This window comes from Mugil cephalus, chromosome 17 (genome assembly GCF_022458985.1).
Source record: "Mugil cephalus isolate CIBA_MC_2020 chromosome 17, CIBA_Mcephalus_1.1, whole genome shotgun sequence".
Taxonomy (NCBI): domain Eukaryota; kingdom Metazoa; phylum Chordata; class Actinopteri; order Mugiliformes; family Mugilidae; genus Mugil; species Mugil cephalus.
In genome coordinates this window covers 6,192,828-6,430,241 of record NC_061786.1, presented here as the reverse complement: position 1 = coordinate 6,430,241, position 237,414 = coordinate 6,192,828, and the positions used below count along the sequence as shown (strand labels likewise).

General features: G+C 40.2%; 8 protein-coding genes and 1 long non-coding RNA gene across 13 annotated transcripts; 3 read left to right on the top strand and 6 right to left on the bottom strand.

Moving 5' to 3' along the window:
• The first annotated feature begins 7,924 nt into the window (after nucleotides 1-7,924).
• Nucleotides 7,925-17,935, top strand: LOC125023271 (calpain-1 catalytic subunit-like). The gene is made up of 21 exons (XM_047610425.1): nucleotides 7,925-8,746; nucleotides 9,074-9,143; nucleotides 9,229-9,347; nucleotides 9,594-9,727; nucleotides 9,835-10,009; nucleotides 11,196-11,270; nucleotides 11,668-11,753; nucleotides 12,014-12,088; nucleotides 12,280-12,440; nucleotides 12,560-12,717; nucleotides 12,837-12,848; nucleotides 12,944-13,152; nucleotides 13,235-13,271; nucleotides 13,370-13,438; nucleotides 13,746-13,803; nucleotides 13,900-13,961; nucleotides 14,245-14,313; nucleotides 14,425-14,503; nucleotides 16,697-16,813; nucleotides 16,944-16,996; nucleotides 17,108-17,935. Exons 1-21 carry the CDS (start codon nucleotides 8,465-8,467, stop codon nucleotides 17,132-17,134), a joined length of 2,127 nt encoding a protein of 708 aa, XP_047466381.1. The 5' UTR covers nucleotides 7,925-8,464; the 3' UTR covers nucleotides 17,135-17,935.
• Nucleotides 17,936-20,454: 2,519 nt separating this feature from the next.
• Nucleotides 20,455-32,041, bottom strand: LOC125024258 (calpain-2 catalytic subunit-like). Of its 4 annotated transcripts, none has more exons than XM_047612024.1 (22): nucleotides 31,938-32,030; nucleotides 31,748-31,832; nucleotides 31,082-31,423; nucleotides 29,843-29,912; nucleotides 29,638-29,756; nucleotides 29,002-29,310; nucleotides 27,744-27,815; nucleotides 27,482-27,567; nucleotides 27,059-27,133; nucleotides 26,776-26,936; nucleotides 25,308-25,450; nucleotides 25,087-25,098; nucleotides 24,779-24,987; nucleotides 24,638-24,677; nucleotides 24,414-24,482; nucleotides 23,754-23,811; nucleotides 23,597-23,658; nucleotides 23,002-23,070; nucleotides 22,828-22,906; nucleotides 21,668-21,784; nucleotides 21,044-21,096; nucleotides 20,455-20,876 (listed from the first exon to the last, which is right to left on the bottom strand). In XM_047612024.1, exons 3-22 carry the CDS (start codon nucleotides 31,316-31,318, stop codon nucleotides 20,850-20,852), a joined length of 2,067 nt encoding a protein of 688 aa, XP_047467980.1. In that variant the 5' UTR covers nucleotides 31,319-31,423; nucleotides 31,748-31,832; nucleotides 31,938-32,030; the 3' UTR covers nucleotides 20,455-20,849. The 4 variants fall into 4 exon arrangements, 3 of the variants coding, with proteins under 3 accessions (XP_047467980.1, XP_047467978.1, XP_047467979.1); XM_047612022.1 differs by having other exon boundaries at nucleotides 31,082-31,336; XM_047612023.1 differs by lacking the exon at nucleotides 31,938-32,030 and having other exon boundaries at nucleotides 31,748-31,931.
• Nucleotides 32,042-34,462: 2,421 nt separating this feature from the next.
• Nucleotides 34,463-44,062, top strand: LOC125024190 (calpain-1 catalytic subunit-like). 2 transcript variants are annotated; one of them, XM_047611915.1, is made up of 22 exons: nucleotides 34,463-34,580; nucleotides 35,173-35,414; nucleotides 35,535-35,604; nucleotides 35,855-35,973; nucleotides 36,084-36,217; nucleotides 36,308-36,482; nucleotides 36,916-36,990; nucleotides 37,119-37,204; nucleotides 38,420-38,494; nucleotides 38,763-38,923; nucleotides 39,033-39,199; nucleotides 39,485-39,496; nucleotides 39,608-39,816; nucleotides 39,998-40,040; nucleotides 40,823-40,891; nucleotides 40,973-41,030; nucleotides 41,114-41,175; nucleotides 41,438-41,506; nucleotides 41,597-41,675; nucleotides 42,371-42,487; nucleotides 42,902-42,954; nucleotides 43,189-44,062. In XM_047611915.1, the coding sequence occupies exons 2-22, from the start codon at nucleotides 35,178-35,180 to the stop codon at nucleotides 43,213-43,215; spliced, it is 2,097 nt and encodes a 698-aa protein (XP_047467871.1). In that variant the 5' UTR covers nucleotides 34,463-34,580; nucleotides 35,173-35,177; the 3' UTR covers nucleotides 43,216-44,062. The 2 variants fall into 2 exon arrangements, with proteins under 2 accessions (XP_047467871.1, XP_047467870.1); XM_047611914.1 differs by having other exon boundaries at nucleotides 34,485-34,605.
• Nucleotides 44,063-44,945: 883 nt separating this feature from the next.
• Nucleotides 44,946-58,274, top strand: LOC125024213 (calpain-1 catalytic subunit-like). The gene is made up of 22 exons (XM_047611948.1): nucleotides 44,946-45,091; nucleotides 46,285-46,539; nucleotides 46,848-46,917; nucleotides 47,187-47,305; nucleotides 47,728-47,861; nucleotides 47,955-48,129; nucleotides 49,550-49,624; nucleotides 50,382-50,467; nucleotides 51,256-51,330; nucleotides 51,961-52,121; nucleotides 52,728-52,894; nucleotides 53,195-53,206; nucleotides 53,317-53,525; nucleotides 53,687-53,732; nucleotides 54,170-54,241; nucleotides 54,325-54,382; nucleotides 54,470-54,531; nucleotides 54,739-54,807; nucleotides 54,937-55,015; nucleotides 55,506-55,622; nucleotides 56,464-56,516; nucleotides 57,073-58,274. Exons 2-22 carry the CDS (start codon nucleotides 46,303-46,305, stop codon nucleotides 57,097-57,099), a joined length of 2,103 nt encoding a protein of 700 aa, XP_047467904.1. The 5' UTR covers nucleotides 44,946-45,091; nucleotides 46,285-46,302; the 3' UTR covers nucleotides 57,100-58,274.
• A 367-nt stretch (nucleotides 58,275-58,641) lies between these two features.
• LOC125023795 lies at nucleotides 58,642-89,899 on the bottom strand. Its single transcript, XM_047611307.1, has 72 exons — nucleotides 89,878-89,899; nucleotides 89,689-89,773; nucleotides 89,412-89,558; nucleotides 89,111-89,322; nucleotides 88,897-89,000; nucleotides 88,684-88,802; nucleotides 88,412-88,579; nucleotides 88,066-88,202; nucleotides 87,779-87,891; nucleotides 87,477-87,583; nucleotides 87,162-87,338; nucleotides 86,683-86,891; nucleotides 86,483-86,577; nucleotides 86,342-86,367; nucleotides 86,162-86,183; nucleotides 86,041-86,068; nucleotides 85,851-85,935; nucleotides 85,574-85,720; nucleotides 85,273-85,484; nucleotides 85,059-85,162; nucleotides 84,848-84,964; nucleotides 84,575-84,741; nucleotides 84,166-84,365; nucleotides 83,942-84,054; nucleotides 83,640-83,746; nucleotides 83,325-83,501; nucleotides 82,846-83,054; nucleotides 82,646-82,740; nucleotides 82,505-82,530; nucleotides 82,325-82,346; nucleotides 82,204-82,231; nucleotides 82,014-82,098; nucleotides 81,737-81,883; nucleotides 81,436-81,647; nucleotides 81,222-81,325; nucleotides 81,009-81,127; nucleotides 73,487-73,654; nucleotides 73,078-73,277; nucleotides 72,852-72,964; nucleotides 72,551-72,657; nucleotides 72,261-72,431; nucleotides 71,969-72,174; nucleotides 71,751-71,851; nucleotides 71,534-71,652; nucleotides 70,167-70,322; nucleotides 68,646-68,860; nucleotides 68,413-68,498; nucleotides 68,194-68,321; nucleotides 67,965-68,090; nucleotides 67,494-67,684; nucleotides 67,316-67,407; nucleotides 66,546-66,676; nucleotides 66,221-66,345; nucleotides 65,954-66,080; nucleotides 65,071-65,283; nucleotides 64,754-64,924; nucleotides 64,198-64,344; nucleotides 63,962-64,011; nucleotides 63,721-63,853; nucleotides 63,430-63,512; nucleotides 63,202-63,328; nucleotides 62,845-63,035; nucleotides 62,410-62,500; nucleotides 62,174-62,294; nucleotides 61,618-61,799; nucleotides 61,300-61,455; nucleotides 60,610-60,743; nucleotides 60,365-60,498; nucleotides 60,186-60,280; nucleotides 59,688-59,931; nucleotides 59,230-59,283; nucleotides 58,642-59,091 (listed from the first exon to the last, which is right to left on the bottom strand). The coding sequence occupies exons 3-72, from the start codon at nucleotides 89,520-89,522 to the stop codon at nucleotides 58,988-58,990; spliced, it is 9,096 nt and encodes a 3,031-aa protein (XP_047467263.1). The 5' UTR covers nucleotides 89,523-89,558; nucleotides 89,689-89,773; nucleotides 89,878-89,899; the 3' UTR covers nucleotides 58,642-58,987.
• On the bottom strand, nucleotides 76,434-77,017 carry LOC125024214. Its single transcript, XR_007114710.1, has 3 exons — nucleotides 76,855-77,017; nucleotides 76,637-76,749; nucleotides 76,434-76,446 (listed from the first exon to the last, which is right to left on the bottom strand). It is a non-coding gene; the product is annotated as an uncharacterized LOC125024214 (long non-coding RNA).
• Nucleotides 89,900-96,963: 7,064 nt separating the features above from the next.
• LOC125023793 lies at nucleotides 96,964-109,637 on the bottom strand. Its single transcript, XM_047611306.1, has 21 exons — nucleotides 109,447-109,637; nucleotides 109,023-109,205; nucleotides 108,849-108,870; nucleotides 108,670-108,742; nucleotides 108,252-108,395; nucleotides 107,904-108,100; nucleotides 106,607-106,710; nucleotides 106,296-106,414; nucleotides 106,014-106,181; nucleotides 99,642-99,841; nucleotides 99,415-99,527; nucleotides 99,114-99,220; nucleotides 98,799-98,975; nucleotides 98,320-98,528; nucleotides 98,120-98,214; nucleotides 97,979-98,004; nucleotides 97,799-97,820; nucleotides 97,678-97,705; nucleotides 97,488-97,572; nucleotides 97,212-97,358; nucleotides 96,964-97,122 (listed from the first exon to the last, which is right to left on the bottom strand). Exons 2-21 carry the CDS (start codon nucleotides 109,045-109,047, stop codon nucleotides 96,964-96,966), a joined length of 2,220 nt encoding a protein of 739 aa, XP_047467262.1. The 5' UTR covers nucleotides 109,048-109,205; nucleotides 109,447-109,637.
• An 8,168-nt stretch (nucleotides 109,638-117,805) lies between these two features.
• tpo (thyroid peroxidase) lies at nucleotides 117,806-143,158 on the bottom strand. The gene is made up of 13 exons (XM_047611305.1): nucleotides 143,146-143,158; nucleotides 141,895-141,979; nucleotides 141,625-141,785; nucleotides 141,246-141,375; nucleotides 139,780-139,909; nucleotides 138,879-139,055; nucleotides 137,286-137,786; nucleotides 127,477-127,735; nucleotides 124,856-125,026; nucleotides 120,825-121,062; nucleotides 120,538-120,746; nucleotides 120,270-120,443; nucleotides 117,806-118,278 (listed from the first exon to the last, which is right to left on the bottom strand). The coding sequence occupies exons 1-13, from the start codon at nucleotides 143,156-143,158 to the stop codon at nucleotides 118,265-118,267; spliced, it is 2,262 nt and encodes a 753-aa protein (XP_047467261.1). The 3' UTR covers nucleotides 117,806-118,264.
• Nucleotides 143,159-146,719: 3,561 nt separating this feature from the next.
• sntg2 (syntrophin, gamma 2) lies at nucleotides 146,720-236,793 on the bottom strand. Its single transcript, XM_047610307.1, has 17 exons — nucleotides 236,346-236,793; nucleotides 211,509-211,646; nucleotides 211,337-211,393; nucleotides 211,193-211,250; nucleotides 209,381-209,424; nucleotides 207,662-207,703; nucleotides 206,546-206,633; nucleotides 202,402-202,484; nucleotides 188,958-189,082; nucleotides 180,907-181,036; nucleotides 178,028-178,066; nucleotides 176,944-177,060; nucleotides 166,772-166,843; nucleotides 166,278-166,487; nucleotides 149,909-150,001; nucleotides 149,023-149,133; nucleotides 146,720-147,729 (listed from the first exon to the last, which is right to left on the bottom strand). The coding sequence occupies exons 1-17, from the start codon at nucleotides 236,412-236,414 to the stop codon at nucleotides 147,601-147,603; spliced, it is 1,605 nt and encodes a 534-aa protein (XP_047466263.1). The 5' UTR covers nucleotides 236,415-236,793; the 3' UTR covers nucleotides 146,720-147,600.
• Between the last annotated feature and the right edge of the window lie 621 nt (nucleotides 236,794-237,414).

Below are 237,414 nucleotides of genomic sequence, written 5' to 3'. Positions count from 1 at the left end.
CTTTTAGTTTTAGTCACATTTTAGCCATTTCTATATGTAATAGTTTTAGTCAAGTTTAAGTCAACAAAAACTCAAAAAAGTTTTAGTCAGTTTTAGTAAAAACAATCTTAGTCTTTTAATAAATTAATTTAGGTCAATAAGTATTGGAATCAAGGCTGACAGGTTGTACCGAACATTGCAAAATAAAACAACAGTTAACCTTAACGCTTTTGTATAATAACCAGATTCATAGCTCTAGCCTAGACTTTCTCATTGATGGAGACGCAGTGCTGCGGTGCTGTACTTCATTGCTGTTGGGCAGAAAGCTTTTAATCTCCACATTTAAACTTGTGAACAAGAGTGCCACACAAAAGTCGTGAAAATTTCAGATCTATGAGATCAAAACATTGCAACACTTTGTGAGGTTGTAGATCGGCTATTTTCCCCAATAATTACAATAATAAAGAAATTATTTTAGATGTACAAGTTTTCCACCCAACAGCAAATACTTTCTGATCTACTAAGGATTATGCATTAGACCAAGATAAAGTGGTAACAGTGGAATCAATGTCCATTACTCCAAAACAGCCAAGAACAAAAACTATCTTACTTTGGCAATTGTGACTTTATTTCTGACAATTTGCGAAGGTGAAATAAACATACATATACCCAAAATATGATGGATGAGGAACTCATATGCTCAACCTGACCTTGTCTGCCAGACCAGACTGTCACTGAATGTAAACATGGCTGAACATGATGCTAACGTTGCATTAGCTATAGAAGTATGCTGTTCATTTAGACACATGGGAAACAGCAACAAGTCTGAAATGCTACATGACAATGGCCAAAAATCCCTGCATGTTCTATACACATATCAACACTTTTTAGCCTGACGTTAGCAGCCCATTTGCACCAGGAGTTACTGTATATGGAAAACTTTACTATGAAAGTTAGCACAAGCCAATTGTCGGAGAGTCTAGTAACATCGTATAACAACAGTGAATTGATTGAACTCAGTTGCAGGTCTGCAATTGTGTGTCTGTGTGTGTGACAGTGACCGACTGACCGGCTTCAGGCGTGTTGTGTGAATGTGCGCTGCATGGTGGTCGGCGTGACCAGACAAAGATAGTATGCAGCAGCATTGCTGATGCTGATGCTTTTTAGCTTGACAGATTACATGCTCAATAAGCAGAAATGTTATGCATTTTGAATGTCTGACAGACCACCTACTAACATCTGTGTCCAATTTTGTCTCGTCAACTAAAATTCTCGTCACGTTTTAGTCGTCAAAGAGCCATGTTTAGCTCGTCATCGTGACTTTATCGCCATGATAGAAAGGGCCATCAACGAAATCATTTCATCATCGTGAGAAGGATATAAAATATAACTTTATTGTAAGTACTAAAAGAAAATATGCTTTCACATACATTAATTGTTTGTGGCATTCCCTTCAGGTGGATGGAGAACAAACAAACTGAACTGACACCGTCACTACTTCAAGCATATGAGATTACTGTCTGGGTTTTAACTGTAAAATGTGATGTTTTGGATGGTAAATGTCAAGGATATTCATGTGAATCCAAACATTTCCTGCATTTGTTTAAATGCAGGAAGTGCCCTCAAATACAATGGCAGGAAACTGAGTCAGACTCTCCCCCACCCACTGGACACACACATTAAATACTGTCTACTTGAGAGAAATCCCTATAGATATATTCTTGACTCCACTTCACAAAGTATTCTGACCCCTTTCCGAGCTTGACTAGACTCCAAGTAGTACAACGTGTAGTGTACAACGTTTACACATTGTTTAATAGGTCCTACAAATCACACTTCCTGCCAGAACAATGGCATGCACCAAAGCTGTTAAGTCTAAGTAACTATTGTAGACCTCGGATAATTCTCTTATGAAATATACTTAAGAACGCGGGTGTAAGATAATTTCTAAAACTGTTGAGTTTGTGGAAGCACAGTTACCTGTTAGAGTTAGAAATCTGCCTCAGATGGGGGCTGTGGCGGCCACAGCTTCGCTTCCCGCCCTGTCCATGGCTGTGGTGCCCTGAGCAAGCACCTAACCCCCAATATCCACTGCTCCAACTGTACGCATTACTGTGTGTGAACAAATGGATGGGTCAAACAGCAAGACAGAATTTCCCCTCTGGGATCAATATACAGTAGTTTATCAAAAAAAAAAAAAAAAAAAAAGATAGAAAGTTAATTAGCCCACTGGAACTTTGATATCCAATTACAGATTTACAGTCAGCAAGAAGGGTAACAAATAAAAATAAAAGTACAGTGTGGTAGAATGAATAAAGGTATATAGACTTAATATAAATACATAAAGATATAGCTCAAAACCCGATAGCCCCCCTATGGTGACACATGGTGGTAGCAGCATCACGTTGTGGGAGTGCATCTCAGTGGCAAGGGTCTCAGACTTAAGAGAGGGATGAATGCAGAGGTCCTTGAACAGGTCTTAATTTAAATTGGCTAATCCTCTCCTGTACAGACTTTACTGTGCTGAGCTGAAACATGATTTGGAAGAGGCACCCATATCTCATGAAAATACAACAAAGAATAAAAGCAGGTTGAAGCAAGATTCCAGTGATAAATATGTCCTGATGTTGCCCAGGGGGAATTGATCTCCCTTAATTTGCATTTTGCTGTGTATCCCTCTGTACAACCAAAACATGTTTGTAGTTGTCAGTAACCTTGTACATGAAGAAGCAGGTTTAAGGTTTCTAGGAAATGTGTCAGACATGGGCATCACTAGGTTTTAAGGACAGGGGAGAATTTTTTTTATTATTGTTATTTCACTCTATTTCTAAACACACGTGACTAAAATGATTGCAATTTCATGCCCTGAAAAATATTACTTCATTAGTTAAGTAATACTTGATTCTACATTCTATTGATATACTCTACCCTGTGAAATAATTTAGACTCACCTTTCCAGCAATAGTATAGAGGTTTCACTCCCTGTGCTCGTCCATCAGTATTATTATCCACTAATGAAACTCATACATCATACGTTCATTTCCCATCTGGCAGCACTGATGTGACAGCAGTAGCTACCAGGTTGTAAAAGAGCAAACCCGTGTTCCCTGAGTCTTTTTTGTCTGGTGGCTGCTTATACTGAATGAAACAACCTCTTGTTGTTGTTCACATTTCCAGAGACCTACCCATTGGCAGGAGATCAAGATCGAGTCTTGAGATCAAACTGTATGAACGCAAAGATCAAAACACACAATAAAAGTGCAATAAATATATAACATATCAAGCTACATGCTAGTAAAGCTTTGAAGGACTCGTCTGGATGATTTGGCAGTGATTTACTAGAAGAGAAGGGAGGTCGTAGGAATCAGTGTAAGAATCTTATTGTATTTAACTACATTAAACTACACCCTAGCAAAATTAACAAGTATTGTTCTATTACTGTCATGTTTTGACTTTTCTGAATGGATGTCCATGAACCAGGGGCTCAGCAGTTCAATCCCTGGTGCATGGACTCCAGGCCAAAATGTCCTCAAGCAAGGCACTGAGTTAGAAAAACATCATACGAGATACAAGGCCATTTATCGTTTACCAATTGTTGTGTGTTGAGGGAGTTGGTCATGTTTGAAAAGTTAGAAATCAAGTTATTAATAAGAATATAATACATCATAAAAAAGGCTATTCTATATCATTGTAAATCTTCTAAACACAAAAGCTTAAAAATACTGGGTGAAACAACCTGTGATATATTTTATATATAGTTATATACATAAAACATATTACAGGTTGTTTGAGATAATTACCCAGCTCAAATTTGAGAAGCCTCTGACCTCTGATGCTGACAGAGAATGCTCTATGCCCAATTAATGTTATTTAATTATTTATTTATTTATTTTAAACTTTACAGAAACATTTGCTGCTCTGTTGCCACTCATGGAAATATAACAAATAGTCTGTCTAAGTCTAAGTCTAAAGGCAGGCTGAAGCAAGATTCTCCCTCAGTTTCATTTTTGTAGTGTATCCCTCTGCACAATCGAAACAGTTTGCACAAGTACATTCTACACTTCTACAACCTGTTTGCAGTTCTCAGGCACCGTGAACATGAACAAGCAGGTTTAAGGTTTCTACACCATGTTTTCAACCCTCATACCTGATTTTAAAATTGTTACGTTGTCACCATTAAGGGACAAAAGTGTCCCCTTCAAAAACGCCCTAGAAATAGCATGTGTAAATACTTTTTCCTCCTTTTTTATTTTTACATAAATCTTTTAATCCACTTCTGTACTACTCATAAATACCAAAAATGTGATTATTTTCTGACCGTTAACTCTATATATGCCAGTGTTTTTGATGGCATCACAAATTTATCAAAAAACCAAACACACACACACACACACACACACACACACACACACACACACACACACACACACACACACAAATTGAAATATTTTTAATAATCTAAATTGAAAGTGGATTTTTCTTGGGTGGATCATTAGAGCATTGGACAGGTCAATGATCAGTAGCAACATTGATTGATCATTGTTGTTGTTTTTTTTGTAGTGCTTGATTTACACAAATTGTAATATTGTAACCATTAAGGAACAGAATAGCATATCTTAACATTTTTTTCTATTTTTTTTTTCTACTCTACCCTGTGAAATAATTTAGACTCACCTTTCCAGTAGTATAGAGGTCTCACTCACTGTCTCCTGTAGGTCGATAGGGGTGGTGGAGTGAATATTATTATTAGTAGTAGTAAGAGTAGTAGTGGTGATAGTAGTAATAGTATCTACTGATGATAATCATACCTCATGTGAATGAGCTCAGATCCTGTTTCATGAAGTGCATCTATGTGTAAAATGTGAAGCACGGCTGTTGCTCCAGAAGGTAGGGGACCCCAAAGACAGTCAAACACAACAACAAAAACAGCATTCTTTTAGAGCTGGGTTGTACCCTTTAACACTTGCATCAATCAGGGAGCATATGGTCCATTAATTAGGCTACATGGGATTTCCTGCTGTTAGTTTTGGGGCTGGAGTGTAACTAAGTGTTACTGCCAGCAGTGACTTACTTTCTTATTATCCATCTATATCGACTCTATGTGCTTCAAATTTACACATATACGGTACCGAGTGCAAGCAATGTCGCAGGGAAAACAAGGACTGGATTTTCAGTGACGTGGGCGCTCTCTATATGAACAGCTGGAGTGGATTGGGCAAGGACGCGTTGAAGGGACTCGTTCTACCTGACACCTGAACCTGAAAGACACCGAACAAATTTGGAACCCCCTGGGAAACTTGAAGGCCTGGGGTCCGTTTCACAAAGCAGGTTCAACAAACTCTGAGTCTAATCCTAAACTCTGAGTTGATCTACTCTGAGTTAGAAAACTCTGAGTTTCGGGTTCCAGAAGAGTGGATTTCAGTAAGTTTAATCAACTCGGGGTAGTTTAACCTGGGGGTAGGCGCGTGCACCACAACGATAAAAAGCCAGCATCAATGGAGCCCCGATTCGACGAGTCGCCACGGCAACGGGGAAGCGGAGGGCTGCGTTTTTCACCAGCCTCGAGAAAATCCTAATGCGCTCATACGGCCAGTTTCAAAACGTTTTTAGAAAGAAGTGCAACAGCAATGCAAATGCAAAAGAGAGAGAGACGGCGTGCTGCTCGGGTCAATGCGTAAGTTTAAATGTAGTCCTTTGCAATCACAATAATATTACTGTGGACAACCGCTTGAAAAGCAGCCTATTCATTTATTTTATTTAGGTGCAATCCCGCGGGGGAGAAGCGCAGAATATTGGAAGGCCAGTGGCTGAGGGAATCCCTGGAGGGAGCTCATCCTGAGTCCATCCCCCAAGACACAAGTGCCTTTACACAATTTAATACGCCTATACATATTTTTAAAGCCTATTCATACAAACATTTATTTGTCTTTTATGTCTTTTTTTTCCTTTGTCCCGACAGATTCTGATGGTACCGCTCAAAAAGATAATTGCCTGGAAATGCTAAAACATCTATGTGCGGTCTGATAACCATCTGCCGACGAATATTTAATTCTCTGCGCAGTAACGCTGCACCTTCATCCACGGGATCGTTGTCAAAAAGACATGCCATGTTCGTGAAAAAAAGTCGCCTCCTACTCCTACTCTCCTACTTTTTTTTTTTTTTTTTTTTTTTTTTTTTTACCTTTTTCACAGGAAGACGGCGAGTGAGTGGATCATTGCTTACCATCTCACACTTGGTGATCATGCCAAAACGTGTCCATGTATTTATTTAGAGCCACTTTCACCCTCAGGATGTTTAGCACTGCATGGATTGAATTTCTCAAGAAGCATTCGAATCCCCCAGCAAACAAGTCTGTAAAATGGTTTGATGTTATCGGTTTATTTTTCTGGGATTTTGATTTTGTTTTTGGAATGTTTTTTAAATGGATAAATAAATATAAATTTGAATACCACATGAAAGAAATGTTTCCCTGGATTTGGTATCTCGTATGACTTCACCCATATACTACTGACAGGTGCTGACTAGTTGACTAGAGTTGCATATAAAAGTGTCAGATTGGGTAGATGCTCCTTCTATCCCGAGGGTTAAAGTAGCCGACCGTAGCCCGAGTTCAAGCTTCAGTTACCTTGTAGAAAAGCCTCCATAGCTTCTTCTTGTGGTGTGAAACACTACAATATGTGTTCAGATTAAGAATATAGATAACATTGTTGCATGGCATTACTTTCTAATGTCTTTTCATATGTGATGTCAACGAATAGTTGAAGTCGACTCCACTTTCACCACATATTAGTCAACTTTAAAACATCTGACGTTGTTCAACCCCTACCATACATATGTTTTTTTTGTTTGTTTGTTTTGTTTTCATTTAATTGACTTTGGTGTCTCCTCTGTCCACATCATCTTTTTCTTTTGTCATCATATCAGATGATTCAACCACGCTTATAACTTTTTCAAAAGGCTACTTTATCCCACCCTTTGTTTTGTTAAATTTCAACATGAACATGCACTTTTTTTTTTTTTTTTTTTTAACTTTGTTAGTGCTTTACATTCTAATCAATATGTAAAACAAAGCAAAACCAGCTGGATGTGTTTGAGCTTTGTTGTTTTGTTTTGTTATATTTAAAAAATAACTTTATTTTTCTTACAGTGATTTGAATTCAGTGCAACACCGTTATGTGATCGATTTGCGACGACATGATGTCACATCAAATATAAAAGGCCACATACAAACAAAAAAAAAAAATAGAATCATACTCAGGAAAGGAGTATATGGTCTACATTTGTTGCTTTCAGGTTGTGTGTGTTTTTACAGTGGTACATGAAATAAGACCTTCAGGCCGTCTTAATGTGAGTGTTAATTAAAAATATATGCCATTTCGCTTTCTAGCTACACAATGATTTCCACCTCTGAAGGTACAGCTTTATTAGATTTCCACATAAGGATTCCACCGTGAGCGAGTTCACGTGCAGTCACCCAGAGCAGTTCTTGTGAAAACTCTGCATGTGTAAGCAAAATTCGTTCTTAAATGTCTTTCTCTCAAATTAGAGGTTCTCAAATTTGAGGACATGGGGGGAGATTATCACCAGTAGGTCTACATATTTGACTATTGACATGAAATTTTCACCAGGTGTTGGTAACAACCCAAGTAATCCGTGCATAGAAAGAAACCAAAACAAATAAGTTCAGAAATTAAGTTATGTCTAATAATAATGTAAAATAACAGAGGGAAATTGATTGAACACACTTACATATACTGTATATGTTTATTGCAGGGATGGGCAACTGGCAACTAAAATGAGTTTAACAACCCTGCTCTACACCTGCACTAACAAAACCTTGAGTTTGCTTTCAAGTGCGAACAAGCATAATTTTTTCTTGACTAATGCCTGCTCTTCTAACTAAAGAGAAGTGATTTCATCTGTTGAGCCGGTTTGTCTTCTTGTCTTCTCAGGAAGAGCAAATAACATCTTATCAACAATGAAAGTGGCCTAATGCCAAAACTGACATTATAAAAAGTCTCCTTCACTCTTACCTGCTCATAATTTCCTCCACAGCACACTTTCTATCAATTCAAATCAGTGAGGTAAGATCATCTTCCAAATTTTTAAAACAGACCGATCAGAAGTGTAATTTGGTATTATTTAGCTTTATTCGCTGTAGTTTTATGATCTTACCGTCATTTTTGATCGATTCCGTATACTGTAGGTGGCTTCCTAACATTGATTTGACGGGGTTATACAAATTTAATATCAACAAAATAGCTGAACAGATGTCTGCTAATGTATGTTATTTTGGATTAATTAAATATAGGCAGCTTCTCTCCATTGCTGCTACAAAATTACTGTGTAATGAAGTCACAATCTAGCTCATCTTTATTCTTTGCGTCAGGTTCTGCATTATAGTTCATTATTTAAAAGGAAATGTATTACTGTTATAACTTGGATGTGTTGTTATTACATGGTTTATTTCAGTAAATTTCTCAAATGTGCATGCAAAATGTCTGCAAACACAGCTCAAACGCTGCAGCCATGCCTCCTCCTGGTGTGTGTCTGGAAATCATGGAGGCTCGTCACAAGCAAGACGGCCGTGGGAGCATCACCAGCCCTGAGAATTTCTTCAAACAAGATTACCAGAAGCTTAAACAGTACTGCCTGATCAAAGGAGTGAGGTACATCGACGACATGTTCCCCCCTGACTCCTGCTCCATTGGCAAAGGGTTAATGAGCCCCTCTGACCTGGCCCGCGTGGAGTGGCTGAGACCAGCGGTGAGACACAATATACCGCTGTTGCTTCTTAATCTGTCTTGAATAAATTAAAGCCCTGATTTCTAAGGGGATTATATATATGTTGTAGTGGATTAGGGATGAAAAGTTTGAAAGAAAGTAAAAATGTTCTCCAATATTAGGACATTTTCTGTTGTGGATTTTGTCCTCAAACTATTAATGGGAGTTTTTCTCTCAAAGGATCTCTTCTTGGTCGGATCTAACACAGGAAATGTGCAATTGTGTCCAATTGTGTACAAATCAAAGTAATTGACAAGTAAATCCAGCCTATTATTCTTTACAAAGTTTAATTGAGACCCTCTTTTTCAGAAAATTGCTCCTGCGCCGTCGCTTATTGTCGATGGATTCTCCAGGTTTGACTTCAATCAAGGAATACTCGGTAGGCTCCTTTCTTCAATCATGATGTTTCACTGGCGCGTCCACCTGATTAGACAGACTCAGTGAATGTTTCCTATTTTGAACAGGAAACTGCTGGTTTCTTGCGTCTATTGGAGCTTTGACGTTCCAGAGCACGGTCTTCAGCCAAGTTGTCCCCCTTGACCAGAAGTTTGATGAGGACTACTGTGGGATTTTTCACTTCAGGGTGAATAACACAACCGTTTTCAGCTCCTACAGAAGGTTGACTTTGTGGGGAGTCCTAAAAATTTTTGATTTACATGTAACAATGAGGTTCGAAAGAATTTAGAATTTTATGCATAGAAGCAGAAGTAAATTGCAGAGTAACTTTTTGAACACCAATAGGGGAAAGTATTTATCATACTTATAGTTAGTCATTTTTACACATTTTAAAAGAAATCTTGTGTTTATTCTTTTATTTTAAATGACTTAGTTCTGGAGGTTTGGAAAGTGGGTGGATGTTGTCATCGATGACAAGTTGCCAACGATCAATGGCAGACTGATCTTTGTTCAATCCAAAGACCAAAATGAGTTCTGGCCCGCTCTGCTGGAGAAAGCTTATGCAAAGTATGTAAAGGCTGTTATTTCTCAGTCGCAAAATCTCTTTTTTTTTTTTTTTATTATTATTATTTTTACTTTGAGTCCCTGTATACAGTATCATAATCTTCTGTCAGGGTTTGCGGTTCCTACACCGACATGACTGCTGGAATTCCCTCAGAGGCTATGATGGACTTCACTGGTGGGGTTCACATGTGTATCACACTGTCGGAACCACCTCCAGACCTCTGGGGGCTGATGTGCAGAGCTGCCAAATCCAACACACTGATGGGCTGTAGTACACCTCAGGGGGTAAGTAGAAATATAACACACAGAAGAACAATGACTGGTTGTTGTCCTCATCTTCTGTGCAAATAGATTTTGCAGAAGAATTATATGTATATATTATTATCATTCTGCCTTCAATATTAAGCTATTCAAATAATACATGTTCAAATTCCAAACATGTGCAACAGTAGGGTGGCCATGCAACTGTAATAAACATACATGCCTTCACCTTTGAACATAGCTAAATGTATTAGGGACAGTGAATCGCCAAAACATTTTGGCCTCAGGTGGGAGCCAGCTACATTGTTAGCTTCTCTTCTGCAGCCTGCGTCTGGATTTCACCTGGAGACTGTTATATGCAGCCTCGTGATTGGCTCAGCAGTGATGGGGTGGGGCCTACTGTGTACAGGCTTAGATTGACAGGTCTAGTGTGACTCTCCTCTGTGCTGACTAACAGATAACCTTGATTTATCCCATCACTAAAATCAGTTGGATCCATGTTAGTGTGCATTTAAACACATTCACATTTTTGGGGTAAATTTAAAAAAAATAATTATGAAAACTGTCTAATCACCCAAAGATTTCACGCCCCCTTGCAGTACCCCCGTGGACCACCTAGGGGTCACGGACCTCCTATCGAAGACCCATGATATAGATGGTTGCATTACAGTGTCCCAAGTAATGCTAGGAAAGTCCAAGACTGCCATACTAAAACTCTTTAACTCAACAACACTTGTTCAGAGTTTTTCTTTCTTAGAACATCTGTTTGACATTTTAGGAAGTATGGTCCACAACTTTAAAACAATCACTGAAGCCCACTGACCAAAATCAAATAGTTTGAAGACCACTAAAACATGTGACAAGACAATGCTGTCCCTTTATGAGGAAAACTTTCCCAGAACACAGACAACCAAACGTTATGTTCTCAACATCATTCCACTGCAAAGTTTGTAGACTTAGCAGGTGGGGTAGCATGTGCATGCTACACACTAATTAGCATGTGCTCCTGCAAGAATGCTGTTTATTGAGTTTCTCATGTGATGACTGAAAATGTTCATACCTTTAAGTCGACCTAACCCTGAACTTTACAGGTGCATAAATGCACTTATATAGTCTCCATTTCAGTATCTCATATACACTGCATAGTTTCTGTGTATTTTAATCACAAATCCGTCCACATTCAGTAATGATGAATGTCTTATGTTTGTAGGAGACAACTGCTAACAATATACTGCCAAACGGATTGGTCGAAGGCCATGCATACACCGTGACAGGTCTCAAACAGGTAAAGGTTTTAAGCTTCTGGTTAAAGGATTTTTTTTTTGGCAACTTGTTGGTTTCTGCCTACAAAGATCCACAAGTGTTTTAGACTACTTTATGTTGTTCAGCCAAACACGCTAAAGAAAGAATACTTCTGACGCCAGGAGATTACTGTAATGATTTCAAGGGATTATAAGGACTGGCTTCAGAACATCCCAGCTGAATTTTGGAATCCATTTCATATAATGTTGTGATCGGGGAAAGCCTTTGGGGCTAGAATATATATTAGGAGCAGTTATAATAACCAAACTTTGTTTTCGCATTTACCTTACTATCTAACCTGTTCTTTTAGTGTACAGTACTCTTGCAATTACTGTATGTGCATTCATAGAATAACAGTATAATTTTTATTTATTTGTCAGGTTGTGGTTCAAGGTAAAATTGTTTCCTTGGTGCGTTTGTGGAACCCCTGGGGCAAAGGAGAGTGGAACGGAGACTGGAGTGACCAGTGAGTACTACTCCACCTCTGAGACCATTTCAAGGTCTATGAGAGATATGGATAAAAAGAAACAATTGATGTATTTCAATCAGACAAACACATTTATTATAGATGGAAAAAGTTACACAGACTGTGTTGTTTCAAAGTCAGTCTGAAAGTCTGAAGATAGATAGAAAAGATCTTTTTTTTTTTCACCCGACACAAAACGTTCGTGGTTAAGGATTTGCATTTCTATCTGAATGTTGAAAATGAATGTTTCTATCTTTAAGGTCATCCCTGTGGAACATTATAAGTTCTCAAGATCGTGAAAAGTGCCTTTCAGTCGCTGATGATGGAGAGTTTTGGTAAGCAAATGTAGCCAAATTTAAGAAACTTTGTCAGAAAGTGTCAGATTCTTTTTGTGTCCCAATTATTCACACCCAGGAGATATTAATCAAATTTAATTTAATTGATATTAATTTTTTTTACCACCAACAAATAGTGATAGTACTAGTACTTGAGTACAAAAATATCAAAACTAACCTGATTTCAACAGGATGGCAATGGAAGATTTCTGTAAGTGCTATATGGATTTGAACATCTGTGGCTTGAGTCCAGACTTCATTGACGGAGACTCCACACATCGCTGGAAGACCTGCACGTACGAGGGCAGATGGGTTGCAGGAACCACTGCTGGAGGATGCCTAAACAACAGAAGTATTAAAAATAACACCTCATATTTGATGTTAGCAATGCGATGTTAGCGTAGCATCAATGTTCAGTTCCTGCTCCTGTTTTTTTCTTATCTCGTTGTATTTTTGCCTTTGTGTCTTCAGACAGTTTCTGGACTAATCCACAGTATCAGTTCAAGGTTTCCTCTGAACAGTCAGGGAAAGATGGCGCAAAAAACATTCTGGTGTCTCTCATGCAAAAGCCAGACAAGAGGAACCGACGCCTGGTGGAACACCTCCACATTGGATTCTCTATATTTCAGGTAAACATTGCCTTTGGTTATGTAGTCCTGGAACAGTAGTTGCAAAGTGGTAGTAAAACTCATTTAATTCATTTCTTTTTGTCTTCAACATGATCATATTTCCATTCATTTCCTTCAAGGTGACTGAACAAGTAAGAAATGACTTAATACCAATCCTTATTTACACAAGCTCCTGACATCCTTTGAATCATATAAATAATCTGAATTCTTCTATGTGTTATTGTAGTATAAGACGCAGGACGGGAAGTTCCCAGCTTCCTTCTTTAACACAAACACACCGGTCACCCAAAGTAAAATCTACCTGAACGCCAGGGAGGTGATAGAGTTTCTGACGCTGAAGCCTGGTGAATACCTGATCGTGCCAGCAACCTTTAATCCCAATGAGACGGCCTCTTTCATCCTGACCATCCACTCCAAGGAGGAGACCCTTTGCTAGTATGTTCACACTTACTGCCCGTATCAGTGTACCAAATATGACAGTCCCAATGATGCCATCGTCTTTTTTCTTACTTTACAGTGAGAATTCTGGACCCAAACAAGAACCAGTTAAAAAGGTGTGCAGCAAATATCATATTGTAATACTGCTGGTGGTCAGTTTATCTTGCTGTCATTTAAGTTTTAGTCACTATCCATTATTGTTTTTAATTCTCAGGTCAAGCAGGTCAAGAAGGCACCGGTGGACGAAAATAAGAATATGCTATTCCGGCAATACTCTGACACGGTGATTTCTCACAAATGTGTATCACTGTAAATCATGATTGGAAACCTTTTATTATACCTTACATGTAATTTGGATACCGCTTCATACGAAGTTGAAGATGCATTAATTAATACACTTATTGGAACAGGGAACCCTATAGTGAGAAGTTCAAACCTAAATTTTCGCTTAGGTTGCTCAGGTGTTTGCTAAAGTCAGCCACGTCAGCTGTCAGTTTTTCAGCATGTCCAGTGTTCCAGTGTGGTTTATGACGTACCTTAGCATGGGAGGTGCAGTTAGAAATTAATAAAACAAATCCTTTTATTTCCAGTGTGAAGAAGTGGATGCTGAGCGGCTCCAGAAACTTCTAAATGAGATCGTCCTTAAAGGTTTGTACTATAAAAGTGTAGTTCTAAGCCTAACTAGCAATGTGTTTGCAAATGCCACATAATAAGATAAATCATATTTTTTTATGATTTATGCAGGAGACATAAAATCTGGAGGCTTCAGCATCGATGCCTGTCGCAGCATGGTTGCTCTGATGGACGTATCCTCTTATGACCCATGTCATGATTTTTTCTATTTTGAGCTACCGAAAAGTATAATGAAAGTAATTAAAACCAGAATCCCTCATATTACAGTTGTTTAATGTTTAATGGTCATGTCAAGGTCCAGAGACGCACAGTTTTGCTGCAGTACGTACAACTTTTTGCTTATTAAGTTAGATTAAATTAAACATTGTCAAACCTGCCTTCATAAACAGATATCACTTGGTTCAGAGGTCAGGCTGAGAGCATGTGGCTGTGGTACCTTAACACTGGATTAACAAGACATCAATCACAGGCAAACTGAACGTGAAGGAATTTGTCCGTCTGTGGGACAAGGTTGTCACTTACAAGGTAAATGGAATCAGGCCCAGCCTTAAATATTCACATCCATTCACCTCAGTATAGATTTTAATTAAGATAAAGATTTTCTTCACCAGTGTTGCCGTTTTCTTCTTTCACCAGGATGTTTTCTTCCGCACCGATGTTTCACAAACAGGAACGCTGTCACTGAGTGAGCTAAGGAATGCGTTCACAGCAATAGGTAGACCATTCATGGTGAAATCCTTTAATAGAAATGTAGCAAATTTAGTGAATATGAATTGATAAAACAAAAATATTACTCTTCTGCTGATATTATGATATCGAATGATATTAGATATGTCACAAAAATATAACAAAAACTAATTCTGGCACAAAACCAGACCTTGGAACCACATCGACAGAATTTTGCTTATAAATTTCAGTTCAGCATTCAATATACAGCGGGTAAAATAAGTGCTAAACACATCACAGTTTGTCATATTTCTAAAGGTGCTATTGACATGAAATTTTCACCAGGTGTAGGTAACAACCCAAGTATTCCATAGAAAGCAACCAAAACAAATAAGTTCAGAAATTAAGTTATGTGTAATAATGTAAAATAACAGAGGGAAAAAGTATTCAACACACGCAGAAAGGGAGGTGGAAAAAAGGCATGGAAAGCCAAGACACCAGCTGAAATCTGTCAGTGATCAGAAAGCCATCCTGCCCCTTGTCAGTGCAAATGTATATCAGCCCAAACTGATGGCCGATTAAAAGGTGTGTCATTACCAAGGTGTCACACATGGAACATCTCATGACGGGTAAAAGCAAAGAACTCTCTCAAGACCTTTGCAACCTTATTGTTGAAAAAAATATTCTGATGGCATTGGTTACAGAAGGATTTCTAAACTTCTGAATGTTCCAGTGAGCACTGTTGGGCCCATAATCTGGAAGTGGAAAGAACATCGTTCGACCATAAACCAGCCATGACCAGCTGCTCCTCGTAAGATTTCTGACAGAGGAGTGAAAAGAATTATCAGAAGAGTTGTCCAGGAGCTAAGGCCCGCCGGTGGAGAGCTTCAGAAAGACCTGGAATTAACAGGTTTCAAAGAAAACAATAAGCAATGCACTCAACAACCATGGCCTGTATGCACCCTCACCACGCAAGACTCCATTTCTGAAGAAAAAGCATGTTGAAGCTTGTTTGCTGCACAACATTTAGACAAGCCTGTAAAATACTAGGAGAACATAGTCTGATCACATGAGAGCAAAGCTGAACTCTTTGGATGCCATAACACACACCATGTTTGGAGGACAAAATGCACTGCACATCACCCCAAAAACACCACACCGACAGTGAAGTTTGGAGGTGGGAACATCATGGTGTTGGGCTGTTTTTCTGCATATGGCACTGGAAAACCTCATATAATTGAAGGGGAGGATGAATGGAAAAATGTACTGAGACATTCTTGAGGAAAATCTGCTGCCGTCCACCAGAATGATGAAGATGAAACAAGGGTGGACATTTCAGCAAGACAATGACCCCAAACACAGAGCCAAGGAAACTCTCAACTGGTTTCAGAGAAAGAAAATAAAGCTGCTAGAATGTCCCAGACAATCACCTGACTTGAATCCAGTTGAAAATCCATGGAGAGAACTAAAAATCAGAGTTCATACAAGAGACCCACAGAACCTCGAAGCTTTTGAACAAAGTATTTAATAAATATCAGTAAACGCGTTCAATACCTTTTCCCTCTTTTTTTTTTTTTTTTTTTTTTTTTTTTTTACATTATTACACATAACTTAATTTCTGAACTTATTTGTTTTGGTTTCTTTCTATGCATAGATTACTGGAGTTATTACCAACACCTGGTGAAAATGTCATGTCAATAGCACCTTTAGAAGTATGGCTCAGGCTCCCTCAGGCTTGAGGGAGGATTAACTCCCTCAAACCTCATTCAGATGTCAGGCTGAATGTCAAGCTCTCTTCAAGTTTGAAGATGACACCATAGGGTTAGTTGCAAGACCGAAAAAGACTGACGTACACAACACACGAACAAGACAACGACTGTGCATTTAAAAGCACTTTCTTTTGTATACTGTGGCTAAATCTGGCGATGAAATTAGACTTCAAATGTTTTGCAAAATCACACATCATCACCACCTCAAGAGCAAGCATTATCTGAGGTGATGTGTCCTTGAGCTTGCAGGTATAGTACTCTCTGGAGACTTCCAGTAGTTTGTAATAATAGCAGAGGTCACCTGTGTTCTTAACTCATTCTGTAGCTGAGATTGGCTGAATGTAAAGACGTGGGCAATTCTGTAGATTGAATGTTTGCAACACTTTATAGGACTTTACAGGAAGAAATTAAACATTATAAAGCCATTTCTAAAGCTTTCTAAAGCCGGCTGACTAAACTGTGTGCGTTTGTAGGTATGAAGGTGAATGATGACATGCTCAATCTGATGGCTCTGCGCTACGGCGCCTCAGCTGGACACATGACACTGGAGAGCTTCATCAGTCTCATGATTCGCTTTGACTGCATGCAGAGTAAGTGCAGAGGGATAAATGACGACATGACTGTCTGAGTTGATGTCGTATGTGACTGAATTATTTTCCATCATCTGCCATTTTATTTTACTTTAAGTCTCAAGTATACAATGTGTGTATTGCTCAACAGAGATCTTCAAACAGCTGTCTAATGGAAAAGGCATGAATCTTCAAGAGTCAGAGGTAATAAAATCACATTCTTGTCATTTCTTTGGTGTTACAACTTTTTACAAATGATGGTTGCTAGACAGAAGAAGCACTGGATTAATACTTGGCCTCTCTCTTTATTTCCAGTGGATGTACATTTCAATGTACACTTAATCCAGCAAGGAAGATGGATTTACACTTCATCTGAAAACACAGGAGAAGCCATTTCTAAAGAATTTGTTATTTATCAGCTTTCATTATTGATAGAAACTTAATTTTTCGAAAAATATGCATATAATTTTCATAGCTTTGCCTGTACTGTGGATTGTAGTGAATATATAAAACAGCTAAAACAGAAGCAACTAGACTTGTTTCCTGTTTTGTTTTAGAGATGTCATGACCTAGATGACTGAATACTTCAAGGCATGTTGCAATATGAATGAACGTGAAAATATAACAGAACTAGTCTTGGATATTACATTGATGTTAGACTGGAGAGCGGACCTTGTTGCATTTTATTACTAATGACATGAACGACTAAGAGAATGTTTTTACATATAGTGAGAAATTTGATTCAGAGAGAGCATCTTTGTCATTGGTCGTCTTCTTTCTCACAGTACTACTGCTAGCCTACTTAAATACAATCCATCCAATGCTGTAACATAAAGCCTGAACCTTAGTAGATTTATGTCTTGCTGCATGAGAAGACTTATTGTATGTAATAGGCTGCATTATTAGTAGAATTTGAATGTAAACATCTTATTACTTATTATTTCAAACTCCTTTTGACTACAAATGTCTTGTACACCATTCTATGCAATCTTATAAATAAAATTTAATAAAAACATTGAGAATTTGTATATCTTTCATTTTCTCTCAGGTCTTTACACCATCTCTTTGCTCTAACACTCAACAGAATAACTACGAGACTGGATCTTCACACATGCTGTTGTGCAGGAATTCAGTTCTGTTCACTTTCAGTTCAATTCAGTGTGACTTAGACTTACACAGACTTTAATGATCCATGAGGGAAATTACTTTGTCACCATAGCTTCGTTGCAAATAAAAGTAAACACTCATAAAACCGCAAGAAAGATAAATAAAACAGATCAAATAAAAATGAACAATGAACAATATACAAAAATAGTTGGCAAAAAAGTGTCTAAGGTGTTGTGGATGTTTGGTAAGTTGCATAGCAACAGTGGTGTGGTTCGTGTCATCATGGTGTTTCATTATGTGACTTGTCAATGTTGTTTCCTTATCGGCCGTCATATCAGTCAAAAGTGTCTGTGGGAACTTTACACAATGTAGATTCTGAATCACCAAGAGCCAGCTACAGTATTTTGGTTATTTTAGGCCCCCGCGAGTGAGTTGGCTGGTATGATGCATGAATATATGAGGTATCATAAGCACAACTGAGAATTATGCATGACATATACAGTGGTATGAAAAACTGCCCCTTTCCTTATTTTTGTTTTGCTTGTTTATCTCACCTAAATGTTTCAGATCATCAAATAAATTTAAATATAAGACAAAGGTAAATCAAGTACAAAATGCAGTTTTTAGAGGAAGGTTTTTATTATTAAGGGGGGGAAAAAATCCAAATCTACATGGTCCTGTGTGAAAAGGTACTTGCCTCCCTTGACCTTAACTGTGGTTCACCTGAGTTCAACTTCTCTAGCCACTCCCAGACCTGTTTTCAATCAAGAAAAGCTTGACGTCGAAGTGACGCCGACCAAAATCAGAATCAGAAACAGAATAGACTGTATGTTTGTACATAAAATGAATTTGCATTGGTGTTTTGTTGAATGGGAAAATAAAATCAAATCAAATCATGAACATATACACATTCAAATATATATAGAATAAAAATAGAACATTTACAGTGGGATGGTGGTGGTCTGTCCATAGGGGGCCCGGCATTGTTCTTGTTTAGCAGGCGCAGTGTGGATGGACCTAGACTTGATAGATCACAGCCACCTGCCAGAGTGGAGTCTGTTAAATACTCTGTCCCCAATCTTAGCTGCACGCTTCAGAGTCTGGAAGCATGCAGCTTGTCGAGGGACTTCAGACTGCAGCCGGTCACCTCCTCTACAGAGCGAGTGACACACTCACCAGGTGGTGATGGAGTTGGTGAGGATGGACTCAATGATGTCAGCATTCAACTCCAGGATGTTACAGCTACACCAAGTCACTACACCAAGTCTATGTTCGTCCTGTAGGAGGTCTCATCTCCATCAGAGATGAGCCCGATGAGGGTGGTGTCATTTGCAAACCTCCAGTCACAGACTTATGTTCTGGGGGAGTCTGCTGGAGGATGAGGTGGAAAGACAGGTTGACGGCGTCATCCACAGATCTCTTTGATCTGTGGGCAAACTGCAAGGGGTCCAGGAATCTGTTAAGTCCTACTAAACATCAAGCTGAGATTCAAAGAAATTCTGGAACAGATGAGAAAGAAAGCAACCGAGATCTATCAGTCTGGTAAAGCCATTGCTAAAACTGTGTGCTCCTGCGAAACACAGTGAGAGCCTTTATCCACAACTACTGACCAATGTCAGTCAGTTTGGTCAGAAAACATCTTGATGATCCCCAAGATTTTTGGGAAATACTCTGTGGACTGATGAGACAAAAGTTGAACTTTTTGGAAGGTGTGTGTTCCATTACATCTGGAGTAGAAGTAACATAGCATTTAGAAAAAGTCAAATATCATACTTAGAATAAAATCTGGTGATGTGATGGTCTGGGGCTGTTTTGCTGCTACGGGACCTGAAAGACTTGCTGTGATAAATGGATTAAATTAATTCTGCTGTCTACCAAAAAATCCTGAAGGATAATGTCTGACCATCTGTTCATGACCTCAAGCTGAAGAGAACTTGGGTTCTGTAGCAGGAAAATGATCCAAAACACACCAGCAAGTCCACCTGGCTGAATGGCTGAAGAAAAACTAAATGAAGACTTTGGAGTGACCAAGTCAAAGTCCTGACCTGAATCCTATTGAGATGTGTGACCTTAAAAAGGTGGTTCATGCTGGAAAACACTCCAATGTGGCTGAATTACAACAATTCTGCAAAGATGAGTGGGCTTAAATTCCTCCACAACACTGTAAAAGACAGTTATCAGGTTTCCATAGAGTGATGTAGGTGTAGATTTGGGTTGTCCTCAATAATAACAACAGCCTACATTTAAAAAATGCATTTTGTGTTTACTTGTGTTATCTTTGTCTTATATTAATACAGACAAAAAATAAATAAACAAATAAATAAATAAAAATCAGGCAGGGGGCAATACTTTCCACACCACTGTAAGTGGGAATAGGCAACTATAGGCAATGAACACTGCACATCTCCAGTAACATTTGTTGCTCTCCTTGGTTCATGATGATCTGTAATCTAACGATTGACTTTATGGTTAATGTTTAAAATAGATAATGGAAATTGTGTGATTAAGAGGATGGTGTATGGCAAACGTTCACGCTCTCTTTAAATGTACATGCATACAGTAGTTGTTCGTGTTTATTTTTAAAAAAACAACAACAAAAAAACAAACAAACAGATTCCTTCTTAAGTCTAATATCAATCTGATGTTCTGTTACATTTTCACATTAACGTACATGTCTGTAAAGATTCTCAATTATCCACATCATAGTATATCTAAAGCTAAACAGGAAAACTAATTGTGGCAAATCAAGTTGCTTCTGTTTTAGTTTTGTTTTAGATATTCATTGCGATCTACAATACCGACAAATGTATGAAAATGCACTTTTCATACATTATATGTCATGGATTATTTGCTAAAAACTAAAACTTTTATTTATTTTGAAATATAGCAAAAAAAAAAAAATGCTTCTCCTTTATTTCCAGATGAAAGTGCTTCCATCTTCTTTGCTGGGTTAAGTGTACATTGAAAAGTACATCCACTGGAAATAAGAGAGACCCCTTATTAATTCAGTGCAGTTATTAATAAATGAATGCAGCTTTGAAATGTATAAAGTGTAGAATGCAGTTTTGATTTCCTCTACTTGTGTGTATGAATCAATGCAGTGGTTTGGGAAAAGATGTAACAATGAGGAAGTGACTTTATTACCTCTGACTCTTTGAGGTGCATGGCTTTTCCATCAGACATCTGTTTGAAGATCTCTGTTGGGTAACACATTGAAAAACAGACTGTATCACAGTCATAAAAGCAGTGTATGATAGACATTGACTCATGCACTGTTGCCCATAAAGTTGGAATGACTTTGTTTTTGAACACATTTCTCTTTTTATTCTTATTCATGCAAATAAGATAAGATATGCCTTTATTCATCCCACAGTGGGAAAATTCCTGGTGTCAACAACAGCAGACATTCAACATCACAAACAGTGCACACAGTGCACATATGGGTGGACTAAAAAACATAAAAATTTCAATATATATATATATATATATATAAAAGCTATATTACAACAAACAAGGCAGTGTTCACGTATAGAAGTGAATATGCTTGTCAATATTATGCTTATAAATGCTTATAAATCAGTTATATGTATGAAAGAGATTGATCAATAAAGTTTTGAGAAGATACACATTTTATCTATCAAGAATAAATCACAGTGAGAAGAATAAATCAATTTCTCACGAGAATAGGTAAAAAAATATTTTACTCCAACTTTATGGCCTGCTATGTATTTACATTCCTCATGTCATCATTTGTCCCTCCTCACTTACTCTGCATGCAGTCCAAGCGAATGATGAGACTGATGAAGCTCTCCAGTGTCATGTGTCCAGCTGAGGCGCCATAGCGCAGCGCCATCAGATTGAGCATGTCATCACCGACTCTCATTCCTACATACACACACACACACACAGTAACAGTTCAGTAGGAGCTTGACAACTTGACAATTTTTTTCCTATAAAGTCTTTGTTGTAAAAACAAACGTAAAAGTTGTGAAGTCTAATTCTGATCTACAGAATTGGCATGGACATTCATCTGATTTAGCAACCTGTAATAATTGCAATCTGACCTCTATAATTATCACAAATTACTGGAAGTCCCCAGATAGTACTATACCTTAAAGCACTATCGCAAGGACACATGATCTCAGACAAGACTTGCTCTTGAGTTACATAAGCTAAACATGCCAGACTAGACTGACTGGTCTTTGTTAAACTAACTGAAAGTCATGGCCTTTCTGTCTTGTCTTGCCCTATGGCCCCTGAAGCAGCAGACAAGTTCCAGCAGGCAAGAGGAGCTGCAGGTAGAGCGGCTGTGGATGTAAAACCTGGGTGCAGAAATTTAGGGAGGCTTTCAGCAACTTCTGGCAAACTGTCAGACAATACAGGAAGGGAAAATAGGGCTTGGGACAGGCTGAAGTCAGTAAGACTGGAGAACCTCTGACTATGACTGATTAAATTCTTGGGTAGTGGAAGGAGGAACTTTGAGTAACACATGAACCCAACCAGCACTTCCTATGTGGAAGAAGCAGCATCTGTAATCTGAAGTCTTGGGGGAAGGCTTGCCTCATGTTCTCAGAAGGAATCTCAGAATCATATGAGAATCTGCATCCAGATGTGGATACGATTCATCCTAAGATGCTGAAGACTTTTCATTGCTGGGCAGTCTTTGCATTTTCAATGTAACATAACCTAAGGCTGTCATTGTACAATCACCAACACAACAAAACAGGGACCTATGCGATGCCACATGGCGTTTGGTGTTTTCTCATTGACTGGCATACTAGGACTAGGATTGCGTTCACCATTTCGAAAGAGTGGGCTGGAGTGTGTGCTTCACTTATGGTATCCCACTGGACAAGGACCCTCAGAGAATCTTGCGGAGCCATCATGGGAGCATGGGGTATTTATTAGGAAATAAATAAGTCATGTACCTGCTGCTACAAGAGCGTTCCTCAGCTCACTCAGTGACAGCATTCCCGTTCGTGAAACATCAGTGAGGAAGAAAATGTCCTGTTGAAAGAAGAAAACACAGACACTGATGAAGAAAGTCTTTTCATATATAGTTCATTTATGTGTATATTTAAACTGAACTTCTTTCCATTTACCTTGTATGTGACAACCTTGTTCCACAGACGGATGAATTCCAGACTGTTCAGTTTGCCGGTGATAGATAACTTGTTCAGCCAGTATTAAGGCAGCAAAGTGTGAACGTCTTAGCCTGACCTCTAAATTGAGTTATATCTGTTGCATCAACATGAGAGCAGGCCCGTTTGACACAATTTACTGTAACCTATTGACATGCTAATGACCACCTATGTAATATGCTTTACCAAAGGTCCTCTGCAATCTAGGATAACTGTGCCACCCCACCAAAAACCTGGAAGGGTGACTTGTGGTATTCTTCCACTACGGCTTTAGCGGCCAATTCTTGAAGTCTTCCAGGTCACAAAGTGAAACAACTGCGCGTCTGATTTATCAAATGTCCCAAAGATTCTCAATCAAATAACACCTTGAACTCTTCTTCAGATCAATAATAAACAGTGTGACTATGGCCATCAGGAAGGTAAATGGCACTGACCAGCCACGTGATGTGATATAAACTCTTTGGATTAGGAGAACTTCTATTTTTGAGAAAACTAACACACAATTTGACTATTATTTGTTGTGTGTGAGTTATCATGAGCAATGTCAACAGGATACATCCATCAGTGCAACCATGCTGCGGCAGGCATCAATACTGAAGCCTCCAGACTTCAAGTCTCCTAAAAGATACAGGTGTGTGTGTTAGAGGTATAGCTATCTTCTGCATCTTGGAGACCTTATGATTTTGCACGCTGGAGTACTCTGTAGTTCAAACCTTTCAGGATGTTGTCGTTTAGAAGCTTCTGAAGCTGCTCAGCGTCCACTTCTTCATACTGGAAATGAAAGTATGATAAGACCGTGGTGAGTCAACATACACACCTGTCATGCACCCTGCCAGGAAACACTGCTGCTATATTTTTAGGTGCTGTACTCGCACTGCTGCGATGCTGAGAGAAACAGGATTGTCTTGTTTTAGGTGTGCTTATTTGATCAGTGTTATGTACATCTCGAAGGCTCTGCAGCGCTGTAGCACTTTACAATTATATTACCAATTTATGTTTTATGTATTATTTTATGGCTTTGTTGTAAAGCACTTTGGATGGCTTTCAGTCCCTGCAGGCTACCAGGAAACACTGCTGCTATATTTTTAGGTGCTGTAATTGCATAAACAGGATTGCAGGGCTAGGCATATCATTGACACAAGGATTAAACAAGGATTAGCCTCAGGGTTATACACTTAAGCCGACCCTTTACAATACTTCACATGCAGTATTTTGAGCTATTATACAAGTAAAACTATGATTTACTGCAGCTTGAAATAATTTCAAATTTGGTGTATACATTAGTTGACTTTTAATAAAAGGGACCAAGATGTGATTAAATTCAATACGTTATTGAGATAATTATAGTAATTCAACAAATGACAAAAAATTACCTTGTCAGAGTATTGACGGAACACGCCCCTCTTACTTTCATCGTGTTCTGCATTTCTGACCTTCTGAGGCTAAGAATCAAAGATAGAAGGGAAAATAGGACAGAAAATGTATTGCCATCTACTGTATAATCTAATTTAAAATGCAATGTCAAAGTTTAATTCGTATAATACTGCAACACGACAGCATAATACAAACAACTGTGAGAATGTTGCATTTCACACACCACTTCAACCGGTTCATACTTGTGGTCTCCAGAATTCTCGCTGTATAATAAGAACAAAGTGTGTGTTAGATTTTGTCTTTTTGGCATAATTGTGTCCGTCATATCTTGGTACACTGACAAAGGCAGTGAGTGTGAACATACTAGCAAAGGGTCTCCTCCTTGGAGTGGATGGTCAGGATGAAAGAGGCCGTCTCATATGGATTAAAGGTTGAAGGCACGATCAGGTATTCACCAGGCTTCAGCGTCAGAAGCTCGGTGACATCCCTGGCGTTCAGGTAGGTTTTAGTTTGGGCGACCGGTGCGTTTGTGTTAAAGAAGGAAGCTGGGAACTTACCCACCTGTGCCTTATACTTCAATAACACACAGAAGAATTCAGATTATTCATATGATTTATAAAAGGTTGGGATATTTGTAAGAAAAACATGGACTAGGATTAAATAGCGTCTTACTTGTTCAGTCATCTTGAAGGAAATGAGTGGAAAAATGTTCATGTTGAAGACAAAAATAATTTAATTTAATACACACTTGTTCCTCAACAACAGAATATCAGCAGAAGATAAACTATAAAAAAAGAGATAAAATTGCCATATAAATGACATAGCTGTGATTAATTTACTGTTAATAATGCTGGGTAACTGTATTTTAATTAACAATAAAATGCAATAATTACCTCAAACACAGAGAATCCGATGTGGAGGTTTTGCACCAGGTGTCTGTTCCTCTTGTCAGGCTTTTGCATGAGCGACACCAGCATCTCACCTTCTTTCTCTGAATAGCTCTTGACCCTAAACTGTGGATTGGTCCAGAAACTGTCTGATGACACAAAGAAAAAGCTGAAGAGACTTCCCTCTGTTATCATGAACAGAATCCATTAAAGCTTATAATTTACTTCTTAAGATGCAAAGTAGTTTAGCACTACTGGCACAGTGCCAGGAATCTCTACTCATGACATTATATATGATACTATACACCGGTTTGAGTCGTCAGTGCTTAGATAAAGGTAAGATAATGGATCTTATCTTATGTTTTGTAAAGTCCTGTTCAATATTTAAACATTTTAGACACGGTTTATGATGCTTTAAAATTGCAGTAAAAGCTGAAATTACACTAGGTTTAGTTTTTTTTTTTTTTTAAAGGTGTGTCTTCCCTGGAAGTATCAACCTGTAAAGTGCTCCTGTCTGGCAAACACATATTTAGACAACTTGATTACCTGAAACTGAAAATAATCCCAGCTTGTTTTTTTTTTTGTTTTTTTTTTTCAATCAATTAGAGAGATCTCATCTCATCTCATCTTCCATACCGCTTAATCCTTCACTAGGGTTGTTGGAGTCTATTCCAGATGGCATCGGGCGAGAGGCGGGGTACACCCTGGACAGGTCACCAGCCTATCACAGGGCTAACACATAGACAAACAACCATTCGCACTCACATTCGCACCAACACACGGTCAATTTAGAGTCACCAATCAGCCTAAGGAGCATGTCTTTGGAGGTGGGGGGAAGCCGGAGTACCCACAGAGACATAGGGAGAACATGCGCTAACCACCGAGCCACTGTGCCGCCCCCAATCAGAGAGACATTAGATTTAAAATAAATGATAGCAACAATTGAGTAACCATTGTTAGCAATGTCAGGACTGTGCGACTGTGCTGATAAATTCCACTTGTTCCAGCTGTGTGTTTAGAACTTAAGCTATTATAGTTGTATATAAAGTTATATTGTTACAGGCTCCAGTTTCCCCTCTGCTGGTCAAGAGAGGTAAAGACTATTTAAGTCTGGTGCCTATTTTCAGTTTGCTGTGTGTAAGGTTAGACAACAGATGTGGGACACCTTTGTGGGACTGCCTGAGTGACTTCTTCTTTTGCTTGTGTTCTAGCACTACATTATGAGCCAGTCCAAGGTGACTGTAGTAATATAGTGCACATGATATGTTAATAACTTGAGGCAAACTGGGACTTTTAAATAACTTAAATACAGATCTTTATAATTATTTACATTTGTGTCATTTAATTATGTCATACTTTCAACTTACTTGTTCAGCTATATAGTTAGTTCTGTGCCATTCTTCAGTCACAGTTTTCACCACATTAGAATTTGATGTACTGTACATAAAGTACTTTAGTTTATTGGTCTGAATACCTTTGTTGTTCAGGCAGCCTCCAGCAGTGGTTCCTGCAACCCATCGGCCAAAATACATTTCGGTCTTCCACTTGGAACATGAATTTGTGTCAAGGAAGTCTGGACTCGGGCTACAGATGTCAAGATCTTCATAGAACTTACAGAAATCTTCCAGGGTCATCCTGAGGAAATTGGATTAGTTTTCATCTGGAGGTGCTGATAAAAAATATGAAACCCCAAGCTTGTGAGGTACAGTGCAACATTCTAAAAGCAAAAAATATTTTTATTGTCTACATTTACTTACCAGAACTCGCCATTATTACACACTGTATGGCATTTTTCGCGGTCTTGAAAACTCACAGTCTGCCACAGAGGTGAGCTTGAAGACAGTTTAAAGGCAGTCAGTATAAGTAAGAGAAGGAACATGTTATCAGTTTTCATTGTTCAGAGGGAGATTACAGCATGCGCCCTGAGGGGCGTATGTGTGAGAGATAGAAGGAGAATAACATTTTAATGATTTTGTCAATTCAATCTCAATATCTCCACAATGCCTACAAAAGCCAGGGTGAAAACAATTCATTAGCCGAAACCTCACCCAGGGAACAAATTGCAAAGCATTAGTCCTTGTATTTGTTGTTTTGTCCACATTTCGCCTTTCAACAAACATATTTTACAGTCCTATGACATACTGTCAAACTTATTTATAAAAAGTGCGAGTCGTTCTCACTTATCACTCCAGTCTCCGTTCCACTCTCCTTTTCCCCAGGGGTTCCACAAGCGAATCAGTTTGTAAAGTTTTCCTTGGCTCATCATCTGATCCACAACCATCACCAGAAAAAGAGCGATAATTATTATTATTATTATTATTATTATTATTATTATTATTATTATTATTATTATTATTATTATGTACTACAATTATTGTTTGAATGAATGTTCTCCCTGACAAGCAGTAAATTTACTTAACAATCCCAAGTGCAATACTTTACCTCTTTGACACCAGTCACAGTGTAAGCATGTCCCTGGACCAGTCCGTTTGGTAATACGTTAGAGGGGGTCTCCTACAAGCAAAAGACAATATTACCAAAAAATGACTAACTGAAGAAGCGCTAAGACAGCCAATAAATCACTTTCATGCACACATGAGAGTAAAGTGGTTCTCTTATGGATGAATGAAAAACAACTTTGATGTTTCAATACATGAAGAATTTCTCTTTTAGATAGTAAGATTGTGCATACTGTATATGGAATTGAGTATATCCCTGGTGCACGTACCACATGCCAGTGATGTGGTGGGTAGCACTAATGGCTTTAGACCCATCTAGGGTGCACCACACCTCTCACCCAATGACAGCTGGGATTATGGTGTGTGTTATAAGCATACAACAAAATGTAAGGGGAGAGACCTCTGTGGGTCAGGCTTGTTCCAGTGCATCTCACAGATACTTGGTCAGTTTGGGATCTACCGAATTTGCTATGGGATGTGGGTACCTGGTCTGGTCTAGGTGGGTGCTACATGTATAAGTAACATTCACATGAATGCCAGGTCCAAAAGCAGAACATTGTACTGTCACAGGATGATCAATGTTATTTACTTTTCCTGTCAGTGGTCATAATGTTATGCCTGACTGTTGCTTCCCTGCATCTAGCTTAGCATACATACTAGAAATGGGGTTAAAAAGGTTTTGTAGCCTCAGCACTGTCTGCTTAGTGCATGAATTTGACAAAAAATTATGTCAAGGACGAGACTGACAAGTTTTACAGATGTTTATAAAATACCTCTTGCGAAAGAACTCTCCATAAAAAGGCCAAATGCTTTTATGTAGTGTCAGCTGATCTAATATGAGTCACGGTGAAGAGACCACAACAGCTCCAGCATTGTGACTCTTTAAGTTAAACATCAACACATTTCAAGAGGAAATCATTTTTAAAGATGATACCGGTTAGAGGTGATAGTTGTTCCTTGAGCGTCATCAAAGAGGACATAAACAAGGAAGCAAATTGAATATTTTTCCCAAACTTCAAATGAATTTAAGAAGAACCTTGCACACAGTTAGTTTGATAAAGTCGGATCCACAAAAAAGTTTTGAGGTCGAGGTTATTGACATAAACTGAGAAACTGGGTTGTTCTAAGCCCCGTAATTTCAACCTTTCTGTTCAAGCTGAAAATGGACTTTATTGCTGAGCATCTGTAAAAACTGCAAACTAACCAGCCATGTTTCTTCTGTGTGATATATTTTTACTTACACCTTGAGGTGTACCACAGCCGATCAATGCGTTGGCTTTGCCAGCTCTGCACAACAGCCCCCAGAGGTCTGGAGGTGGTTGCGACAGCTTGATACATATGTGAACACCACCGGTGAAGTCCATCATAGCCTCTGAGGGAATTCCAGCCGTCATGTCTTTGTAGGAACCGCACACCTTGGCATAAGCTTTCTCCAGCAGAGCAGGCCAGAACTCATTTTGGTCTTTGGACTGAACAAAGATCAGTCTGCCATTAAGTGTTGGCAGCTTGTCATCAATGACAACATCCACCCAACTCCCAAACCTCCAGAACTGTGAAGAAAAATCCAAAAATTGCAAGGTTACGTTATGTGTTCTAAACAGGATTTATTTTGTAGAAAATGACACTGCAGATGTAATAACTTCTGTGTCAATATAATAATCCAATGTAATAAAGTCCTTATTTAACTGTGGTTGACCAAGCTAAAGTTTGAAGCATTTTATGTCACATGGGATCAACTCTATTGGCTATTGGTCCATTTTCTATCTGGTTGGATAATGTTTACAAACACTGAGCCATAATAAAAACCCAATGGCGTGTTATCAGACTATGAATATATACCTGTCCAACAAATTGCTGGTTGTGTTTGTAGTATTTACCCTGAAGTGAAACAATCCACAGTAGTTGTCATCAAATCTCTGCTCCAGTGGGACGACTTGCTTGAGAACATCAATCTGGAATGTCAATGCTCCAATAGATGCAAGAAACCAACAGTCTCCTGTTCAGAGACAAAAAGAAGAATTCACAGAGTCATCTCAAAACTAGATACCAACAGCAGAAAAATGAGCGAAGAAATTCCCTAACCAAGTACTCCTTGACCAAAGTCAAACCTGGAGACCCCATCAAGTACAAAGGCTGGATTTGGGGAGATTTTCTGAAATAGAAGGAAAGCTGATGAGTCAATGGACATTGTAAAGACAAGGTTGCATAGTGTAGTTTCCCAGCACTTGAATAACAGTGGCCCATAATGAAATCAAATTCCACAGCCTCTGTTCTATTGTATTCTGAAACAGCTCTGACTATAGTATTTCAGTGTTTCATCCTCTCACTAACACACAATAACATCTGTAATGCAAACAAGTAACAAAAAGTTAGACTACACTGCACTTGTGAACTTACTTATACTCTGATTCACATCCTGTTCACAATTTAGCCAGCCTCATGTGTCAAAAGATATTTACTGTAGTGCAGTCAAAGGGTTGTATGACCTCCCTTTGCCAAGTAATATCCAAGGATTGTCCTATTCACCGGATTAATTCTGATTAAAAATACTGAATTACTGTATAAACCGTATTAGCAAACCTTGAAAGCTAGCCTGACACCCCCTGAAGCCATTTTTTTTTTATTTAGCTTTTGTTGTGGAAAGTTGGTCTGGAGCCCCTCCTTTGGGAAATGATTGTAGTCCAGCAAAGATTTGCTGGGTCAAACAAAAAAGAGTGACAGCGCCGAAGTCATACACGCCATGTGAGCAGTGTACTGAATTTGTTCACAACACAATTACTCCAATTGGTTGGAACATTATCCATTTGCTAGGAGGTTTATTTTTTTCTCTGTATCACTTTTATAAAGTCCGACTGTCATGTTACCAGACTAATATTCTGAGGACAAGTGAGTTTAGAACCTCATGGGTTGTAATGATTGTACCAGCTGCTAGTCAAATAAATAGGCGTTACAAGGAGTTCTGGCTGGTGAAAACCTTTGATTGTCATTTCAAAACAGACAGGTTTTGTAAGGTTTAGGTTTGTACATGAGATGAAAATGTTACTCAACTTTGCAGATAACTTTTGCTTCAGTATAGCAATACTTGCAGTACATTTTTTAAAATGTTTCAAACAACTGTGCTGTGACATCAAGGAAACCTGACCTACTTTGGTCTGTGGGAGAACATGCAAATTTCACCTGAGATAGTCAGTCTCTGAGTTTGTTTGCAGAAAGAATGCTCCGGGTTAACAGTGCTCCAACACAACATTTAAATATTAATATTATTATCGTACAGTCGATCATCAACAGTTCGTGTGATCTCAACTGTTTCACAACACTCACCGCTGGTCTCAGCCACTCCACACGGGCCTGGTCAGAGGGGCTCAGTAACCCTTGCCCGATGGAGCTGTGGTCAGGGGGGAACATTTCGTCGATGTACCTCACTCCTTTGATCAGGCAATACTGTTTAAGGTGCTGGTAGTCTTGGTTGAAGAAGTTCTTGGGGCTGGTGACACTCCCATGACTGTCTTGCCTGTGGCGAACCTCCATGATTTCCAGACACACACCGGGAGGAGGCATGACTGCAGCACTTGGGTTCTGATTATAAATCCAGATTTAACAGAAGATTCAGAGGTGCCTCTTTGGCTTCAGGTCAGTGTTATGAAAATGATGTGTAAGAATGGCCTGAACAGCAAAGTAGGAACCAGTCAATTCATGGGTGCACATCAAACCACTCTGTTTTAACCGCTCTGAATGGAAGCATGTCCACCCTGTAAAGCTACAGTAGTATTTCTTACCTCTACCTTTACTCCCTCTACTAAAGACTGTTTTTATTAGTATCTGGAATCGTACACCTTCGATGCAGTCTCAAGACATCTCCACCTGCAATCTCATGTGCACATCTTCAAATACTATACACACCCCAGCTTTTAGCTGTCTCCAAGAAACGTTGTTATACAGCACTAAACTGTGAAGTTAGAATTAACTGGATAAATCTGAAGAACTTACCTCACTGTCTCAGGAGAGAAAGAGGGCTCACCGCAGTGGAAGAGCGAGTGGATCAGCAGGTGTTAGTAGAGACGTTCTTATAAGCCTGTAAACGCCAGAGGCACCGAGGGTCTGTGAGGTGTGCTCATGTTTCTTAGTGAAACATGCAAATGACATTTAGACATACTCCCCATGTTCACCAGCCACTTACTGTTTGGGCTTCTTCTTGCTGTAGGCTACTATTTGACAAGCAGAGAGAAAACAGAGAGAGAGAGGGGAGGAGAGAGTTTCACAGTGAACTGAACCAGAAACCGGCACAAGTTCATGTTTATAGCCATGTAGCCAACATTCATCCTCATAGCAGTTGTCAATGATTAATCAAGACATCATAAAACATATTTACGGCACTGCTAGCTTGAAGTCTTTGGCACGCCAATATTCCCAGTGTCCATTGCCTGCATTAACAGTGACGGACTGCCAAATAAAAGAGCCCACTGCTGGGAGGGAGGCCAATCAGAAAATGTACTGATGACCAAAAAACAGAAACAAGAACAATATTCCATATTGTAGGGACACTTTGTTTCCGCTTAACCTGCTGCTGTCTGTTTCAGCTTTGAGCACTTATTTTTATATGCTGCTAAAAATATCATTTCACTTCTTAAATATACTTTCATAGATTCCCAAATTATTTTATTACATACAGGGGTTTTATTGATGCTTTAAAATGCTGCAGCATGTGACTGCTCTCCTTTCTCTGTGCGTGTGTCTCTACTCATCATGGCCTCAAGGGGTTTTTCCTGGTCACTGCTGCCTTAGTGATTGTTCTGGGAGTTTCAGACTTTGGGTTTTGTAAAGTGTCTTGACACAATTTGGATTGTTAATGATGCTTTGTCAATGAAATTTGATTACACCAAACAGACCTCAAAGTTATGCTTGGACTGCCACCTTACCAGTTCACCCTCATTTCACAGCACCTTAAGCAAGAATGACAGACAAACACGGACATGGCCTCCTTTTTAGTCAAACTGTTGCAAGGCATTCTTCCTTTTCTCCCATTTGTGTTGAAGTGCCGTCACCAAAACTCAGACGTGAATCAGCAAAAGAATGTTATGAGAGGCCATTTAGGAAATTTAGGAATTTATATTTGCTCTCACATGTTGCATCAAATTCTCTTACAAACTACTACTACTATAGTCACGCACACATACTATCACACTCTCTTACATGCTATTATGGATGGAATAACCATGTTAGCCTTGGTATCGATGCTATCGATATTTAGATCGATACGCCCAGCCCTAAAACAAACCACTAACGGTAAATACAAACCCCCACGCCTCCAGCCACTCAGTTGGGTTGTTCACCCATTTCTCCGCAGTAGATGGACAAACTGCTCCTGTTTTTTTTTTTGTTTTGTTTTTTAATTTAACGTCGCCGATCATCACTCGGTAACGGCATTATGTGTCTGCCTGACTAACGGTGGCCATTTTGCCCGCTTTCCAACCGATGAATGCTAGCAACACAAAATAAACACTGATTATGTGGGGGTTTGTATTTACCACTAGTGGGTTTGTTTTCACCCAAATGGGGGCGTGGCCTTTCCAGTGACATAAGGTTACTCTCTTCCATCCCGTGGAGAGACACATCTGGTACCTACACCACAACTGAAACAACTGAAAATTCAAGTTGACTCTCTCACACATACTACTATACTCGCACACACTGCATATCATTCTCTCACACATTCACTGTTGTTCCATTCATAACAGCGTGTAAGAGAGTATGATATTATGTGTGCGTGACTATAGTAGTGTTTGTAGGAGAGTATGACAGTAAGCGTGAGAGCAAATAGTAATTATTTCCTAAACGGCCTCTCATAGATTACCACTAGGGATTCTTCTTTCTAGAGAAACCAAATCATGGTGTATGCCAACTGCCGTGACAAGACAGCCACGCATATGCAATTCTCTCATTATGTGATGACTAGCAATCTTTCTCTTTTTTTTCTTACCTGGCACGCATTTCATAAACAGAAGCATACACACTGTTGTTTGATGGTGTGGTTAAGAATGTATGTCAACAGTTATACAGTTATTCTTTCGTTTCAAGTTGTTATCAATCTCTCAAGTAACATGCATCAGCTTGTATCCATCCGTGTTTGTTCACGCACATAAAATGCTTAGTGTGCGAAGGTTATTTGTTTTGGTTTTTTAGTGCTTTGGACCTTTAGATTTGTGTCTTTACTCGCAATTGCATTTTCATATGAACACAAATATTTAGTAATCTGTCCTTTACATTTGCACATGTATTCAGTAAATGAAGCTGCTTTGATGACAAGTGGCCACTAGATGGTGCTGTACACTGCCAGCGTGTCAAATCAAGATTTTTAATCAATTATGTGGTGGCTACTTGTACTGTTCATAAACAAAACCCAGGTAAATACACTCAGGCTTTCTACACTGGTGTGGGCAATAAAATATGGTGTTGTGTTCAGACAACCTTGCAAATATTTATTCAAGTTCTGGAATTCGATTAAATGATTTATTTTTTTCTTCACATGTCTAGGCTGTCAAAGACATTTGCAGTGATTTGTAGTGTACGCGGTGTGTGTGTGTGTGTGTGTGTGTGTGTGTGTGTGTGTGTGTGTGTTTGTGTGGCAGCTATACAGTGAATAAAGGACTGGGTGTCTCCATAGAGTTGGCAGCTGCAACTTGAGCTAAGGCAGGGCCTCATAAAGGAACACAATGTTGTTCCAGCAGTAGCCGCAGGCGTGCAGGGTCTCTATATAAACACCGGTGCTTCTTCCCACACACTCGCAGATCCAGTTAGTCTTTGCACTTTCTAGCTGTTGGAGGTGGGATAAAGTATTTGATAATCAGGTAAATTCTTAAACAGCTTTATTCACACGTTTGCTTTCATTTTAACTACTATGCATCTTCTTTTTGTTTTTGTGTTATGCAATCTCCATCACTTGCTCCGCAGTGGTTTACCTCCTATTGAAAGGGTTGTCTGAAAAGATTCCAAAATTTGGAACTGATATTTTTAGTGTGCTGTACATTGAAAAATGCAGTAAATACTCAGTGAATGTATCTCTTTTTTTTTTTTTTTTTTTTTTTTGGTATGTTCAGAAGTGCAGAAAATAAAGGTGAGGTAAAGATTTTAATTAACCTGTGAAGAGGCTGAAAGCAAGCAGGTATGTTGAGTAAGGTAGCACCTAGATTTAAAGAAGAGAGTTCACAGATGATCTGCTGTGATTCAAGTGCATATCATCTGTTTGTTCTATGAGCATGCATACAGGTTTCCATACCTGTCAGTAATATGTCCATATGGTTGACACATTTGGGTGTGTCCCCAAATGGTTCATAGTGGTAATGAAAGTTCAAATGGTCACAGGGAATGAAGTTTAACATGTGTACCTTTGAATATATTTTTCTTCTTAAACACAGCCAAGATGCCTGCCCCCGGTGTGTGCATGAACATCATCAGTGCGCGTCACAGGAAAGATGGTTATGGGATTATCACCAACCCTGAGAGGTTCCTCAACCAGGACTACCAGCAGCTACAACAGTACTGCAACATCCGACGAGTAAGGTTCATCGACGAGATGTTTCCGCCTGACAGAAATTCCATCGGACTGGAGATACTGAAACCTTCTGACCTGGCCCGAGTGGAATGGAAGAGACCAGGGGTGAGTGTTGCATTTGGTGAAAATTATAGATGCGGTCATATGTCACAATAAATGTTAACGCCAGGCCATGCCAGTGATACAACAATTCAACATTAGTTGAGTGAATGTCTCCTGTTTCAGAAAATCGTTCCCAACCCATCTTTTGTCGTCGATGGAGTCTCCAGGTTTGACTTTGGTCAAGGCTTAGTGGGTAGGAACTTTGCTTCATTCACTATGAAATATGTTTCTATCAGTGTCATGCAATTTCAGACAAGAAGTTTAGATCAGAGGAGCACCCTTGAGCAGTTACTGTAGTAATATGTTTTCTGTCTTATTTAAGTGTTTTATAGCTAAACTATAAAACTCATTCACAAATCATTATTGCCAATTTTATGTCTTCTTTCTTTCTTTTTTCTTTCTTTCTTTCTCTCTTTTTTTTTTTTTTTTTTTTTTTTACAAAGGAAACTGCTGGTTTTTGGCATCTATCGGATCTCTGACTTTCACGAAGGACATCCTTGGGCAAGTTGTTCCTCTTGAGCAAAACTTTGATGAAAACTACTGCGGGCTGTTCCACTTCAGGGTAAAAATTCTGCTGGGTTTTCTAGCAAACATAAAATATATGGTTATGTCCCAGAGTCATGACATACGGTATATACCTGCTCCTTGTTCACTTCTCTCTCGACTGTTTAGTTCTGGAGGTTTGGAACATGGGTGGATGTCGTCATTGATGACAAGCTCCCAACAATCGATGGGAACCTCATCTTTGTCCACTCCAAAGACCCTCATGAGTTCTGGCCTGCTTTGCTGGAAAAAGCTTATGCCAAGTAAGTCAAAACAGTGTATTGTTTCTTTGTCTTCAAAGCTTTTTTCACAGTGACAGTTTGTCACATTAACCCAACGCTTCCTCATGTCAGGGTGTGCGGTTCCTACTCGGACATGAATGCTGGAACTCCTGCCGAAGCTTTGGTGGACTTCACTGGCGGGGTCCACATTTGTATCCAGCTGTCAGACCCTCCTCAAAACCTGTGGGAAATGATGTGCAGAGCTGGCAAATCAAAGTCATTGATGGGCTGTGGCACACCGCAGGGTGTAAGCACAAGTACACATACTGGTTCTGAAGGTGTTATGAGTTATCAAGTTTGTACTGTAAAGCACGGAGGTGCCAGAGGTACAGTTGTCCTGACAGGTAACTCCCAAAATCTTATGTTAAGACTAAAAGAAAGCCAGCATGTAAGGTGGCAGAACATGGGAAGATTTCAGCAGTGGACAAGATTCCTTTCATACGCATTGAGACAGTCAGTACAAATTGACATTTAAAGGCAAAACAATGTTTACTATTTACTATTGGTCTAAAAAGAATTTAGAAGGAATATGGAGACAATTTTTGCTACCTTATTAAGCAGAAATACTGTAGAAACACAAGTGCAGACAAAATCCAATTCTGATTGTGGTCATTTGTTGAGTGATTATCATGGGCCGCACAAGGCGTCCTGTAATAATTATATGTCTTTATATTTGGTAGGAGACATCTGCCAACACCGTGCAATTCAATGGACTGGTCCAAGGCCATGCCTACGCTGTCACAGGAGTTAAAGAGGTAAAGAAATTGTGTCAGGTGTCTACTGAAGGTTTACTTCGTGAACAGTTTGGAGATCTGTGTTGTCTCTAATGGAAAGCAGGTTATATTAAAGTAAGTAAATCTTGTGTTTCTCTGGTTATGCTCAGGTGATTAGCCAAGGACAGTTGGTAAAACTGGTGCGTTTGTGGAACCCCTGGGGCTCAGTAGAGTGGAAAGGAGACTGGAGTGATCAGTGAGTGCAACTCTAACACTGTGACAGAAACATTTAGATGCCTCAGGAGATTAAAACAAACAATGAAGAAAGCACTCACACACTGCTGATGTGTACACTGTAACAAATAAATAGATATCAACAATTTCTATGCGCTTCTTTATAATAATGTGCAGTTCTGCATTTAGGTTATGCATGAAGGGGTTGAAGAGAATTTGAATGAGAGCTACGTGAAGCTTTTCTGCAGTTACTCTTTAATGATAATCTCATAATTGTAAACCGGTTGTTTGAGTTAGGAGAAAGGAACAGGGAAGGTGAATAAGTACAGGGCTGATGTTAAGATGTTCTTCCCATGAATAAGTTATCTGACAACCGATAACATAATGTTATTATAATGTCATCATGTGCTAATCCTGAATTTCTGGAACCTGCAAAGCCTATTCACGCTTGTGTTAATATGGAATATATCAAACACATCAACATCTATTTCATTTGACAGAAATTATTATGAAGGAGATTTGGGCTTGAAAGAGAACCATGTTGTCTCAGCTTCAGTCAAAACCAGATATGTCTTGCAAAAAAAGCCAAAATAAATAAATAAATCTGCGCTTGACACACAGGCACTTTGTCAAAACAAAAGTTACATATTTGTCCATGTGCTATATCGTGTATATGAGTAGAAAATCCTGTTGAGCCAATTTACTTTGGACTTGGCATTTTATGGCTTTTATTAGTAACTTAAAGGTTTGCTCAAAGATCTGTTTAATGTACACACATGGAGTTGACATGATACAAAGTGAAGCATTTGTGTTTGGAAACGGTTGCTGTGAAATGCACTACCTATGTGAAAGGGAAGTTTCAATGCATGTCAAAGAGGCAATTATTTGGGCTTAGTGAGACTGACAATGTAAAAAAAGGATTGGTAATCTGAAAACAAAGGTGACAGATGATTGCATGATCCTTTCATGATCGTTGAAAAAGTCTTACGTGACATCCAGCATGATGTGATGAATGCTGTCTTGCAAAGGTATGCATATCGTCATCCAAGTCTACCACAAGGAGAAGAAGTCATGAGAAAAAACTAAGAAAGTTCACTACAAGAGTTATAAATCACAATAACAAGAAATCTGACACTGACACAATACCAAAAATAGTTTTCCACAATTAATAAATAAATAAAAATTGGAACTGTATATATATTATTATCAATATATCAACTCCTTTTTTTCTCTCAAGGTCACCTTTCTGGAAAACTGTGAGTCCTCAAGATCGAGACCTGTGCCTCTCAGTCCGTGATGATGGGGAGTTTTGGTAAGTATGTTGAGATCAGAATTTGTCATCTCCAAAACAACAGAATTTATAATGTCTTTTGACATGCAGTTAGTAGAAAACTCTCAATGAAAAAATAAAACTCGTATAAAAAATGCGCATGAAAGAATTTGTGTTGTATTGATTGCATGGGACATATCCAACAGCTTGTAGATACTGCTTGAAACTATTGTATTTAGTTCAGCATTTCATAAAATACACACTATTACGTAATTGTGGAAGTATATTTACTTAAATGTCTACTTTCAAGGATGACTCTGCAAGACTTCTGCAAGAACTACATAGATCTTGACATCTGCTGCCTGTGTCCTGACTTCCTTGACGGCAGCTCCTCTTGCCACTGGAAGTCTTCCATCTATGAGGGCAGATGGGTTGCGGGAACCACTGCCGGAGGCTGCATGAACAACCTTGGTATTTCCATAATGTGCCAAAATGGCTCATTGAATAGCATATATAACTGTTTTTCAGTATAGAAAGTATATAAAGTATTTAGGGTTATTTTCAATCCCATGTCTTCCAGACACCTTCTGGACTAATCCACAGTACCGGGTCAAGATTGACAAACTGGCTGGTGAATGTGCTGAGACACAGGGTGATAATAACATGCTGGTGTCCCTCATGCAAAAACCTGACAAGAGGAACAGACGCATGGTTCAGAACCTCCACATCGGATTCTCTGTGTTTGAGGTAAATATTGTTTCTGTCACACTCGGCAGACTAGTGTTCCACAGATGCACAATGCATGGCAAAAGCAAAATTTAACATTTCTACAACCTCAGCTGTTTTATGTCCTTCTGTTGTAGTGAACAGTTTTATAGCTTACGTAAACAAACCCTTTAGTTCCATAAGTGGCCCTTGCATCACATGACATTCACTTGCAGTTCTTTATTTTCTTGATGCCATGATTTGACTTGAACTGCTTGCTTTCGTTGTTCCTGACATTAACTCCCTTTTTTTCTGGTTTCCTCCCAGATCACTGGAGAGGTAAGTTTTAGTCCAAAAGAAAAAAAGACACATTCCACACTAGTGTCCACCTATACTCAAGACTGAGTTGAACTGCAAGGAAACTAAGTCTGTTTTTTGCTGATATTCCAGTACATGGGGCAGAATGGAAAGTTTCCAGCCTCCTTCTTCAGGATGAACAAACCAGTCGGCCAAAGTAAAACCTTCTTAGATGCACGTGAGGTGATGGAGCTCATGGCCCTGAAGCCTGGTGAATACCTGATAGTGCCGTCCACTTTTAATGTCAATGAGACAGCCTCCTTCATCCTGACCATCCTCTCCAAAGCAGAGACCCACATCCAGTAAGCTACTCACTATCTTCATAATTTGTCTTCTTCAATTTGTCTTTAATGATACAATTATTCCACCAGCGTTTTTGGATTTTCCACTTTGTCTTTGAAATGCAAATGTTGAAGAAAGCAGTAGTAATTTATGTTACACTCCTTATGTGTGGAATATGATGTTTCTTGTCTCTTCTTTCAGTGAGAATTCTGGTGGCCATAACCACGAACACGAGGATGAAGAGGTGAGCAAGTTTTAAAATGACTGTTTGTCGTTGTGGTCTGGGATCAAACTCTTCACGGTAGCAACGGTTAAAAACCAACTAACCAACCAGGCCAAACGTACACCTGCTTTTACACATATATGAACTGAAGTGACATCCCATTCTTAATCCATACTGTTTAATATGATGATGTCCCACCCTTTGCAGCTAGAACAGCTTCAACTCTTCTGGGGAGGCTTTTCACAAGGTTCAGGGGTGTGTTTATGGGAATTTTCGACCAATCTTCCAGAAACTCATTTGTGAGGTCACACACTGATGCTGGATGAGAAGTCCTGGCTCACAGTCCACACTCTAAGTCATCAGAAAGGTGTTCTATTGGGTTGAACTCAGGACTGTGTGTAGGCCAGTCAAGTTCTTCCACACCACACAATCAGATTGCCAGAAACAATCAGAACACAATCAGATCAGATTACTGCCACTCCACTGCTCTAGGGTGGAGTGGCAGTGTGCTTTGCACCACTGCAACGCTTTGACGGATGACTGTGGAAGCAGTGAGGAAATTTCATAACTGGACTTGTTGCACAGGTGGCATCCTATCACAGTACCGTACTGGAATTCATTGAGCTCCTGAGAGTGACCCATTCTTTTACAAATGTTTGTAGAAGCAGTCTGCATGCCTAGGTCCTTGACTTTATACAGTTCTGGCCATGGAGGCGATTGTAACACCTGAATTCCATTATTTAGATGAGTGAGCAAATACTTTTGCCAATATAGCGTATGACACAGTGTGTATTCTTTTGCAGCCCGTTCTAACCGGAAAGCGTGAAGGCGATGAAGATAAGAGAACCCTGTTTCGTCAGTTCTCTGACAAGGTATTGCGAGTGATGTATGTTGGAAATATCTTCTATTCGTCCTTTCCTCAAGAACCTTCCTAATCCTCATTTCATTTCCAGTACGAAGAAGTGGATGCAGAGCAGCTTCAGGGGCTCCTGAATAATAAAATTCTGAAAGGTTTGGCCAGCAAAACAACCAAAAGTCTCTTGTAGGACTAGGTGTTTTTCCATTAAGTTATTTTTTGTGCTGTTTTGATTTAGGAGACTTGAAATCTGGAGGCTTCAGCATCGATGCTTGCCGCAGCATGGTTGCTCTAATGGATGTATCCTGCCTTATGATATGCTCTTTGAGTACAAAAATGCCCACACAACCACATACACCCCTCCCCTTTTGTAGATGAGCAGGGTGGCTTGTGGCAGGAAACACTATCTGTCCTATTCCAAAGGTGGAATTTCTCATGATAATTACAGTTACATAAAACCCGTAAGCATGCCAAAACCTGCAAGGCTTTTATTGATTTAAAGGTCAAGTTAAGACATGAGACAACACGCACAGCACAGATGCCTTAATTTGGGGTTAAAAAGACGTCCATCACAGGGAAACTGAATGGAGAAGAATTTGTCCGTCTTTGGAACAAGGTTGTGACATACAAAGTAAGTGGGATAAGGTTAAAGAAGGATATAATTCTACTTATTGCATCATCAATGCGGGAACATTCCCACTGCTGACTTCTCTTTACCCAGGACATATTCTACAGGACTGATGTTTCACAAACAGGGACACTGTCACTGAGTGAGCTGAGGAATGCCATCATGGCTACAGGTAGATGGTCTATCAGTTCTTTTTGAGTACTACAGAAAAAAAAAACAACTCAAACAAGGATGTTGTGGGTGCACAAAATATGAGAAAATACAAAAACTATGCAGTGATTAATCATTTAATTTAATCATTAATTTTAACAGATTGACAATGTCAGATATTTAGGTTTTTTAGGTGTTGGCACACAAAGTGTAGCTTCAAACTGCAGTAGGCAGGAAAAGGAACACAAAAAAAACCACACACATTGTTTTCTCACAAAACGGGCACAACTAGGACCTAGCTGTGGAATATTGGCTAAAGGACAAGTCAGCTAGTAGTAAGTCCCAAAGCCGCTAAATCAATTCAGTCAGCTTAGCTGCTTCGAATATAAAAAACTTTTGGGATCACCGTAGAGAGGTGGAGAATGGGTTGCACAACAGACAAGTCAGCACAGGGAAGAGGGAAGAACTGGTTTAGGCGGGCTGATAGAAATAAAGAAATAGAGCAATGGCTCACTGAAGAGGTACAGATTGTGAGGGGGCAGAAGTTCCTTAACTGTATTTTTCTATACTTTCACCTATGCTTCATAATTAGCCATGATAACATCTTGTCTAAAGTGTAGGATTAAAGTTATTCAAATAACAGCTGTACCAGATAGCCAGCAATCTCTCATACCAACCATACCTAAACTTTAACCATATGCTCTCTATGATGATCAGGAAGGAAGATGAGCGATGAAATGCTGAATCTGATGGCTCTGCGTTACGGCGCCACCTCAGGACATATAACACTGGAGAGCTTTATCAGTCTCGTGATCCGCTTGGAGTGCATGTACCGTAAGTAAATCTGGACAAGAGTACACAACTCTTATCCTCTTTATAGCTGCAAATGCAAAAGATTTGCAAAAATTTTTTTGCGAAAAAGAAATAAAAAGCTAATGAGTGTGTGAGGTGAATTTGGTGGAAATATTTACACAAGAATCCATGAGAATGGATACATTGCTAAATACAATGGACTGGCAGATTAAAAAAATCTTAGACTCAAAGGATGTAAATGACCCATAAAGTATCTAACATTCTAGTCAACACTATGACTCTTTTTTCTTGAGTATATAACTCAGGAGTGAACATGGATTATTGTCCTGTTGCATCAGATTCTCGAAATATTTTCTTACCATGCCGCATAACATAGTTTTTATTTTCATTGCTGTTAAGCTTCGAAGCAGTACAAATATGTACCTTTCTCAACAGAAATCTTCAATCAGTTGTCTGACGGAATGGCCGTGACTCTTCGTGAACCAGAGGTGCCTGAAGTTTTTACAACAATTTTGCCCTAGTCACAGTCTACAGCATTTAATTTCAGCACCTTTCAGTGAAATTATACAAATTATATTATCCTCTAGTGTAATATACAAGTACCACTGTGTTGGAAGTTGTCCAAGAAAATTATGCCATGCTTGTTAAATTGTTAGTGATCATGCTTTTAACCTGTCCTACAGATATGAAACAGAACTAATCTATCCTTTCTTTACTTACAGTGGATGTATCTTTCGATGTACACTTAACCTGAAGGAGAAGGCGAATTGCAGGATTGGAAGATATAAAGAAAATTATGTACAAAATGCCATATTGATTATTTTGTTAAAAATCATATCTACAGTGGCCATTGTCAATTTTGCTCAACTGTCACAGTATGACTGCATCTAATGAGTGTGTGGTCATCCTAACTGAGGTTACATTGAAATGTTACTTTTGTTACAAATACTAGTACTAATAAAACAACATATTTTTTGAGTAAAACTTTTTTTGTGAGGTATATTTGATGAACACAAAACTTCTGTTATCATTAATCACATGTGTTTTTACACTTAAAAGTGAATATGTAGCCAAAAAAATTTACCCTTTGAATTTTGTTATTACTGTTCTTCCTACTGTCCATTCATTTAAGTGGGTTTGTAGTATTACCTGTTTTACTGTAAGGTGGTGGACTATATCTGTGCATTCACACCAGCTGTTGAGTATACTGAGTATATTAGCATCAAGTTAGGAATAGACTTGTCCTCCCTCAGGATAAATCGTAATCTTTGTAGGGATCTCTTCACCTTTCATCTAACATCATCACCATAGTCAAATGTTTGCATGGCCTCTTGGTAAACTAAAATGTCGGTCATGGTAAACGTTTCACCTGATAAATATTAGGCATTTTATATTGAAAATATGAACATGTTGACATTTAGTTCACATCACTACTGTCTGTCTGTATGTGCTCCATCACAGGTTGTCATGGCTGTGACCTACATTCTCTGATGCGATACTTGTATTTTTTAAGTGCTTACTGCAACTTTACATCTGCAATTTGACCTTTTTTCCCCACTCACTTTGTACTTAACAAAATAAAGATATTCAAACAGTCGCAGTGGCCATCAAAATGTCTTCATTCTCAAATATCTCTATTGTGAAATGCATCTCGATTGTGAAATGCAGCAGCTTGAGAAACATACTGCAAGTCATGTTTATGCAGTCATGTTCTACTGCCATATTCAATCCCTTCACTGGAGATGTTGGTGGCACGAGCTGTGGTCAGAAGGTCATTGGTTTTGGTAGTAATCTAAGGAAGGCATCAAGCTGCAAGGCATCCTCTGCAGTCTGAGAAAACTATGGCTCTTTATCAACTTCTGTAAAGACTCCTCGGGCCCAGGGCCATTCAGCATTTTACATACTTACAACGAGACTATAAACTACACAGGTGTCTGTCCAAGTCACTGTCAAGACATGTAGTAGTTAAAATGAGAAAGATAGAGCTGCCAGTGTAATGTTAACTTCATAACATTTGATATCATGCAATTTGGTATCTGTCTTGCCATTAATAAACCAAACAGACAATAGCATTACCAGTGGCTAGGTATACATCTCAGGTTTGTAAAAGTGCCACCACTATATACCCAGACGAATGAGAAGATGACAGCTTGTGAAGATGTTGACCTCATCATATGTTGTTAAAACATTGTCTATAAATTCCCAAAGGTACATGTGCAGATAGTCAGGACAGACAGTACAGGCACCTCAAACTGATAATTCATTCATTCCAAACAGGAACATTTCGACTTGATAATGGTTCATTGTGCAAAAAAAAGCAGCAAACACACAGTTGTATCGTACTATTTGACTTTTGACTTTTGTTAGATAAAGTGATCAGTACATTTATTTCAGGTCCGATGTACCTCCACTTGTTTACCTCCCAGGCTCAACTCCTTACGTATGCGGTGAGGTGTGGTGAGGTGCAGTGAGGTGAGATCAAGACTGGAAGTACAGGATTTGTATGTGCAGCTGTGGATATATACTTCCAGTTTCGGAATTCACACGGATTATAAAAGAACCAGAGATTCTTCGTACATATACTCCCTAATCCACCCAGACACCCAGACTTTCTAGCTGCGGGAGGTAAGGCTAAGATTTCACATTCAAGTTCACTTTAAATAGGTGGACTTGCACTTTCAATAGCAGTTCATCTCCATGGTTCTGTCAAGTACAAGCAGCACCTTGAGCTACTTGTTTGTGGAGTGTCACAATTGTATTAGGTATTGAATCGAGTTCAAAGTTTTAAAAATGTACTATTTTTCCTAAAAGTTGAGTTGATGTTGATTAATCGACTAGTCGACTAGTCATCACAATCCCTACTATGTATTATCAGTTGTTTGGAAGCATGATATTTGAGAAATGAATGTGTATAATGTCTCCTGCTTTCCAAAGGGAGGGACGGAAGAGAATGCACAATTCCCTTGTTAAATTAGCAGGTTTAATAGAGATGTGTGGGAAACATGACAGAGAAAAAAAGATTTAAAAAAAAAGAAAGAAAAGATACACATATATATAAGCAAAAGTATTTGCATGCTGCATCTTTTTCCACTATTATGTATAAAAGCATTCCAGACCTGTTAGATTGTGGAGGTATCACATGTTCACTGTCCAAGTCCCACCACAGCTTTTTTTTTTATAGGACTCAGGTCTGGGCTCTAGCTACCTACTGAAAGCTGAATGTTGTCTTTACTTTAAGCTTTCGAGCAAAAACCAGAAGGTTGTTTACCAAAACTAACCAGAACTCGGAACGACTCATGTTTCCTTCCACCTTCACCCAGTTCCACGAAATCGAGAAGCAGTCCCAGTGTAAAGTGATTTGACTACAACCACTTGTTTGCACTTGTCAGAAGTCTCGACGACGCGCAATGTAATTTTTGTGCCAAACACACATACTTTTACATTTCCTTGGCAAAGACATCCAGCATGTTCTCATCTCTCATCTCACATCTCTCATGGTTATTGGAGTGTTTTTTGACAGCTGTACTCAACACTTGTCACATGTAGTAGGCTGTTTTTTTTTTCTCATAAATTTCGCATAGACTCCATTTTGCTGATTGTTCTTGATGTGCCCTATTTTCTGCCCTTGTTGATGATTGTCTTCAACTAAAGAGATACAAATTTACTTAACCTGCTGATTTAACAAGGATTTAATACCCCTGTACGTGGCCACATTTGCTGTTTGGTTGTGTCACTAAATGCATCATCATATATACCAGGTTTTATACATTCAGTATGTCAGTGTGTACATATTATTTTAACCACCCTGTATTCAACAGCTCTAAAACGCTGCAGCAATGCCTGCCCCAGGTGTGTGCATGAAAACCATCAGATCGCGTCACTTGAAAGCCGGTTATGGGACCGTCACCAACCCTGAGAAGTTCCTCAACCAAGACTACCATCAGCTGAAACAGTACTGCCGCACCAGACGGTTTAGGTTCATTGACGACATGTTTCCACCTGACAAATATTCAATTGGAGGAGAAGCTCTGACGTCTTCTGACCTGGCCCAAGTGGTGTGGCTGAGACCAGCGGTTTGTGTTGCTTTGGCTAAAAACTAAAAAGGGGTCAAGGGCACATGGGTCAGTTCAGTCATTCTTGGACTTGGATATTAATACAATGTCAGGAACATGAATTGAGTGGTGCAACTATATGTTTAGCCACCAATATTACATTTGAAGTGACACCTGTAGCTGTAGCTATTAGCCAACAAGTTGACTACAGTACCAGTCAGAAGTTTGGAGTTTTTCTCATTCAATTCGGTGACAAAGTGTGTCCAGACTTTTCTCTGGTAGTGTACATCAAACCAAAGGTTTAAATATGTCAATGTCTCCTGTTTCAGAAAATCGTTTCCAATCCGTCTTTTGTCGTTGACGGAGTCTCCAGGTTTGACTTTGGTCAAGGCTCAGTTGGTAAGAACTTTGCTTCATTCAGTAACATCTCTTAAAATATATTTCCATCAGTGTCATGCAAGTTCAGACAAGGGGTACAAAACATACAGCTCAGAGGAGCATCCTGGAGTGGTGGAGAGGAGTGGTTGTTGTGGTAATATGTTTTTCTGCCTCCTGGCTGTGTGTTCTTGATTGTTGCTAAACAACACACCCTTTGGCATGCATTTTACTGACATGTGTGCATAGTTGGCAATTGAATGTTTTTGTTTGTTTTTTTTTTTTTTACACAGGAAACTGTTGGTTTCTGGCATCTATCGGAGCTCTGACCTTCCAAAAGGACATCTTTGGGCAAGTTGTTCCTCTTGAGCAAAACTTTGATGAGGACTACTGTGGGCTGTTCCACTTCAGGGTAAAAACAAAGACTCCTTTGATTTAAAATGCAATGCTCACAGTTCACAGGGAAAACCATATTTATTCGAAGAAATAGAGGGATATTTATGGCAATAGGCAAGACTAAGGTGAGGTGGACAGGGATGAAGGCAATTATATGATAAGATCATGAGAGACTATATATTAACTGGTGAGCTTAGAGTTTCTGCTAGGTAGATTGTACATCCTTTGGACACAACCAGGATAGCTGTTTCCACTCTTTATGTTACTCTAAACTATCCGACTGATTTACCCTTAGAAAATTATCCAGGGGTTTTACACAGAGTGTTAAATTATTACTTAAAACTTTTGAAAGAAAATATCCAAATTTGGCAATCATAATGTTATGCTTTTATTGCCAGTAGCAATGCATAAATCTTTCCTTCTTTTGCAATATTTTAGTTCTGGAGATTTGGAAGATGGGTGGATGTTGTCATTGATGACAAGCTCCCAACAATCAATGGGAGACTAGTCTTTGTCCACTCCAAGGACCCAACTGAGTTCTGGCCTGCCTTGCTGGAGAAAGCTTATGCCAAGTATGGAAATACCCTCAGTTGTTTGTCATTTTGTAAACATACTTCTTTGACATTGAGAGTTTGTAAAAATAATTTTGTACCCACTTGTGTCAGGGTGTGTGGTTCCTACTCAGATATGCAAGGTGGAACTCCAGCCGAGGCTATGGTGGACTTCACTGGCGGGGTTCACATTTGTATCCAGCTGTCAGACCCTCCCCAAAACCTGTGGGATATGATGCGCAGAGCTGGCAAAACCACGTCACTGATGGGTTGTGGTACACCACAAGGCGTAAGGACGATTTTACACAACATACATCCACAAACTAGTTGTTCTGTAAAGGGAGGTGAAACACTGAGGCTCTGGCTCTTTATCTAGTGTGCTGCTGCCACATGACAACTGACCAGACAGAAACTTTAAAACATCATGATATGGTGCCATTTTCAGCAGGTGCCTTGATAGTTTCCTCCTTTTTATGTTTGGACTGAAACGTCAGTTCAGATACAGTAGTATATGTAGTATATGTAGAACTTGACTGAGCCAACCAAAGTTTTGATTTATTATGTTGGTTATGTAGCCCACATTCTAAGCATTAAGCATTTTGAAAAGGCAGAAACAGAAGAGACATCTTGAACTTGTTCGACTTGTACCTGGGCAGTTGCGCAACAAAATGCAGAACAATTTGCAGTATTTGCATGTATGATAGATTGAAATGTTGATGTCATAACAGTTAGTTGGAACGCTCCTGATGTTCTTGGCGGTTTAGACCATAATTACAAATGCCAGAGCATGCAACCTAGGGGGGAAAACACCAGTCATTCAGAGCGGTCGTATGCCAGTAAGGCATAACCTTTGGTGAAATGTTATGTAGAAATTCACACCCACACAGTTACTATGAAAGAGAATATTTGAAGATTAAAACACTTTGTTGTTTCAGGATGAAAACAATGAAAAATGTTAATTTCTGCTGTAAAGCTGAAATTTCAAAAGTAATTATGATAATAATAATATAATAATCTTGGGTGGCACAGTGGGGTGGTAGTTAGTGCTGATCAAAGTGCCTCAAAGCATCTGAGTTTATTGGTAATTCTAAATTGGCTGTAGGTGTGAGTGTGAATGTGAATGGTAGTCTCTATGTTAGCCCTGCGATAAACTGGTGGGTGACAGCTCTGCCTGATATTTTAACATTGTTCTGTTGTGTGGGAACAGTGGGAATGTTTTGGGGTCATTTTTGATAATTGCCAAATTCTCAAAGGTTATGATCTGTGGTTAATTTATAATACATATAATAAATTGGTATACCCCTTCCGTTCTTGTGATGTGAGTCAAAATAGATAACGAAATGTTTTGTACTGACTGTATTTGGGTTAATGGAAGATGCTTTGGGTCAGGTTTTTCTAGGTTTTCCTATATTTGGTTTAAAAAAGAAAAGCAGAAAAAATGGAAACTGGACCTGTAGATACTTGCATAACAAGATAACCGTCACCCTTTTCCAAAATGTCAGTGCTATAGTTTGAAATGTGCTTCCTTTAAAGATTTTTTTGGCAAGCAGATACAGTACTTGGGAGTGCATGGTTGTAAACTTGTCAAACAACAATGCATACAAAACCAAAGGCTGGTATTCTTCATTTGTGAAGTTGTTATTATGCTTGTCACGACTATGATGACAAATGATTATATGTCATATTAATGATGTGTCTATATTTTGTAGGAAACACCTGAAAACAATGTACTACCAAATGGACTAGTCCAAGGCCATGCCTACACTGTCACTGGGGTGAAAGAGGTAAACAATTGTTTGAACATTTGTTTGAGATAACGAGAAATAATGCTGCGGGCAATGGTAACCTGGAACTAACACAAGAATTCCTAAAATACACACTATATGTATGCAATTAAATCCAAGAGCTTGAATACACAATCAAGGTATGAAAGACAGTGATGTCAAATATCACTCTCACCACAAACATGCATACTGGGAGATCTGCATAACTTCAGCTGTGTATCCTCATTATGTACCGTTCTCAAGAAAGGTAATCATTAAGAAAAAATGGATTGCCTTAAATTCACCTGGCAAGAAAGACTGCATCATAAGAGCAATAAAGTTGATTAGACTGGAGAGAGTAAGGGTGAAATGAAATAGATAGAACTATGGGGACCAGTGGAAAAACATCTGCTGTCATTATAATAATTAAGAAACAGAGATTTGCTGGATGTGTGTGCTTGTACACATATACATATGTATGTGTGTATGTATGTGTGTAGCATATATGCATATACAGAATTATATGTGTGAAGGTTATGTCACATTGCATAACTAAGTTGTAAGGGGAAGTTAGCAAACTGGTCTAACTTAAGGCAGGGAATGGTCATTTGCTTGTCGTTTCATTTTGTCATTTGTTTCATTTAAAATAATTCCGTTGTCACAGATATATTGAAAGCAACCAATTTTGAATCAACCAACAGAAGGTGATAGAGTAAAGCCGAACATATTAAATTATTTTATAAAGTGCTAACAGTGGTGTTTCTTTGGTTGTGATCAGATGAAGAGCCAAGGGCAGCTGGTAAATCTGGTGCGCTTGTTTAACCCCTGGGGCAAAGTAGAGTGGAAGGGAGACTGGAGTGATAGGTGAGTGGAACTCCAACAGTATCATGATCATACACCTCTGAAAACATCACCCAGAGTGCCTAACCTCAACCAAGCCCAACCCTTAACCACCACCCTGTTGCACATGCCTGTGTCTGACCTGTTGTGTTACATGAATTCGCACTGTTTGTGAATGTTTGTTCTTTAAAGTATAATAGACTCTGGAGGAGTATCACAAACTGGTTTTGGCACTTTTTCTTTGACAGAGCTCGCAGTGAGCAGTCAGTATATGATACTGTGTAACAATATGCTCACTGGCGCAACTTTATGTCCTCTAACAACGTCTCATAAGTAATGCTTTATCAGGCTTGAGAAATATAATATATGTATAATGTTTTTTTCAGTGGTGTATTTGCTAATGATAAATTAACATACAGAATATGAGCAGGCTAACATTAGCTACTACAGTACAGTATGTCTACTGTTAAGAAAGGAAGGTTTTTGAAACCATTGGCAGAGTTGGCCCTTTTTTTAAATCCATATTGAAAGCAAGCACTTCTCTTGGATGATTATAGAGGTGGTTTGTAGTTTGGAAGCATGCCAGGCTGGCTGAAAACAAGCTCTGTCTTGCAAAAGAGCCAAATATCACCTGTGATCTTGTGACTGACTCCCACTTTGAATAGAAAGTTTTTTAATCCAAGCTGTACATGTATACATGTGTATGCATGAGCAGAAAGCACATATATGTTTTATCTAACTTTATTTTCTAAATCCATACATAGTACTTACCTCATTGCTTTGCTTCCTTTTCTGACAAATTGTTTTTAAAGGTCACGCCTCTGGCAAACTGTAAACTCTCAAAATCGAGACCAATGCTTGTTAAAGCGCCACAATGGAGAATTTTGGTAAGCATGTAAAAAGCTACATTCAACAGCCTTGGCAGATATACAAAACGTATTTAGGCTATACATTTGTATTATACATAAAACCCCTGTTACTACTTGGTTACGCCTGCAGTTATCCACTCCTACTCATTTACATCACTCTCCAAACTATGGTTCACTCATTATACCACTTGACTCATCTGCAATAGAACTACTGCTGTCACAGTTTAATTTATATTCAATATAAAACTGTCATGTAACATGCATCTATTACACTTTGTAACTGTATCGGATAAGATTCTACACGTCTGCTTTAGTCAGATGTGTGGATCTGTGACAGATGTATGTTTATCTCGTTCCTCCTGCTGCTCTCTTCCCTCTCTTTTTTCTGTCTCTACCTGGCTGGCATCAAGCAGATGGGTCCCCTCCATATGAGCCGGGTTCTGCTCCAGGATTTGTAAAGCAGCTATTTGTGATGCTATCATACAGCTATATATAGCTTCAACCTGTATCTATAAGTAGTTTGTCATTAAAGGCATGTTCCTAGTTGATGCGGAGCAATCTTTATTTAGACTATTTAGATTTTACCTCGACCATTCGAATGAATGCCTTTTTTTCTAATTCTTATCTAAATTAATGTCTGCTGTCAAGGATGACTCTGCAAGACTTCTGCAAGAACTACACAGATCTTGACATCTGCTGCCTGTGTCCTGACTTCCTCGATGAGGGCTCCTCTTGCCACTGGAAGACTTCCCTTTATGAGGGCAGATGGGTTGCAGGCACCACTGCCGGAGGCTGCATGAATGACCTCGGTATTTACAAAATCAATGGGATTAGGCAAAACTCCTCCAACACAGTGTTAGGAGGATGGAATTTTCTGGGCTGAGGATTGAGCTTTTCTAAATCAAACTTAATGATGGTATAAGATGTTACGATCCCTTGTGCCAAGGTCCGAGGCAAAACACAGTAGAAGCCTAGTCCAACACAACAAGACACCAGCTAACTAACCTAGCCAACAGCAGTAGGCAGTTTGCAACATATCATTGGGGTTTCCAAGTGGGCACCTCCCTTCACCAACGTTTCGTTAAGTTAGGTGCATGACACTTCAAGAAGGCTTGTCCAGTGTCACCCCCCTCCATGCTACCACCACACAACCATGAGACTTTCAACCACCAAGAGATTAGCTTAGCCCTACTACTAACTACTAACACCACTCAGTTAGCCTTACCTTTAGCATGCCCCACAGCCACTCACTATTTTATTCAATAAAATAGACAATTAATCAATTAAACATAATTTTCTATTAAATTATATCTATTATTTACGTGATGATGCAATTATGTATAATAATCCATTATCCATTCTAATTGTTTTAATTCATGGAGTAATTTAGCCAAACTCATGGCTTTGTCTTCCAGACACCTTCTGGACTAATCCACAGTACCGGGTCAAGATTGACAAACTGGCTGCTGAATGTGCTGAGGCACAGGGTGATAATAACATGCTGGTGTCCCTCATGCAAAAACCTGACAAGAGGAACAGACGCATGGTTAAAAACCTCCACATTGGGTTCTACGTGTTTGAGGTTAGTATTACTCTTCATCGTTCCTGTCACACTGAGCATATTATATTAGTATAAGATGCACAATACATGGCAAAAGTAAAAAAACAAACAAACAAAACAACTAAACAAAACAATTAAACCTTTTCTGTGGCATCACTTGTTTTATGTCTTGAATGTACAGAAGCTGTTGGAGTCAACAGTTATACAGCTAAAATAATAAAATAAAATTCTACAAGTAGCCCTTGCATCAAATGAAAGTCAATGAACTGCTTGCTTTAATTGTTCCTGACATGAACTTCCTTTCTTCTGGTTTCCTCCCAGATCACTGGAGAGGTAAGTCAAACCTTTAGTCCAATTCCAAGACACATTCCACACTGTCCACCTATATTCAAGACTGAGATGAACTGCAAGGAAACTAAATCTGTTTATCACTGATATTCCAGTACATGGCACAGACTGGAAAATTCCCAGCCTCTTTTTTCAGGAGAAACAAATTAGTCGCCCAAACTAAAGTCTTTTTGAACGCACGTGAGGTGATGGAGCTCATGGCCCTGGAGCCTGGTGAATACCTGATAGTGCCGTCCACTTATAGACCCAATGAGACGGCCTCCTTCATCCTGACCATCCTCTCCAAAGCAGAGACCCACATCCAGTAAGCTACTCATAACCTTTAATTATAAGAACAAAGGTGAATTATTACAGTACTCACTCACAGTCTCACATTTTCCATCATTTCAATTCCAAATCTCAAAGTTACAGTGACAGTTGCCAGCAAGATAATGTACATCTGATGTCTTTTATTTCTTCTCGCAGTGAGAATTCTCATGGCCATATGCATGAATGTGTGGATGGAAAAGAGGTGAGTAAGATTTAGATAACAGGGTTATGGGTCAAAACAATCCATCGGTACCAGTACTAGTTTGTATCTATCTTGACCACTGAAGAGGTGACATGGTACTCCTGTGACTACAATGGATTGCACAGCACTGTTGTACTTAAGACTATGTCTGCTGCATTAATGTTAGTCGATTTGCAGTTGAGAAGTTTTTTGAACGGTTGCACAAAAAGGTGCTGATTAGACAGGAGGGAAAACATCTATTTCTGAATCGTCTCTCATCCATAGTACCCAAGGTCCTTCATTCAGGCCCAACAACTGAGGACCAATTAATCACTAAATTTACAGATTAAATATTTAATAGTACTCTCAGTACTCTGAATAATTTCTGTACTCACCCTCCACTTCTGCAGTTTTATAACTCAGATTACACCGTGTGACACATTGTGTTTACTTTGCAGCCTTTGCAACCAGTGGAACATAGTGAGAATGAAAGAAATGTGAGGACCCTGGATCGTCAGTTCTCTAACCAGGTAAGGTGTGTTTGACCTGTGATCATGACGTGCACACGTGTGGGCCAAATATGAATCATTCCTTGCTCCCATTTCATTCCCAGTACACAGAAGTGGACGCAGAGCAGCTCCAGATACTCCTGAATGACAAACTCCTGAAAGGTTTGGCCAGCAAATCAGCCAAAGGTCTCTTGTAGGTCTTGTATGGCATCATTTTTAAGTTATTATTTTTGTGCTTTTTTGATTTAGGAGACTTGAAATCTGGGGGCTTCAGCATCGATGCCTGTCGAAGCATGGTTGCCCTGATGGATGTATCCTTCTGCGTGATACTTGGAAAAATATGTATACTCCCGCCTATTTGGTGAATTCCCTAATAATAATGGTGTTGTATAAAACACATAAGCACTATGTGAGCCAGAACATATCTGCCATTTACTTCATGAGGCACATGATTAGCTGTCGGGCTAAGGCATGAGACAACATGTACAGTGCTGTTGCCTTAACTTGAGATTAAAAAGACGTCTGTCACAGGCAAACTGAATTGGGAGGAATTTAAGCGTCTGTGGGAGAAGGTTGGCAGGTACAAGGTAAGAGGGAGAAAAGGGAAGATTAAAAATGTCAGTTAAAGACAAATACTTCCAAATGAATTATGTAAAACTTTGTTTCTTGCATTATCAATGCGGGGAGATTCCCATAACTAACCTCTCTTTACCCAGGACATTTTCTTCAGTAGTGATGTTTCACAGGCAGGGACACTGTCACTGAGTCAGCTGGGGAGCGCTATCACAGCTTCAGGTAGATGAGACGATACAAAAAACTCTGACTGTAACTCTTCCCTCCATAAAGTCATAAAGTCATAAAGCCATGAAGCCTGGCCAAACGATTTGATTGACCCGGCAAATATTTGCTGGAGTAGTTCTCACCAGAATGATTGAAAAGGTTGTGTATAAAACTACTTCTGAACCAAATAATTCAAAAAGATAAACGGTTAGGAATATACTGCCATCCACTCGTGCTGAGTGGTGGCAGTTCTAACCACTGAGCACCATGTTGCCCAAGCTGCACAGCCATGCCCAAACAGGTATACTTGTTAAACAAAATATCTGAAAATTGTGGATGCATAAAAATCCTTTCCTCAAGCTCGATACTGATTTTGGTGTGAGCATCAGCACTCACTCAGACAACAGATTTATTAAACAGTAAGATTTAGACACAGCTTTACAGCTTTACGTGGCTGCAAAGCACTAATAAAACCCTTCCTCCTTTTCTCCCGTATGTGGATCAGGAAAGAGGATCAGTGATGAAATGCTGGAGTTGATGGCGGTGCGTTACGGCACCTCCTCTGAACACATAACACTGGAGAGCTTCATCAACATGGTCTTCCGCTTAGAGTGCATGTTCGGTAAGTAAATCTGGGCAGCTGAAGTGAGATGAAAACTTTTACCGTCACTTCCTCAGATCGGCAAATGCAAAATATGTGATGAATTCGAAATTTAACCTGAACCCCTGAATAAACTTAGGATGCCACACTGGTACTGGGGTTTCCACAAGGCCTGTAGTGTACAACAACACACTTAGACTTGAAGTTTCTCAATGAGAGACCAGCTCATTTGTAGCTCTTCCAATATATCCTTTTCAGTGGTGAATACAGACTACTGGTACTTGTGATATGGAGAGCTACTCTCATCAAGGGCCAGCACATGTATCCTAGGTTCTGATTCTATATACCCACAGTAGATGGATGTGGTCTTTATTCTGTGTTCGAGCGCAACTGTTTGACCGTGTCGCAACATACATATCGGTTGGCCTCCACTGAAGTGCTTTGATGTCCATTTGGTGTCTTCAAGGAACATATCAAAATTGTGACGCTTACAGAAGGAGCAACTGACATTTTGACAACAAGCTGACCCATTCAGTGCCTGCACATGCAAAAAAACGTCTGCGCACACCCCTTGATTCAGGTGGTGGGCTGCAAGGTTGCAGTGAAAGGTGGTTTGAACCTTTATCGTAGTGTATGGATGGTGTTTGCATATTTTGTGTTTTATAGAAGAGCAGGGGGCAACTTTAGTACTACTGAGCTACTTATTGAGCCATGTATTATTGGAGTGTCGGGAAGATGAAAATCGTGTGTAACAGTATCAAGTTGGGTCTGTAGTATCAATGCATTTAAATATGATGTAGGGCAGGAGGGAGTATGCTATAGGTTCTTAAGTAATAAGTCTTAAGCGTATTTGTCTCAACAGAAATCTTCAGCCAGCTGTCTGATGGGATGGCTATAACTCTCAACGAACAACAGGTGAGTAAAGATCTTAATGCTACTTACATTTGTCATGAGGCATGACAAAAAGCGAAGATACACGGTAACGTAACGGTAAAGAAATTTATGTAACAAACAAGGATATATAATAACAATGAAAATGCCACGTAGGTGGGGTGTGGACACCAGTGTGTCTGTAGATGAGTGAATGTACTTGTTCTGAATGTAAATTGTTGGATGAAGCAAAATAATTAAGAATCAAGCTGAAGCCGACCAAACAAAAACATGGTGCCGTCAGGATGGAACAAGAGAGAGAAACTAAGAGGTGCTTTCAGTTCGCCGAACTAAGCTCCGCCTACCACCTAGGTACCTGAAAGACAAAACAACAAAGGAAACACACCAAAACAGGCCGTGCTAGGCAGGAGGCCGTCACACATTTTTTTTTAATGGGCCCTCCACTGTGTTGGAAGTAGTCCATGTCATGCTTACACCTAATTCTAAATCTGTTGTGATGCAGTGACCATGCTTTTTCATATACAGTATCTGTCAGACAGATATGAAACACAGCATTGATCTATCCTGTCTTTACTTGCAGTGGCTGTACCTTGCGATGTACACTTAACCCGACGGAGAAGATGAACAGCAGGATTCAGAAGACTGAAGTAAATTTAACCAAAGGGGTTTGTCAATCTTTTCATTAAAAAAAAGACAAAAAAACAAAACAAAAACAAACAAAAAACATGGGCAGTGGGAATTGGCAAAATTTTCTTACCTTGTACAGTATGTCTTCTCTTTGTTACAATGAAATGTAAGATGGTCGAGAGAGAACAATTGCCTGGATCTTAAGAAAACACATGCAAACAGACAATACACAATCAAATTAAGAGAAAATCTTTATCAGTTTGACAACACATGCTGCAAAATACATCCAACACCAGAAAATACAGACGCTTGGATGCGTTTTTATGACTTTTGATACATGCCAGTGTTGATGGAATATGTTTGTGTCTTTTTTAACATTGTGATTGCATGATTTCTGATTGTGCTTTGATTAGCTTGTCAGTTCAAACAATATGATGACATACAGAGTTGGAGACTGAAGTCAATAATATGTTAACATTTATTCTGAGCATTTTAATCACTTCTTGGGGTACCCTGGGACATTTCTGTATGTGCAACACGTTTTTGTATTTGCAGCAACGTTTTACTTGCTTTTACTCTGTGAATATGTGTATTGTAGACAAATTATGCATTTGTGAGCCAAGGTAACTAAATCTCATTTACTATATGCACTGATGTTTTTTTTTTTTTTTTTTGAATGAGAGTAAAACAAGTCTAGGTCAAAGTTAGCCTGCATTTAGTTTATTTGCATGGGATCTGCAGTGAGTTAAGCTCTCTTGGCCTCCACAGAATTAAGATAATCCTTTCACTTGTCTCCCTGTTTAGTTAAGACACAGATTTGAGGATTGCATTAAAATCTGAACAGGACAGAGAACACAAAGCTTGTATCATCATTATTGTATCATCACTAATCGTGTGTGGTCTTGCACAGAGAGAGAGAGGGAATATGGTATGTGGCCAAAATACTGCACCTTCTACATGTTACTCCCTTCATTGGTGTCCTACCTTCATCTAAAATGGATGAAAGTGTTTTTACTTTACTTTTGTTTTCTGTTCCCTGGCTAGTGCACCACTTAGATCCACATTGAGAGCGCAGGCTATAGTATCGATTAGCATGGAATTTATTACGAACATTCAGTTTGTAATCAAATAAAGGCATTTTTTCAACTTCTTGAAGTGAGAATCAGAATTTCTTTCACCACTTACAAATGTGTTGAAGATCATTATAAGCTTCTCAAACATACAAACACAGCATGGAGACACTTTCAACATGAATGTGAGGATTTAAAGGCATACGTACATAAGAATACATGTTGATCTTGATTTCATTTATCTTCAGTAGATGTTAAAAAATTTTAGCAAAGATGCTTATGCATTGTTTGTATTTACGGTTTACAGCTACTGCACCGGCCCAGACTCTACACAGACCCTAATGCCGTAGCCTGGTGTTCACCTCCCCAGAAATGTAACCCAATTAAATGTCTCCAGAATCCATAATGATCTGGACCTACAATTTGTTATATTTCCAACAGACATACACACATTCACACAGATAGTATGCATTTATTAATTTAGAATGTAACAATAGAGATTAAGGTACAACAGTTAGAAGAGTAAAACTGACATATGTTTTCATATCCTACACATTACTTTACTGCTGACAATAAGTGAACAATGATGACAATGATTTGTTACTATAAACATTCCCAAAATTAAAATCCCACATCACCACTTAAAACATTATATAACATTATATTGATTCCTGTGACTGTTCAATTACACATTAGTTACACACTTTAAGAACATAGATACAGATTGTGAACAAATATCACAAATATTAATATTAAGGGAATACATTTTGATTATTGATTAGGATCCTGGTGCCAACTTCAGGCAGGTTGGTGGAGCACATGTAGCATGGTTAACATCAGAGCAGTCAGCAACAGGGACGTTTGTGATTTTGCAAGCTCCGCTGACCCACCTGTGGCAGCAGCTAGAAATCAAAGCCCAGAAAACACATTTAGAATTTAAGATATTACAACGACACAAAATAAAAAATGCAGCATACGGTGTCACTATGCACTAAATTAGGTTTGAAGACTGCTATTTACTGTAAGTACAGCACACCCACCTGGGGTTGTTATTGCCAAAGGTGTCTGGGTTACATTTGAGCCATTTGTGTTTCCTGTGGATGAGATTGAATCTAGTTAGTGACATTGTGTGGCTCGCTTGAGCCCTCTTGTGGCTGAAAACAGTAGAGGCTGCAAAGTGAGGATCTTTACAATCTACACAACAAATCAAGATCCTTAGCATTTATGGTGCTACTTAAACACTATCTTAGAATAAAATCCTTCTTCAACTCAAAAGACTGTTTTGATTTTGTTGTCATTAAGTCACTGTAAAGTACAAATGCAAAAAACTTTGTATTTGTTGTAAAGTTCTTCCTCAGACTACAACGAAGATTTGAAGATACAGAAACTTGCAGCACTTTTTAACTCCACAAACCCCATAAATTCACTACATTGTGTACTTCCATACAACCTGGAAGGCGACTGCCTCTTAATACACAAAAAGTCTTCATTTCATTACCTGGTGTTGCTGTCACAGTGCTGTTTGTATTAGGTGCAGCTGTTTGTGACCCTGTGGTGCCGTTGGTGCTGGTTACTGCAGTGGTCGGGCTGATCCTATTGCTGACTAGACCCAGACCCAATTTGTCCAGGTCGGACTGCAGCTGCAGGTTCACCCAAGTCTGAATCACAGTATCATTCTCAAACAGCTTCAGATCAGGCAGATGGCTTCCCATCAGACCTTGCACGTCGGTCACGGTCAAACCCTGCACATTTCAGAACAGTTAGGAAAATTGCAGGGAAATAGTCACACATACTGGAAAATCAATATATGTATATATAAAGCATATAGATGTGTTTATTTCAACAATGATCTACTGTATATCCCTCAGACCTGCAAATTAATTCACAAACAGGTTAAGGTAAAATGCAGTCAGCATATTTTATATTGAAACTAAAACTAAATAAACTGATGGACATGAAAAGCCATTCTTGTTATCAATTCTTCGAGTATGCTTACAGCAATCACGTCAGGATCCAAACTCTTCAAAATGTCCACATCCATGCTGATGTCCTGTGTTGAAAGCGCTGCTATGTCCATCGGAGGGGCTCCACCTGTCAGAATGGAAAGGAACCAGGACAATTAGCGCATTTTCTGAGAGACGGAGAAACAGCAAGGAAGACAGACATGGATCTTACCTAGGTAGGACTTAATTAAGTTATAACAGCGGCTGGAACTGGCCAGCAGTGAGCTGAATGAAATGTTGCTGATTTGATACAGGACTCTCTTCTGTTCGATCGAACACGGTGCCACATTCAGAAGGTTTGCATTTCTGGCAAGGTAATGAAGAAAATTATGCAAAATGTTATGTCTGTATCACAACGTCATCTCTGCATCGTCATATTTAGATATAACTGAACTACCACTACCTGCTTATACTAACCTGATACTGTCTGTGCTGATGGTCATCAGCGTACTGGTGTCCAATGAGCACAGGTTGGAGTCAATTACGTTCAGTTCAGTGCTGCCCAGGGAGGTACCGGACGTATTCAGGTACTTGTTGATGATTTCTTTGCTCTGAGCAACATGAAGAAAACACATCAAGTGAGTAAATCATACACAATACATACGTGAACATTGTTTACTTTAAAACAGGGGTCTTCAACATTGTTCAGGCCAGGGACCCCCAAACTGTTGGAGAGATTAAGTAGAGATCCCCTACCTACTATATGTGTTGTATACTAAACTCAGCCTAGTGCTATTTATAAATACACATTATTATTTACATTTTGCATTCAATATGAAGCTGTAAAAATAATACATGGGTTCAAATATTCATTTATATATATAGCTTCACTGTTAGCTTCTTTGACAGGTCTAGTGCAGTGCTCTGTGTGAAACAGTGAGCTGTTGAGGCAGCTCTTGTATCTCTGAAGGAGAGAAGTGCTGATAGAAAGATAACGTCTTCTGCCTCCAGTTACCCCTTCATTAAATATGTTAGATTCATGTTAATATGTATTTAAAGATATTTAAATTTGTTGGGGAAAATTTAAAAAATATGCGCACCAATAGGGGTCAACACACCCTGTTGAAGACCTATGTTTTAAAACAATGTGATTCCCTGTTTTTGTACCTTTGCTGCCTCCCAGGGTCCATCTTCAGACTCCATGAGAGCTGCCAGGGTGTCAATTTTGGTGATGTTCCACTTAGAGATGTCATTAAGTGATGCCACACGAGACACTGAGCCAAGCACTTGGACTTCCTGATCAGAAACCCCCGATGGGAATGCCTGGAAGAATCGAGAATATTCAGTAACTTGCATAGACTATTGTTCGGCATTTCACTGACAACCCCTCTACTGTTATGATAACCTCTTTGTTTGCTCATATGTCTGTAAATTAAGATAAAAATGAATAAGTACTCTCTAAATTCCCATTTATTCCCAAAATACCTCATTGAGTTTCCTCAGAATGATTTTCTGGAAGTCATCGTCATTCACTTTCTCGCAGATAGAGTTGAGGTTCTCCTTCAGAACAGGGACGTCCAGGCAGAGGTCAAATTGCGTCAGGTCGTAGCCGAATGGGAAGGAAGGGTCGCTCACTGTCACCTGCGTGATGTTGCCCACGGTGCAACCTTTTGAACAATTAAGAGCGGCAATGAATGAATCAGCTAGGGCTGTAATTGTATTGTTATTTGTACCACAGATTACCCTGCCCATTACAAGTTAAAATATATTTTTTTCTCTATTAAAAAGCTGTATTTAATGAACAATAAACCATTCATTTCAGTGAACTCAGAGGCTGCTACTGTCAGAAGATGTCTTTTCTCTGCGAGTTTACTGGAACCACTATTACACTATGTTTAAGCATTCACCATTTTAGTTGAAGCAGGAGTCACTGTTCAGCAAAAGCTACATACCCATCAACACACTGACTTATTCATTTTCTACCATTTGACTACTTGTTCCAGCCCCAGTTTCATCAGCTGCTTTGTAAAAACATGTTTACCTGCTCCGCGTTTTGCAATGACAGGGCTGAGCTGCTTAAACAGTCTCTTGAGCTTCTTCTTCTCTGTCTTTGCTTTCCTCAGATTGGACATGAAGGACTTAAGGAACTTTTTCTTTGTTGTCTGAAAACAAGAAATATAAAAACAAACTTATATCTGAAATGGATATCAGGTATCCCTTTCTATACAAGGCATTTCAAATGAATATTAATGGACTACAAAGTGTCAAGACACATACAGTTTTGAACTGGCCCCAGACGTTTCTTGTGAAATACAGAGGAAGGATCCCAAGGTTTTCCAGTGTTTGCTCATTCCAGGTTGTGTAAATGCTGAAAATAGAAGATAGAAATGATGTATCGCATGTAAAGGATATTTTCCTTATCGTCTTTCATATAGTCTGATCTGCAGACAATTAAAAATAGGATACACTGGTTTAAAAAATAACACAGGTTTTATATTTGTGGACTGAGGCCTCCTGACTGAGGAGACTTTCTTAGTAACTGTCTATTTTTGAAATTTAGGAAATAGCAACTAGATGCAGTTAATCTTGCGTGTAGCAGGATTAGGAATAGAATGTATGAATAGAATGAATACTTAACAACAAATTACTGTTAAATATCTCCAATCTCATCCTTTCAATTGCTCACTGAATGACTTGTTTGAATTACTGTACCCGTATTGTGTTTTCCCAGACAGGAGGAGGTTCTCCATAGCAGCCACCTGACTGTCAGAGAAGTCCTTGCAGGCTTTGAGTTTCTCCAGAATTAAAGGATCTCCGTTCTCTATGTAAGAGCTATCCAGTGTGCAGGCCATGTTTCCAAGAACTTCCACAATGTCTCGACTCAGATTCGAGCCATTTATGTCCTAGGAGTTGAAAATATAGTATTTAGTTAGCGACATGCTACCTTGACAGAGCAACTTGCGACACATTGATACCCTATACATTTATTATGGATGTAAATAAATAGTTTAGTTTAGGCTTTCATGTTAACTGTCTCAGTAGGAATTCATTCATTTTAACTGTACTCACCAAGCAGGTCCTGGCTTCACTGAGCAGCTGAGAACCCTTGTTCAAAACAGTGGAGGCCACAGAGAAGTCTGCAGCACCCACAGCAGAAAGGTATGATCTGCAGTTGTTTTTCTTGACATCTGTGTTGCTGTAATAAGATAAAAGATAGGAAAATCAGTAATCAGTGTTCTTAAAAATCCTTGGCACATTGTGAAGTCTGTGCAGAAAAAAATGCTTGGCGACACACACCTGAAGAAGAGAAGCATGTCTGAAGGATAATCTGTGAAGTTCTGTGAGAGGCCTTCACTGAGCAGGTTGTACATGCAAGTCAGCTGTAGAGAATGACAAATGGAAATTGGTATACAAGTCAACCGTACGCAACACTGAACTAGATAAGAATATGGGGTTTGTGTCATAATCCTGAAGTCGAAGAATTAATTTGTGATTCTGGTATTGTATAACCAACTTATCTTATCAGTTCTGAAAATATCCGGTTCGGAGAAAGTGTAATTTTGCGATTCAGTGATTTGCATATTTTACCTGTGATTCCTTCAGGTTCACCTTAGCCCTGCCTCTCCTTGGCCTGCTGGCTCGGACTAGCCCTTGGATCTTTTCTGTTGTCATTTTGTTCACCGATGTGCATGTGAAGCCTTGCAGTACTGAAGGAGAAAGTCTGTGAGGAAGAATGGAAAACCACAAAGGGAATTAATTGACCCCAAATTAAAATAAATTAAAATCGAAATAAACATATGACAAAAAATGATGGGAATTGTTCACTTACTGCTCAATGTCCACATTTTTTGTAGCCAGTAATCCAAAAAACATAGCACTCTAGAAAAACGAAAAACAGAGTGGCTTTTTTTTTAAAAAAAAAAACACACACGCACAAAACACAATCTTGAAATGCTACTACAACGATGTTTCTTCTCTTATTGTCAGTGTGTTTAAATATGTCAGCATCAGACCTCTGAACTTAATCTGTGAAGAATGGTACACTGCATGCAAAATGACACTAACCTGATCTTGTGTCCATGTCTTCCTGTTGATCACATCAAAGTTCACAGTCTCCTCAGAAAACAGCAGCGTGGACACTGGGATCTGACTTGCCATGGCATCGGGGACATTCTGTACCACTTTGGCTGGATTTGTGTCCACAGAAATGATCTGCAGGTAATTAAAGTCATTAAAATTTTATGTACTCACTTGCAAGGCTGCAGCTTAGGAAAAAGTGGCGGTAACACATTACGCTGAATTGGTCTTTAAAAAATTTGATTAAGGTTGTAATCCACTAACTCTAGATCTCTCTGTATTAACAACTGGGAAATTTAAAATAAATTAAGTAAAATGTATTTTTATTAAGAATTGCATGTATCCAAACATCTGTACTTTTTCCCCAAAAACACAGAAAGGGACTAGGTGATCACTAAGGAGTGTTTTTCTAAGATATAGAATGTGCCCCAGATGTTTAAATATGTCACAGTGTTTTTGCTCCCAAGAATTTTGCCTATAATACTCAAAAAATGAATGATTTGTTTACTCTACACTGTGGTAGAATCAGAAGTTAATGTTGTACCTTTTTGACGAAGGCCTGTTGGACAACAGTTGGGGCAGCCAGCAGGTTGGAGACAAATGCTAAGTTTTTGGAGACACTGAGAAGCTCAGAAGATGCGACTTTCTCTATCAACTCAGAAGGTACTCCAACAACGAGTGTGCCGAGTGATTCCAGGGCGGCTCCACTGTTGATCTGTTTGATACAAAAATGTTCATCACAGCCATGTCCCAGGGTATTCAATGAAAGCTGACTAAACCAAATTGCTAACGTTATTGGGTATAATGAATAAATAGTTTACATTGTCATTGGCCAGTTTAGGGGGCGTGTATGGCCTTTACCTGGAAGCCTGAGGAGGTAATGATTTGGACAATTGTGGTGGCTTGGTCCTGACTCCAGGTGCTGACTGAGGCCAGGGTGGTCAAAGAGGAAACCAGCACTGATGGGGGGACTGAAGCGATCTGGCTGGTGGTCAGGCCTGCACTTGAACTGCCGAGAGCTACAAATGTCTGTGTTGTGATGGTGTTGATGTTGGAGGCCAGAGCAGCAGACACCTGTTGAAGACAACATTCTTGGTTATGCAAAAAGGACAAAGTGTGAAGAGAGAGCACTCTGGAAAGCACCGTTAAAGCATTACGAGAAGCATAGTGCGAGATTTCAAAACTCACTGACTCATTAGAGTTCATTTACTGTTGCTGCAAATTATATTAATTCTTGGCTACAACAAGCATCTACAAAATAATAATACTGTATTTAATTGTGCAGTTAAACTTTTGGATATGATGAATGTTGATTTTGTAAAAACAAAAACAAACAAACAAACAAACAAAAAAACAATGTAAATGCAGAAGAATTAATTTTAATGTGAATGTACTTAAAAGTTGAGATGAATGCCCTGATTTTAAACACCTCCTTTTAGACCTGTCCCCATTTCACAAAGTCCACCACATTACAGCACAGTATGAGACACATGGTAAAAAACATGGGAGACACACATTTAAAGAGGATTCAGTCATGTCGTCAAGAATTATCTGGAGATAAAGGTGTTTTAATAATAGTTTTTAGAGATCACCCATAGCAGTAATTGGTGTCTTTATTGTCGGTAACTCTTTGTTGGCCTGTCATTTTTAACCTTGCCCTGGAGCCTGTAACGTCATTCTGAAAAGTTCTGCAGAAATAAATTTTATTAATATTAATGTAACTAGAAACTTTTAGGACTGGTACCTCAGGATCCTTGCTTTCATTACAGAATTCCTCCAACTTGTTCAAGACAACTATGGTATCAGCTTCATTCAAAGGAGAATAGGCCAAAGCTGGGACCTCAGAAGAGCACAGGAGAAGGCCTGGAAGTCTGAAAGAAAAATGGAATAGGTTTCCATCTCATACACAGAAGGACAGCAATTCACAGATCATTCGTCAACTAAATTATATGTACAATTTACATGTTACAGTTGCATTTTTTTTTTTTTTTTTTTACTTGCGGACACTTACTTCACGGGACTGAAAGCTGGGTTGAAAGCAAAGAGCTGTGCGATGTAGTAATCGGTTACGTTCTCTGGGATTGCTGAGTTGTTGAAGAGCTCCAGGTTTGCTTGATTCTCCAGGAATGCTTGGATCTTCAGACATAAAGAAAACTACTTACTTAATATTCATTATCAAATTCTTATAATTAAGATTTTTTCTTTTAACTGAATACAAAATTGAATTTTTCTGTAATGTGCAAACACATTTGAGCAAACCTTACCACATTAACAAGTGTCATTGAATTCACAGCTTCAATGAACTTCAAAGGTATTAATGTTACTAAAGCACTGACCTGAGTGGTGGAGACAAAGGCTGTGAGATCATTCAGGGTGATATATGTCACGAAGCTGCCGATGTTATCGTCAAACCAGGCGGTAGAGTTCAATTCTGCATCCCTGGCATTGTAGCATCTGGCTCCAGAGCCTGTGTAAATCCAAAATCCAACATGGTAACAAATTAATCTCTATTAGAATCTACACAATATAATGTTACAATTATTTAATCTCTTTATATGATGAAAAGAAGGACCAGAAAAACTGATAAAATATAAGCATACAGCGATGCTGTCAGTAATCAGCACGCTACTGTAGCACATGACAGCAAGAATACTAAGAAATATTGAGCATGGCTAGCTGTCTCATTTAAGGATGTTAGCATACATTTAGTAATTTGAACTATAAAGATCTGCTTAGCCAATCAAATTGTTTGAGCAGGCTTTACTTAGTACAGGACTGAAGGGTAACAAGAATATAGACATTCATGTGATCTGAGCACTGTGGATTTGAGTTTGTTTACAACAAAATGGCTGTGATTGGTTGCAAGACTATCCAATTGCATAAGGAGTTCTTTTTTTTCAGTGTAAGTAAAAATGGCATGTTACCAGACTCATATTCTGAAAGGAATTGAGTGTGGCTATGCCAGGCTATAATTTAACAACATACAAGAGTTGTGAATATACAATACAAAATACACAAATCTATCTATGTATCTAAAACACAACACACCATATTGGTACTGGGCATTACACATCTATTATACATTGCCCATACTCAAATATCTTACCAACTCTCAAGTAGGTATTGATGGTGGCATACACATCCTCTTGTCCAAAATCAGAACCACTGTATGTGAAGTTATTCCCCATTACAGTGACCCTAATGATAGAAAAACAACCCAAAATTGTAATCACTCATGTAATCAATCCACTGAAATTTCTGATGCAGTAAAAAAAGACACTTACAGCTTCTGAAAAGCAAAGCATGTAGCATTCTGCACCATGCTGAAGTTGATCATGCTTTTTCTTAGGAATCTAAGATAGTCCTTCAACCGTAGATCGAACCAGGAATCAGCTTCAGATCTGCTGCTGCTGCTCAGGGCCAAGGGCCAAACACAAGGGAGGATCACCATCTTCAAATCATCTCGAATGTCCTCCTAATGGAATGTATTTACACGTTTAATGACATTCTGGGGGAACATTGGTAACTTTACAGACATATAAACGTGACAGGTGTTACATTTCGTTAGTATTCCTAATTGCACAATTGCCCAAGTCATATTTGAACAAAGACACAATTTTCAGCAAGCACATATTGCAACAGCAAGTCAAAAAATAACTGATGCAATTATGATATCAGGCTAACAATTTATAAAAAATGTGAAAACTACAACTTTTGGCATTCATTTTGTATGTTTAATGGTAGCTTTCACATACAGTTTCCAGGAAGGTAAAGGTGTTGTTGTAGTTGTTGAAGATGACACAGATGTCAGATTTGTTACTGATCACATTGGGTTGGCTGAGGAACTGATGGAGCTCTGAGGTGCTGATGGTGCTTAGGAGCTGGAGACAAAAAAAAAAAAAGAGACATATAATATTATTGCTGGAAAAACACCACACCTGTAAGCTTCTGTATTGTAGCTATAATCATGTGATTTCTTGTCACCTCTGATTCACGTGTTGGTGGCAGAAGTGACAAGAACATAGACACATCTGGAAAGCCAAAATCGAGGAATGTATTTCTCAGATATTTGTAGAAGCTTCCATCACTGTAGCACTTCAGTTGTGGTGGACCTGTTTTATAAGACAGTTTGTTGTTTTAGGACATTTAGGACATTTTTGCCATTATTTATATACGATATTTAAATAAAAATTCTGCACAAACCTTGGAGAAAGAGGAGGATATTTCTGTAGATCTCCTGTTGTGTCTTATTGCTGAGTGTCATTTGCAGTTTGTCCAGCAGTATAATCCTAAAAAATATACACAATATACTTATTTGACTGTTTCCAATACACTCAACAAAGTACTCTATTTATAGCCCTGTCACAGACCACAGCTAATAATGTCAGTTTCTTGCAAACTATTAAGGGTGTAGTTAAGGGTGTAGATAATCTTACATCTCTTGGCTGATGTTGCAACTCCTGCCCATCTTGATGTTGAATAAGGGTGTCACCAGGGTGGGGGCGAGGTTGACCAGGAGAGGGCTCAGTCGAACCCTGAGCCACAGCAGGAACTCTTTGTCACTGACAGCTGGAGAGGACAGATTTCCTCTTTTGAAAACTTCCTGGAGGAAGGCAGATTTCACCTCGTCTGTGTAGCTGTCTGGGTTGGCCTGTGTGGATATGTATAGCATACATGTGGTTACATGAATTGTTTCAGTGATAGTATACATTCACACTTGCTTCCGTGAGCCAGTGTTCAAACATGGGTGAATCGATGTCATTCGTGAGTAGGTTATTTAATTTTGCTCAATGGGGTCTGATTAAAAAGTTGATGATGCTTTAGAAACAATACATTGCAACTATAAAATGTAACCCTTTGGTCCTCCTATATATTTAACTTAGCTTTAAGCCTTTGGGAAGTTGGAACCATTGACAATGTAATATAGCTGTTGTATGCAAGGTATTCCTATTCTGATCCTAAAATCACCAACCCGGAAATTTGCAGATAAGGGATTTAAATGTGCAGATTATTTATTTAAATTTTTAAATTTGCAGGTTACTGATTCAGATGGATGTGTTGTAGGGGCATCACTAACTGTGGAAAAACTGGACACCACATGGGTTAATTTGAACCATCATCTATTTGCAGGTATGTACCTGGTCGTTAGCTGACCCTAATCATATGAGTTTCTGGTGGGTGTAACCCAATGATGAACTTTGTTAGTTTTCTGTTTGTTATTGCTGTTATTTTAATAGTTATTTAAATTAGCTGAAAATGGCATTTGTGAACTTGAATCTTTCCCAACTTTAACCACCAGTGAAAAGCAATTCATCATCAACCCCTAAAACACTATAGAGTTAATGCTTTAGAGTTCATTAGTTTTAGCTAAGGTGAACCAGGCAAAAATAGCTCCAAGAACAAAACTGCATTTAGCTTTCATCTGTTTCATCAATTGAAAATGTTATCTAGCCTTTATTATTATTAGCTGTGTTACTAAGGAAACAAAAATCAATACAAAAATAACAGCCAAATATGACATTTAATGGCAAGGCTAGTTTAAACTGCTAGAGCAGCTAGCTAGCAACTTAAACTTTTGTGGTAAGTAGCATTACATGTTTATAAGTTACGCTTTCTTTTTTTTGTAGTTATCTGCAAATGCGATTCTAGACAGCAAAGAGGTCATAGGCAATAACTGAACTATTCATTAGTTGACTAATCACATAAAAAATAGTATATAAATTGGTCATATTTCCCCATCTGCGTCCTGTAAAATAACAGGTAAAACTCTAGAAATGCCATCCAGTCAGTAGTAAAATAGTTAATATTTCCTATTAGAGCAGATTTATTAAAGCAATACATTTGTTTAACTTTGAATTTGCATGTTTCTTTCACGTACAGTATTGACATAAAGTCTTACTATAATGAAAAACAGAACTAATACTAAGGAAAAAGGAGCCAGCTTGTTGGATTTTTACCTCAATGGCTGGTGAGACAAAGTTAAAGAAAGCAGCAAAGTCAACTGGGTTGATGACTGCCATGACTTTTGTCACATCTTGTGTCTTGTTCAGCTGTGAGGGGGTTGCTGCAAGCTGAGCCAACTGATTGAGAGTGAGAAGATCTGCAACTGCCACCTAAAATTGAAAAGTACCAAATCAGTAAGGCACAGTTTTACACAATTTACTTCAGCAGAGGACCCCACATTACTTGGGTAAGTAATGTGCTGACAAAACATGAATGATGGAATGATTGATTAATAACCTTCTTGGTTTCGCTCCTAAACCTAAAGAGTATTATGCTGACCGAGCTGAGGAAATTGCAGCTAGTGAGTGATTGTAAGTGCTTAATATCTATACTAAATGTAGCTTTCGTATTTTCTCCACGCCATGTCCTCCACTAGAACACCATGATACAGTTTCTAAGATTTAGTTTTAGGAATTTGTTCATGACACATCAAGGTAAGTACATTATCACTTTTGTTTTGAAATGTATGTTGTTCATCAGTTCATCAGCTTGCGGATTCATTATAGTTGTTTTTACATTGGCGGTTGGTGAGTAAAAAGTACAAAAAGTACTTTATCACTGACACATTGTTTAATTAACCACAGGGTTTATACTGTAGACATGCAGTGCAATCCAAATTTGTGGCATTCAGTTGAATAAGTTGAATCCTTCCACTAAAGCACACATTCAGATGACACAGAAACTTGTCAATTTAATCAACTTGCAGTCATTGTTTAGCTGTTAGAATTATGTTATTATGTGCCTCAAATCCTCAGCAAAAGTTACCTACTGTACCACAGTACCTACTGTACCTACTGTAGCACAGATACAAAATCTGCTGAAACATGCCAAGTCCAATCAGTGATATTATCACAGGATCTCTGAATACTAGTGGTTAAGTATTGGGTGAGTAGAGGCCTCCAGGAATTTCTCGCAGTAACTGAAAAGTCTATATTTAGGTCAGCGAGTACTTTACCTACCCTAAAATACCAGTGAATGCTGAGGACAGAGAAAGTCATGCAACCTTGACGTAACAATAGGCATTTGAGCAAAGACACAGAGCTCGGGCAGTTGGACAGCATGCTGTCATTAAAGCAAAACACAAGTACACCAAATACTAAGATGTTATGAAATTAATGGACATTAGATGTTTTAGTTTTCGCTGACTGTGTTATGCTATTATTATCATTCATACTGAAAAAGACTTTATTAAAAATTTAGTTCACATTCTTATGGTTTATTTCAAGTAATAGGTCACATTAAAAAGAAAGAAAAAAACTCTCTTATAATAAACCAGTGTGAATGGGCAAGGTTCAAGCCAGGACTCAGTGGCAACACTTACTCCATTGAAATTCTTCTTCAGGGTCACAAAATCTTTGTAGGCGGCATGCACAACGAACTGTCCAAAGTTGTCCTTAAGCCACAGTCTGTCATCATTCACAAATTCAACACAGGCGAAACCTAGAAAAAATAATTATGAGAGAAATTAAGATCATAGTAAGTTAAAAACTAACCATAACCACAGACTCAAAGTTATAGTGCGAGGCATTCCAAGTTACCTGAGGAGGACTGTCTCTTAAGGTAGTCGGTTGTGAATGTAAAAACTTGCTGCGTCTGCCTTTCAGAGAGTTTGCTGAAAATGTTGTCTAACCCCTTGACACTGAGGAGACAAAAAAAATTCATTAAATGTGTGAGGAAATATTTGCCTTTCCTTGTCCTGTTTAGATTTGAACGCAACATTGTCATTATTACAAAGACTAACACAACGTTCACTCACATCTCTTGATAGGAATTACAGGTGATACTTCTTGGAATAATTTCAAGAGTTTCAGAGTTGACGCTTGGAAGGAACAAAGGCAGATAAACCTGGAACCATATCTTGAAGTCTTCTGCAGTCAGCATAGGAAGTTTTGGGTGAAGTGCAATTAATGTTAGATTGAGGATTGTCTCACTGACTCTGGGGTCAAGGGTCGTCAGGTTTTGCTATTGAGAAATAAAACAAGTTCTTAAGTTGATATTTAGGTACATTAGAAAGAAAATTGAAAAACTTATTTGATGAAAAAAATCACCTCTTTTGAACCACGAACAAATCCGTCGAAGAAAGAGCCAAGGGCTTCCACAGGTGATGGCAAATTAATACTTGCAAAAACAAGTTTCACGAGGGTCTCATTTGCTAAGTTATTTTGTTCAAGGAGGAACTCAGCTTTTTGTCCTGACGAAAGTGAGTTCAGTAGACTGACCTAAGACAGATATATGAGGAAAAAAATGAATGTAAGTTCTATATACATTATTGTATATACGGTTTTCTCAAGTATTGTTGGTGGTGACATATGCATCAATGGAGATTATGGGGGCGTACCGCTGAGAGGTTGAAGACTTTGAGCTCAGAGTATGTTGTGAACTGGGAGAACGGACCCAAGTTTGCTTCAACCCATTCGGCATCACTCTCAATTCCCTGCCTGCAAACTGAGATCAAAGGTGGACATTGGCATGAGTACAACTGCACCAGCATATTTCCCAGTCATGCACATGCAAGAGTTGGAGGGTCAGTTTTCTTCTCAGTGCTATTTCAGAATAGTTTTTTCACAATTTCAAGTCCGTGGACAGCTTTGAAGTGCGCATGAGCAACCACACTGCGCAGCGTACTGCGTCAGCCTTACCTGGTTCGTTGATGACACTTGCTGAATTTGTCAGGTAGCCCAGAAGAACATCTGTGAGTCCTTGTTTTCTATGCAAGGGCATCGCAGGGAAGACTTTGGCTACCCCACTCACACTGCAAAGGTTGGGTTAAAAAAAAAAAAAAAAAGAATTCAAAAACATTCTTGCACAGTCCCTTCTCAGTAATTTTGCAATTACAGTCTTGCTTGTTCCCACAGTGACACTCACATGACATGGTAATTTGTGCAGTTTACGTTTGAGGTTGCCTTCTCAAGCATCACTGGAGTGAAACTAGCGAGGATGGAAACCAGTTTCACATGGAACCAGGCATAATAGTCATCTTTGTTGAAGTGCGGGAGGTGTGGACTGATGATGAGGAAGGTCCTATTCATTACGTGATCCCTCACAGCAGGTTGGAAATCATGGACCTGCCAAATTACAACACGAGATGATTTAAACCCTGCGCAGTTGACTGCAAGTACATCGTATAGAATACTCGAAAGAGTGCAACGATTTAACGGGTATGAATAAATCCCCTTTATTCGACGCAGAAGTTTAGATACATATCAGAGTGCTGACAGCACTGGGTTGTAAATCCAGGAGTCTTCCTCTTCCCCAGCTTCGAAGAGCAGCCTACCTCTCCATTTGCTGTCAGCTCTGTTAGGAATTCATCCACATTTTCCAGAGCGTTCCCATCCTCGAGTTCCTCAAAGACTCTGTCGATTAGGTCTGTGTCGTTTGAGGCCCCCGAGCTCTGAACGTACTGCGCCAGCTGAGAAGAAGAGAGCTCTGACAAACCTTCGGCCTACAAAAGGGAATCAATATGAGGTCAAAGAACAGTAGTTAGAAAGCCATCATTAAAAGATTTCAGTTCGCCAGAAGAACGCCACAATTGCACCCGCCACTCACACTTGAGAAGTTGAAATAGAGGGCTTGTATATCCTGCAGGGTGGCAAAAGCAGAGAAGCTTGCGAGGTTTGCCTGTAGCCAGTCTTTACTATTTGTGTAAGATGAGACACAGCCAGGATCTGCGAAAGAAAAAGGAAGCAGATATTGGCAGGGAGTCACAAGCACATGCTTTTTCTATACATTATCAAATGGAACCAAAGCGCCTTCCTTCACCTGATGTGTCATTTCTTGACAGGAATGGTTGGATGAAGTGAGTGAAGACTGCTTGCTGTCTGTCTCTGTCCATGAATGCTGTTTGGTTGCCGAATGCCTGGATGCTAAGTTTTGAGAGAGGTACTTTTACAATCCAAACTGCGAGAAAAACTGCAGGTGTCTCTGAAATCCTCTTGACAGGGCAATAGGCAGAATCTGTCCCATAATTACTTACACAATCCGGTACGTCGCACAGCTGAAGTTGGTGGAACTCAGGCAGAATAGGAAGTTGTTGGACGGAGAGGCCAAGAATGGAAGGATTTGTGTCTGGAACAGGCTGCTGATCAAATTCTCACTCTGCAGTTGTCCCCGGCTGAGGTTGGCAATTTTCACCTCTCCAAGAGCCTCAAGAGCAGATGACAAGGCTAGATTGCTGTTTTGGGGCGCCTAGAATTGAAAGAAGAAAACAGCATTACGGCCGGACAGAATTCACACGAGGCAGCACCAGTCCTGTGAAACTGTGCTAGTGGATTTACCATGGTGGCGAGCGTCTCAAGCCGGTCCAGTGCAGGAGAAGCCTTTGGAAAAAAAGCTTCAGACTTCTACTGGGTATACCCTTTGGCTTTCCAGTGAGCACTTCATAAGCGTGACCAAGTTGCTGTGTGTGGACTTGTGCCTTGGGGGGATAAAAATGTTCAAGAAACACAACGTACTAGTCAGGGCTTGTGGTAATTTGTCTCAAGATGCTGATGTAGCAAAAGCTATATCTTTTTGTGGGTTTTACAGCTTACACAAAACAATCTACGAGGAGCAAGCATGTCAGTGATGGTGAAATTGCACAGAGCTGTAGAAGAATTGTCACTGACAGGGTTTGTTGGGTTTTGAGCTGAGAAACAATCAATAGACATTCATTGTCACTTTGGTTTAGTGCGCAAAAGGAATTCCATATTCACACTCAGCACAGGACAAAAGAGCAATCCACCCACCTGTCCACTGCAGCACAGATGAGGTTCTCTGTGAAATGACAATGTTGTGTATCAGATATTGGTAGATCAGAATGCAACGTGTAATCAAGGTTCAACTGTCTGGTATTTTGCAGACTTACCGTCAACTGTGGTCTTCTTGCACTGGGACAAAGAAAACATTATTTTCAGTATAGTGGAAAAGTTACTTAAAATACCTTGACATGGCCTTCATTACAAAGTGCTGTGCTAAACACGCGTCTTGTAAATCTTGATCAAAACGTGTCCTGCCAATCTAATATGAACACTGTGATAAGCTTACCGCGAAGGAATCTGGTCTGAGCAACCTATTGAGAAAAAACAAAACAAAACAAAAAAAAATGAAGGTATGCATCACGGCAGTTGTCGTCACAGGCCTTACTTAAAGTTTGTCAGCAGGCTGTTTTAGCCAGTACCTGTGAATGTCTCTTTGAGTGACGTATGCTTGATCTGACGCCATGCGAAACAGCCAGCGGCAGGAATTTCAAACTTTGCTGAAGGCCACTGAGACTGTAGGAAGGGAACAGAACATGTGCGACTGGTCTAGAATCAAAGTTTGACATCACGCAAAAGCAGAATATCCAACTGTGGATGCCAAAAATATCATCTCTACATTTCTCTGTAGGATGCGCAGCTGATGTTCCTTGGGATCACCCGCAAGCTGTCAGGACGAAGGCTCGCCATCACGGGAGCCAAATAGACTGGAACCACAGCTGAAGTCTTCAGGCTCAAAATCCTCAAAAGCAGGAGCAAGGGCTGTCAAGGTCAGGTTCAAGATGGTGTCCTGTGCAGCTGGATTTGCGACGATGGTGATGTTTTTCTGGAAGAAAAAACACCATGTTGCGATTCAGAAGAAGCCAAGCTTGGTGACAATCTTTGTACCTGGCATCAGAGGCGTGGCTTGAGGCATCAGCAAAGCAAATCAGTCAAGAAACACACCAGCGACGGGTCAATTTCAGTCAATCTTGGCCCCCCAAGAGCGTCAGTAAAAAGTCCTCCAGTCCACACGATATATATGTACTTGGCCGGTTTGTCAAACAACATTGTAGGCAAGTGTGCCAATGTTAATGTTAAACATTTACCTGCTTGATGATGTTGGTAAAACCTGGAAAAAGTCATTGAGCTGCTCTTCACCACAGATTTGTCAAGCTTGTGAACCGCCTTCACAACCTCCACATCCAGCAAAGCGCCGCTGTCTGCATCCAGGAGGAACTCTGCCTTCTGCTGTGGGAGAGGACGTCCACAACTGCCACCTGGTGATCCAAACAAAGAGGATGTATGAAGATTGTTAGCTTGGAAATGGTGAAACCGCCCTGCGTGTGGCCTTTCCAAGTTCCCAATGTTGTGCTGCTGTTCTGAAGTAGCTTGGCAGTTAAATGCATGACTTACTCCTGAGAGGTTGAAGACTTTGAGCTCAGAGTATGTTGTGAACTGGGAGAACGGACCCAAGTTTGCTTCAACCCATTCGGCATCACTCTCATTCCCTGCCTGCAAACTGAGATCAAAGGTGGACATTGCATGAGTACAACTGCACCAGCATATTTCCAGTCATGCACATGCAAGAGTTGGAGGGTCAGTTTTTTTCTCAGTGCTATTTCAGAATATTTTTTCACAATTCAAGTCCGTGGACAGCTTTGAAGTCCGCATGAGCAACCACACTGCGCAGCGTACTGCGTCAGCCTTACCTGGTTCGTTGATGACACTTGCTGAATTTGTCAGGTAGCCCAGAAGAACATCTGTGAGTCCTTGTTTTCTATGCAAGGGCATCGCAGGGAAGACTTTGGCTACCCCACTCACACTGCAAAGGTTGGGTTAAAAAAAAAAAAAATTCAAAAACATTCTTGCACAGTCCCTCTCATAATTTTGCAATTACAGTCTTGCTTGTTCCCACAGTGACACTCACATGACATGGTAATTTGTGCAGTTTATGTTTGAGGTTGCCTTCTCAAGCATCACTGGAGTGAAACTAGCGAGGATGGAAACCAGTTTCACATGGAACCAGGCATAATAGTCATCTTTGTTGAAGTGCGGGAGGTGTGGACTGATGATGAGGAAGGTCCTATTCATTACGTGATCCCTCACAGCAGTTGGAAATCATGGACCTGCCAAATTACAACACGAGATGATTTAAACCCGCGCAGTTGACTGCAAGTACATCGTAAGAATACTCGAAAGAGTGCAACGATTTAACGGGTATGAATAAATCCCCTTTATTCGACGCAGAAGTTTAGATACATATCAGAGTGCTGACAGCACTGGGTTGTAAATCCAGGAGTCTTCCCTTCCCACTTCGAAGAGCAGCCTACCTCTCCATTTGCTGTCAGCTCTGTTAGGAATTCATCCACATTTTCCAGAGCGTTCCATCCTCGAGTTCCTCAAAGACTCTGTCGATTAGGTCTGTGTCGTTTGAGGCCCCCGAGCTCTGAACTACTGCGCCAGTGAGAAGAAGAGAGCTCTGACAAACTTCGGCCTACAAAGGGAATCAATATGAGGTCAAAGACAGTAGTAGAAAGCCATCATTAAAAGATTCAGTTCGCCAGAAGAACGCCACAATTGCACCGCCACTCACACTTGAGAAGTGAAATAGAGGGCTGTTATCCGCAGGTGGCAAAAGCAGAGAAGCTTGCGAGTTTGCCTGTAGCCAGTCTTTACTATTTGTGTAAGATGAGACACAGCCAGGATCTGCGAAAGAAAAAGGAAGCAGATATTGGCAGGGAGTCACAAGCACATGCTTTTTCTATACATTATCAAATGGAACCAAAGCGCCTTCCTTCACCTGATGTGTCATTTCTTGACAGGAATGGTTGGATGAAGTGAGTGAAGACTGCTGCTGTCTGTCTCTGTCCATGAATGCTGTTTGGTTGCCGAATGCCTGGATGCTAAGTTTTGAGAGAGGTACTTTTACAATCCAAACTGCGAGAAAAACTGCAGGTGTCTCTGAAATCCTCTTGACAGGCAATAGGCAGAATCGTCCCATAATTACTTACACAATCCGGTACGTCGCACAGCTGAAGTTGGTGGAACTCAGGCAGAATAGGAAGTTGTTGACGGAGAGGCCAAGAATGGAAGGATTTGTGTCTGGAACAGGCTGCTGATCAAATTCTCACTCTGCAGTTGTTCCGCTGAGGTGGCAATTTTCACCTCTCCAAGAGCCTCAAGAGCAGATGACAAGGCTAGATTGCTGTTGGCGTAGAATTGAGAAACATACCCGGACAATTACCTGGCATCGGATGGAAGATTTCCATGGAGGGGACGCTCAAACTGTCTGCAAGCCTTTGGAAGAAATTCAGCTTCTACGTAACCCTGGCTTCATGGCATTCATAGTGACCAGTTGCTGTGGAGTGGCCTGGGATAAAAGTTCAAGAAACCAACTACATCAGCTTTGTAATTGCAAGTGCTGATGTAGAAGCTATCTTTGTGTTTACACTTACACAAAACAATCTTCCAACAACATGTTAAGGGAAATTGCAAGACTGTAAGAATTACTGACGGTTGTTAGTTTGATAGAAACAATCAAAAGAATCATTCACTTTAGTGCGCAAAAGGAATTCCAATTCCACCAGCCAGACAAGACAATCCCCACCTGTCAGCACACAATTTCCGTAAATCAAGTTCTTACGTATTGAGATCAGATGCATGCGAATCAAGTCAACTGCTGGTATTGAGACTCGCAACTTGGTCTCTGACTGGGACAAGAAAACTATTTAGAAGTGAAAAGTTCTTTCCTGAAGGCCCACAATGCGCAAACACCTTGAAATTTGATAAGTGTCCTGCATTGAAACGGAAAGCTTCGGAGGTTGTCCTGAGCAACTATTGGAGAAAAAACAAACACAAAAAAAAGAAGGTATGCATCACGCATTTTCTACACCTTACAAAGTGTCAGCAGCTGTTTTTAGCCATCTTGAAGTTTTGAGTGAGTATGCTTGCTGCGCCTGCAGCGTGGCAGATTTCAACTTTTGAAGAGAGACTTAGAAGGAACAGAAATGGGTGTCTAAATCAATTTGACAGCAAAGCAGAATTCCAATTGATCAAAAAACATCTCAACATTTCTGTAGGATGCCAGCGATGTTTGGGGACACCGCAAGTGTCGACGAGGCTCGCCATCACGGGGCCATAGCTGGAACCCAGCTAAAGCATCAGGCTAATCCAAAGCGAGAAGGGAAGGCATTCAGAGGTGCCTGTCACGGATGCGACAGTTGTATCTGGAGAAAACCATGTTGCGATCAAAGAGCCAGTGGGAAACTTTGACCGCTCCAGAGCTGGTTGGCTCACAAGCAATCAAAGAACACAAGCGAGGGTCAATTTCATAAACTTGTCCCCAAGAGCGTGTAAGTCCTCCATCACCTTTAATATACTTGCCGTGACAACATGTAGGTGTGAATTAAGTTAAAAACTGCTATGAGGGTATGGAAGTTTGGCTGCACACCACAGATTTGTCATTGGAAGCTCAAACTCCCATACAAACCCCTGTCGCACAGGAGAACTCCCTTCCCTGGGGAGAGGCGTAAATGCCATGGTGATCAAAAAAGAGATGATGAAGTGTAGTAATGGTGAACCGCCCTGGTGTGCCTTCCGTCAATGTTGTCTCTGTCTGAAGACTTGCAGTTAATGAATTACTTCAAGTTGAAGACTTTAGTCGGATTGTAACTGAAACGGCCCAATTTTAACATGGATACCCAATTCCCTGGCAACTGAGAAAAGACATCAAAACAATGACAGCAATTTCCCAGTTTGCACATGCAAAGTTGAGGTCATTTTTTAGCTATTTCAGATATTTTTTACATTTAGTCGTGACAGCTGAAGCCATGGAACCAACTGCGAGCTACTGGACACTGTTGCGTGATGACACTGCAAGCAGTACCCAGAAAAATCTTATCCTTTTTTCATGCAGGCATGCGGAAGACTTTGCAACAACTGCAAAGGGGGTAAAAAAAAAAAAGATTCAAAAAATCTGACAGCTCAGTTTCAAGTTACAGTTGTTGTCCCATGACATAATGCTGGAATCAGTTGTTTGAGGTGCCATCTAGCATACTATGAACTCGGGTGGAACCAGTCCTGGACCAGGCATAAAGCATTGTTGAACGGGAGGGTAATAAGTCATCTTCACCTCAAGCCAGTGAATCATGACTGCCATTCAACGAAATTTACCGGCAGTTGACATACTCGTATGAAACCGAAAGATGAACTTTAACGTTGAATAAACCCCTATCACGCAGAAGAGTATCATAGATGCTGACGCTGGGTGAATCCAGACTCCTTCCACCGAAGAGAGTCTTCATTTGTGTAGCCGTTGGTCTCCAATTTCCAAGGTTCTCTCGTTCTAAAGACTCGTAATAGGCTTGTCTTTGAGGCCAGTTGACAACTGGACTGGAGAAGGACCCAAATTCGCCTCGGAATCAATGTCAAGACGTGTAGAGCCAATTAAAATTCAGTGCAGAGAACGCCACAATTCCCCCCTCACATGAGAGTTGAAATAGGCTTGTATTCGAGGTGCAAAAGCGAGAAGCTTGAGGCCTGTAGCCACACATGGTAATGGCCAGCCAGGTCTGGAAGAAAGGCGATTTCAGGGAGAAACACATCTTTTTTTACATCAATGGAACGAAGCCTTCTTCCCTATGCATTTTAAGAAGTGATAATTGAAGCTCTCGTTTTCTTCATGTCTTTGGTCCGAATGTGATGCAAGTTTGAGGAGGTACTAACCAAACTGGAGGAATGCAGTGTCTCTGAATCCTCTGCAGGGAAACAGAATCGCCCAAATTACACAATGGTACCGCCGCGAGTTGTGGAATCACAATAGAATGTGGAGAGACAGATGAAGGTTGTTCTGACACGCGATAATCTATCGAGTGACCGGTGAGGATTTCCCTCCCAGAAGAGCTACCTCATTTGCTGTTTTGGATCTCATTTTCAGAGCGTCCATCGGCCCAAAGATCTCGATTAGGCTGTGTCTTGACCAGTGAATACTGGCCAGCTAAAGAGCTGCAAATTCGGAACAAGGAAAATGAGTCAGCGTATAAACCTCTTAATTTCATTGCGAAGAACCCAAATTGCACGCACACTTGAGAAGTTGAAATAGAGGGCCTGTATATCCTGCAGGGTGGCAAAAGCAGAGAAGCTTGCGAGGTTTGCCTGTAGCCAGTCTTTACTATTTGTGTAAGATGAGACACAGCCAGGATCTGCGAAAGAAAAAGGAAGCAGATATTGGCAGGGAGTCACAAGCACATGCTTTTTCTATACATTATCAAATGGAACCAAAGCGCCTTCCTTCACCTGATGTGTCATTTCTTGACAGGAATGGTTGGATGAAGTGAGTGAAGACTGCTTGCTGTCTGTCTCTGTCCATGAATGCTGTTTGGTTGCCGAATGCCTGGATGCTAAGTTTTGAGAGAGGTACTTTTACAATCCAAACTGCGAGAAAAACTGCAGGTGTCTCTGAAATCCTCTTGACAGGGCAATAGGCAGAATCCGTCCCATAATTACTTACACAATCCGGTACGTCGCACAGCTGAAGTTGGTGGAACTCAGGCAGAATAGGAAGTTGTTGGACGGAGAGGCCAAGAATGGAAGGATTTGTGTCTGGAACAGGCTGCTGATCAAATTCTCACTCTGCAGTTGTTCCCGGCTGAGGTTGGCAATTTTCACCTCTCCAAGAGCCTCAAGAGCAGATGACAAGGCTAGATTGCTGTTTTGGGGCGCCTAGAATTGAAAGAAGAAAACAGCATTACGGCCGGACAGAATTCACACGAGGCAGCACCAGTCCTGTGAAACTGTGCTAGTGGATTTACCATGGTGGCGAGCGTCTCAAGAGCCTGGTCCAGTGCAGGAGAAGCCTTTTGGAAGAAAAGCTTCCAGACTTCTACTGGGTATACCCTTTGGCTTTCCAGTGAGCACTTCATAAGCGTGACCAAGTTGCTGTGTGTGAGACTTGTGGCCTTGGGGGGATAAAAATGTTCAAGAAACACAACGTACTAGTCAGGGCTTGTGGTAATTTGTCTCAAGATGCTGATGTAGCAAAAGCTATATCTTTTTGTGGGTTTTACAGCTTACACAAAACAATCTTACCGAGGAGCAAGCATGTTCAGTGATGGTGAAATTGCACAGAGCTGTAGAAGAATTGTCACTTGACAGGGTTTGTTGGAGTTTTGAGCTGAGGAAAACAATCAAATAGACATTCATTGTCACTTTGGTTTTAGTGCGCAAAAGGAATTCCCATATTCACACTCAGCACAGGACAAAAGAGCAATCCACCCACCTGTCCACTGCAGCACAGATGAGGTTCTCTGTGAAATGACAATGTTGGTGTATCAGATATTGGTAGATCAGAATGCAATCGTGTAATCAAGGTTCAACTGTCTGGTATTTTGCAGACTTACCGTCAACTGTGGTCTTCTTGCACTGGTGACAAAGAAAACATTATTTTCAGTATAGTGGAAAAGTTACTTAAAATACCTTGACATGGCCTTCATTACAAAGTGCTGTGCTAAACACGCGTCTTGTAAATCTTGATCAAAACGTGTCCTGCCAATCTAATATGAACACTGTGATAAGCTTACCGCGAAGGAATCTGGTCCTGAGCAACCTATTGGAGAAAAAACAAAACAAAACAAAAAACAAATGAAGGTATGGCATCACGGCAGTTGTCGTCACAGTGCCTTACTTAAAAGTTTGTCAGCAGGCTGTTTTTAGCCACGTACCTGTGAATGTCTCTTTGAGTGACGTTATGCTTGATCTGACGCCATGCGAAACAGCCAGCGGCAGGAATTTCAAACTTTGCTGAAGGCCACTGAGACTGTAGGAAGGGAACAGAACATGTTGCGACTGGTCTAGAATCAAAGTTTGACATCACGCAAAAGCAGAATATCCAACTGTGGATGCCAAAAATATCATCTCATACATTTCTCTGTAGGATGCGCAGCTGATGTTCCTTGGGATCACCCGCAAGCTGTCAGGACGAAGGCTCGCCATCACGGGAGCCAAATAGACCTGGAACCACAGCTGAAAGTCTTCAGGCTCAAAATCCTCAAAAGCAGGAGCAAGGGCTGTCAAGGTCAGGTTCAAGATGGTGTCCTGTGCAGCTGGATTTGCGACGATGGTGATGTTTTTCTGGAAGAAAAAACACCATGTTGCGATTCAGAAGAAGCCAAGCTTGGTGACACATCTTTGTACCCTGGGCAATCAGAGGCGTGGCTTGAGGCATCAGCAAAGGCAAATCAGTCAAGAAACACACCAGCGACGGGTCAATTTCAGTCAAATCTTGGCCCCCCCAAGAGCGTCAGTAAAAAGTCCTCCAGTCCCACACGATATATATGTACTTGGCCGGTTTGTCAAACAACATTGTAGGCAAGTGTGCCAATGTTAATGTTAAACATTTACCTGCTTGATGATGTTGGTAAAACCCTGGAAAAAGTCATTGAGCTGCTCTTCACCACCAGATTGTGTCAAGCTTGTGAACACCGCCTTCACAACCTCCACATCCAGCAAAGCGCCGCTGTCTGCATCCAGGAGGAACTCTGCCTTCTGCTGTGGGGAGAGGACGTCCACAACTGCCACCTGGTGATCCAAACAAAGAGGATGTATGAAGATTGTTAGCTTGGAAATGGTGAAACCGCCCCTGCGTGTGGCCTTTCCAAGTTCCCAATGTTGTGCTGCTGTTCTGAAGGTAGCTTGGCAGTTAAATGCATGACTTACTCCTGAGAGGTTGAAGACTTTGAGCTCAGAGTATGTTGTGAACTGGGAGAACGGACCCAAGTTTGCTTCAACCCATTCGGCATCACTCTCAATTCCCTGCCTGCAAACTGAGATCAAAGGTGGACATTGGCATGAGTACAACTGCACCAGCATATTTCCCAGTCATGCACATGCAAGAGTTGGAGGGTCAGTTTTCTTCTCAGTGCTATTTCAGAATAGTTTTTTTCACAATTTCAAGTCCGTGGACAGCTTTGAAGTCCGCATGAGCAACCACACTGCGCAGCGTACTGCGTCAGCCTTACCTGGTTCGTTGATGACACTTGCTGAATTTGTCAGGTAGCCCAGAAGAACATCTGTGAGTCCTTGTTTTCTATGCAAGGGCATCGCAGGGAAGACTTTGGCTATCCCACTCACACTGCAAAGGTTGGGTTAAAAAAAAAAAAAAAGAATTCAAAAACATTCTTGCACAGTCCCTTCTCAGTAATTTTGCAATTACAGTCTTGCTTGTTCCCACAGTGACACTCACATGACATGGTAATTTGTGCAGTTTACGTTTGAGGTTGCCTTCTCAAGCATCACTGGAGTGAAACTAGCGAGGATGGAAACCAGTTTCACATGGAACCAGGCATAATAGTCATCTTTGTTGAAGTGCGGGAGGTGTGGACTGATGATGAGGAAGGTCCTATTCATTACGTGATCCCTCACAGCAGGTTGGAAATCATGGACCTGCCAAATTACAACACGAGATGATTTAAACCCCGCGCAGTTGACTGCAAGTACATCGTAGAGAATACTCGAAAGAGTGCAACGATTTAACGGGTATGAATAAATCCCCTTTATTCGACGCAGAAGTTTAGATACATATCAGAGTGCTGACAGCACTGGGTTGTAAATCCAGGAGTCTTCCTCTTCCCCAGCTTCGAAGAGCAGCCTACCTCTCCATTTGCTGTCAGCTCTGTTAGGAATTCATCCACATTTTCCAGAGCGTTCCCATCCTCGAGTTCCTCAAAGACTCTGTCGATTAGGTCTGTGTCGTTTGAGGCCCCGAGCTCTGAACGTACTGCGCCAGCTGAGAAGAAGAGAGCTCTGACAAAACTTCGGCCTACAAAAGGGAATCAATATGAGGTCAAAGAACAGTAGTTAGAAAGCCATCATTAAAAGATTTCAGTTCGCCAGAAGAACGCCACAATTGCACCCGCCACTCACACTTGAGAAGTTGAAATAGAGGGCTTGTATATCCTGCAGGGTGGCAAAAGCAGAGAAGCTTGCGAGGTTTGCCTGTAGCCAGTCTTTACTATTTGTGTAAGATGAGACACAGCCAGGATCTGCGAAAGAAAAAGGAAGCAGATATTGGCAGGGAGTCACAAGCACATGCTTTTTCTATACATTATCAAATGGAACCAAAGCGCCTTCCTTCACCTGATGTGTCATTTCTTGACAGGAATGGTTGGATGAAGTGAGTGAAGACTGCTTGCTGTCTGTCTCTGTCCATGAATGCTGTTTGGTTGCCGAATGCCTGGATGCTAAGTTTTGAGAGAGGTACTTTTACAATCCAAACTGCGAGAAAAACTGCAGGTGTCTCTGAAATCCTCTTGACAGGGCAATAGGCAGAATCCGTCCCATAATTACTTACACAATCCGGTACGTCGCACAGCTGAAGTTGGTGGAACTCAGGCAGAATAGGAAGTTGTTGGACGGAGAGGCCAAGAATGGAAGGATTTGTGTCTGGAACAGGCTGCTGATCAAATTCTCACTCTGCAGTTGTTCCCGGCTGAGGTTGGCAATTTTCACCTCTCCAAGAGCCTCAAGAGCAGATGACAAGGCTAGATTGCTGTTTTGGGGCGCCTAGAATTGAAAGAAGAAAACAGCATTACGGCCGGACAGAATTCACACGAGGCAGCACCAGTCCTGTGAAACTGTGCTAGTGGATTTACCATGGTGGCGAGCGTCTCAAGAGCCTGGTCCAGTGCAGGAGAAGCCTTTTGGAAGAAAAGCTTCCAGACTTCTACTGGGTATACCCTTTGGCTTTCCAGTGAGCACTTCATAAGCGTGACCAAGTTGCTGTGTGTGAGACTTGTGGCCTTGGGGGGATAAAAATGTTCAAGAAACACAACGTACTAGTCAGGGCTTGTGGTAATTTGTCTCAAGATGCTGATGTAGCAAAAGCTATATCTTTTTGTGGGTTTTACAGCTTACACAAAACAATCTTACCGAGGAGCAAGCATGTTCAGTGATGGTGAAATTGCACAGAGCTGTAGAAGAATTGTCACTTGACAGGGTTTGTTGGAGTTTTGAGCTGAGGAAAACAATCAAATAGACATTCATTGTCACTTTGGTTTTAGTGCGCAAAAGGAATTCCCATATTCACACTCAGCACAGGACAAAAGAGCAATCCACCCACCTGTCCACTGCAGCACAGATGAGGTTCTCTGTGAAATGACAATGTTGGTGTATCAGATATTGGTAGATCAGAATGCAATCGTGTAATCAAGGTTCAACTGTCTGGTATTTTGCAGACTTACCGTCAACTGTGGTCTTCTTGCACTGGGGACAAAGAAAACATTATTTTCAGTATAGTGGAAAAGTTACTTAAAATACCTTGACATGACCTTCATTACAAAGTGCTGTGCTAAACACGCATCTTGTAAATCTTGATCAAAACGTGTCCTGCCAATCTAATATGAACACTGTGATAAGCTTACCGCGAAGGAATCTGGTCCTGAGCAACCTATTGGAGAAAAAACAAAACAAAACAAAAAACAAATGAAGGTATGGCATCACGGCAGTTGTCGTCACAGTGCCTTACTTAAAAGTTTGTCAGCAGGCTGTTTTTAGCCACGTACCTGTGAATGTCTCTTTGAGTGACGTTATGCTTGATCTGACGCCATGCGAAACAGCCAGCGGCAGGAATTTCAAACTTTGCTGAAGGCCACTGAGACTGTAGGAAGGGAACAGAACATGTTGCGACTGGTCTAGAATCAAAGTTTGACATCACGCAAAAGCAGAATATCCAACTGTGGATGCCAAAAATATCATCTCATACATTTCTCTGTAGGATGCGCAGCTGATGTTCCTTGGGATCACCCGCAAGCTGTCAGGACGAAGGCTCGCCATCACGGGAGCCAAATAGACCTGGAACCACAGCTGAAAGTCTTCAGGCTCAAAATCCTCAAAAGCAGGAGCAAGGGCTGTCAAGGTCAGGTTCAAGATGGTGTCCTGTGCAGCTGGATTTGCGACGATGGTGATGTTTTTCTGGAAGAAAAAACACCATGTTGCGATTCAGAAGAAGCCAAGCTTGGTGACATATCTTTGTACCCTGGTGCATCAGAGGCGTGGCTTGAGGCATCAGCAAAGGCAAATCAGTCAAGAAACACACCAGCGACGGGTCAATTTCAGTCAAATCTTGGCCCCCCCAAGAGCGTCAGTAAAAAGTCCTCCAGTCCCACACGATATATATGTACTTGGCCGGTTTGTCAAACAACATTGTAGGCAAGTGTGCCAATGTTAATGTTAAACATTTACCTGCTTGATGATGTTGGTAAAACCCTGGAAAAAGTCATTGAGCTGCTCTTCACCACCAGATTCTGTCAAGCTTGTGAACACCGCCTTCACAACCTCCACATCCAGCAAAGCGCCGCTGTCTGCATCCAGGAGGAACTCTGCCTTCTGCTGTGGGGAGAGGACGTCCACAACTGCCACCTGGTGATCCAAACAAAGAGGATGTATGAAGATTGTTAGCTTGGAAATGGTGAAACCGCCCCTGCGTGTGGCCTTTCCAAGTTCCCAATGTTGTGTTGCTGTTCTGAAGGTAGCTTGGCAGTTAAATACATGACTTACTCCTGAGAGGTTGAAGACTTTGAGCTCAGAGTATGTTGTGAACTGGGAGAACGGACCCAAGTTTGCTTCAACCCATTCGGCATCACTCTCAATTCCCTGCCTGCAAACTGAGATCAAAGGTGGACATTGGCATGAGTACAACTGCACCAGCATATTTCCCAGTCATGCACATGCAAGAGTTGGAGGGTCAGTTTTCTTCTCAGTGCTATTTCAGAATAGTTTTTTTCACAATTTCAAGTCCGTGGACAGCTTTGAAGTCCGCATGAGCAACCACACTGCGCAGCGTACTGCGTCAGCCTTACCTGGTTCGTTGATGACACTTGCTGAATTTGTCAGGTAGCCCAGAAGAACATCTGTGAGTCCTTGTTTTCTATGCAAGGGCATCGCAGGGAAGACTTTGGCTATCCCACTCACACTGCAAAGGTTGGGTTAAAAAAAAAACAAAGAATTCAAAAACATTCTTGCACAGTCCCTTCTCAGTAATTTTGCAATTACAGTCTTGCTTGTTCCCACAGTGACACTCACATGACATGGTAATTTGTGCAGTTTATGTTTGAGGTTGCCTTCTCAAGCATCACTGGAGTGAAACTAGCGAGGATTGGAAACCAGTTTCACATGGAACCAGGCATAATAGTCATCTTTGTTGAAGTGCGGGAGGTGTGGACTGATGATGAGGAAGGTCCTATTCATTACGTGATCCCTCACAGCAGGTTGGAAATCATGGACCTGCCAAATTACAACACGAGATGATTTAAACCCCGCGCAGTTGACTGCAAGTACATCGTAGAGAATACTCGAAAGAGTGCAACGATTTAACGGGTATGAATAAATCCCCTTTATTCGACGCAGAAGTTTAGATACATATCAGAGTGCTGACAGCACTGGGTTGTAAATCCAGGAGTCTTCCTCTTCCCCAGCTTCGAAGAGCAGCCTACCTCTCCATTTGCTGTCAGCTCTGTTAGGAATTCATCCACATTTTCCAGAGCGTTCCCATCCTCGAGTTCCTCAAAGACTCTGTCGATTAGGTCTGTGTCGTTTGAGGCCCCCGAGCTCTGAACGTACTGCGCCAGCTGAGAAGAAGAGAGCTCTGACAAAACTTCGGCCTACAAAAGGGAATCAATATGAGGTCAAAGAACAGTAGTTAGAAAGCCATCATTAAAAGATTTCAGTTCGCCAGAAGAACGCCACAATTGCACCCTCCACTCACACTTGAGAAGTTGAAATAGAGGGCTTGTATATCCTGCAGGGTGGCAAAAGCAGAGAAGCTTGCGAGGTTTGCCTGTAGCCAGTCTTTACTATTTGTGTAAGATGAGACACAGCCAGGATCTGCGAAAGAAAAAGGAAGCAGATATTGGCAGGGAGTCACAAGCACATGCTTTTTCTATACATTATCAAATGGAACCAAAGCGCCTTCCTTCACCTGATGTGTCATTTCTTGACAGGAATGGTTGGATGAAGTGAGTGAAGACTGCTTGCTGTCTGTCTCTGTCCATGAATGCTGTTTGGTTGCCGAATGCCTGGATGCTAAGTTTTGAGAGAGGTACTTTTACAATCCAAACTGCGAGAAAAACTGCAGGTGTCTCTGAAATCCTCTTGACAGGGCAATAGGCAGAATCTGTCCCATAATTACTTACACAATCCGGTACGTCGCACAGCTGAAGTTGGTGGAACTCAGGCAGAATAGGAAGTTGTTGGACGGAGAGGCCAAGAATGGAAGGATTTGTGTCTGGAACAGGCTGCTGATCAAATTCTCACTCTGCAGTTGTTCCCGGCTGAGGTTGGCAATTTTCACCTCTCCAAGAGCCTCAAGAGCAGATGACAAGGCTAGATTGCTGTTTTGGGGCGCCTAGAATTGAAAGAAGAAAACAGCATTACGGCCGGACAGAATTCACACGAGGCAGCACCAGTCCTGTGAAACTGTGCTAGTGGATTTACCATGGTGGCGAGCGTCTCAAGAGCCTGGTCCAGTGCAGGAGAAGCCTTTTGGAAGAAAAGCTTCCAGACTTCTACTGGGTATACCCTTTGGCTTTCCAGTGAGCACTTCATAAGCGTGACCAAGTTGCTGTGTGTGAGACTTGTGGCCTTGGGGGGATAAAAATGTTCAAGAAACACAACGTACTAGTCAGGGCTTGTGGTCATTTGTCTCAAGATGCTGATGTAGCAAAAGCTATATCTTTTTGTGGGTTTTACAGCTTACACAAAACAATCTTACCGAGGAGCAAGCATGCTCAGTGATGGTGAAATTGCACAGAGCTGTAGAAGAATTGTCACTTGACAGGGTTTGTTGGAGTTTTGAGCTGAGGAAAACAATCAAATAGACATTCATTGTCACTTTGGTTTTAGTGCGCAAAAGGAATTCCCATATTCACATCAGCACAGGACAAAAGAGCAATCCACCCACCTGTCCACTGCAGCACAGATGAGGTTCTCTGTGAAATGACAATGTTGGTGTATCAGATATTGGTAGATCAGAATGCAATCGTGTAATCAAGGTTCAACTGTCTGGTATTTTGCAGACTTACCGTCAACTGTGGTCTTCTTGCACTGGGACAAAAAAAAACATTATTTTCAGTATAGTGGAAAAGTTACTTAAAATACCTTGACATGGCCTTCATTACAAGTGCTGTGCTAAAACGCCTGTAAATGACAATTCCGCATTAATGAAATGAAGTTCCCAGGTTCAGAATATTACAACAACACATGAAGAGGCACACGGCAGTGCGTCAGCCTACTTAATGCACGCTGTTTGCATCCGGAATCTTTAGTGCTTATCTTCACCAGCGAAACGCACCAAATCAATTGGAAAACAGAAACAACAGTCATTTGAATAAGTTTGCCCAAGGAATCCAACTGTGTCAATTATTCTTCTCGATGATGCGCAGTGGCCTTATACCGCAATGTCAGAAGGCGAGGGAGAATAGACTAACAACAAGTTTGTCAACCTAAAAAAACAGGTGTACCGCAATATGGTCTGTAGGATGGGAGTGGATTGGAAGAAAAAACCCTTTCGACAGAAAGTTACAATTTGACCGGATCAGGGTCTTCTCCGAAACCAGACCCAAGGTCAATTTATAATCTCCCCAGAGCTAAACCTCAGTCCCAGATTTGATTGCGGTTTGCCACTTGAGGCAGTGGCAAGATGAAACTTTACTTATTGGGTAAAACGAAAAAGCATGTCTTCCAAGATGCAATTGAACCGCCTCACAATAATAGAAGGCTGTTTCCAGGAGGAACTCTGCCTCTGCGGGAGAGACTCCAAACCCCCCTGTGATCAACAAAGAGGATGAAAGATGTTATTGAAGGTGAAAGCCCTGCGTTGCCTTCCAAGTACCAATGTTGTGCGCTGTTGAGTCTTGGAGAATGCATGACATCTGAGAGTGAAGACTTTGAGCTAGAGTATGTTTTGGGAGAACGGACCAAGTTTGCTTCAACCCATCGCATACTCTCATTCCCCTCAAGAATCAAATGGACTTAAAATTACACGCACAGCTTTCCCAGTCAGCCATAGAGTTGAGGGCGTTTTTCTATGCTACAAAATTTTTTCACATTTCAAGTCCGGGACATTGAAGTCCAAGAACCACACTCGCACGTCTGCGCAGCTACCTGTGTGATGACACTTGTGAATTGCAGGTACCGGAACATCTGTGGTCCTGTTTCTATTCAAGGGCTGCAGGGAAGACTTTGCTACCCACACACGCAAATTGGGTTAAAAAAAAAGATCAAAACTTTTTGCAGTCCCTTTCAGAATTGCAATTACTCTTGCTTGTTCCCACTGACACTCCATGACATGGTAATTGGCAGTTAGATTGATTGCTTCTCAAGCACACTGGAGTTAGCGAGGATGGAAACCTTTTCAAAACGCATAATAGTCACTTTGTTGAAGTCGGAGTGTGCTGATGAAGAAGTCTATCATACGTGATCTACAGAGGTTGAATCTGACCTGCCAAATTACAACACGAGTGTTAAACCGCGCAGTTGCTGCAAGTCATCTAATACTCGAAAGAGTCAACGATTTAAGGATGAATAAACCCCTTTATTCGACGCAGAAGTTTAGATACATATCAATTGCGCCGGGTTTAAATCCAGGTCTTCCCTTCCCACTTCGAAGAGCAGCTACCTCTCCATTGCTGTCACTCTTAGGAATCATCCACATCCAGAGCTTCCCATCCCGAGTTCCTCAAAGCTCTTCTTAGTCTGTGTCGAGGCCCCCGACTCTGAACGTACTGGAGTGGAGAAGAGTCGACAAAACTCGCTCAGGGAATCAATATGAGGCAAAACAGTAGTGAAGCCATCATTAAGATTCAGTTCGCCAGAAGAACGCACAATTCACCCGCCATCACATTGAAATTGAAATGGGCTTTATCCTGCAGGGGCAAAGCAGAGAAGCTGCGAGTTGCTTAGCAGTCTACTATTTTGTAAATGGACACAGCCAGGATTCGAAGAAGAGCAGATATGGCAGGGAGTCACAAGCGTGTTTTCTAACATTATCAATGGAACCAAAGCCCCTTCACATTCTTCTTGACGGAATGGTTGGATGAATGAGTGAGAACTGCTTGCTGTCGTCTCTGTCCTGAATGCGTTGGTTCCATGCCTGGAGCTAATTTTGGAGGTTTCAATCAAACTGCAGAAAAGCAGTGTTCTGAAATCCTCTGACAGGGCAATAGCAGAATCGTCCATAATTACTACACAACCGGTACTGCACAGCTGAAGTTGGTAACTCAGAGAAAGGAAGTTGTTGGACAGGGAGAATGAAGGTTGTGCGGACAGGTGCTGATCAAACACGAGTTGTTCCGTGAGGTTGGCAATTTTCACCTCCAAGTCAGACAGCAAGGCTAGTTGCTGTTTTGGGGCGCTAAATTAAAGAAGAAAACAGCATTAGGCCGGACAGAATTCACAGGAGCACGTCCTGTGACTGTGCTATGGATTTACCTGTGCACGTCCAAGGTGTCAGTGAGAGAAGCTTTGGAAAAACTTCCAATTCTACTGGGTTCCCTTTGCTTTCCAGTAGCATTAAAAGCTGACCAGTTGCTGTGTGTGAGACTGGCCTTGGGGGGATAAAATTCAGAAACACAATTGCAGGTGTGGAAGTCTCAAGATGCTGATGTAGCAAAGCATATCTTTTGGGTTTTCAGCTTACACAAACACTTACGAGGACAGATCAGTGATGGGAAATCACAGTGAGAAATTGTCACTTACAGTTGTTGGAGTTTGACTGGAAACAATCAAGACTTCATTCACTTTGGTTTAGCGAAAAGGAACCATATTCCATCACCAGCAAAGCATCCACCCTGCCACTGCGCACAGTGAGGTCTCTGTAAATGCAAGGGTGAAATCAGATATGGAGATAAATGAATGTGTAATCAAGGTTCAACTGCTGGTATTGAGACTACCGTAACTGTGGTCTTCTTCACTGGTACAAAAAAACATTTTTTCATTAGGAAAGTTATAAAACTTGACAGCTTATCAAAGTCTTCTAAACACTCTTATTTGAAACGTGTCATCAATATAACGTAAGCTTCCCAAGATCGGTCTGGCTTGAAAACAACAACACATGAAAGAGACACGGCATTGCCAAGGTCTAAAGGTCAGCAGGCGTTTTTCCAGAACCTAAGCTCTTGAGAGTTATGAGAGATCGAGCAGCAGGATTCATTGCTGAGCCACTACTGTAGAGGAACAGCAGTTGCAGAACAATTGCACCAAAGCAAATCAAGTATCAAAAACCAACATTTCCGTGATCACATGTTGGAAAAGCGTGGACGCCAGACAGGAGCCAATCTGGAACAAGCGAAGATCATAAATCCAAGCAGCAACGCAGGTGTTCAAATCCTTGCAGCTGGATGCCATTTATTTCGGAAGACACAGTTGATCAAGAAGAAGTGGGACCATTAGATGCGGAGGCCACAAACTCATCAGACCGCAGGGCAATTTCATCTCGCCCCCAAGAGGCGAAATCTGCCAAAAAAACTGGCCGGGAAACACCGAGGCATCTTAATGTAATTTACCTGTGAGGTAAACCTGGAAAGCAGCTTTTAACCATTTTACTGTAAACCGCTCAACCTCAACGCAAAGCGGAGCTGCGGGAATGTTCGTGAGAGGCGTCATGCCGTGAACAAAGAATTGTTAGCTAAAAACCCTCGGGGCTCCAGTTCAATTGCGGTTGATATTGGCATTACAGTTTGATTGAGAGTGACTCAGATTTTGGGAAAGCCATTTCTTCAACCAGCATCCCATCCCTGCGCAAAAGAGTCAAATGACATTGGAAGAAGAGATTCCAGTATCATGCAAGTGGTTTTTCCTAGATTTCATTTCACAATTTCAGTTGGAAGTTTAATCCTGAAAACACAACTGGCACACGCTCAGTTACCGTTCGTATGACACTTTGCTTGAGGTGCCCGAAATGGAGCACAACAAAAGATTGGCTACCCCACTCCCTAAGTTGGGTTAAAAAGTTAACTTCTGCACGCCGCAATTGAATTCACTTGTTTCCACGATACATAAGAAGCAGTTTACGTTAGTCTTTAATCACAGGATAAACTGCAATAACCTCACATCCATATGCACTTGTGCGGTGGCTGTAGAGAAGTCCATCACTGACCTACAGAGTTGAAATCAGATGCAAACAACAGATATGATTTACTGCCATACTGAAACACACGAAAACTGAAAATGACGATACGGTATAAAATCCTTATCACGCAAAGTAGAACAACAATGCACGCACTGGAATAGAGCTCTTCCACATTGAGGACCATTATTTTACCTGTTTGTTACCATCATTCCCACAGATTCTCAATTGCGTTATCTGGCGTTTGGGCCCAGTCGCGTAAGCGCCACTGAGGACCGAAAATTGTAAAGGGACTGGGTCAAATTTGAAGATCATTAAAAGATTATCGAGAGAACGCCAAATTGACGACCCAATTGTTAAATGGCTTAACCTCATGGCAAAGGAAAGCTTCATGCCAGCATTTTCATTGTGAGATGAGCAGTCTCAAAGAAAATTCAATCAAGCCGTGCTTAACATAGACCAAAGCGCCTTCTCACCAAATTCTTGACAGAATTTGTGAGAGAAACTGCTTGTTCTTCGCATGAGGTTTGGTTCCATCCATGCAATTTTAAAACAATCAAACTCGAACCAGTTGAAATCTCTTGCGCACTGAACCATATTTTTTAATCCTCTGCACAACTGAGGGAAACTCGCAGAATAATTTGACGGGAGGAGAATGAAGGTTTTCGGACCCGTAAATCTACTCCATGTCACCAGTATTACCCCATACCAAGACAGAACAAGCTAGATCTTTTGGGCCCTAAATGAGAAGAAACAATAGGCCACGATTACAAGCCCCACTGAACGCTATATTTACATGGCACTTCAGACTCCATCGAGCCTAAAAACTCGATTCTGTTCCTTTGGCCCGACCTATAGCTGAAAGGGGTGAACTGTCCGGGATAAATGTCAAGAAAAAACTAAGTCAGGCGAATTCCAATTCTGACAAAATTATTGGGGTTTAACTTCACCAACGAGAGCGCAGTTGTGTGATACATGTAAGAAGCACGCGGTTGAGGAGCGAGAAATCAAGACATCTTTCTTTTATGCAAGTTCCTCACCTAGCACGACAAAGGAATAACTGTCTGCGCCGATGATCTTTGATGCATGTTGGATCAGTTTGAAGTATCAACAACGGAACTCGGTTTTTCCCTTAGCATGGTCTGCCTACAAAACTTTCGAAGTGAAGTACTAAAAATTGCAGGCCATAAGTGTGCAACGCGTACTTGATCAAACTCCTCATTGCCGGATAATTACCCAAGGTGCTGACACTTTTGGAAAAAAACAAACACAAATAAGTAGCATCCGGAATTGTGTAACCAGCCTCTAAATTGTCTAGGCTGTTTTTACCTGTACCTTGTGCCTTTGGACCGTTAAGCACTACGCAGGCGCACCGGCAGTCAAACATTGTAACAAACTGAGACTGGTGAGGAACAGACATGAATGTCAAAAAGTTTGAAGAAAACAAAAACACTGTATCCAAAAAATCATTCATCACATGGGAGCTCTGATACATGGGTCCGAAGCTGTGGACAAGGTGATCAGAGCAAATAATAACCAAGCTGATTCAGAACAAAAGCAGGCGCTGCAAGCATTCAATGTGTTACTGGTCACATTGGATTTTTTTCTGAAAAACTGTTGCATCAAACACTTGAACACCAGTCCTGGCACTAGGGACACAACAACAAATAGTAGACACCAGCGTCAATTCTCAAAATTGCCAGCGTTAATTCCTAGTCCATATAATGTCTGCGTGCAAACACACGAGGAATTCAATTTGAACATACTTAGAGGAAACGAAAGTCATATGCTCACCACAATTCAACTGGAGCCAACTCCACATCCGAAGCGCCGTGTCTGCACCAGAGAACTCCCTCGGGGGGAGCCTACACCACTGTCAACAAAGAGGGTGAGGTTTTAGTTGAGTGACGCCGGTGTTCGAATTCCCAGTGGCTGTTGAGTACGGCATATCAGAACCCGGAGTTAGATTTGCCAGAGGTAGAACACCCCAAGTTTCTTCCTTGCCACTTCATTCCTGTGAATATAAAGGTGGAATGGAAGTCAACTGCCTTTCCAGTCATCAAGTTGGACATTCCCTCATCAGAAAGCCTTTCATCCGGACGCTTGGTGGAGAAACCACAACTCGGCAACGAGTTAGTTGTTGAAATGTGAGTCGGTGCCACATGTGTCTGTTCTGAAGGACGCAGAAATTGCTACCCATACACTGCAAGGGAAAAAAAAAGTCAACATCGCACACTCCATATTGCAAAAGTCGTGTTCAAGACACTCACACATTTAGTGCATAGTTGAGTGTTCTCAGAAACGGAGTCAATACCGTCACTGAACGCATAACCTGGATGCGAGTGGGCTGTATGAATCTATCGACCCAAGATAATCTGGACCTGTTACAACACGAGAGATTTAACCCCCAGTTGTAAAAAACAGAAATCCAAATGCAACATTTAATATGAATAATCCTTCACGGAATAAACAAAGGCGAGTGGGTTGTCAGATCCTTACCGAAGAACCTTCCATCAGCTTAGATCTATTCGAGTCATTAGAAAGCTCATATGCTGCGTTGACCCCCATCGAACGTATCCCCGAGGAAGAGCTCTGAAAACTCGAAAGGAACATTAGTAAGGAATAACCATCAAAAAGTTTAGTCCAGAACGCACTGACCACCCTTAGTTGAAAACCTTATCTGCAGGTTGAACAACTGCGATCCTACCACTTTATATTGTGTGAGCCAGCCGATTCTGCGAGAAAAAACAATATTGCATCACAAAAGTCATAATAAGAAAAGCCACTTAGATTCATCGCAGAAGGAGAAAAAATGCGCATCAATTTGAAGCTGTTGGTCAGCGATGCAGTTTTGAGAGCTTACATAAGAGAAAGCAGGCCGAAACTTTGCAGGGAAAACAGTCTCATAATATACACATCCTATCACAAGTTGGTGAATAGGAGATGTTGTGCGGCCAGAATGGGTTGCGAAATCTGGATCAAATTCTCACTCTGCAGTTGTTCCCGGCTGAGGTTGGCAATTTTCACCTCTCCAAGAGCCTCAAGAGCAGATGACAAGGCTAGATTGCTGTTTTGGGGCGCCTAGAATTGAAAGAAGAAAACAGCATTACGGCCGGACAGAATTCACACGAGGCAGCACCAGTCCTGTGAAACTGTGCTAGTGGATTTACCATGGTGGCGAGCGTCTCAAGAGCCTGGTCCAGTGCAGGAGAAGCCTTTTGGAAGAAAAGCTTCCAGACTTCTACTGGGTATACCCTTTGGCTTTCCAGTGAGCACTTCATAAGCGTGACCAAGTTGCTGTGTGTGAGACTTGTGGCCTTGGGGGATAAAAATGTTCAAGAAACACAACGTACTAGTCAGGGCTTGTGGTAATTTGTCTCAAGATGCTGATGTAGCAAAAGCTATATCTTTTTGTGGGTTTTACAGCTTACACAAAACAATCTTACCGAGGAGCAAGCATGTTCAGTGATGGTGAAATTGCACAGAGCTGTAGAAGAATTGTCACTTGACAGGGTTTGTTGGAGTTTTGAGCTGAGGAAAACAATCAAATAGACATTCATTGTCACTTTGGTTTTAGTGCGCAAAAGGAATTCCCATATTCACACTCAGCACAGGACAAAAGAGCAATCCACCCACCTGTCCACTGCAGCACAGATGAGGTTCTCTGTGAAATGACAATGTTGGTGTATCAGATATTGGTAGATCAGAATGCAATCGTGTAATCAAGGTTCAACTGTCTGGTATTTTGCAGACTTACCGTCAACTGTGGTCTTCTTGCACTGGGGACAAAGAAAACATTATTTTCAGTATAGTGGAAAAGTTACTTAAAATACCTTGACATGGCCTTCATTACAAAGTGCTGTGCTAAACACGCGTCTTGTAAATCTTGATCAAAACGTGTCCTGCCAATCTAATATGAACACTGTGATAAGCTTACCGCGAAGGAATCTGGTCCTGAGCAACCTATTTGAGAAAAAACAAAACAAAACAAAAAACAAATGAAGGTATGGCATCACGGCAGTTGTCGTCACAGTGCCTTACTTAAAAGTTTGTCAGCAGGCTGTTTTTAGCCACGTACCTGTGAATGTCTCTTTGAGTGACGTTATGCTTGATCTGACGCCATGCGAAACAGCCAGCGGCAGGAATTTCAAACTTTGCTGAAGGCCACTGAGACTGTAGGAAGGGAACAGAACATGTTGCGACTGGTCTAGAATCAAAGTTTGACATCACGCAAAAGCAGAATATCCAACTGTGGATGCCAAAAATATCATCTCATACATTTCTCTGTAGGATGCGCAGCTGATGTTCCTTGGGATCACCCGCAAGCTGTCAGGACGAAGGCTCGCCATCACGGGAGCCAAATAGACCTGGAACCACAGCTGAAAGTCTTCAGGCTCAAAATCCTCAAAAGCAGGAGCAAGGGCTGTCAAGGTCAGGTTCAAGATGGTGTCCTGTGCAGCTGGATTTGCGACGATGGTGATGTTTTTCTGGAAGAAAAAACACCATGTTGCGATTCAGAAGAAGCCAAGCTTGGTGACACATCTTTGTACCCTGGCACATCAGAGGCGTGGCTTGAGGCATCAGCAAAGGCAAATCAGTCAAGAAACACACCAGCGACGGGTCAATTTCAGTCAAATCTTGGCCCCCCCAAGAGCGTCAGTAAAAAGTCCTCCAGTCCCACACGATATATATGTACTTGGCCGGTTTGTCAAACAACATTGTAGGCAAGTGTGCCAATGTTAATGTTAAACATTTACCTGCTTGATGATGTTGGTAAAACCCTGGAAAAAGTCATTGAGCTGCTCTTCACCACCAGATTCCGTCAAGCTTGTGAACACCGCCTTCACAACCTCCACATCCAGCAAAGCGCCGCTGTCTGCATCCAGGACGAACTCTGCCTTCTGCTGTGGGGAGAGGACGTCCACAACTGCCACCTGGTGATCCAAACAAAGAGGATGTATGAAGATTGTTAGCTTGGAAATGGTGAAACCACCCCTGCGTGTGGCCTTTCCAAGTTCCCAATGTTGTGCTGCTGTTCTGAAGGTAGCTTGGCAGTTAAATGCATGACTTACTCCTGAGAGGTTGAAGACTTTGAGCTCAGAGTATGTTGTGAACTGGGAGAACGGACCCAAGTTTGCTTCAACCCATTCGGCATCACTCTCAATTCCCTGCCTGCAAACTGAGATCAAAGGTGGACATTGGCATGAGTACAACTGCACCAGCATATTTCCCAGTCATGCACATGCAAGAGTTGGAGGGTCAGTTTTTTTCTCAGTGCTATTTCAGAATATTTTTTTCACAATTTCAAGTCCGTGGACAGCTTTGAAGTCCGCATGAGCAACCACACTGCGCAGCGTACTGCGTCAGCCTTACCTGGTTCGTTGATGACACTTGCTGAATTTGTCAGGTAGCCCAGAAGAACATCTGTGAGTCCTTGTTTTCTATGCAAGGGCATCGCAGGGAAGACTTTGGCTATCCCACTCACACTGCAAAGGTTGGGTTAAAAAAAAAAAAAAAAAAGAATTCAAAAACATTCTTGCACAGTCCCTTCTCAGTAATTTTGCAATTACAATCTTGCTTGTTCCCACAGTGACACTCACATGACATGGTAATTTGTGCAGTTTACATTTGAGGTTGCCTTCTCAAGCATCACTGGAGTGAAACTAGCGAGGATGGAAACCAGTTTCACATGGAACCAGGCATAATAGTCATCTTTGTTGAAGTGTGGAAGGTGTGGACTGATGATGAGGAAGGTCCTATTCATTACATGATCCCTCACAGCAGGTTGGAAATCATGGACCTGCCAAATTACAACACGAGATGATTTAAACCCCGCGCAGTTGACTGCAAGTACATCGTAGAGAATACTCGAAAGAGTGTGTTATGACCCAGGGTCATTGTGTAATATTTGTTTTTGGATGTATGACTTGTCTGTGCTGTTTTTTTTTTTTTTTTTTTTTCCCTTTTCCATGTGCTGTTCCTCCCTGCCTGAGGGTGGTGCCACCTCTGTTGGTCTCCAGGTGCTGGCTGGCAATTGGTGAATGGGCGGGAGGAAACCCTATAAAATGGCCGTCGTTTTGGAGTTCTTCCTCTCCTCTTGACCCTCCTCCCAACTGAACCAGGCATTTGTGTGTGATTTGGCAATTTGTATTTGTTAGCAGACCAGGTAGTGGTAAGGGTGAGTAGCTCTTTTTGTTGGGACCTTTTTCTCCTGTTTATTTTTATAGGGAGTCAGGTTAGAAACCTGTATTTTGATTTCCTTTATTTTTGATTAGGTAAGTCAGCTTGGGGGCACAGTGTTTTTTTGTTTGTTGTTTTGGGCCATGCTCACCCTGAAGCCTATCACTACCATTGTTGATTAAATAAATAATTATTTGTTGGTCTGCAGCTCTGTTGTATGGTCTTCCTTGGGAGTGGGAGAGAGAGGGGGGCATCCTTTCCATGTTACATTCGGTTCCCCTAGGTCGGACGTAACATGAATGGGGGCTCGTCGTTCTTTCTCTGTTTCGTTGTGTAAAGTGAATTGACCTTTTCTCTCTCGTGGTCTCTGCTTGTCTGTTTGGCAGTTTTCTTTTGTGGTGGGGGCAGATGTGTAAGTGGAATGGAGTTCAAATTGGAGGAGTTTGTGGCTAATCCAACCGCAGAGGTTTTAAGAAGGTGTAAAAAGGCTGATTTGGGCCTTATTGCCAGTTCGTTTGAGGTGCATGTGCCAACTGGTGCAAAGAAAGAGGAGATACATGATCTACTCTATGTGAAGCTGAGTGAGAGGGGATTAATCGGCGGGCCAGCTCCCATGGTCGGAGCTGAGCCAGGTGATCTTGCAGGTGTTTCTGCCCCACTCCCAACCGCCCAGGCCCAAGCTGGCATGAATGCAGAGGAGCTGAGGCTCACCCTGCGTATAAAGGAGGTTGAGTTGAGACAGCGGGAGCTGGAGGTGGAGACTATGCACCTGAGAGTAAGGGCTCTGGAGTTAGAGCGGGGAACTGCTGTAACTGCCAGCCCTGTACCCACGCAGACAACCACGCCTAGTCCCCATGACAGCTTTGATGTGAGCAGGCACATTGCACTAGTTCCTCCATTCAGGGAATCTGAAGTCGATTCATATTTTAGTGCATTTGAACGCATCGCTGCTACACTACATTGGCCAAAGAGTGTGTGGCCTCTGCTACTTCAGTGTAAGCTAGTTGGGAAAGCACAGGAAGTGTGCAACTCTTTGTCTATTGAAGACAGCCTCAATTATGACTCAGTGAAAGCCACTGTCCTTAGAGCCTATGAATTGGTACCAGAGGCATATAGACAAAATTCAGGAACTGTGGAAAAACTGCCAACCAGACACATGTTGAGTTTGCGAGGGAGAAGAGTGCTCAGTTCGACAAGTGGTGTCAGGCCAGTAAGGTAAATACTTTTGATCATTTGAGGGAGCTCATTTTGCTGGAGGAATTTAAAAACCGGTTACCTGAGAAAATTGTCATTTATCTGAATGAGCAAAAAGTCACCTCACTCACTGATGCTGCTGTGCTTGCTGATGAATTTTTGTTAACACACAAAAGTGTTTTTTCTCCCCCAGTGCGCCGTGAACCAGTCCCCAGTGGCCGGAGCCCTAGACCACTCAAAAACTCCCGTCGTAACTCCACTGCTGCTTCTGGTGACACTGAGAGACGAGAGTGTTTCTACTGCCATGAGCAGGGTCACCTCATTGCGGTCTGTCCCACTCTTCGAAGAAAAGACCAATCTAAGAATGTCAAATCACCATCCCCTATCAGTTTCATACACACCAAGCCACATCACCAGCAACAATTGGATGTAGTAGATGGAATTGATGAGGATTTCAAACCATTTGTAACTCAAGGGTCTGTTTCTCTTGAGGGAGTAGATAAACCAGTTCCTATCACTATCCTTCGGGACACCGGTGCAAAACAGTCCCTTATGTGTGAAGGCATTCTTCCCTTTTCAGCTCAGTCATACTGTGGTTCTGACATCATAGCATGGGGGGTTAAGCTAAGTGCTGTGCGGGCCCCATTGCATTTCATTCAGCTCACCTCCAAGATTGTGTCAGGCAAATTCAAAGTCGCTGTGAGACCCCAGCTGCCAATAGTTGGTATTGATCTGATCCTTGGCAATGATTTGGCAGGTGGTAAGGTTTTTCCATCCCCAGAGGTAACTGAAAACCCAGTAACAGATTTGTGCGTTTCCAGCTCTGCTGCACCCGGTTCACCTCCTTTATTTCCTGTGTGTGCTGTAACCCGTGCTCAGGCCCGGAAACTTGGAGACTTGGTGGATCTCAGTGACTCTTTTATGTCCTCTGACCCCACAGATTCTCTCTCAGATGCTAAAGAGAATGTTGTTGTTGAGCTCCAGCCAGATGTTGAAACCCTCACACTTTCAATAGACAGAGAACAACTAATCAAAGCACAGAAAACTGATCCCACTTTGTCTCCATGTTTCTCTCCTGCAACAGATCCAAAATGTGATAAGTCTGGGTCCTACCTGATAGCTGATGGAGTTCTGATGCGCCGCTGGTCCCCTCATCCTGGTCCAGCATATGAGTCTGTGACTCAGGTTGTAGTGCCACAGCAGTTTCGTTCCCAGGTGCTAGGTTTGGCTCATGACCATAGCATGTCCGGTCATTTAGGTATCAGAAAAACCTACAACCGTATCCTCCGTTATTTCTTTTGGCCAGGGCTTAAGTCAGATGTTGCGAAGTTTTGCCGTTCATGCCACACATGTCAGGTCTCAGGAAAACCCAATCAAGTAATCCCTGTAGCTCCATTAAAGCCAATCCCTATTGTTGGAGAGCCATTCGAACATGTCATCGTGGACTGCGTGGGTCCTCTGCCAAAAACAAAGTCTGGAAATCAGTACATCCTCACTGTGATGTGTGCCGCGACCCGTTACCCTGAGGGTGTCCCGTTGCGCTCCTTAAAAGCGCGCGCCATTGTAAAAGCGCTCGTCAAGTTTTTTTCCACATTCGGCCTTCCAAGGCGCATCCAAAGTGACCAGGGATCGAATTTCATGTCAAAAATTTTCGCCCAGGTCATGTCAGAGCTAAACGTGAAACACCACACTTCCAGCGCCTATCATCCTGAAAGTCAGGGTGCGTTAGAGCGCTTTCATCAAACTCTGAAAGCTATGCTCCGCAAATATTGTACCGAGAACAATCGTGAGTGGGATGAGGGACTGCCCCTGTTGTTGTTCGCTGTGAGGGAAACGTTGCAGGAAGCGTTAGGTTTTAGCCCAGCCGATTTGGTGTTTGGCCACACCGTGCGCGGCCCTCTTCGTCTGTTGCGAGAGAAACTTCTCTCAAACAAAACTAGTTCAAGTGAAAACATCCTTGACTACGTTAGTTCCTTTAGGGAGAGATTGCATCACGCTTGTGATTTGGCCCGTGATTCACTCTCCACTGCTCAGTCCAAAATGAAAACGCGTTTTGACCAAAAGTCTGTTGCGCGGACCTTCGCCCCTGGTGAGCGCGTACTAGTTCTCCTACCTCTTGCTGGTTCTGGTCTACAGGCAAAGTTCTGTGGTCCATATGTGGTTGACCGGAAGCTCAGCGAGACCGATTATGTAATCCACACTCCCGATCGCAGAAAGAAGACTCGCGTGTGCCACATTAACATGCTGAAGTCTTATGTTGACCGTGAGAAGAGTGTTCCACCTCCCATGGTTACGCCTGTTGCCGCAGTGTCGGTTGCACAGCCTCCATACGATCCCTGTGATGACGGGCTGAGTGACAGACACAGCTCCTTTGCCTGCGCGCGCCTGAGAAACTCCGAAATCCTGTCAAATCTAGAGACCCATTTGGCGCACCTGTCTGACTCTGCCAGATCTGATATTGGCAAACTGGTAAAAAGTTACCCAACCCTATTTGGCGACATCCCCACTCAAACTTCGGTGTTATGTCATGATATTGATGTGGGAGATCACCCCCCGATAAAACAGCACGCCTACAGGGTGCCTCCAACAAAACGTGCCATCATGCAACAAGAAGCATCATACCTTGTTGAAAATGGTTTTGCTGTGCCGAGTACTAGTCCATGGAGCTCTCCCTCGCTCCTGGTTCCTAAATCTGACCAAACTCCCCGTTTCTGTAATGATTACCGTAAGGTAAATGCCGTGACTAAACCAGACTCCTTTCCACTTCCTCGCATGGAGGACTGCGTCGATCGGGTGGGTTCAGCTAAATATGTCAGTAAGTTAGATCTTCTAAAAGGATATTGGCAGGTCCCCCTGAGCCCACGCGCCTCTGAGATAAGTGCGTTTGTCACCCCCGACCATTTCTTACAGTACACTGTTATGCCCTTTGGTCTGAGAAACGCCCCATCCACTTTCCAGAGGCTCATGAGCACAGTTCTTTGCGGGGTGAGAAACTGTGAGGTTTATTTGGATGACATTGTGGCCTATTCATCCAACTGGACTGAACATGTGAAAACCCTTTTGGAGATTTTTGAACGTTTGTGTAAAGCTTCCTTAACTCTCAATCTGGCCAAATGTGAGTTTGGGAAGGCTGTTGTTACCTATCTAGGTAAGATAGTCGGACAAGGACGTGTCTGTCCCGTGACTGCCAAGGTGCAGGCCATCGTAGATTTTCCAGCCCCCCGAACGCGCCGTGAGCTCCGGCGTTTTCTGGGTATGGCTGGATATTACCGTGGGTTTTGTAAAAACTTCTCAGATGTAGTGGCTCCACTGACAAGTTTAGCAAGCCCCAAAGTTCCCTTCCAGTGGTCAGAGGAATGTCAGTTTTCTTTTGAGGCCGCTAAAGCTCTCCTCTGTAGTGCGCCTGTACTTGCCGCCCCAGATTTCGGGCATCCCTTTAAACTGGAGGTGGATGCCAGTGCACTTGGCGTCGGTGCAGTGCTTCTCCAGGAAGATGGGCGTGGCATTGACCATCCCATATCCTACTTTTCCAAAAAGCTCAAAAAGCACCAACTGCACTACAGCACGATCGAAAAAGAGGCTTTAGCCTTACTGTTAGCGTTGCAACACTTTGAAGTGTACCTTGGGTCTAATGCTGAGCCAACCGTTGTTTTCTCTGACCACAATCCGCTCGTGTTCCTCAATAGGATGCAGAATAGCAATCAGCGCCTCATGCGCTGGTCCTTGTTGCTCCAGGACTTTAATGTAAACATTCGGTATAAAAAGGGGTTAGACAATGTCATGGCCGATGCGCTGTCCAGGACTTAGTGCATCAAACATGTCCTGTGGGGAGGAAATGTTTGTTCTTAGATGGGGGGGTGTTATGACCCAGGGTCATTGTGTAATATTTGTTTTTGGATGTATGACTTGTCTGTGCTGTTTTTTTTTTTTTTTTTTTTTTTTTTTTTTCCCTTTTCCATGTGCTGTTCCTCCCTGCCTGAGGGTGGTGCCACCTCTGTTGGTCTCCAGGTGCTGGCTGGCAATTGGTGAATGGGCGGGAGGAAACCCTATAAAATGGCCGTCGTTTTGGAGTTCTTCCTCTCCTCTTGACCCTCCTCCCAACTGAACCAGGCATTTGTGTGTGATTTGGCAATTTGTATTTGTTAGCAGACCAGGTAGTGGTAAGGGTGAGTAGCTCTTTTTGTTGGGACCTTTTTCTCCTGTTTATTTTTATAGGGAGTCAGGTTAGAAACCTGTATTTTGATTTCCTTTATTTTTGATTAGGTAAGTCAGCTTGGGGGCACAGTGTTTTTTTGTTTGTTGTTTTGGGCCATGCTCACCCTGAAGCCTATCACTACCATTGTTGATTAAATAAATAATTATTTGTTGGTCTGCAGCTCTGTTGTATGGTCTTCCTTGGGAGTGGGAGAGAGAGGGGGGCATCCTTTCCATGTTACATTCGGTTCCCCTAGGTCGGACGTAACAAGTGCAACGATTTAACGGGTATGAAAAAATCCCCTTTATTCGACGCAGAAGTTTAGATACATATCAGAGTGCTGACAGCACTGGGTTGTAAATCCAGGAGTCTTCCTCTTCCCCACCTTCGAAGAGCAGCCTACCTCTCCATTTGCTGTCAGCTCTGTTAGGAATTCATCCACATTTTCCAGAGCGTTCCCATCCTCGAGTTCCTCAAAGACTCTGTCGATTAGGTCTGTGTCGTTTGAGGCCCCCGAGCTCTGAACGTACTGCGCCAGCTGAGAAGAAGAGAGCTCTGACAAAACTTCGGCCTACAAAGGGAAATCAAAATAACATAAATACATTTTCATCACTCATCTGTTATCATTAGTTACAGATATATGAATCATTATTTTATCAAATTTACTGTGAAATTTGTCACGTACTGCAGAGAAATCATCGTTAAGTTGTTGGAGTTCCTCAAGGGTTGCAATCTTTGAAAAATCTCCAAAGTTCTTTTGCAGCCATACTGCACTTCCATTCACATTGTTTGTGCATCCAGGTTCTTCATTTCGTTTCAGGATACAAACAAACCAGCAAATAAAGTTTCAAACTTTACAAACTATAAATCACTGAATTACTGAAATACATTTTTTTATACACATTCTGTTACAAATGACCACTGTACCGACTTTTCTGTATTCATTTGTGATATATATTTTTTTCCACTGTTGAGGCATTAAGTGCATAACGTTACCTGGTGAGTTTTGTCTTGACAGGTAGACTTGGATGAAGTTTCTGTAGATTAGTTTTTCCTTTATTTTGTCAGAAGTCGTCAGTTCTTCACTCATTCCTTCAACCCTTGAAAATAAATTGTCATTAATTTTTCTCACAACAAATGTGTAGATTAGCACTCCAACTGAGGCTTTCATTATTCACCATGTAACTCCATAGACCAACCACAGTGAATTCTGACGTTTTGATCCACATGGACTTTTTTCTTTCTGTACTTTCTGTTTGTAGCTTCAGGTATTTACATTTGCCATTAAAAATATGGGTTAATATGGAAATATGATGGACATTGTAGGGCATGCTATTTATGTAAATGTTATAGTAGCAAACCGCAAAGATGTTTATCTTGACCAACACAGCTCTCAGTATAAACACATAAGGACATTTATTGTGTGTTTGCTCGATGCTGCATCAGCATTTACTAAATAGGCATGCTCTCGCTCAGATTAATTTTATTCCACTGAGGAGTACAGAGTATTATTCACATAACACAATTTCCACTATATATTAGCTTCATATATTCTTATAATGCATCTTGTTTTTTTCAAATCGACTTACAGTTTTTTTTTCTTTTATTGCCCTGTACAGTATATTCTTATGTTGCCTGATACACCGATCAGTCACAGCGAAACCACTGATAGGAGAAATAGCCTAAATAACCATCTTTCGACAATTCATTGATCTGCTGAGAAACTTTTGGACCTGGCATGCATGCATGTCGATGCTACTCAGACATGTACCGACCACATAGACTACACCAGTGACCCAAAAACGCTATAGCAATGACACTCCTTGATAGCAGCAGCCATCCCCAGAATTATGCAGCCTGACAGAGGTAGACACAGAAAAGCGGTTTAATAAACAACTAAAAAAGACAGTGGTCAAAATATGCATGATCGGTGTATATTCTTAAAGTCTTAAGCCTTTGCTTACATTGTTTTAAAAAGGATAATCGCAAAACACACTTCATTAGATGTTGTGCTATGTATGATTGCGTGTGTGACAAATTTAAATTGGAATTAGTTCTTGCACTATTTGTCGTGCTTTCATGTAGCCTTCATTGTGCAGCCAGTGGCCCTTTTCTCTCTCAGAGAGATACACTGATCTAATGATCACTAATCATCAAGCGAACCCCATGTGAGAATATTATGGGTTTTTTTTTAAAAAAATGTATTTATTGTTATTTTTTCATTCAGACTGACACTTGTAGTCAGACTGTAGTGACCTCCAATCATTAGTAAAATGAAATTGAATTTACTTACAATTCTTGGAAAGAAGTGCAGCTGAAGTTCTGGTTGCTCAGTTCTATCAGGAAGTTCTCATCGGCATAGGGCAAAAGGGGAGCCATCTTCAGTGAGAACCACAATCTGACAAATCTTGGGTCACTGTGGTTACCCAGTCTGAGGCTGTACAGGACTCCAAAAATATCCAGGACACTGAATCCAGATTCATTTGTTCTCTGTTAAAAAATAAAATTGTTGAAAGCTCAAATGAATAATAGGCACAGTGATCATTTTTGCACCTACAATAAATTAAATTCTTGTAACTGCGAGATACAAAGCAGTGAATGAGATCAGTTAAAAAAGAAGCAAAAAAGAAAGATTTCTTACCAACCCATTGAAGACTTTTAAAGTAAACTGAACAATTTGCCGGAGGTTTTGTTCCAACTCATTGGACTTGTCTTCTGTTAGGCTTGCATTGTTACCCTTTTTACAGGATAGCTCCCCTGCCAGTGTGTCCACTGCAGCAGATATCTAGGGAAAGAAATGGATGGATCCACAGACATGGATTAATGTTGGCAACTGAACACTAGAGGGTGTCATTTCACAGGTTACTCAGATTGTTAGCCTAATTGCATTATTGCTTAAGTCATTCTTTGACTTACTGTTACAATATCAATAAAAAATATCAATGTGCTTGGTCTTGTTCTCTGAAAAATTTCAAATATGACTTAGGCAACTGTGCTTTTAGTCTAACAACATTTTACTAATAATTATGTAATGTAAATTCTAAAAATATTCAGTTTACCATGTGACTGGCATCCCGTAGATTTTTTGAATTGCAAGTGTCCTGGAAACCATTGCTTTGAGAGGTAACAGTCCTTTAAAAACAAAACAAAACAAAACAAAACAGAATTAATTCAATAATAATTGACATTATGTACATGTTGAAAAGGTGCTTAACGTAATAGAAATCTGTATGCTGACCTTTCTTCAGATGTCGATATACCTGGTCCAACAAGTGTTAAATTTTTTTTATTATAATTGCAGAGAATATAATTAGAGTAGCATTAAAATTAGAGCTCTGTACTGTATTAAAAAACGTCTTTTGTTGTTGTAAAATGTATCACTGATAAATGGAACAAAGTTTTTTTTCCTTACCTGATGTTGTGTTAGACTGTAACATAAATTTACATTAATATTATATTTAACAGCATATTAATAATTCATTTAAAAGATTTTACCAGATTCTTTTTTTTTTTTTTGCTTTTTTCTTTTTACTTTAACTGAAAACAAAACAACAAAGCAGACTTACGCTTGCTGAGGCCAGGGTCGACATGCATACTAATAAGGGGATGAAATTAAATTCAATTAAAATACACATATTTTAGATTTTATTCCGTGGTTTATTTGATTAATATATATAATATATATTTATATATATTTATATATATTTATTTATTTTTTATATTTATATATATATATATATATATATATATATTTTTTTTTTTCTTTTTATTTATTTATTTTAAAGAAAGAAAGAAAATAATACATGACCCTTCTCTAACTTTTGCGTAGTACTTACTGATTCCGACAAGCAGAACCTGCACTGACGCCCTGGAATCGCCCATCTTGAGAGCCCAGCTCTGCTTGGTGTTTCTTTGTACAACTCAAGTAATATACAGTTTTCTTATATTGTCACTTCACATAAAAAATGAATAATTGGCAACACTGTGAGAGAGAAAAAAATAAAAATTAAAAAGAACACTGAACAATAGTCACAATAGTCTTTTTTTTTTTTTTGTTTTTTAAGAAAAAACAGGTTGAAGTCACAGCTCTCGCATGGACAATGTTTACATTTTCTTGTACATACTACAAGTGTTATTTAAATGTTTGCATATTTATGTGTGCCTTTAAGCCAGGGTCTCTGCAAAATTTTGTTATGTTCTCATAATGAAAATAAAGACTTAAATGTGCAAAATAATAAAACTGCTACTAGTGCTACTGGTGCTACTATTACTACTACTAATAATAATTAATAATAATGATAATAACAATAATAATGGTCCCTTTGTTGCATAATATATTAACTGAAAACCTAAATGCAGTAGAATCCTGTCATGTATTTTGAAGGAAACTCTTTTAAAATGATTTTTAACTTACAGAGCCTGTCAGACGGAGAAGATATACTGTATTAAGCTGTGAAACAAAAGATGTTCAGCAGGTTGAACTCACCTCTCTGAATCCTTTGCTCTGTCAGAGAAAAGTGAGCTCTTGGAAAAGTGTTGAAACAGGTATACACAGGGTGGAGCAAACAAATCACCAATGAACAGAAATGAATACATGACCTCAATGCTCAACATGTTTTGTAAGATTCCATTTGAAATCACACCTCTGAGTGTGGCACACTTGTGCTGCTGGTGTTCAAGGGCATGCGTATGTTTTGCACTGTTTTATGGCTGACAGATATTTCACTGTCTCTTTGTTTTCATACCTTGACACCTATATACAATGTGGATTCTAATCAGATGTGCATATTACACACTTTTCAAGTTCTTCATAACCTGATTTGCAAATTTTAACTGTTCAGTTTTGCAAAATGATGCAGACTCGCATCAATGCACAGCACAAACTCATTGACAGCTGGTACTGCAGCATGAACCCAATGTACAAGACCTTCACAACCATGACCGTTGTCATTCAACCAACATAGTTAGGACAGCCAAAAACCAATGCATCAATCATTGCATCTGAGCAAATATTCTCACTCTCTTGAAGAAATCACCCCCCTCCCCCCACGTTTTTTTTTTTTTTTTTAATTAGTAAATTGTCTGAGCCCTAAAAATGGTCTAGACACTCTTATGCTCCTATGACCACTCTGCAGATCAGTGTATGATATAATACTCATGTGCTTTTTATTAAAAGACACATTTTTCTGTTTCCATGCTTCAGAGACAAAAATGGCTAAAATAAGGAAGCTAACGCAGGAAATGGGCCTGAAGATACAGATTCTCAGCCAGGAAGGATACAGGTGCCGCCAGATCGCGAAGTGCAGATGCAGTCCTTTAGTAGTTGGATACACACTGCAGAAATACAGACAAACCAACAGCTTGGAAGACAAATCATCCAAAGGCGTCCAAGGGTTTCTTCAGCAAGAAATGACCACATCCTGATCCTCATGTGCAGGGAAAACCACTGAATGACACCAGAGGAGCTCCAACAGCAGCGGTCAAACCTAACTGGTGTTCTGTACGTGGACGACTTTTAGATCATGGCTTAAGGTCCTACAAGGTTGTCAAGAACCCCTGATCAATGAGAGACAGAGGTTAGCCCGATGCCGTTGGGCCCAAGCACACAAGAACTGGACAGTCAGGAAGATTCTGTGGTCAGGTGAGTCCAGTTTCCAGCTTTATCCTGCTAATATGAGGGCACGCAGAAGGCCAGGCCAAACATTATCTCCAGCATGTACAGTACCTACTGTCAAACATGGTGGAGGCAGTATGGTGGGGGTTTGGGGATGAATGAGTGCTGCTGGTTTTGGTCGTCTTACTGTCTGTGATGACACATTGAACTCTGCCAAATATTGTGCCATTCTCCAAACCCACATGCTCCTGCATGTGCACTCTTCCATCAAGGTTGAAACAGGATGTTTCACATCCTACCACTGTATTTTATTTATTTATTTATTTTACTGTATGTTATCTTAACAGTGCTTTAAAAAATGTGGAAGCAAAACAGTGAGGTATAGTTCATTCTGGTGTAGATGAGAGTTAACCAGCCGGTAAGCAATGAACACAACTGTCAGCATTCCTCCACCTCTTTATGATCCATGTGAATGGTATGTATCTGACACACCCAGGTTAAAATTGCTGTCAGACTAGCACTGTGTTTTTAATATTGACTACAGGTCACTCCCGTATCTTAATTATATCAGTTGAAAAATTATTGTTCTGAACTTCTGAGAAACTCAAGTGAGAAGGTACAATGACCCTGTCCTTCCAAGAAAAAATCATAAATATCAAAACTTTCAGAAAGAGGACAATAAGCAAATTCTTGTTTTATTCAAATCATGTAAAAAGCAGTAAATAGTGCTACATATTTAAAGAAAGGTGGTGACTGGTGGTGTGCAACAATTTGATGCACTTTTCATGGGTAGGTTCTTATCCTCCATACAGTACTGCAAGTTATGAATACAGTGATGCAGCTGTCACCAAAGAATGGATTGTCCAAGATTCTTGGAGCAAGTGTCATGCCACATTGTACTGTTTTCTTTGTAGTGTTGTTTTCATCTATTGCTGTCATCTCTATGGTACATGGAGTACTCAGAGGGCGAATCTCAGATACGTTACAGAGACAATACTGCAAAGTACTTCATGGAGGGAAACTTTGATTTCTACTTGAGAGGTCTTTGGGGACGTCTTTGCTGATGAGTGCCAATTTGCATTGGGATTTTTTTTAACTTATATTTTTTGCCACAACATTAAGGTTTATCCATATCCAAAGGAACTTCGTCAAGAAGCCGATTCCTTGCCTCAGCTGATGTGGGGTGTGGTGGGGTTAAAAAACCAGAGAAAGAAAGAAATCTAGAAGCATGAAAGCATCTACAGACTGCTTGAGGCTAGAAACTCAAGACTGCAATGAATGCTGCTGCAAGCATCGCTCACCCAAATCTTCAATCAGTGTGCGACCGGTGGTGATGCATTGTGGTTAAGGTCGGAAACCTTTGTATAAATTAGTTTTGATACTATTACATATACAGTCACATGAAAATGTAAGTACTTTCCATGGAAATCCATGGCTTTTCCAACATAACTGGACAAACAAATGGTTATTTAATTTCCTCTGAATCATGCCTGCAGGTAAAGGTTGTGTACGTGAACCACACCAGAAGGAAACCACATTTTTCAATCACTCAATTCTAAGAGAGCTATTTATTTTGTATCAAAGCATCTCTGCACTTGGGCTGAACATGCTGGGGCATCCTGTCCTGGGCAAACTGGTCAATGAATGAAATCAACACCACATGCCTTCCTTCGGAGTGAAATGATTTGGACTGATCAGGCACCCCCATTGTTTATCAGAAGCCACCTGACTGCTCTTGTCCTTAGTGACCTTCCTCTGCCCAACATGGTGTAAACTCTGTGGAGAGAACAACCTATGAAGCCTCTGCATCCCACCTCCACTGCACAACAGCTTTCTTCTGGAGGTCCATTTGATCGTGCCAGAGATCATGATGAAAATGTTGAATATGTTGCAAGGCCCAATGGTTTCCCTACTTTGAACTTTTTTCCCCCTACATAGCCTTGGAACTATAATGTGGTATTGGGGAGTTTGCGCACGTGGCTTCATAATTTGGTTATTAATTGTGTGTCAGTCATGCTTTGATAATTTAGTTTACGGTAAGCTCACAGTTATTTGGAGATCGCTATCACACTGGTATCACAGTTTAATAGGTTTTGGTATCTCACAGTAACAACGGCACTTTTTTCTTGTACAGCAAGTTGAATTATTTTTATGCCTAACATTATCTCATTGGAAATAGTTTGTTGGTTCCCAGGCACACCCTAACTATTGTCCTCGCTGCCTCTTAAATTAACTCGTGGCATTCAAACCGCACTCATGTTTCCTTGTGCTTACCTACAGTATTGTTAGCCTAATAGCATAATCACCTAAGCCTAGCAAGCACATTGGTATTTTTTTAATGATATTAACAGTAAATCAAAAAAAAAAAAATATGTTATTAGGCAAATGATGGAGACAACCTATGAAATGTAGGTGTCTGTCCTTGTTGAGGACGTAGGTGTAATTTTCAATAGCATGTGAATTTGATGCTCAGTTTTGGGCATTTTTTTTTTGTCACTTGTTCATAAATAACTTCTTAGTAGTGACAGTATTTTGTATGACATTAAAAGACATCTGACATGACAGTGAATTCTATAGTGCAACTGAGCCACAACAGAGTTTAGCAAGATAACTCAGAAGCCTCAAATATAAAAAGTGAGAGTACACCAAGCCGGAAAGGGGGCCTATTAACCTGCTGGTGTTGAGGACAGTGGTGGAGCTACGGGGTGACTAGTGGAGTGGCTGGGGAGTGACAAGATTTGGCTGCAGCTTGAGTTGTTAATAAATTAGTAATAAAATAGTTAAAGACAAACAACGGCTAAATGTTGATGGCAAGTAATTTTAACTCCTAACGGGCCATGAACGAACATCAAAGAAACTGTTAAAAGGATCTTAGGACAGGACAAGAAGTTCTTATATATATATATATAGTGTGAACAGGCCGATATAGTTTTATTAATACTTACATTTGTGGAGATTTCTGTTAACAGTTCAATTAATAGGAATGGTGACAGGCCTACTGTTCAGACTAAAACAATAAATAAAAAAAACTACAGTGACATATATAATAATGAAACCAGTCATCTAAGACATTTCAGATATCTACTTATTGCCACCCCTATGTGAGTAATGGTCTCACCCTGGCCACCCCAATGAAAAATTTCTTGCTCCGCCACTGGTCATGGAGGAGAACAAGTTCCTGTCAGTTATTCAATTTTCTCAGTTGCACGTAAACTGGGACAAGGACTGCATTCAGAACGTTTTGAGCATAACTCGATCAAGCTGCGCATGTAAACACATGGACAGACTAATCCCCATTACATACTTACATGGAGATTCACTAACAGGTGCACTCTGTACATGTGTACAGAATGACATGCTCAAAAAGGGTGGAGGCCACAGACGTCCTCATTTGACTGTTATCCACCATGTCATGTTCCATGTCACATTTAAGTGTCTCCCCACATTTTTATGCTTTGTTTTCTCTCTCTGCTCCAAGTTACTTGTCGGAGAATGAGGTTTAAATGCTGAGAGAGAAGACACATGCACCACTAAGGGTTTGATCAGGCTGCATCTGTTTAGAGGGAGGGATTGAGGCTACATTAGCAGGATTTTTGTGTCTTGATATTTTGTATTTTTGGTTAGGAGTAATTGCCTGACCCTGGAGTCATTCAGACGCTCCAGATATGTTCATTCCTCTTTTAGCTCATGGCCTAAAAACATTGTCCATGTAGCATGGGACATAGACTATTATGATGGTATTTGAGTTGTTCAACATCACAAATTCATCTTAGCCTAAGTAGCAACACTACTATTACATTTCAAACTTTAAGCAGGCATTTGAACCAAACCGAACCGAAGTGAAGAGAATTAATAATGACAATGATGCATGATTGAATGAATAAATGAGTGAATGAGCAGAGCTTGAGTGAGGCTCCGAGGGCTTCTACCAAGTGTTTGCTTTTTGCAAACACTTGGTAGATGAAATGGTTTGAACACTTTCATGTTTAATTTGATTGATTAGGTTCTCTTTGTCTACCCTCAGGACTCTGCTGAGTTTTTGAGTGATTTTTATGTAGAAATCAAATGTTCATTCATGATCATATTAAACCTACCTTACTTTTGTATGCCCTTCACAACTTACATTATACCTCTTGTATAAATCATCTTGATTTGTGTCATTTTCTAAACTGATATATTAATTGAAGACGTAAGCAAAATTTCTGTTCTTAAGTCACTGAAACTAGCTTTACTTCATTCTTAAGTTGTCATTTCTTTTTGGAACGTTATTACCACAGAGAAGTCATCAAACCGTCGTTAACTTGTGAGTTGCAAGCTTGTAAAAAATGCAGGTGCACTTGTGGTACATTTCTCAGTGACGTGTATGTCTTTTGTTATATATTACTTTTCTCCTCTCAGCTGCGTGTGTGTGTGTGTTAGTTAGTGCAGCCCCACCCTCTGTTTTAATGCTGTTTTTAGTGCTTTTTTTTAGTTTCTTGTCTTGTTACATACTTGGACAGGCTTGTAATATTGACTGTTTCATCCACTGAATACAGCTTCCTGGATTGATGGATAGTCTGGGATAAAATGACAAAGAGAGAGCAAGCAAGAGAAATGAAACTCGTCACTTGTCATCTTTTAATCATTTGTTAGACGCGTTTCCCCACCTGTGACATGGTTATGTGAAAAGACGTGCAAAGATAACTTTATCACTTCTGCTTTACACTCAGGGTTTCTCTAGTTCAATTGCAATTAATGAAATATAAAGTTCAGCATGGCAACATGGTATAATTTTGGCTGTCTGACATGGCATTCATGACATGGTTCAGCCAGTCTACCATGTTCTTATAGACTTGACTTAGTTGACTTGATTGAGTAATTTGTCCAGATTTCAACGAGGATGAATGTATTTTATTCATTCTGGTGAATTGAATTGAATTGAACTGAATTGAATTGAATTGAATTGAATTGAATTGAATTGAATTGAATTGAATTGAATTGAATTGAATTGAATTCATGATGACAAATGAATGACTGGATGAATCAATGAATGAATGGCCAGAGCTTACTTTAACAAAGTAAAACAGAACATCTCTTCACTTCAGCCATTTCACAGCAACATGGAGCAACAGAAGATTAACAGGGTGACTTAAACTATGATTTGGTTGCTCTTTCATATGCATGAGAAAACTCCATGTTAGACCATTGGATAAATATAAGGGATATCGAAAATTAATCTTCTATGTTCTATTTCCACAGATCCGTTATGTCAATAACCTTTCTGAAATCCCCAAACACTTCTAGCACTGTCCACCTTAGAAATAGTGTTTCAGTTCTAATCAGAATATGCAAGAGGACGTGTGTGATGGTGAATACTCAACCAGACATGAGGCAATTGTATGGACAACTTCTCTAACACCTCATACTTGTTGCTGTAGAAAAGCTTGAAAAAGTGCCAGACACGTTAATCTGGTTAGTCCAAAGACTTGCAAAGACTTGCAAACACAGGATGGTTTTTCAGGATTTCCAAGTGATTTATTTACAGTATGCACCATAGGAAATAAAATGGTTTGAACATTGTGTCACATCGTGCTTGGTGGATTTTGTTTCTTACAACTTCTGACAAAACCAGAAGAACTCCCATAGCATAGTTATATAGTAGTTCTGAAGCTGACCCTTTGTGTTAATTTCCAGTCCAATTTAAAATTTTAATTCAGAGAATCCATTAAAGTAGTGGTTAATCTTACACTGCTCCATTTTGCAGCTCCTCAGTTTTTCTACTGTCTGAAACAAACAATTTTAGTTATTCTCGCTCCAAGGACTGAAACTCATTAAAAGTCCATTTTCATCTGATTGGCAGGGTTTTTGCTGAAGCTTTCAACTAATGGGCACATTATAATGGTGTAGGCGTTCTGAATCTAATCTGTAAACCTACCAAGTATTGTTGGTATGGATTGGAAATGGCGACTTCTCAGATCTATGCAGATATTTTCAAGCCCAAATCCTTTCTGGAATATGAGAATGAAAAGTTCCAATTTGGGGACGTCTCTGTTAGGGGAATATTGCTCCTGTTAACTGCTCATTGTGTGATACACAGTAACAGAGGCTATTGTATGGCCTATGCCTTTGTTTGAATTATTATCAGATCTTTTAGTTATGGCATGCTAAAATGCGCAGGTGTTGTGGGACATCCTTTTATTTCTTACTTTTTTTTTCTTGGTGTCAATTTGACTCCAGCAATCTAAACCTCCAAAAAATGTAATTTCTAAGTACATATTATTGTTATCTGTAACATTTGTTAGATAATAAACTATTATCACAATTATTATCAAGAACAATAACATATATTGTGTTGGAGCAAGTGTCTGTGTCAGTGTACCCATTAAATTAGGAAAAATCATTAAATAAGAAGCAAAAGAAATTATGTTAATCATATATTTAGAGAAATTAAACATTGAATTGGGTCAAATTGACCTTAAAGATAATAGGAGTGTTAATGACATGTATTAATACATGTTTTTTAAGATAAAATGACAGACACTGAGCAATCAAGAGAAATGAAACGCATCACTTTTCATCCTTTAATCATTTGTCAAACGGGTTTCACAATCTGTGAAAATGACTTTCTGTGATGACAGTGATTTACACTCAGGCCTTTTCCAGTTCAATTGCAATTAAGTAAGCATAAAATATAGCATGACAACATTTCATAATTTTGTTTGTTTGACTTGGCATTCTGGTTTCTCTTCAATGCAGACTGGTAAGTTCATCATATTCTTATGAACCACTTAGTTTTGTTTATGCACATATTTTGTAATGGGTGGCTTGGATAAGTAATTTGGCCAGGAAAGGTATTTTGTGAATGCTACTAGTATTACCTTTCCTGCAGTTAAGTATGAGCGAATGATAATAGACAGCATATTAATGATTTAGTAAATTGTCATTGTTGGCGCTTCTAAGGCATAATATCATCAGAAGGCTTTAAGCAAGGACAGCAAATTTTCCCTGAGTTTGGTTCGAGGACTGTGAAGCATTACTGGGTCTGCCACACCAAGTACATCTCAAGGAGGAATCGCTGAGGGAAAAAATAAGCAAAAAAAAAAAAAAAAAACATGATTATTTAAATATTATACAGTACAATAATGAAGCCAAGCAATTCAGCATGTAGCGGCATGAATGTCATACTTGCCTTAACTTTCAGACACTGACTCATAACACCCAAACCATCTCTAATACCTAGCAAACTGGCATAAAACTAAAACTTGCATTATGTTGTTCTGTTTCTTGATATTTTTAAAATTGTATTGCAGCAGGTAGATCTCCATTTAAAGTTGTCATTGTCCCTTGGTTTCATGCATTCACAGTTAGCTACTGAGGCGAAACCTCCCATATACAGTGTGAAACCCATTACATTATATAAAGTTAAACTGCAATTTCTGTGATCATTAGAATGAATATAGACTAATTAAATAAGCTGAAATTAGTTTAATTGTGATTTTACTGGATCTGGAGTTTGAAAGATTTTTAGATCTGTTTGCTTCCTCACAGATAAGATGACTGCAACCCCTCCAGTGGATAAATTTTAGGCTATAGTCATTGGCTGATGAGCTTAGTGCACAGACTGGGAATAAAAAAAGATATAGCAAGCATGACTCCATATAAAAAAAAGCTTGCAAGCACCTCTGGCTCATTAATTACCACATTTTATTCTGTTTATTTAATAAAGTGTAAACCACTAACAGCCAGTTGGCTTAGCACAAAGACTAGGGCTAGTACTAGCACATCTATAGCTCCCTAAATAACAAAATATATTATATTTGTTACATCTGCACATAAAACAATGCATAAAAATGAAGACTAGTGGTCTTGTGTGGGCTATGGGGTGAATTGTCTTGTATTTATGTAGCAACTAGGGGTTAGCCAAAGGCATATGGGGGAAACATATTGATATTGATCGGTATTATTTTACATTTTGGTGCTCCTTGGAAAGCCCTTGGAATAGCACAGTTCAAAAGAAACTGAACTTGAAGCCACGCATGAATGTTGCTGTAAAACTGTCAGACAGGCAGACTGATTGAGCACTAAAATGAGCACTGTGTGAAATATGTGAATGCCACAAGATACTGAAACAATGCAGGCGTAATAATGATTTCTCCGTTCTGTGCAGACATGTGTGCAGACATCTATTCCTCCAACAATGGCTGCACTTTGTTAAGATTACGGCAGTTTCTTGTTTTTAATGTGTGTAACACTGAATATACTGTATGCAGTGGCTGTGTGTGTCTGCAGCCGGACATGGCTGTCACAGACTGAACCACAGCAGTAGCTGAAGTCTGACTATAATCATCAACAATATCCAGCAACCAGCCAACAGAGTAGCTGCAACTGTGCTCACAACTAGGGACTGAATTCTGTCAGATACCAGCCTTTTGACATTAATAATGCACAATAAATGCATCACATAAGGTGTTAGCTAGCATGCTATTATTGGACTGGCCTAACCCACCAACTGTTCACATGGATCAGAAGTTAATGTTAAAGTAGTAAGCAAGAAAATCCTTACTAGTCATCCAAAATACTTTCTCTTTCTCACTCTCTAAAAAGCCCCTGCCCTTGAATGCAGTGATCAAACTTTAAAAAAAGAAGGAGAGAACATTTTGTTTACCTTGAATTCATTCTAAACCACATGAAAAGGTGGCTTTTTTATATATATAAGATCAGATTTAAAATATACACTTCTGTGATCACACTCTTCATAAAGAGTCAATCCATTCCTACTGGAACACTTCCTCTTTTCCACAGGAACCAGCAGATAGCAGTAATGCTCCACTCAGACTGGAGCTCAACTCCTCTACATGCATGAGCATACAAACACAGTTCATCTGCTCTCTATGTTTGTGCTGGTGAGGCCATTCCTACAGAGGCTTAGAACATGTTTCAAGCAATTCATTCACTGGGGCAGACAGTGGAATCGCACAATTGTGTTAAAACTATTTAGCACAGACAGAACATACCATGGACAATAGATCTCATGAAACAAATCCACATTAAAAATGGTTCACATACCTGTGCATTGAGGGGGCTGATCACTCCAACGATTTCCTTCACAAACTATTGCAACAGCACCCTCTAATTTGAAACCATGGTAACAGGAGTACAGAGCAGTCAGTTTGCCAGATATCGAGGACAAAATATAAACCCCATTCTTTATCTTGCTTGGAGAGCCACACTGTTGTATGTCTGGAATTGGATGATAAAGGTACTTCAACAATAAAATGCAAAGGAACAATTTGTAAAAGGGACCAGGATTAGTCCAACATTTTCTCAGGCTTACCTTGGTTTTTCATTTCCTTCCAAGCTTCCAAATTCATAGATGATATGCAATCACAAGAGACATAATCGGAGTGGTACGTCCCCAATCTGAAAGAATCAGGAAGGACTTCCCGTATGTCACTATTGTCGCAGATGAGACGGGACAAAGAACTTTTTAGGAGCTCATTCCTTTGTTGGAGGGTGAAGACACCCTCAGCTTCCCACCAAAACCTGGAAAAAAATACTTATTTTAACATATTTAACTGAAGCCTTAATTTGATCATTTCAACTGAGAAAATCTTAACATACCTATCGCCATCACGGAGTGCCTTCATCTGCTTTCCAATCAGACATGCAAAGAGGGGACCAGTTCTTGACCTCGGTAATAAATATTCAGCGAGTCCTCCGAGCCATACATCGATGTTGTCCGGATGTTTGTATAGATTTAGTATCTTCTCTGCCACCTTGTGATCCCCCACAACCTCTTTGAGATCATCCAATGTCTCAATTCGCTTCAGGCCACAGAATTCCCTCCAGTCATTGTATCCTGAGAAGTAAATTCAGCATAGTGTCAGTTGATAAAGAGCATATTCATTCACACTTTGTTTCTGGTCAAGAGTGTGAGGATGGATACTATTTTCATGTCAGAGAGGGAGAAACGGTTTGCCAGCTGCCCAAGCAAAAACTGCATTCTAAAGCCTGTAGAGGTTAATAATGTTGTGTTTTGTTGGTTTCAGTCTTGAAAAAGATTGGCTCTAGTTAAACTATGAAATTGGCACTGTGAAGTTTGTCTTTTATTGAGTTCTTGTTAGACGCTAAGATTGTTTCTACCTTTAGGCATACCAGATTATCTGGTTCTGCAGGTTCCAGTCTTGTCAACAGTGTAATTACTGTAAGATAGGTTATGATGCTCTATAATCTGAACGAAGCAGGGGGGGCATGTAGCTGTTGAAAATAAGATGCCTGACAATGGACTCCTTGGTTTGTTGTACCAACTGGCAGAAAGTAGTCCTTAGCATGTCACTTCTTATTTAAGTCTTTTTTAAAAGCTTTAACAAGTACAGTGTCGGGTGTGTTGTAGTCAAGATAAAAACAAAACATTTAATTAGTTCTGTTTCCTGAAAACATTAGGTTTGCTAGAGTTCTTTAGTTACTTGTTAGTTTGCAAATCATGTTAGACTCTTTAAAGAGTAGCCCTAGGTTGTCTTGGACTTTGGAAAAGGGGCTGACTGACAAGAACCACTGACTATATGGTTCTATGTGTTTAAAGTCCATGTGAAGACAGGAGCTCGCAGGTAAACTGTATAACTGTATGGACACATTGATGCCAGACACTGCTGGACACTGCTGAGTTGAAACATGACACAGTATTAATCAGATTCTCTTAACCTGGACTTTACTGGACACACCAGCAGAAGGCCTCCCAGTAAACAACCATGATGAGGTGAGGACTTGAATCAGAACTCAGTGTGAAACTTGAGACTACTGTGTTTTCACCTCCATCTTTATCCGAATGACTACAGGCTCCTCACACTTGAAACATCGTTAAGTTCTATCAGAGCGGTTCTAGCCCACATCCACATTAATGGCATCTGAATCAATGGGCCCTCTACAGTATGTGAAACACCACAACAGATCCACTGGGGACAATTTCTCTGCAGCTCTTCACACAGCAATCTCCCAACCTGGAAAACAGAGACGCTTACAGCAGAATGCTTTTCATCGATTGCAGAACAGTCCTTACCTCCCCACAAGTTTACAAACAAACTGTGCAACTGTGGCCTGAGCCCTGCATTCTGGATATTTTTCTCACTGTCAGATTGTAGTCTGTGAGTAACAAAAACGTAATCTCAAACCATGTGACAATGGCAAGCCACTGCACCCTATTACGGAAGTACAGACCTAACCCTAACTTTTACCCTAACCCTGGGCAATACCACATGGGATCACTTGGCACCATAGAAAAGAAGGGTGGCAAATCTAACTACACGGTACGTCAGCAATTACACAGATACGATACGACACGTTGAAGAAGAAGAGACACCATCAGCCACTGGCAAATTGAGTGTGAAGCGGAGAGGGTGACTTTAAAGTCCTCGCATCCACATAAGTGGCAAAGAAAGGATGAGAGCTACTGTTCTCTCCAAGGAGACAGGAAATTCAGCATGTCACAGTGGATCTTCTGATCTGTATTCAGCCCTGTCTCTGCCCAAACCCTAACATACAGGGCCATAGAGAAAGGTTCTCTGTGCCCCTACCTCTTCTCATACTGTACATACACACAGATCCACATTGAGATAATACAATGCACATGCACAGCCCTTTACTTTACTCAACTGAAAGTGGTGGCGTCCATGGTAGCCACGTCATTAAGAACAGTTATAACTTCAGAGCATAAACTGTTTATATAATCATTGACAAGAATTCATGATAAAACTTGTGTGTGACATGCCAACTAGCCATATGGTGTATATAAAGCTAAATTTGTTAGACTTAACTTATTATTATTATTATCTGATGCAGTCTGTGGCTGGCACAGCTGTGCTCTTGGCATACGATTTGTTAATCCTGAGATGGATCAAAACAAGAAGTGGCAGAAACTAGGGGTACTGCAGACAGTCTGGGGTGGGCTGTATCAAACATCAATAGGTGCATACTCAGTAAATGTAAAGGAAGAGCAGGTTAAGGTAAGGATAACTCCCACGACTGTGCGTGCAGACCAGATTGCCTTTTCTTTGATTGGATAAATGGGGACTCTGAACACATAGTAACATTCTCAGTCTTTTTCATCCCTTCTATGTTATTGAATTAGTGATCTATCAGAGGCAAGGAGGGAGAGATGATATAACAACACTTTCTAATACTTTCCAAACAACAACAGTGGGATTCTAGAATCCACAGGCTAAATTAGCATACAACGACTCTATTTAAATCCTACCCATCCATTCTATAATGGTTTTGTTACACAAGGAAATAGGCTCAGTTTTGGAGCAATACACGTGGAGAAAAGCCAGGTATTTAACAGCAGCAAAGCACTAAAGTGTTCAATTACTTTTCCTTAAGTAAAGACTGAACCAGAGACAACTATCAGAGCCGCGACTGAGCTGGGAGAAGATGTTGTAACAAGATTTAAGGTAGTGTTTGCACTATGTTGCCAACCACAGCATTTGTGTTCACCATCTTGTATTAATGTATCTCCAAATACTGATCTATCTTGATTAGCATCTTTCACAAATGCCTGGTGCAACTTGTGGGGTTAGTTATACCATAACTGTTTGGCTCACCCAGAAACACATGTTTGTGGAACATTGGTGTTGAGCTTGTTTTTCGGACTCTTCTTGTTTGTGCTTGTTGTTCAGACAGTGTCTGTCCAGAACTCTGGGTCTGATACTACAGAGGTAGAATAGATTAGACAGTAGCTCGTGTACAGGTCCACTATGATGTCAGTCTCAAGTGGACTGGGGCCTGACCAGAGAATAATGTCTGCATAGTTGTTGGCACGGCACTCATTATGTCTGAAAGCTGCTCCACATGAACTTTTCCTGCATTTGATTGTCAGTCTGTTCAGGGACAGTAGCATGGAAAACAGTGAGGAAAGCAAGCAGCAATAGGTTTTTCACTTTCTTGTGTGTGGTAGAGTTGAGAGGGCTTGACACTGCTGGGAGAAGGAATAAGAGAAAAGAGGCACTGCAGTTCAGTGGAAGGCAGTAGACATGGTGCTTTAACTATTGGAAAGATCCTTTAAAAATAGGCTGTCTGAAAACAGCTAACATATGAAGACACTCATGCAGACCAACTCTTCCAAGCTTGGTAACTCTTCACTTGGTACTACTTTCGAATTATATTATTCAGCCATATTTGTCAATGTTTTGACCAATGATTGGTAAATGTAAATTAAATGAGTTAAATTAATCAGTCCACTAGTCAGACAAGGACAGAAAAGGCATGGTCAGGTAGGATAAAGCAAAAGTTAATTAAACAAAAGCTGTTGTTACACTTACACCCATAGGCATCCTGGAACACTTCATGTGTAGCAGTTCTGGAATTTCACACTTACATTGTTCTTTTTGGAATCCATAGAAAACCTAGCTTTAAAAATGACACTTTGTTCACAGTTACAACAGCTACAAAACCAAACCGAATGAACTGTTATCCCTTCAAGTATTGAATACATATAAACAAACCATGTGAAAGGTTTGACAGACAGGTTTGTTTGTTGCTGAAAGAACTGGTTTTTACACTTGCAGGATTAACAGGCATTAACTGGTGATTGTCAGTTGGATTTGACAAGGCTTAACTTGGCAGTGATTGAAATTCCTGACTCTCTGCCAAGATCTTACCTGGAAGGCCATGATCACGTCCTCGCTGCAGATTAAGGGAGGCCAGGTCCAAGTGTTGTGATGTACCAAGGACCACCAGCTTGCCTGCTACCTCATCTGTCAATAGCATGTTTGGGGTAAGAGCTGATGCGGCGGTTCCAATTATACCTCTGAGAACTGGTTCGATCCCACCTGCACATAAAAACAGTATTCCTTACTCTTCCGTAGTTATTTTTATTTGTAGTATGCTGGTAAAACATCAGAATTACTTTTTTATTTCATTCAAAAGATCACATAATGTGATATCAATGTGACGCAAAACTCGCAATGCCACGTCCAGTCGGTATAGAAATAGAATGAATAGATGGTTGGGGATAAATAGGCTATTTATCATAACAATACTGTCACTGTGGTGGTTAGCACTGACAAACTCACAAGGAGGTTTTGGGTTCAAATCCATTGGCTGACGGAGGCTTTTCAGGTACATGTTCTCCATGTGTCATAGACTGGAGACCTGTCCAGGGTGAACCCTCCCTCTTGTCCATTGACAGCTGGGATAGGCTCCAACGCATCTGGAACCTTTAAGTAATTCTCTTCAGACCTTCATTTCTGAGTATGCCCACCCATGAAAGATTTAGTGATGATCTGCTGGTTCACTCAAATCGTTTGGTTGGGCTTTATGTGGTGATGGACAGAAGGATAACAGCTATGCAGCAATACTGGTCATCTGAGTGCCATGTAGTTTAACGTCTCTGGTTGTGTGACGCTCTGATTGCATGCAGAGATATATTTCTTTTGGATCAGTTGAAACGCGACCATTATGAAATCCCAATGGTGTGTTACCAGTGAGTCATATTCTGATGAGAATTGAGTGTGGCTACGTTGAGCACCACCAAGACGAATTGTTCTTTTCTTGAAAAATATGACTCAGTCAATGCGTTTGTTGTCACGCACCTTCTTGTTGCCACATTAACTGCTGATAATTGCATAACACAGTACGTGACATGGTGAAACATAGCAGCAATGTGTATGGGATCCAGCAAACGATCTGCCCAGATGACATTTCTCAGCAGGGAGGTTGCTCCCACCAAAGGACTAGCTCACTTAGGGCCTCAGCAGGAAAAAGGCAACATAAGGCTGGCAGCGCATATAAATCAACTGTAATCAACTTGCCTTTGGATGAGGCACAGATGAATCATAGGCCGTAATTCCCTTCTTTATTGCAAGGGTTTGATATTATTTTTTCCATCTCCATTTATTTTAACTAATAGTTTACTAGTTTTTAATGATGACGTTTTTGAGTTGTTATATTCATTATTTTAGTATGAAAAAGTATCAAAAGATGGTGTGACAATACGGTTTCTTAGGGGGTTGAACCCAATAAGCCCAATGTCACAAGAATAGATAAGATTGTGGCGTGGTAATGGTACCATGACATTACTTCATTTTTTGCTGTATCTAGGGCACCGAATGCAGCACAGCGGCTGTAGGTACTGGAGATACTGGATAATAACAGCATGTGAAACTGGCTGCAGCAAATGCAGGCACAACAACACAGTCACTGAGGATTAAGGAACACAGTGAGAGTTGTCAAGAGTTTAAGTTGAAATTGTAGTGTATTCATTTATTATTTTTTCCAGCCCCAGCAGGCAGCTGCTGGACATTCAACTAACACAGTTGGCAACTAGCTGCTACCACTGACAAGCATTCAGTAGCTAATGGGTGGAATATTTCTCTCAAGGGTTGATAGAGACCAGAAACTGAATATTGAACTCAAAATCTGAAGTTAATGTGATGCCTGTAATTGTTGGACATGTAAATACACAACTGTTTGCTGCAAGTTTAGTAATATTACCTTAAACATTTTGACTGTGTCAAAAATCTGTGTCCTAAAGTTCCTCCTTCATTTTTTTCTTTGCTAAGGAGTCAGTAAAGCTCATAGGCGATGAGAGAACAACACACTCTGAAAGAACACACTAACCATGATGACAAATATCAGCCTTTTGGGGAATGCTGTACAATATTGGCCTTCTACCTATTCTCATTGCTCAATATTAAGATTGCTTAAGTTACACAAGACGTTGTAACAGTATATGCTCTCTCAGCATTTTTGGTTTCCTTAATCTTATCAACAAAGTGTAGATTTAGTTAGACCTAAAGTTTGAATGGTCATGTGGTGAGAATAAAACCACGGTGGTTGAAAAATATCATGACTTTCACCTACAAGTATGCCTTTAACAGTGCATCCGCGGCATATGACAGATATTCAGGGCTACAGAAGTAAGTAATAAGTAATAAATAATGTAGAGATAATGAATGGAACAGGTCCCTGCAGCCTCTAAGATAGATTAACATACCTTCTGTAATGAATTTCAATTTACTGGTTTCAGATTGTGAAGTTCGTGCATGAGACGTGACATTGGCTCAGGTTTTCATGGCCAGTGGAAAAAAATACTGTATGTGAGCAGTCTAGATTACGAGAATCACTCGAATCACATGCAAGCTGTTATTACACTAAAACAGACCTTCAGTACTGCAGATGACCTAAATCGAGTGCTCTTTTATCTCTTTTCTTGTGTCTTTAGTGTGCTCACAGGACAAATTATTAGTTCCATTCGGCAGCTTCTTAAGAGTGCACTGACCTTCTTTGACAATTCTCCAAGGACTGAAGAAATTGTTGTGCAGTCTCAAGTGGGGGAAGTGCTGGTGTTCCTGGAAGCTCTCATTTAGTCTCCTGAGTATCGATGAGATCGTACCGTGGCCGAACCTGAATGCAGCTGTAGCAAACACGTTGGAGGCTGAGGGGTCCACAGCTGGATCGTATCCTCTGTAGGTTCCAATGAAATGTTCAAAAGAATCCGGGCCAATAATTTTTGGAACATAATCTCTCATGGTTATGATCTGGGAGTCAAAGATAGAGAAGGGGTTCATCACAAGGAAGGAAAAAAAATCTCTTGGACAGCCATGAAAGATTTTTAAGACAACCCAAAATCTAGTTTTAATGAGAACATTTCTTTCAAAAGAAATATAAATAGCATACAAATATGCTCGGTGGACGCTGTTAACAATATCTTGTGCACATATGTGTGCAGAACTAACAGTAATCCCTGGAGGAAGTGAAATGACTATTTTGTAATAACCCCTCGGCCAGGACATACGATTGCACATTTGTTCCCTCACGGTTCACTGCAGCAAAATTCAACAGTCCTCATCACTATTTATAAAGGCCTCTGTTCAACACCTGAATCTTAACACATGTCACACACACACGGATGCAAACATGCACATTAGAGGGATCATATTTGGTGTCTGCAAAATGCCTTTGTGGCTCTGATGAGGCTAAATGTACCAACAGCTGCATCTAAGACAAACTGTTTGAGACAAGCTCGTTGAAGTGGGAATGATGGTGAAGATTTTTCTTAATTAGATTGCACAACTCAGATAAAATGAGAATAATAGATCAGGTATTCCTCTCAGGTTGCATTCAGACTGAGTCTTTATTTGTCACGACTTGCAGATCTGTTACTACCACTGTGAGCTGACAGTGATAACTGATGACTGTATCAGTATTTTTAGCTTAGATTTTCTTTCAGCACCTGGACAAACCAAATGATCAAAGAGGCTTCAGTCTGAAAAAGAGACAAAACTGATTTGAAAACTGAAGCTAACATACACCTCAATTATCTGTAGTAAATACATATGTGAAAAAAAAATAAAAAACCTTATCACTCTAGGCTGGATTGCTGGATTCAAGTGCACAACTATGCACTATATGTATAAATAATAGAAAAACTACAACCAGTCACAAAAGTAGCATGCTGCCATGCACTCTAGCACGGAAGTCAGACCAATTTCTCAACCTACAACATTTTTTGTTGTGGAAAGTTGTTGTGGAACCCCACCACTGAGAACTCATTAGGCTGCAGAAAAGATCTGTGGGGCCAACAGCGTTTGTGTTGTGTTGAAGAAGAAGAGAAAATGTAACATAGTCATAAACACCATGTCAGTGCTGGGGAGTTGCATGAAGAGGTAAAAAAGTGCCTTTACAGAAGTAAGACTGTTACTTGTAGTGGACCATTTTTAGGTTCTTCTTATTAAATGTTTATTGACTGTGACATGCCATGCGTGCTGCTCCAACTATAAAAGCTATACTTTGGGTACACTTTATGAAGCACATGTTTTTAGAAAACCTTTCACCTGTTTCTATGTATTTCAGTTGCAGTATACAAATCACACTGGAGTTGCAGTTTACGACTTAGCTTGTAATGCTAGCTCTGTTTGCATTATAAGAAGTTTAGGCTCTACTTTTTTTGGTAATGCAATCAATGCTATCCAAAATGTTGAAATATCTTTGCTGCTTTTACAGGTTTGTTTATTCACAATCCCCCAAATTTCACGAGGCTGCAATACTGAATTTCTAGGGTGCCCCTTTAATATAATACTCATATTATTGTGTGCACCTAATGTTCACCTTCAAATTTGTTTTTTGTTTTTTTTCCCACTCAATTTAACATTTTGACAGCTGCGCTCACAGATACCGAGTCTCTCAGTTAATGGACTGAAACACTCTCAGCAAAGCAGGTCAGATCTTACAAACTGCTGAAGCTTTTTACAATGAATGCTCTGCTATGTCCTGTCAATTTAAAGCTAAGTAGAAAATAATAATATTACATATTTGCACTTGAGATGGGTTATGCAAAAGTGTCCACAATCACACACTGTGAATGAAACTCTGATGTTGTCAGGCAATAATTTTTATTTCTCGTTTCCTGAAAATGTTAGGCTTTCAGTATGTAGTCAAATGGCTCCTGACCTTTGCGTCTGTTTTTTCAACAAGTCTTGCACAGTGATGTTTTGAAGTGGCTGCCCACTGACTGTCTGCCAGAAAGAAAGTATGAATAGTTTCTCCAGGTTCTTTTACCAAGCGAGCTGCAGATTTATAGTCAGAAACTTTTTATCCAGCGCAAATATATAATGATTTAAATAATAACACAAAGCTGTTTGCTGACATTAAAAGGTATTCATAAAGCTGCTCAGTGAAATGTTTCCACATGGTGACCAGGGTAACACTTTTGTCCTAATTAGTCTACAGCAGAAGATTATCAGGGTTGTTGTATGACACTTATGTCATGACCAGAAACCATATTCTTCAAATAGAGGGAATGAACGATGTTTTCTCTGTATTTAAATAGCTACCGTCTCTTCATTAATGCACTGTGAGACCTGGTGTGGGGGAGGCAATGTCTGAGGTTGGAGAATTTCAGTGTCATCTCAGAACCATTCCCAATTCTAAAAGCATTATGAATAGATATTTTTGTTGTCATACAAACAAACATTGCCAGATTAAAATCTTACCACAATATGAGTCTACTTCTCTTTTGAAAAGATTTGATTGCTTGTGAAATATTTGCTGGATCATAGACCACTTCATGGTTTGTAAACAATGTGACGTTTTTTGAGGGGTGGGGCTTAACTGGTGGCAAAACTTCTCAAACACTACAGCTTGTAAATGGTTAGCATGTTTCAATGGACTGTTTTGGCAAGAATGGATGAGGAAAACACACACTTTTCGAGACCGTGAGTATTATTTTAAAAAGTTGACTAACTGATGGGACGACGTTCACCGACCCCTACACTGTCACTCAATGGATGGACGATTTGACCATATGAGAACACAGAGGGGACGAAGTCTGGTCTGTCTTTATCAAGTGAAGCCTCTGCAACAAAGATATTACAAGAAGTAAGTGGAACCACTGTGGATGGCAACTTCTGCTTGGACACCCCTGAGACATACAACTAATGTTACGTTAATGCATTAGCATTAACGTGTGACAAGAATCCCAGAAAATAATGATTAACTTAACGTAATTTGTCAAATCGTCCATCCAGTGAGTGATTGACAATTTGACAGGACTGCCCACCGTGCAATGGGCAGACATTTACATTGATCTAATTAAGAAACTAGCGTCTAGACCAGGCATGTCAAACTCAGTTTGGCTCTGGGGCCGGATCCAGACTTTCTGTTCTCAGGTGGGCCGGATCAGCAAAAGAATGTCAACTCCAAATATTTAGCTTTGTTTTTCAGTACTATGCTTTATCATTCAGCCTACATTTGTAGCCTACCCTACATATTATAATCACGGATGACAAGGGATCTTTTCTAAGCACAACACATTTATTCAAAAACAATAGGAAAAAAATTATTTTTCATGTTTGGCCGTGAATGTGTTAACAACTGGTTTATTTTAACAGTTGAGTGAATGCAGTTTTACACCTGAACCAACTCACTACACTAAACAAACTCAAGTGGGAGCTATAAAAAAAAAATATTTCCGCCTTAATTGTCATACTGCTTTGAAATAAATGAAAAAAGAAATACAAAATAAAATAAAATAAATAAATAAAAAAGTTATAGCAGTGCATGGGCAATAGGATTAGACTACATCAGATCAAACTACTAGGCTGGGCCTACTGAAGTTGAGAATATACTGCACAATATTAATTGTCTTTAATATGACATACTTGTCTTTATGATGAGTGGCGCCGAATATTAAACTCTTTGAACACTGCAACTTGCTGATTACATACCAAGCACACTGGTTTTGCATTCACTTCTGTGAATAAATACTTCTGAGAGGTCTCCATTTCTCCTGGAAAACTCTGCACTCCGTGTCCACTCTTCTTTTTTTTGACAGTGCCATTTTGGGAAGGGTGTGTTGACCGATAACTTGTTTAGTAGTGGTGAATGGTGAAGCAAGATTGCCGGTTTATTTTTACTTGGACACATCACGTTGCGAATGTTTATTTCCTGTGACTAACTCGTGTCAGTGCCGCATGCTTGACGTGAGCGCTTTTACACATTTACTGCCCTCTAGCGGCCGGAGGGAGCATTTGGTTTGTATTTATTTTAAAAAATCGCAACGTTTAATAGAAAATAGCTAGAGACTCGCTTCTCTTTTTTTGACATACTCAGAAATTTATGCCGGGCCGGATTAAATGACCCAACGGGCCGGGTCCGGCCCGCGGGCCGTATGTTTGACATGCCTGGTCTAGACGAAAGAAAAGTTAAAGGCATACAAAACGTTAGACACCTATAACAATGTCTTGAATGGACATGTGCGAGATTTGCAATAGAAGAATTTGAACGATGACTTTTTGTCCACACGAACACAGAGGGTCTACCTTTATCAATTGAAGTCTTTCCAACAAATATATTACAAGAAGTAAGTGGAACCACTGTGGAGGGTAACGTAGCAAATCCAGCTTCTGCTTGGACACCCCTGAATCGAATAACTAATGTTGCGTTACCTGGTGGTTAGCATTAGCATTAACATGTAACAGGAATCCCCTAAATAAGCATTAACTTAACGGAATTTCAGTCATGATTAATTCTAAACCATAATGTTATCCAGGCTGAAACTGATGATGCATTACATATTAATCTTATCTGAAAAGAAGTGTGAGTGTTGTTGATTGTCTCACTACAATCCATTCTTTTAATAAGCAAAACCAAACCAAAGTTGTCTACGACTGGCAGCGGCTGGTATGTGATGAAACTTCAAATCAGTGGTTTTTACAGCAAGACAACATTTTCATGTTTGAAAGTGACAGCGTTCACCTCATGTTTCCCTCTGATTTGCTTCCAGTTAACATTGTGACGACGTCACCCCATGAAGGGGTCTAGAGGCAGTCCCCAACGGAAGGGTTCCACACCAACTTAACACCACAAAAAATGTGTGGGTATGGAAGCATCCAGACTGTCACAGATATTATGACAAGAGGAGAAAATATGCATTTTTTATTTTATTTTATTTTTTTTTATCAGATATTCAAGAGATATTTCAGTCCATCTATGTGTCTATTTGTTCACCTTTTATTATGATTGAATACTTTAGGCCTCATTTCAGCCATTCTGATAAAAATCGACTTCTAAATCATTCCTTTCTGTATCCATCAATATCTAAAAGTAAGAACAAAGAAATAGCCACAGATCATTGGCTGTACGGTATAAATGGCTACGGGCCCTTTGATAAATTTCACTCGGGTTTCATAATGGGTCCTAACACTTCTGAGAGGTCTCAAATGTTCCTTTGTTACTGGGATTATAACTGAATGCTTCAGGAAATAGCTCAGCAGACAATTACAGCTTTATTCCTATCTTTGAGAAAATCATCTGGGTGGCCTCTCCAATGCTCGCACACTTAGTTCCAGAGAGTTCACTCCTAGGCCCATTTTTATTCTCCATTTCTACACAATGGCATACATTGCGATTGAGAAAATTCTGAATCACCATTACATGAGACGTCTATGCAAATAATTTCTCCACTGACAACAACACCACAGATTGTTATACAGGTTTTACAGGTGTATTTATATAGTAACAAGTTTAGTTAAGATTTCTGCACAACACAACAACCTGTATAGCTTGTTCTCTGTTCATTTAAATATGGCTAACGATATACAAAGACTGGGGTGGGAGAAGAAGTAGGAGGTCAGCCTCCATGACCATATACGAGGGCATTATAGGTTTAACCAGTTGTGTTGCTGCAGCATTTGTTATTTTAATCTAAATAATATTGTCCAACCAACTAACATCTTTGTATTGTATATCTATTGATGCCATTAGAGCACAACCAACACTGCATACAACACTACTAAACAACATACTACTTCTTATCTGACTCATATTTGCAATAAACTCTTCATGTTGTGTTTAGCATGTGCAGCAACTCATTGCATTAGCAGGTACATATCCACTATCTCTTAATATTAACATTAATGTTTTATTCTCTGTCTAATTGCACACTGCCTTGAAACTGATTTATATTTATTTATTTTATTTTTGGTATCTTAATGCATTAAAGCAGTGCTTTTACAGTGACTTGTCAAGAATAATTCAAACTTAAAACAGACTTCTATAAAACTCTGGCCCTGTATGAGCTTGTTTGCTGGGAACAGCTGCTAGAGGTATTCAAATGGTTGCTGAGAGCTGTTGGGATTCAAACCATATGGACTGAAACCCACAATAAGAAGCTCGAAGCTGCAAAGGGCTGGATTTTGAATGTTTTCCCCCCACTGGGATGAAACAAAAATACTTAAAAAAAAAAGCCAGCCCTTTTCAAAGCCACGTTACATGTGCATCTGTAGGGGAAATCAATGGAGCAACACGCCACTTGGGCAAAAGCCGGGGACTGGTCATCCCTGGCTGGGTTGCCCAGGTGAGGGAAGGTTAAAGACCAGAAACATCCTTTGACCTCAGGTTTTTCCAATGCTCAAGTGTCCAAGTAGCACCATAAGGTGTATTCAAACTCTAAAGAACCTCTCCACCTTAGACCACCTCTACGCCATTGCTCTAGAGCCTGGGTGTCATCTGCTGGTACTAAGAGGGTAACAAGGTAAAAAGAGCCACAAAGCCTGGCTTTATGAATCAAAAATTTGACAGAGAGACCAATGTTTTGTCAACTGGTGCGACTGAGTGTGAGTGTTGGGCCAGAAACTGTTTGCACCACTAAGGATAATGACTTGCCAATGTTCGTTACAGTCTATCCCTGTTAGGAAACCTCTGATGTAATCGAAGTAGAAATAAGGAAAGGGTTTACACTGATCAAAGCAGCAGAGCCACATTCATAGCTAGAAGAGAAAAATACCAACCCAACACTTAAAGCAACTTAAAATCTAAATAGAAAGATGGTGAAAAGGCCATGGTTAATATCACCATGATGCATTTTTTGAGTCCACTCAGCAAGAAACCAAAGGATTGGAATAAAGTGTGCTTGGCTTGTAGAGAACTCAGCTTATGATGGATGGGAAACAATTATTCATCAACACCTAAGGAACAATTAACATTTATTTGAGATGACTCTTGGCCACCTGGTGATTGCAACTCTGTTTTGGTCTCCACCAACCAAATGTTTTAGAAAGTCAACTCTTTACTTTGCAAATTACTGTGGGTCTGTGAATGTTTTCGGTCATCCAGGTTATGGTATATACAAAAAATATCCAAGCAAAACTCTCTGAATAGGAGAGGTGGACTGAGATATGATCTTCCACCAGTGTACAACACAGTCTTAACACCTGTCCCAAAGAAGTTCCAACCCCCATCCACTCCTTGTGAATGGCGTCTCAAGCCAATAAAGTGATGTTAGAGTATTTTTCATTGGAAGACGAAAATTTGATTCCACCAAACACAGGTAAGTATCTTATTATTAACAAATACTAGTTATGTGAGTTTTTGTTTGGCAACACCCACAGACAATAGAACTGAAGAAGCTATACAATGATGTCCTGAAACTCCAGAGTTTCAGGACATTTGAAGTTGACTTTGTTTGTCTTTTTTATTTGGCTATATTACAGCGGGGGTTTAGAGCTTCTCAGAGACAGCTATGGCACCATGAAAGTGATGTGAGAACCAAAAATGTAAAGTTTTGGGCCAGAAAACCCAAGCAAAGAGTTTTCTTAGAGCTGAGTGCTGCTATGATTTTGGTAAAAGTTTTATACTGGTTCGTTGCTAGTGTGCCTAAGACGAGTTTGGAAAACTGCAGCATCACTGCTTGAAGGATTTGCAGTGGCAGAAAAGCAGTGGGTGCCATCGTTGCTTAATTCGTGTGGTCACCAGATTTAAAACTGCATCTGTTGGGGCCAGGCAGGCTCTGAATCAGCACAGATTCACTATAGAGAAGAATATTTTAACCTTTGACTTGTTTTTTTTTTTTTTTTTATCATATCTTGCTGTTCTTATGTAGGCTGCTAAAAGAAGTACTCTCTCAACTCTCACTTTAATCCGCATGTGAGATCATTTGTTTCAAAATGCGTGAGTCTAGATAAATTTTTGATCCTGGAAACTCTATTGTTTGGCAACCAGTGTGATCACAAAGTCCATTTAGCTGCTGCTCTGGAGGTCTCAGTCATATTATACGCTCTTCCTCTGCAGATACCCAGCTGAAATTGTGGATGGTAGAATCAATGAAGCGCTTCTTGTTCATCAGGGCTTAAAAGCCCCAATTCTAATTCAAAAAAAAAAAAATTAAGTCAAAATCTTCAGGCCGGCAACAGATTAAAGCAGCAGGCATTTTATTTCATTAATACAGCCACTTTCTCGATATTCCTGATATTTCAGTTTTATTCTCATGCTTAAATTAGACAGTGTGGTAACAAATGACGAATACACCAGAACACATGCAAAATGTATTAATAACTGACACAATGACGGTGTTCTGAGCTGACTTACTACTACTGTAGGGCTTGCCACAAGCTTTCAAGCTGACTTGCATCAGCACAGTACACCCGATAATCAGAATTTATCCAGATATTAATTTTGTTAAGGTTTACTGCATGTCTGCCAGTTACGTGCAATTGATAGTTCGAGGAATATATGCAAGAATTCTCTTTTCATGCGATCCTGAGTCATGATTCACTTCACAACAGAAATAATTCTCTTTAAACAGCCCCTCTCCACATCCTTCACGTCAGTTCGTCTTTTTTTAATAGCATGTAATTGTAACATCCTGGCAACAGCGGATTCTAAAATCCCCACCATGCTCATAAATGCTAGATTAGTTTGTTTCCCCTCAGGCATCATTTGTGTTTCTGAATGGGAGCTATATAGGTGTGAATCACACTGGCTTTTATTTTCATCATACAGCTCTCCACCAAGAGTATCTAATAATAATGGGGATCCGGTGCAGTAGTTGTAGGGTCCAAAATATCTTTATGTGGATTGTTCGATATTCAAGTAGTCTTGGCCTAATATCAACCAGAGCACAGCCCATATTTAATTTCTCATCATTATCTCCCTGAACCTTAATTAGCTTCCATGCTATCATTCTTTAATTTGGTCTTTTGAAGTTTTTTTTTTTCTTTTCGGTCTTAAATGGGGATTCATATGCATATAAACTCATTATGTTATGTTAGTTTGTGTATGGGCTCTTTTTTTGTACATTGTACATTGTGTACATTACATCATTTTGGGGTTCTTGGCCTGAAAAACATTGCAGACCCCTGGCTTAAACTATTACTTCAGCAGTTGACTGATAACCAGCAAATATTATGAAATAGAAAAGTGTTTACGTAAATTCATATCACAGTCAAATATTGACAGATGTTCTGGTTCTGGATTGTCCCCCACACCAATCAAGTAAAGCAGGCTATACACTTTCTTGCTAAGGCGTGGATAAAATACCGATGCCTTTCTCATATCTGTATGCTAACCTTGAACTAGGAAGCATTCAACCTAGCTTGACATGAAACCAGAGAAGGGGAAAACTGTTTTCATATGCTATGTTGTGCATGAAGAAAACTGTGCAGACAGAAATGTCCTTTTCTTTTACCTGTTTTGCCCTGGGTTTAATCTCTATGCTAAGCTAACGCTAAGCTAAGCTAACTTGGCATGTGTATCGTGGTGCACTGTTTTTAAATCTGACATATGGCTTAACTAGGTGTGCTGGTTACATACCTGGTGCAGAGCGCCAATAATCTTGCGGGTCTCTTGGTATATAGTCTCCGGGGTCCAGTGACCATTCAGGCGTTTCAATGTCTCTGCTATTCGATTATGTTCTCTGAGCCAAAGCGTATGCAGAGTGGTCAGAGGCAGACCCTCGTTGACTCGGGTGTCTCCAGCAGCAAAACACTCCACTCTCTCCCCCTTCACATCCTGGTGGCAGGCCGATGGTAGGATGGCTACAAAAGGAAGGTATGGCCTCCCTTTTGGATCTTTGAACTTGCCATTGACAGCAAGCTTCCCATTAAGGCCAGGAAGGTCCCGAAGGTAGCTCTCCATGTTCTGAGTGTGGCCATACACGACTGATGCATCGATGAAAGACGTGATGGCGTTCATCTGCTGTCGTTGCAGGGCCTGCACCATGTCAGACCCAACGTTGGCGGCGCAGGCTGGTGCAGGACAGGCTGGTGTAGAGCGATGAAAAGGCATGCAGCCTTGTGCACCAGACAGCTCTGTCTGCGGAGAAGACAAACTCATTCATGTCAAGCTGCTCCAGCTGCACCTTGCATTATCAAATGCATTGTGTTATTGTGTATGCTGTCAAAATAAGGGTATTTTAAAAGAATCATTTGTCCATTTTATAATAATATATTGTGAATAAAACAGGAGTTCTGCAGTTTTGAACAAGTGAAATGTAAGACCTTTGTAAGACCATTATGGGTCAAGTTTAAGACCTACACAAAGTATGAAAAATAAGGAAAATCAGAGACCCAGAGTTACTTTTAAAATAACAAAATTTATTGCCATTCAGCTATTAACTCAGGACATCTCCAACGTGGGCTCCACTAATGAGGAACAGAAATGTAATAGGTCGGGGCCAAAGGAGGTCACACAGTGAATGAAGCAGTAAATGGACATAAGGATTTAAGAGTTGATTAAATGTAATTTAAGACCTGCCTACTAAATTCCAGATTTTTTTGCAGAAACCGTGTTTAATTGATACAGATGGGGAAAACTATCCCATGAAAGAGAAACTAGTATTTTGTGCTTTTATCTGTATTGATGTGTTCTGGGAGTTTAGGAACTTTTATATGTAGTTTTAGTTGTGTGAATACTTTACCCTCAGATGAACTAAGGCATAGAATAAGGAATAGAGTCTGCTGTTAGGATATTGCTGGCCAAGAAAAAGGTCTCTGTGCTCCATCGATAAGATTCCCGTTTATGAAAGGGGTTGAATCTGATGAGAGGACAATGCCTCAGTTCAGGAAGGTACCCAATGATTTCTCTTGACCTGGAGTCTATTCCAGTTGTCATTGGAAGAAAAGCGGGGTACACCCTGGATAGGTCGCCAGTCTATCGCAGGGCTAATCACCAATCAACCTAACTAGCATGTCTTTGGAGGTGGGTGGAAACCAGAGTACCCAGAGAACCTCTCCACCTTCCTATATAATATTAGGAAGCTGTTCGTAATCTTATGCTTGATTGGTTGTATTGCTGAAAGTTTCCTTTAACACACAGGATTGTTACACACAAGAGAGATAGAGGTAAAAAAAAAAAAAAAAAAAAAAAAAAACATTGTAGAGAAAATGGGGAGAGCTTTGGGCTTACCTCAATGGGAAAGAACGACCATGTGTTTTCACAGTGCATGGGAGCGCTGCCAGTGGTTTGTGGGGTAAAGGTTATGTCGTGATCAATGTACTGCCCCCACTCCACCAACAGCTGGGAATAGAAACAATCGTCCCTCTTGGAAGAGCTCCTTATTATTTCCCTGCTGACTGTCCAAGGCTGTTGAAAAAGTAGGATATCTTATTTGGACGAGTGCAGCATGCAAATTGGCTGTACGGGTGCTTTTGTTATGTCATCATTACCAGAAATGAATGTACATGCAGGGGAAGGCCTAATTACTTCATACTTTAATTAATGAACTTGTATTATAAATAGATAAAGGGCCCAACAAAGGGGCATTGATGTGTTCAAACTTATCCTAATCTCTACAACAAAAAGAAGTCGTGAGAACTGATTAAGATGAGTTATGAAATTCGTTAAATGTTGAGGATGAAAGATAATCAGTCTCTGTCAATAAATAATGGAATAATGAGGATCAAACATTATTAATCATCTACTAAATTGCAGTCCTCCCGGATACAACTGATGCATATTTGATTAGTTCTTCCACTAACAAACCTCGCTCTGTATAACGAGTGCATAAATTAATACGGAAATTCAATGTAAGCAACAGTTTCCTGTGCTCCTGGAAAGAAATGTTTATCCACATGACTGGACACCACCTTATTTCAAGTTGTGTAATGTATGTTGAAGCAGAGGTTGGAATATTCAAATGCAGCAGCGGTCTGTCCTTCCTAAATTGCTCTGGACTTGATCTACATGTTAGGAAAATAAATGAAATGCTACATTAACTTGGGTGTTGCAGAGCGACCTCACTTGATTCCTGCTGTAGTTTCTCTACAGAGACTTTTTGTGTCCATTTGACAAGCATTTTGTAGATTACCGGGGGAAGTTGGAATCCATTATAGAGCCGGCCTCGGTTCCAGCCCTTGGGTTCGCTTTGCCCGTCTTCGTATTCAGCTGGAAGCCATCTGACCAAGGGGATGTTGGCTGCTCCCCAGAGAGGATTTTGCCTGACAAAAGGAACCAAGGAGTGTGTCCAAATATACTGCAGTGCAAATCAGTATTTGCCTTCAACCTCATTTATTTTATTCCAAAGGGGTCATCAAGAGTTTAAAACGCAACATTTTTACCAACATCAGTATGCTGAGAGCTTTGCTCACTATCTACTTTGATACTGTCTGACAGAGCATAGTCTCATCTTAAGCTCCTCTATTTGAGTGATGAGTATGTCAGAAGATCTTCCTTGATCCAGAGTCACACCACTGATTTTGCATGAGACTCCTATAACGTAGCCTGGCTTACAGTTGACAGGCTGACAAACATGTCATACTTGCTTCTTCAGTGATGGGTACTTTTATTTCAAACTAGTTCCTACAATCTAAAAAAAAAGAAAAGTTTTTAATACTAAGTGTTACTAATCAACAAGGAACTGCCTCTACACTGAGTACTTACTCACTACTTAAAAATTAAGTAACCTTTCATATTTTATATGTGCATATGTATGTATATGGGCTTAGGATAAAATATTTATTTCATTGGAGAGAAGTTGCTGTCGTGGTTACAATGTGTAAACTCATTCATCCACCACAAGCAGTTTTCAACCTGACTCTCTTTTGGTTTGGGGATGTGATAAGCTGCTTTAATAAAATGACTCAAAAGACGTAAAATAACTTTGATTTTGTCTGTTTGTTTTCATGAGAAGAGAGTGCTCGTAGTCTAATGTGGAGATGAGCTGAGTAGCTGTATGGTAATCTTACATCTTCGTAATATCACATCCTCAAATTTTCATATCTATTAAACCCATGGTCTAAGATAATAATTTAATTCATCCCACAGTAGGAGATGATTTAAAGAATTTTTCCAAATGACAGTGACTCATTTCAAGGTTTTAAATATTTGTAGTAAATGAATGGAGGTCTCCTTTAATTCATTACCAAAAAAGCTCAACCAACACTCTTGTTAAGCTTAAGAATTGGTTTTGGTTACATTCTAATAATAAATAATAGATCTATATGCTTTGTCTGGGTGGAAGTGGATATGGTTAGTGCTGTCATTCGGTCATTAATATATTTAAATCATGTTTAATTACTACATCATTACTGCTCACACTGACTTATCCTTTGTGTAATAAAACCGAATGAATGAAAAGTGATTTTTTTTTTAAACTGAGTGGAGAATGGCTTGAGCTACACATTTAACTTGAGAATTTCTTTTCTCAGTTTTACTTTTCCCACTTTACCCCTCTTATGGCATTTTCTATACAACTCATACTTCTTCTTACATCGTATGCATTTAATCTTATACATAACATTTGGAGGCTTTGTGTACCACACGTCAATTAGCTACCTGTTGTTGAAGACTCCTGATATGGTGCGGTACTTGCTGAGATGACTGTACTGACAGGCAGCTGGATGTGTCACAGGAGGACACTGAGCCATCTCTGCAATCAGCTCCACATCCTCCCAGGACAAAAGCCCTAGTAAGATGTGAAGAAGTGAAAGTTGTGAAAGTTGTCAGTTGGAAGGTCACACACTATTAAAAGAGAAACAATGATTACAAAGTCTCTTTTTAGTCTTCTTAAAGGTTTTGACTGTGGACATGGTCAGAATAGTGGAAAGGGACAAATTAAAAATGCTGTTTTAATTAATAAGTTATTCTGACAGCACGGCGTCCAACTGTTTTTATCCAAGGCGAGACTGGATTTAATGAAAGAAAGCCAATCTACCTGCCGCCGTCAAATGTCTCTTATATCGGTGGTTTACTTTGCTCTTTAGGACTTGAAGAGTTGTTTGAAAAACCTCCGCGGCTCGAGAAATCTCCAGAGTCTCAGGCTCACTTTGCCGAAGGAACGAGAAACCATGTGTGGAAGAAGAGTTTGTGCTCCGTCTGTGTACAGAAATTGTCAGATGAAAGGAACGCTTTGATTCTGTCCTTCTTTCTTGGACCAGTGGCTGGAATAGAGGTGCACAATTTGTTAATTTATCAGATTTATTACCGGTGTCTTGGGTGAAGTGAGGCTTCGGCAACGATTCGAAGGCTTTCTTGATGTGATGAGATAAGCAATTCTCTAATGGATGAAGCTGCAGCGTGAAAACAAAGAAAAGGACATTGCATACTTAAATTCTATAATCAGGAGATCAAACCATTTATTATTCAACCTGAACATTTTACTTGCTGCATTGGATGTAACTCGCTTCAAACAAAACAAAAAAAGATTGAGTTGGAGAGGAGAACTTTAATTTAATTCTAGTTTTGATTTTTCTTTAACAGAAACCAAGAAAAAAAATGTTATGGCACCTCTGATTTATCTGGTGACCTACTAGAGGAGCTGGACCCGCAGGTTAGTGACCACAAGGTTAACTTGTCCCCCGCAATACCTCCCCATGGGGCCACGGACCCCCTGTTGAACACCTATGGTGTAAAGTGGAATAATTTTTCAGGAAAATAATCAGAAAATGTACTGATATGAAAACGTCATAACAATGGTATGTGAGCTAAAGCAGATATCGTTCAGATGCTGCATGTTATTCACCAGAAAAGGTCAGAATTCCTTAAAGCAGCGATCAGATGACACTCAGGTGGTTATGATTGTTCAAGTGAATAAACTCGCAGACATTGTTGACTGTTCCTATACGGCTGGGCTTCATGCTTCCAGCAGAACATTCTTTACTTAGGTAACTGCGATTGTGGCAAGTGAGAGAGGACTAACTAAGGGAAAGTGTCAGAATTCAAATTGTTATTCAAAGCAAGAATCTTTCTTAGAGGCATGTCTGGTTTCTGAGACAGGAGTGAGGGAGCTCCTAAACGTTTTGAGGAAATGGCATCATTTACACCCAAATCATCCAGATTAGCAGCAGTAAAACTGACCACGCCATCAGAAGTTTTGTTTATTAATGAACAAAAAGAACCGCCATAAAAGACAATGCATTGACTGAATGAAGGACAGAAAAAGAAGGCTCCCCTCAGAGGATGAGTAGCAAAACGTTTCTCAGGAGGAGACACGAGACAATTGGGATGGACTAAGACAGACCAGTATATTACAGTGGGTGATGGGAAAAAGACAGTTAAGAGATCTGCAGCAGAAGGGTGTATGTGAGGAGACAAACAGAAGAGAAAATTATATACCACAGTGTGTGGAACCCACTGGTTCAAGGGAATATTCAAGTCTTGGTTTGCTACTCTGAAGCTGGAAACTGAATTAACTCCACCTGGACCAGTTCACTCACTTCAGAAACAACATGCTCACCCCTGGATTGCATCTTTGCGGAGAAGGATTCATACTGCAGCAGGACAGAGAGCCCAAACATAGCTCAAAGCTTTGAGAAACAACTTGAAGACCTAGGACCAAGGAGTGACGTCTGTCACAAATTATCTTCTGACTAACATGGCCTCAACCCCACTGAAAATAATGGAGCATCAGAACACTGGAACATTGTCAAACATGCTGGAACAACGCAAGTTATTGGTTGAACAAATTTCTAAACAAATCAGCGTCATTGAAACTGAATAAGGACAAACAAAGATATTCTGAAATCCAAGGATGTTTTTCAGTTCATCTCTTTATTCTCATTTGTAAATAAACATAATTTAGTAAAGAGAAAAGAAAAATCTTTATTGGTGGTCTCACACTTTTGGCATGATGTGTCCTTTCTCTTGCCACATAACAGCATGTGATGGTCCACCACATAACGAAGCACGAATCCATTACTTTAAACTGTATATTTTTAATATTATTATTATCGGATTATTACCCACACACGATGGAAGATTTTGGATGATTTTTAACGAGCATAATCTTAAATAAAAGCACATACTTACAGTTGAAACTTGGGGCTTCATCGGCTGAAAAAGTTGGCAGAACAATGCAGACAAGGATTATGAGGAAAACTGGACTGAAGTGACAAGCCATTCCTACGTGAAGTTTACAGTCACTTTCACAATCCAAGGTGTATCCGTGTGCACTGGGGAACTTGTCCTTATATACACCAAGCTAACGCAGATAAACAGCGAGTGCAATGCCAAGGTTAAGGAAACTAGAGTTATTGACTCGGTGTCTCTCTTGGTGTCAGTTGACTGACTTTACTCCCCCCCCCCCTCCCATTCTTTCTACCACTTGGATTTTTGGCAGGTCCTTTCAGTCACCATAGCGAGACACACCGTTTCTCTTGCATATAGACACTGATGCGGCTTATCTGATTGGTGTTCATAATCTGTGAAATGAAGAGAAAAGAAGACCCTATCCAAAAATGTGTCCGTAACAGGGGAACTTAAGGATGTTGTGGATCTTTTGGCTTAGATTTGACATTGTATTTTAGGTGATATTTGTGCAAATCAATATAAATAAGAAAAATGTAAATGTTTTGTAAATGTTTTTTGTAAATTTAAATGAAATTTAAAAACCATAACCCACCTTTGGTTTGATTCCAACATTAACTTCATTCATTTAAAACCAAACCTAGTCTTGCCTCACACTATAAACTCACTTTTGAATATAACTACTTATTGGAGATGTGACTTTGCAAAATTTCTGTGACTTCGAGGACAAAATTGTTGTTACAAAAAAGTACACAGTCACAGCAGATAATAGGCTCGCGCCCCTGCTTTTTCTCAAGGTTTAGGTGCAGACTGCAGGGATTACTAACAGTTGTGAAGGTCACAGTAGTGGTCCCGACATTTCCCTGGAGACATCTCATCACAAATACTTCAGATGGCACTCAGCTTCCAGTGCCGCCAGTGGAGCCAACTGTGAGAGTCACGGCCCATTGACAGCTGAACAGAGCGCTCCGAATTCATGCTTGACGTGGTGCTGATGCAACCTCGTGATGCGGCGTGTGTGGCGATGACTTAAGCAGCGAGCTGAGGATCATCTGGGCCGTAGCTCTCCGTCCGCTCTTGTTGACACGGTGGCTGGTTCATCTTCCACAGCCGAAAAAAAAAAGGGTTTAAGCCCAAACTTCTCAACGAAGGCAACTCATCTCTGACTTTGTGGAGAAAGTAGCACATCACATCCAGAGGTACACAAGGACAGATAAAACATGAATCAGCCAAACACTCCAAGTACAACACATTTGAATTTTTTCACTGTTCAACTTTGTGTTGGAGGAAGTCTTAAATAAATATTTTATTAAAAAAAAAAAAAATCTACCACAAAGCTTAAATATGATTCACTGGGTTTTAGTGAGTCTCTTTCTGACCACTTCCACATTGACTGTTGCATCATTTAAGAACAATTGACCAGCAGTAGCAGAAATACTGGCCTCTTTTTACATTAAATAATTGTAGAAGGTGACAATCAAAGCTGAAATGCAGCCAGTCCACTAACCAAGGCTCACAGATACACAGGGGTTTCACAAAATACATTCTTCATGCACGTCTTAGAAAACCTTAGGTGACATCTTTGTTTAGTTTTACAGTTTGATGTATACCTTCAATAAGAACACAGAAACCACTGGAAATGAGCTCGAAAGCTGCAGTGATGTCCACATAACCTGACTGGCCATTTACTGATGCGCACTTCAGAAAGGATGTGCTGGTAACGTAAAAATACCGTAAGGATTTGGACCAGTCACTTGGGGGTTTTACAGCCACCTGAAGGTCAAAATAACCAGTTTCCTGCTGCCGTTTCTGGCCCCCGCCTATCTAACACAACCTGTGTTCACTCATCGGCGGGAAGCTATTGATGGGTCATGTCCTGAACTGTTGTGTCAGGTCATATATTCACACCCCGTAGAATGTTGTTATTCGCTTTCATGCCGTGACTTCCAAGAAAGATCGATACAACTCTGTACAACAGCTGTCCTTTAAATATTAACCTTCAGAAGGTGGCTCGGTACGCAGTTCAGTACTTGGAAATTAGGAAAGAAGTTTCAGAGTTTCAGTCGATCAACCGTTTGACAGTTTACTAGGTTGTTTCGTAGTTCAGTATCCTGAATATATACAGTTCAGATAGTCATTTGGTTGATAATGTGGTAAGTATGTAGTTTGATAGGTTGTTTAGTACTTAAGTAGACATTTAAATATTTTGGCATAAGTACGATAGTACTTACTAGCACGGTAGTTTGGTAAGACTGTATAGCAGGGGGTCAAACTCATTTTGGGGTTTAGTTGATCTCAAGTAGGGCTGGACCAGTGAGATAACAGAATAATAATCTATAGGTAACAACAACTCCATTTCTTTTCCACTTCGAGAATTTTACATTTAATAATCTATCCTTTAAAAAAATGAAGTTTCTTAAGTAACATAAGTGCACATTGGGCACATTGCTGTCTGCTTTTGGGCTCTGTGGACTTCTCTCACTATTTTTGTGGACAAATTAGGAGTGGTAGTCATTTTCATTGAAAAACTGCATATGTTTTACACCTGTGCTTTATAGTGTGGTATACTCTAGGTATTCTGGTGGTTTGGTATACTGTTGTCGTCAGGTATTTTCTCATAGAGTGGTAGTTCTCTAGCTAGTCAGGTTGGTTGGTATACTGTACAGTCTGGTAGTTTTAATAGACATTTCAGCAGTGTCATAGGTCAGTAGGTGGAAACCCCAAAGGGAAGTTGTAGTGTTTCCAGTCCAGAAACAAAAAAGCTTTTACCTGATGCCATGTACCAAATGTAATGACAAAATAATCACAAGTCCTTCATGGAATGACTACAGTGTCACAGCTCAGGGAAATCATCCGACCTGCAGAAGTCATTCTGCAAGCAGCAAATACAATGCTACGACAACGAAAGGGAGATTAAGCAGTTTTGTTAAAGTTACATCCAAACCACCCTCCTGAAACAGATAACTGACAGGGAGCTCCAACATGTCTTGTATAGTTGACACATGTGCTTTGTAGGCAATTTATTGAAAATACAGCAAATATATAATTTAACACAGAAACCTTTACATAAAGCAACTAAAGACACACAGTATCGTTCACTGTATCAGTGTGAGAATTGATAAAAATTTCCTGGAAGGATATTGTGAAGTTGTCATTCTTTCCCAGAAAAATTTTAAAATCCAGGACTCTTGGGTTTATTAGATACGAAGATTGGCACAAGAGTACAAACAATTTACAGTTTTATCCAAGACAGTGAATATGTTCTGCCATAAATGCTGCCTTTCTGAAGTGTCGTATATTTATTTTACGTGGGTCCCACTGAGATGGGTGTTGAATCTTTATTTTCAGTAGCTACCTTCAGGCAAATTGGACTGCATTACATTGTAGAGTCTGTTCAGTTTCTTCATGGACATGACAAAACATTCGGAAAAATGACTGTTCAGCTGTGAATTTGAAAAAAAGAAAGAAAATCCCTGTTTAACGCCTCTGCAACGGTAACCCACCATTTCACCGATTGGGAAATATTCACTAGATAGGTAGAGTCTTTCCATTTTTTATGCTAAGCTCCCTGGCAGTTACTGCATTCGGTGTCTTGATGTCAAATGTATCGCGGTTGCGGCTTTTGAATCAGTGTCCAACAAAATGACAGAAAAAAATCCGAACTGAATTTCTTTTCCCAGGGTGTTAACTCATCTTGTCCAAATTTAAATAACCCTATTTTCCATCAGTAGCTTAAATATTATCTGCCTGTTGATTATTTAACAAATGCTTATTTTCAGTAGTTCATACAAAAATAGTAAGAACAAGATATACATCATCATTCAGCTCTGTGCATAAAATACTGCTGAATTGCTTCAGGTGCACATCAGGACGAGGACGTGTCTTCTTAACTGTTCATGTAACTTCCGGGGAAGCTTTGACTGCACATGTAGTGAGGGTCCATGGAGGCCACTTTGGCAGCGATAAAAGAATGTATGCAGTGGAGGACGGCTGTCAGATTAGCAAACTCTAGTTCCTGAAAAGAACAAATCAAGAAGAAACATATCGATTAGTACAATGTTCGCAATTTAACAATAAACAATTCAATTAAAAGAACAATTCAGGATTATTTCACCTCGGGATACTTTGCGTTACTGCAGTGGCTGTTGTGGCTTTATGGATTTGTCTAAACAAGTTGCACCAAACTGTCTACATCTGGGCAAGGCTCCATTGTGGCATTGCAATAAAAAACTATTTTCATCGAAATAAATAATTACAGTGTCTTGCTGAGAGAAAATGTCGAAATTAGCTGGATTGGCCATTTTGCTAACTACAGAGAAGATTAAAAATTCAAGGGATACTTGCGGTTGACCTAATCATGGGTGTATTCAACCCTGCCTGCCAATTTGTTTAAATCTGTGAAGCTGTGTGAGGACAATTTGAATCATTATAAGGACGATCACAAATCATCTTAGACTGATGGTCATTCATCTTTATTGGAATTGGAGTCCATAGATGAGAAGTAACATAAAATCAAGGACAGAGAAGACAGAGGCAGAAAGACGACAAGGGATTTCCCAAAAGGCAACATACCTCAGAAAACTGGTGCTATTCCAGCGGTCATAGCTCTCCTGCTGAGAAATGAAGTAAACCTCTGCATCAAAGATTGATGCCAGCCTTAGTAATCCAAGCTGTGGGTGTACAACTAACGAAATGGCAGTTCTGATGAACATTTCAGTCCTGGACATGGTGCTTCATCGTCCCAAAATAAATTTGAAGAAAAGATAAAAGACCAACAGGACTGAATGCTTAGCTCTACACACGGTGAATAAAAACAGTTAGAACAAGCATAAAGCTATTTTATTTGCTGAACATCTTGTTTCTTACAGCCTCTGTAGCACAAACACACATTAACCGCAAAGCTATCCACAGCCTCACACACACAAACTGGCGTGTGCAGAGTCAGCTCACAAGTATCCCAGATGGAGATCCGTAATGAAGTTAGCCTGGCTGTCCAGGAGGCTAACCTGTTATTGTACTTTGAGTCAGTCTTAAAATCAAAACTTAAATAAATCATTTAAAGGTTTGGTCTTTTGTAAAATTGCAGGGGTTTTGCACTTGTTGGATTCCTTGTTTCCTTCAAAGCTAGCATGACCCGTAGAGCCCAGAGTTACTGAAAAAGATGTATTGGTGTTCTAGTTTTATTTACTGTGCTCTAGAAACAGTTTCTTGCTAAATGTTCATTCTTGATTTCACACTTGGTAGGTAAAAACACTATATATTATCATAAAGTTCCTTGAAATACAACGACAAACAAACATTTGATTACCTTCATTTCTATTTGATTGCTTTCAGCATTCTTGAAAAGGAGTTTTACCCTGGTTTTCCCATCATCAGAGGAGCCTTTAAGTTGAGAGAACTTATACCGCCACAGTATGATCTACAAAGACCAGAAGAGAAAACATGGACAGGGATTTCAATAATGAGGAGAAACTTTAAATACCATGTCTTACTGCATAAAGGCCCGTTTGATCAGGAAGTTGCATTTTTATGTGCAATAGTACTTGGACGAAGTGTATAATTTATAACAAAATCAAATTGCTACTGTGTAAGTGAGCATGCTTACAGAGAGTCAATGATGAATTTAGCTATCTAATAGGAATAGCAGCAGTAATAGTATTCCAGCATATACATTACAATATGAGTAAATGTGCAAATACAAGCGGCGGTTTTAAGAGCCATTAAAGCAGAGGTGTGAAACTCATTTTGAGTTTGGGGGGCACATAAAGTCCAATTTGATATCAAGCCAGTCAGACCTGTAACATAACAGACCAATAACCAAGAATAATGACAACTCCAGATTTTTTTCCATCCATTTTAGTGCAAAGAAGAAGAAGTAAATTAGGAGAATGTTCATATTTAATAACCTAGAAAAAACAACAAAAATGAGGGAAAGTTGGGCACATTGTTGTTTGCTGTCAAGTCCTGGGTCTCAGGGATCAGTGATTTGTTCTGTCTTCTTCTCTTACTATTTAGCAGTTATAGCAGAATAGCAGGTATTTACATTGAAAAATTGCAGTCTTCAATGTCATTTTCGCACTTTGCGAATTCATGCTACGGGCTGCTTTTAGCCCACGGGCCGTACGTTTGACAGCTGAGCATTAAGGTAAGCACAGTAAAGAAGGTAAGAAAAAGTGTGAACTCTAAAACTTTACCTTTGAAGTGCCTTCTGAGCAGGTGAACCCCGATCCAAAATCTATCGTGAAGCACAGTACATTCCCCTGGCTGCTGCACATGTAGCTTTTGGACTGGTGAGAGAGAATTGATCACCATTAATAATTCACATTACATTTGTCCATAATGCCAATGCCATGCTCTGTACATAGTTCTATGGTATTTTAAATCTGTATGAGTATCTGAGACAGCAGTTATACTTGAAGGCCGCAAAAGTATGTTACTGTGCAGTGCCTTGCCTTTTACACAGTAGACAAAAAGAAACCAATGAACACATGAAATTAATATATACAAGAGTATATTGTTATTGTACGTTTGTTTATTCAAACTGTATTACATATCTGTGAAGTCCAAAAGTATGTGGACTAATTTTCAGTGCGCTCGACCCCCAGTTCAGCCATGACATCAATTAAACATTTCTAGTAACTGCTGATCAGTCGTCTTCAGCACTTTGGAGGAATTTCAGCCGATTCCTCAGTACAAATGCATTTCATTTCTGAGATGTTGGTGGGTTTCGCCACATGACCTGTTTGCTTCACGTGGATTAAGGTCAGGCAATTCCAAAACATCACTTCTGTTCCTTATTGATCATTCTTTTCTAGAAAGACTTGTGTGCTTGGGGTCGTAACTTCGCTGCATGACTCTTTAGATTCAGCTCATGGACAGATATTTTCTTTTGGATTTCTGGTCTAATTCAGCATCCACTGGTCCATCAAAAATCACAAAAAAAAAAAATTAATAAAATAAAAAGTAAGCAGCACTGTATATTTGTAGCAGTGAATCCAGTCCGCTTTCTTGGGAGGGGAATAAAGAACCCACTTAGTATTCATCATACATCTTAGTGTTGGCACTCATTTACCGTCTTCTTGGTGATCAAAGAAAATAGGCTTTACTTCCCGCAGATGTTCTGATTTGTCATACTGAGAAAAGCACAGGTGTAACTAATACCTTTAACAATAGCTGTGTTCCATTTAGGTGTGTCAGTAAGACATGTCACTGAGCCAGACTTCACAGAAGAACCTCAACAGGACTAGCACACTGAAGGGGAATCCTGGCTTTATTCATGTAAATACACCGTGACAACATGAAATAGCCGCTGTGAAAAAGATTTAGGAGGACATTACGAAAGCACTCAGTGAAAGCAGATAGTCTATAGCTGTTAATGGTTGATTGTTGATGTGTAGGTACCTGTGCCAAGTGGGAGATCCGTATCCAATGCATTTCTAACTCATTACAACCATACAGTAGGTTACTTGTCTCGATCCTCTGAGTCCAGTCCATACGAGCATCAATTACAACCCCAGCCCATCCAGGAACGGCAAATTTGGGGTAGTGTTATACCTCTGTTTGGGTAGATTTAGGGAATGATTAGGATTTGAGTTTAATAAAGGACCTTTGCTGACATGGTTATGCCAATAAAACCATGGTTAAGTCCATGGACTGACCATGCTTTAAAGAAACTTTGACTTTTGACAGGAAATACCAGTTTCCTTAAATTCCAACATCGACCAATTTATCCACTCCAGTCTCCCTGCTAAGCCAAATACTTCACATCACTTTGTCTTTTGTTCCTATCACAATTTTGCCAGATGCGGGGCTTTTTTTTTTTTTTTTTTGTTTGTTTAGAATTTTATGGATTGTAGTAAGCTGATTGCACAAATGACCTGCGGGGTTAATCTTTACATGGGGACTTTTTACATTTGCAGCAATCAGGAAATTTAGCAAAATGGTAACTTATTATATTATTGTCATCGCTCTATTAGAAGAATATAAAGTCCCCCAGAAAGAAATGATTCATAGAAAGTTGTGAGACAAGATTCATTAATACAAATACGTCACGATCAAACACAGCAAAGTTACTAGCCAAAAGAGCACGCTAACTGACAATTAGCAAGCAGGGCTCTGTTTCCACTCATCTTTTTTCCTCAGTAACACAATATTGAATGGTTTCATGCAAAATAAAAAGGAGGAAGTTAAAGCTGCAGAAGAGAGGGGATGAAAATTGATTTCTGCAAACATGTTCCTGCAAGGCTACAATTAAGCAAAACAGTTTCTAGCTAAACCAGTTTTCCAGTTAGCCCTGAGAGCAGTCCTGATATCATCAGACTTGAAGTATATATACTTATTTCACAAAGAAATGTGATGCCTTACTTAGTATTAGTGCAATTATTCTGAAAAGCAAAAAGCCACTGAAGCTCCAGAAACTTAACTTCTTGCATACTTTACAGGTAACACTGACTTTTTCTTTTCTGGTGTCTTTTTGGTGGCGTCGTTTCCCACAGATCTTTTTGCTTATCATTTTTCATAATCACAATAGAGTCCTTTTAAAGCTACAACAGTTGGACAGAAAGTACAAATATTTAACTTATTGGTCATTGAAGACACCACAAAATGTTCTGATTGAGAGGACATCAAAAACACGTCAATTAATTTCGCATAAAAGTTGCCATGGGCAATCTGATCCTCTCTCTGCACTTCAATCCTGCCCGTCTGTCTAATAATGGCCAGACACACAATGGAGGAAATCTATTTCAGAAGCTATGAATCTTTAACACTCTATTTTACTGCTCCAACACAAACAAGCATGCGTCTTACAATTCTTTTCACAGGCCTTTTCAAAGCCCTGATGTGAGCTTTTCAGCCTCTGAGGAGCATTACGCCTCTGAAGGCTTCTCTTGCCTCACGACTGCATTTTTCGGCCCTGTCCTCCATTCAGTCGACGTACCAAGAAGTGAATTCGGTTTATTTCTTTTTCTGTTTGTGCTATATTTTCATTTTATTGCCACCTCTTTTTTCGTGCACACAGTCAAAGCTATGTTGATTTTAATTATGGAATGCAGTGTGCAATGAATTTGGCATGGGACTATACATCCTGTTACTGAAAGTGTTTTCTGCTCACAGACCTCAACCCCCCTCCCCACAGCAGTGTCTGAATTCAGCTGTGACAGGGATGAAAAATAAAAATAAAAGGAAAAAAAAATGTGGCAGGCCAGCTGCTAAGTTCTTGCTGTCACCAAATGTAAGACTGTGTTGTGACATGGTGAGCAGTGACTACACTTGACTAATTGGAAGGGATTTTATTTCAGTAGGAATTAGCCATGTGAAATATTTTCTAAAGAAAATCTCCTTAGCAAAGTCTGACAGAAGTAAGGGCATGTGTGCGTAATGGAACATAACGTAACAAATGGGAGGATATGTGCAACACACTGGCACATGTGCAGTGCTGCTCTGTCCTTTTAGAATGTGGTCACAAAGAGTGACAAGTGACGGAAAATGGAGGGAGACTGGTCACAGAAATGCAAAAAGGAAGCTACTCAATACGTATTTATACGAGCCACTGCACCAACTGTGTGAACACAGAAAGCTTCGTCATCATTCCACCCATCGGTGAACACACCCTTAAAGGGTGGTGTAAGTGTGCTTTGTCACGCTTGGGAACCACACCTCGCATTGTCAGTCACCAGATGTTAACCTCTTCATAGTGAAAGTGACAAGTTATGACGTTTGTTCAAAGCCACTGACTCAATTGTTTACAGGTTGGTTTCACATGAACGTGTCGTGGTTATCTACATGGCTCTTTGCAGGCAGTGATCAAGAATGATTACAGCTCCCTATTCAAAATGAAAAGAAGTTATCCCCCTATAAGTTAAAAAAAAGAGGAGTAAACATAAGAAGACAGTGGTAAATGAAGCAGATGATGACGATTAATAATAATACTAAAAGGCTAACTGGATGCTGCTAGTCCAGCCTTAACGTTGGACATCAGTTGTTTTTTTGTTTTTTTTGACAGTTAACATTAGTCAGCTTAACTTGTAGAACAGCGTGTCCAGATCTGGAGTCCATGGCCAAGGCTTGTGTGCATCTGCATTTTCTCTGCAGAATTATAGGACACCAAGATACCAAGATAATATGGACGATAACTGTTCTGTAATGTTAGTTAACTGACACTGTTTTTCCTTGGGCCCAGACAGACTTTTACAGTAGAGGATTAGGGCCACTGTGAGAAAAAAAAATGAGTTCTGACTTTCAACTCAGAATTTTGACTGTAATCTCAGAATTCTAAGATTAAAGTCAGAATTCTGACATTTTTCTCAGAATTCTGAGAGAGATGATAAAAGTCGCGACTAATCTGGTGGGGGTCCAGGTTAGCCCCCCACCCAGTGGCCCTAACCCTTAGACTTTGAATCACATCTAAATCCACTTTAAATTAAGATGAACATGATCTACAGCATGAAAAACACTAATCAACTCTATGTGATGTAGCTGATGTTAGCATTTAGCTGGAAGAAATATTATTATTGTATTGTATGAACATTGCATTGTCAAAAATTATTACTAAATTACTAAATTTTATCAAACAAAAAAACAAACAAACAAACAAACATATTTTTCACCATGAAACTGTAATTAGATAAAAACTATAACCCGATTCCGTTTTAATAGCAAATGCAAACCAAATGGTAATGTTCAAGATGGAGCGCTGTACATTTGAAATTCTCAGCTCAACTCAACTTTATTTATAGAGCGCAAAAGCAACCACAGCCCATACAAAGTGCTGTATATAGGTAAAAATAAGAACATAAGACATAACACAAACAATTAAAAATAATACAAACAATCACTAAATAAGAGCAGGGTCTCATGCAGGGTTAAAAGCCAAAGAATAAAAATGGAATTCTATTTAATGGACAGTGATTAAAAACGCTCGAGCCTGGGCCAGTCAGTACTTAAAGAAGTTAAAGCAGCAGCTGTACCAACATGCCAAGTGAACCACCCACAGGCAAAAAAGTAAAAGTCTTGTTCCACCTGGAGGTAGTGTGTAGAAACAACTTAAGTGATTTTTAAATTTGTCTACCATTACGTTTATGCTTATAAGATATAATATGATCTTAACACGATCTTAACACAAATTATTGGATTAAAACACAGAATTTGTCCACTGTGTCATCTCTCCAGCTGCACTTACTGTCGCGAAGGGGGTTATCACAAGATTTTATTTGTCCAAAATAAAAATAAAAAATGGATAAAATAAAGAACAAAGAAATATTTTGAAATAGCGTAAACCAATGTGACTTTCATAAGTTCTGTCTTTTGTGCCAAATACTAAAAAATTACTCTTGTGACTCGAGCCTTTAAAACAGGGACATAAAAAATATCAAATTTCACAAAATGTGTGCCTGTGTCATCTGAGCCTCTAGAAAGCCCCTACAGTGAAATATTACTCAACTTTACTGCTTGCTGTGAGCTAAAAGACCCCATCACCACCACGTTGGGTTTCATCATCACCTCAAAAAAGAAAGCAAGAGAGGAAAAATTGAGAGAGAAAATGCCAGCTGGACATTTTTATCAGCTATACCCCCTACTTCTACCCCATCAGCAATGTTTATGTAATGCCCAGCTCCAGTCAGTTTGAAGGTTAGCCTACATTGGTCTCTGCTGAGAGCTCCTCGGGAGGCCACTGGAGGATTACCTAATTGGCTGGAGAACAGAGAATCACAGGCCAATTGAAATCCTTCATCGCTACATTGGCTTCCCAAAGGATGGTGTCCCACATTTGCATCATTAAAGACTGGAAAAAAAAATGCAACACTATCATATTTTCTGGTGTTTGCCTTTATACTAAGGGGATGGAAACTTCACATGCAGCACTGACTTGATTAGAAGGCCATCCTAGAGCACACAGCAGTCAGGAGCATTACCTGATCGGTGCTCAGACATCCAATAACATTGTCTGAGGTGTGTGTCACTCAGATTCCTTGGACTGGATTTCATATTGTACTGAATGTCACTTGCAACTTGACAGTTGCACTGATCAGATTCTCACCATTAGCTGGCTAGGAACTAAGTGTGTGACTGCATCATCAAACACTGTGCATATATTCATCCCCCTGTGAAGCCAGTATTGTCTGGCCCAGTGGAGGAATGAGATACTGTTCAATAACAAGTGATTAGAAACATGTCCATTATTTATTTAATCAGCAGCTTTGGTTTTACTAGGAACATACACGACCAGCTCATGTAAATGATGTAATTGCAAGCAAATATACCGTGTGACCTGAACACACACATTACACTGGTGAACTTGAACTTCACTTCTGAATTTCCTCCTTTTGCCTCAGTGCACACGTCATACAGATTTCTTATCTTGGCGGCGTGCTGACACCTTTGCTCCCGTACCTCTTTATCACCCGACTGTGCTGGTAACATCTGTCACGTAGCACAAGCTCCACAGAGGAGGAAAACATGGGCTCATCCAATTAAGGAGCCACTGCCAAGTTAATAATATTATCCTAATGTGGCATTTCTGAATAGAAGAGCTTTCACCAACGCAGCCAATGATGGCAGCTTCGTGCAACAACTGATGCTAGATTTTAACGCGTGCGAATTAAAGCAGAAAGTTTTAGGCCTCAGCATGTATGACTGTACAACTGTTGTCTTGGTGTAATTTGAAAATATAACTGGCTCTGCACTCCTGATAGTTAGTGTTGTCAAGTCAGGTGGAATTTCTAAAACAATAGCTCCTTGAGGCAGAAAAAGCACGACTCTGATCCCAGTGGGAGAAATTATTAGTTATAGCTAATTAGCTTAGATAGTATTATATCAGTTGGGTGAAAATTGCTTTTGACTGAACTTTCCAGTCAATTGATTACTATGGAAACCCAGTAAAAAAAAAGAAGTCTTAAGCACTTAATAGTTTAAAGACAAAATAAAGTAAAAAAAAAAAAAAAAGTAGTGCAACTGACAACTAGTATTTTCTTCACTCACACACAGCTCACACAATTTCATAAAAATTCCATTGTCTCTGGTCGACATATACACGGTTCGAAAGCCTTAAATGGCCACTTGATACTGGCTCAAAAAATGAGTCACTCATGCTCAACTCCTTCACCTAGTTCTGAAATAGAAGGGTGTTAAGCAGAGATGGGCACTGCCAAGATGGTCAGTCAGACAGTCAAAGCCAGAACACGGAGCTTCAAAACTGCTGCACGTTTGTGTGTAGTCAATGATTCTACATAGTTGAATACAACACAGTGATTGGGGGAGATCTGGGGAAGGGCATTGCAGTTTGTAAACCAGTGTAGTCTTAATTTAATACAGTTCACAGTCACTCACAGATTACTTTGTTCACAGGTGAAACTGGGCAACTGGGTCATCTGTAATAAATACAACTACACAGCAGCCGCATTTTTTTTGTGTGTGTCCAAGATTACAAAGTTTCTGGTTGGACATTTTTGACTTTTTTGCAAAAATTGTGCAAGTACAAATGAAGCCAGATCCTGTTATAATTTTATTCGGTCTCTCAGAAACTCCAAAAAAAACAATACACAATATCGCTTACTGTCTAACGGTCCTCTCTGTGCCAAAGAATTGATTTTGCATTTTAACCACTGGATTACGATACTAATAGATACCCTCCACCTAGAGAAAATCAGATATGTCTTAAACAACAGACTGGTTGGAGGAACATAAGAAGCTCTGGGGACCAATGATCACCTTTTTAAAAGGAAAGTTGAGTACTTGTTACTCATACAGCCCTGGGCAGCAAACCTCAGGGCCAGGTAAGTGTTTGTTTTATTATTATTCTATTTACTGCTTTAAGTTTTTATTATGTCATTTGACTTTTTAAGTTTTGTCTATTGTCTTGCATAGGGGAACTAAAGGAAGCCTTATTTTATACACTTTGTTATATCTGTACTTAACCTGTCTTTTGCTTACCAATAAAAATATTTGAAACACACACAGTGGACTCCCTAATCATGTGTGGAACTATTAATGTAGCTGTAACCCAACAAATTAATGTGGAAGACTAATGGCTTTACTAGGTTAAGCTTACAAAAGAAATACCATCAGCTGCAGTTAACATCAACCGAAACTCAAAGCCATGCAAAATATTGTAATTAGTTCAGCTCATCACTTGGTGGTTCATCGTTTACAGCAGATTTCTGTATCACTGTTATTACAACACAATGCGGCACTGCCTCAAAGACAAATGAAAACACAATCTTGAAACAGTCCATATCATTGAAACTGTAACAGAGCTCAGCCAGTAAGCACAGCAGGCAGCATCATTTCTTCACATAAAAGCGTCTTTGAACCCTGTGATAAGCTCATTGAAAATATATATTTTCAACATTAAAGATGCGTCCAAGGCCTTTTTGTGTGTGGCATTATATCTTCAAACATTTAACTACACACACACTGCTGCTTACAAAGCACGCCAACAGTTTCTCACTCATAAAATCTGAATCCACGGCACTAAACGAGCCAGTCTGTGCTCCTTGTCTGGTTTGTTGCTGGATCACTTTTTTTTTTTTTTTTTGCCGTGCATAGAGAGATGACACTGCGGAGTGTTTAAATAGTGCAGCGCCCACTGAGCCTCCCATAAGCTCAGTGTGCGCTGATTTTCCAAGTGTAGCTGAGAAGTCAAACAAATGAATTAAACATGTTGCTCTACGGTTCTCCTCGTTACGGTGGTGGTCACAGGTGGAGTGTTTTAAGTCAACACTCACTCCAGTCGTGCACATGTGAACGCCCAGAGAGTGAAGACACTTGTTAAATATTGATACTGTTGGGTTTGAGCAGTAGTAGTTATAAGCGGGAAAATGATTTGTTCGTCATACTCGAGGCCAGTAAATTTATTCATATTAGCGTGCCTTTTGTTGGGACTCATTACAGTATATTATGGTGTGAGCACTGAAGTGACTCATTATGCGTATTAAAGACAGGGCCAGATGCTTCTCTCTGAAAATGATCATCAAATAAACTTTTATCTGCCACGCAAATTTCTCCTGAAATAACTCGTATTAAAACACTCATACACATAAAGCATCCGTCTCATCTTTACAGGGTTCGTCCAGTCTTTACCACTTTCAACAGATCAACCAGATGCACTGCGAGAGGCACGGAATGTTTACTTGACAAGAGCAAATAAGTATTTGCTTTGCAGGATTAATTTTTACTTGACCAAGAGCAAGTTCTTTTTATTATTTTATTTATTTTTTTAATTCTTGCCCGTCATTTTTTATTTTTGCTATGCAGTGGAGGTTAACATTATTTGAGGTCAGATTTGTTATTTACTTCAACTCTGGTTGAAAAAACTGTGCAGAAAGTTTGCAGTTCGCAAGTTTGGAGATTAATATTTTATGTACCCATGTACCCAGTATAACTCATTTACTGGGACAGACTAATCTCATCAGGTGCCTACACCTAATGTATATCATTTGCCTATGTGCGATCATTTTGCTGCCATATTCATAGACCCATTGTGGTTTGGCCAAGCCTGTCAAGAGAAGAGTCAGGCTGCCTCGCAGGGAAGCGTCTCATTAGCAGGGACAAATTAGTGGATAGAATGACTGAGCTATGGTGGTTAGCAGCTATGGTGGTTAGCACTGATGTCTCACAGCACAAAGGTTCTAGGACTCTGTGTGGAGTTTGTTCTCCATGTGTCTGTGTGGGTTCTCTAGCATTCTAAATTGGCAGTAGGTCTGAATGTGGTTATCTCACCTATGATTTTTTTTTCCAGTAACGAGTAATCTAATGTTACTATTTCCAAAGCAGTAATCAGATGAATCAGTTCCTGTGCGTTACTATTTTTTCCATTTTCTTGAATTAAAAGATATATGTTTGCTTTCTTCTTGCATGTCCGGGAGTGATGTCATGCAACCATTCAAGTTTGACACAAATGTAAACAACAATGGAGGCACAGCTTGGGGGATGAAGGGTCACAGGTTCGCCTCACATCCGATCCATTGTTGTGGAGACCCAACCCCTAGCCTAAGTTACTTTTTAATTCAGTAATCACTAATCAGATTACTTTTGCCAGGTAACTGTGGCAACACTGCAGCTGGGATAGGCACAAGAGTTAAAATATCTCTGGAACCAATGGAAGTATTAGTTCTGTTTATTGAAATGATACTGCGTCAAATCAAAACCTTGTGAATCAGAATCTAATCAATTGAGGATATCAGTAGCAATACCGAGCCCTATTATTAATAGTATCTCAATGAAGTGTTTTTCCAAGAAGGCCACTGTGATGCTTATGTCGCTAGGCCAAATGAAATGTGATGACAAAAACGTGTGAAGAAGCACATCGACGCCTTGCAATACATCACTCCAAACATCTTTGCAAACGGAGGAGACGAAGAAAAGTATTCACCAAGACTGTACAATCTCAAGAGATTTTTTTTTCTTTTTGTGCACAACCCTAAATGCCCATCTGCTTTTACACGACCAACAACAGCTACACTCCTTAGCAGCGCAAGCACTCAGCGTAAGCACTGACTTTTTTTATTTATTTTTTCCTTTAGTGCCCTTTTCAATATGAATAGCACCAATAAATGCAGGCGGTGCAGGTGATTCAATCAAACTACATAACTGTAACCGGCAGTGACAGAAGCTTCTCAGATAATTTAAGCACAGCTGACTGAAACAATAACACAGCAGGCCTAATGTTAGAAAATGTAAGTTTTGCGTTTGGTTTCAGTTGTGTTGAATACAAATGTCATGTAGCTGAGTATTAGGCAGTCATGTTAAAACTGTTATTCGAGCTTTGGAATTAGGATGCGCTGAATTAAGTGGAGAATGTAATGACTCCAGTAGAATTATGACTCTAAACTCAGTGACCACATGAACCTTCCCAACATAAAGGGATTAAACATGGTTCCTAAGGCTTCCAGATTGATGGCGCTTGCCTGCGTCAGACTCGACGATGCCGTGTGCTGGTATAATACCCACATGCAGTATCCCATTCGGCTGGTGAAATAAGAAGTCCTTTAATTATATCTTCTTCCCATGTTGACCCGGAAAGGATTTCAGTCTGCGAGTGATTTAAACATCTTCTGACATGTTCTCTGCTTTGTAATATTTATAAATGTCCCTACTTAAGGGTCCCGAGCACCAAAGCCCTCAGGCTTCATTGCATTTTTTAGCCTTTATCTTTGGTTGGCTGCACCAGTGGGGTGAAAGGCTGGGATTGGGGTAAAATTAAAAAGGAGGCCTCTGGCCATTTCAGGAGGAGACTGACCTGACATGTGGCATACTTTTTAAATTCTGGAACACAATGTGCTGTCATGGCTACGTGTAAGGTTCCTGAGAAACTGATGATACTGCAGACACGGAGAACTGCATTTGGGAACATCTATGCTTGTGATGGAATTTATTTACAGAAGGTGAGTCTCAGTAGTATGACCCAGAGAAAAAAAAAAAGAATGGAGTGAAGCACAAACTCGTTTCATGCTGTCTGTTATTCAGAGTATTAGGATACGTTGGCCTTCAGTGATGTTTGACAATTCATTGTTACCAGAATTCTTCTCCATATGTTTCATTTAATGTGACTAAATAATCTGCAAAACGAAGCGTCATGTTGTACTAACTAATGAAAATGGAAACTGGCCTTGTTTCATTCTGTGTTCCATTTCTATGATGTGAGGAAGGTTTTCAGAGCCGCGGAGCAGGTTTCGTTAAAAAAGAAAAAATACAGCTGGAGTCAGATGCTGCACACTATTCAATTTAAATAATGCAATAGCTTACTTTTTTTTATCATTTAAACATTAACCTTATTCAATAATTCACAACATATGAAATTTGCCACATGCACATTGGAGAAAAGCAAATAACAAGACTTCATAGGTCCCTAAAGGGGAAGCTGACATAAATGAAATTTGAAGACAACATTTGCAACAATACGTCAACCTCAATAATATCATTCGTTCCCACCAAAAACTATTTTGAAATAAAGATAATTACACATCTTCCTTCTCTATACTCAAACAATTCGTATTTGGATGACTGTTATTTTACTTTTGTGAGAAGGCTCACAAGGCGCAGCAAAGAGGACTAGTTGGTTTGTTGAGAATCATCAGCCGGCCACTCGAATTTTTCAGTTGGGTCCCATTGAACGGCCAGAGAAAAGGACGTAATATTGCAAATTAAACAGCAGCAGTTAAGCCTCAAACAGTTAAAGGAAAGGAATAAAAAAAGCTTAATGAAAATAAGACATTTTTGCTTTTTGTGTTATGATAATTGCATTGAAAGCTTTGTCTATTACTTAATAGCTGCTGTTCACCACACTATTCTCTTGTACTGTTCAAGCAACTGAGCCGCTACCATACAAACTCTGCACTGAAGCATTTCCTTGATAAGCATGGATGAAATATTTCCTTCTTGGGCATTATTTCATATCCCTTATCTTAACATTTTTGAAACACATTCCGACCATGTGTGCATTTAGTCGACATTTCTTGCTTATCTTAGCCACTATTTGTTCCATTAGTGTTATTTAATACCTGAAGCTATTGACTTTGCTGGATTCTATCCTGTGCTCACAATCATTTCACATGCACAGGTATCGAAGCATTTCCGGCTTCTGTATGTATCTACTAAAATGAACTCAAAATGTTAACATTCTTCAACAAAGGAAGCAAAATGTAGGAAAATAAGACCTGGACAATTCCTCTCTTCTTTAACTGGACCATTAGTGTTGATGTGTGAACCTCTTGATGGACAGTTGTTACCTGGAACTGCTTAACGAAGCACACGCAATGAGAGATTTACACTCTAAACGTGTTTTCTTAAGAAGCAATTTAATGGCTCATTGATGTGAGGACTAATTCCTTAGGTTCCTTGTGCTAAATGCATTTTAACTTTAAATAAAAAAGTATGGCTGCCCTTTCAGTTTTCAAAATTTAATTAATTTCTTAATAAGAACAAATGAAATCAACAAAAAAGAAAAAAATAGTTCATCACATGCAAATCACTTCTTGCTATTCAAGCATTAAATTAGTGGGAAGAGGCACTCATGTTCTATAAAATAAAGGTTTTCCATTTAAGAGTTTAATTAACACTATTGTGTTGTTGAGACCAAGTCTTAAACTCAAAAAGCAGGTTATACATTGCACCACTGAATAGTTTGGATAGTGGATAGAGAGGTGAGTCTGGATGTATATGACAATAATGGGTTTGAATTTGAAATTTAAACGTGACTAAGAAACAAGCCGTTAATGACAAGCCAACCTCTAAGCTTGTATCCTAAAATTATAAGCGTATTATGTCAATAAACCATATACATACCATACCTGTAAATAGGACAATGACTCCACCACCTCTCATTCCAGCTCAGCCAGTGGACCCCAACTCAATGAGAACTTTTATATTCTTATTCTAGTTCAGCTGTGTTTCCGTTACAGACATAAAACACAGTTTAAAATCTGATATAAAATTGTGAATCTGAAATGCTCTGTCTCCTAGGGTCCTGACATTTACAACTGCCATGTGTATAGCGCTTTTGCTGAAAAGAAATTAAATTGGAAATTTGAATCATTCAGACGAACCTAATCAGGATTAAGCCAGTCACAAACATTCTGAAATTGTAAATAAACACTATCCTGTTGGTGGGCACACGGATGTCAACCATGTATATAGACCAAGGAGTCCGATAAAGACACAAAGTTAGAATTGGGTCTGAAACTAAAACATTTGGTGACTTGGTTATAGAGCACCTTATCAGAACAGTGGCTGGCTTATCGGGTACGAGGTGTGTGAGCCTGTGGCTGTGGTTGGCCTATAGTATGCTAATGATGTGACAATATTCCCTCAGTTCAACAGTCTTAGAAGACTTCCATATTTTTGTTCAGTTAGTGGGTCTAAGCTGTTTAGCAATTCGATTTCTTCCTGAATTTTCATGTTCAAACAATCCTCCACACCAAATCCGATGGCATTAAGGGCCTGCTCAGGTGTTGCACTAAAATCCAATCCGAATTTTACAATTTCAAGTGGCGAGCGTGAAAGACAGGATGCAGTGAGATTGCATTTGAGTGATCCGATCTCTGACCACATTCAGAGGTGGTCTCGGTCGCATGCGTCTGCATGTCTCCACATTTGTCCGCGTCCTTTGTTTGTGTGAAGGCAATGTGTCCTGAGTCGCATTAAAGACCTCCTACTAAACAAGGTGCTCCTGTGTTAGCAGAGTTCTACTTCATTTATTCAAAAAAACAAAAATAAAAAAAACATACAACCTCTATTAAACATTATCGCCTGAAAAGGAAACAGCTCCAGTGATGTCTGTTCATTAGTAATGAGCGTCTTTTAAAATAGTCTGTCCTTGTAGCCATTAAGCAAATGGTAAACTAAGTAAATATTACATAAATGAACCAATGTAAATATGAGTTTATTATTATTAATAAACATGAGTTTGATTTTGTCCTTAACTAATGTATTAGCATGAGCATAATTACTAATGTGGTCTTGTTAATGCATAAGGAGCTGTATGCGTTTCCTCCAGTATTGCAGATGTCTTTATTTTCCCTATAATACCATAGATGACTGTGTGTATGGAAGTCCCCAGGGTTGCTGTTATAATCCGAGTTGTGTGAAGGTCTAACTAACGTCAGAGTGGAGATTAGTGAATAATAACTTAACACGTGTTAGGTTAACGTCATGACGCACACACATATAACAGCACTGTACTGGGTTCTGCAGCAGCAGTAGAGATCCATTAGAGACAGCAGCAGATACGGTATTCTACTGAGTTCCAGATGACGTTGAGGTTTATTTGCACACAGAGCACGAAACTGAGATTGGATCTAGAGATGCATGTTAATGCCTGGTCTGATCACACAATATTTGGTAGTTCTCTCCCAGGCTGATCCATAAAGTTGCAAACCAACCTCACGTGAGGAACTAAAACCATCCGTGGACAGGTTTTTGGTGTGACAATTCCATGGGCGCGTCTTCCTTTCAAACACAACTGAAACACTAACTACATGGACATATAAATAAATGTTTGTTAGCTTGTAAGGAGTGGGGTCCAGCCTGTCATAGATAGCCCATCCAATCATCTGCCAAGTCATTTTTAGAAGTGCTTTCCATTTTCCAAGAAGTTTCCATGGAACCCTTCCCAGATGGTTCCATGAAACAAACCATCTGGTGCACTAGGTAACCTTGTAAAGTTTCTTCTACAGTAGACAATGAATTGTTCGGTCTGATTGCCAGTCTTTCTACAGCAAGGCTTTCATCCCCAATAAAACTGCGTTCCATTCTGCAGTTTCACTGTGCTTATTTAGCAATGTCAGTGTAACCTGTGAGAGGTCTCTTTGGAAGAACATTTAGGGAATTTGAAAAAGAAAGACAAAATAAAAGCAAACAGAAGAGAGCTTACAGAAGGTAACACATTCTCAGCACACATTAGAATTGATGGACAGACTGAACACATCATACGTACTGCACAAATACATTACAGTACAGGGATAAGGAACTTAAGAATACTTACGTAAGGGTGATATATTATACAATAGTGTGATATTTTTAATCAGGCAAACAACGCAAGTGTGAAAAAAGTCTGTCTGTATCCAATAGACGGCCTAGAAATGCACTCAGCGCAACACAAAGATAATTCTCCACTTACATTAGCCCATCCATCTTGCCTCATAGACTCAGCCCTGACCAGTGACAGCAAAATGCTACTGTGGATCAGAGTTTATTATGATCCACTTTAAATATGAAGTGCAACTCACAGCAGGCATTAGTTAGCCAGCACCACACAAAGACAAAGCCTCTAATCATCTGCCCTCTGATGAGACACAGCCGACAACAGAGAGTGCAAACAAAACACCGGCAAGTGTTCACAAAAGCAAAACGAGCCCTTGAAGTATTTTACTACAAAGCCATAAAAACCACTGTGCTTGTTCAGGCTGTTTTTTACACTGCAAAACATCAGCGGTTCATTCATAAGTGGGCTTGAAAAAAGAGCTTTCATCTGCAAAAAGGGGGATAAGAAAAACAAACACATGCCAAGAGTGAATTCATGGCTGCTGTTTTTTTTAATAGCAATATGTACGTCAGTGATGGACAATGATGGAATGATGTGGACTGAAATCTAACCCAATTGTTTTACTAGTACAACCTGTTTAACTCTTGCACTGGATACTGTACATGACTTTATGCCTTCTTTTTCCATTAATGTCTATAAGATTGTAACTGTTGTAATGCCATGTTAAATACATGGATTTACTCTGCAACGCAATGCAATTAAATACAACCCTGCATAAAAACTTGCATTTTGAGACATGCTTATATTCTTCAGAATACATATTAGCTGTCACCCTGGACTGCTGATGGTACTTATCTGCCTGCCGACTCTAAAAAAACCCCAACTAAAAGCACACAAAGTAGTGCTGTGGTCTTAATTTCCACCAACATCAAATGCTTCGTGTCGCCTCTTTGAGGTTGGGAAAAGGTGCTTTGAACTCCTTTAATCCAGGGGGTGTTCAAAAACATTTCAAAAAGAGTAACAATCTAGAATAGGGACAGACTTTACTTGAGAAAATGTGCCACAGCCTATGTGGAAATACTCACTCGTATTCGCTGCACTTCCAAGAAGACAGCTCTTTGGAATGACTTCTCCCAGATAGCCAGGTCGGTGGCCAGCTCTACCCTGAAGGTGTGGCTCTGGCCGTGGCCAACCAGAATACTGAAGCAGAGGGACTCATTGTCCTGCTGCTCAGGTGAGTGTTCCAATCCCAAGTACAGCCTCGCCTGGAGCCAGCAGTCCTCTGTCATCCATAGCTGTAACGCAAAAATTAGAACAGACTTATCAAAACATTTTGGGGAAAGGGCCCTGCTGTAACTTCACGTTCTAATGCTTCACTGGGCAGAATCAGGAAAAAATTCATACGTTCTCTGGATAATCAGTAAAAGATTCACAATGTGCACATTCTGATTTTTTTTGACTGGGTAAATCAGAGTTGAGAAGACTCCGTGACATACTACATCTACTATCTGCTCAGGGATACAAAAATGTCTGCAGTGATAAAAATGTCACACATCGTGGTGCCCTCCTCTTAACGTACCTTGTGAACCTTGAAAAGAACCTCATAGAGGTTATACGTCGTTTCAGCTTGTCCCCAGTCAGCGGCGTTGACCTGAGAAATAAACATCAAGGAGTGTGAGGAGAAGAGGCAGCATATCAAAACAAGCTTTATTGCACTTGTTAGCGGCACCTACTTATCCAAAAGCTAAATGCAAATGAAAGTTAGGCAGGTAGCTTAGCTGAATGAGCAGCTGGGTGACTGCCAGTGTCAGGGAACAGACTTCATTCATTCTGTGCAAGGGGGAGGAGATTTGCAATGAGAATTGTGCCAAGCTTTAATTAGGGGCTTGAAAGGCAACAAATAATGCAGCTAACACACACACACATGTATACACTGATACAGCCATAACATTAAGACCACCGCCAGGAGAAGTGAATAACATTGACCATCTTGTGACAATTCGATTTTCTGCTGGGAAACATATGGTCCTGGTATTCACATGGATTACTTAGACATGTACCACTAACCTAGTCCAGACCTGCCCAGGCACCCCCACTCCATAGCATGTCCTTGATGGCAGGACAGTTTCGGAACAACTCAAAAAAACATGAAAAGAAGAACAAGGTGTTGACCTGGCCTCCAAATTCACTGGATCCTAAACTGATGAAGTATCTGTGGGATGCACTGGAACAAGCCTGATCCAAAGACGTTACTTTTATCAAACCATAAGACCCATAGGCCCCCCAAGAACATCATTCTATTGCCAGACACCACAGAACACCCTCAGAAGGCCCATGTCCATTCTCCGATGAGTGTTTTGGAAGCACAAGGGAGACCTACACACTATTAGAAAGATGGTCATAATGTTATGGCTGATTGGTGTATATATTTATCCATTAAATAGTAAGAGGAGCTACACTTTTCATATGAGATGGCAGTACAGGCTAAAAAAAATTGAGACTTTCTTTGGATGGACAGATCCACTTCTTTTTCAGTTTCTTTTTAGGCAGTTCAGCCTTTAATCGAAAGATGCAGTAGAGAGTAACGAGAAATACTAGGACAGAGAGCAGGGAAATGACAAACAGCAGAGGTCTAACTGGCCAGTAATCGAAACATGCCCAGGCCACTGCACTTGGAACCATAAACTTTGATCCATGTGTCCATGGGTTTGGGCAAAGTGACTGGGATTTCCATTTTCACACCACACAAGCAATACTTTCATTTCGGCATTAACAGTTAGAGCAGATCTCCCGTTTTGTCCCAACTGTGCGGCACCCACGGACTAAATGGGAAGACCAGGTTTATATAGTAAATCCCAGAGTCACATTTTCAGAAAAGATGGACGATAGAAAAGCTCAGCATGAGAAGTCTGCAGAGGTCACTTCAGTTGTCTATACCATGTGCACAACATGCAGATCCCAGCTGTTACACATGAAAGATTGCGGTCGCCACTGCTTTTCTATACACATAAATATTCCAACTGTCCCTTACTATACAGTACCTTAAAGTCATTTATTCCTGACTAAGAGAAAACAAAGATGTGAGGGGATCTTTGATATTCTAAAGTATGTCAGTAAAAGGATAATGAGGTGAATTTAATTGCTTGGAATGTATCTTTGTATGACCCAGATTTAAAGTCTAAAACCATCCTTTTCACATCTTGTAGTGTAAGCAAAACCATTTCCCTGTAATTAAAGCATACGTTTTATGATCTTTATCTATATTTCTGCTGGTTCTAATTACAGTACTGGTGCTGTATCCAGACACTGTAATGTATTTTGAGCCAAGTTCACATATACTTTTCAAGCTCTGTCGATACCAATGTTCCATAACGCATAACAAAGCTAAAAGGAGCCATGCAAACAGAATTATCAATGAAATGTTTGAGTAACATTTGTTATAACTGACAATGACCAGCTTTTTGGGAATCTCCGTGTGAGAGAAGTCCCAATGTACTGATTCAAAGGCAGAGCAACATTCACAATACAAAGTTAAAAAAAAAAAAAAAAAAAAATGTTAATTTCATTATTTCAAATGAGGTCTGCAACATGGTTAAAGGGTTGGTTTGATTCAAGGTTCAAGGTGAAAATGAATTGCTAAGATGGAAGTTTTCACCTGCTACATTGAGCAGAGTACTTTTTGACACACTGTAAATGATAATAACAATAGCCAGTGAATTATATTTTCCATGGTGTGTTCCACTCAGCTAAAGGCACTAATAAAATATTAAAATAAAAAAAATCTTGGGGTCTGCCATTATTCAACAAAGGCCAGAGGACTCATCTGACATTTCACAATCCACCAGCTGCATACTGCCGTTAGTTCTTGGAGCCGCAGCTTCAGCGACTCCACAAAACATCTAATAATGCAACTCATCAAAATTATGGCTCTCAACTTCTCTCGACAGCATCTCATTGATTTGATTTGTTGGTCCCATTTGATCAGTCTGTTTCAAGTAAGCATGGATAATACTTTTAATTTTCGTGAGCGTTCTGCATTCAGTTAAAGTTTAGTGGCGGTTCCCAGGCTGCTGATATTTTTATTTAAGTTAAAGCACTACGCTTCGAGGTTTCAAAAAAAAATTATTTTCTCTGCCTTGACTTCAGACAACATGCCTGTGGCATGTTCCTGACTGAAGAGAATTCAGTGACTATACCTGCAAAATTTCAAGAACTTTCTTTGTATCATACACATGGTTTGTGAAGGCCATTCCTTTATGTTAACATGCATCTTTACGATGCTTAAGAATGGGCAATATTTTGCACAGCAGCCTCAGAACTGAGTACAACAGAAACACGTGTCTTGTTTTGCACAAATATCTATTTATATTCATCTAAAGATTGGAATAAGTTACACATAGCATCACTGAAGCCCCTAGAGAAAATGCCTGCATCACCCAGAATGAGACAGACATTTCTAACAGTGAAGGTTCTCTCTTTGTTGCAGTGATTCTCCTAGCAGAATGAAAGACAGCCTGCAACCACAAAAGACCTGTTTGATGTTGTCAACAAGCCCCGCTTAAACAAGGCCAGACTCTCCCTGCCATGGCAACAAACAGCATGAGTGACCATCGCTAATCTTGCCACACATATCGGTGTAGAGGGGGAATCGCCGAAACATGTTGTTCAGACAGGTGTGTAATATTCTACAGAAAGGAGGTCTTCTCTAGGTTGTGCTTGAGCACACAGGAGACAGAACTGGTCTCCAACAGACACATAATCCTATGCTATAAATGGCTACAAGAGTTCACGAAAACAGCCACATTGCACTAGCCAGAAGCAGGACTTTTGCAGCATTTTTTTTCCCTTAACAAGGCAGTGAACCAAGAAACAGGGAATGTAGGGAGGCACATGGACATGCAGTAAATAAGGACTCTGGCTGTGGGCATTTATGAGCATGTGGTTGGCCATTAGGTTAGCTTCATTTGGTCAATAATTGGTTTGTTGGAGAGGCGAAACAACCTCCTGAAGTTTTCACAGCATGATGAAGCCACCGGTAAAGAACGTAGGAAGATGGTGACTGTTCAGAAGAAATACGAATGAGAGCCTTGGAGATAGGCAGATCTTGTAAACTTTGATTAGCCAAGTTAGGCCCCTTCACGCAAGAACTCACACCAAGCTGACATTGTCAGTGAAGGCCGACTATGATGCCGACTCACGACGCCTGTTTCTGAGCCAAATAATTGCCCTTGCACACACCAAGAAGACCATGGCCAGCAGGCATATACTTCATTTGACAACCACATGAAGGGAAATAACACCTCTGGGAAACAGAAGAGCAACCATTTGCTGGGAGGCAAAGAAGAGTTACAAGCCATCGTACAAAGCTGGCCTCTCCTGAATCATGCAAAGTTGCTCAGAATTTTCTTCATTGTGGATGATCAGTCAGTCCTGTTGTAAGCTGGGTGCATGACTCACAGTAGTTAGGTATATCGTAAGTTGTGCTGTGGGTGTGAAAAAAAGAAAGAAAAAAGGAAGAAGAAAAGGGGAGAAGAAAGCAAGACAGTGGTAAGTGAAATAGATAATGATGATTTATAACATGAAATAGCTAAAAGAGAGTTTTTTGTCTGAAAACCTTCTACTTTCAACAAGTATAAAAGCCCCTTTTCTCACCCAGTGTAAAAGACAGCTTTGTCTGGGATTCTGGGAAAATAAGAAATCAGAACATTCTGGTCTTTCTGGGCATTTAATCCAGCATCTGAAGATGGATTCACAGCACAGACAAAGCATCAAGCGCCGAAAGTGGCAAATGAGCAAAGAATACACAGTGTAGATCTGTTTTATACTTCTTATCTATTGGAGGTCACATTGTTCACCCCTATCAGTTATCTGTCTGGCACACAGACAGAAGCCCTGAAGGAACACAGTGAGACTACAGAACATAAGACATACACTGCGATGCATTTAAACATGAAACCATGTGTATTGATAGTGTGAACTTTTCCTTTATAATCCCTCCTCTGAGCACTTAATGCTCACGTGAATTTATCACAAACTTTAAGATCAACATGAATCTAACACAATCAGAAAGACTTAAGATTGAGAATGTAAGAATGAAAGATAAAAGTATATACTATTGTACGTGTCACATTTAAAGGCGTAAGATCATTTTCATCATACCTGAACAGCCCCCGTAGAATAGAAAAGATCAGATCAAGTCATTGTAAGGAAAATGTTAAGCATTGTCCCATAACAAAGTTAATCACTGCACTGATCATGACTTTCAAACTTGGTAGAACAAAAAAAAAAAAAACTCAAATTACAGCAATCAGACCTAAAAAAGTCTGAACTTTCATCAGCACTTGCTTTTCTCTTCATGCAACAGCTGAACATATTGTCCTTTAATTCTACAGTTTATTCTACTCTATGAAATTCTCAGCAAATATCTCCCCTCCTGACCCTCTCGAAGTCATTGGAGCGCTCTATCCTGTGAGGCACATAATAATTAGCATAGTTAGTGTGATGATTTGCAAGGTTAGACATAGTAAATGAAGGTGACAATTTAGCACGGTAAACTCCAACTCGATGTAAACTCAGTGTCCCAGTCAGATCCAGTCTGCTGATACTTGGATGTGTGTGTTCCTATGGGCCGTTCCTTTGCATGTGTAAACTAACTGATCATTGAGGATTTGCTTGGTGCATAACTGTCTCTTTTCTTCTGGTTGGATTTTTCTTCCCCACAGGTTGGTGAACTTTCTTCATTATTGAAGATACATTCCAGTACCCACCAATAAACCCTTTAAAAGATTACTACTAATGTTTAGCAAATTAAATTCCTCTGCCAGGTGTTTTATACAATGATAAACCCTGTTTCTGTGTAACTGGAACTACTTTGTGTATGCTGTTGTTAATCATCTATCAAGTTTTCAGGTTGTGCAAGTGTACAGGATGAGCGAGTTAAAGGAAAGTCTTGAACTTTCCGTCACTGGGCCACAGAATCGCTCACATCTCACCATGACCAGTCCTTCACCAGTCTTGACGTATAGACTATTGGAGCTTGGGGCGCAAGCACAGCACCATCAGCATGAAGAGATTGAGGACAGTCTCTAACCTGGTTGTGACACTAGTCTTTATCTCAGCTGACACTTTGTCCAAGTTTGGCAAGTTTGGTCGTCACGTCAACAGGTTCAAGAACCAGTCTGCAGTAACCTTTTACTACCATCTCTGTGGTCTACAGTGTCACCCAACTTCAGGTATTGCAGTTTCTTTTTCTGTGGCCTCGTTTGTGAGTCAGATTTGCACGATAATGCAACATTTCATCTTCACACTGAGTTTCCTTTTAACAGGTCCACCGTGGTTCGACTATGTGTCAATTTAGTGAAAAAAAGAGATTGAAGCAGAGCTTACCACTTGAACCAGTTACTGAACAGTAGGCTTTTTTCCAATGAGTTCTCTTTACTGCACTAGTTCTCATTCATATTTCCCATAGATAGTTAGAATAGGACTAGGAAAAAAAAGAAATATATTGTTCAGTGGGACTGTTCAAGGACTGTTTCGCCTCCTCCTTAGCAGGTGCATCTGCCCTTGCATTGCCTCGTGAGGTAAAATCAAAGTTCCTGTTGACCCGAAAGCAGCCAAAATCATGCACAGCCTTATCTGCTGTCTGTGTAAGTGTTGACACTTTTCCCTTTGCATGCTTATGCATTTTGGTGAGAGCCACTGACTGTGATCATTTGACAGTGATGTCAGTTACAAATCATCCTTCAAATCTGAGAAAAAAAATCCTTTGTGCTTGGAAGTGTATGTTTTCTTGCTCTAAAAGTCATATCCGAGAGAGGCTCCGCAGATCTGACTGCATATTACTACAGCAGAAAATCATTTTTTGGTCATCTTTTAGGGAAATCAACCTCAGGGTCTGAAGTATTTTCTCAGCCAACCGCCTCATTTAATGCTGTGACCCACTGTTGCAAATGGTTTGACCGATGAAAATTGTAGATCTGCATTTGTAGACTGATGAAGAGTGTGAGAGACAGCCATCTTTGTTCCGACTTTCTCCGTGTCACTTGTTCTTATCCTTGAAGTCTGCTTCCAAGAAGACATGTGGAGTGCAGTGTCTGGCACCAACATAGTATCAACATTTGTGTGGTGTACACTTTAGCTTTGTGTACCACGGCGTTGTTAACAGAATTGAGAGCCACATCTGGAAATTCACATCGATAAAGACATTCAACAAACCCTTAATCTCAGTAACAAGGCCAGCACATTTCTTCAATTCTGGTAACAACTGGAACAAATGACTGATTCACACAACAGACCCCTTCATTTTAATCATGACATTTCAACGGAGCAGTGCATCTGTTGCTCCAACAGTTCTCATGGACCGTGAACTCCTTTTAAGAGGTGAGTCAAACTCCTTTTCCTGTATTACTCTGATACATAGCTCGAGAACCAAACAAGATGACGTCTCGACCATTTGCATCAAGTGTAAGACACATCATTTGTCACCTGCTCATCTTTACGCAGCTTTTCATGCAGATTCTACGTACAACTGTCAGTAAATCGAGTGTACAAGAGCATAATCAGTGTGTGTACATGTCTGATGTGTAGGTCGGTTTCTCATCTCTCTATCAGAGCCACATAGATCTTTCCCCGTCCCCACCATTTAGTCTATCCTTTGACTATTCTCTGGACAGTCCAACCATTCTGCACTTGAAATAGGTTTTAGTTCCACAACGTCTCTTTCCCAAGTCCAATCCATGCAGTACGTGTCTTCTATTCCCTAAACGGAGATCTTCCAACGCATCTCTGTATAAGTTATTATCCGTATGACTCCATACCAGTTTACGTAGTCTACGTAGATTGATTAGGGATATCTACTTCCCTTCTGCCTCACTGAATCCCCATCTGGCTCTTCAGCAGTCTTTCGTCTGTGTTCTCTAATGAAAAGCTCCAACAGATGCCTCAGTGCTGAATGTTTGGTTGAATGTCTTGATGTCATCTGTGTTCAACCTTCCCAACTGCTTCCCAATTTGCTTTAAATCTAATTTGTCAAAACACTGTATACAAAAATAATGATGAATTCATCATAAATTATGGGTTTGAGTCATTGTCATGTTCCAGGCCAGATGTTGCACCTAACACAATACCATACAGGAGAATTCTCATCCTCACCATCCTGCAGTCACGGCCCCCTCAAGGCAAAAGTTTGTTCTCAAACACAAAATCTTAAAAATGTTATGAGACATGACTGCCAGCCTGAAATTGCACTTGGAAGTAATTTGAGGCTGCAAATACACAGGCTGAAATCTTCCTCCAAGGGCCACTTAAACATGATTGAAAGCTTGTCGCAGTTTGAACTTTAAAAGACATGCACGCAACAAAAAAAAAACAAAAAACAACATATGCTACACAAACCTTCAAAACGGAAAATGTGAGCCCCAATTGCTTGTCAGAACTGGTTTAAAGGCCCACAACTGGCTCATATTGTAGTCTGTCCACCCCACCTTGGTTTTGCAAATTCCTGCCTCCAGTGAGGAAGTGTGATTATCCTGCACGAACAGTTTGTAAATTAAGTAAGACTATGAAAATGCAGCATTTTGGTTACAATAAGAGCAGAAACAACACAAAAGGCCACATCCTTCATTCATTAAAGCTCTGATTGTCAGGCAGGAACATTTCATGCCACTCTAGAACACTGAACCTGCATTAAACATGACCTAATGGCTGGTTTCTTTTTCTCTTAGTTTGTGTTCAAAGCACATCATTTTTTTTATTTTTTTATTTTTTTGCTGTCGAAATATGTAATTTAGGCAACTAAATTATGCGCCACCTCGGATGACTCATGACAATATTAAAAATGTTGTGAAGCACAGTGCTTCTTGTGGCTGAAAACTTGGAAGCCGGCAGGTTTTCCTCTTCACAGCAAAGAACATATGTGTATATATACACACCGTACATATGGATATAGTTACATCAGCACTCATCTCTGGTGTATATCTTGGAAAAAAAAACTTTAATGTATTTTACATGTGTTGAAACCTTCTGGGGTGCTAATGTTCTTGAGGGCATTAATTAATGTGACTCTGGGTACTCTGATGATGCTGATGAGCTGCACGTTGCACCAGTGTTGCCACTGTCACGCTGGGGATTGGATTTGAATGTCAGTAGGGCTGCATTCAGTTTGAGTTAAAAGAGGAAAAAAAAAACAAAAAACCTTGAACTCATTTGAATGGAACCAGCCCATAGTTGCTCATGCAGGGGGCTCCAGAAAAACAGAGTAAAAATGTCAAATCGGTACTGTTACATCAAAAATAAATAAATAAATAAATAAAAATATGAATGGGTGCCCTTTTATTCTACGCACTATTGGAAGCAAGCTACATGAAAGAGCTTGGCTGTGATTTCTAACTCCATAATGCACTTCATACAACAGCTGCAGATAAAGCAACATTCTCCAACTGTAGCAGCAATGGCGGGATTACGCAGTCAGATCTTCAGTCCAAGCTTTTTCTGCCTTATTCTCAGTACAATGGTGCTGATGAGATAAAAGGCTATTGAAACACCGTCACAGATTATTAACTGCTGAGCAAAACAATACATGAAAGCAGCTGATAAGCCATTAGAAATTTAAGCCCTGTACATGCCCCGGTCAGCCAGGTTACAGGTGCTACTGGCAGCAGATGAAGTGATGCGCATTAATCCATGGGGCACAAAGAATGCACATTTAAAATAACTCATGACTAACGGCTGTGTAATTGTGGGATGTTTGGAGAACTCTGTGCTAGACTCTTAAACAGTGCCTTGTTGCCACCTCTAATGTGCTGTTTGGCTCAAGCAGATCGCGCTCCCACACCGAGTCCCTTCTTAAAGCCAAGCACCTAAACTGTATGTGTGGAAATGGTATGATCCATTTTAGAAGGTTTAAATGAGGGGAAAATGTGGTATCTTTACGTTTAAAGAGGCACTGGACATACACCAATTAACCACAACATTAAAACCACGGAGAGGAGAAGTAAATAACATTGATCATGTTGACAATGTACCACCCACCTAGACCAGACGAGGCAGTCCCACCCCATAGCAATGGGACTCCTTGATAACAACAGCAGCCATCCCTAGCAGTTGATCCACAGAGGCCCTCCCCTCAACCCATAGGACCCAAAGGCCAGACACCACAGGACATCCTCAGAAGGTCCATGTCCATCCTTTGATAAGTCACAGCTGTTTTGAAGGCCCAATATTAGGAAAGAAGGTGGTCATAATGTTGTGCCTGCTCGGTATTAACAGTAAAAATAACCACGTGGTTCACAGCAGCACAGCTCATTTCCCCTGCACTTACCTTACTAGTCAACGACTACTCATCAGCAGTCACTGCATCCATGTCTTCTCTTACCTGGTTATAACTAAAGCATATCGGATTTCACAGATGCTGCCAACTTGTTTCAAAAACATGAAACATGCAGCACAGTGAGGGACTATCACACATCAGTGAGCAGCAGCATGAAATCATCACACTACTTATGTACGAACACACATTCAAAAAAAAAAGTCCCTGAGCCATTGAGCTGAGTCCAGACAATGAATGAATCACCTGAACCTGATTTTTTTGGAGTGTGAGCCAAGGGGGAAAGAGAGATTTTCCTTTAGGTTTTCAACAAAACCATTTCAAATGAGCTTGATATCAAACCTTTTATTTCTTTTAAATGGGTTTCTAAAGAGCTGAATGACAAAAGACAAGCATTTTGACTGGGGAAAGGATGAAAGACTAATTACCGGGGGACTTCTGAAAATATAAAAATATGGCCCTCTCAGTGCCAGGAACTTGAATGCGGATGTTCGTCCGACGGCCCTGCCCTCGGGGCTTTCACATGCCCAGCCCATGTGAACAATCTGCAGAGATGGAGAGAAGAACAATTTCACTACTTGATTTAAAAACAGAATGGGAAAACGCACACGCAGCTCTATGTGAACTGCCCAAATAAATGAATTAAAGCAGGAATAGACTGCATTTAAAACCTCCTCACTAAAGTGGTGCTGCAGTCTCAACTGCACTGCAACAATTTACCTTTGATCTACACTAGATTGACTTGGGGTGTTTCTCTGCTCTCATCTGAGCTGAGGAAAAGCAGAGAGGCATCCCGAATAATACTGGGCTGCACTGATTCATCCACTACACTCACTAAATCATGATTTATGATGATTCAGCCTGTTGAAATCCATTGATTTCTACAGGCTGGTCTTGACTCTTTACTGGCAGTATCATCTCACTTGCTGTACCTCATACAGTGATGAAGATCTGTTCCAAAACGTTTCCAGATGGCTAATTGGTCTAAAGATGTATCTAACTGGCATACTGCCCCATAGATTTTGCACAGAGCTACTGTGCCAGCTAAAACAGCTGGCAATTGTATGCAGATGATGTCATTTTGTACACCACCGTAAAATCTCTTGAACACCAGAAATTAAGAGAGAACTAAAGAGGAATGTAGCATGATACAATAAACTAGTCTACTAACAACATTCAGAGGAAGGCCATGGAGAATATTGGCGTCCAACAAAATACTGTCAGCCATTACAAGCAGTCTCCAGTATTATATATAGCTTGGCTATTATATTATATAATAGCCAAGATCCAAATTGTTGTTGTCCGAGTAGTTACGCAGCACATGCTAAAACTGCGGCATTTTCTTCTCGATTTCGGCCTCTCCCGCTGTTTGCTGTTCCGCTTCTCTACAATCCCTTTCAACAGTACTGACAGAAGTGATTTAATGGGGCTACTGGGCTTGCGGCAATTAGGCATCAGTTTTCAAAAAGACATGTTGGGTTGGAACGTGGAGCTCAGCCTGTGGCAGCGTACCTGATCATCCGAAGAGCAGTATTTGTTGACGATTTTTATCTGTGGGAGAAACAGGAATAAAAGAGCAAGATGAGCAAGTACAAAGAGATATTTTACTATGGATTGTGTTAGATTTAATATTTGGCAATTAAGCAATGGACACTTATAGCACATGGACTCAACCTCAGATAAACCTTATTTATGCAGATCGATGTATATTCCATAAATCTGGAAAGGTTTAGGTCAACTAACTGTTAGAATACTATACAATTTACTATACAACAGACCGACTTCCCCGCTCACAGTTTTTTTTTTGTTGTGGAAAATTGCTCTGGAACCCTTCCATTGGAAACTAATTATGGTCCAGCAAAGACCTGCTAATACAGTTTATTGATGGACAGAGGATTAACAGCGACGTAGGCAAACACGTCAACTGAGAGCTGCGGAGTTAAATTTCTTTACAACAAAATGGCTCTGATTGGTTGTAGGACCATTTGTAGGACCAGTTTTCTTTCTTATCTGGTCTATATTCTGATAAGAATTCAGTTTGGCTACAACTTACGGCAAATGAACATGTATATTCATATGGATATGACATGAAACAACAATCCTATTATTAGCTGTGAAAAACCCATACCCCTTCACCTGGCAGTACATCGGGGAAAGTAGAGTATGTTCCACTATTGTTATCTCTTATTTATTTTTACCTACTGTCATAGTGTGTGGACTTTTTATAAATCACACTGAACACACAAAACTACTAAATGCATGTATAAAATATCAGTATATATACAATATACAGTATGTATTCATTATATTGTGATTCAGTCCCATGTCACATAAAATGATCAAATCACCTTGACAAACAGGAGTTACATTTTCATTATCCACCAGAGCATGATGATGGAGGTTGTTTAAAAATCACCTTGAGAAAATATAGTTTAAAATAAAGGTTACATGACACGCTGAGCCCGTTTCCATGTGTGCACCTTACTCCGGAGGGTTATCACCCAGCCTGAAAAATACTGCAAACCAGTGCAAAACATTTTCTTATTGAAAGCACACCTGGTGTGTCAGCATATCACGCTCAGCATGGTGCTTGCTATTGGCTCATTCCCTCTCAGCTATATTCAAAAGTTCATTGTCACCTGCAATCTGTGTATTACAACTAACAAGCTGTTACTGTTGAGTCCCTGCCTTTCCACATGGAAACTCATGAGGGACCCCGAGGGTGTCACGGAATCTATTTAAAGGTTGTAGGTCATCAAAACAAAAGTTCTGCTCTCTCCCAAAGCGGGCACACAATTACATCCTGATTGGCCATTTAGCAATCACACTCCACGTCCGTAATTAGGTGATGCAGGCATGAACTAATCACACTTTTTAAAAAAGGCAGCTGTGCAATCGACGAGCACAGGCAACACAGCACATCTGCACCCTCACCAAAAATGCTTTGCATCATCAGCGTGATAATCAAAGTGGAATAGGAGGAAATGAGAGAGAGAGAGAAGAGCACATGGCGAATGACTACTTAGCAGTCATTAATTAGGTATGAGAGAGCCTCTGATTTTTGTTAGCATAGGGGGAGATGTGCCACTGTGAGTCAATGAGTGCTTGTCACGGAGGGTCTATTAAAACCATGTTAATGTCTGTGAGAGGGAAAAATACATCCAACTGTGGGCAAAACATATTGCATTGCAAGTCTCAATGCTTTCGTTATTAAGTTGTTTTATTGACTGTCCTGACAGGGACAAAGTTTCCTTTTCCAGTCAATATATATACTTTTTTTTTTTGATAATTTAGCGATATGGTGTTTGTTATCATATTTGGCAAATGTGTGTATTTGTTTAGCAAATTATGATATTTCAAACTCAAATCCCATAATACTCACTGTGTAATTTCAATTGTTACGTTCTTACCATTAACAAAAGTGCACTCTTTAAAAAAGCCCTAAAAATAGCATTTGTTTTTTTTTTTTGGTACTATTTTTTGCATAAATTTTTTAATCCACTTCAGTACGAATCATAAAAACCAAAAGTTTGATTAATTTCTGACTTTTAACCCTTTGTATGCCAGTGATTGTGGTAGCATCAAAAGCCTCAAAAACAGGATGGCCAGATTAGAGTTTGCCAAACAACATTTAAAAATAGTTCTGGAACAACATCCTATGGACAGATGAGACAAAGGTCAACTTGTACCAAAGTGATGGGAAGTGGAGAGTATGAAGAGAAGGAAAGAACTGCTCATGATCCAAAAAATACCACGTTATTAGTGAAGCATGGTGGTGGTAGTATCATGAAGTGGGCGTCTATGACTGTCAATGGAGCTGGTACCCTTGTATTTATTGATGACTAACGAAAGCAGTGGGATGAATTTAAGCAATATTATCTGCTCATAATCAGCCCAATGCTTCAGAACTCATTGGACAGCACGTGTGTGTGTGTGTGTGTGTGTGTGTGTGTAATTGAGGGTTTTTCAACAATATCTTTTATCCCATTACTTGAAAGACAGAGTGAGTCAGAGTAAATGTGAAAAAAGTCAAAGTGCAGCGTGCAATTGCTTTTTTTAATTTTTTTTTATCTTACACTACAAAAAAATATGCTACTTTTAGGGCCTTATTCAACACTTTTTCGGATATTTTTAGGGCATTTTTGAAGAGGGCACTTTTGTCCCTTAATGGTAACAACGTAACCATTTTAAAATCGGGTATGGGGGTTAAGATTAGCTGATAATTCACTGGCAGAATTTCTTATGATCCTTCAATACATACATTTAAATTATTTTAAATAACCACGTAGATCCAACCGGCCTTCAAGTTCAAACTACAGGTTTTCTTTTCACCCTAATTTTAAGTAAGAAGAAAATTCAGGCAAGCCTTTAATGTCAAGAGATGGACTTACGTTCTCCTGTGTCAAGTCATTGATATTTGTAGATATTGCTTGGAGCCAGTCTGTGCTTTCTGCTGCAGTGCAAAATTGAAGAATATTGGTGCTGGCTCCATCCAAGGCAAAGACTTCAAAACAGTTGGACCTGGAGGAGCGCAGAGGTCAAAATTAGACAGAAACAGAGAAGAAGAGTCACGGTGATCTTGCACAGTGGATAGCTGGGGAAGTTTGCTTCTTCTTCAAGTCCTTAAGCTGCGAGGCTTGCATGGCTCTGTTACACAGTAGAGCATCCTCCAAGATGGGCAACTAAGTATGAAACAACAATGACAGTCATATTTGTATAGGTGTGTTTAAATCAAATTGCTCTGTAATATTAAAAAAATAAACACAACTCTGCTAAATGAAAGAAAACATTGGCACAAAACACAACAAACAATTCTTGGATATGATATACCCAAGTCATGTCAAGTATTTTGGCAGAATATGTGGAAATATTGTGTCAGGAGAAAATAAATAACTGTTCAAAATTCTGTTAGCAGCTTGTAAAAAAAAATCTATCATGCAGAGACGGTACAGGCCAATCCACTTCCAAGATGAATGGCTGACACTAGTGAGAGGAATATATGTTGTGGAGCAGCTGCCTCATAAGATTAGAATACAAGAGGAGCTATGTCCAGAGAAATGAGAAACATAGACTGTGTATGTACATCAACAACAGAATGAGGACTGAAATAAGGATATAGTAAGAAACTGTACAAACAAGGCAAACTAGATTGTTATTGTGGCAGAGCGTTGAGTTCTGCATTTCTATTTATTTATTCTGTAACAAATGACGTAGAAAGCTACATGAAAATATCGACACCAATCTCATGTCATGAAAATATGACTCTAGCCAGCAGGCTAGTTCAGCTTAGCAAGAAATACTGTAAACAGGGGGAAGGCACTAGCCTAATTCTGTTTAAAGTTTTACCAAATACAAATATTGGAACATCTGAAGCTTGTTAATAAATAAATAAATTCCAGTTCCTCATTTTCTAGGCCATTATGTGCCTGGCTACTTCTTAGCTAGGAGCAGTAGCTTCTTGCTGCTTCCCTGGACATAACCATGCTAGCAGTCTAACAGTTGATGTCCATGTTCCATTAGCCAAGCTAAGCTAACCATCCAAATGTCCTTTAGAAATGACAGAAGTATTCCTAAAATACTATTCTTATGATAAATACTCTATTAAAGGGTTGTACTGTCCTTGAGAGATTATTTTGTTGTTGTCACCTCTACTGGACACTTCCTCTGTTTTTGTTTCTAATTCATGGTGTCACAGGTAATAGCAATTTGACAGAAGCACGTGTAGTTTTACCCATAAACCCCTCATGATGCGATATGGGAAAGGAGCAACACAGAAGTACATTAACATGATGTGTATGTATTTGTTTAATAGAAGAGATGAATGTTGAGTGTTAAAGAAGAGGAAAGATAATTATTTGAAAAAAATAATTAAATATGAAATTAAATATGTCCCAGATTCCTAACTTGGATGTATGCACACCAGGGTGTCAATGAAGTGTTAAGAGCAATTACTGAAAATAAAATCACAACAATGTATTTAACTGCTAAGCTGTTGCTGATAAGCTGTTGCTCCTGACACAACCGACACGTTTGCTTTGCATTCTCCAAGGCTCCTGTTTACATGATGCCTCCTGTTGTTGGTAGACTTTTCATGTGTACGATCAACAAGTAACTCAACTGCAGAAAAGTACCTGACAAAGAACAGGTGGGCTGCTACTGTTGTGTACATCCAATAGACTGAGTTTATGCTAAAATGACAGAAATTCTCAAACTTAAAGTTTGCTAGCTCTCAGGAGAATAAATGATATACACAGTTTTGCTTCATCAAACAAACAATGAAAAACTATGTATAGTGAAAAAAATAAATAAAAACGATGAATGTAAAGAACATCCTGCATCCCGTAGAGTCCAATTAAATCACTGTAGTTTAGGTTGAAACAGAAAACCTTCCATTTAATTGACATGCTGTAACATATTTGGCTTAATTTGGGTCCTTTTAAAATAAAATCTGTCATTTCCTTTTGAGCGCCTTTAGGTTAAGTGCTTTGCTTTTCAAACACTATTAAATTTCTCTGTTGATGGGGCGCTGATGAGGCCATCTAAAAGGGATCACACTCATCAGCCAAGTGTGATTCTGTCTTGCATTTAATTTCACTTCCAGCTTCAGAGATGTTGACAGGAACGAACGTACAAAACGCAGGAAGAGTTGTGTTTGCGATGGCCGTTAATAATGATGCAGTTGGAGTGGAGAATTGGAAACATTAGGGAAATATTCTAAAGGCTGGAAAGAAGCAGCAGCAGGGAGACGTTGTGGAGGTACGTGACATGAAGGCTGATAAACGCGGAGAAACAACAGACAGCTTCCAAGGCAGGGTGTGGAGGGGGAAATCTTCTAAGACGACTCCTAAAGCAAACAGCTCTTCTGCACTCGAAGAAACAGGAGCTACTCGAAGGTTACATGTTACAAAGTCAGCATTCCTAACAAATCCTCTGGTGAGCATAACTTTCATACTGTATCTGCAATAGGCTTGTTAAAATCTTATGTTCCGCTGCCTGTGTACTCACCCAGTGACTCTCCTGGGGTGATTTTGACCGCTCTTAAATGCTGATTTTTGATTTAACAAGGGTACAAACTCTCCCTGTGTCGGCCTGGTAATTGGTTGTGCTTCAACCAAATTAGCTTCATAGCATGATTTGTATTAATATAAATCGTCACGAATGAATATCCAGAATTTCCGTGCCACCAAAATCTCTCATTTCTACTTGCCTTTCAGTGAGGCTGCAGACATAAAGAGAGTGACTGATGAAATGAGATTAGACACAGAACGTACAGGACACCAGTAAGATCCCATTCAATTAATGTAAAACCTCTGAGGCCATGCAGTAATGGAGGAAATGCAGAGAGAGAGAGAAAAAAAAGAGGATAAAAATGTAATGAATGAAGAGCTCCAAATGCAGAGATTAATCAAAGGAACGGACAGCTGGCGGATCAATGTCAGGAGAACACAACCCTGTCAGGAGGAGCTGCTAAAGCTCTTCCACCTTCAGTGAGCAGGACAGAAATCCTCAGTGAGAGATGGGATCTGGGGAGAGTGTGATTCTTTCATACATCTGCACCGTTCCCAAAGGCACAAATTATTGTGCCTTCCCTGCTGAACTAGGCAGTAATACATCCACCAAGACAAAGCATGGTCACATCACCCAGTCAACATGCAAGATACATGGGGAATCTACAGGGAGAAACACGTTTCCTTTTTTTTCTTTCAGTAGAATCGAGCCCTGTGTTCCAGTATTGCAAATGGCAAAAGAGCAGGGAAAATGTGCTTTTGCTAGTGATTAGCGAAGCAGGAAAAGGAGCAGGCTTCGGGTTATTTTAGCTTCCAGCATATTGGATGACAAACATGTCAGCTGCAATAAAACATAAGACACGGCCATTAAGATGGTCATAATATCACTTTCTATTTGAATTAAGGTTGATATTTTCATTAAATGAAACCCCAAGATTACGTCTTGTATTTTGCTGTGACAGATGTTTATTGTGTTTATGTTCTGTCATTATTTCTCAGTTTAGTTTCCTCTGCAGTGGTCCATCATTCCCATACTGCCTTTATGGGTACAGAGGTTCTCATGCAACTGATAGAAGCCTAACTCATTACTATCAATCTTTAGACTTTAGACTTAAACCATACATACGACTAGGTCAGGCCCTTATCATGGGGTAATGCCTCCACCAGCCAGCCACGTATCAACCAGCTGGAGGGCACAAAATTGACAGTGTCAAAAGGCAAAATGGTCGTTCAGACTCAAAAAGTTTCAAAATGATTCATATAAAATTCACGTCATATGTTGCTTGTTCCACTCCTGAATCACCCGAATCTCTGTATGATACACAAGGGATGAAATAAACCCAGACATCCCTAACTTTGTAACTGAGTCACTGCCCAATGGTAAGGGACATGAATCACTCAACCTCAATACTGGGGCCTATATATTTTCAGTTTCAATTTAGGAATGGAAGCTTTAATTTGAAAGACTGAACTGTCACGTTCACCAGTTTGATGTCAAATCTTGGGGCATGTCTTTTCACTAAACATGGGAGGCTTTCAGACCTCCAGCCATGACCTCGTATTCATGGGATTACTAGCTGTGTGTTTGTTTTGAAGGATTTTAATCCACTACTATAGACACAAATGATCACCAGTTCCTTGTTTTCTCAAAATCAATCCACTATTTAGCATAGGCAAATCTTTGGCTCATTTTTTTTTTCACCCACATACATTTTGAAACAGATTACAGTACAGAGGGGCATCATGTTATCTTATTCATCACAATAAGTAATTTGTGTAGCCAATGTTGCTAATTAAGTGAAACATGGGGTCTGAAGTTGAAGTTCAAACGAGTCCTTTGTAGAGCCTACTGGTTGCTGATTTTTTTTTTTTTTTTTGTCTGCATCTTGGACGCTGAGAGTATATACATCAAATGTTTCAGTCAACTGTGCAGATCATTAGTATAGCTTGTGTAGGAGGAATGTGGCCATCGACTGTGCGGTCTAATTTGCTGTACTGCATTTACATACTTCCTCAAGTCATACCTTTGATAGACTGTTTGAATCAGCTGCATTCAACTCCTTCTGGGCCCACTCATGGTATGTGTTAAGCAGCCACAATTTTGTTAGCATTTACTGCATAGTGTCATTTTTTGATCAACTGACAGCAGATCAGCGTTTTCCATTCCAGCAAGGGAAGAAAAAACCCTCGCGCTGTGCATTCAACGGCATGACACGTAATCAATGCAATTAATTTCGAGTGACTTCTTAATACTGCTTACAGTGCAACAAAATGAACCAACGGTCATGCTAGTTGTTTATCTGTCATGTTCTCCTTTTCATTTCTGAGTAGCCGCTTGACAGCTGCATCTGCATGCACTCAACCTGGGCTGAAACTTTGAGCATTACGTTTCTATATAACTGATGGATGATGCTTTATGCAAATAACTGCTTGCTTTTAGATGAGAAACCAAGCAACCCATTCATCTGAAAGGTTTCTCAGCTTTCAAAATGTATCCATTTTGACAACTTAAACAAAAGCCGGCGGATCCTTCACCGTCAGCCAGAGGAGCAGCTCTGACACCTCAGACTTTGAGGTAAAACGTCTGTAAAAGGAGGAAACAAGGTCTGCCCTCAGCTTCATCGCTGTCAGCTATACATATGGCCTCTCTCCTCTTTTACACAAGGGGATTTAAATTCAAGCTTCCAATTAAACTATTTAGCAGCTGAGAACCAGTTAAAACAGAGATTATTAGGACATCATCCAACACAAAAACATCCCAGTCTGCAGAGTTCATTAAACATTAAATGAGAACATGCAAGTCAACAACACTTTCCCATCATCCATAATGAAATGCTGGAACTTGGCGGTGAAAACACTGACCAGATAGAACAAACTTCGATACCCTGATTTCGAATGCTACATTTAGTCGGATCAGAGAACATACAAGCTTTCAAATCCAGTTCAGAAATCTCACAACTCTTATAATTACATTACCCTGAAGAACCACGATTGTGGTTCAGATACCGCAAGCAATCACACTGTGTACAATAACTGCTGGACTTGATAAGTTCTTTGGGTAGTGATTCCACCCAATCGAGCTGCAGTACTACAGAATTATACATGTAGCTGTTAAACTTTAAGTCAAACAAAGAAGATCTGGCAGTAGATGGATGTTGGTCATCATTCTGGACAGTGAAGCTTCAACATTCAAGAGAATAAGCAAAATACATTTTGAGTGAAGGGGGCTCCAGGTGAGCTTAGGTAATAGAAACAAAAATAAAAAACTGGGGTTTGAAATAACATCCTGAACTGAAAATATTCTTTCCTTACAGTTACATCACAGTTTTCTAAAAAATATATCAGAACCAATAAATCAGGCATAACATTCGGCTTTTGATGAATAAAACCAAAATAAATTGAGCACAGTTGTAAATTACTAATTGAGAAGCAAAGTTTGGAAAGAAAGAAAGTTTAAGGTTTGGGGAACACAGTTGCAAAAGTCTCACCACAGATTTTAATTGTACTAGACGAAGGAAACAAATCCTTACAAAAAAAAAGATGATCCAGCCAAGCAACACATACAGTAGGTACGACGGTATTCCTATGAGGTAATGTCAGAGTAACAGATGGTTATCCTCAGTCGACATCCACACCGATCTGATCGTTATTTGTGTACTCTAGACAGACTGACATCAGCTGTGTTTCATAGAGTAAACTCTGAACAGTATTGATGTGCTCACTGCCTCCAGGGCTCTGTATTGACCAAACTTTGCTATTTCTGATTCCGCTTCAGGTTATTAGGTTTAGTGGCACTAAGCTCCAAGTCTCCTCAACACAAAATTTCACTCCTACTTAGCAATCATTAAACTGTTGATTGGACTAAACTTTTGACAGAAGTAGTTTTGCAAGATGAAAAAAGACAAAAAGGATGAATGACTAAAAAAGAGTCTTATGTAAATATTGGCTAAAAGCAATGGACAGACAGCTGAATTAGTTAGCTATAACAGAAAACTAGATGGAATAGTAAGCTCAAGTTAAAAATGGATACGTAGCTGAAATGTTTAGTGAAAGGTAATGAATCAATGGATAAAGAGAACTATTAAACATAATAAACAGTTGTTATAGTTGCTTGAAAGCAATGAATGAATTGTTGAGAAAGTCAAAATTCATGGATAAAAAGATAATAGTTAGTTAAAACTAATGGAGAGATCAATTAGTTAGCTATAACATGGAAACTAGATGAAATAGGTAAAGCAGGTTAATGGGAATATAGTTTAAAATTTTAGCTAGAGGCAGTGGGTAAAGAGAAATACTAAGCTAAAACTAAAGAATAGATAAAATAAATGGATATAAAGGTGTGGAAGTGGTTAGCTAAAGGTAATAGACAAAAACTAAGTAGTTTGCAGATGCATACATAACTAAAAACAGTTATGTATGCATAATGGATAAATAGTTAAACTGTTCAGCTACAAATAGTGGATAAACAGAGATAGGAGTTGTAGGAGTTTTGAGAATAAACCGTCTCGCTGAACTGTGGACTGACTACCACCTTTCAGCTGAAGGACATTCAGGAATATGGCAATTTAAAGCATGTCCTTATCACTGGCAGCTGCCTTGGGCTTGAAATTAGTTAACACCCAATGCACTGGCCAAAAAGTTTATTAACAATTTTAATTTACTGTGTAGACTTCAGTTTATCGTTTTTTTTCTGTCGCCCTGGACCACAGCATAATGGAAAGGTTTGATAAGGAAAGCTGGTGAAGGTGAATCACTTACAATTAGAATACAAGACATTAGATGTGTCATTAAGATTAAGCTCCCATTTGTAAAAAGGTTATCTCATGGATACTTAAGAGTATATGCACAAGCATTTAAACCCTGGGTAGTTTAACTTTAAGTACTGGTATATATAATCCTGTTCAGAAGAAGCTGCTCTAAGCTCATTTGCTGATGGAAATCTTTGAAGCATGTACCTTATATGGACATCTATGAACCTGTGGTTAATGGCATAAACTCAGGACTTCTCTTGTACCATTCAATGCATGAGTGGCATTTACTTCATTTTGTCTAACTAGACAATAATGTTGGATTTGTAGCTAAATGATGTGAACATTTCACCTCTTTGTCCTATCGATTGTCAAGATGAGCGATGCTAAATGAAAAAGCTTCTGAAGAACCTTGCGAGAGAAACTACAGTTCACCTGAGAATCAATACAAAAATGGCAGGCATAATAATCAAAAAGCATTTACAAGTTTGACCGGTGTTCTCACAGCTCGCACCTTCAGAGCCACAGCCTCGTAGCTGAGGTGACCTTTTAAGCCGTTTATGCCTGTGCATAGATATTGGCATTAACATCCTGCTGCTTAAATCAAAAGTGCTTGCTAAGCCAACAACTGTGTTTAGTGAACTGTGCACCTCAGAGGTGAATTATATCATGCTGGATTACCCTTACCTTAATTTATCTGTGCCAGCTTTGTATCTGGAGACTCTGGCCATCAACAAGGGCAGGCAGACGGCATCCAGCCAGCGCTTCTCATACTTTGGTTCATTAGCTGAGGGCGAAGGGGGTGATGGAGCCTGCGTGGAATACATGAACATTGCAATGAGTTTCCTCCGCCATGTCTTTTTGATTACTGAAGATGTGGCCTGGATGCTGCACTTGCACTACATGCACATGCATAGAAATCCAGTCTCACGCTGGGTTTATACTGTACATAAGCTTCAAAATAATGTACTACAGTACTAGTACTACTAAAATGTTTCATGTAACCATTTCCATCAAAACAGACTGGCTGGATCTTGACAGATCAGATAACATTTTTAAATCGGATTGAGTGCAGCGGCTCACCTTTTATCATCCATTTAACACAAATGAATTAGGGCCTAACGCCAAAGTAAATGCTTTGAACCAATCATTCAACATTATTATAACATTATTATATTATAAATGGGAATGGAAATAAATACTTTCAGCGCATGTTCACCTCACTTGGAGTAAACCTTAGCGATAATTTCCGGAAACATAGTCATATCAAAATATTAAGATATTCAAATGTGAAAAGATGAATAATGTGAGAATTGATCTGTGCAGCCATGTTGGAAATATGGGTCCATCTTCTTTAATATTCTTTTTTAATATAACAGATTTGACGCCCCATGGTGGGAATCTATAAACTCCACAGCTGAACCGTTTTAGCATAATATCTAATTGTATTGATGTAAGAGATGCTTGCTAGAATATCTTCAATCACAGACCAAACTGTACTGCATTTAAACCCTGGAGTGAGAGGAAGAGTACAATTTACCCCCAAAACGTATTCTGTTCAGCACAGTGAACACTTTAAAGTATTACTGTAGTATCTCTTCCAGCAGAGCGAATGGGCTTGAGAGGCCCCCGACAGACGTTATAGATTAACCGACTTTTGAGGTCTAGAGGACAGAATTACACGATTCTCTCTGGGAAAAGAAAAATAACTAGTGCTGCAGGAAACCCTATGAAACAGAACAAGAATCAATACATTTTATATAAACCGACGTACATCTTATTTACTATCACCAAAAAAGTGGATGCAGCATTGAGTCATACTGAAAGTGGAAGTCCACTGACGGAACAACCTGCTTTGTCCATAATTTATAAATCGAGCACACAAGCTCCATTTTTTTGTTTTGTTTTGTTTTCACTTCAAACCGAGCTGTGGCTCGAGTGTGGTGGTTATTTGGTACGTCATATTCCATTTAGTGCTGAAGCAGTCCATTGATTAACCAGTTTGACAGAAAGACCGATGCTCTTATTGCAGCATTAACTATGCACTCAACACATTTTGGCTTGGCTGCTAAAAGGGAAAGGAGTGCTTAAGTGTTTCTTAAATGTGTTTTTTCTCAATCTGCAGACACAAGACAGTCTGTTTCAGTGGCAGTCCAAGTCCCTCAAGTCAAATACTAGAATTTCATTTCTAGTTTTTATTGTCTGAATAGTGGTACCACTAATGTTGTTTATGGTATTTAATTACTTTTACTTCACCTCCTTCAAGGCATTACATTGATGACATATATACATATAGTACTGTATACGATGTGACCTTGTGTGTTCTGATTTCAGTTTTTTCAACACTGAAATCATAACCATTACCCATTTCAAAAAACATGTCATATTGGCAATGCACAAACAAGACAAAACCTTTTGACAATTTTCTGTTGATGTCCCTCCAAAACGGTTTATCTGTAAGACATCCGAAAGGTGTCCTTTGGTATCTGGCACCAAGATGGAAGCAGCAGAAGGAATTTGCTTGTGACTCATCTGTTTAAAAAGTCTCAGTGCAGCTGTTTTGTTCTGCGGTGTACAGGGCTTTGCAGAAGAATTCGCCCTGCTTGGCATCTGGTTACATTACAACCAGTATGAAAAATAAATAAATCAAAAAATAAGTCTGCGACAAAGTTGTTGAGAAATACAAGTCAGGGTTGGGTTATAAAACAATATCAAAACTTTTGATGATCCTGGAGCATCATAAAATCCACCATCATCAATAGAAAGAACATGGTACCACAGCAGTCCGGTCAAGAGAGGGTTACAGTCCAAAATTCACTGACAATGCAAGGATGACACTAATAAGAGAGGAAGTCTGGAGAACAAAGGTGCTGCAGAGGTCCATAGCAGAGGCCGAAGTATCTGTTCATAGGACCACAATAAGCCATACACTCTGTGGAGCTGTGCTATATGGAAGAGTAGCCAGACAAAAAAACAAAAAAACAAGACACAACTTAAAAATAAAAATAGGAAAGAACATTTTGTGTGTTTGCCAGAATGCACGGTGGAGACTCAACAAATGTATGGAGGAAGGTGCTCTGTTCAGAAGAAACTGACCAGGGAAAACACTATGTCTACTGCAAACCCAAGGATGTGAGGATGTTTTTCAGCAACAGGGACTGGGGAAAGATGGATGAAGCTAAACAGAAGGATATTCTTGAGCAAAACCTTTTTCAGTGCGCCGGAGATTTGAGACTGGGACGGAGGTTCACCTTCCAGTAGGACAATGACCCTAAGAATACTGCTAACCCAACGCTCGTTTGCTTTAAAGGGAAACAGTTAAACAGATCTCAAACCAACTGAGAATCTGTGGTCAGACTTGAAGGTTGCTGTTCACCAGCCGAATCCAACATAAGGAAGCTGGAGCAGCTTTGCCTTGAGGAAAATCCCAATGGCTCATAGAGGCTCATCCAAACTGACCTGCAGCTATAAGTGCTGAGAAAGGTTTGCTACGTATCGACTTCAACCATGTGAACAGCTACGGGCATTAAAGTCTTCTGTTATTTTGTTGCTTGCTTCACAATAAAAAATAAAATTTCACATGTTTTCAGTTGTAGTCATGTTCTGTAAATGAAACCCTCAAACAATCCATTTTAATTTTAGGTTGTGAGGCAAGGGGCCGAATACTTTTTGGAAGCCACTGTGACGGCACCGTCCAAATTGGCCAAATCATACCAAAAGGCAAAACTAACCACTTCAACTGCATTCAACTGCACTTCACAAGGCAGGGTTAAAACAAAAAAGAAATACTTGCAGACTTCCGTTTCTGTATATAGATTGAAACTGAACACCTCAGTAGATTAAGACTGTTGAAATGTTGAGCCCTTGCAATTGTGATGGGCACAGACGGTTTCTCTTTTTATAGACAAAGCCATTACTAAAAAAAACAACGTAAGAAGAGACTCAAGGAGCAGTTAAAGCCCAAATTCATTTTGGCTCTGAGCTGACAGAACAATCAAACAATCCACCGGGCTGCAAGTCTGGCAATATCTACTTTTTGATATCAAAGATGGAGTAGGAATATATTTAGCCGTTTTACTTTCCTTTAGCTCCTTATTAACTGTTAACAGAGAAACAGCTAGGCTTCAGATTACACAGCAGTTTGAATACAAATATCTCTAAAGTAATGTTTAATACAGAGAAAGTTATGTACATTCAAAACAAGATTTAATTCCAACATTACAGATAATGGATAATAGATAATATGCAGTTTACTTCCCACTGGACACCCCAATTGAATAAAATCAACAGAAACTGTCCTGTTGATGTTAATAGCGGACAGGTAGTAAGTTCAAATATAATTGTTGAAAACAGTGTGTCTGCAGTATATTTGAGTTTGACAAACACGAAGGTGCATTCAGAGGTAGTAATGAGCCTTGGAAAATTAAGTGCTTAATAAAGATGCCTGGTTTAGAGCAATAAAGATATTAATGTGGCATGGAAACGGCTTTTGTTTGTGAAAACTGTGGGTTATGGGTACCTGCTGATGGTGGCATTATAGGCGGTAGCACAAGAGACTTCAGATTAGTTCATAATGCTCTTCAGAGCAATTCAATATCAGCATAATGGTCAATTATTCCTTTCCTACATTAGAATCTGCTAAGAAGAGGAATGCGTGGGAAATAGGTGCAACAGCTCAGCCTCTAGGTGCAACGTCTCAGTTTGTGCAACATCAAAGATTGTAGTTCTTTTATTTTATAGTTTTGACTCCTTATATCACTCATCTGAAATTATGGCTCTATACCATTCTCAACACATATGTTGATATGTTGTGAAATCTTGAATCCTCTGTCAAGTTTAAATCATTAACTTTGTCTGCACCCTGAAATTCTATTACACTATCTCATCCAGAGTATTCGAATGAAGAGTAAAAGAGGTCTGCAGTGTTGTTCTGGAAAATGGACTGCAGCATCTATTAACCAGTCAAGCATTAAACTGGAATTGGTGCCAGGTGCTGGCAGGAATAGCTCTTTGTAAGTTAAATCTTAGCAAATGCTTGTTTTAAATCTAACCTAGGTGAAAGTTTTATGCATATCTAAATTAGCACCTGATGAAAGTTATTAATAAATATTTACACTTTGTAACTGTCAGGTGTAACCGGGCCTCTTTAGCTAAATGAACCAAATGGCAAAGCCACAGATGTCAGATGTTTAGTCACAGGCCTGGGCCTGTTAACCCAAAATAAGGGCCCAATGCCACATATGTTGCCTAGTAACCACTTTACAAGTCTTTAGCCACGAGAAGTAGCCAGCGCAGACCAATCCCAGCATAGATCATATCCCACCTTTCTATAGAGAGTATAAAGTATAAAGAGCTTGATGAAACAAATGGAGTATTAACACTGGAGCTGTGGGAATGAGCCTGTCACTTTCAAGACTACTAAATCAAGTGGCGTATCTTGGCCTGTGGCTCACAAAGTACAAAAGGCAGATTAAATACTATAGACGATGTGTCTCAAAAAGGATTAAGAACTATTCCTGAATTCTTGAGTGTAAGACTTTGAGAAATTTTTCAGCCAACATATCTATGTCTGGCTTGACCAAGCGACATTCAGACTTTCCCATATTCTGACAGAATTCTAAAATGCAGCTTTCAGTCTCCCATCTTAAGGTAAACGGAATCACTGTGTCCTAAGGGCAAAATTATGTTGTATTTTAAAAGCAGAACACAGAACAACAGTTGTCCTAGTAGAGATCCATGTGGCACACCATGTTTAAGAGTACACAGTATTATTGCACACAATGCTCTGTGTTCTCAAGACGCTCCAGGACGGCATCACGGTTCACAGAAAAATCAGAATCCATGGTGCAAAACTGCTTTGGATTTGAATTTCAAGTGACTCTACTGAGTATAACCATCTTCTTAAGGAGTTTGAGTTTAAGAGGGGATTTGTTCAGTTTGCAAGTAGAGCTGAATTTGAAGGATGAAGTTAGGCCCTTTAAGTAGATGCAGTAACTGCCAAGAAGCTTTCTTAGCAACTGCTGTTTGGGGGCTGCCACAACAGCATCAAGAATAGTTTTCTAAAATTGTTGACAATTTTAGAAAAGTATTAATCAATAATTTCAGGCCAGGTAACACACACAAAAAAGTTCTCTGAGCTGTCCTATGTTCTTCCTTCAACTAGTATTGGTATACAAGACTGAATTGTGGCATTGTGGCCAAAAAACACGAGATTGTGACATTTCCAAAATGGCCCTTAAACTGCTCAAAATACAAAGACTTAATAAAGTCCCCTCTGAGATTGACGCACTGCATCAAAATGCATTCAATCTAAAGGTCCTGCGACACAGTATGTTGACAAAAGCTTTGATGGCAGAAAGTGCACCACATTGAAATGCAAATCACACCTCACTTAATGAAGAGCAGATGCATTACACATTATCTAATGAGTTACAAGCTCAGGGATCAGATGAGTGAAGCTGAGTGAACATCAAACAGTGAACCATTCCTGGAGCTAAAGATTATCCGTCAGCACAAAATCCCAAAACTCCTCAAAACAATCTGGCATCGCTTCTTTATCATCATGCAGACAGTACAGGAAAGTGTGTGCTCATAACACAGGAACCAAATCATATGCCTTGCTCCAGGTTCACAATGGCTGAACATATTACCAGAGCATTAAAATAGCCTCGGGGTGAACTGTAGTGGAGAGTGAACAGCAGAGGAAAAAGTGCCTACCTTTGCAAAGAAGTGAGTCCCACATCAGTGCTGAACTACAACATGTCGCATGCAGACCTCTGTCAACTCCTCCCTGGTAATTACTACATTTCTAAAGAAATTATCATCCTTTGCTCCAATTATGTCAACCCAGAACAAAATGTTTTAGTTAACTCTCAAGTGGTGCTCTACAGGGAGTAGGTGAGGTGGCAGGAAATGGAAAACTATCAGGCTGTCAGAGTGGATTACACTGACAAAGTACCTTCCTGTATTGCAGAGCTGGAAAGCAGGAGCTAAAGCCACAGAGCTCTTCTTGACATTAGACAGCCACTCCTTCACGGATTCTGCTGTTTTCAGAGGTGACATGGACCAAGAATAATTATTAGAAAGCAGGCAAGTGAATCACAGGGGTTAATGGTCCAGGGAAAACCCCGTTCGTCATTTCAAAGTCAAGGGAGCCTACTGAAGACGAAGCTCTGTGAATTCTAATTCCCTCCACAAGAGAGACGTTTCTAAATTACATGAGAGCTACGCCAGTACATTGGCATAGCTTTGCCAGATTTAGCCAGATTTTAATGTCAGCACGCAAATATTCGTCCAATACTACATGTAATGAAATGCAGAGGACAAATCATTAAAGATCCATAGAGGAACTTTGATGTTTGCACCAAATTTCGTGGTATTTCACTAAAAAACAGAAATGTCATCTCAATGGTGACTCTAGGAGGAGAACCTTATATTGCTTGGATTTATCACAGCAATAAATGCCAGGTCCACATTTTATTAAGTGTTGTGGCGTATTTTTCAGCGAGTAAGAGCCAAGTTGTACTACATAAAAAACTCATCAGGAGTCGTCCTCTTTCTGTTAAATGTGATGCCAATCAGTCCGGCAGCCAAGAAATTTGACAAAAATGTAGCAGTGGATATTATTATCATCATTGTAAAGGGGGCTTTGCTTAACAGTTGTGGGTGAACTAAAAGTCTGAAGAGACACTTGAAATGATGAGAAATTAATGTTGACATGGTACTGAGCTTTGGAGTTCCTCTTTGGTTTTTCTCGTTTTCAGTTTTATTCTGAAATGGTCCCTTACCCTTTGTCTTTCAGTTAGTTGTACTTCCTGTCTGTATTTTCCAGTCATATGTCTTTTGTGTGTGTGCTTCTTGCCTCAGTTTCACCCGTCCCTTGTTGTTCTCAGCCAAAGGGCAATACACCAATAAGTATGACCACCTTCCTGTGAATGTCTCCCTTGTCCCTTGTGCCTCCAAAACAGCTGTGACTCATCACATGGACATTCTGAGGGTGTCCCGTGGTGTCTGGCAACAGAATGTTGTTAGTGTAGGTCAGTCCAATAGGTTGAGGGGAGGGGCCTCTGTGGATCATCCCACTGATACTTGATCAGTTTAGGATCTAGTGAATTTCTAGTATATATTCTGTGCTCTCCTACATTCTTCGCCTGTCAGTTGTCCTAATGTTATGCCTGATCAGTGTATATAGTCAAGTCTTTACTTCTGTTTCTTGTCAGTACATCTGTTCGCTTACACTGCTCTTTGTATTCAGCTTTCCCAGAAACACCTGCTGTGCTTACCTGCAGTTCCTCATGTTTCTTCTTCATGTTTTCGACCCCTTTTGGGGTTCCGTTCTGGTTTTTGAATTGGATTACGTTACTGCTTGGTCTATGATTGTATGTACAACCCTTCTTTATCGCTGCAGCACTCTCAGAGTAAATGTCATTAAAATTCTTTTGTTTCCTGTTCCTGCATTTGGATCCAACCTCCTTACAACACACATGATAGAATGTGTATCACAACTTAAACCCATTGGGTAGCTAATTAGCAATTAGCAAAATTATTTAGCTTTAGTTTGCAGGTCATGTCTGACTGTTGCCTCATTATGGATAATTACTGGTGGACGGACATAAGAATGAACAAACCAGCGAACATACTTTCAAATCAACACCATTACATGTGGTGAAAGAAAGGCTGGTGCAGATATGCCGCATTCTTTTCTGTGATGAGGTTTGGCAACTTGTCTTTTGGTACTTCAACTTGCCTCCACCATTTAGACTTTTCCTGCGGAATGAGTTTCAACATCCTCCCGTGAACTCGGTGGGCCAGGCAGCATACAGTCGTTTAATGTACGGGTACAAAGAGCAATATGATCCTCAAAAAAGAGCAATGTCTCCTCAGTGGAGAAAATAGGAGCAAAATACACCTCACCCCGCCCGCCACACCGTGCCCCTTGTGGCTGCGCTGCATTCAGGTTTAGTGGGTCTGCTGTCAGTGGAGAAATTGCAGTCTCTTACTCTCTCCACCATCTCTCCCTACACGGAGCATTATGAAAAATGGTGAGCCTCAGAAAATAAGTCTTTCTCAGGTCTGAGGGAGTCATCAAATACATTTCTTGTTTATACGTTGGGTGTTCATGTCCTAACGTATTAAAATGGCAGTAAAATCTGGACGTCTGAAACAATAACATTGCTCCTGCCTTCAAATAACTTCTAATGTGCTGCTTCCTTTGGTGGTTGTCATGAAGCATCAAGGTCACGACTAAGAAAAAAACAACACTCTAAACCACGGCACAGACAACCTATTCAGCTTCGGTCAACAAGTTCTTAAAAACTTTTCTCACTGTTAGATTTGTTTACTCAAGAACAATACCACTTAGAGTGACTGAGACTTTTGTGATAGAAACTTCAGAGTCTTGTTTTTTTTTTTTTTAAAGAGACCCAGATCATGCATGAGCTCCAAAATGTTCATGAGCAGCATTCAATTTACTATGGGAATGTCCTTAGTAGGTGTTATTTTGCAAAAAGGCTGAAATGAGAAGAGGTTAGCTTGACAGAATTAAATTTCATTTCAGCACCATGGACAGCTCCACTCTGCAAGGACTGCAGCAGAACAACGTGCCATCATAAAGGTTATATGCTATAAAACGCAAACTCTGAACAGATCCTGTTCTGAAACTTTTTTTTGTAGATATGGCTACAAATTAGTTTTGAGTCTAAATACACAACTAAGATCTGGTGATCTGTACAAATCACTGTGTCATATTTGTCTTAATAATTTAAAAGAGCTCAAGTGGGAAACTCAAGTGGGAAAATTAGCATAGGCGCCCAATTAATCTTTGTTTTCCAACACAGACTGCACAAAAACTGTGAGGTTCATCTGAGGTCAGTATCCATTCAAACCGTTGGCCAACATCAGGCTTAATGAACTCCTTAATTCCAGTATCAGTGTCAGTTTTGTTCTTCTCTTACGGGTTGGCCTACTTTCCTTCAAACCTCTATCTTCAGGCTTCCAGTCATACTCTTGAACGTGAACTGATGCCTTACACTGGGCTGCAGACAAACTCGGCACAACAAGCAATTACTCTTACAACAAAAACAACCCCTCACATAATAGCCCTTACTTGTGAGACGAAAAAAAAATCTTGTCGACATAAACTCCCTGGAGCTCGAGCTTTCGCCGCCGCTTTGTGTTTCTGTGCTCTTAAATGTTATTTCAGGAGTAAGGACACCGGCTGGCTAATTGCATTTGTCAGGCACATTGTTCTCAAACAGGAGGAGTGAATGTAAAGATCGCTGCCAGAGCCGGCCGACCCATCATGTCACACGGAGTCATAGAGTCCTTTTTGCATAGGTAAGCATTCGTCAGGATCTGCTGTTTACCTCAGTCAAACCATGTGCACACAGTGGGAACCGAGAGAACTGCAGATCGTGCAAAGATCCACAGTACGGGGATGTTTTGCCTTCTCGGGCACCTGCTTGGGTTTTAAATGGAAACACTTTAAATCTAGATTATCTGTGAAAGGTTAAAACGGCCACCTGCTGTCCTTCGCGCTTCTCTGAATAATTCATGTGACATGACGAGCCAGACAAGCAGACTTTAAGGCTACTCTTTTCATTATACATTACCATATTAATATGCAATTATCTTAAGCATTAACATTAAAAGCGTGAGATACTGGCTTCGGGGAAAAATGAAACATTTATATTGTGTTTTGTCAGAAAATCTCGATGACGGAACTAGTGCAGCTCACTACCAGACATTTATTCGGTCATTAAATGTTTATTTGAACAGTTCTTTGGGCTCTGCAATACAGTGCATTTTACATGCGTTTTTAATACAAACGATGAGCTGACTGTATCGCACTGTGTGCCGGTATGATAGAAATACCCCTGAGAATTCGGCTGCTTCTACAGTGACGCTGCTCCCACCAATAATCCCAGCAGTATACGCCGTAATCACAGCCATCAGCACTCCAAGATCAAGCAAGCTCAGGGAGTCAACGGCAGCTTCGTGGGGACGACACAGAACTAAATGAATGAGTTTGACTGTTCGTTCTTCCCATTGACCCCTTCCACCCTGCAAAACCACAGCCGCTGATTGAGCTGCTGCACTGTCCTTACACAGGGGATCTGCTGCTGCTGCTGCGGGCAGAGGTCGGACACCAATTGTGTGGCTGCAGATACGAAACTAATATGAAAAATATTTTAGTCAATTTTAATTCAGAGCTACTGAGGGGAAATAAAAGGCCAGTATATGCGAGAAATCTGAGAAAATAAGGATGTAATTTAAGCGCCATCTAAAAGTAAATGAAGGAGAAAATCATTTAAAAGAAACATGCCCTTCTTTGGGTGTCCTTCATATATATTTTGTTCCGATTCAGGGAGTTATTCATACAGTGTTGTATTTAACCTTGGTTCGATTCATGTTAATGGAGTTCTGAAACCATCAACACAATGTCCTCACAAGCAGTATTGTGACTGGTCATAATTTTACAGAAAAAAAAAAATAATTTCAGGAAACATTTTAAGCAAGAGTGGAGTGAGGGCAGTGGCATTAACTGCATTTCTTTGGTTCATGTAAGTGTTCTGTATTTGTACACTGTGTTCAGTTTGAGCGAGCATCTGATTTAATAAGAAGGTGCACCGCTGCTGCTGCAAGGCTGTTGGGTGTGCACTCTTTCAAACGTGCATCAGGTAAACCACTTGGTTATATAGGGAGTCACATGGGTTTGTGGGTAACACAAGTTATGCACACAGGGCGCATGGCTAAAAACGCCCTCTCTACCCAGCCTCAGCTCGGTTCATTTGTTCCAGGAGAGATTCACAACAACCCAAACAAACCGACCTGAGGGATAAGTGTTTCCAGTTTTGGAACAGCTACCAAGGTGGGAAAGCACCCATATAAAGACAACAACTACTTTTCAACACTATCCTGTATAAATCATAAGTCAAAAGGATTAATGAACCTTTTCCAGTGTTCTCTGCGTGTCTGCACCACCACAGTGTCACAGTTTGACCTATTCTGACATCAGTGAAGGAAAGAAGAACAAAAAAGGGGAGAGTTTGGCTGAGATAACACATAAGATTCCTCTCCTCTCTAGAGCAGACTGCAATCAGGGTTGGGACCCACATTGCGGACAGCTCAACACCATCCTAGGGCACATACACACATATGTTTATATGCGAAGAGGACATATAGATTACCTCACATTTAATAACATGTCAAAGTCAAAGCGGATTTATATGAGTGCCACAAAGAGAGGCAGAAGATCAGACAGCAGCTGAGAGCACTGCTGCTGCCAGGCTAATGGTCAGTCCTGCTGAGCAAGCGCTGATAAATACAGAGTGTTTCCACAGCCAGAGATCAGAGTTGATTTTCTCCTACTGCCCTCCAGTGCAAATGAAATTTATTCACTAATACAGTGAGTTTCGCTGTAAACGGATGATTTTGTAGCAGAATGTGAAGCACAAGCTGGATGTTTTCTTATTTAAAAAATATTACGTTACTATTTACTCTATTTAATATTAACTCTTGGTACAAGACTTCTTTAAAAAGGTGCATTAAAACACTTCTCGACCACAAGTCAGATAAAAAGATGAAAGGTGCTGAAATCTAAAAGTATAGGACATAAGAACATGGGACAAGTGCTAAGGCTGACAGAAAAAAAAAAGTCAAACAAAGTTTTTCAAAATATGGTTTCTATTATATTTGATAGTTGTCAAGTTACATATCAAAATAAAATATGTGTTAAGGTCATAGCTAGCAAACATTTGTAAGACTCATCTTCAGTGAAGTGAAGCAGGAAGTAAAACAAAAATGAACCCACCTGTTGAAAAAGACATAGCGCCACCTTGCGTTTGGGTGGCGTTCATGTAAACATGTTATACACAAAGAATAAATAGTTTGAGGCCTATGGTTTCCATCAACAGCTAGACTAGCCTTAGTGACAGACTAATTCTGACTAAGCTAGGCGTCAAACAAGCAATAATGCTGAAGAAGCAGAAAAGATTTTCACATTAGTATAACATCTGAGTAATATATTAAGCCCCAACACTGCTGTCTTACCAGCTCAAGAAAACGTTTGCAAATAAAAAAAAAAGGTTCAGAAACTTCTCTACAAAAGAGACCAGTTTTTCACAATATGCCGCTGACTTCAAACAAGGTTTGTATCGTGTTACATATTTTAAATCCATGTAGATGACCATACCTGTAAAAACTCTAGTGACCTACAGCTGAATACAGTTCCTGAAAGCCTCTTGCATAGACACAAAAGACCAACAGAGCTGCCGGTAGTTGGTCTCCTAATGTGCTGCTCACAACCTATACCCTCATCAGTTTTTATTACTACATGGACTTTGGTGACCCCACATAAATCCCTGTATCCTTCTGCCTGACTCTACCTTAGCTAGGGGGTAAAATCCAGTCTCAATGTGTGGGTGTGCTGGCTCTTTAATATTTGATATGCAAACCACCTTTTCCACAGAATACATTTTTGAATTCCATAACAGGAAAAGCTTGGGTAGACCAAGCAGTATCAGGGTCTTGGCTCACAGGTATTACTCACTAGGACAGTTGATGGAAATGAAGACATTCGACAGTCTGGCATTAAAGATCAGCTCACTGTACTAAGTCAGAATACGGCTCATTTGTCACCATTTGTGAAGCAGTTCCACGACCACATGTAGATCAAACATTCTCAAACATTTACTATATGTGCTTATGTACTATGAAGATATAGTACATTCAGCAAACATCTATAGTGCTTCATTACTAAAAGGAGGATTTGTCACATTGAATGGAACCAGTCTTAAAGGACATAATGCACCACCAGTGTAGATGCTTTGTTTTGTTTGAGCACACAGCATCTTGTGAATCGTGGGTGTATTTCCAGTTATATGGCTTTCATGGCTCAACAGAAGGACTGCATGTTCAAAAGCCTTCATTTCACTTACAATTTACTCAGAAGGTGTGTTTTTACGAATGAACCCCCTCAGAACAAGATCTTCACACTCGCAAGGTCATTTTTCTTAGTGTTGTAAGCATCAGTCACCTTTCAAACCTCAGAAGATCTAAATCCTGATCAGGAGATAGGTCAAAAGCATTCCACTCAAATAACCGCATGCAACATCAAAGAGATCTTTCTTACTGTGCTGTTCCCGTTTCCATTCAAATGTAACCCACTGTCAAAGAGCGGGGAGGACACTCGACTGTGATCCAGCCCTGGAGAACCTGAGGATAAAAATTAAAAAAACAGAATGATTTATGCTAGGTCCCCTTTAAAAAAGACTTCTCAAGAATCACTGTTAAACATTTAGTCTGACTTTATATCATGTCTATGACTATTTTATCCCCTCAGAAACAAAGAAAAAATAACAAAAAAACAAAGTAATGGGGAGCTACACATTGCCTCAGAAAGTGTGGCCCAGTACACAGAGTTAAATTTTAAGGGTTATTATTGACTTGATTTTGCTGCCCTGCCTCTAAGCCATGCAGTGTAGATCACAGGCAGCATCCAAAAAAGACCAATGCTGCTCTTTGATATGATATTAGCCTGGTGTTGGGGGGGGACGTGCTTTGTGATCCGGTCACACTCTGTAAAGTGTGGCAAGCAGCTTCTGGCCTCTCCTGCTTGTCATTTGTGCCATGCTACAACAAAGGGCAGCTTAGAGAGAACACGGCATGAACCTTTCTCGCTTTCGGGCAACAAAACCACAATTCGATGGGCCAAACAGCCTACAGCGAAAGCTGTCTCTGCACTGATGCCTTCCTGTGAATGTTAACTTCCCACAACAAGATGTGAAGGCTGGATTTCTTACGGCGCTCACTTTGAATTTTAGCAGGATGTATGGGTTTATCAGCCGAGCCATAAATATTCATGCACTCCTATTAGTATTAATTATTCTTCTACATCTGTGTGCTCTTCGTAATTCGGTAAATTGTACTAAATGATTATTACGTCTGCTAGTGGAGACTGAATAGTTTGAATTACACAGAGCTTCATTTGTTGTATTTGCTTACAGCGGAGACAAGAAATATTGGTGGCTCAGCAGTGTGGGTGTTACACATCAATGTGAAGGTCCGTGGGCCCAGATGCTACTCATTTAAAGTGCTACAGACTGGAATAATAATGTGGTGGTTCATCGTTACCTGTACATTCACTATGAGTTGAAAGGAAAGGTTTCTTGACAATAGCCAGATGAGAAGTTCATTACTAGTTTCATATCGGTTATCATAGAATTCAGACAGCTAGCCTAGCGCTGCTGAACATATGAGAGCTGACTAACTCACCGGATGTATTAAACAGAGAAGGAAAAAGACAGTGGGTTTAGGAGGAGTTTGATACAGTTAGCTCCTCTAAGCAGACATTATAGTGGCATCCATATTATTATCTAAAGGTTTATGCAGGATACTGGTGAAAAAGCCACTTGCAAGTCATTGTCAATGGAAGTCATAAATATGAAGCCACAAGCTGACAGTCTGCTAGAAGTCAAAAAGTTGGGCCAGACTCAAGCATCAACCCACCTTATGCTCCACGAGTTCAGCTTACTTCAGCTCTCACTCAAAACTTGAAACAGTTCTGTGAAAGTTTCCAGTTCACAGCCGAATTTCACCAAGAACTTATTTTAGTGTCAAATAAACAAGAAGAATGCATTTTGGCAGAGCATGGCAGCAACTGTTGGATTACTGGGGGTGCAGTGTACATTTTTAAATGAATGAAGACAGTTTTTTTTTGTTTTTTTTTTTTGTTTTTTTTTTAAAAAAGGAGCTTCAGCACCTCACCTGGAGCTGGACATATTTTGGTAACTTTGGTAACAGTCAATCATCTAATCTTTTAAACCGTTCAGACCATTGCAGTTGTACAACCGAGTCTGATCAAACCACACTGACACACATACTGTATGTGACAGATGTCACAACTATGAAATCGCAGGGTTATGTACCAGGAATGTGCGATAACTTATCGTACAAGATATACCGCCAAAAAAAAATCTTTATGAGAATTTGCCATCTCACACAAGTTGATGGCGTCCTCGCAGCTGTAGCTCATCTGTGGTTAAACGAAGCTCCTCATCAATAATACAGAACTGGTTTGGATCTCATGAGGTGGATATGGAACAAATTTGTCCCATGTGTAAGTTTTGGAAAAAATAGATAATGGCTTCAGTACAAGCCGGAGTACAACAACAGCCAGCAAAGGGGTCTGGAGAAAACCACCACGTCTTCCCCACAGACTCCTCTTGAACCTTCAACTTATTGTGGTGGAGGAGTCTGAGTGCCCCAATGACCCTAGGGGCTATGCTGGCCGGGACATTTTACCCCTGGTAGGGTCTCCGAAGGCAGATTTGTCCTAGGCGACAGGTCAGACAAAGAATGGTTCAGAAGTCCCTGAATGACAAAAAAGAAGAGGAGGACGTGGAACCAGGCCTCGCCCATGGGGCCCATCCGGGCTCAGCCTTAACTGGTTACATGGGCCTCCCTCTGGGCACACCACCCACAGGAGGAGGTCTGGTGCTCTGTGGATCAGAGCACCAGGTCCTTAGCAGTCACCTCTCTGGCAGGGAAGGAGCAGGAGCTTGTGGAAGAGGTTGAGCGCTATCAACTAGATATACTCGGCCTCACCTTGGCACATAGCGTTGGCTCAGGAAACCCAAGCCCTTGAGAGGGGTTGGACCCTCTTCTTTGCTGGAGTTGCCCCGGGCTAGAGGCAGAGGGCTGCGCCTGGGTGTTTTGCTTGCCCCAAGGCTCTCTGCCTGCATGTTGAGGTTCTCCCAGGAGGAGGAGGGTTGCTTCCCTGCGCCTTTGGGTCGGGGAACGGGCCCGGACTGTTGTTTGTGCTTATGCGCCAAACAGCAGTTCAGAGTACAAAGTAGTTCAGAACTGGCTTTGTGAGGTCCAGAGGAGTTTGTATGCTTGGATCATCTAAATTACGAACCCCAGCACAACATAATGTATGGTCTTCCACAAGAGATCATTTGACGAGCCTGAAATGATTCCAGATGACCATCTCATGGAGCCGCTTAAGATATTTCTGACAGTGTGTAAAGCTGTGCAACAGTTACTACTACTACTTCATTCACCCAAGCACAATCCAGCGTGGCCGAGAACTGGGAGGGACTTGAGAATCAGTGTCTTGCTCAAGAACAATTCAGCATGTGCTCAATGTACCGGGAATCAAACAGCTCACCCTCTGGTTTGAGGACAATCTGCTGTAGCTGCTGAGCCACAGCCGACCGATGTGTCGCTCTACTAGATGAGCGTGTTCTCAATGTGCTGTGCTTAATGTACCGGAGGTCTAACCGCTAACCATCTGGCTACCTACTGGGCCACAGCTGTCCCCATTGAGCATTTCATTACAGTGCTCTCCTTGGGAACCTTTCGTTCTGGCATTCATGTTGAAGTTATTTAGACACACTACTCCCCTAAACAACGTTGCTGACCAGGCATAGCCACACCATAGCGACAACATACTCAATAGCAGTGGCCATTCCCTGTAATGCGGGAGAACATGGCCTGCCACACTTCAAACATTACCTAGGAATGTCGAAAAAACCTGAAAAATAGGCTGAGGCTTTACCCCAGCCTTACTTGGAATCACTAGATCCCAAACTGACTTAGAGTCGGTGTGAAAAAGCCCTATCCAAATAAGATGTCCCCTCAACCCATAGGACCCAGAAACATCCACTACGTAGGCTCCATGTCCACTCTCTGATGAGTCACTGTAACTGTTTTGTAGGCACAACGGAGATGTACGCATTAATGGGCAGGTAGTTTTAATCTTGAGGCTGATCGGTGTATATCATGGAGCCATTTAAGGTAATCACCTGCCTCCACTCTGTGGCACTTCATCAATCCTCCACTTAATATAAAAAGGACAAAGTGAACCCACTTAACATAAAGAGTATTCCACACAATTTATTATTTGCTTTTAGCCCTTTAAACAGCTTCTTGTTGGTTTTCTCTCTCGCCATCCCTCTCTCATCCCCTCTCACCTACATCCTTCATTCTTCACTTTTCACCGGCTCCGCATGGATGATTTTAGTGTCTCCGATTTCATCTTTTCAAGCTGCTGAAGGTAAAAGCAGCTCTGGGTGTTTCTGACATTACTGCTCGCCTCAGGCCACCGAGCGTGACAATTTATCACTCTGAAATAAATGCTCATCTATTGAACCGTTTTAACGTGTTAACTTGAGCACAAAACACAATCTCCCATAAATGCTGCTTTACTTCTCTGTTGCTAAGAATGCTCAGCAAAATGAAGTTTATTGTGAGCTCGTCCAGAGGAGGCTTACCTAGAGGCAGTTTTAGAAATGATGGAACTTCTCGCAGGTAGCGAACGGTGATGGTGACCTCATCTCCCGCGGTACGCAACAGGTGAACCTGGCAGGAGTGAGGGAGATTGAAAAGGATAGTAAGAGGGAGAGGGAGGGAGGGGGAGAGAGAGGGGAGATTGTGAGCGATGCAACGAGATAAAATTTAATCTTGCATAAATGAAACAAGCCACATTCATGTCAAGCTGTACACTGCCTGAGCAAACAAAATGTAACAGGAGATGAGCGAGGAATATTTAATGAGAAGATGAAGCCTGCCTGAAGTGGTTTCACTTGAATCATCAAAAGGCGGAACATGAAGGCCAGCATTTACCTCGTGACAGGCGACGGCAAAGTGACAGCTGACACCACAAGGTAATTACGCTTTCAACGTCTGGTTATCTGATGTCTAAGTGATGTAAAATGGGTCCTCAAAGATTACAAGTCACAAAGACGCTCTCGCGTAAGGTGAGCTTTAAATACGAAGTCTCACATTCGCCTCTTTTCCGTGCATCGTGCACAAAGGACAAAATAAAAGAGCGAATGAGACACTTGAATGCAATGCAAGGTCACTTCTGCATACCATACACACACACATTAGCTTTCAGCTCCCTCACCGTTCTCTCAGCTGTCTGCGGTAGCCCTCGCTACTTTAGCCCGAGCATCTGTCAGCGCCAACGCCGTGACAGGCTGCCATTAAAATGCTCTGGATTTTGTTCTGAAGAGAAACCGCTCATTATGTGTTTTGACGCGTTGGAGGTGAGTAACAAACAGCTGTTTGGGCCGGCGGAGATGGAACACCGGAGGAGGGTGTTTGTGCGTGTGTGTGTAAGACTGGAGGATATGTTGGCAATAAACTGTGAAGAGAGAAAAGCTTGTGTCCATGTAGGAAAAATAGCTTTTGATACTGATCGACTCCTTTTCATGCTTTTCAGTTTGCCGGTGTAAACCACACAAAGAAAAACTGCCCGATACCAAGATGACAACTCAGATTGTTGTGGATTTAGGGGATGGATGTATGCATAGATAGATATATAGATAGATGGATGGATGGATGTAACAGGGTATTTTGCAATAGTTAAATACAAATATACTCACAACTTCCTCATGAGTACAGTGCTCTACATTTATGCCATTGACCTACAAAAAACAACAGTGGGCAAATAAGTGCAAACAAAGATGACAGACTGTTACACACTTTTATATCATAGGCCCTAACTGTAATACATCTGTGACTCTAGCAAACTCAGAACATCACAGTAGTTCACTGGTTAGTATCAAGGCCCCCAGACTAATCCTCTGTAAGATTCAAGTAATAAAAAAAAACCCACACGATCAAAAGCAACACTGAAATACAAAATGACACAACAGATAAAGCACAACCACTTAGGAACACAAGAAACAGACATTCCTCACAGAATACCAAATCAAGCAAACACAAAAAGAGATAAAACACTACAAAGCCTCAAAGAGTCTATGAAGAGACAACAAGTAAAACTACAAAGACGTGTAAAATGAAGAAAAATAAAGATGCGCAAGCACAAAGAAATACAAATATTTAATAAAAAATATGCAAAGGGATCACAGAGACACTGTTAAGAGGAAACAACCACAAAGCAACAAAAAAGACAATACAGAAGAGCAAAAATAACCACAATAAACCACAGCAACGTCGTCATTTTGAGTCCGTTTCAGAATACAGTGTCGCTTTAAAGTCTGGATTCTTCGCTGTTTTCCAGTTCTACAAAGATGTGTATATCTTCTGTTTAGAAATTCTTCTGTGGAGTAGTGGGTAGAGTAACGCGGCAGTAATTGCAGCTATAGTAGTTACTGCGTGTGTCTTGTCAGCAGTATATCTAGCACAGTGGGACTGGGAGAAAGGCTATTTCACATGTCTTTGTTTTTGTGGAAGCGATAATACTTGAAGCTTGAATCTGATTCGTATATTTTGGTTTTCATTTGTAAGTTACCTGGTCTTCTTTTAGGACCTGATGATGTTTGGAGTCATTTTTATGCTGAAATGTAGACCCTTTGAAATATCTGCCTCTTAATCTGTCCACGGCTGCAGGACATTCAGAGCTACAAATAGCAGATATATATTCGTACAGTTTTATATTAGAAAAATCGAAAGTTGCTTATTTAGTGTCCAGTGACCAGGCATTTGAGCCTTAAAATGTTTGCTCATTTTTCAAATTCCTCCGTTGAAACAGAGCCTACTAATTCAAGTTTCCAACTCCCCTACCCCTGCCCCTGATTTGCTGCAATAATCTACAGTGTGACACTGCAGATAAAAATGAAACTGTGGTGATGCAAAGGTGGAAGCGGCAGCAGCTCCATCTTCCTCACAATACCTAATAACTTCCAGTATGAATCAATCTACTTGATATTCTAGATAAACAGCCCACCCAATAAACCTGCCAGACGGATTCAAATTAACTTTTTATAAGATTAAATGAATATAATTATTAAATACTAGACCAGTTTGACAGCTACTGTTATAAGGAATGCCATCAATTATTTATTGGTGACCTTTGTAATAATCTACCTCAGACACTGATAATGAGATATTTTTGTTAAGGTGAAGTGAAATTCCGCAGTAATGTATTTTACCACAATACACATCCCTTACCGAGACATTAAATGACTCATCTGATTAAAATCACGCAGTTCAGACTTCTAAATATTCTGCTCTCATTCCTTCAAATTAATTACACTGTCAAAGCAAAAGAGGGCTGAAATTAGGATGCAACAAGTTGCCACTCTTGGCTGTGACCCGACTAGTCCTGGAGCAAATAAGTCACGAACCGATGTACCAACCTGCAGCACAGCGTCCCCGACGAATAGCTTCCCCGTCTGATCGGCTGCAGGCGTCAATTGTCAAGTGTCAGAGGTTAACGAAAACATTACAAAATAATTGCTCATTTCATACATGGTAATGCGGTGGAAATAGCAATCGCTGTCTCTGTCGGACTAATCTCGGCCAACATCCTGCAGCTCGGAGAAAGAACACAGGCAAAGCATGAAATTCAAAACTAATCAGGATATAAACTCATTTGCGGCGGCACGAGTAGAAACAATGAATGCTATGTTGTGAAAAGATTCGGAAAGCTCTGTGAGAGGGGCTCTTAATGCGCTCGGGATATGAAGACATGATTCACTTGCTCCCAAAAATATATTAAAGGGAGCATGTGGGCAAAAAAAAAAGACAAATTATAGAGGAATGATTAACATGGCGCTCTGATATTGCATCATAGCGGGATCCTGAGAGGTCATTAGTTCTCACAATTTAACTGACAAATACGATTAAAGTTTTTTTTTTTTTCCTGCCATCTAGCAGCATGATAGCATTACCCTCCCAATCTGGCTTCTGTTTACTTCTGCACAGCATTTCATGCTCAGTGGTTATGAATAACTGCGTTGTTGGACACCTAATTAACAGTAAGTGTAGTGTAAGAACAGCTTATCATTTACTTGGTGTCTACCAGTAGGTATACATAAACAGCCTAACCGAGGGAAGTGGTTTTAAAGGAACAGACTGACATTTTGGGGAATATTATTGCTTAGTATTCTCTTTGAGATAAGAAAGGATTGATGCAAATGAGTCCTCAGTCTTGGCATAAAGACTGGAAGGCAAGCCAACTGCAGTAAAGGAATTGGTTGCACAATTTCTTGATGCAGCAATCGGCTGTGGCTCAGGAGAAGGTTTGTGGACGATCTGCTCTACCTACATCCTTGAGCAAGACACTGAACCCCAAGTTGTGGGTTTAATAGGAAACAACTAGTGATCAGGACTGTGTACACTTGAATTAGATCTTGAAGACCAGCCGGGTGCATGTGATTATAGGGTCACAAAGAGAAACCAGACGCAGGTCAAGCATGGTCCTATACTTCTAACCTTTATGCTAAGCTACACTAACCTCTGCCAGACACCATAACAAACTAGAATAACTCGGCTTAAATTGTACAACTATAATATACTTTTTGCATAATATATTCTGTGGTTTCATCTAGGTGCACTGTGGGTAATTTATATATAATGTGAGTAATATATATATATATATAAATATAAATTCAGCTTTAAACACATGGCAGCTTTGTTATGTTTAATAGATTTTAAAATTCCACAAGGACTGCAGCTCACTCACCGTGGCACTGGCTCTAATCCAGGCCATTGTTGCGTGTCGTCTGGTCTCTTACCCCATTACTTACCGTCTCCCTCCACTTTTACCCATGAAGAATTAAAGGTCTTAAGGCCCATAAAAATAACTTTTACCCTAGTCTAATGTGGCACCTACTGTGGAGTTTGGCGTCAATCCTCTTTTATAGATGTCGACGTATTCTAGAAAATCAAGGCAAAATTACATTCCTAAAGTGATACCTTATCCTTAAGTATGTCCTGTGGCGAAGCCATCAGGTTTGTCTCACTCAGTAGTTGCGTCAAAGGAAGACATAACTGAATTATATTGCTTTATTGAGTTATGGGAAATATGGATTGTATTATTTTAGCCTATTCCTTTTTTTTTTAATGTTGGTAAGAAAGAACTAAATTCTTGTATTGTGTTTCATACTAACAGCACTGAAAACCCCTTTCTAGATACATTACAGTAGGGATATTAAATACGTTCTTACCTACTTGATCTTTAAAAATTTTTGAAATAACCACTGGGACGTTGTGCTCCGCGCCTCCCTGAAAGCAGGACAGAGAACATGAGTATGGGGGGGGATTTGCTGCTAAACAAACAGTCATCTCAAAATCAAAAGTTATCTGCTTACTTTGATGCTTAAGCCCAGACCGCCAGTCGCTTGTCTTCGCAGTAGAACAGTTCTGTGCTTTAGAAAGTGGGAGTTTCTTATTGGCAAAAGGATATTGTGAACACTGAAACAGTATTATGGAGTTTTTCGGGATGACTTACAAAGTAAGTCTGGAGCCCTCGGGTGCACTTACATTTACTTGGGATTCACTTCCACTTGTGCAAACCACATCCAGCTTCTGTATGGTTAACGCCTCTTTGGTCAATTTCAGGCAGACATCATAGGTATTGTTGGTCTCTTCTTTGTACAGCAAAGCAATTCCAGATTTTGTCTGTTGGAATTGAGAAGAGCATTGACATTTTTCCTTTCTTCCAAGCAGAGCAATTACGTACACAATGAACTTTTTAATCCTCTTTTCTCAGCATGTCATTTGTGTATCGCATTCTACTGGTCCAGTTTGGGTTAATTGGTTTTGCTTGACATTGTAAAACCTTTGTGCGGGAAGAAAAAAAGGATTTCAAACTCTGAATTCCCCAACAAAACAAGGGATACGTAAAGCTCAGATGATTGCGTTGGCCAATTTCACTCCCAAGACAGAAATTACAACTTTGATAAAAGAACATGCTCCCTTTGTAGAAAGGGAATTAAAAATAACTGAAAACAAAACAGGGAAGCTCAGTCAAACCCTTAAACATGCAGAGCACACTCACTGAAATACTTGGAAATTTCCACTGTACATTGTTATTGTAGAGCATAAGAAGACTTTTTACCTTTGGCATTTTTCAGAAAAAAAAAAAAAACAAAAAACACAAAAAAAAAAAATATTAATTTACCATGCATGGTTCCTTGTTCTTAAGTGGAAAAAAATGTTCACCCAGGTCTAGTAATAAAAAGAATTTGTGAGGTCTAAAATATTACATAGACAAACATTTAAGCTATCTCAAAGCCCCCTTTGTGATACTGGTCCAGCTCCATTGATGTGGGGAATTACATTATTTCCCCCAAGCCTCATCAACATCCAGCCACAAGAGTCAATAAGGTTGATGGATGACCTGACATTCAGTATAAACAAATGAAAAGAACAGACTAATATATATGACAGGAAAACAATAGCTCATTGGACTGAGGTGACAGCAAAGTAAAGAGTTTCATGTACAGGGAATGGGCAGCGGAATAACAGGAACACAAATATGACACAGTCCAAAGCATCTTTATTACTTTTAAAGCTTAGTACAGAGTTGAAACAACTGTCTCACTAGAAATCTAACATGTTAGGCTTCACTTGATAGTGTAGATTTAATTCTCTAGTTTTCTCATTACCTCAAGTATTATAAAACTCCTCCTACGACACTGGTGATAACAGCGTGACGTAAAGTGCTTTATTAATCCTTTTAGCAGTGCTTTTCAATTTTCAGTGATGTTCTAATATGTGAAGATCAGCGTTCTTATACTACAACATCAAATAGAACAGGAGTTCACCCTGAACTCACAAGGAGTGAAACATGAAGATTGATCATGACAGAAAAGCATCCATTGTTTCACTTAACAACAATGAGTGAAAACACTGGAATACACTTGTGTATTAACAGGACACTTCCCCATACAGTGATGGGTTGAAGGATAAAATAACAACTGGTGGACTGTTGTATTGTTGTGAAGGCAGTGTCTGTGTTTCTGTGGAATAGCACCTGTTAATAGATGATGTGCTCCTGAGTGACAATAAGTGCGTCAGTGTGGTCGGCCAATTCTCTTTTAAGAGACTTGGAAATGAAGGTCGTGCTCTTTTCTCCACCAGGGCAGACGATAAATTAAGGCTTTGTGGAAATGTGGCTGCTGCAGCACAGTGGCTACATTGAAGGGACAAATAACAAGTCTAACAAAGTTTCATGGCACACAAAGCAGTGTGTCTGTGTGACTGTGTAAAATCACAAAGGAGCTGCTGTTTCACCTCCCATTACTTCCTACTGTGTCACGGTGAACCCTTTTGTTGGTATTAATAAAACATACCGGGCCTTGTCACCTGTAAATCATATAAGTGAAACACACATACAAAAAAAAAGTCCATAAGTCAACGTCAGCTGGGGAAGATGATGGCAATAGAGACAAAAGATTGATTTGCATGCACTTTGGCTACTAACCAACAGAAAATCTCTTGGCCGAATATAGTGATAGAATGGTCATCAGTGCTGTCTTTGCATTAGGGGCCGGTAGGGCACGGCCTCACCAGAGAGCGCTGCTGTGTAGATGAGGATTATCAGCTGTAAGTTTTCCTGCTGTTGCGTATAAGTCAATAAGTAATGAACTTTGTCCCCAATAAAATGTCTGCATTTGATGAACGCAATTTCATCTATAGACACTTCTTGTAGTGTAGTTGTGTGTGAATAGTTTGTTGTGTCTGATGTTCCATCTCCTTGGTTTCTGCTCGGTGGGGCACAGCTGAGATGGCCCTGGCCTGCAGTGTAGTGGACTGGTGACCTGATGCTCGTGAATGGACGTATACAGCACACACTTCAGTTTAAATAGTGGGGCCTGAAGTTCAGGGCCCCAGAGGATTCTCATTGGAATATTCTGAAGCAAGGGGTGGGGACTGCACGGGCCTCGCTAGCTCGACTAACGTAGTAAAGTAACATACCGGTAATTCATGTTTCATTCATCCATTGCATGATGAATTGACTACCTGACTAGTGTGAGATTCAGGACTTTACCACCTGAGCAGAAGTTGGTGATAAAAGGTTTGGAACCACATCAACCAGAGGATTTCATAATTTCTCAAGACGGAAAAGACAAAACTAGGACATTCAAGTGGTTTAGGAGGGAAACTATATTAGGAGTTCATCAAAAAGTTGCTTGGTGAGTCCAATTTATATTTATAATCTAATTTACAAATTGTTTGAATTATAATGGAATTTGTGTAATGCATAACTGGCGATACCTGTGTGGGTGTGTGGGGGACACAACCTCATGGAGCTGTTCGTCTGTATGTGGAGGTGAAATGTCTGTTTGTCTGTGGTATATTGTGTGTGGTGACCCTGCGATAGACTGCCGATCTGTCTAGAGTGTACCCCGCCTTTCGCCCGATGACAGCTGGGATAGGCTCCCGCAACCCCAGCGACCCTAAGTGGTAGTAGAGGATGAGATATTGTGTGTTGTGACTTTGAATATTGAGTGCTGTGTATTGGGTGTGCGCCGTTCACACCATGAACCATATTTTGCTTTTATTGTTCTCATGTTATAGTTTTGATCTTGAGTATCTGATATAGTGAGATCTTGAGAGTGAGAGCCGTTTGGTGGTGCTATTGATATGACAATATATGTCGTATGTCTGCATTTAGATTTGTTTCTACACTTGATTTGACAAACTAGGGCTAAGGACAGGAATTGCTCCCAGAAGAGATACATGATTTATTTTTTGCTCTGTATAGGTTGAAACACGACTCACAATGATGAAATCCAAATGGACTCTTCTATTCTGATGCTGGCTCAGTTCAGCTACAGCTGGGCAGGTGTTCAAACTAAATAATAAATGCGATTAAAGAAGAAATTGAATTTAAATCAAAGTGGTCCCCTGTATTACTGCTCTCCAGAGCCAGTGTATTCATGATAGGATTTCAGCACGGATACTTTTTGAGAGAATATGACATAATATAAAAATAGTTCATATCACTTTAGTTCCAATAAACGGTCACAAGGACTAAGTACCTTGTGTTGGGTAAGATGTGTGGAGGAAGCAGAACTTCGGGATTACAGTAGTACTTGATGTTTGTTTTGGCAGTCTGAATTAGTAACACCGGACAGAACAATGCTTTTACAGATACATCCAAAGAAACACACAGTGCAGTATTGCAGAATCTGTCAGTAGCTTCAAGTGTACCGAGTGTTGAAATAATAGACATACTGTTATTAGTTAAGGTAAGGTAAGGTAAGGTGTGTGTGTGGTGTGTGTGGTATGTGTGTGTGTGTGTGTGTGTGTGTGTATGTAAAGATTCTCTTCAATATTGTAAAAGGGAAAATCTGGATCCATAGCTTCCACTGCTAGCTACAGGTCACGCAGAGGACCTAGAAACATTTCCAAACATACGGTATATATTCGAAAATCAATGTAAAGCATAAGTATTCTTAGGTGCTGCATCTCCTCCTCCTCAAAAGGTTTCAGCTCAGTCTTAATGCTGAAACATATTTGGCAAATTCACTCAAACCTCAACACGTACCGATGCAGGCTGCAGAGCAAACTTAATTGGTGTGAACCGAGTGAAAAGATTTCTGAAAGGGTTACAAAACTGGACTGACAGGGTAATCCTAAAGGGGGAATCCCTATTTAAAACCATAAAAACAATTCATTACCCTTGGTTGAGCTTTTTGTTTGATATCAATGCAAAGGTGGGCGTTTTGGATTCCTACGCCGAGCATGGATTAGTTGCATATTATGACGCATTCATTGATGTGACCTTCAAAGAAAAGATCCTTCGTGTGGGGAAATGTGTGGGAAGAGGGTACTGGTGTCCCCAAATAAAGAAACTGCTCATCTATGAGCCCTGCGCTTGAGTGTGACAGACATACAATCAGGCATGTATGACCTGTGGATGCACAGTGCAGACTAAAAATATTTATAAGCTCTGTGCTTCAGCTCAAATTCTCTATACCTGTTCCCAAACTGCGTTACACTGAAATTGCTTAACAGCCTACCACTGGTGGTATCATGGAGAATATTCTACCAACTATGGTGCTGTCATGCAATCCCATCTCATTTGTGTAGATAGAAAACAGCGGAGGCAGTGAAAGGAGCCCTGTGGGACACCTGTACACAAAACACCAGACGCCACAAGCTGATTGCATTTTTTTTTTTTTTTTAGTCCGTCCATCAGAAGGTCTTTAATCCGATGAGAAAAAAGTAAAAGAAAAGAAACCATCAACATTCAGATCACATAGTCACAGCGGGAGCACATGCTGAACCGAGTTAAAATCTTGTGACAGTAAATCATATTCATCATGCTGAGTGTGGTCAAATTGTGTCCTCTTTTTCCTTTAAAGATGTTCTATCCAATCAGCGGGGGTGAGAAAGACAATCAAATGTAATCCAGTACAACAGAGCCGCAATAAATTCTGTCACAGCGAAGCTTAAAACGAGCCGTTCCTGTTGTCTTTGTTAAGACTGATTTTGGGAGGTTTGGAAATCTTAGTGGCTGTAGCTCTTAGGAATATGTGAATGAGTTATATCTCCTAAAATCTATTCACTTTCTGACAGAAAAATATACAGCTTAGAGACCAAAGCCGTTTGAAGAACGTCTCCCTACAAAGCACTGTGATGAAGTGACCTCTGATGAATATTCTCAGTGGCAGCTTAGACATGAAATAAAATGAAACCTGATGTAAGAAAGCAGCCATTTCAGTCCCCTATTCAACACTACAGTGACAGATGAGCATCATATTAGGTCTTCGCTGGTCTACTTAACTCTGTACACCAGCACTATGTCTTAAAGCACTTACAAACTTACAATTACTATTTCAAGTGGGTATGTACATTCATTCTAAAAAGTATGGCAACGTGGATGGCGTGCTCATAATAGTTAAAAGGCTGAGTTTGAAAAGTTGCACACTGATTGCTGTCTTGGCTATGCACCAGAAGTGGAGGAAACACAAAGCAATGTCTTAAGGTAGGCAAAATATGTAAATTCAAACTACAGAGTACTGTTTCTGTATCATTCAATGGATGTATGGTGAATCTGCATGAGATTATTTGGTCACCAGCAAAATTCTAGCTTCAGCTACAACACTGCATCATTTTTAGTTCAGTACCACGCATGCAGCAGCTAGGATTAAATCCATAGATCAGCTGGTCTGTTGTTGCTATGATCGCTTCTGGTGAGTGCACAACTTAACATACTGAATTTAAACCGTTTCGGTACCAAGCTATGCCAGATTTCTGAACACATTCGCAAAGTTACTGTCTTTAAATAGCAACAGTTGTGCTTTGGCCTATAAAATCCCCCACCCACACCTCTCAAAGCTTGTAGAATGAGCTAAGTAGAGCCAACGTTAGCATTGTTACCGTCGCAACTTTTTGCTCAAAATACAATTATGTTGTTGTGAGCATAATTTGTGTAAAGCAGTCTGAAAGAAGTTTCTTTTGCATACATTAGTTTGATTGCTGCATAACTTCAGTCATTCATACAATACATTACCATCATTTCTGTACATATTTGCAGTGGCAGGGAGTTGGCACTCCCAACTCCCTGAGTCCTTTCCAAAACCAGGTTCATTTTGGATCTGGTCCAAACTTTCGACCCAAAGTAAAGTTTTTCAAAAGTTTGAATGGTTATCAGTATTAATTTATGCAGCGAGATCAATATGAAGTAGGGGAGCGGACTCAATAAATAAAGATTTATAGAGAGCTGTGATATTTTATTTGTAAGGTCGCCACATCTTCAGTAGCACAAAAATGAATGTGAACAATGTGAAGGATACGCACAAAGCTGTCAGCACACAACATAGATGGTGAAAGTGTGAATTGTGTCAGTGGGTGAGCATATATAGTTAACTAGCTTAGATTGGGGGTATCTTCACAGAAAGAGAGCAAGCTCAAAAGATCAAAATATCAGACACATGGGATAAGTTCTAACTTGCCGTCTACAATTCTCTCCAGAAGAGTGCCATTAATAATCTCTTTAATCTAATCTCAACATATAATGAATTGGTTTGTAGTTACACTGACATTCATAAGGCCACCATAAGATTTAGAGGCAATCACCCAAATACATTTACGTGTCCTTCTCTACAGCCGTGTCCTTCTCAAGTATAAATCAGACTAATGAATCTCGCCGTGAGTATCTGAAGTTACAGAACAGACGGAAGTTGTGGCCCACCTGCTGCTTTGAAGATGGGAGAAGGTCGAGGCTGAGAGTCCCCCCCCCACCCCACCCCACCCCACGTTTGAAGGTTCTTCTTGTGGACGCGGTTCACGCCGTCAGGCTTAAATGAATCGGAGTGCAATTTGACCTGACAGCTGGTGATTAGACGGATTGGTCACACTGGCTGGAGAAGTGCTTATGAACATGTCACCGGTGGGGATCTCATCAGTGGCGCATCTGAGGAGAGGCTGAGCTCGTGTCTGATTTCTGTTGATTTGATGATTTTAATTGCATTACTAATTGATAGAGGGCTGCCAGAAACTGCATAGAAAGTATGGAAAAATTCCACTAAATAAAATATTAGGTTCGACGTTTTAAGTACATCACACAATTACTCACAGGCCCTTGAAGTGTTGCTCTTCAACATTAAGCATTAATGACTGGAAACAATCAAAGTCAAATACGCAAACCCTGTGTTTCTGACAGCACCAGCACCTTACAGTTTGAAGTGTCAAAGGCTTAATAAATAAAACCTTAGTGTAACATCTTTGATCAAATGTGACTGCCAGAAGCCTGAAAACATTTGCAGATTCATCATATATGGGATCTATAGAACTTTAATGGTATTTTTGCAGTAACTTAAATGATACAATTATATTAGTTTGTCGGGAAAAATGAATGGGTATGTATATTTCATTTTTCTCTACAAATGTGATTCACAAATTAAAATTCCAATAAAAGCACCAAAAACTAAAACAGTTTGCTAATGATTGCTGTCATCATATTTGCAGGCTTGGCTCTGTAAACTTCAGAAGAATATCTCCATACATTTCCTCTCGCTTTTGTTCTGCAGTAAGTCTAAATACTCAGCTCAGCAGGGATGGCTGGTATAAATGGGCTAACGAGGCTAAGCCTTCCCAAGTTAACAGAAAAAAGATGAGAAAATAACTTTTTAAATAACTTACAACGAATTGTTTTAAGTTTTGAAACCAAAGGCAGCAACAGAAACAAAAAGTCAAAAGAAAAACCTGGAATATCTCTAAATGGGCTGTTTTTTTACAGTCCCAGCACGCCAGTCCACTTTCATTCATTTAATTTTTGGAAGTGATTGACAGGTGTCATGTCATGTCCCCGTCATTCACTGATCATTTGGGCTAAATCCAGTCAGCCCTCAGGCCGCTGGTCATTGGTCAAAAGTGCTGCTGGCGTCAGAGTGGGAGGAGGGAGAAGTTCAGCTAGAGCAGGGTTAGCATGAACGAGGTGGATTACTTGGCCAAACAATGTTCAAATAACTGTAAGGGACAAATAACAAAATTGTAAGTTTTGTGTTTCTTGGTTGGAAAGAAAGGACTGGCCAACAGATTTGAAACATTTGCCGGACACAATTAGAACATGGATGCAGTGCACATGCAGTCACATCAGAAACAACGTTAAGCTGTCCATGTTAGGACAGATTAGACTCTTTGCACATGGTTCACCCATCAATAACAGAGCCAACACAGCAGTCACAGTTTTGATTCACCGAAACATTGAAAGAGTTCACAGCCTGTATTAGATTAATAAGTGCAACTATAAATTTAGGGGGTGTGTTCAACAACAACAGCCATTTAAGGGCCTTTCAAGACCCTGTCACAAGTTACAGCTTGTTGTAAAGGCTGAAAGAAAGAATTAATGGTTGGTTAAAACTACAGACAACAAATGAGACCTCTGAGATGGAGAAACAAATGACGAGTCAGTTCATTAATAGTACGGTGTAGGCAGTGGTCAAAGTGTTTGACAGTCACTTGTTCAAGCTTTCACCACATTAAGCCCTCAGACATGTTTGATCTATGACAGTGGTGTCAAACATGCGGCCTGTGGTCCACAACCGGCCCACCAGAGTGTCCGATTTGGCTCGCGGGATGAATTTACACAGGAAGAGGAGGAGAAGAAGGAAGAGAGAAAAGAAGATGAGGAGAAAGAGGAGTGGAAGGAGGAAGATGAAAAGGAGAAGTAGGAGGAAGATGAGGAAGAGTAAAGGAAGAAAGAAGGGAACAAGGACGAGGGGGTGAGGAGGAAGAAGGTAATTCATCAACACAACTGGTACCTATTCCTTATTTGTCCACTAAAAGTATCAGATATAACACAAACCTGAGAGACCCAGAGCTAAACAGTAGATGCAGCAATGCCCCAAAATCACACAAGTAGACCTAGTCACATTTTACTGCGAAGCCTCACTTTCTTCTGCCTTTGTTAGTCCAGTTATGGTTTGCATAATACGTTCTTGATACAAACTCAACACTTTCGGCAACTAATTTTACCAAGGAAATGCTCATCAGTGTAGCACCAATCACTGAGCAAAGTCACCAGGTGCCTCACAAACTCCATCCAACACCCAGCTTTTAATTGACTATAGGGTTTTATCTTAGGACATTACAATATATTGTCATTTCACCAAAACAAGTTCTTATCGTAGGTAGGAATTATACAATAAGGCACAAGTCTACAGCCTCCGGTTGCTAAATCCTTATTGGTTAGCCAAAGTATGCATCACCATCACCCCAACCCTCAACACATCTCCACCACTGACAGAACAGCACGGTCAGACATGTGTTAAGGTGAAATAACTACAACAAATTTAGCTGAATCAGAACCGGAAGTAAAAGCAATGATGAGAAAAATGTTTTCATGACCTAAAGGACCTGCCCAGTAAAGCCAAAAACTTCCAGAACAACCAACAACAAGTGCAAATTTTTGTCCCATGCTGAACCATGGGCATCTATTTTCTATCAACCCGTCAACCCTTCGGAGATGACTGACACTTCCTGTAGTTTGAGTAAAGACGAGGACTCTATCAGCAGCCACTTGGCACCACAGGAGAACCATTTATTCTGTCAGTTCTCTCGTATGAACCACCCGTCTACCATGTGTCCTTTTCTCAACCTCTGATTACTGAACTTCAGCTATCCAAGACAAATGAAGTCCATCATCGAGATGGATGACAAAAATAAACACAGGACTCTCTTACGCCACTTGAATATTGAAACGACAGAGGCAAAAGCAGTGCTGTAAACATGCTCATAATACAGTGGTGGGTTTTCAGGTGGTCACAGAGCTGGAAAGACTGACTCATTTAAGGACCAATTTGTTTACTCTACGTGGTTTCTGATCTGTGTTGGTGGACAGGGACCATTGTTGATTTACACTGGTAGCCTGTCTGCAATTAAACTAACAGAGGCTACTGGTCTGCGCACTGTAATTTACAATGTGTGCGGATGACCAGATTTCAATGGGTATCTATAGGGCATCTGCCTTTAACACCGAAACAGAGAGGGCCTTTTTACAACAGGAAGAAACGAGGGAGGTTCGAGAGATATGTCATGAGCAGCAGAAGCGGTAGCACCTCTAAATTGTGTGAGACAGCGTCTGCAAACTGTCTTAACCATCATCTCAACTGTTTATAGCGTTTGCGCCGAGGTATCACAGTTGTGGCTCCAATGGGAGTGGGCAAAGTACACTTTCAGGGCTGAAAGAAGTGAATGAGAACGAGAGCTAACTTGCCACAACTGAAAGAAAAAATATATATAAAATCACCCTATATGCTCAGTGTATCATAAGTACCAGGATGCATTTTCCTTTTCTGGCTAAAAACTGCTGCCATTCTTATCGACTATGTCTGTAAGTGGCACAGTCTCAGTTCACTGGAAATGAAGCACTGCAGTCATCATTATGAGTACACTAATGCTCAGACCACGGAATGGATCCCCGTGGAGCTGTAATATCTCCACAGCTGAGAACATACAGACACTTTTAGCAGGTCGTGTAGCACTCTCTAAAAACCACAGACAAATACTTTCAAATCCTCTATCGAAACTAATTAGGATTTTTCCTGATTCGCAGGTAAATAAAGTAATGAATAACTAAGCCTTAAAAGATTCAATTTAGATCTGCAATCAGCTTTGTTGTCCGGGAGGGAAGAGACTGTTTTAGTGGCAGCCTAATTAATGCTCTAAACCTGCAGCTCCACTCTGTAAATGAGGAGCATCTTAAAACATGGGACATTGATTAAATGCACTTGGCACGGTGAAATGAAACCCTTATTACTTTGCACACTTTATTTTTCACTCCTAATATTGGGCATCCCCATGAATAGTTATTATGTTGGTGAGTTTCAAATATTAATATGGAATAGATAAAAGTTTAACCTCAAGGTTGTGCATCAGGTATGATGTAATCAGCTAGAATATTTACTTCTCTGTATGAGAGGCACATTCATTCATTACATCACAATTGACCTTGTTGAACTACACAATTACTAACCCTCGTCCATTCCCATCTAACAGTGATTCACTCATGACCCTTGGCATATTCATGATATCTGTGAACTTCATTCTGAATAGCCCAAACCTACCAATGATAGATTGGAGGTGTCTGCAGACTGCATGTAACCTCCCAAAACCAGCAGTTCACCACCACAACAGGACAGCTGTGGCCTGGAAGCTAGACCAACCAAAGGGGCGGGGCTAAGCTGGATGCAACACATCTCAAACGCTATAGCTTGTAAACGGCAGTTAGCGTATTTCAATGGACTCATGGCAAGAATGGATAAGGAAAACTAATATTTTAGAGAACATAATATGACACTCACTCTCTGAGACCATGGGTGTTATTTTAAAAAGTTGACTGATGGGACTGTTTTCACTGACCCCTACACTCTCGCTCACTGGATGGACGATTTGACCAAAGGAGGACAAAGAGGGAACGAAGTCTGGTCTGTCTTTATCAAGTGAAGCCTCTCCAACAAAGATATTACAAGAAGTGGAGAGGGTAACGTAGCAAATACAACTTCTGCTTGAACACCCCCTGAAACATACAGCTAACATTACAATACCTAGCGGTTAGCATTAACGTGTGACAAGAATCCCCTAAACAAGCATCAACTTAACATAATTTTCACTCACTATTTATTCAATCCATAACGTTATCCAGGCTGAAACTGATGATGCATTACATATTAATCTTATCTGATAAGAAGTGTGAGTGTTGTTGATTGTTTCACACTTTTAATTGCCAAAATCAAGCCAAAGTTGTCTACGACAGGGAGTGGCTGATATGTGATAAAACTTAAAGTTAGTGTTTTTGACTTATCAATTTTAGCACCAAAATAATACAGCAAGACCACATTTTCATGGTTGGTAGTGACATTCTTCGCCTCAAGCGTCCCTCTAACATCATGACATCACAGTGATGTAGGCCATATATTTTTTGCAGGGAAAGTGTTAGTGCTAGTGACGTTGTTTGTACCAGCTTTACGTGATGATGGACAGAAGAGCAACAGTAACATAGTCATACATGTCATCAGAGCACTATGGAGTTGAATTTGTGTTCCACTACCACATTGGCTGTAAAAGACAGAAATAACTTAAAAGGTCCATTTACCTGCAGAGTTTTTTTGGGGGGGGTTCCCAATTTATTTTTCCAATAAATACATGTACAAAATTAAATGCAATTAAATACAGCTAATATTTTTAAAAGCATTTAATTGTGAATTGAAAACCTCAAAGGGGGACTAGAGGCGGTGGCAGAAAAGTCAGAGGGTGACGGGAGTTGTGAGAATACAGCCTCTGGGTATCAAGAAAACCAGTACAAAATCTGATGCCAATAAAGATATTGCATTCAATTAGTGAAATGATTGAAAGGTTGGTAGAAAAAGAGGAAAAGACATGGGCTTAGCCTGGAAGACATACCAAGTTCCTGTTTTTTGTTGCAGAATTTGGTCTGGAGCCTCTCCGGTGTGAACTGATTATGGTCCAGCAAAGATCTGCCAGGCTAATCAAATTGTTTGGGTACGCTTTATGTGGTGGTGGACAGAAAGATTTGTTCGAGATAGCTTTATAGTAGTAAGGACTTTGAAAGACGAACAATTGGCAGCAATTTAGGCATTTATCAAGATGCCTTATTGCCATGCTTCACATACGAGAACCATTCAATAGCATCAAGATATTTTTTCCCCCTCTGTATCAGTTGAAACCCACCATAATGAAATCCCAGTTGAGTGTTCCCAGTCTCTTATTCTGATAAGAATCGAGTCTGATTGGGCCACGAAATGAATGACTCGGATTGCCAGGAACTTTCATGGCAACACACCTGATTGGAATAAGTGGATCTGAATCAAAGTGTGGTCACGCTGCTAGAGTCAGATCCAGGCATACGAGGTTGGGGAGCCACATCAAAAATGGAACCAGGTTATCAAAAAAGTTTGAAATGGTTCCTTTGTTCACAGATTTCATGTTCAAATATTGCTATTATGGGACAGGTTAAAAGTTGAATGGTAGAAATGATGCTTAGTGGTAGGTGGCAAACTACTCAAAAAGATATTTTAAATACCACAAACATTTTAGACTTAATTACTGAAGTGTCTTTTTCTAGTACAACAATTTAACTTGACGGTGAAAGAACAAACTCTATTTAGCTCACCAGTCAATATCTCACAGCTCGGCCTTCGAAATATTTAGCATTGTGAGAGTTTTTGAATATCCTTCATAACTTTTGTGGCACTGTGCTATTACATAAACTTAATATTATGAATAGGATGTGGTTGGCTTTCCTCTGCTACTCTCTAATAATATGACGGATTGAGGCTCTAATTTATTTATTGGACTTCAATCCGTAGGGTTGGTTGTGTTCATTTATGCAGAACAAATAACTTGCAGCCGTTTCATAAAGCAATGTTTTCCTGTATGTCTTGATGACTCAGACATATCTGCTACCTCAAATTGTCTGATGTACTGATGATTTATATTTTTTGGCGGGGGCTGCAGTGGAAGCAAAACTTTCCAGACGCTGATAACCTTGAGAAGCACCGCAACTGTCAAGTGACAGACACACATACACGATTGATACAAACATAGCCAGCAGCCAGAGCTCAATGCACACTCTCTCAAGAAGAGCATTTATTGTCTAGATCGATCGCATGACGTCTAGAAGAGTCAACAAAACTATGTACGGAGATGCCGTTGAATGTGGCGAAATATTCTCGACTTAATCCACTCACGGAACGTCCCCGATGACTCGCACTTTTAGTCCCATCACTTCGGTTTCACATTAACAAGCCCCTCACCGCGGATTTCTCACACTTTCAACCATGACTCACAGGTTTTGATCAGTGGGACTGCCATCGCTCACAGTCTTCCCTCTCTGGCTACGTGCCAATAAAACTTGACCTGAACCTGGAGGTTCGTTAATGAGCATGAAATATTGAACGAGATGAAAAATCTATCCGGCGAAAAGTCGCCGAAAGACTCAGTTAACTCGAGTATGTGCACCATCAAGACAAATTAATACCTTGTAGTTTTAGACATCGACGGCCCAACATTTGGATACACAGAGCCTCTGAAACAGGATGTGGCTGCGCTGTATGCATGACAAGTGCTGGATGACGTTGGCAGGTGTCTCGATTGCTACTTTTTTCTCAGTGAAAACTTTCATCTGGATCCTTCAAAAGATCTTCCCATTGAAAATAAGAGAGATTTAGAACAAAGGACATGAAAGCAAAAGCCTGCTCTACTCCGCTTGTCCTCTTTCTGAGGTCAATTAAATCTGCCCTGCGGTGGCATCCGCTGGTGACACGGCCATGGATACAGTTTTGCAGTTGCACGAGAATAATGATCACTTTAATCGTAAGGCACCTTATTATTATTCATCTTAAAAACAGCCCAAGTAGGAGAGCTACAAGTTGCTATTCATTATAACATCTACGAGAAATGGATGGATAAGGGGCATATTCTCATTTATTTGCAAAAGTTAATATGCAGTCGAGACTGGCTTCCATAGCAAAAGTGCAAGCATGTATATTTTAACCACGCGCTTGCATTTTCTGCAGCTGTGCACTTTCCAGAAACTGTGCCGAACTGAGCTTTCCATTGCGAATAGCAACATGTAATGTTGCCTGCCGGTCTCAAAGTTTAAAAAAATATTAATGGATTTTCCAAAAATCCATTATAAAAAAAAAAAAAAAGAAAAAACAGCCCAAAGATACAGCTGCACTGATGAGCATAATCCATCACTTTAAATGAGACAACTTTGGTAATTTCTCCTAACATAGCTTTAACACGCTGCTAATTACCACACTTAGTGGAACTATTTTCACTTCTTTCAATCAGGATTCGCTCTTACATAACAGTGGTGAAACTGAATAAAGTGTTTTAACATTCTGCTACTGCAGAACAGACCTACTTTAAATACCGCTGCAGTGATTGGGCCTTTTTTAAAGTTCTATACGCAGAAGTCATTTAACAAATTTACAGTGATGGATTATATTCATCAATGCAGCAGCGTGTCTCTGCAAGCTGTTTTTAATGTCCTTCTGAACAGCAGGAGCTTCTGACTCAGACATGTTGGGTAAACCTGCAGCAGCTTCTGACAGTGTCACAGTAAATACACAGAGCGTGACTCTTCCCAGGCTTCTTTGTAATTCATGTTATTATCGATATTACACTGTTGAGATGGGCCAGTTTGTCCAGATATATAGATGAATGGCAAAATTCAAAATTCAATTGAATAAAATCATTATTGGCTGTTAATGAATTTGTGGCGCAGTCACAGAGGAACTTCTAAGCAACTAAAGGCCTCTCTCACATTAGTTAATGCTAATTCGCAAGAATCCGCCATCAGAAGAAGACCGAACAACCACAGTGTGCAAGGCAGAATGCCTAGAACAAAGCCATTGCCAAAGCCAAAAATATTATTTCTGCCCATCCACAGTTTTCTAAACATCACATGGGCATGGACATGCCTCGAGTGTCACTGATAAAGTGCGCCTTCAAGCCCTTGTTGTCGTTATGTGCGCCATCCATTTGAAAATGAACTGGTAATACAATCACATATGATTGGTTGATGCTTCACTGTATCTAAGATATCGAAATAAAACATCAACAACAGTTGAGCTTTAATTTATAGTGTGTCACAGAGAGACAATGGTTGGGCATTAGTACACTTCAGTGGCTACTCTTGAAAATAACTAGCAGCCAGTAGGGGTTGTACCGACAACTCGACTTTTCCGCTGTACCATCACATGACAATAGCAACACAGACGCCTCTGAGAATACAGGTGAGGAGCCAAGTGGGTCATTGCAGCAAACTAGCAGCGATTCATCAAGTGTGTGGAAATACATCACTTAAGATGAAGCCCATTCTACCGTGACAAGCAAAATATGCAAGTCAGTCCTGAAATACACACTCAACTGAAAAGGCATCTGCTACAGCTAGCAGAGGAACGGTTCAAGCCCTCTTGACAGCAGTCAATTAGCGACTTCACTAAAGCCCCAGTAGTAATGGAGAGAAGGATGCTGCGAATCAACTATTTGTTGGTCAATTTCATTGTCAAAGTTATAAGACCTTTAGCTGCTATACACGAAAAGCACTTATAAAGCTCTTTTAAAAAAAAAAAAAATAAATAAAAATCCGGGCTACATTTTATTTTACAACACACAAGTATTATTAAACTCTATTGACGATGCAGATTTATAAAGGATAAACATATCTGCAGTGCGCAGTATTGATAAGCTCATGTGTTTACGTTCAGTTCTTCTATTGTGTTCCATTAGTTGGCTTGAAAGGCGCTTATTAGTGTATTATTATTGTTGTTGCTGCGGTTGTAGAGTTGTAGTTGTTTTTTGTCCTTGATGTCAGTGAATACACCATGCAAGAGATAGAAGTTAGGGTAGAGTTGAGAGTTTGCCTAGTGAGAGATACATATTACTGTCAGGCTGACAGTGTTAGTGGTGTTGGTGTTGGCGTGGGCTTCAGCCGGCAGTAGGCGAGTTCAAGCTTCAATTACCTTGAAGAAAAGTCTCCATATCTTCCTTTGTGTGAGAGACTACAACATGTATTCCGACATGTATTCAACATGTATTCATTGCTGCAAAACATTACTTTCTAGTGTGTTTTTATGTGCGATGTCCAACTCATCGACATCAACCCGACTTTAGCCCCATATTGGGCGACTTTGAAAAAAAGTCGTTAAACCCAGAGTAGTCAATTACTTTTCACCAATAGTCAGAAAAGAGGCAAACAACTAACCCGATTCCAAAGATAACAAAACACACCTATCAGCACCTCATTAACTCACTCAGCGTTACACCAACTTTTGTGCTGCAACAACACGCTGACGTCTTTGATTATGTAAATGCCACAATTTGAGCAGAATGTCAATGTTTACATTTATTGCCAATTAGGGCAGCTCCCACTGTCAAGCATATGGAAAAATGACCAAAAAACAATGCATTACAAGCATTAGAAGTTCGGGAACATGGCCCTCATTAAATCAACACTTTGTAACAATGAAACAACCCTCCACAGATGCACAGCTTTAAAACGGCTTTAAAAGAGCATCTCAAAGAGGAACATCCGCCAGCTTTCCAACCTTGCAACGAGACAACGGCATCAGCATTTGGACAATAACAAAGAGATTTGTATCTGACTCTTGGTTGGTGGTCAGAGCCTGGGAGTTGCTGTTATGTCCTTATCTGTTATTCCTCAGACACAAACTCAGGAGGAACTAATGGCTTGTAGAGCAACGCTGCTTTCCAGTGCATTTTCAAGATGTGCACAGCTTATATAAAAAGAAACTATAAAGATAGTCATGACCAGGTAGGTAAATAACACAGGAGTGTTTCCAGCAACAGTCAACACAAGCAATTGAAGTTGCTACAGTAAGATAGATACAGTAAGATTCAAGGATATGAGAAAATATATGAAACAATGCATATTTTTGAATTGTTTTGCTTGAGTGCAAAGCATAAAAAAAGGGGTAAAAATAACAGTGTATTTTTCAGAAGTGTATTAAAGGATACATAATCAACTAGCATCTACAGTATGTATATATGCAAGAAATCTATATCAAATCAATATTTGGTGTGACCACCCTTTGCCTTCAAGACAGCATCAATTCTTCAAGGTACACTTGCAAAGTTTTTGAAGAAACTCGGTTGGTAGGTTGTGCTAAACATCTTAGTGAACAAACTGCCTTCTGCTACAGCCAAATACTTAAAATTTTGACTCATCAGTCCAGAGCACCTGCTGCCATTTTTCTGACCCCAGTTCCTATGTTTTTGTGCATGGTTGAGTCCCTTAGCCTTGTTTCCATGTCAGAGGGATGGATTTTTTGGCTGCAACTCCGACATGAAGACCACTCCTTACCAGACTTCTCCAGACAGTACATGGTTGTACCTGGATCCCACTGGTTTCTGACAGTTCTGAGCTGATGGCACTGCTGGATATTTTCCAATTTCGAAAGGAAGTAAACTTTTGTTTTTCCATCTTCTACACAACTCTCCGACAACTGCGTCTACGATCCTACAAATTCCCCGACTTTATGCAGGTGTACCCATAAGGATTGATACTGGTTCGGGGGCGAAGGGTAGTTACACCAAATATTGATGTGACTTGGATTTTTCTTATCATTATTTATATCTTTGAAAGCATTCTTAGTTTACAGCATTTTTTCTACACCTGCCTAAAACTCAAGCGCAGTACTGTATATCTTATCTAATCTAATAACAGTAGCACAGTATAGATTTGGCAACCACAAGTGTTTTTATGAGTTTCCTGTTTATGCTACATATAAAAGCATAGTTCTACAGTGGAGGAAGCCACATTTACATCTGTAGATATGACATCTGTTAATAGAGGATTAGATTCGCACACAAACTGAAAACAAGACAGAACGACTGCTTATCTTGCTCAATCCAGAGGAAGAAAATATATATATAAGAGAACGCCTAAAGCTTTCCTATCATCACTTTATCGTCTTCGCTTAACTCAAATAGAAACAGAGAGATTACAAATGTAAAGAAGGGATTGATGAGGGAGTTCATGGTTCAACATATTTCAGTGTCACAAACCCTGGCTTAAATGACTCTGTAGGTAAATTACTCTATGTGTATTAAGTGGGTCATTCACCCTCATTTCAGTAGACCTACAGCAGGACACTGTGTCAACACTCAGGACCGTCAATAAACTGGAGCTGGGATGGAGCCTCCCACATCTGCATAAAAGTCCCAGAAATCTGGTGTTATATCCTGTGCAATCACCTTCGTTCAGGCTCTCTTCTCGGAGTGGCTCTGTGGGGAATCAAACACACTTGATGCATTTCCTCTGGATTGTATATTCATTGTTTGAATAGGCTCATCTTATGGAGCTTTGCTCGTCAAATAACAGCAGGCCGACTCTTGTGTTAGATAGCCACAGTTACCCGCCCCCCAAAATCACAGACATGAACAACTGGATAAAAGGGAGTAAATTAAATCCGTTGTCTTATTTTTAAGGTATAATTCCATGGTGTTTACTCTGTCACATATAGTAAATATAGGCACAGACCCACAATCCAATCTAATCTAATACTGTACAACACTGTACTAATACTGTACAATGTGCTAAATTTAGACGGTTGTGGAGCTTTTTTATTTTTTAATGTTGCCACTTTGGGAGGAGTAATCTGGGGTGAATGTAGATTTTAAGAGGACCAGTGTGAAACTGTTTCTATAATTATTTCATTCCCAATTCAAGGACAACTCTCAGGCACCAAGCTACTTTTACTCTATTATTTTCTCTTTCTTTTTTCTTTTTTTTTTAAGTGTAGCCGTCTTGAGGTTTCAAGTGTCCCCAGCAATCCATGATGAGCCGGTGAAGGGGCAAGGTAGGTTCCCTCATATCTCACATGGAAATGAATGGGGACATTAAAATGCATAAGTTTCCCGCATTGAATCTAAATAAAAATGCTAATGAAACGCTGTGGGTATTAATAATGTAGAGGACGGGTTTCCTTTTATTTGCCAAGGAAACATTTCAAGAAGGCGTCTAAACAGTGACAGCCATGGCCTCGGTTTGATGCATCAGGATTTGTGATGCTACATATCCTCTTGACATTTAAAAAAAATTAAAAGGCCATTTAATTAAGGCTTTAATTACCGCCTGGTTTTGTAGAGGGTTGAATAATGGAACGTGCATAGTACTGTATTATATATGTATCTTTGCACTTCCTACAGGGACTAATTATAGGCTTAAGAAAAAGACTAATTTATGATATAAGGCTTGAGTCTGCCCTTTGGCCTATTTCACAACTCTCCTGGGTTCCTCATGTTCCTCCCATTAGCTCATATGCCATGAGGAGATTAACATTAAATGGTGGAGTCATCTGACAGCAAGTTATATCTATATATATAATGATTTTGTTCACTGTTGCTAAAGTTTAATACAGCACAAGGAGGAAATGCTTGAAGGAGTCTAACATGTCCCGAGTCTTCTGCATTCTCACTCTAGAGTCATTAAATCACACCATTCACGTTGGAGAGCCCGACTCCAGTGATAGGAGGAAAATTGAATATTGTTCAGCAATGGGGGAAGAGGGGGGAGAATTTTAGTTTTACAATATAAAGTCTGATTGTTTTGTGTCCTTCCCAATTACCCGAGTGGCTCTGGGAAAATGAAAACTTGAGGTGAAAGCATGTTCCTGCTCCAACAGGAGTGATTTGGTTAAAATATGACTGACTCCCTGAATACAAAAGCATCGACTTTCACACTCCACTGGGGTATAATTATGCTTCTGCAGCTCCTGCCAAGAGAAACCTTCACGTGTGTGACCACGGGGGGTAGGAAATTTTATTTGACATGCCTGTCACTTTTTTTTTTCCTTTAACACCTTTAGAAAAGGGACAAGCCAGAGTTTGATTGTCTGATAATCATGTCACATCACCCTTCTTTCTTTTCAATCGCATTTGCGCTGATCTGAATTTTTGGTTTGTCCTTGACGCCCTGAGGTTATGTTGACCAGCAACTCAATATCGCCATCAGCCCGTAAAGCTGTAATTATCTTAACATTGTTATTTGTTATTTAAAGTCAATACAGCGTAGCGTGTTCGCTTGCATTGTGGGGACGAAGGAGGCTGTCATGCTTATTTCTCGAGAGGCTTGGCGACACACACACATCAGAATTAGTTTATTGGCCAAGTATGTGTGCACATACAAGGAATTTAACTGTAAAAAATAAAACCGTTCAGCAAAAATTAGACTTAAAAGTGAGTATGTACATTTAACGAATTCTCACAGAGTGTGAGACCATTAACAAGACCAATAACCCTACGCCTTCTTCCAAACGGAGTCTATATTGGAGGTCCACCTTAGGGCCGTTGAAATTGTGGAACCTAGAAATCTGAACAAATCCACTGTAGGGACAGCTCTGAGTGGGTTTAGCTCCTGGTAGTTCTGACTGAGCCAGATTTCAGTAAAGCAAAGAGCGTCAGAAAGTCTGGCGAAAGTCCGTGTTTTTGGTTAAGACGAGCAGCATTTCATTCACTTTGTTAACCAGAGAGCTGAGGTTTCCCAGATGTACGGACAACAGAGCTGTGCGTAATCCCTGAGAAATTGTTCAAATATGCTCTACACGGCTTTTTCATGTCTGTCTCCCGTCTTCAGATTAAATAAGACGGTTCCAAGCATTCAAGTCATGCCAAAGGGGGGCATTAATACAGGTATACGGATTAATACAAGAAAGATTCAACATTAGCCTTTCTCAGGCATGCACAAAGGAAGACGCTGAGAAGTGGCAACCAGAGACCATGGAATTTTAAGAATATTTAATGAGACGTAGCAATAATATGCGATAACTTCTGGAGACACAAAGTGGACAGGTAACAAGTTGAATGAACTATGAGGCAATAACCAATGGGAAGCTCTTTATACAGCTGAGTGAGGAATCACACAGTTTCCCAAAGGTTTACAGCAAGGAAACACCACCGCGGTTTAGTTCCTACCAACATGTTCACCATGCTGAAGGCAGGCTTCTAGTGTAGACCCAGATGTGACTGAGGCAGCACCAACTGCATTTACTTTTCAAAGACAACAGCTGTGTACTTCCACCAGCAATATATATATATTTTACATTGCTCGCAATGTGTTTTACCCGTTTCACCGTAAAAGGTGGGAAATATACAGGAGGGTTAACTAGGCAACTGGAGCTTGGAATGTCCACCAGGGACCAATGGTCAAGCTAAATGGGCAACTCCATTTCAGTGTGGACGGGGCTACTAAATATATAAACTGTACCAAATGACAAAGCTATGGTTGTTATGAATGCAGTGTGCAATCAGAGTTTCACAATGCTTTAGTATCGGCACATATCGATCAGTCACAACATTAAAACCACTGACAGGAAGTAATATTGACCAATGCACAGTGCAGGAGCAACGCAATGTTCTGATGTTCTGCTGACAAGCTATTGGACCTGGCATTCGTGTGAATGTTACTTAGACATGTACCGCCCACCTAGAACAAATCAGGCACCCAGACCCCATAGAAATGAAACTCCTTGATGGCAGCAGCCATCCCCAGCAGGATGCAGCCTGACACAATGTGGTGTCTGGCAACAGAATATTGTTAATGGGGGCCTTTGGGTCCTATGGGTTGGGTCCCACAGATACTTGATCAGTTTGGGATCTAGTGAATTTGGAGACCAGGTCAACACCTTGTGCTGGGCTTCTTGTTTTCTGAGTTCTTCTTAAACCATTTTGTGTGTGTGTGTGTGTGTGTGTGTGTGTGTGTGTGTGTGTGTGTGTGTGTGTGTGTGTCTGTGTCAGGCTGCTGGGGATGGCTGCTGCCATCAAGGAGTGTCATTTCTACGGGATGGGGATGCCTGGTCTGGTCTAGGTGGGTGGTACATGTCTAAGTAGAATCCACACGAATGGCAGGTCCAAAATTTTCCCAGCGGAACATAGGTTGTCACAAGATAATCAACATTATTTACTTCTCTTGTCAGTTGACATGATGTTATGCCTGATCTGTGTATGTTAAGGCTTTACCAGCTAAGGCAGCTTCTTAATAAGACTGAATGCAGTCATGGGCTCAGAAACAACAGGGTCTACATAGCCCAGAATTTCTGTATCGGTATCTCTGAGGGAGATAATTATATATAAAAAGTTACCCAATACATTTTCCAAGTCCTCAGTAAACAAAAATGCTGCTTGAACTAAGTTGGAGATGGAGTCTCTCTCAGCATGCAGTGGCAGGAAAACTCCCTGCCCATCTATCACAGCGCTAATATACTCTGACATGCAATCCAAACGCCATGTACTGTAAGCAGAGGGCTCCTTGTGCTTGGACAGCAAGAACCAGACTACTGTATCTGCTGTGACAGCAGCAACCCCTTCAAAATTAGCCTGATTTACCTCTCACTTATTGTTGCCGCTACTTGGTTTACACACGTCTTCAGACTAATCACTGCAGGGACGCTTGCTCATTAGAGGGCAGCTAATATTTGTTGATATGCACCAGGCATACCATGGGGATAAGAAAAATAAGAAAAAGAGGAGATGTGAGACTTTCCATCCCCTTTATCCAATTTAACTGTGATTGCCAGTCACCCGGCTGCATTCAGGGTATTTATGCGTTTCAGAAAGCCAAACTTGGGATTGCCGTTTTCATGTTCTGTGCTCGTTGAATTTGATTAAAAGGTCCTCCGTTAATGGCTGCTTTCACAACAGCAACAACAAAAAACTGTTCATGGGGATTGACATAAATTGGCAAAGTAAAACCCGCATACCAGGAAATGGGATGTGTTTGGTTCATTACTATAGCTGCAGTTTGTGTTAATAAACCTTAGCCCGAGATATTCCATGCAGCGCAAACAGAATAGAACATCTTCAATTATCACAGCTCATTTTTCCGCTGTTTAAATCCGTTTAAGGGTCTAACATTCTATGTGTGGTTACCGCTGAAGCACAGCACTCCAAACAGGTGACGTGAATGACAGAGTGGGGGAGCCAAGCAAGTATCAGTGTATAATTTTAGCCATTACTCTGTGGTAGCCTAAAAGTGGAGTGGGAAATGTGTGAAAAGCGGAGCACACTCTAAACAGAGTTAAGCTGCAGACGTGCGTGTCCTTGGAGGCTCAGGCATGCGGTTTTAAAGGCAAATCCTTTTGGTGATGGCGAAGTGCCCGCAACGGAGGACTCTGGGGACTGGTGAAATTAAAAAGCTGCTGCGTGTCCGGCGGAGGTGACAACAGGACGAATGCAGAAACAGATGGGCCAGAGGTTGGAAGTGAAGCAAGCCCTGGAAAGTTTAGGTGAAAACACTGACGGGCACGCCAAAGGTAACCATGGAAACATGTGAAGTCACACATGACAGACAAAGTAGTATGTAAATGTATGTTTGCAAAACTTTATTAAAAAAAATGGCATGTATGTTGGATTTATATATACATTTGCCCTACGCAGTCCAGCCACAAAATATGGAAGACTGTTAAAGGTCAGAGCATTCATTTTCTTGTTCAAGCAGCCTGAACACAATGCCCAATTAAATGTGAAGTTCAGCTCAGTGAACAAATGTCTGTGTGTGACAGAATGAAACTATTTTAAACAGTGGGTCATAATAACAAGAGGGTTCAGGACTGTGCAACTATACAAGCAGCAGAGACATGAATCAGTCTGGCAGTGGTTTATATTTAACATACAAAAAGGGAAATGGGCCACGTTCACAATGAAGCATCTCCTTTATAAAATGTAATATGTCAAATCAATAAAGTTAAGATTCTGAAGTGTGTCTGTATGGCACCATTATCCCCTCACAAAACGCGCCGCTTCATCCTAGGGTAGGAATCTTAGAGAACTCCGGTCAAAAAATAGGCGATTTAATGTTCAGTGGCTTATCTGTAAAACACGCGGGACGTACTACCGAACAAATTACATTTGTAACATCAGTATAGTGCTTTCGTGAATTCGGCATACGCCTGGTGGTGAACAATACGCGTGCTCATGTTGTTTTTTACCGAGACTCGTTCTAAAATTGTAACAAGCGTCAGCCGCTCAAACCGTATGGACGATGCAATGATATTTGACGAGACTAAAGACATTTAAAAGTTTTAAGTCTAACTCAGTTGACAGGAAACAGTTTGCTAAATGTATGCCGTAGTGTGCAGATGATCATGCTGCTTTGGAACCAATAATACCTCAAACTGACTTTAGTACAGTCGAGCATTTTTCATGCAAGGAAGGATAAATAGGCGTTTTTTAGAAGGGGGTCTGGAATTGGCTCTGCACGTCAACAGGATCCAACTGCGTGTGTGGCATTAGAAGCCGCATGCAGCGCCAACAGGGCTGGGATTTGAGTTCATGCATGTGCAAAACGAACGGGGAAGGCTGTAGGCTACTTGCCGAAGTTGGCACCGGGAGGCTGGCGGGTCGCTCGATCAGCTCAGGTTGCTGTTTCCCGGTCACATTCATCTCCCATGCAGCCGCTTTCTCCGTCCGCTCACTTCCACGAGAGTTTCTCAAGTCATTTATCCAGCGATGCACCGCAAGCGTTATTCACCGGCGTCCCGTTCAACGAAACTGGCAGACGGGGGAAGCATCCCTGGGAGCTCTGCGAGACTTTAAGGAGAAGAAGAAGAAAAAAAAAGAAAAAGCTGTCAGTATCCTGAAATGAGTTTTTTGTTCCTCTCGCTAGAGGCGCAAACCAGGAGCGGCGGTCGCTGCTTCCTCCTCCCCGGCTCAGCCCCGACTGTCAGCGGCGCACAGTGGCTCCTCTGCTGCTCATCAGTCTGCATGACTCCCCACCTGCTGCTGCCTGTCCTCCTATTAACCATTCCTGCGTCAAACCACAGCACATTAACCCATTCACTGGCATTCAAATCCAGCCCCTCTCATCAGCACACACCGCTCATACACACATCCATCCTCCCTGCGTCTTTAATTGGGGCTGGCTGGAGAAGTGGAGGGTTGCACTGTGCAATCAGCAAAAAAGTGCCTTCTTCAAAAACAGCCAGCCAAGTCCTTCAACTCGGGTGAAGCCTCTCCACTGATCATGTTAAATTTTAAAAGGGCAGTGGAGCAAATTAATTTCTGTGGACATTTGGGAACCCTCGGAGGCCTTCAGGGTGGCAGGCCATGCTCATTTCTGGCTCGTAGGGGGCCAGCAGAGTCAGATAGCACATCGGTGATTCCTTTCATCTGGCCCAAGGCTGCCCATACACTCCCACAGCCTGCAGACGCACGGTATATTTTAGTGGTATGGACAGGTTTATAACCAAAATATTATATGCTACGTCTTCCAATAACCCTCACTTTGCCAGAAGCGATAGAAGGTTATAAATAGAGCTGTAGTGCGCACAGTACCTGAGGGATGGCTTCATTTTTCTACGCTTACAGGCCTATAATCAGTGACAGACCCCGGCTTTGTGTGTTTTTATGTTCGGGATTAGAGCTTCATGCGAATTCGGGAGGG

What these genes read in the sequence shown, in the direction of transcription:
- LOC125023271 (XM_047610425.1), top strand. Translation starts at nt 8,465, where the DNA reads ATGTGCATGCAAAATGTCTGCAAACACAGCTCAAACGCTGCAGCCATG. An exon ending in CTTCAATCAAGGAATACTCG is followed by an intron (nt 9,144 to 9,228) that starts GTAGGCTCCTTT and finishes TATTTTGAACAG; the next exon opens with GAAACTGCTGGTTTCTTGCG. An exon ending in AGGATGCCTAAACAACAGAA is followed by an intron (nt 12,441 to 12,559) that starts GTATTAAAAATA and finishes TTGTGTCTTCAG; the next exon opens with ACAGTTTCTGGACTAATCCA.
- LOC125024258 (XM_047612024.1), bottom strand. Translation starts at nt 31,318, where the DNA reads ATGCCTCCTCCCGGTGTGTGTCTGGAAATCATGGAGGTTCGCCACAGG. An exon ending in GCTGTGGTACACCTCAAGGT is followed by an intron (nt 27,816 to 29,001) that starts GTAAGTAAAAAT and finishes TTTTGCTTGTAG; the next exon opens with GAGACCCCCTCTAACGTATT. An exon ending in TGTAATAATGGCGAGTTCTG is followed by an intron (nt 26,937 to 27,058) that starts GTAAGTAAATGT and finishes CAATTTCCTCAG; the next exon opens with GATGACCCTGGAAGATTTCT.
- LOC125024190 (XM_047611915.1), top strand. Translation starts at nt 35,178, where the DNA reads ATGCCTGCCCCCGGTGTGTGCATGAACATCATCAGTGCGCGTCACAGG. An exon ending in CTTTGGTCAAGGCTTAGTGG is followed by an intron (nt 35,605 to 35,854) that starts GTAGGAACTTTG and finishes TTTTTTACAAAG; the next exon opens with GAAACTGCTGGTTTTTGGCA. An exon ending in AGGCTGCATGAACAACCTTG is followed by an intron (nt 38,924 to 39,032) that starts GTATTTCCATAA and finishes CATGTCTTCCAG; the next exon opens with ACACCTTCTGGACTAATCCA.
- LOC125024213 (XM_047611948.1), top strand. Translation starts at nt 46,303, where the DNA reads ATGCCTGCCCCAGGTGTGTGCATGAAAACCATCAGATCGCGTCACTTG. An exon ending in AGAAGGTTGGCAGGTACAAG is followed by an intron (nt 54,808 to 54,936) that starts GTAAGAGGGAGA and finishes CTCTTTACCCAG; the next exon opens with GACATTTTCTTCAGTAGTGA. An exon ending in GAGCGCTATCACAGCTTCAG is followed by an intron (nt 55,016 to 55,505) that starts GTAGATGAGACG and finishes TATGTGGATCAG; the next exon opens with GAAAGAGGATCAGTGATGAA.
- LOC125023795 (XM_047611307.1), bottom strand. Translation starts at nt 89,522, where the DNA reads ATGAAGTGCTCACTGGAAAGCCAAAGGGTATACCCAGTAGAAGTCTGG. An exon ending in TTGAGACGCTCGCCACCATG is followed by an intron (nt 85,485 to 85,573) that starts GTAAATCCACTA and finishes TTTCAATTCTAG; the next exon opens with GCGCCCCAAAACAGCAATCT. An exon ending in AAGTGTCATCAACGAACCAG is followed by an intron (nt 72,658 to 72,851) that starts GTAAGGCTGACG and finishes CTTTGATCTCAG; the next exon opens with TTTGCAGGCAGGGAATTGAG.
- LOC125023793 (XM_047611306.1), bottom strand. Translation starts at nt 109,047, where the DNA reads ATGTTACAGTCTAACACAACATCAG. An exon ending in ACAGTCTAACACAACATCAG is followed by an intron (nt 108,871 to 109,022) that starts GTAAGGAAAAAA and finishes TTGTTGGACCAG; the next exon opens with GTATATCGACATCTGAAGAA. An exon ending in TTACCAACATCATCAAGCAG is followed by an intron (nt 98,529 to 98,798) that starts GTAAATGTTTAA and finishes TTTTTCTTCCAG; the next exon opens with AAAAACATCACCATCGTCGC.
- tpo (XM_047611305.1), bottom strand. An exon ending in GGTCGTTCTTTCCCATTGAG is followed by an intron (nt 137,787 to 138,878) that starts GTAAGCCCAAAG and finishes TCTTCTCCGCAG; the next exon opens with ACAGAGCTGTCTGGTGCACA. An exon ending in GAAGGAAATGAAAAACCAAG is followed by an intron (nt 120,444 to 120,537) that starts GTAAGCCTGAGA and finishes ATCCAATTCCAG; the next exon opens with ACATACAACAGTGTGGCTCT.
- sntg2 (XM_047610307.1), bottom strand. Translation starts at nt 236,414, where the DNA reads ATGAATGTGACCGGGAAACAGCAACCTGAGCTGATCGAGCGACCCGCC. An exon ending in GTCTGGGCTTAAGCATCAAA is followed by an intron (nt 211,251 to 211,336) that starts GTAAGCAGATAA and finishes TCCTGCTTTCAG; the next exon opens with GGAGGCGCGGAGCACAACGT. An exon ending in ATGGAAACGGGAACAGCACA is followed by an intron (nt 189,083 to 202,401) that starts GTAAGAAAGATC and finishes TATTCCACGCAG; the next exon opens with GCTCCATCACCCCCTTCGCC.